At 46.8% G+C, this 270536-nt stretch overlaps 32 protein-coding genes, 1 long non-coding RNA gene and 10 other non-coding genes across 54 annotated transcripts in view; 27 read left to right on the forward strand and 16 right to left on the reverse strand.

Annotated features, from left to right (window-relative positions):
• Positions 1–3852, reverse strand: part of LOC119223066 (galactose-specific lectin nattectin-like) — a 4216-nt gene extending 364 nt beyond the window's left edge. Inside the window, exons 1-7 of the mRNA XM_062560509.1 lie at positions 3427–3852; positions 1677–1833; positions 1549–1584; positions 1197–1303; positions 932–1066; positions 450–561; positions 1–320 (exon numbers count right to left, since the gene is read on the reverse strand). The exon at positions 1–320 is cut by the window's left edge and continues 364 nt beyond it. Of these exons, the coding sequence (XP_062416493.1) occupies positions 253–320; positions 450–561; positions 932–1066; positions 1197–1303; positions 1549–1584; positions 1677–1731 (513 nt within the window). The 5' untranslated portion in view covers positions 1732–1833; positions 3427–3852 and the 3' untranslated portion in view covers positions 1–252. The remainder of the gene's footprint in view (positions 321–449; positions 562–931; positions 1067–1196; positions 1304–1548; positions 1585–1676; positions 1834–3426) is intronic.
• A 5592-nt stretch (positions 3853–9444) lies between these two features.
• On the forward strand, positions 9445–10882 carry LOC119221814 (high affinity immunoglobulin gamma Fc receptor I-like). Its single transcript, XM_062562460.1, has 5 exons — positions 9445–9476; positions 9556–9609; positions 9774–10031; positions 10451–10705; positions 10860–10882. Exons 1-5 carry the CDS (start codon positions 9446–9448, stop codon positions 10880–10882), a joined length of 621 nt encoding a protein of 206 aa, XP_062418444.1. The 5' UTR covers position 9445.
• A 5071-nt stretch (positions 10883–15953) lies between these two features.
• LOC119223013 (high affinity immunoglobulin gamma Fc receptor I-like) lies at positions 15954–17514 on the reverse strand. The gene is made up of 5 exons (XM_062562653.1): positions 17353–17514; positions 17220–17273; positions 16798–17055; positions 16116–16370; positions 15954–15976 (listed from the first exon to the last, which is right to left on the reverse strand). The coding sequence occupies exons 1-5, from the start codon at positions 17381–17383 to the stop codon at positions 15954–15956; spliced, it is 621 nt and encodes a 206-aa protein (XP_062418637.1). The 5' UTR covers positions 17384–17514.
• Positions 17515–19127: 1613 nt separating this feature from the next.
• LOC134105201 (golgin subfamily A member 6-like protein 22) lies at positions 19128–23758 on the forward strand. Of its 3 annotated transcripts, XM_062557758.1 has the most exons (8): positions 19128–19192; positions 19362–19388; positions 20324–20422; positions 20591–20731; positions 20934–21047; positions 21285–21377; positions 21611–21724; positions 22247–23758. In XM_062557758.1, the coding sequence occupies exons 3-8, from the start codon at positions 20353–20355 to the stop codon at positions 23665–23667; spliced, it is 1953 nt and encodes a 650-aa protein (XP_062413742.1). In that variant the 5' UTR covers positions 19128–19192; positions 19362–19388; positions 20324–20352; the 3' UTR covers positions 23668–23758. The 3 variants fall into 3 exon arrangements, with proteins under 3 accessions (XP_062413742.1, XP_062413753.1, XP_062413772.1); XM_062557769.1 differs by lacking the exon at positions 19128–19192 and having other exon boundaries at positions 19214–19388; XM_062557788.1 differs by lacking the exons at positions 19128–19192; positions 19362–19388 and having other exon boundaries at positions 20329–20422; positions 20649–20731; positions 22247–23757.
• Positions 23759–26154: 2396 nt separating this feature from the next.
• On the forward strand, positions 26155–29596 carry LOC119221806 (butyrophilin subfamily 3 member A2-like). The gene is made up of 6 exons (XM_062557952.1): positions 26155–26280; positions 26942–27011; positions 27258–27599; positions 27900–28187; positions 28274–28393; positions 29049–29596. Exons 2-6 carry the CDS (start codon positions 26948–26950, stop codon positions 29579–29581), a joined length of 1347 nt encoding a protein of 448 aa, XP_062413936.1. The 5' UTR covers positions 26155–26280; positions 26942–26947; the 3' UTR covers positions 29582–29596.
• A 9367-nt stretch (positions 29597–38963) lies between these two features.
• LOC119222953 (golgin subfamily A member 6-like protein 25) lies at positions 38964–40527 on the reverse strand. Its single transcript, XM_037479984.2, has 3 exons — positions 40308–40527; positions 40115–40234; positions 38964–39938 (listed from the first exon to the last, which is right to left on the reverse strand). The coding sequence occupies exon 3, from the start codon at positions 39874–39876 to the stop codon at positions 39412–39414; it is 465 nt and encodes a 154-aa protein (XP_037335881.2). The 5' UTR covers positions 39877–39938; positions 40115–40234; positions 40308–40527; the 3' UTR covers positions 38964–39411.
• Positions 40528–42560: 2033 nt separating this feature from the next.
• LOC119223004 (low affinity immunoglobulin gamma Fc region receptor II-c-like) lies at positions 42561–43981 on the forward strand (the record flags this gene model as incomplete). The annotated part of the gene is made up of 6 exons (XM_037480060.2): positions 42561–42595; positions 42710–42769; positions 42903–43166; positions 43293–43535; positions 43625–43738; positions 43866–43981. Coding segments are annotated over exons 1-6 (816 nt in total), but the record flags the coding sequence as incomplete, so codon positions are not given.
• An 8-nt stretch (positions 43982–43989) lies between these two features.
• On the forward strand, positions 43990–44683 carry LOC119223100 (uncharacterized). Its single transcript, XR_005120884.2, has 3 exons — positions 43990–44167; positions 44314–44405; positions 44569–44683. It is a non-coding gene; the product is annotated as an uncharacterized LOC119223100 (long non-coding RNA).
• Positions 44684–45964: 1281 nt separating this feature from the next.
• Positions 45965–48026, reverse strand: LOC119221807 (high affinity immunoglobulin gamma Fc receptor I-like). 3 transcript variants are annotated; one of them, XM_062557994.1, is made up of 6 exons: positions 47863–48026; positions 47730–47783; positions 47306–47563; positions 46783–47037; positions 46537–46704; positions 45965–46392 (listed from the first exon to the last, which is right to left on the reverse strand). In XM_062557994.1, the coding sequence occupies exons 1-6, from the start codon at positions 47891–47893 to the stop codon at positions 46325–46327; spliced, it is 834 nt and encodes a 277-aa protein (XP_062413978.1). In that variant the 5' UTR covers positions 47894–48026; the 3' UTR covers positions 45965–46324. The 3 variants fall into 3 exon arrangements, with proteins under 3 accessions (XP_062413978.1, XP_062413967.1, XP_062413966.1); XM_062557983.1 differs by having other exon boundaries at positions 45965–46395; XM_062557982.1 differs by lacking the exon at positions 45965–46392 and having other exon boundaries at positions 46423–46704.
• Positions 48027–49666: 1640 nt separating this feature from the next.
• On the forward strand, positions 49667–53049 carry LOC119222959 (butyrophilin subfamily 3 member A2-like). The gene is made up of 6 exons (XM_037479989.2): positions 49667–49742; positions 50403–50472; positions 50741–51082; positions 51383–51670; positions 51751–51864; positions 52077–53049. Exons 2-6 carry the CDS (start codon positions 50409–50411, stop codon positions 52607–52609), a joined length of 1341 nt encoding a protein of 446 aa, XP_037335886.2. The 5' UTR covers positions 49667–49742; positions 50403–50408; the 3' UTR covers positions 52610–53049.
• Positions 53050–54433: 1384 nt separating this feature from the next.
• LOC119222932 (L-amino-acid oxidase-like) lies at positions 54434–57718 on the forward strand. The gene is made up of 8 exons (XM_037479953.2): positions 54434–54581; positions 54945–55011; positions 55171–55391; positions 55589–55701; positions 55889–56090; positions 56183–56251; positions 56366–56502; positions 56642–57718. Exons 2-8 carry the CDS (start codon positions 54984–54986, stop codon positions 57426–57428), a joined length of 1557 nt encoding a protein of 518 aa, XP_037335850.2. The 5' UTR covers positions 54434–54581; positions 54945–54983; the 3' UTR covers positions 57429–57718.
• Positions 57719–58228: 510 nt separating this feature from the next.
• On the reverse strand, positions 58229–66400 carry LOC119222906 (tripartite motif-containing protein 2-like). The gene is made up of 14 exons (XM_037479893.2): positions 66271–66400; positions 63670–64135; positions 63413–63561; positions 62823–63003; positions 62480–62739; positions 62244–62382; positions 61973–62158; positions 61538–61733; positions 61345–61448; positions 61054–61221; positions 60732–60900; positions 60493–60563; positions 60266–60406; positions 58229–60182 (listed from the first exon to the last, which is right to left on the reverse strand). Exons 2-14 carry the CDS (start codon positions 63766–63768, stop codon positions 60030–60032), a joined length of 2016 nt encoding a protein of 671 aa, XP_037335790.1. The 5' UTR covers positions 63769–64135; positions 66271–66400; the 3' UTR covers positions 58229–60029.
• A 1716-nt stretch (positions 66401–68116) lies between these two features.
• On the forward strand, positions 68117–68210 carry LOC119223833 (small nucleolar RNA SNORD14). Its single transcript, XR_005120991.2, has one exon. It is a non-coding gene; the product is annotated as a small nucleolar RNA SNORD14 (small nucleolar RNA).
• Positions 68211–68353: 143 nt separating this feature from the next.
• On the forward strand, positions 68354–68447 carry LOC119223878 (small nucleolar RNA SNORD14). Its single transcript, XR_005121032.2, has one exon. It is a non-coding gene; the product is annotated as a small nucleolar RNA SNORD14 (small nucleolar RNA).
• A 182-nt stretch (positions 68448–68629) lies between these two features.
• LOC119223836 (small nucleolar RNA SNORD14) lies at positions 68630–68723 on the forward strand. Its single transcript, XR_005120994.2, has one exon. It is a non-coding gene; the product is annotated as a small nucleolar RNA SNORD14 (small nucleolar RNA).
• Positions 68724–68889: 166 nt separating this feature from the next.
• Positions 68890–68983, forward strand: LOC119223835 (small nucleolar RNA SNORD14). The gene has a single exon (XR_005120993.2). It is a non-coding gene; the product is annotated as a small nucleolar RNA SNORD14 (small nucleolar RNA).
• A 150-nt stretch (positions 68984–69133) lies between these two features.
• Positions 69134–69226, forward strand: LOC119223832 (small nucleolar RNA SNORD14). Its single transcript, XR_005120990.2, has one exon. It is a non-coding gene; the product is annotated as a small nucleolar RNA SNORD14 (small nucleolar RNA).
• A 175-nt stretch (positions 69227–69401) lies between these two features.
• LOC119223854 (small nucleolar RNA SNORD14) lies at positions 69402–69495 on the forward strand. Its single transcript, XR_005121011.2, has one exon. It is a non-coding gene; the product is annotated as a small nucleolar RNA SNORD14 (small nucleolar RNA).
• Positions 69496–69661: 166 nt separating this feature from the next.
• On the forward strand, positions 69662–69755 carry LOC134133931 (small nucleolar RNA SNORD14). Its single transcript, XR_009957203.1, has one exon. It is a non-coding gene; the product is annotated as a small nucleolar RNA SNORD14 (small nucleolar RNA).
• Positions 69756–69904: 149 nt separating this feature from the next.
• Positions 69905–69997, forward strand: LOC134133901 (small nucleolar RNA SNORD14). The gene has a single exon (XR_009957202.1). It is a non-coding gene; the product is annotated as a small nucleolar RNA SNORD14 (small nucleolar RNA).
• Positions 69998–70170: 173 nt separating this feature from the next.
• LOC134133972 (small nucleolar RNA SNORD14) lies at positions 70171–70264 on the forward strand. Its single transcript, XR_009957204.1, has one exon. It is a non-coding gene; the product is annotated as a small nucleolar RNA SNORD14 (small nucleolar RNA).
• A 186-nt stretch (positions 70265–70450) lies between these two features.
• On the forward strand, positions 70451–70544 carry LOC119223834 (small nucleolar RNA SNORD14). Its single transcript, XR_005120992.2, has one exon. It is a non-coding gene; the product is annotated as a small nucleolar RNA SNORD14 (small nucleolar RNA).
• A 561-nt stretch (positions 70545–71105) lies between these two features.
• Positions 71106–75219, forward strand: rnf175 (ring finger protein 175). The gene is made up of 9 exons (XM_037480064.2): positions 71106–71199; positions 71536–71576; positions 71830–71959; positions 72041–72195; positions 72414–72521; positions 72852–72972; positions 73064–73197; positions 73517–73618; positions 74042–75219. Exons 1-9 carry the CDS (start codon positions 71179–71181, stop codon positions 74160–74162), a joined length of 933 nt encoding a protein of 310 aa, XP_037335961.1. The 5' UTR covers positions 71106–71178; the 3' UTR covers positions 74163–75219.
• A 764-nt stretch (positions 75220–75983) lies between these two features.
• On the forward strand, positions 75984–80607 carry LOC119223079 (serine protease FAM111A-like). 2 transcript variants are annotated; one of them, XM_062557503.1, is made up of 5 exons: positions 75984–76049; positions 76969–77037; positions 77475–77525; positions 77601–79323; positions 79375–80607. In XM_062557503.1, exons 1-5 carry the CDS (start codon positions 76005–76007, stop codon positions 79488–79490), a joined length of 2004 nt encoding a protein of 667 aa, XP_062413487.1. In that variant the 5' UTR covers positions 75984–76004; the 3' UTR covers positions 79491–80607. The 2 variants fall into 2 exon arrangements, with proteins under 2 accessions (XP_062413487.1, XP_062413486.1); XM_062557502.1 differs by having other exon boundaries at positions 77601–80607.
• Positions 80608–80643: 36 nt separating this feature from the next.
• tlr2 (toll-like receptor 2) lies at positions 80644–86472 on the reverse strand. The gene is made up of 12 exons (XM_037479873.2): positions 85909–86472; positions 85208–85476; positions 84507–84663; positions 84286–84432; positions 83906–84112; positions 83487–83609; positions 83139–83289; positions 82872–83036; positions 82428–82607; positions 82210–82350; positions 81616–82121; positions 80644–81332 (listed from the first exon to the last, which is right to left on the reverse strand). The coding sequence occupies exons 2-12, from the start codon at positions 85473–85475 to the stop codon at positions 80921–80923; spliced, it is 2457 nt and encodes an 818-aa protein (XP_037335770.2). The 5' UTR covers position 85476; positions 85909–86472; the 3' UTR covers positions 80644–80920.
• A 171-nt stretch (positions 86473–86643) lies between these two features.
• On the forward strand, positions 86644–88968 carry LOC119223046 (ladderlectin-like). The gene is made up of 7 exons (XM_037480139.2): positions 86644–86822; positions 86961–87265; positions 87652–87974; positions 88093–88181; positions 88269–88403; positions 88492–88597; positions 88684–88968. Exons 3-7 carry the CDS (start codon positions 87692–87694, stop codon positions 88749–88751), a joined length of 681 nt encoding a protein of 226 aa, XP_037336036.2. The 5' UTR covers positions 86644–86822; positions 86961–87265; positions 87652–87691; the 3' UTR covers positions 88752–88968.
• A 660-nt stretch (positions 88969–89628) lies between these two features.
• fgb (fibrinogen beta chain) lies at positions 89629–216329 on the forward strand. Of its 2 annotated transcripts, none has more exons than XM_062557923.1 (13): positions 89629–89770; positions 90003–90035; positions 90167–90273; positions 90419–90521; positions 90837–90905; positions 91029–91143; positions 91356–91462; positions 91582–91696; positions 92046–92165; positions 92260–92382; positions 92556–92650; positions 92922–93112; positions 216316–216329. In XM_062557923.1, coding segments are annotated over exons 1-13 (1266 nt in total). In that variant the 5' UTR covers positions 89629–89683; the 3' UTR covers positions 216317–216329. The 2 variants fall into 2 exon arrangements, with proteins under 2 accessions (XP_062413907.1, XP_037335878.2); XM_037479981.2 differs by lacking the exon at positions 216316–216329 and adding an exon at positions 93407–93829 and having other exon boundaries at positions 89630–89770.
• On the reverse strand, positions 94672–99293 carry LOC119222908 (fibrinogen alpha chain-like). Its single transcript, XM_037479896.2, has 8 exons — positions 99149–99293; positions 98565–98669; positions 98276–98459; positions 97749–97894; positions 97536–97634; positions 97165–97320; positions 96114–96705; positions 94672–95579 (listed from the first exon to the last, which is right to left on the reverse strand). The coding sequence occupies exons 1-8, from the start codon at positions 99203–99205 to the stop codon at positions 94924–94926; spliced, it is 1995 nt and encodes a 664-aa protein (XP_037335793.2). The 5' UTR covers positions 99206–99293; the 3' UTR covers positions 94672–94923.
• On the reverse strand, positions 110629–125658 carry npy2rl (neuropeptide Y receptor Y2, like). The gene is made up of 6 exons (XM_037480005.2): positions 125555–125658; positions 117485–117667; positions 117086–117218; positions 113392–113557; positions 111827–111980; positions 110629–111280 (listed from the first exon to the last, which is right to left on the reverse strand). The coding sequence occupies exons 2-6, from the start codon at positions 117611–117613 to the stop codon at positions 110669–110671; spliced, it is 1194 nt and encodes a 397-aa protein (XP_037335902.2). The 5' UTR covers positions 117614–117667; positions 125555–125658; the 3' UTR covers positions 110629–110668.
• Positions 150916–155772, reverse strand: rbm46 (RNA binding motif protein 46). The gene is made up of 11 exons (XM_062561655.1): positions 155654–155772; positions 154981–155163; positions 154667–154847; positions 154367–154523; positions 154045–154174; positions 153346–153443; positions 152341–152761; positions 151530–151729; positions 151345–151447; positions 151012–151136; positions 150916–150951 (listed from the first exon to the last, which is right to left on the reverse strand). The coding sequence occupies exons 1-11, from the start codon at positions 155670–155672 to the stop codon at positions 150916–150918; spliced, it is 1653 nt and encodes a 550-aa protein (XP_062417639.1). The 5' UTR covers positions 155673–155772.
• On the reverse strand, positions 156866–159752 carry LOC119223071 (C-type isolectin Sp-CL4-like). The gene is made up of 6 exons (XM_037480176.2): positions 157997–159752; positions 157806–157913; positions 157616–157737; positions 157407–157538; positions 157193–157301; positions 156866–157012 (listed from the first exon to the last, which is right to left on the reverse strand). Exons 2-6 carry the CDS (start codon positions 157876–157878, stop codon positions 156945–156947), a joined length of 504 nt encoding a protein of 167 aa, XP_037336073.1. The 5' UTR covers positions 157879–157913; positions 157997–159752; the 3' UTR covers positions 156866–156944.
• LOC119223041 (lecithin retinol acyltransferase-like) lies at positions 162089–165543 on the reverse strand. Its single transcript, XM_037480132.2, has 2 exons — positions 164777–165543; positions 162089–163004 (listed from the first exon to the last, which is right to left on the reverse strand). The coding sequence occupies exons 1-2, from the start codon at positions 165335–165337 to the stop codon at positions 162852–162854; spliced, it is 714 nt and encodes a 237-aa protein (XP_037336029.1). The 5' UTR covers positions 165338–165543; the 3' UTR covers positions 162089–162851.
• Positions 167235–177195, reverse strand: lratb.1 (lecithin retinol acyltransferase b, tandem duplicate 1). 2 transcript variants are annotated; one of them, XM_037479911.2, is made up of 20 exons: positions 176876–177195; positions 176596–176696; positions 176413–176482; positions 176201–176331; positions 176019–176107; positions 175830–175929; positions 175705–175748; positions 175412–175489; positions 175082–175278; positions 174392–174456; positions 174192–174298; positions 173997–174099; positions 173818–173920; positions 173398–173437; positions 173271–173322; positions 173092–173200; positions 172091–172174; positions 171883–172000; positions 169343–169433; positions 167235–168770 (listed from the first exon to the last, which is right to left on the reverse strand). In XM_037479911.2, exons 1-20 carry the CDS (start codon positions 177090–177092, stop codon positions 168696–168698), a joined length of 1974 nt encoding a protein of 657 aa, XP_037335808.2. In that variant the 5' UTR covers positions 177093–177195; the 3' UTR covers positions 167235–168695. The 2 variants fall into 2 exon arrangements, with proteins under 2 accessions (XP_037335808.2, XP_037335810.2); XM_037479913.2 differs by having other exon boundaries at positions 173818–173917; positions 176876–177194.
• Positions 183788–186803, reverse strand: LOC119222923 (zinc finger protein 345-like). 2 transcript variants are annotated; one of them, XM_037479939.2, is made up of 6 exons: positions 186519–186803; positions 186202–186313; positions 186006–186100; positions 185684–185925; positions 185264–185340; positions 183788–184994 (listed from the first exon to the last, which is right to left on the reverse strand). In XM_037479939.2, exons 1-6 carry the CDS (start codon positions 186691–186693, stop codon positions 183908–183910), a joined length of 1788 nt encoding a protein of 595 aa, XP_037335836.2. In that variant the 5' UTR covers positions 186694–186803; the 3' UTR covers positions 183788–183907. The 2 variants fall into 2 exon arrangements, with proteins under 2 accessions (XP_037335836.2, XP_037335835.2); XM_037479938.2 differs by having other exon boundaries at positions 183788–184997; positions 186519–186802.
• On the reverse strand, positions 195666–203053 carry LOC119222870 (coiled-coil domain-containing protein 171-like). Of its 2 annotated transcripts, XM_037479828.2 has the most exons (23): positions 202888–203053; positions 202226–202454; positions 201847–202093; positions 201614–201743; positions 201336–201505; positions 201090–201236; positions 200921–201013; positions 200557–200717; positions 200337–200475; positions 200170–200245; positions 199904–200088; positions 199579–199821; positions 199085–199252; positions 198826–198981; positions 198189–198660; positions 197992–198108; positions 197745–197905; positions 197529–197672; positions 197279–197446; positions 196833–196957; positions 196704–196758; positions 196342–196626; positions 195666–196161 (listed from the first exon to the last, which is right to left on the reverse strand). In XM_037479828.2, the coding sequence occupies exons 2-23, from the start codon at positions 202402–202404 to the stop codon at positions 195940–195942; spliced, it is 3843 nt and encodes a 1280-aa protein (XP_037335725.2). In that variant the 5' UTR covers positions 202405–202454; positions 202888–203053; the 3' UTR covers positions 195666–195939. The 2 variants fall into 2 exon arrangements, with proteins under 2 accessions (XP_037335725.2, XP_062413605.1); XM_062557621.1 differs by having other exon boundaries at positions 201090–201505.
• Positions 203177–205018, forward strand: wdr55 (WD repeat domain 55). The gene is made up of 3 exons (XM_037480002.2): positions 203177–204015; positions 204203–204472; positions 204688–205018. Exons 1-3 carry the CDS (start codon positions 203393–203395, stop codon positions 205016–205018), a joined length of 1224 nt encoding a protein of 407 aa, XP_037335899.2. The 5' UTR covers positions 203177–203392.
• Positions 205915–212332, forward strand: psip1b (PC4 and SFRS1 interacting protein 1b). 2 transcript variants are annotated; one of them, XM_037477882.2, is made up of 12 exons: positions 205915–206251; positions 206385–206502; positions 206585–206649; positions 206728–206863; positions 207127–207456; positions 207859–207907; positions 207994–209348; positions 209427–209515; positions 209617–210502; positions 210773–210874; positions 211418–211673; positions 211811–212332. In XM_037477882.2, the coding sequence occupies exons 2-12, from the start codon at positions 206419–206421 to the stop codon at positions 211828–211830; spliced, it is 3372 nt and encodes a 1123-aa protein (XP_037333779.2). In that variant the 5' UTR covers positions 205915–206251; positions 206385–206418; the 3' UTR covers positions 211831–212332. The 2 variants fall into 2 exon arrangements, with proteins under 2 accessions (XP_037333779.2, XP_062413696.1); XM_062557712.1 differs by having other exon boundaries at positions 209427–209509.
• On the forward strand, positions 213158–224204 carry LOC119222927 (tetratricopeptide repeat protein 39B). Its single transcript, XM_037479945.2, has 19 exons — positions 213158–213448; positions 217323–217357; positions 217484–217588; positions 217798–217929; positions 218155–218225; positions 218295–218362; positions 218643–218707; positions 219196–219301; positions 219659–219724; positions 219828–219936; positions 220133–220200; positions 220306–220365; positions 220445–220606; positions 220751–220842; positions 220981–221101; positions 221200–221311; positions 221429–221546; positions 221627–221743; positions 221884–224204. The coding sequence occupies exons 1-19, from the start codon at positions 213413–213415 to the stop codon at positions 221978–221980; spliced, it is 1740 nt and encodes a 579-aa protein (XP_037335842.1). The 5' UTR covers positions 213158–213412; the 3' UTR covers positions 221981–224204.
• Positions 224205–225020: 816 nt separating this feature from the next.
• cfi (complement factor I) lies at positions 225021–230691 on the forward strand. Of its 2 annotated transcripts, XM_037479917.2 has the most exons (16): positions 225021–225336; positions 225708–225874; positions 226173–226326; positions 226430–226490; positions 226587–226752; positions 226830–227026; positions 227695–227796; positions 227881–228000; positions 228164–228202; positions 228285–228305; positions 228583–228725; positions 228976–229079; positions 229377–229481; positions 229560–229732; positions 229967–230217; positions 230379–230691. In XM_037479917.2, the coding sequence occupies exons 1-16, from the start codon at positions 225277–225279 to the stop codon at positions 230445–230447; spliced, it is 1932 nt and encodes a 643-aa protein (XP_037335814.2). In that variant the 5' UTR covers positions 225021–225276; the 3' UTR covers positions 230448–230691. The 2 variants fall into 2 exon arrangements, with proteins under 2 accessions (XP_037335814.2, XP_037335815.2); XM_037479918.2 differs by lacking the exon at positions 230379–230691 and having other exon boundaries at positions 225022–225336; positions 229929–230060.
• Positions 230692–230760: 69 nt separating this feature from the next.
• LOC119223005 (calcium uniporter protein, mitochondrial-like) lies at positions 230761–235343 on the reverse strand. Its single transcript, XM_037480061.2, has 9 exons — positions 235116–235343; positions 234610–234670; positions 232473–232640; positions 232215–232319; positions 231947–232104; positions 231655–231761; positions 231477–231573; positions 231114–231230; positions 230761–230926 (listed from the first exon to the last, which is right to left on the reverse strand). Exons 1-9 carry the CDS (start codon positions 235179–235181, stop codon positions 230849–230851), a joined length of 957 nt encoding a protein of 318 aa, XP_037335958.2. The 5' UTR covers positions 235182–235343; the 3' UTR covers positions 230761–230848.
• On the reverse strand, positions 232647–234581 carry LOC134105619 (uncharacterized). The gene is made up of 2 exons (XM_062557981.1): positions 233622–234581; positions 232647–233379 (listed from the first exon to the last, which is right to left on the reverse strand). The coding sequence occupies exons 1-2, from the start codon at positions 234417–234419 to the stop codon at positions 233224–233226; spliced, it is 954 nt and encodes a 317-aa protein (XP_062413965.1). The 5' UTR covers positions 234420–234581; the 3' UTR covers positions 232647–233223.
• An 885-nt stretch (positions 235344–236228) lies between the features above and the next one.
• On the forward strand, positions 236229–237713 carry LOC119223096 (uncharacterized). The gene is made up of 3 exons (XM_062560598.1): positions 236229–236467; positions 236739–236928; positions 237074–237713. Exons 1-3 carry the CDS (start codon positions 236281–236283, stop codon positions 237444–237446), a joined length of 750 nt encoding a protein of 249 aa, XP_062416582.1. The 5' UTR covers positions 236229–236280; the 3' UTR covers positions 237447–237713.
• Positions 237714–244264: 6551 nt separating this feature from the next.
• Positions 244265–255482, forward strand: LOC119222876 (uncharacterized). The gene is made up of 25 exons (XM_062558069.1): positions 244265–244378; positions 244515–244644; positions 245070–245231; positions 245737–245874; positions 246121–246272; positions 246419–246522; positions 246613–246817; positions 247413–247544; positions 247659–247802; positions 248482–248617; positions 248981–249131; positions 249788–249924; positions 250074–250185; positions 250492–250555; positions 250651–250851; positions 250964–251106; positions 251416–251534; positions 251764–251885; positions 252009–252106; positions 252583–252719; positions 253330–253454; positions 253663–253808; positions 253999–254101; positions 254383–254519; positions 254660–255482. Exons 2-25 carry the CDS (start codon positions 244515–244517, stop codon positions 254772–254774), a joined length of 3213 nt encoding a protein of 1070 aa, XP_062414053.1. The 5' UTR covers positions 244265–244378; the 3' UTR covers positions 254775–255482.
• Positions 255483–270536: the final 15054 nt, after the last annotated feature.

A 270536-nucleotide genomic window follows, 5' to 3' on the forward strand; every position in this document is an offset into this window, starting at 1 on the left:
TGAGCTTTTTATTAATGCAAAAAGAAATGTAGAATATACGTGAGGTTGTGCTATAAGCATTCTTTCCAAAAACCACTCTTGTTGAGGCTCAAACACCATCCAGCTTGTGTCACGTGTCGTATCGTTCCTTAAGTAGCGTTACAGCGATAGAGAAGAAAAGAATAGATATAAATACAATCACATGTATTAGAACGCTTGCACCCCCTTTTTCCTAATCAAGGGTTACTCAAGGCCTCGCTGTCAGTCCAGGGATCAGGTTTTCTTGGCACAGATAGACGGTGCCTTAACCCTACACTCCACGTCATCCCAGGCCCGATCACCTGCGAGAGACGAAGAGGAGGGTCATGACGGAAAACCAACCAAAGCCTGGAACCGTCATTAACTCTAGTCAGTTATACTCAATAAAGCCAAAAAACAAGGATTGACTTCAACTAGCCTCGAGTTCTTACCTCCGTGGTTCATACGTAAACAATGCTGCCTGCCTCTGCCGTTGTTGGGCTCTCCAGCGGACCAGAGGATGTAGTCGAACTCAGAGCCATCGGTCCACAGCCATTTCTTCTCCTGAGAGAAAAAGGTCATCCAGAAAGTTATTTATTCAATTCCTAAAATAAGATTAGGTTAGATAAGCTAAGCCTAAACTTGTCTCCCGAGGACAATGCAAAATAGCAATAATAGTAATGAAAGGAGGATGTGAAAATAATAGAAATAGAAAGAGCAATTTTAGGGAGGAAAACGGCCGGTTATGAAGATCATATGATATCAGATAGGAAATGACAGAAAATACTAAGTGAAATGAAGACAAACTATGATTATACGATGTAGTGTAATATTTTATACACAATATAATAAATATAAATATGGTGTGAATTATAACAATCTATTTTGTATACCTCTAAGTGGGGGGGGGGGGGGGTGGTGATGAATAACGTACCTCCTGTGCATCAGAGCCTCCGATCCAGGTGGGTTTGTTCTGGTGACTGCCCTTCATGATCAGGTACTGAATGACACGGTACTCACGGATGTTGTGAACGGATGCGAGGTTCCCCCCTTTGGCCTGGCAGCTTTTCTACAGGACACACACACACACACACACGTTGTTAAGAAAGTAAGAAGGACAGTCGAAAATGTCCACAACCAAATTGGTCTTTAACGTGAACAGAAACTGCTGAGTCATGAGCATTGGTCAGCGGCTTTACCTCGGCTGCCGTCCAGGACATCGGCTTTGGATTGTAACGGAAACAGCGGCCGTTGATCGGGGTCCAACCGTAGCAACAATACGTGGACCTCTTGACCAGGTGACGCTCTGCAGAGACATGTGGAGGCCGGTCATCATGGGGGACAGTGTTACTCTATTACATGTCTTCATTGGGATGTTCCAAAGACACTGTATTATTTCATAACGAAATACAACACAACATCATACAACAGAATGATACAACTATTGTTATTTCTATTTGCATATGAAAGAGATTATCTGCAGATTGCCACAAAGTAAATCAACATCTTGTTAAAACGCATTGACCGAAATTAAGTTAAAAAACGTCTCACCTGTTGGTTCTTGTCCAGGCTGTTCCTCTGCGAGAGCTGGGAGGTTTGTCATTGCAGTTATTGATCTGGATTATTGCTAATCAATGACAATGAATAGATTTGTACCAGTTACTACATCAACTACTCACCAGCAGCTATAGTCAGAGCCATCACGGCACAAAGAAGGGCAGTCACAGTCTTCATGGTGAAGGCAATGAGATGATGTAGATGATGAAGATGAAGACCAACTTTAATGCAAAGGAGGTGAGGATACTGACGTCTGTCAATCAGCCGTCCTGTTATGAGCTGAAGAACGGGAAGAAGACATTAATACGCTCCGTTATCTCCTCATCGCTCACAGAAGAGGGAAGTGAGGACAGATGTGGACACACACTTCTCAGTGCTTCAGATGCAGACATGTGCACGCACACACACCGCAATGAAGGACAACTTGTCTCCCAAATCGAGTCAAAGTGTCCCTTCAATCTGGAGGACTTCCTGCAGCCCGACGGGTCCAACAAAGACACTAAAGACTTGTTTGTTTGTCCTTTTAATAACTACGACGCCATCTTGTTGCGCTGCATGGCCTCAGACAACACACACACAGACACACACACACACCCACACACACACACACAAACACAGACACACACACACACACACACACCCACACACAGAGACACAGACACACACACACACAGACACACACACACCCACACACACACAAACACAGACACACACACACACACAGACACACACACACACCCACACACACACACAGACACACACACACACACACACACACACACACAAACACACACACAGACACACGCACAGACCGACACGCATAGACGCACACAAAAACAGCCACACACACACACACACAGACACACACACAAACACACACAGACACACGCACAGACCGACACGCATAGACGCACACAAACACAGCCACACACCCACACACACACACACACACAGACACACACACCCACACACACACAGACACACACACACACCCACACACACACACACACAGACACACACACAAACACACACAGACACACGCACAGACCGACACGCATAGACGCACACAAACACAGCCACACACCCACACACACAAACACACACAGACACACGCACAGACCGACACGCATAGACGCACACAAACACAGCCACACACTGACACACACACACAAACACAGACACACACACACACACAGACACACAAACACACACACACACAGACAGACAGACACAAACACACACATTGACACACACAGACACACTCACACACATACACATAGACACACACACACATACACGCGCACACACACACACACATAGACACACACACAAACACAGACACACACACAAACACACAAACACACACGCTGACACACACACACACACACATACACGTGCACACACACACATAGACATACACGCGCACACACACAAACACACACAGACACACACACACACATACACGTGCACACACACACACACACATAGACACACACACACACACAGACAGAAATATATAGACACACACAGACACGCACACACACACACACACACACACACAGACACACACACAGACAGACAGACACGCATAGACACACACACACAAACAGACACACACACACATTGACACACACACACACAGACACACGCACACACACACATAGACACACACACACATACACGCGCACACACACACACACACACATAGACACACACCAAACACAGACACATATTTGTGTATACAGTAATCCCTCGTTTATCGCGGGGGTTACGTTCCGAAAATGACCCGCGATAAGTGAAATCCGCGAAATAGAAAACTTTTTTTTTCTTTCAATTAGCAACTATTACATGTATACAAATACAGTGACTCACGTGTAGGCCGTTTCACTGCTCTTCAGACTGGGCCGCTGCATCCTGACTGCGCTCTGCAGTGTTCTCTTCTTCTGAAGCCCGCGGTGCAGGTGTGTTTGTTCGGGAGAAGAACATAGTGATAGGCAGCTGTTGTCGCTCTTTTTTCTTCTTTGCAAAAAGATCCTTGTACACCGACATGCCACCATCGATTACGTTGGAGAACTGTAATGAACGGCTCATCAAAGGGTCCCATTCCTCAGCTACTCGCTTAAGTTCAGTGGCCATTCGCACCATGGTTGCTAAGCGACCAAGCGTTAGTCCTTCCTCCTCATCTCTCGTGTCCTCTTCTCCCTCTTCTCTTTCATCGTCGCTTTGTGGCTTTGTCATTTCTGCCAGCTCTGCATCGGTCAGCGGATGTGCGTCTCCATCAATCAGGGCGTTTATGTCATCCGGACTCATGTCATTAAAGCCGTCTCCTCCAATCTGTTTAGCCAGATTCACAGCTGTTTCTACGGCAGAGTGGTGGACCTCGTCAAGCGAGCCTCCGGTTGCGTTTTGCACTGCCTCTGGCCATAGTTTTTTTCCAGCAGGCCTTCAGAGTTTCCGTTTTTATTTCCTGAATGGCCCTCTGAATATTTTGGAGAAGCGGGAGTGAGTTTTTAGCGAATCAGAATGCAGAGCACAATGCACCAAAAAAAAAAAAAAAATGCATTATGAAAATCCGCGAAATAGCGAATCCGCAATAAGTGAAGTCAATAATTTGATTTTCACACTAACCTAACGCACACACACACTGCTCCCATGTGCACAACACTACACAACGATGTATGTATACAGTCAAATGTAAAATCAACCTACGTTTCTCAAACAATGGGGCGCACCCCTCGAGTGGGTCGCAGAGGTATTAAAGGTGGGGCACATTAGAAAGTACACAGTTATTTTATTTCAATAACTGTATTGAGAAGTACACACCCTGCTGTTGCCCCTCACAACCAAAATCAGAAGAAGCCGAGAGGCTGCAGCAGGTCGAATAGAAGTGGAAGCCGTCTGCTAAGAAAACGTGTTTCATGAGCATGAGGCGGCTCATTCATATCTGCACTCTTTTTGGTTTCCCAGGAAGCGTTTGTTTGACCTGTGGAATCAGTGGATGTCCTTGATGAAGGGATGTCCTGCTCGTCTCAGAGCGGAATGCACCAGTAGAAGCTTCATCAGCACCACGGGCCCTTTGACATCGGACCAAGCCTTTCCCTTCAGATCATCTGCGCTTCCTAACGACCAACAACTGTCGCCTTGTTCTCGTTACATGTGAACAGTCCTCACAATGTTTCCAGGTAAAAGATTAGATGAGTAGAAAGTCTGCAGCTGAATGTGGAATCAAAAACAGGATGTTCATCATGGCGCGAAGCTGCTGCAGTCTGATGGTGGTGGAGGTTAACCGATGGAGTCTGATGAAGGCGTAGCTTCACTTCTCTTTCGAGGGCTTTGAAAGCACCTCGTGGCTCTCGAGGCGCTCTGGGCGGCGAGATACCGCGACAGGGATGTGACAGTCATGGCGAAAACGTACACTTTTTAGCCATTTGTTTGATGAACCCAGGATAAGAAGGTTATCTAAATGACACCTTCTTCACAACAAAAACCTCATTATGCAACATTCAAACTCATTATGAGTTTTTTTAGTCGGCTCAACTTCTGCATTTGGAAATGTTCTTTAATAATAAATAAATTACTTTTAATATAGTGATTCTCCCTAATATGCTCCAGGAAAAATACAAATAAGACACTGCTGTAAGGTGTTGTGCTAGATTAACAATCTGCACATTATTATTATAATTTTTTGTCCTTTTATTTTATTTTCAGTATTCACAGTCAAATTTCGCCAAATTGACCCAATTGGACAAGAAAGTAGAAACTATTAACTATCATGTTATTTCTACTGGAGGGAGCACTAACCCACCAAGTTGGATAACGTCTCTCGGTTTGCGTTTGTAACCTTCGTTCACTGAAGGCAACGAGACGCTGCGTAAAACGCTGTGGGAACTGCCCTGTGTGACCGTGTCATGACGCACGTGTGAAAATAACCAATGGCGAGCTGGTACGTCATAGCGGGGACACCGGACCAGGGCACTATAAAGCGACCCGAAGGTCAGGACCATTCATCTCTAAAATGCCGAATCGAGTGCCACGGGCAGGCCGGGAGTATGGCAGAACGTTTACGCAGCGTCTTGTTCCCTTCAGGGAACGAAGGTTACATACGTAACCGAGAGACGTTCCCTCTCAGGGAACTCGAGCTGCGTAAAACGCTGTGTGAACACTTATACCAACTCAGCATACGAGCAGGTGCCGGGTGTGAAGTTTTCAAAAACGCACATTCGACGAGAGCACCCGTGCTCTAGGCGAGGGTCAGTCCCGAAAGGAGGGCTTCTGCAGCCGCCACACCCCGATAGTATGGGCCCGGACAGCCGAGATGCGGGCTGACCGGCCGATTCATAAGCAAGTGTCATGGCAATAACCATTCACTTGCTGCGGCTCGGGTATACGCCTCGTCCGACGTCAGGAACGAAGGACAGGGTGCCACAAAGGAAGAGAGATGCGCCAAAGGCAGACGGGAAGACCTGTGGAACCATAGCAGGACCTCCAGTACTGAACCGGCAGTTAACTGGGTCCGCAGTTGTTCCTACAGCAGGTGGCACCATCTACTGGCATACGCCCCGCAAACCATACGCGGGCCAGCCAGAACGGGGCTACTAACAGTAGGCTGACTCCGTCCTGACGGACCCTATCCAGAACTCCTGGGAGCAGAGCAACCGGGGGGGAAGCGTACAGGCGCATGCTTTTTGGCCATGCCTGTCCCAAAGCATCCAAGCCGAGAGGGGCGGGGTGCGTGCGGGAGAACCACCGAGGACAATGAGTTGTCTCTGCAGAGGCAAATAGGTCCACATCGGCGTAGCCGAAGTGACCCCAAAGGAACTCCACCGCCTCTGGGTGGAGTCTCCGGTCCCCGGGCCTCGGCCCCTGCCTCGACAGGGTATCTGCATAATCGCACCCCAGCCCGTGAGGGAAGCGTCTGTCGTGAGGATGACCCGGCGACAGATCGCCCCTAAAACGAGCCCTTGGGCTAGAAACCCAGGGTGCCTCCATTTGACCAAGGCCCTCAGAAAGCGCAGAGTGACTTTGATCAGGCTCCTCGGAGCCGGAAAAACGTGAGAGCGGCGTCTCGTCCGGGGTGGAGGAAGCCGCGGAGCGTGCCTCCGCCTCCGGAAACGAGCGACTGGATCCCATGGTGAAGGGCCGGGAAAAGGCGTCAGCCGTCCCGGAATCCTCCGTGAGATCCATTTGTGATCCCCAGGAAGGCCACCGGGACTCCGCCTCGGCATGAGCCGAACATAAAACTGAAAAACTTCACACGCACTAGATGAAGGCACAGAGAAAAATGGTCCTGCCCTTCGGGTCCCTTTATAGCGCCCTGGTCCAGCGTCCCCGCTATGACGTACCAGCTCGCCATTGGTTAATTTTCACACGCGCTTCATGACGCGGTCACGCAGGGGCGTTCCCACAGCGTTTTACGCAGCTCGAGTGCCCTGATAAGGAGCACAACACTTTTGTATTGTTGTAACTATTTCACACAGTTTGCTGATCAGAGGAGTCAGCTTCATGTCTTCAGGGAGTTCAAACCCTTTCTAATCGAGACCAGTTCACACAAAAAATGTGCAAATATGGCCAAGACATTAAGAAATAATATGTGGTGTGTAAAATATAAACTAAATAAAACTGTGTTTCCCTTGTTTTGCTTTGAATGTCGCTTCATGTGACTTGTGACCTGCTCTGTTCGTTTGGGGGGGTGGTACCGGTGTCTGGATGAAGATGACATTTGCTTCAATTTATAATTGATGCATTGTTCATTTGGTGAGTTTTGTTAAGGGGTTTTAGTTCTGAGGAGTTAAATCACCAGGCTCCACCTGCCAGCTCCACCTTTGATCTCCACCTGCAGGCTCCCACCTTGGTGTCCTGGAGCAAAGGACGAGCTGATGAACCCTTACATGAACTCTTCAACCACTTCTGGGCTAAAATGCCTGTGGTATGTTTCGCAATCACACATTTAACAAGATAAACACACAGCTTATGGAATATAAAATATATCAAAACACTGCCCCCCAGTGTTCAAAATACAAGTAGAGCGCAGATTGTTCAAGACAAGGCCCTTTCTCAATATGCGTTGTTGTGTGGACTTTTGTTCTCGTGGACTCGTGAAACGTCATCAGTCGCAGCCCGAGTTCTGATCCAAGTCCGCTTCTGGCCGAGAACGGTCATAATACCCGGATGTGACTCGCCCCGCCCATTTTACCGGGCATGCATCGGAGCTCGTCTGTTCTTGTGAGAGCCAAATATCCCAGAATGCATTTCACCTCAGCAACAGGCAACAACGACACAGGAAAATAAACACAACTTTATGTCGAAGTTTTTAAATACTACTTTATTTAAGTAACGTAATTTCATTTTATGACAGTAGTTAGTTGTTAAAGCAACTTTTGTTGTTTAAGCAAATGTTTGTCAACATTCAGCCTTCGTAACAATGTGCTCCGTGGATGGAGATGTGAGGTGTAGTTCACGCACCGTCAGACCCTCCAGCACCGGGCGGTCAGCTCATCTCAGCCCGCACAGAGGAGCCTGTTTTTGGGGAGTCTTCTGTGAAATGCTCCGCTGGTTTTCACGTCTCCGTAGCGGTTATACGCGAGATTTAACTGTACTATAACGAGTCTTCATACGTTTTAATGTGGTGTCAGAGACTGATGTTGTTCACCGGTTACGTCTGTTTGAGGACAGAGTTTAGATTCATAACTTCATGTTTAAATGTAACTTTAACGTATTGTCTGTATCCACAGAGTGCAGCTTGTTTATTGTCCATCATTGTGCATTAAAACTAACGATGTTTTAATTAAAGGACACGAGGAGACCGTCCCTAAAACCGGCAGCAGAACATTAGCTTCAAAGAAACTCGGAAGCTCTGAATTATAATTATAATGAATAAAAAAATTCCACATATGAATTATTGTATAGTTCTCTGTAAGATCTTTGATGTGTGGTCAGCAGCTTGCTGTAGGAGGACCACTACACTGATTATCAGCCTCTGGATGTTTGAGTAACAAGACAAACAGTATGTGTGTGTGCATTCAAATATTTTAGTATAATAGTTAATTTTTTGTTACTGTATCCAACCTCCTCCTGAAATGATAAAGCTAATTATTTTATGACTGATTATATATATGGTGCTCAATATAATATATACCAGTTCTAATTTTAAATGAAAATGAGACAAAAGCTTGTTGATAATAAAATATTAGTCAAAAACTAAATTAAAACGTATTAGCAAGACCAGCTGACGTGGTGACGTCATCAAGTCAGCTGCTGTTCCAAATCTTCCGTTCTCCGTTCTCCCGAACCTGCGAGTCAGGACTCCCGAGTCTATTCTCGGGGGAACGCAAGTCCGTTCTCGCCATCTCAGGTTTTGAGAAATGACCCATGATGCTGCGCTCAACTCAAGCTATTTGTCCGCTTCACAGGTCATGAGGCCAAAGTGTCCTTTGAGATGCACAAATGGTCCACATCCGCTCCCTTTTGTCTTTAATGTCCAGAACAGCATTCATATTGTAAATAACCAGGAAAAACCTTTTCCCCTCCCAAAGACATGGTCCTGTCTTATAGTGATTGAAACATGTTCCTGTCTATCATATTCAGTATTTTTGATATACACATATTCTTTTGTTCATGTGTTTGTTTAGTGGTCTAATGGTTCATTGATTATGTCAATCAGCACTGATTCAAATGGGGGGAAGGAGCCTTTCCATTTGATCAAGTGCACGTTGTCATCAATGCTCTTCAGACTCTCGTCCTTCTCGTCATCTCTCTGACGGAGGGGAACCCAGCGTCTCTTTTTAGGACATGTTGTCTATTTTCATCCCTCCCGACCAACCTCTGCAGGAAGAGGAAGGGGAGGCTGTGAGCCACGTCTCATGAGGTCTGATCTCAGTCTGCAGCAGGCATCATGGAGGTCACAGCTCTCTGCTTCACCCTGAGTGAGTACTGAGTCTTTGTCTTATTCTCTCCTTGTGGACACTGAGGCTGCACCTCATGTCTCTTTGTGTGTCTCTCCAGTGGTGGAGCTGCTGGTCCTGCTGGTGGACCCCCGTTGCTTTGCTCAGAGACCTGGTAAGAAGGACTTCCTTTGGTCCGTGTGACCTTCTGAACGATGACTTTAATGCCTACGGATTATAACACAGTTCTATGAACACGCATCGCTCCACCAGCTGCTGATACTCGTGTCCCCGTGTCCATAAGACACTCACTGCTCTGTGTCTCCGTCTCACATGCAGCTCTTCCTCGGGTTCTTCCAGACAGACTGCAGTTCTTTGAATATGAGTCTGTGAGTGTAGACTGTGCAGAGTCCTCTGGATCGACTGATTGGAGAGTGATGAGGAAACAGAACCAGACACAACCAAAGAGGTCCAAGAGCTGGAACTCCTCGTCCCCGTCCGTCTCCATCCATCCAGCCTTTAGCTATGACAGTGGAGAGTACTGGTGTGAAGACGCAGAGGGAAGCACCAGTGATGCCCTCAACATCACCGTCACTGGTAGGTGGAGGAAATGATGGATTTAATAAAACAGCTAAAAGGAGGTTTCATTGACGCAGTGGCTGCTTGGTGTAATAGAGTCAATATAGGTGCAGCACTCTCTAGCTCCAACTCTATTTATAGACATAAATATATACGTCTAAAGGTAATAAATCAGGAATAAATTCCCTTCTGAGTGACAGATGATTCGTTCATAGAGGGTGACTTAAATTACTGTAGAATTAAAACACATAAATTTATAAAATGATCTGTATAAAATGAATACAGGAACACATCGACGCAATCTTATCAATTAATAACCATCCTTGTTGTTTTACTCTTTTCTCAATGAAGCATCTCCTGTTGGACCTTGTTGATCTGGTTCATTATAAAGTTTATCTCTGGTGTTAATCCTTTAAACATTACCCCCTCTTGTACAGATGGCTCCGTCATCCTGGACGTTCCTGCTCGCCCTGTGGAGGAAGGAGGTCACCTGATCCTCCGCTGTGAGAAGAAAGATGACCTCAAACCAATCGCAGACTTCTACAGAGACGGCTCCCACCTGGGGACACGGTATGACGCCACGCTGACGGTCACAAACGTCTCCAAGGAGGACGCAGGACTCTACTGGTGCAGCGTCTCTGGAGCCGGGGACTCCCCACGGAGCCGACTGGGGGTCCGGAACCAGACTGCAGGTGTTTGGGGTTCTTTGGACGTTTTTTCTGTCTCCAGCTTAAAGACAGATGTTGACACCAAACTCTTTTTTCCATCAGCAGATGTGGAGACTCGTCCTACCCCGACTACCCCCACCCCCACCTTTCTCTCCCCCACCCTTCTCTCCCCCACCAGCCTCTTCCCTCTGCTCGGGGTAGTTGTTGGCGTGTTGGTGGGGGCTCTGCTTCTGCTGGGGGGGCTTCTCCTCTATAGGAACCGTAGAGGTACTCTCTCCTGTAGTGTCCTCTTCTTCTCTGGGATCCTACTGAAGTTTCTTTTTTGCAGTCTGAGACTCAATGAAGCTACTAATAATTAGCTTATTTGCAGCTAATAGAAAATATTCATTGTAAAACCATTAATTATCATTTAAAAAGCAGAATTTTTAGTCTTTTTAGTAAATTTCTCCTCTTAAGAATCAAACATTTTAACAACATCCTTCCCACTACTTATCTCTTTTTTTGAGCATTGTTTGTTTTTTAACTATTTGGCATCCTGAGAGTGAGAGTCGTGTCACATCGTCTTCACATGTGCTGCTCTTAGCACGTTAGCGTCATGTATTTTAGTCTGTTGTTTGTTGCTTATGATCCAGCCTCAGGACAGGAAGCTGTCGATCAGCACCATGTGACGTATGCTGTGGTCAAAGAGAAGCCGAGGGAGAACAAAGGTACGTTGAGTTTGTGCGATGTCTTTTTTGTTATATTTGAAGTTATAGACTTTGTGTTTAATTCTTGACATTTTCCCGTAAATGAGGATTAAACAGCTGCCCGTGTGAACTGTTTTGTGTCAAGAGTCTTGTGTAGGAGGTCCAGACCTTGAGACGTACGCTGTGGTCCAGAAGAAGAAGAACGGTACGTTGATCGAGTGCGACGTCTTACAGCTCCAGATTTGTCTTTGAGTCATATGTTTATATTTAAAGCCTGTAGACGACATTTACCTCGTTAATGAGCATTATACAGCTGCCCGTGTTAACTGTTTTGGTTCCAGTGTCCTTGAGACCAGACCACGAGACGTACGCTGTGGTCCAGAAGAAGAAGAAGAAAGGTACCTCATATCTTCCAGCCTGTGGGGCTCACTCTTCCTGTGGTTTTCTGTGTCACATTGGTGCTGAGAGGTGATATATTTGGACCCATATTGTCAAACCACATTAACGGCATAGTTTCAGTCACGTCTGCGAGAGAGGAGCTCATGTGTAGAGACGAAGCTTCTTGAACTTAACCAGGAATACTGATTGAGATCATCTGTCCCCCAAACAGAACCACGACGGCCACAAGAAGACGCTGTTTACTCTTTTGTGTCTTAGACAACTTTGGATGGAACTCCATGAAATGTCGTTCAGAAGCCAAATGGTTCTTTGACGTCCTGATGATCAATCGTTTGGTTCAAAACCAGATGCCTTCAAAACGAGGGACGTTCCCATCAGCCCCAGCTGTTCTTGCTCTGTGCTCTTCATCAAACGTTAGCATGCTAAGCTAACACGCTTAATCACAGCCAAAGTCAAATGGTGCCCTATCAGGTCTTATTGCCCCAGCGGCTCAGTAGGCTGGTTCCTCTCAGAGATGTGCTAATGTTTTGTGTTTTGCTTCTAACCGCTCTTTGAAGACACAAATGTTAATAAAGACGTTTAGCATTCCGTCTCAGGTTCTTCTCTTTGTCCAGACGGCCTTTGACCCACTGCAGCACCTTCAGAATTCATCTTTCAACCTCCTCAAGCAGACGACTTAGTTCACACGGCTCGACTAAAGAAGCCCAGCAGGTTTCAGCAGGTGGAAGGAGTCGCATGGGTCTATTTGTATCTATGTTTGTGTCTCTTTGTGCGTCTCTATGTGTGTCTCTATTTGCGTCTCTATGTGGGTCTCTCTATTTGTCACTCTGCGTGTCTCTCTGCGTCTGTCCGTGTCCTCAGTGAAAGTGAAAGTTGAACCGGGTCACCGGGTGGAGCTGCTGTTGCTTGTGGTTACTCTGCGTAGAACATGTTGCATCACATTTAAAGTAGGGCTGTCAAATGATTAAAAATTTTAATCAAATTAATCAGAATTTTCAGTGGATTATCATGATTAATTACACCTGAATCCTAACCATTTTTTCTTTCTGAAATGCATACTAAAGATACATAATTATCATTATTATCATCATTATTATTTTTTACATAAACACATGTTGTTGATATTTGAATTTTTTTTAAATAATCAAAAAAATAATGCACAGATTATTATCAAATAATCAAAGCAATGTTATTTGATAAGTTACAGACTGATCTGGCGCAAACGACTTGCTGAACCTGACGGCCTGACATATGCCTGCAGGTGGCAGTAATGTGTTGTAAAGGATGAAGTGCATTCCATAGAAGAAGAGGTACTTTCCTGACCTGAATCATTTGTCACACTGCGCATGCGTGAAATGCGTCAAAAAAATTGACGTAATTAACAACAAACAGCTAATTAACGCCGTTAACGCGCTATTTTTGACAGCCCTAGTTTAAAGCCAAAGCATCCTCACGTGTCCCCTGCTGATGCTACATGTCTCTCACAAGAGCAGCCAGGTGCTTCACATCTCAACCCGCCATAGAGACATGAAGCTGTCATTTCATGTCCCCCAAACGTCACCTCGTCCAGACTTGCCCACCAAGAGCAGCGCCCCTAGAGGTCAGAGGTGAGACCTTCACAGAGCTCAACCCGCTACAGGTTTTAAAGGTTGTTGTTTGCTTGGTTTGTTGGTCATGTGACCAGCGAGTTGTGTTACTGTTGCATGCTGCGACAGTAACACAACTCGCTGGAGTGTTTCTATTCATTTTCTTCTTTCTTCTTCCAAATTTTTGAGGATGCAATATTTCACAGACTATTTAACTATTTACAGGGTTGGAACAAAAATATTAAAGTTCTCTCTCTAACAACCAGCCTCTCTAAGAGGGAGGGGCTCAGGGTCACCAGGAGCAAGGGGGGGGGTGGGGATCAAAGGATTAAGAGACTATGTGATGAAGGTAAAGTCTCAGAGCTTTGCCTCAAAGGTTGAGAGATCTTATTTCACTTCATTTAACGTGTGTCTGGATTGTTGAGTGGTTCCATGATGAGAATGCGACGTATTCTAAAGCGTCACCGTGACGACTGCAGCGACGGCTCAGAAGCAGCAGACCTGAGAACATGTGACGATGTGGTTTACTGCGGTCACTCTAATAAATACACAGCGAGGGGGGGGGGGGGGGCATGACCTCTCAAACTGCTGCTGCTTTTAACGGAGCATGAGAAGCACCAAACGACAGGATGTTCTGAGACACAAAGGGTCTGAAGTAAAAAAAAGGGAATGATGACACGTTTATTAAAAGCTTCAACACTTTATTAGTGCCTTCAGGGAAGATCAGCTGATCAGAGAATAGTTACTCTTAAAAATACCAATTTTATAATCGAAAGAAAAATTTTGCAGGTAATTTAAAATCCAGAAACCATCATTTTTTTATAGAAACACAATTGTCTTTTAACAAATTCTAAAAGCTGGAGACGTCTTGCTGCGTACCAAGCGAGCGTTGCAGGGAGACTGTGAGACGTCCTCAGGGTCACACAGAAGGAGAACTTTGAGCAGGTCGTCTCCTCCGGCCTTCAGCTTCACCTCCAAGCCTGTGAACACACGAGAGGAGACGCCTCAGGAAGGACGATGCAGGGAGGTCAGGACGCACACTGTGATAGGCTAAGTGTTCTAACTGCTGGTTCCCCCTCCTCTCCCCTGTGGGGAGCCCCCCCTGTGTGACCTTTGACCCCTGAGGTCGTGTAAAGTGCTAGAGGAAAGGAGCTTCTCACCGATAGCAGGCTGTGGTATAGAGGAGCATCTCCTCCTCAGGACAAGCGGAAGACGCCTCTGCGTCTGCTCAGGGACAAATACACATATTATCTGATTTACGGCTTAAAACTAATCACAATTTATCTCACTCATTTTTATTTATTCTGTCCCTTCTTTTATGTTTTCCCCTCATCAACATGGAAAAGTGGATTGGCTTGGTTTATGCGAATGTTTTATTTTACTGAAAAACATTGTCATTTTATTTTATTCTGCACTATTTGGCAAAGTGCACATTTCAGGTAAACAAGGACTCAGCCGGTAGTGCAGTTAAACCAGGGTACAGGTTATGTCTCGAGGTCTGGACCTCCTACCTGAGACACAAAACAGTTCACACGGGCTGCTCTTTAATCCTCATTAACGGGATAAATGTCAAGAATTAAAGACAAAGTCTATGATTTCAAATATGACAAAAAAGTCATTAGCATTGAGGGAACATTGTTGCTTTAATGTTGCTGTCCATTCACTCCACACTAGCAGCAGCTGCAGTGTTCACCCCTACAGTACATTCTCAAACACATGCTGCTTCAATGGTCTTTTTTAAATAAGGAATAAAAACACGACAGTTATCATTAAGGTGCAAATGTTAGCAAAGAAAGGTCAGATTCCTCCCATCCTCACCGACCTTGTCAGTAACTTCATAAAACTCATTTAAATTACTATACGCCGTCTCTTTGCTACACGCAGCTGTCGCCTCTATGCATTTCTTTTTGTTGATGACTCATGCGCGGTGCGACACTGGAGGCTGGTGTTGCCAGATTGGGTGTTTTTTCCGCTACTTATTAAGGCGCGTTTACGGTGTGTTTTCTATAGAAATCTGGCAACCTATTTGAACGATGTTAACCTGAAAGAACGCGCCGTTCATAGACACCGGAATGAACGAGTTCACAGTGACGTTCATCTGGCGTTAATACAGTACGTTCAGTTCACGTTCACCCAAAATATGAACGCGTTCATGAACGATAGTTCATGAACGCGTTCAGGCACAACACTGTTCTTCGGCTTCTCTTTGACCCCAGCAATCGTCACATGGTGCTAAGAGCAGCACATGTGAAGACGATGTGACACGACTCTCACTCTCGGGAGGCCAAATAGTTAAAAAACAAACAATGCTCAAAAATAGAGATAAGTAGTGGGCCGGAAAAATGTTAAAATGTTTGATTGTTAATTGTAAAAATTCTGCTTTTTAAATGATAATTCATGGTTTTACAATGAATATTTTCTATTAGCTGAGAATAAGCTAATTGTTAGTAGCTCCATTGAGTCTCAGACTGCAGAAGCTTAAAACAAACGTCAGTAGGATCCCAGAGAAGAAGAGGATACTACAGGAGAAAGTACCTCTACGGTTCCTATAGAGGAGAAGCCCCCCCAGCAGAAGCAGAGCCCCCACCAACACGCCAACAACTACCCCGAGCAGAGGGAAGAGGCTGGTGGGGGAGAGAAGGGTGGGGGTGGGGGTAGTCAGGGTAGGACGAGTCTCCACATCCGCTGATGGAAAGAAGAGTTTGGTGTCAACATCTGTCTTTAAGCTGGAGACAGAAACAACGTCCAAAGAACCCCAAACACCTGCAGTCTGGTTCCGGACCCCCAGTCGGCTCCGTGGGGAGTCCCCGGCTCCAGAGACGCTGCACCAGTAGAGTCCTGCGTCCTCCTCAGAGACGTCTGTGACCGTCAGCGTGGCGTCATACCGTGTCCCCAGGTGGGAGCCGTCTCTGTAGAAGTCAGCGATTGTTTTAAGGTGACCTTTCTTCCTACAGCGGAGGATCAGGTGACCTCCTTCCTCCACAGGGCGAGCAGGAACGTCCAGGATGACGGAGCCATCTGAACAAAGGGGGTAATGTTTAAAGGATTAACACCAGAGATAAACTTTATGTTCAACCAGATCAACAAGGTCCAACAGGAGATGCTTCATTGAGAAAAGAGTAAAACAACAAGGATATTTATTAATTGATAATTGATAAGATTGCGTCGATGTGTTCCTGTATTCTTCATTTTATACAGATCATTTTATAATTCATGTGTTTTAATTCTACTGTAATTTAAGTCACCCTCTATGAACGAATCATCTGTCACTCAGAAGGGAATTTATTCCTGATTTATTACCTTTAGACGTATATATTTATGTCTATAAATAGAGTTGGAGCTAGAGAGTGCTGCACCTATATTGACTCTATTACACCAAGCAGCCGCTGCGTAGATGAAACCTCCTTTTAGCTATTTTATAAAATCCATCATTTCCTCCACCTACCAGTGACGGTGATGCTGAGGGCATCACTGGTGCTTCCTTCTGCGTCTTCACACCAGTACTCTCCACTGTTAGATTTAAAGGCTGGATGGATGGAGACGGACGGGGACGAGGAGTTCCATCTCTTGGACCTCTTTGGTTGTGTCTGGTTCTGTTTCCTCATCACTCTCCAATCAGTCGATCCAGAGGACTCTGCACAGTCTACACTCACAGACTCATATTCAAAGAACTGCAGTCTGTCTGGAAGAACCCGAGGAAGAGCTGCATGTGAGACGGAGACACAGAGCAGTGAGTGTCTTATGGACACGGGGACACAAGTATCAGCAGCTGGTGGAGCGATGCGTGTTCATAGAACTGTGTTATAATCCGTGGGCATTAAAGTCATCGTTCAGAAGGTCACACGGACCAAAGGAAGTCCTTCTTACCAGGTCTCTGAGCAAAGCAACGGGGGTCCACCAGCAGGACCAGCAGCTCCACCACTGGAGAGACACACAAAGAGAGATGAGGTCCAGCCTCAGTGTCCACAAGGAGAGAATAAGACAAAGACTCAGTACTCACTCAGGGTGAAGCAGAGAGCTGTGACCTCCATGATGCCTGCTGCAGACTGAGATCAGACCTCATGAGACGTGGCTCACAGCCTCCCCTTCCTCTTCCTGTCCTTTCTGCTGTTGAAGTGTGTGTAGAAATATCTCTGTGGGTCTGAGCTGCAGGTGAAACCATCTGACAACCACCTCATGAACACCAGCAGTCGTCCCCACGTCCTCCCGTCATCACATCAAGAAACAACATGAGGACAATGTGGACAGACCTGATCCTGCAGCTGTGTGGGGGGACAGAGGACAAGTGGAAGATGTCCCAATCTGCCCCCTGCAGTCACCTCCAGGTATCCTTCAGATGAGAGTTAACCCTCTGCTCTCTGCTCAGCTTCATGCTCCAATGGACTGTAACTCTGTGACTCCCCCTGAGGGCAAAGGTCACGCTTAGACCCACACACACACACCATGTGCACCATCCTGCACTTTCCTTATGGGAGGACTTTGTCCCTGGATACCTGAGGCGATCCAATTGCTTCACGACTAGGTAAGCTGTCAAAAAATGAATTAATGGCATCATTTTTAACTGAGACGTTAATCCTTGTTTATTGTAGAATAGAATCATCTCTAGTGAATATTTACTTAAATGTATTTTAGTAGCTCTGTTGAATCATAAGTGTCCTCTGATGAGCGGTGAGTCCTTTTCATTTTGAGCAGCTCATGAGACCAACACAAACACCAGAGGTCTGCAGTGATGAAGCCTCACACCTCCTGTGGAGGACGTGTTGGTCTCGGCTCAGTCGTCTCTGTCGTACTCATTTCTGCGATTTCTCACAATTTGTTGTAGCAGAGCATTGAGGTTGGAGCTGTATGATGGACACAAAACTCTGTTGAACCACACAGACCATTACAGAATGTCGGTGTAACAAAGCAACGCAATAAAAAGACCACAACTTGTTACAGTATGTATTTAAATATTTCCATTAATGGGACATAACAGACCAAACTTTCACCTCAAACAGTTCAATCTGTATTCAAAACTGAACTAAGTTGTCAAATCGTGCCCCGAGTCAATCAAAATTCAAAACACAGCTGAACAGTCACTTAACACTACGTAGAAAAAGAGAAAACACAAAGCTCAGGACATGAAGCTGGAGAAATAAATGTTTATTGTTCACTGTAGGCTGAATGCATGTTGCAAAACAAAACATAAACTAGTTACTAGTATCGTTGGACATGTAGCCTTCATACATATCTATGTTTTTTTTCCTATTTGTCGTTGATTTGCACTTCAGGGCAACTGTAACTTGTTGCAGCAGATGTTAAAGCTTCAGGCCTTCATCAGAATACATTACAATTTATCATCTTGTTTTTTCAGAAACTAAGTTTTACACAATAATTATGGTGAATGTTAAAATGAATACATTCTCTAAAAAGAAAATATGTTATGAAATACATATTATAAAAAGACCAAAAGAAATGTGCATTTCTCCCGATCATCGATCCTGCAGACCTGTGGGGGACAGAGGACATGTGGAAGAAGAAGAAGAAGTCCCACTCTGCCCCCTGCAGTCACCTGCAGGTATCCATCAGATGCTCCCTGCTCAGCTTCATGCTCCAATAGACTCTAACACTTTGACTCCCCCTAAAGGGCAAAGGTCACACTTAGTTCCAGACTTTGAACACACTCACCAATCGTATCCCTCGACCGTGATTACGTTGTGTTTGAAACATTTGCACATGACTCATCAGTCAGCAGCCAATAGGAACCAGAGGCTGATATCAGGTGATGGATATGGTTTCTTTATGGGAGGACTTTGTCCCTGGAGACCTGAGGCGATCCAACTTCTTCACTCAAATGACAGGTAAGCTCTCAAAGAAAACATTCACAACTGTAGTTTGAACTGAGACGTTTTTGTAAATTAGAATCATCTCAAGTGGATACTGAACACAGTAAAAGTGTCATATTCTGCACCAGAGGAAACACTTCTGTTTGTCTTTGACTTGTGGTGTCTGATCATCACTTCTCCTCAGAAGTACCGTCCTGTCCTCATATAAGCGGTGAGTCCTTTTCCTTTTGAGCTGCTCATGAGACCAGCACACACACACACACACACACACACACACACACTAGAGGTCTGCAGTGATGAAGCCTCACACATCGTGTGGAGGACTAGTTGGTCTACCTTCGGCAGTCGGGCTCATCAACAGAGACCGGGGCCCCCCCGACTGACTCTCACTCTCATGTACATTCACTTTGTCACTTTCTGTTTAGCTGGTGCACTTTATCTTTATTTTTTTTCTAATTTTATCTTTTTTTCTAACCCATAGCTTTAGCGTACTAACCCTTATACATATAAGAAACTGAGGCAACCAAAGGTGCACTCTACACTCAAAAGCAGGTGCATATCGGTCTGTGGGGTGAAGTTGTGGAACAACTTACCAAATAAGATTGTAAACATATTGCACAGTTCAAAAAACATCTTAAATTATACACTTTAGCAAAATATGAGATCTGTGAAAATATTCAGTGATGGAAATTTAAATTGTATTTATTTGTGCGTGTGAGTATGCGTGCGTGTGTGTGGGTGAGAGAGTGTGTATATGTATGTATGATATTAATCTTCAAAGTAATATATACTAATTGAGAATATGGATAAGATAGGGGTGGGTATCTATAAGTTTTTGCTTCCCTCTACTCCTTTTCTTGAACAAAAGGTGACTTTTCTAATATCATTTTGTGGTCTATGTCAATGTTAATTTTTTAATTTTTTAATGTCTACATGTTCAAGAAATAAAATGCTTCAAATCAAATCAAAATATTTTATTATACTTTTATTTTTATTTTTATCTTATTGCTGCACTACGTTATCGTTACTGTACTGTCTTCCGTCACGCACCAACCGCCAAGTCAAATTCCATGTATGTGTAACTTATAATGGCAATAAAACGTTTCCTGATTCAGCTCAGTCGTCTCCGTCCCGTCTCGCCCTCAGGTACCGGCCTTTAGTTAGAAGTCAGCTCCATGGAGTGGGTCCTTGCTGCTTGTGGGTTCGGTGTTCTGCTGCTCTGTAGTTTCTGGTATAAATTTAAAGGTAGGTCACAGCTCATCCATGATTCTTGTGATGTCATATTTAACTAACTAGATCATCAAGATGACTATTAAAGTAGTAAGTCACACTCCTTCATTGGTAATGTTAGAAAAATTCTAAATCGACACCGGTGTACAATCATCAAACTGTATATTTAATGTTTGCTAACAGGAGATAGGGTTGACACAGACAGAAGTCATGTGCCAAGGCTCAGTCGTCTTCGTTCCAGCTCCGTGGGTCCTTTGGACCTGGCTTGTGGGTTGGATATCCTGGTGGTCTTTGGTTTACCGGCTGCATGGTGTAAATATAAAGGTAGGTCACAGCTCACTCATGATTGCAGTGATGTCATATCTCACTGCACTGATCATCAAAATGACTACGGACGTAGTAAGTCACACTCCTTCATTGGTAATGTTAGAAAATGTCTCACTCAACACCGGTGAAAAATCATCAGTTGACACAAACAGAAGTCATGTGCCAAGGCTCAGTCGTCTCCGTCCCGTCTCGCCCTCAGGTACCGGCCTTTGGGAAGAAGTCAGCTCAATGGAGTGTGTCCCTGTAGCCGTGGCTTGTGGGTCGGTTGTCCTGCTGCTCGTTGGTTTCCGGGCTGCGTGGTGTAAACTTAAAGGTAGGTCACAGCTTTCTCATGATTCCAGTGATGTCATATTTCACCGCGCAGATGATGATTATGAAAACGAACTTAGTAAGTCACACTCCTTCATTGGTAATGTTGGAAAATTTCTCACTCGACACCAGTGTAAAATCATCAAACAATATATTTAATGCTTGCAAACAGGAGATAGAGTTGACACTGACACAAGTCATGTGCCAAGCCTCAGTCGTCACCTTCCCATCTCACCCTCAGGTACCAGTCTTTGGGAAGAAGTCCGCTCCATGGAGTATAGGTTGGATATCCTGGTGCTGTTTGGTTTCCACGCTGCGTGGTTTAAATTTAAAGGTAGGTCACAGTTCATCCATGATTCTTGTGATGTCATATTTAACTAAATAGATCATCAAAATGACAATGAACGTACTAAGTCACACTCCTTCATCGGTAATGTTAGAAAAATTCTCACTCGACACCGGTGTAAAATCATCAAACAGTATATTTAATGTTTGCAAACAGTATATTTGACAGAGACAGAAGTCATGTGCCAAGGCTAAGTCGACTCCGTTCCATCTGACCCTCAGGTACTGGTCTTTGGGAGGAAGTCAGCTCCATGGAGTGGGTCTCTTTGGACCTGGTTTGTTGGTTAGATATCCTGGTGTTTCTTGGTTTCCGGTCTGCGTGGTTTAAATTTAAAGGTAGGTCACAGTTCAAATATGATTCCAGTGATGTCATATTTAACCAAATAGATAATCAAGATGATTACTAATGTAATAAGTCACACTTCTTCATTGGTGATGTTAGAAAATTTCTCACTCGACACCAGTGTAAAATCACCAAACACTAAATGTAATGCTTGGAATGAGGAGATAGAGTTGACACAAATGTAGACCATGTGCTAAGGCTACTCAAAGGTTTTCATTCTCGGAGCAGGAACTTATAGTTGGAAGATCGACATTTTAAAAGGGGGTGCTGGTACTCAACCTCGGATGTTTATTATCTTTGGCATATTGCATTTTTTCCAACATGTAATTACATGAATTAATGCAATAGACAAAACCAGTGAAGCCTATCAATGTGTTATATAGTATTCCATTACTTTAATGTTTGAGTTTACTTAACCGAACATTAGGAGATTTGAGGGGGGTTACATGCTGAAACATGAGTTATGTTGAATGACATTTGATTCACTTAAATATTGTTTGCTATTTGATAACTAGCCAAAATGGCTCAGCAGAAGAAGGAAGATGAGGCCAAAATGATTCCGCAGATGAAGGAAGTTGAGGCCAAAATGACTCAGATGTTCTCCGAACTACAGCAGCAGAAGCAGGAAGATCTCACCAAAATATCTCAGATGTTCTCCACACTATCGGAGCAAAGGAATGAAGATCGGACCCAAATTGCTCAGATGGTCTCCATCGTACAGCAGCAGCAGAAGAAGGAAGATCTCACCAAAATAACTCAGTTGTTCTCCACACTACAGAAGCAGAAGAAGGAAGATGAGGCCAAAATGGCTCAGATGGTCTCCACACTACAGCAAGAGAAGAAGGAAGTTGAGGCCAAAATCACTCAGATGTTCTCCGAATTACAGCAACAAAAGCAGAAAGATCTCACCAAAATATCTCAGATGTTCTCCACACTATCGGAGCAAAGGAATGAAGATCGGACCCAAATTGCTGAGATCGTCTCCACCGTACAGCAGCAGCAGAAGAAGGAAGATCTCACCAAAATAACTCAGTTGTTCTCCACACTACAGAAGCAGAAGAAGGAAGATGAGGCCAAAATGGCTCAGATGGTCTCCACACTACTGCAAGAGAAGAAGGAAGTTGAGGCCAAAATCACTCAGATGTTCTCCGAACTACAGCAGCAGAAGCAGGAAGATCCCACCAAAATATCTCAGATGTTCTCCACACTATCGGAGCAAAGGAAGGAAGATCTGACCCAAATTGCTCAGATCGTCTCCACCGTACAGCAGCAGAAGAAGGAAGTTGAGGCCAAAATGACTCAGATGGTCTCCAAACTACAGCAAGAGAAGAAGGAAGTTGAGGCCAAAATCACTCAGATGTTCTCCGAACTACAGCAGCAGAAGCAGGAAGATCCCACCAAAATATCTCAGATGTTCTCTACACTATCGGAGCAAAGGAAGGAAGATCTGACCCAAATTGCTCAGATCGTCTCCACCGTACAGCAGCAGAAGAAGGAAGTTGAGGCCAAAATGACTCAGATGGTCTCCAAACTACAGCAAGAGAAGAAGGAAGATCTCACCAAAATAACTCAGTTTTTCTCCACACCACAGCAGCAGAAGAAGGAAGATGAGGCCAAAATGGCTCAGATGGTCTCCACACCACAGCAGCAGATGAAGGAAGATGAGGCCAAAAGGGATTATATGGTCTCTGGACTGAAGGAATCCATAGATGAACTCACAACTCTACTTGAGAAGGTGAAGACAGAGAAGCTGGAGAACAAGAAGGAGCTTCAGTCCCTGGAGGAAGAAATAAGAGAGAGAGAAAAGCAGTCGGACATACCGAAGGAGTTAATAACAGCCAAAGAAAACCTGCTGAAGGCTCAGTGGAAACTAGACGAGACAAAGAGGAACTATGAAAAACTCACAATGATGATGGAGAACCTGATGGAGCTCTAGAGTTCATGTTTACTACCTTGATTTTCCTGATAAATTGATGCAAGTGTTGCATGTTTTTCTCTGGATTAAAAGCAGAAGTGAATCTCTTTCTTGCAAAGTCTTTTTTACATACATGAAAAGATTTGTTGTTGTTTCCTTTGTTTCATCTCTCTTCCCTTTGTTGTCTTTAGTTTGATGAATAATGTAATAAGACAAGATGAAACCAGGTGGTGGGACCTCCAGGTCGACCTGCTGCCCCCACGTGATGTCAGATGATTTTACCTGCAAGAACATGTGTCTTGGTTGATGCTTTGGACGTTTCTACAGCACCTACACATGTGTATTCACTTCAATGGGAGATGCTTCCTGCAGCGACGGGGTGCTGCAGTTTGTTGGTTGTTGCTGAGGCTCTTCTGGCGCCGTGGTCGCTACCTCAGAGAAACAGGAAGTGGAGCCGAACACAGAGGAGGAAAACCGAGAGGGGAAGAACAAGCTCGGCTCACCTGACACAGATTAACTGACCAGGAAATAATTAACCAATGACTCTCAGGTGAGGAGTCAAACACAAAGACAGGAAGTAACACAAACCAGGACACACAGAGAGAGCGACTTTCAAAATGTTCGGTGTAATCAATATATAAAAAATAGAAAATAGCCCTTAACTAAAAATATTGAAATAAAATACAAAAGATGTTACAAAATAGAATGCATTTGTTGTTCATTTAAAAAATAGGAAATACTTATTTCTGGGATTTCTTACAATTTGTTGTAGCAGAGCATTGAGGTTGGAGCTGTATGATGGACAGAAAACTCTGAGGAACCACACAGACCATTACAGAATGTCTGTGTAACAAAGCAACGCAATAAAAAGACAACAACTTTTGATCTATTTATTGGGCCGACACTTTGCTGAGAATTAATATTACAGAGTCAGAGATGTTCAGTGTAATAAATACATCAACATGTTTATTAAAAAATAGAAAATAGCCCTTAGATAAATGTATTAAAATATAAAATACTGGTGCCAGAACTGTAACAAAATACAATGAATGTATTTTGTATTTAAAGATAGGAAATACGTGTTTTCTCACGATTTGGTGTAGCAGAGCATTCATTGAGTGATATAATAATTAAAAGATCTGGTGATCCGCATAGAAAGGTAGAACAGTCGGTTTGAGCAAAGCTATTAAAACACACAACAACTTGTATGATTATTTATTTATTTATTTTTAATTGGACTTAACAGCCTATAAACTTTGGCTTTGTATCAACAAGAAACTATTGAATATGATGCGACATTAGGCCTATATATAGTATGACTACAAAATATAGAAATAAAACAATCTGTACACAAGCAAAGAGCCTAAATCCCATCAAAGACACGGTTCCATCTGTGCTTGTTGGTCCTTCTTGAACATCTTGCTGAGACATGTATGACATAATAGAACAGAAGACTTCCATACTATGCCTTTTAAATAGAATGAAGTGGATATTTAATGTTTAACAACTAGTGTCATATCCTAACCGTGAACTATATTATCCGCCAGTAATCCATCTGACGTCATGATGTTCACATCTAGAACTTACAGCATAACGTGTAACACAGTGAGACATGAGATGGTCAGATGTCTCTTGATAAAGTTCTCATGAACATAGAAGCTCCTGATCTCCCTCTTATAGTTAGCTAGCTCCACTGATGAGTTAACTTACTAAACACTAGCACTAGCCTAGCCAGCATGCTCGCATCATTAGCATGTTAGCATCAATCGCTAGCTTGATATTAGAAATCATCACCATGTTTATTCAATATGCAGATGGGGCTGGAGTCAATCCCAGCTAACATCATACGATAGAGGGGGGGGGGGCACCGTGGATCGCAGAGAAAGTATTTAAAGTATACTCAAAAGTAAAAGAAACACATATGTAGCCCTATGGCAAATTGGGTTGTATCTTGAAATGATTGTATTTTATTTTAGTGTTTGTTAGTGTTGTTAATAAAGTGTAGTTAACGTTGGCATGTTTAAACATTGAATTAATTGAAGGGATAGTACTCCAATCAGACTGGAGGGCGGGAGGTGAGATGGAGCGGGGCCGGAAGAGGGAGAAGGACGAAGAAAGAGGAGAGAGAAGAAGAAGGGGAAATGAAGAAGGATGACGGACAATAACAGAACAGCGTGAAGTGAGACAGTGGAGGGATTAACGAGAGGAACGGCGAGTGACTCTCAAGTATCAGAGACAGCGACATCTGCACGAGTTTTGTTTTGTGTTGTTTATGACGGAACTCGGATAGAGATCCGCGCCGTGTATAGGACCGCCGCGGCCATAGCTAGTTGAGCCGGGCGTTAGCTTGAGAGACCCGAAAATAACATAATCTGGAGTAATCAGTAGACAGTAATCAGACTCGCTTTTCAAAGTAACTGTGGCAACAGAAACAGAAAAGTCTGTTGAAGTCAATTTGAAACCAGTTTGTAACAGAACAAAAGGGGGGAGGTCTGGGGGGGGGGGGGGGGGGGTGAATGCTTCAGCCATTCACTGCAGAGTGACCACACCTCTTCCACTGTTAATGTTCACAGTAACAACCATTTTATGAGCGCACTTTGACCTCGTCTTCATTTGAGCCGACACACGCATCAGGTACGAGTGACTTTTCTACTTTAACTTCTACTTGTGAAGTGTTTCCATTAAAGTGTATTAATTATTGGTCACATTGTCCTTACATTGATGAATGATCCAAGACGTTCAGCCTGGTCTCGTGTCTGGTGGAGGTCGTAGTAACTCCTCCACCTTCGCTCCAATAACTCAGTTACACCCCCCCCTCCCCCCCCAGTGACAGTTAGAGCAGAGGACAAAGACGGTTTTTCAGTGAACATTCAGAATTTATCTCTGAGATTAAAGAGCTGTTTTCTCTGCTACTTTATCTTAATCCCCTCAGTGTGAACGTGTGGGAGGTAAAAAGCGTTGATGCTAAGCTAACTGATTATGAGGAAGAAGGTGAAGCCTCGCTGAAGGAGCTGTTGGAACGTCACCTTCTGTCTTTTTGTGCTTTTGTCTATTCACATTTTGATGAAGTGGCTTCATTAAAAGTAACAGAAGTCCGTTTTTAGCTGCTGCTGATCAAATTTCTTTATTCATCCTGGAATGAGACAGTAAACATTTTAAATTGAGTTGTTACAGACACATGTGGAATTATGTCAGTTTAACATGATGTTGCTGCAATAATACTAAATATTGAAAAGACTCTTTATGAAGCTCTATATGAATGTTGTGTGATATTAGAATGTGTTTGAATCTTTAGGACTCCATGATGGATCATTCTAAGGACGGACTTCCTGTCGTCTTCCTTCTCCTTACACTCTTTTGTGGAGGTAAAGCGCACACACACACACACACACACACACACACACACACACACACATTACTATTAACCAGAAGGCCAGTTATGGACCTGATGTGTTTGCATTGAGGTTAGGGTTGTGTTCTTGGAGTTGTGCTCATGTGTTGATGATTTACACTTTACATATAAACACGTCATCCTTCAGTGTTTTGGACCCGTTGCTGTTAAAGAGATTTAAATGGAAATATGGATTCAAATGATCTGAACCGTCTCCCAGGTGGTTCTCTGCCAATCGATCCGCCTCAGCTCGTCACGGCGATGGTCGGTGATGACGTCGTTCTGCCCTGTCAGCTGGACCCCCCCGTGGATGCTGTTGCCATGACGATGGAGTGGGGCCGAGCGGACTTGGAGCCCAGATTCGTCCTTGTGTGGCACGATAAAAAGGAGCTGCTGGCTGACCAGAACCAGGCCTTCAAGGGCAGAGCTTCATTGTCCATCAGCGGGCTGCAGCATGGAGACGTGTCTCTGATGCTGTCCTCCGTGAAGGTGTCTGACAGCGGGACGTACAGGTGCTACCTCCAGGAACTCAACCAGGAGCATCAGGTCCAGCTGCTTGTAGGTAGGTGAACGGACAACGTGTCTCACAGACACGACTTTCATCCCTTTTGTCTTCAGGGGCTGAACATTTAAGTCTTAATTCAAGTCTTAATTCACTGGATGCTCCGATACAACCTGACTGAGTTCTTCATGTTTCAAGTAAACAGATGTTCTCACATATTAAACATCACAATGTGGTTAAAATACATAGAAAAACATTGTGGTTTCAGCCTCTATGAAGCAGCTCCTCCCGTGGAGACAGGATGATGATCATAGCTTCACCTTCCAGGTGACACCAATAACCCGTGTTTGATGTGATCAGGTGCGTCCTCGTCCCCTGCGATCAGCCTAGCAGGCCTCCACCTGGCCAGCAGCGCTGTGGTTCTTCACTGTGAGTCCAGAGGCTGGTACCCGGAGCCAGAGATGCTGTGGATGGACTCTGAGGGGAAGCCCCTCTCTGCTGGACCTCCAGAGACCCTCAGAGGGCCTGGTGACCTCTACAGCGTCAGCAGCAGCGTGACGGTGGAGAAGAGACACAGCAACAGCTTCACCTGTAGAGTCCAGCAGAGGAACATCAACCAGACCAGAGAGACTCTCATCACGGTTCCAGGTAGAAGATTTTCTAGAAGAACAAGCTTCAGATTCCTACTGATGAAACGTCCATGTTGAGTAAATGTTCTTCTCTTGATGTTCCAGACGACTTCTTCGTGTCTCCGGCTAGTTGCACTCCTTGTGTCGCCTTCAGTGTTGTGTTTGCCTTCCTGTTTGTCATCGCTGGTGTTCTTCTGCTCTGGAGATGGAGACAGAACATAACAGGTAAGCCAAATATGAATGAAACTTTATAAATCTTATTTTGATCTCTCCAGGTAACGTAAATTATGAGTGAGCCACGGTGGGTACATTATGGAACGATGAGGTACAGTTGCTGTTCACATTGACCCCATTGTTCCATATCACTGCGAAATGAGGCACTGAAGCAATTTGAGGTTTCGCAACCGGACATTAAGGTGACGTCATGATGTGAATGAATGAGAGGGTGAGGGACACAATGCTGTTTACATGCACGTAGGGGACTATTTGTCTCTGGACTGATGACACGTGACACACAGCATTTGGTGGCTACAACTATTTTGTGCTGAAAGGCAGATATTTACTTACTATTTATAATGTCTCTGGTAACGCTTTATAAAAGCAACCAGGTACTTGAGGCTGTACTTTATCTTTAATAATGTAAATGTTCAAGGATCGCCAAACTACACCCTCGAACTGTTACATTATTGGACAATAAAGTACAGCCTTTCGTATCTTATTGCTTTAATAAATCATTCAACATTCCTCTTATTTTTAATATATATATATTTTGTGAAGATTATTGTTAATCATTTCAGAAGCTTCATCAGAACTCTGTGAGGTGGTTTCACCTTTCTGTGTGATAAGAAGTCCTTCATGGTGCTGCTTGTGTTCCTCACAGACACAACGACACAGCAGCCTTTGATGGAGGAGGAGAGAAGAAAAGAGGAGGTAAAGAACATGGAGGAAGATCTCAAGAAGAAGGAGGAAGAACAGAAGGATTTAATGCAGGTCATTGATACTCTGACAGAAGGGTTTAATGCACTGAATGAACAGAAAGTAAAGGTTGAAGAGCAAATAATGAAGCTACAGAAACAAGATGAGGAAAATGATGAGAAGGTTGTTTCAGTGGAGAGAGATGAAACAGAGAAGACAGAGGGCAAAGGTCAGGGACACCTCAAAATGAAAAGAATCATAACAGAGAACAACTGGAAGCTGCAGGAGAGGAAAGAAGAACTTCAACAACTGACTGTGAACTTAGATAAAATATCAAAGAAATCAGAAGAAGACTTGAAGAGGTTCAAAGAGAGGAAGAAGAGTTTAGATATCGATGTGGAGAAAATAAAGAAACATCTGGAGGAGATACAGAGGAAGCTCAGTGAGAAGGAGGGAGGAGATAAAAGAGGGAGGAGGAGACAGGAAAGAGGGGAGTAGGGGGAAGGAGGATCAAGGGGGAGAAAGGAGGGAGGAAGGATGAGGGAGGGATTTTTGATTTTTTTAAACCTATATTTTCTTACACAAAAACAAACACAAACAAAGGCCCCACCCTTCATTCACTCTGTCACTCTGGTAGTAGCAGTAGTAGTAGTAGTACTAGTACTGGTATTAGTATAAGTAGGAGTAGTCGTAGTAGTAGTAGTGTGCAGAAGAGGAGAACGTGAGAAGATGATCCTTTTTGCTTTAAACCAAAGTGTCTCTTGTTATGAGTGGGTTGTGAATGTATAATGACTTCATGAAGGTGATAAACAAGGGAGGAGGAGATTGGAAGGAGGGAGTAGAAGGCGAGAGGGAGGATGAGGGACAAGAAAGGCCGAAGGAGGGATGATGGAGGATGGAGGCAGAATGAGGAAGGATAAAGCAAAGAGGGGAAATGAGGGACAAGAAGGATAGAGGAAGGATGAGGAAGGGGAAAGGAGGGAGAAGAAAGAAGGGAGGAATCCTAAATATGACACACAGTGAGTTTCCTTCATCCAAAGATCTCACCTGATCATCTTTAACTGTTGATAACTTCTGTTTTTTCCCTCTCAGAGGATGTACACACAGAGCAGTACTACATGTACAAGGTAGTAGTACTAGTATTATTAGTAGTAGTAGTAGTAGGATTTGTAGTAGTAGGATTTGTAGTAGTACTAGTAGTAGTACTCGTAGTAGTACTAGTATTTAGTAAAAGTAGTATTTCTAGTAGTAGTGTGTGTTCATGTGTTCCTGGAGCACAAAGTGGATGTAAAATACAGATAATGAAACTAAAGAAGAAGATGATCCTTTTAGTTTTAAACCAAAGTGTCTCTTGTTATGAGTGGGTTGTGAATGTATAATGACTTTATGATGGTCCATGAGGGACTTCCTGTCCAGGCCTCACAGACCTGTGCTCTTATTTTGTAGAAGATGTGTGTAAAATGTAATTCTATTTAGTCGTTATTCAGATCCAAATAAACCCTGAACCTGATCTCCACTGATCCGTCCATCCATCCTCCGCGTTGTTGTCTTTTAACATGTTGATTGTTGTCGTCATAAACACACAAAGGTAAACACGTTATATTTGATGACTCTACGGCTTTTAAGGTCACGTGACCTCAGGAGGTCCTTCAGCATCTGCTGCAGATGTTAGAGCCTCTGAGGACGGACTCACACGTTGTCATGGAGATGAAGATCATTACTGGATCATGATTGACTGATTCATGCATTTTGAGATGTGATGTGAACATTCTAACAGCGCTCAGGTAATGTTATTCAGGATTGTAGGAGCCACGAAGGTGATTATTATATATGTTCTGTCTAATATAAAATGATAGTGGATATGAGTTTAATGGTGTATATTTGGGACACTTGGGTTGTTATATTTGTTGGGTTTGTTAATTGCATATGACCGTAATTGGGGGCGGTAACTTTTGGACTGATTATAATAGCAGGCACAGACGGAAGTAGCGAGGGAGGAAAGAGAGGGTGAGTGACGGGGACGCCGTATTTTTGTTGACCGCTATCGCTATCGCTATCGCTAACGCTTGTTGAACGCTATTGACATTGTTGCTTGCTGCTGCTGCGCCGCTGTTTGCTACGCTGCTACAGTTGTGATTTTTCTTTTACGTTGAGCACGTTATGCATATGTTGGACTAATACTTCAATAAACCTGTCAAAACGCATCATTGGATCGGAGCGGAATTTTTCTTTGGTACAGCGCGTCACAATCCGCTACACCCATAACTTAGCCTCTCAGCGACTGTTTATTTGAAGACAGGTCGCTACATTTTGTCAACAAAACCACTACACGGCATTAGGAAGCAATTGCGGACGTTGAAAGGACCATCGGAGATAAAGGACGGCACTAACTTTCAATCCGGAGGAAGCACTCATGTGTGTTCATGTGCGTTAAGCTGTATATATTGGAAGGTATGCGGCGCATATGCTGTTGTTCGTCTATTGGGGACGTTATTGGATTGAACACCGTTTGAGTTGGTCGTACCGATTGCTGGCATTGATTGTGCGGATTCGGTGCTGTATATCTCCATACTGTCAGATGATGAATCTCCGCTTCATCTCTTTGGAAATTGCCGCTGCTATGCTAATGTGCGTGACGTTTCCGGATCTGTGGAAGTGTTTGGATGCACTGTAGCCGACCTCAATGCTACACTGAAACCCCGCTTTGGCTCTTTGAGATTGCTGTTGCTCTGCTATTGTACATGACGTGTTTGTACATGTTTGAATGTTGAAGTGGATGCACATTTATTGAGAAGTAACTGAAAAATAAAATGAGTCAAAAGGTTGGTTCTAGTTCTGAAATGGAGAAGGAGAAAAGGCAATCTAAGCCCACAGCAAAGGCTTTGGCAAACAAAATCGAAACGCTTCAAAATGAAAGGAGAAAGAGTGTGGATAAAATTAAAGGGTTCATACAACAAATTAAAACATTCCTGAAAAATAAGGAAAATGTTTCACAAGTACAATCTCTGTTGGAGAGTGTAATTGATCAGTGTGGAAAGGCCACCAAGTCACATGACCTGCTGATTCCTTTACTCCCTGAAGAGCAACAGAAGATCCAAAGTGAATGGTTTTCGGACATCGTGACCTATAACAACACATTTCAAAAACGTGTTAACCAATGGTTGATTGAGCCAGATGAATTGCTTGAGTTACATGAGCAAACTGATTATGGTGAAATGAAGGAACAGGAGTTGCCTCCAAAACCTGATGAAACTCAGCAACTGGCTGCCTTGATTGTTGATGCAGACGAGCTGCAAGATTATGTAAAACCAAATGACAGTGTGTCAAATGTGGGAAGCAGAGTGTCCAAATCACAAAGTTCTGCCACAGGAAGAGAGTCTGTTGATTCCAGGATTTCTTCTGCACGTCTCAAAACAGAGGCTGATTTGGCAGCTTTAAGGACAAGACAAAGATTATTAAAAAATAAACATGAATTGGAAGAGGAGGAGGAGCGGCTACGTAAAAGGAAGGAACAACTTAAGTTGGATGAAGAAATTGCAGCAAACATGGCATGACTGGATGTGCTAAAGTCTGGGAGCATCTTGAGTGAGAGAACCTCAATATCGAAGCGCTCTGATGGAATGAACTCCTATCTGGTAAGAGAACAAAAACTGATCCTCAATGCTAAAGCAACGCCATTTGTACCACAAAGGTCAGATGAAATCAACTATGCTTACCTGGATGCAAGAACAAGACCTAATGAGAGAAATCCATCTCAGGTAATTAATTCACATGGACCCAATCTACATGCAGTGAATCACAGTACTCTAGAAGGGATGCAAGATGGAAATGCTTTAAACACTGGTCCAAATGAAGATCAAAACAATATGTTGGACATTATGAGGAAACAAAATGAAATAACATCACTGTTGGTGCAACAGCAGTGCCTTTCATCTTTGCCTAAGAGGGAGATACCAATCTTTGATGGTGATCCATTAAAATATCATGCATTTGTGAAGGCTTTCGAGAACGGTGTTGAGAGGAACACTACAAATCACAGTGACAGACTGTATTTCTTGGAACAGCACACAAGGGGTCACCCTAGAGAACTGATCAGGAGTTGCCAGCATATGGAGCCGGAGAGAGGATATGCTAAAGCAAAAGCATTGTTAAAGAAGCAGTTTGGAAATGAGCAGAGAATTTCATACGCATACATGGAAAAGGCTCTTTCATGGCCGCCAATCAAGAATGAAGATGCAAAGGCTCTTTGCGATTATAGCCTTTTTCTCAGAGGTTGCTGTAACGTTATGGAAGAGGTGCAATATATGCATGAACTGGACATACCTGCTAACATGCTAACCATCATAAAAAAGTTGCCTTACAAATTTCGAGACAAATGGCGTTCTACAGCCTGTGAACTACAGGATAGACGCAGCCAGAGAGCCACATTCATTGACCTCACCATTTTCATAGAGAAACAAGTGCGGATTCTAACTGACCCAGTGTTTGGAAGCATACAGGACGCTCCATCACTGACAACTAATAGAGGAGTGAACAAGCTAAATTCACAAACTCGTTCTGGAATAAAGGGAACCAGCTTTGCCACCACTGTAGCTCCTGTGATAGCCAAGACTCAGCCAGAAACTAGCCGAAAGGAGTGTGTGGAGTTTGCGAGGAGCACATGCATCTGCTGTGGAAAAGGACATGCTTTGGATTTGTGTCCGCAGTTGGGGAAGAAGGCACACAAAGAGAAGATAGGCTTCTTAAGAGAGAAGGGTGTCTGTTTTGGCTGTTTGTGCGTTGGACACATGAGCAGAGTTTGCAGAAAGCGGATTTCCTGTGGAAGATGTGGTCTTAAACACCCAACTGTTCTTCACATTCCACAAAAAGACAAGGATCCGGACGAAGCTGAGAGGAAAGCAGAGGTGTCCGTCGACAGCGCCCTGATGTCAAGTGGGCTTACAGGGGCTGGTGATCACGATTGCAAACTTCCAATAGTTCCAGTGCAAGTTAAGTCCAAGAAGGGCAATACGATTGTCACCACCTATGCTTTCTTGGACCCAGGAAGTACGGCCGTGTTCTGCACAGAAGCACTAAGGGAAAAACTTAATGTTCCAGGAAAGAGGGTCCGTATTCTCCTACGGACGATGGGCCAAGAGAAAGTGGTGAGCAGTTACATTGTGCCAGGACTTGAAGTTGCCGGCTTGACTGGGGAGCATTTCTGTGAGCTGCCCAAGGCTTACACTCAAACACACCTGCCTGTTCACAAAAGAAACATACCAAAACAAAGTGACATCCAGAAATGGTCTTATTTGAAACCTGTTCACTTGCCTGAAATTAATGCTGGGATTGAGCTGTTGATTGGGACAAATGTCTCCAAAGCCTTGGAACCCTTGGAAGTGATTCGCAGTGTAGGAGATGGACCCTATGCAATCAGGACAATGCTGGGCTGGACAGTGAATGGGCCTCTGGAGGAAGACTGTGGCAGTGAGCAGCCAGAGTTTACCGTGAACAGAGTGTCAGTTGTCACTTTGGATGAACTTTGGCAGCAGCAGTTTAAGACAGACTTCCCTGAGTGCAACATGGAGGAACAGCCTGCCATGTCAAGAGAGGAACAAAAGTTCATGGAGCTGGTTTCAAGTTCAGCAAAAAAGGTCAAGGGCCATTATCAGATCAACCTGCCATTGAGGAATAAGGACGTTAGTATGCCAAAGAATAGAAGGATCATTGAGCAGCGTGCTTTACATCTGAAGAAGAGGCTTCAGAAGGATCCCTCATTTCATGCTGACTATAAAACCTTCATGGAAGATCTGCTCGTCAAAGGTTATGCAGAAAGGGTGCCTGAAGAGGATTTGGAACGTAGTGATGGTAGGGTTTGGTACATCCCGCATCAAGGTGTTTACCATCCTACGAAAAGGAAGATAAGGATTGTCTTTGATTTGTGGAGCTAGTTTCCAAGGAACATCACTTAATGCTCAACTCTTACAGGGCCCAGACCTCACAAGTTCACTGATTGGAGTGATGAGCAGGTTCAGGAAGGAACCAGTTGTCATCCTGGCGGACGTGGAGGCAATGTTTCACCAGGTCAGGGTACCACCTGAGGATGCTGACTTCTTAAGGTTCCTCTGGTGGCCTGCTGGAGACTTAAGTCAAGATTATGTGGACTTCAGGATGCTGGTGCATCTCTTTGGGGCAACGTCCTCTCCCAGTTGTGCCAATTTCGCCCTCAGGAAATGCGCAGAGGACAACAAAGGACAATTCAGCAAGGAAGCACTGGATAAAGTCCTACATAACTTTTACGTGGATGACTGCCTAGTATCCGTGGCTTCAGAGGAAAGAGCTGTATCTCTTTATCATGAGCTCATCGCAGTCTGTGCCAAAGGTGGGTTCCGACTCATGAAGTGGATAAGCAACAGGCGTGATGTCCTAAATGCAATACCTGAAGAGCACAGAGCCAAAGACGTGAAATTGTTGGACATGGACCAAGAGTCGCCACCCATTGAGAGAGTTCTTGGTGTGGAGTGGTGCATTCAGTCTGATACTTTTAAGTTCAAGATTGTTGTTAAGGACAGACCACTCACTAGGAGAGGAATCCTCTCAACGGTTAGCTCTATATATGATCCTCTTGGGAGCGTGAGTCCTGTTGTCTTGTCTGCCAAGAAGATCTTAAGGGATCTGTGTAGAAGAGCACTTGGCTGGGACGACGTCATACCCCAGACTGTGGCGCAGGAGTGGACAAGTTGGCTAGATGAACTCCGTCAGTTGGAGAAATGTAACGTCATGAGGTGTCTGAAACCATTAGATTTTGGTGAAGTGACTACAGCACAATTACATCATTTCTGTGATGCAAGCGAGGATGGCTATGGAGCGGTGACTTACCTGCTGTCACGAAATACACAATCACAGGTGCACAGTGCTTTTGTCATGGGAAAGGCGAGGGTGGCACCATTGAAACCGGCCACCATCCCCCGAATGGAGCTCATCGCTGCCACCATGGCCAGTCGCATGGACATACTGTGGAGGAGAGAGCTGCACATGCAACTTCAAAACTCTGTGTTTTGGACCGACAGCACCTCGGTGCTCAAATACATCAGAAATGAGACATCCAGGTTCAAAGTCTTTGTTGCCAACAGAGTCACAGAAATTCGCAAGGCTTCCCAACCATCTCAGTGGAGGTATGTTGGATCAGCTAGTAATCCAGCTGATGTTGCCTCCAGGGGTGTGAAAGGTGCTTTATTTGTCAAGGATGCAACATGGGTGTCAGGGCCTCGTTTTCTCCTTCAATCAGAGAGTGAGTGGCCTGTCAACCCCGAGGGTATTCAGCGACTAGCCACAGATGACCCTGAAGTCAAGGAGGAAACCACAGTGAATGCTGTACAGGCCAGTGAGGAGGCTGATGCAGTGTCTTGCATGATCCACCACTTCAGCTCTTGGATCCGTCTGAGAAAGTCTGTAGCCTGGATCTTGAGATTCAAAACTTTGCTCTTATCTTTCTGTCAGAAGAGGAAACAGTTGAATGTGGTTCTTGAAAAATCAGGATTGGATGAAGAACAGCAACGACTCTCATCGCAGAGGGATATGGAAACTTTCAAGAGGAAGACACTCTCAAGTTGTCTATCAGTGGAGGAGTTGGAGCAATCAGAGATGGAGATCATTAAATTCAGCCAAAGGAGAAGGTTTCCAGAGGAATTCGCCATGCTGGAAAAAGGCAAAAGTGTCAAAGCTCACAGTCACATCCACACGCTCTGCCCACTATTGGAAGATGGGGTTCTGAGAGTTGGTGGACGGCTCAGCAGGTCATCTATGCCAGCGGAAGCTAAGCATCCCGTAATACTGGCAAAAGATTTGCATATCTCAACCCTTCTGCTGAGACACGTCCATCAAGAAGTGGGACATTGCGGGCGAAACCACATGTTGTCCAAGCTGCGTGAGAAGTACTGGATCTCAGGAGCTAGTACAGCCATAAGGAGTGTTCTGTCCAAATGTGTGAGCTGTCGACGTCTGAATGCTCAGCCAGTGTCTCAGCTGATGGGAGATTTACCATCTGAAAGGGTGACTCCAGATGAACCCCCATTTACTCGGGTAGGAGTAGACTACTTTGGACCTTTCGAGGTGAGGAGCAGAAGAAGTGTAGTGAAGAGGTATGGAGTAATTTTTACTTGCATGGCCATAAGAGCAATCCACATTGAAGTGGCACCTTCACTCGACACCGATGCCTTCATAAATGCTCTCAGGCGCTTTATAGCAAGACGTGGTCAAGTACGGGAATTGCGCTCAGATAATGGGACGAATTTCAGAGGAGCAGAACAAGAACTGAAAGTATCCATTGACCAGTGGAATCAGAGGCAGATTAATGACGTACTACTTCAGAAAGGGATAAAATGGACCTTTAATCCTCCAACTGGCAGCCATCATGGTGGTTCTTGGGAGCGGTTGATTCGATCAGTCCGTAAAGTCCTCAACTCCACCTTGAATGTGCAAAATTTGGATGAAGAAGGACTTCACACAGTTCTCTGTGAGGCGGAAGCTATTATCAATGGTCGACCGATAACGAAAGCTTCCATGGATCCTCATGACCTGGAAGCGTTGACACCTAATCACCTGCTGCTTTTGAAGGCATTACCATCTTTGCCACCAGGAATCTTCCAGGAAGCAGACATGTATGCACGCAGGAGGTGGAAGCAGGTCCAGTACATGTCAGACTTGTTCTGGAAGAGATGGGTTAAGGAGTACTTACCTCAGTTGCAGGAGCGGCAGAGATGGTCAGGAGCGAAGCGAAACCTTGTTCCTGGGGATCTGGTGCTTGTAGTGGACAGTGCAGTACCTCGTAACTCCTGGGTTGTAGGACGAGTCCTACAAACCTTTCCGGACCGAAGGGGCTTTGTGCGTCAGGTGCGTGTCAAGACTAAGAGTAGCAGCCTGATCCGGCCTATAACCAAGGTATGCCTGCTGCAGGAGGCCGATCCTCGAGGTGAGGCAGATGACAAGGCCTAGACTTCTGAATAGACCTATGACTTTACTTTGACGTTTGACTAATAGTGACTGTGGTGAACACAGATCACAGGGCTATGTGCTGGCAACCTCTGGCCCTAATGACTGACCTCTCACAAAATAAGGAAGACCGGAAGAAGAAAAAGAAGAAGAATGTAATGGAGCTATGTATTCTGTTTATTTTAATTATTTCATGACTCCTATTGTGTGTAATTATTAAATAGTAGTTTAATAATTAGGGGCTGGTGTGTAGGAGCCACGAAGGTGATTATTATATATGTTCTGTCTAATATAAAATGATAGTGGATATGAGTTTAATGGTGTATATTTGGGACACTTGGGTTGTTATATTTGTTGGGTTTGTTAATTGCATATGACCGTAATTGGGGGCGGTAACTTTTGGACTGATTATAATAGCAGGCACAGACGGAAGTAGCGAGGGAGGAAAGAGAGGGTGAGTGACGGGGACGCCGTATTTTTGTTGACCGCTATCGCTATCGCTATCGCTAACGCTTGTTGAACGCTATTGACATTGTTGCTTGCTGCTGCTGCGCCGCTGTTTGCTACGCTGCTACAGTTGTGATTTTTCTTTTACGTTGAGCACGTTATGCATATGTTGGACTAATACTTCAATAAACCTGTCAAAACGCATCATTGGATCGGAGCGGAATTTTTCTTTGGTACAGCGCGTCACAATCCGCTACACCCATAACTTAGCCTCTCAGCGACTGTTTATTTGAATACATGTCGCTACAAGGATTATAATCTGGGAGTAAAGGTTAAAGGTCAAGTCCACAAAATCACTCTCGTGATTATTTCTCCCCCCTGCAGGGGCGTAACATCTGCAGTGTGGAGTCAGAACTCAGATCTACTTTTAGAAGCTCAGTTGTTAAAGCTTCTGAACAGAAAAGTCTGAGTTCCAACTTCGTCCTGTTTTTTTATCAGGAACAAAATCAGTTTAATTAAGAAAACAAACAAGATTACATCACAACTCATCATCTCGTCTTTAGTATAATACGTGTATTGCACAATATTGTGATTTTTAATTGAATAAATTCTCAAACTGAACTGAGATATGAAAAACACCAAAAGAAATGTGCACGACTTTAAAGAAGTCCTTATTTCTTTATAAACACAATGATCAACAGTATTCTCACACTCATTTCCAACGAATACAGAAAAATATATTTAAAACATAATTTATGCAAAAAGGTAGTTATGCAACACAATGTCTATAAAATAAGGCTGTAGTTCAATAAAGAGACTTTATGACCAGTAGATAAGCAGAGAAAACCAGTTCAATGTGGTCACATGGTTTCATGGTGTGGTCACATGGTTTCATGTAAGCAGTCAGAGGATCACTCTGATGTCTTTAAGGTCCCTTCCTGTTCTCTCTCTGACTCAAATGAACTCTGAGTCTCTTCTCTCTTTCTTTCAGCCTCCTTCAGGAGTTTCTTTCTTATTTTCTCCTCATCTCTCAGTATTCTGCCCCTCCTTTCTGTCATCTTATTAATCATCTCCTCTGTTGAGTCCATCAGCTTCCCTGTGTTCTCTAACAGTTCCTGGTGTTCTTTCTCCCTCTTTTGAAGATTCTCTAGTTTGCCTTCATCCTTGTTCTTCCTCGGGTTCATCATCTGGTTGATCTTGTGGTTTATCCTCTTCTCGATCTTTTGAATCGTTGTCTGGTTCTCGTGCTGTTGTGAGATGAGCACCTCGCTCTGCGTCTTCAGATCTTCCTTCTGGTGCATCAGAGTTTTTATCACCTGTTGTATAAGTTCTAATTCTCCATCGTTTTCCTTTAAGTCCTCATTAAGTGTTTCCATGGTCTTCTCTTTGTCTCCTCCCTCTGTCAGAAGCTGAAGTTCTGATCTTCTGCTCGTGGTCTCTGTGTGAATATGAGACGTGTGTTTGTTGCTTAGAGAAGCTTTTAGGGGATGAGACAGTGAAGCAAAGCACGAAGCGCATTCAGTGAGAAGTAAAGCCAAAGGATACATATACTCAGCATAAAGTAAAAATAATATAAGGATTTAAAAGTACAAACAAAATGAAGTTCCAACTCACTGGTTTCTTCTTTTCCACATCTCCACAAAACAAGGACAACAGCCACGACCCCCACGATGCAAACAGCAGAGAAGATGGTTATGCGGATGGCAGAACTGGTTTGGACCTTGAAGAGATCAGCTGGAAACCAAGATGACACGAAGGCTTATTAACAGTGAGAAGAAGAGCAGACTGAAAGTGAAAAATCTTCTACCTGGAACCGTGATGAGAGTCCCTCTGGTCTGGTTGATGTTCCTCTGCTGGACTCTACAGGTGAAGCTGTTGCTGTGTCTCTTCTCCACCGTCACGCTGCTGCTGACGCTGTAGAGGTCACCAGGACCTCTGAGGGTCTCTGGAGGTCCAGCAGAGAGGAGCTTCCCCTCAGTCCATCCACAGCATCTCTGGCTCCGGGTACCAGCCTTTAGATCGACACTCTAACAGCACTCCATCGCTGACTTTGGAGATAACTACCTCAGGTGAGGAGACAGAACCTAACAGAGAGCAGAAGGACCACCAGCTTGAAGTCAAAGGTTTCATATGTGTCTGTTTTTTCATACATGAAGTCCTCGAGGAGCTTACCTGCCGTTAGCCTGACCACTGATCCTGGACCAGAGGCGGGGAACAAAGCATTTGTAGGTTCCTGCATCAGTGAGTTTCACTTTGGAGAGTTTCATGGAAACGTCCCCACACTCGAGATTGTTGGAGGACAGCGAGGTTCTCCCCACATACGAAGGGTTCTCCTCATGCCCAAGCTGCACGCCGTCCCTCCTCAGAAGGACGTATCTGGGCTCCAGGTCCTGTCTGGCCCACTCCAGCGTCAGGCCGCTGGCGTCCACAGCAGGTTCCAGGTGACACGGAAAGACGACGTCATCACCGACCATCGCCACTATTGAACGAGATGAAGCGCTCTGCTGAGGCTGACCTAAGGGACAAAGACTTTGGTAAAGGATCAGCACAACGAGGCGTCTCTTCTGCTACAGCAGCACCATGTTAAAGTTACACTTAGTATGTAACTGTCACTGAACAGAGACCACTGGGGACACAGTCACAGCTACACCACTACATGTCTTCCTTTGGCTTGTAGAAAGGCTTCAACACTGTCTTTGTAGTTCTCCAGCCTTACATGACCATCATGTGGCAGAATAACGGCGTTTCATGTGTAGAAGATGAGGTGTTACTGTTAAATTTACCTCCACAAAGTTGTATTAGAAGAACAAGAAGTACGGGATGCGAGATGACTGCACTGAAGTCACTGAGCTGTTTCCAGAGGCGTCTGACCTCCACGTGGATCATCCTGAAGTTGTGACAAAGATAACAGTTCAACAGTCAAACCTGTGGAACCAAGTCATTCTAAACTACCAATGAATGAAATACTACATCCTTTATCCATCATCTGTGGATGTGGGAGGAAAGTAATGAGCTCATACACCGTTATGAATGAACCTGAATTCATAGGGTATTTGCATACAACGTTACAGGTGTTGGACCGTGAAACCAACAAGAGGAAAGACACCTGGACTTTTTAGAGGTGAAATTAACCCTTTAACTTCTCACCAAACTACAGATTTTACAGGTTCATTTTAGTCCGTCTGTTTAAATAAACGAGGTATCAGAGGAACATGAGCCCAGAGGAACACGAGACAGAGGAAGCACAACAAGTTAAAAAAATCCTTTTTTCTTTTCAACGTGCAGCTTCATGATCTTCACAGCAGGGGTCACCTTGGTTTCAGCGCTTCATTTGGGCTTCAAACCAGCAGCTTGTAAAAAGACAACAGGAGGAGCAGTACAGTGTCCTAAATAATACGAACACTGTGTTTAGATATAAGTCTTGATTTAAAGAAGATAAATACCTGTTGAGTTTCTGCTTGCTAAGGAGCCGCCTCTCATGAGTAGAAGTAGAAGTGAGGTTGAAGTCCAGTTCAGCACAGTGTGAATAAAGCCCCACCCCTTCTGTTAATAAATAAGAGAAAGAACAAATGCTATTTCATACAAAACATGATTCTGCCTGGACAGACTGAAGAGACTGTATCCCGACATTAGCCACCTTAAAAAACACACCAAACTGTGGTTAATTCAGGAACAACATTGTTCTCATATTTAGTCTATACACTATCCTCTCTGTGTATAATAGACCTGATCTATCATCTCCCATTGTATCTCTTTTTTATGTTAATGTTAAAACTGTATTTTTAATTTTTTTTATCAAAAATTCCCTACTAGGGACAAGTGTCGTGAATTAGCTTTAGGTAAAAACACTTTGATACTCACATCAGATGACTGTTATTGTATTTGTCTCTATCTAAATAAATATGATGTAATTATTTGTATGAACTTCTTTCCTTTCTCAGAGTCCAATAAAAATGTTGAGTGTGAGGAAGAGGAGGGGGGGCGGAGGTAGAGGAGGAGGAGAAAGAGGAGGCGGTTCCCCCTCACAGGACATTTAGTAAGCGTTCTGATGTTCAGACGGTCAGCAGGAGGACAGCATGGAGGTCACATCTCTGAGTGAGTTCATATCTAATGATACAAAGAGCAGCAGTGATGCTGCAGTGATGCATGACCTTATTAACATGTTTCACACGTGTAATGTCAGGTCTAACGGTCCTCTCCTCTCCTCAGTGAGGACTGCGATGATGCTGCTGCTCGCACAAGATCACTTCAGTTATTGTCAGAAAGCTGGTGAGGAACTTTGATGTGTACTTAGTCTCCTGTTGGTCAACACCTGAGTACTAGTACATGAGAAAGTACCACTACTCAAGGTACATTGGGGGCGTCTCTCAGTAGAACAGCATGTGCTTGTGTGTCTGTGCAGTGGACGCAGCGTTTCCTCGCGTCGACCCAAACAGACAGCAGCACTTTGAATACGAGCCGCTGGGCGTCAGCTGTGAGGGACTGGAGGGCCTGACGGGGTGGAGGGTGATGAGGAGGAGCAGAGGAGCAGTTACAACATGTTCTGCACGCTGGTCCACATCCACAGGAGCCTGTAGAATCAGGAATGTCCTGCAGGGAGACACTGGAGAATACTGGTGTGAGATGGGACCGAAGCGCAGCGACTCTGTCAACATCACAGTCACTGGTAGGCACAGGGACGCTGAGGAGTCCTCACTTGGCTGCTGTCCTAGGTGTGTGTCCCCCATTGTCTTATCACGCACACGTGAATGTGGTTCTGATTTGTTCCCTCACGTTGAAACATGCTGTCCAGACGGTCCGGTGATCCTGGAGAGTCCCGTCCGTCCTGTGGCGGCGGGAGAAGCTACGACGCTGAGCCGCAGCGGTAAGCAGGGGCCCCCCTCCCTCACAGCGGCGTTCTATAAGGACGGCCGCTTGATGGAGACAAGCTCCTCCTTGAACTTCACCATCCTCAGTGTCTCCAAGTCGAACGAAGGCCTCTACACGTGCAGCCTGTCCGGAGCGGCGTCCCGCGGGAGCTGGCTGCTGGTGAGAGGTGAGACGCTGGGGGGGGGAATCCAGTCTGTACCAAACCCACCTGCAGGTCCAGGTCTCATAGGTGAAATGACCCCATCCTGTCTGCAGCTGAGGAGCCTCGGCCCCTCCAGCTGCTCTCCATTGGTGTCGGGGTTTCCTTCGTGGCTTTGCTGCTGCTTTTGGGGATTCTGCAGCGTTGGAAGCACCGAGCAGCCCCCAGAGGTACGATGGACAGCAGAGAGGGGGGGTCTTCATTGGGAACGTAGTCCTGCATGTGTTGGACTTTTTAGTGTGGAAGCGGTTTCAGAGGGTACCTGTTGACCGATCTTCTTTTATTTGATTGGAACAGAACCCCCCCCCTTCCAGGCTTCGTCTTCTCCTCACGCAGATGAGGGACACCGACCTTCCTCCATCGCAGCACAACTACACACTCGAGCCGTGTATTCTGTCCCTACACAAATGATCCCAGGTACCAAGTTCTAGAAATGAGCCTCTGCGTGCTGATGTTTGACGTTTCATCAGAACAGATGTTTGGATTGTAAAAGGCTCATCTGTTGTCTTTCATCGTGTTTCAGTGCACACAGAGGACACCTACTATTCTGAGGTCCAGGAAACATACAGTGTCGTCTCAAAGTTCAACGTCGGTGAGAGGTGAGTCACTTGAGCATGTTATACATTAGGAGCTTATTTGAGCCTTCAGGTTGACCTTTACTTGACCTGTGAACGACTGATGAGAAACTCTTAGACTATTTCTGAGGGCCTGTTTCTCTGAATGTGTCCGGCTGCGTCTCTTTTAGACATGAACCACACAAGGCCGACTGTAACAGGAAGCAGGCGTCTCGCTCTGTGTGGGGGCTGACCCCATGTCCTCCCTGTCCCACACATGCATGTCAGATACCAACACAAAGGACACTGTGATCGGGTGTAGTGTGATTACTTCACAACATGATTATTAATCACAATGGCCTCTAATGAAAGGTCTGAGTAAAGTGTCAATAACGGCGTGAAGATGTGTGTGTTTAGGACATGCTCGTCCTTTGTGTGTCCCACAGGGACTCCTGACTGAAGAAGGACACTGAGAAGGTTCCTTCGACACACGCAGCTGTTCCATTGAAGCATTTTGTAAAACGTCCACTAAACTGTTTTTAAACCGTTGCATCTCCAATCAGAAATAAAGTTGTATCTTTTCTTGGGATGTGTGGCGATGGTTCTTTGTCCACGTGGACATTCTCACCACCGTGGGACATCAGGCCAGTTTTAAAAGAGTCCAGTGAGCGTGCTGCCCTCAGGAGGTCAGGGACACTGAGCTGAAGGCCCCGACCCTCGTGGTGGGGATCTTGGTTTTGGGCACCTGGAGGAGCGAGCTGCTTGCAGATCTGAGGGTGCGGGTGGAGGTTTGGGGAGGGAGTAGTTGTTGAAGATATGGAGGTGCATGTCCATTTGTGAGTGAGTAGTAGAATTCTCTAGTCAATCTAGAATGGGACAGGGAGCCGTGTAGTGAGTGTAATGGGCTCATTTTTTCAGATTCTCATCAGGATCCTGGCAGCTTATTGGATGTCTTGTAGCTTCACGATATTTTATCCAGTGATTCCAGTTAAAAGTTAATTGCAGTAGTCCAGGCTTGAGGAGATAAAGGCATCGACAAGCATCTCTGCATCTGACAGGGTCAAAGGAACCCACACCAGCACATTCAGAATTCATCTTTCAACCATCTTCTATGTGGGTCTACCTGCGTTTCTATGTGTGTCTATGTGCGTTTCTATATGTGTCTCTATGTGTTTCTCTTTTTGTGTCTATACGCGTCTCTATGTGGGTCAACGTGCGTCTCTATGTGCATCTATGTGCGTTTCTATATGCGTCTCTAGGTGTCTCTCTTTTTGTGTCTATGTGGGTCTACGCGCGTCTCTATGGGGTCTCTATGTGTGTCTCTGCGTGTCCCTTAACTCTACATCATCATCCCGGAGTTGAGTTGTGCCCCATTTTCTTTTCTTCGATTTTATAAATAATTATTTTGGAGCCAAAGGCAATATTTCACAGAATATTTAACTGTATTCAGAACGTTAGAAGCAGGACAACAAAAGGCTGCAGAACAATAGAAAAACCAATGGAGATGAAGATGAAATCCATCCTGTGATGAAGTCATGTTTAACGCTGTAGCTTTGTGTTCTTCTGGATTGTTGAGTGGTTCCATGATGAGAATGCGACGTATTCTAAAGCGTCACCGTGACGACTGCAGCGACGGCTCAGAAGCAGCAGACCTGAGAACATGTGATGATGTGGTTTACCACGGTCACTCTAATAAATACACAGGGGGGGGGGGCCTCAAAGTGCTGCTGCTTTTAACTGAGCATGAGAAGCACCAAACGACAGGATGTTCTGAGACACAAAGGGTCTGAAGTAAAAGAAAGGAAATGATGACACGTTTATTAAAAGCTTCAACACTTTATTAGTGCCTTCAGGGAAGATCAGCTGATCAGAGAATAGAGTTACTCTCAAAAATACCAGTTTTATAATCGAAAGAAAACTTGTAGGTAATTTAAAATCCAGATATAATCATTTTTTTATACAAACACAATTGTCTTTTCACAAATTCAAAAAGCTGGGGACGTCTTGCTGCGTACCAAGCGAGCGTTGCAGGGAGACCGTGAGACGTCCTCAGGGTCACACAGAAGGAGAAGTTTGAGCAGGTCGCCTCCTCCGGCCTTCAGCTTCACCTCCAAGCCTGTGAACAGAAGGGCGTCATCTAACTGCTGGTTCCCCCTCTCCCCTGTGTGTGACCTCTGACCCCTGAGGGGAGGAAGTAGCTTCTCACCGATAGTAGGCTGTGGAATAGAGGAGGGTCTCCTCCAGGGGACCAGCTGAAGACGCCTCTGCTTCTGCTCAGGGACAAATAAACATCTGATGTACTAATCATTGTATATTTTGTATGAGGAGTACAATATGTGACTCTGATACTCGACCCAACAACAGGAGGGAGAAGACAAGCGAGCGCTGTGGAAACGTAACGTCCTTTAAGGTACCTTCATGGTTCCTACAGAGAAGAAGCCCCCCCAGCAGCAGCAGTGGAGCCCCCACCAACACGCCAACAACCACCCCGAGCTGAGGACAAGGGCTGGAGTGGGGGGGAGGCGGGTGGGTGCAGATCAGGTGGGTGGGGGTAGTTGGGGTAGGACGAGTCTCCACATCTGCTGCAGGAAAGAAGAGTTTGGTGTCAACATCTGTCTTTAAGCTGGAGACAGAAACAACGTCCAAAGAACCCCAAACACCTGCAGTCTGGTTCCGGACCCCCAGTCGGCTCCGTGGGGAGTCCCCGGCTCCAGAGACGCTGCACCAGTAGAGTCCTGCGTCCTCCTCAGAGACGTCTGTGACCGTCAGCGTAGCGTCATACCGTGTCCCCAGGTGGGAGCCGTCTCTGTAGAAGTCAGCGATTGGTTTGAGGTCATCTTTCTTCTCACAGCGGAGGATCAGGTGACCTCCTTCCTCCACAGGGCGAGCAGGAACGTCCAGGATGACGGAGCCATCTGAACAAAGGGGGGGTGGGTATGTGATGTTTTCATATAGCGCTTTTCTAGTCTTCTGACCACTCAAAGCTCTTTAACACTACATGACATCATTCTCTGAATCTATTTAACAAAACATGGACACTGGAAACCACTCGATGTGTCTGACTGCATGTTGAATTTGTTTAATACCACTTGGCTAAATGAGTCTTGACTGCTGGCTGAGACCTGTCCCACATGTCACCGGGTCACCGTGTGAAGCACAGAATCCATCATTTCCTCCACCTACCAGTGACGGTGATGTTGAGGGCATCACTGGTGCTTCCCTCTGCGTCTTCACACCAGTACTCTCCACTGTCATAGCTAAAGGCTGGATGGATGGAGACGGACGGGGACGAGGAGTTCCAGCTCTTGGACCTCTTTGGTTGTGTCTGGTTCTGTTTCCTCATCACTCTCCAATCAGTCGATCCAGAGGACTCTGCACAGTCTACACTCACAGACTCATATTCAAAGAACTGCAGTCTGTCTGGAAGAACCCGAGGAAGAGCTGCATGTGAGACGGAGACACAGAGCAGTGAGTGGTCTTATGGACACGGGGACACAAGTATCAGCAGCTGGTGGAGCGATGCGTGTTCATAGAACTGTGGTTATAATCCGTAGGCATTAAAGTCATCGTTCAGAAGGTCGCACGGACCAAAGGAAGTCCTTCTTACCAGGTCTCTGAGCAAAGCAACAGGGGTCCACCAGCAGGACCAGCAGCTCCACCACTGGAGAGACACACAAAGAGACATGAGGTCCAGCCTCAGTGTCCACAAGGAGAGAATAAGACAAAGACTCAGTACTCACTCAGGGTGAAGCAGAGAGCTGTGACCTCCATGATGTCTCTGCTGCAGACTGAGATCAGACCTCATGAGACGTGGCTCACAGCCTCCCCTTCCTCTTCCTGTCCTTTCTGCTGTTGAAGTGTGTGTAGAAATATCTCTGTGGGTCTGAGCTGCAGGTGAAACCATCTGACAACCACCTCATGAACACCAGCAGTCGTTCCCACGTCCTCCCGTCATCACATCAAGAAACAACATGAGGACAATGTGGACAGACCTGATCCTGCAGCTGTGTGGGGGGACAGAGGACAAGTGGAAGATGTCCCAATCTGCCCCCTGCAGTCACCTCCAGGTATCCTTCAGATGAGAGTTAACCCTCTGCTCTCTGCTCAGCTTCATGCTCCAATGGACTGTAACTCTGTGACTCCCTGAAAGCGTCTCCGTCTCGTCTCGCCCTCAGGTACCGGCCTTTGGGAAGAAGTCAGCTCCATGGGGTGGGTCCCTGTGGGCGTGGCTTGTGGGTTGGTTGTTTCCAGTGATTCAGTCGTATTTCACCTCATAGATCATCAAAATGACTTCATGTCAGGTCTCAGCTCCTTTGTGGGTAATAACATGAATGAATGCAAAACACCAAACCAGTGGTGACAGTGTTACAAAGTATTCCATTACTTTATTGTTGGAGTTTAATTGAAAAGACATCAGGGGATTTTCTTTCATAAATCAATGTAAAACATGCAGTAACCTAAATGACTTGTGTTGGAGCTTCAGTCCGTGGAGGAAGAAATAAGAGAAACAAAAGCAGTCAGACAAACCAACTTTTTTTTTTTTTACAGAAAAGATTCGTTGTTGTTTCCTTTGTTTCATCTCTCTTCCCTTTGTTGTCTTTAGTTTGATGAATAATGTGATAAGACAAGATGAAACCAGGTGGTGGGACCTCCAGGTGGACCTGCTGCCCCCACGTGATGTCAGATATTTTGACCTGCAAGAACATGTGTCTTGGTTGATGCTTTGGACGTTTCTACAGCACCTACACATGTGTATTCACTTCAATGGGAGATGCTTCCTGCACCGACGGGGTGCTGCAGTTTGTTGGTTGTTGCTGAGGCTCTTCTGGCGCCGTGGTCGCTACCTCAGAGAAACAGGAAGTTGAGCCGAACACAGAGGAGGAAAACTGAGATGTGAAGAACAAGCTCGACTCACCTGACACAGATTAACTGACCAGGAAATAATTAACCAATGACTCTCAGGTGAGGAGTCAAACACAAAGACAGGAAGTAACACAAACCAGGACACACAGAGAGAGACTTTCAAAATAATACAGTAACTTAGGATCCTTCCCCTTGGTTTGCACCTCTGGATGTCAGCAGATCATTTACTCTATTTTATTTGGCCAACGCTGAGAATTAATGTTACATAGTCAGAGACATTTAGGGTATTAAATACATCAACATGTTTTTTAATAAATAATAGAATATAGCCCTTAGATAAATCTATTAAAATATAAAATACTGGTGCCAGAACTGTTACAAAATACAATGAATGCATTTAGTATTTAAAAGATAGGAAATACGTGTTTTCTCACGATTTGGTGTAGCAGAGCATTCATTGAGTGATTCAATAAGTAAAAGATCTGGTGATCCGCATAGAAAGGTAGAACAGTCGGTTTGAGCAAAGCTATTAAAACACACAACAACTTGTATGATTATTTATTTATATGTTTTTTTAATTGGACTTAACAGCCTATAAACTTTGGCTTTGTATCAACAAGAAAGTCTTCATCGTGTTGGATGCTTCAGCCGTTCACTGCAGAGCGACCACACCTCTTCCACTGTTAATGTTCACAGTAACAACCATTTTATGAGCGCACTTTGACCTCGTCTTCATTTGAGCCGACACACACATCAGGTACGAGTGACTTTTCTACTTTAACTTCTACTTGTTAAGTGTTTCCATTAAAGTGTATTAATTATTGGTCACATTGTCATTACATTGATGAATGATCCAAGACGTTCAGCCTGGTCTCGTGTCTGGTGGAGGTCGTAGTAACTCCTCCACCTTCGCTCCAATAACTCAGTAACACCCCCCCCTCCCCCCCCAGTGACAGTTAGAGCAGAGGACAAAGACGGTTTTTCAGTGAACATTCAGAATTTATCTCTGAGATTAAAGAGCTGTTTTCTCTGCTACTTTATCTTAATCCCCTCAGTGTGAACGTGTGGGAGGTAAAAAGCGTTGATGCTAAGCTAACTGATTATGAGGAAGAAGGTGAAGCCTCGCTGAAGGAGCTGTTGGAACGTCACCTTCTGTCTTTTTGTGCTTTTGTCTATTCACATTTTGATGAAGTGGCTTCATTAAAAGTAACAGAAGTCAGTTTTTAGCTGCTGCTGATCAAATTTCTTTATTCATCCTGGAATGAGACAGTAAACATTTTAAATTTAGTTGTTACAGACACATGTGGAATTATGTCAGTTTAACATGATGTTGCTGCAATAATACTAAATATTAAAAGACTCTTTATGAAGCTCTATATGAATGTTGTGTGATATTAGAATGTGTTTGAATCTTTAGGACTCCATGATGGATCACTCTAAGGACGGACTTCCTGTCGTCTTCCTTCTCCTTACACTCTTTTGTGGAGGTAAAGCACACACACACACACACACACACACACACACACACACACACACACACACACACACACACACACACATTACTATTAACCAGAAGGCCAGTTATGGACCTGATGTGTTTGCATTGAGGTTAGGGTTGTGTTCTTGGAGTTGTGCTCATGTGTTGATGATTTACACTTTACATATAAACACGTCATCCTTCAGTGTTTTGGACCCGTTGCTGTTAAAGAGATTTAAATGGAAATATGGATTCAAATGATCTGAACCGTCTCCCAGGTGGTTCTCTGCCAATCGATCCGCCTCAGCTCGTCACGGCGATGGTCGGTGATGACGTTGTTCTGCCCTGTCAGCTGGACCCCCCCGTGGATGCTGTTGCCATGACGATGGAGTGGGGGCGAGCGGACATGAAGCCCAGATTCGTCCTTGTGTGGCACAATGGAAAGGAGCTGCTGGCTGGTCAGAACCAGGCCTTCAAGGGCAGAGCTTCACTGTCCATCAGCGGGCTGCAGCATGGAGACGTGTCTCTGATGCTGTCCTCCGTGAAGGTGTCTGACAGCGGGACGTACAGGTGCTACCTCCAGGAACTCAACCAGAAACATCAGGTCCAGCTGCTTGTAGGTGGGTGAACTGATGATGTGTCTCTCAGACACAACTTTCATCCCTTTTGTCTTCAGGGGCTGAACATTTAAGTCTTAATTCAAGTCTTAATTCACTGGATGCTCCGATACAACCTGACTGAGTTCTTCATGTTTCAAGTAAACAGATGTTCTCACATATTAAACATCACAATGTGGTTAAAATACATAGAAAAACATTGTGGTTTCAGCCTCTATGAAGCAGCCCCTCCAGTGGAGACAGGATGATGATCATAGCTTCACCTTCCAGGTGACACCAATAACCCGTGTTTGATGTGATCAGGTGCGTCCTCGTCCCCTGCGATCAGCCTAGCAGGCCTCCACCTGGCCAGCAGCGCTGTGGTTCTTCACTGTGAGTCCAGAGGCTGGTACCCGGAGCCAGAGATGCTGTGGATGGACTCTGAGGGTAAGCTCCTCTCTGCTGGACCTCCAGAGACCCTCAGAGGTCCTGGTGACCTCTACAGCGTCAGCAGCAGCGTGACGGTGGAGAAGAGACACGGCAACATCTTCACCTGTAGAGTCCAGCAGAGGAACATCAACCAGACCAGAGAGACTCTCATCACGGTTCCAGGTAGAAGATTTTCTAGAAGAACAAGCTTCAGATTCCTTCTGATCAAATGTTGAGTAAATGTTCTTCTCTTGATGTTTCAGACGACTTCTTCATGACTGGTTGCACTCTTTCAGTCGCCTTCAGTGTTGTGTTTGCCTTCCTGTTTGTCATCGCTGTTGTTCTTCTGCTCTGGAGATGGAGACAGAACATAACAGGTCAGCCAAATATCAGGTCAACTCATTTGTCGTTTTTATTTTTATCTCTTCAGGTAACGTAAAATAAATAATTGAACATTCCTCTTATTTTGAAATATTGTGTGTGAAGATTATTGTTAATCATTTCAGAAGCTTCATCAGAACTCTGTGAGGTGGTTTCACCTTTCTGTGTGATAAGAAGTCCTTCATGGTGCTGCTTGTGTTCCTCACAGACACAACGACACAGCAGCCTTTGATGGAGGAGGAGAGAAGAAAAGAGGAAGTAAAGAACATGGAGGAAGATCTCAAGAAGAAGGAGGAAGAACAGAAGGATTTAATGCAGGTCATTGATACTCTGACAGAAGGGTTTAAGGCACTGATAGAACAGAAACAAAAGGTTCAAGAGCAAATAACGTGGCTACAGAAACAAGATGAGGAAAATGAAGAGAAGGTTGTTTCAGTGGAGAGAGATGAAACAGAGAAGACAGAGGGCAAAGGTCAGGGACACCTCAAAATGAGAAGAATCATAACAGAGAACAACTGGAAGCTGCAGAAGAGGAAAGAAGAACTTCAACTACTGAGTGTGAACTTAGATATAATATCAAAGAAATCAGAAGAGGACTTAAAGAGGTTCAAAGAGAGGAAGAAGAGTTTAGATATCGATGTGGAGAAAATAAAGAAACATCTGGAGGAGATACAGAGGAAGCTCAGTGAGAAGGAGGGTGGAGATAAAAGAGGGAGGAGGAGACAGGAAAGAGGGGAGTAGGGGGGAGGAAGGATGAGGGAGGGATTTTTGAGTTTTGATTTTTTTAAACCTATATTTTCTTACACAAAAACAAACACAAACAAAGGCCCCACCCTTCATTCACTCTGTCACTCTGGTAGTAGCAGTAGTAGTAGTACTAGTACTGGTATTCGTAATAGTAGTAGTGTGCAGAAGAGGAGAACGTGAGAAGATGATTCTTTTTGCTTTAAACCAAAGTGTCTCTTGTTATGAGTGGGTTGTGAATGTATAATGACTTCATGAAGGTCCATGAGGGACTTCCTGTCCAGGCCTCACAGACCTGTGCTCTTATTTTGTAGAAGATGTGTGTAAAATGTAATTCTATTTAGTCGTTATTCAGATCCAAATAAACCCTGAACCTGATCTCCACTGATCCGTCCATCCATCCTCCGCATTGTTGTCTTTTAACATGTTGATTGTTGTCGTCATAAACACACAAAGGTAAACACGTTATATTTGATGACTCTACGGCTTTTAGGGTCACGTGACCTCAGGAGGTCCTCCAGCATCTACTGCAGATGTTAGAGCCTCTGAGGACGGACTCACACGTTGTCATGGAGATGAAGATGATTACTGGATCATGACGGACTGATTCACGCATTTTGATGAATCAGTCCATCATGATCCAGAGGTGATGTGAACGTTCTAACAGCGTTCAGGTAACAATATTCAGGCTTCTAATCTTGGAGCAAAGGTTAAAGGTCAAGTCCGATCCTCCTGTCTCTGTCCTGTCTGAATAAATATGTCTGCAGTGTGGAGTCAGAACTAAGATCTACTTTTAGAAGCTCAGTTGTTAAAGCTTCTGAACAGAAAAGTCTGAGTTCCAACTTCGTCCTGGTTTTTTATCGGGAACAAAATCAGTTTAATTAAGAAAACAAACAAGATTACATCACAACTCATCATCTCGTCTTGAGAATAACATGAGTTTAGAGGACACAACGCGACCCCCTGCTGGCAGAAGGCTGTAAGTGTCACTTCACAATCTAACGATTCACTTTGGTTCCCTTTTTCGGTCCAGAGTGCTTCGATGTCCGTCTCGTAGGTCTTTGCCCTTTGGCTCCGCCAACTTGCATCATCTTAACCACGGCCTGAAGTGAGAAAAGGGAAGTGAGCCAACGAGGAGCAATGTGACCCTGAGGAAGAGGAGCAGGAGGGATGCAAACCGAGAGTAGCTGTCCAAGGAGATCTGAATCACAGACAAGACAAAGATTCAAAGGACAAGATGTCTGCGTCCCTTTTGTAGAGCGTCTCATGAAGCGCGTTACTACGACCCATCTGTTTGATTATCAATGATCTAAAAACAGTAAAAAAAACACTTTAGTTTTACTCAAGAAGAAAATGACCCTGGTTAGCATAAGAAAACTTTACCTTGGCTCAAAATATTCGATCCAACAGATTCAATTGTTTGCTGCTAGGTGACAGGTTATTGATCACCATCTTACTGATAAATCAATGAGTCACCTGCCTTTTCCTTCAGGCCTACTCTGGATTCCTAATACTTCCTTTTGCAGACAATCTGAGATGTTCATCTATTGCACTTTTACAAATCTTCCAGCTTTCTGATAATAATACTAATTGATAACAGTCATTTGTTTGTACAAGGTTTTTCGGGTTCTATATGTGTAAATAATAAATAAACTCTCTGGATCACACTCATAAAGTAGCCACAGTTCCTCCTTAAAAACGCAGTGTAAAACACCTCGAGACGATGACGTTAACAAACAAGAACAAGAGCTGGTTTCTGAGGAAAAGGCTTTTCTGCACTTCCTTGATTTCTCTTTCTGGAAAGAATGCCACAATGTGCGACTGATGATGTTGTAAGAGGTGATTAGACATGAAACTGAAAACCGAACCCTGATGAAAGAAAGAAAAGTCCCTCCTTGTGGTTCCACCCGGGCATAAAAGAGATGATGAGGGCCCGTCTCTGGGGCACTGCGTCTCAGCTGCACTGAAGGTAGGAACAACGCTCCACATACACACATACACACATGTGTTTATTATATCTATACATGAAAAAGAGAATATGCTTAAAATACAATAATATAGAAGATGTTAAACACACATGGTAAAAATGTAGAAAACTGTTTGTCCACGGCATGGACATACTCAGAGACTCACACTCAGAGACTCACACTCAGAGACTCACACTCAGAGACACACACAGAACCACACGCAGACACCCACACAGACACGTACACACAGGTAAAGCGGACCCGGGTGTCTCACATCTCTTCATCAGTCGTCTTTTCGACAGAAACAGGAGTCAAAAAGGAGAGTGAAAGTGAAATGTGTCTCCGTCTGTCCTCTTGTCCCGCAGACTTTCTGTTTCTGTTCAGAGGAAACGAGCTTCCAGACGATGATGGATCCACATGTGCTGAAATTATGTGAGCATTTCAAATTTACAAAAACAAAGGTACTAAATGATTCCCTACTGGTGGGATTAGACACCCAACCTGAAACACCAGATTGTTCTTGTTGTGGCGAGTCATCACATCAGGAATGTGACGTGTCACGTGGCGTCTCTTCCCTCTTTGTGCTTCCAGCTGCTGTCAGTGTGCTGCTGCTCACGCTGCAGCTCAGCATCAGCGCCGTGGGCCTGAGGGAACATCTGGATGAGTGTCTGAAGGACAAAGACTACGACGAGCTGCTGCACAAGGCGAGGAGCGGCCTCCCCCACAGTAACACATCTCACCGCGTCGTCATCGTCGGCGCCGGCGTGGCCGGACTGACCGCCGCCAAGCTGCTGCAGGACGCGGGACATCAGGTACCTGCTGCAGGGTGATGTCATGGAGGACCCATGTCTCAGCCGCAGTGGATCAAGACCAAACATTCATCAAAGACAGAAATCTGTTGAAAGTCACTGCATAACTCATCCTGAAAACACCTTCATACAATCACGCAAGCTAAGCGAGGGACGCAGCGGTGGTTTCTTGATCCCGCTGTATTGACTGTCTCACCAAGGTGACCATATTGGAGTCCAGTGGTCGTGTTGGAGGACGGGTGGAGACCCACAGGAATGAAGAAGAGGGCTGGTATGCCGACCTGGGAGCCATGAGGATCCCAAGTTCTCATCTGTGAGTGAAACTGTGTCTTAAATGTTTGACACAACATGTTTTAGAGATGTTCCTGGATGGCGAGTTGGCAGCAGTACGTAAACATGGATCCTCTCATCCAGAGACAATGCAAGGGTGCAAAGTGCGAAGTAACTCACGTCTCTACACTTGCAATGGAAATGCTACAGCCGGCGTCATCTCTTCACAGCATCGTCCGCTGCTTTGCTGAAAAGCTGGGAGTGAAGCTGAATAAGTTCAACATGGAGGACCTCAACACCTTCTACCTGTTCCACGGGCTGCGGAGGAGGACGTATGCAGTGAAAGCCAACCCTGACATCCTGAAGTACAAAGTTCCCCCAGAAGAGCGGGGGAAGTCCGCCGAGGAGCTGCTGCAGCAAGCTCTGCAGAAGGTTAGTGCATGGCTGGTTGCATCATATCCTGCGTTGCTCCGAGGCGTCTGTATGTGAAGCTACCGCAGTAAACTACTAGATGTTTTGTCCAGGTGAAAGATGAGGTGGAGGCACACGGCTGCAGTGCTGCTCTACGGAAGTACGACCACTATTCTGTAAAGGTAAATCCCAAAGAGGACCCCAACGCAAATTGGACAATGGTTTGGAACTGTAGAGCATATTTGAACTGGTCAGGAGACAGAAGGACTTGAGATCCGGTGTGTCTTGTTCCACAGGAGTATCTGATGACGGAAGGTGGCGTGAGTCGCGAAGCGGTGAGGATGATCGGAGACCTGCTCAACGAACAGAGCCTCATGCACCTGGCGCTAACTGAGATGATCTACATCCAGAGCGACGTCAGCGACAGCACCACGTACGAACGGGGGATCCAACACATTTGTGCATTTAAGTTTGTCCCGTGAGAGTAGAGCTTCTTGGTCTGACGCGTCGCCTCGCTGACCACATTATCTGACTGAATGTGTCGTAGACTGAACATATTTCATCTTTTTCAGGTACGACGAAGTCACCGGTGGGTCGGATCTCCTGACCAACGCCTTCCTTTCTGTCCTTGACGTCCCCATCCTGCTCAACTCCAAGGTCAAGCGTATCAGCCAGTCGGATAAGGGTGTAATTGTTTCCTATGAGACAGGCCACCGCAACCCCCTGACTGACCTTTCTGCCGACGTCGTTCTGGTTACGACCACAGCCAAAGCAGCCCTCTTCATAGATTTTGATCCACCTCTCTCCATCAGAAAGATGGAAGTCCTGAGGGGGGTCCACTATGAAAGCTCCACTAAAATCCTGCTAACCTTCAGCGAGAGGTTCTGGGAGAAGGATGGCATCCGGGGCGGAAAGAGCATCACAGACGGACCCTCGCGTTACATCTACTACCCCAGCCACGGCTTCCCGACCAATAAGACCATCGGCGTCCTGCTGGCGTCCTACACCTGGTCCGACGACTCCCTCCTCTTCTTGGGTGCGAGCGATGAAGACCTGAAGGAGCTGGCTCTGAGAGATTTGGCAAAGATCCACGGGAAGAAGGTCCGGTCTCTCTGCACAGGGGTGCTGGTGAAGAAGTGGAGCATGGACCCCCATAGTTTGGGCGCCTTCGCTCTCTTCACGCCCTTCCAGCATTTGGAGTATTCCAAGGAGCTGTTCAAGAATGAAGGCCGGGTCCACTTTGCCGGGGAGCACACGGCCTTCCCTCACGCCTGGATTGAGACATCCATGAAATCCGCCATCAGGGCCGCCACCAATATCAACAAGGACTCACCCAGAACCAACCACGACGAGCTCTAGGGTTTCACCCTTTTGCTATGAGAGTGAGCCTCACTAGGATCCTTCTTCTACCCCTTTGATTTTCAAAAAAGATTTTTTTTTGTCAATAAATTAATTACATTACAATATGGCACAAGCACAACACAAGAGACAGTCAGATGTTCTTCAATATGTAAATGAACCACACAGGGTGTTTGAAACTTTCAGTAGTTTGAAATGGAATAACTGGTTATTTTTGTGTGTCTTTAATCAGTTGCAATGTAAATTGTGTTGTCATGTAAGGCTTCATAAGTATAAAGTATTTGAATCTGGACAGTTCTCGTGATTTTTATCACTCACCTGTAGGTGGTGACATGGGAGAAACACCCGAGCCCCCTTCCCAAAGCTTCACTATATATATATATATTGTATTCTTAAGATTGAGTAGTTGGAGACAAAAACTGGCAAAACACAGATGTGTTAAAATGAACAACCCGTTAAGGATCTTTAGATTTGATCAGTCAGGCGCGATCAGAGTTCTAAACTCGCCTGACCTTTAATTTCTCCTTTTCAACACTCTTTTCCGCACACGGCCCTCTTGTTGAGCTTTTGCTGATAGTCGGGTGCTAATATACAGTTAACGTGGGTAAGCTAATTAGGCTCAAACCGCCTGCCTGATGCTTGGTCACACAGTCACTGACATCTGAAGAGACATCTGAAGAGACGACCACAACCGCAGAACCGCCATCACGGCCGTGACGGTGTGCAAAGCTCTCTGCTTCAACTGGTCGACTCGCTCTTTTCATGCTTAAATAAAATCGGCGCAAGAATGGAAAATCTGACAGCTTTCATTGTAGTTTATTATTTTTTCATTGAACATGCACTTATTATACTGAGCGTTGTTAGCATCCAGCATCGAAACCGACGACTACGAGCAGCTAACAAGAGTTTGCCCGTAACTGCAGTATTTGAACAAAGTGTGGCCCGGATGGCTCCATGTCTGCAGGCCCGGTCCTCCTCCTCCTTTGGTTGTGTTTAAATGCTAATGCTAACGAGCTGTACCTGCTAACTGGCTAACAGGCTAACTGGCTAGCTGGATTATTTTGCCCCCACAGCATAGCAACTTTCATTTGACAAGAAAATGATGAAACAAAACTTGAAATGTTTGATTTGTCCACTCAAAACAGTCAGTATAAAACGTATCAAGCACTAACAATCATATTTCAATCCAACGCAACGGACAGAATGTACAAAAAGAAGAACTGTAATGGGCACTTAAGAAATTCAATGCACGCGATGGGACACAATCAAAGTTATGAGGATCAAAATGACTAAAAAGATCAATAAATGAATAGAAGTAATAACCTAATGCTTTGTGATGCCACGTCTGTCCCGAGTCCATCGCTGCAGTACTCTGCCTTCCTGTAAAACCCCTTCGATGTGTGTGTGCACCGCTTTGTGAAACGTTCCCTCACAGGCCAATGTGGAAAACTCAATGAAAAACATTCTACATTGTTGTCCCTTTGTCCCTGAATCCAACATTCTACAATAGTATTAGTAAAGGTACTCTCACACATGTAGATTTAAAGAATTTTTTTCCCCTCGCTGCATTCAATTACTCAAGAAGAAATATTGAACCGAGCATAGATAACATCATGCTGCTAGTCAGTGTCAACCAGCCAATCAAAATGTTGTACGTTGAGTTTGAGTATACGAGCATACGGCAAGAAACTAAAGAAACATTCCTTAATCAGACAATGTACAAACAATGGACAATAGGCTGAAAGTGGCCCGTGTCTTAGTCTTATAACGAATAATGTGATTTCCTCTTGGGGCGATTCTCCGCTGAACCAGTTTCATTTACAGATGAACTCGCTCATAGACTCCCTGCTGGGAACTGCCATGATGGGTGCCATCACCAATCCTCACCTTGTGCACAAACTTAGTGTTATGGTCAAAAAGCCATGCAGCAAATGTGTGGTAGTGAAGACAAGGACCTCTTTTAGCTCACTGACCAGGATTTACATACATGTTACATCCAACATAAGAAAGCAGAACATTATAAAACTTTAGTCGCCCATGTAAAGTCCCCAAAATCTTAATTCATACACTCCCGTCTTATACCTTCTTGATGTCTTCATCCACCATTCACTCGGCTGTGCGTTTGGGAAGCTGTGGTTGCTCTTCACTTATTCTTGAAAGCTTTTCTTTCCCTTCAACTCCTCTGATTTCAAATAACGCCAAGGGGGGAGAAAGAGACCTTCTGACAGACATCTAGAATCAGAGGTTGCGTCACTCATTGGTCACTCTGTGATATGTCTCAGTTTTGAGGTCAAAATAAATCCATTGTTCTGTCCTCATCCGAGGATCTGCTCGTCCTCCTTTAGTTCAAAGCACCATCTTGGTTCCACCGTTCTCCGTCATCATGTTTCATTTTTAGACAAATACACTTATGATGTTTTTTCCAAAAGATTCATTGTGGTCTAATGATGTAATTATGGCTAAATCTTCTCCTTTCCACCCCAACCCCCGCTTCCTTCTCCACCCGTGCTTCCAAGTCGAGGTGTAATTCCATCATATCTCTCTTCTCCAAACCCTGCCTCCTCCCTTCTTCCCTTCCTCCCCTCTCCGTCCAGGCCTCCATCACTGCAGGTAGCGGTAGACTTTGAAGCAGTGGTTGCCGGAGTCGGCCACCACCACGTGTCCATCGGAGGTCAGAGCCAGGCCCTGGGGTCCGTACAGGGGGTCCGCCGACGTGTTGATGTAGGAGAGGAAGGAGCCACTGCCGTCAAACACCTGCAGGAGTTTCAACAAAGAGAGAAGCATCGTTCTTAGTTTGGCGTCCTGAGGAAAGAAGGGGGGTGGGGGGGTGGATGTACCTGTATTCTACTGTTGCCCCAGTCAGCTACGATGATGTTTCCATTGACGTCCACAGCTACTCCGGTGGGAGCGTTGAACTGTCCGTTTCCTTCCCCGTTAGAGCCAAATTTCAACACCAGTTCTCCCTCAAGGGTGAAAACCTGTCGGGACAAAATAATACATCGGGACTGCACGGGGACAAGTCCTGCTGGAGGACACTAACGGGATCACCTCTTCATTAACTCACCTTGACAGAGTGGTTATGGAAGTCAGTCACGATGATCTCATTGTTGTTGTTCACTGCTGCAAAGTGTGGACCTTCAGGACAGAAGCAAAGAAACAACCAAACAGGATGTGCTTTACCAACACTTTTACTCCTTTAACTGACTTACATTTCAGTAACAACAGTTGCAAATCTATTCAGCTTTTATTCTGTAACAGCCATGTGGAGATACATAGGTCTTTGTCTCTTTGAACAAACACTACCTGCAAACTGTTTGTCCCCGTTGCCTCGACTACCAAACTTGGTGACCAGCTTGCCAGTCAGCTGGAAGATGAAGACGGTGCACGCTTTGTTGTCAACCACGATCACATGACCGTTCTGGTCCACGGACACGCCCTTTGGCCCCATGAGCCTACCGGAGCCGAGCTTCGCCTGATGGGCGACAAAACACGAGACAAGGAAGCTGAACAGTTTTTTATGCCTTGAAAGGTAAAACATGGTTAAAGTTTCATACTGATGCTCAGAATGAGCCATCGATCGATCTCACGTTAACATTTCGGCCCTTTGAAGCTGAAATCCACCCACCTTGTACTTCCCCTCGCTGTTGAAGATGCTGACCCACTTGTTGTCGTAGTCGGCGATGATGATGTCCCCGCTCGGGTGCACGGCCACACCTGTGGGACGCTGCAGTTGCCCTGGCGACCGCCCCCGCACGCCAAAGCGGCTCTTGAACTCCCCCTCGTTTAAGAAAATCTAAAGTGGGGAGACAATGGTGAGATCGTAACGCACACCTTGGCTTATTAACCTACATTTACCAAAGTCTGGAGCCTCCCACGGCCTTTTGGAGAAGAGATGACCAGGTGAAACGGACTCTACCTGAACACACTGATTGTTGCTGTCAGCTATCAGGATCCTGCCCGTGGAGGAGGCCGCCACTCCCTGAAGGTTGGTGAACTCTCCTTTGTTCCTTCCCTTCGTTCCTGCAGAGAGTTGAACCATTGTTTCAAGCTTAAAAATCTATTCTGAAGATTTGGTAATAGCCTGAGCTTCCAAAGGTGAAATGTCTCACCAATTCGGAAGATGAGGTCGTCCTCGATGGGGTTCTGGGTCTTGCGTCGCGGGGTCCCCAAGGCGCTGCTGGCCCTCTTGGAGCCCTTTTTCTTCTGGCCGGGGGACTTCCCTCTTCTCTTCGCCCCCTCAGAGGAGCCGGTGGACGGGGTGGCGTAGGCCGCCGAGTTGGTTGCCGTGGTGGTGGAGGGGGACACCTGGAGATGGAAGTGCTTAGTTCATGTGCATGTAAACTTGATTAAACTTTCCCCAAGCAGGATATTGGAATTGTGACGTGTGGTGAGCGGGGAGAATTGCAAAAAGATTTAAAGTGACCTTGCATGGACCTTTACAAACACTTAAGTAGAGTTGCTTTATGTCTGGTTTGAGTTTGAGTTTGAGTATGGTGTAAAAATTAAGACAATGCTTCCCACATTTCTACCAACAGTGAACCCACCTCGACTTCTGCTTCCAAGACCCTGTTGATAGTCAGTTTGAAGGGGCTTCCCTTGATGTGTTGATCGTACAGACGGAGAGCCAGCGAGAAGTCGCCCTCCTTCGGCACCGTGTACACAAACTCATAAGTTCCATTCTTGTGGTCCACTATTTCACCGTCCACTATGCTTCCATCCGGGGTGAAGACCTGGTCCAACAAATGAAGAACGTTATTTCACGTTCCCACAGAAGTTTGCCACATTTTGTTGGAGATGGTGTGTAAAAAAAACAACCTCAGCTGAGAGGATCGCGTTGCCAGTCTTGCAGGCTCCCCCTGACTTGTCTCTTGTCACTATGGTAACCGAGGCAGGGTGTCCCACAATGCACTGCTCCAGGCCAGCACCCATGGCTTCGCTCTGGCACGCCACCGCACTGAGGAAGAGGAGGAGGGAAATCCAGGACAGTCACATGGTGTCAAATTGAAACGAAGAGAGTTTCATAGCAGGGGCCGGACTATTTAGTGTCTTGCCTGGTGGTGACGATGGTGCCCAGGTTGTGTATCGACTTCCTCAACCCGTCCGTCTCCAGCAGCAGATCCAGCTGGTCATTCTCCTCCGGCTGACACGGCAGGCCGAGTCCGGCCAGCTCGCCCAGCTTCTCCTGCAGCTCCTTCTCCGCCTGCAGGCTCGTCACGCACGCCTCCCCGGCCAGAGCCTCCTCCGCCTGGGAACAGGAGGCCTCGAGGTCCCCCTCTCCGCGGACCAGGCTCTCCACTTGAGCCTGGAGGACCTGGAGCCAGGGGACGTTTTCTGTTATTTAGGCTTTTTCGTTAACAAACACTGAATATGAGGAGCGCTCACGAGCAGGATCACCTTCTGTTTGAGGCCGTGCGTGACCTCCAGCTCCATCAGCAGAACGCTCTTCCGGACATCCAGCTGCTTGTGCAGGTCCTCGAAGCTCGACTGGATGTCCTCTTCGATGGAAGCTCTCTGATTGCTCAGCTGTTGGTGGATCTCTTTAACGAAGGACAGGGCGTCGGAAATCTGAGGGAGTCTGCAGGGACAAATATAGGACGTTGTGTTCCTCTCCCTCTCCACCAGATATTTAGCTCCTCCTCTTCACGCCACTATCACATCTCATTCGTCATTCATGCCTCAAGAGTTTCATGCAACTTAATGCTTCTCAGAGAGAAATACTGTACTTTGTTTATTACACAGATTTAATTACTCTGGTTCTATAAAAACTAATAAAACAAAACATGATATTAGTTCAAACATTTGAGTACCTCCCACTGGCTCCTGTCTTGATGAGGCAAAGATTTCTATTAATTTATACGTTAAAATATGAAAGTCACATGGGCCATTCTGTCCCCCATTTATTACACTGAGGATAGGCACAGTACAGTTGTTTTATATCACATAAACCATGTCTGCGTCTAAAGCAGGTCCACTGAGCCGTCCACCTGTTCTGGACCCCCTGCAGCCTCTCCTGCAGGCTGCTGCGGTGCTGCTCCAGGGCCCGGCTAAGCGGCACCTTAGGGTGCTCCTCGTGCTCCGGCACGCAGTCCTCGCACAGCGCAACCTGGCAGGCCTGACAGAACAGCTCGGACCCCTGCGGAGGAATCAGGGGCAGTTAGAGGGAGAGTAGGAGAAAGCTAATCATGCGACCCCCCCCTTGCACATTAAGGGGGGGGCTAGACGCCCCCGGTCGCCTCCTCACCTTCCCTGCGTGCCGGGGGCAGGCGTTCTTGCCGGGTGGCGCCTCCAGGACGGTGCACTCCTCACTGCTGCTCTCTGGGGAGTGTTGGTGGGCCTCCATCGGCGGGCGGCTGCCTGGTGAGGGGTTGGGGGGGGGTCTCAGAACACGGCCCTTATCCCGACCTGCAGCCGGGGGCCGGACGCTGAGAGGCGAGGTTCTCCTTTCACAGCGGGTGGTTTCTTTTAGAGGGTTTTAGTTGATCATCCGACTTGCTGCAAGGAGGTCCGGCTTCAACTCCCCCCCCAGTCTGACATATCAGTAGAGTCCCCCCTCCCCCCCAGAAAGCTGCAAACAAGTCTCTTCAAAGGGCACAGAGCAGGAAGAAATAAAGTGTGGCAGCAGCCGTCTGATCCTCTTCAGGTCTCATTGAGGGGGGGCATCAGACCCGGCTGGTTTGATTCATGGGGGGCTTCAAGCGGAACACAGCCTGGGAGCAGAGAGAGGGACGAGGATTAAAGACATGGATGAGCACATGAGGACTTTCCCGTACCGAGTGGAGGGATCACCTCGGGATGAGACACCATCAGGTTGAGCCTTGAGAACCCCACCTGCACCATCAACAAAGGTGGAGCCGAGGTCTTCTTCTATCCCTCTCTTCTCCGAGGTAAAACACCGCCTTTCTATTGGTCCCTGAGCGAACACAACTCTGCCAGGAAGTTGTTTGCATCTCAGATGTTGCATCAGATAGAAAAGTGTAGTTGATATTAGATTAGTTTCGTGTTAAAGCTGTCATAGCCCACCCTTTAAATTAGATGGTCCGCTCCACAGAGAGGAATGTGTGCAGCAGGTTGGGGAGCAGATGGCACGACTGACAGGGGGGTGGTGTGGTGGAGGAGGGTGGGGTGGGAGGGGCAGAAGCCAGAACAGCTGGATAGTGAACGAGGAGGGAGAGGCTGATGGAGAGCTGCTGGGTGGAGCACAGTATGTAGGTCACAGAAAATGTCTTCAAAGTGACGGAGAGAGGGAGGCTGTGGTTTCCATGGTAACCGATTGCACAGGGACGATATATATATATATATATATATATATATATATATACAAAATAAAAAATATAAATAAATATAAATACATTGTGTTCATGGATGAAGTTTAGTGAGAGGAAAAAACACCTACTGACACACACATATCCTTTAAATGCATATATATTAATCTAAAATGTATTATTTTTTAAATGTATAAATTTAAGCCTCTACACAGTTCACAAAGGCGAGGTGCTATGCAGATGAGTTTCCTCTGATCTGCGTAATCCTGTTTGAACCCCTTCCCCCCAATTATTCTGCTCAAAATACACAACTTCATGGTGTGAAAGCAACCTCACGCACACACTTCACATCACACACACAGACACACACATAAACGAAGACATTCCACACACAGTCTACATTACCAACCTCGTTCCATTCTACGATGCTGTATAATGCACATTGTTATGGGGTGACAGTGAGGCAGTGTGTGTGTGTCTGTGTGTGTGTGTGTCTGTCTTGTGACATTGTGGTGTCTGTTTGTGTCACTTTCAGAACTGGAGACAAGTGAACCCTTTCTGTCATTCTTTCTCTTTCACAATAAATAAATCAATCTCTATTGGGAGTGTGTGTGTGTGTGTGTGTGTGTGTGTGTGTGTGTGTGTGTGTGTGTGTGTGTGTGTGTGTGTGTGTGTGGGAGGAGGGGGGGGGGGGGTATCATCGCCACAGTAACACCAGCAGCCTGCAGCAGCACCAGGCAGAAGGCGGTTGGGGGGATTTGGGCTTTGATTGGGCCTTGGCTGCAGCATCCACCAATGAGGAGCAGGAGGGGGGGAAGAGGAGGAAGCTGATTGGTTCATCCACCAGTCAGTGATGTGACTCTCATTTTTCTTGTTAACAGTTATTACCAAACTTACCACACAGTCATCAGTCGTAATGACCCAAACAGCTGGTTAATGTCACAGAGATACCTCGTCCTTTTAATGGTTTTCATGTCTTCACCTACAACATTTTGCATCTCTCCGCATTTTGCATCGCCTCCTTCTGCATCACTTTGTTTAGATTCTTTGCATCTCTTTTAAATCTCCTTTAAAATCCTCTCTCACCTCTTCAAGGAAGGGGTCTGGACTGTGCCCCCCCCCCCCCCCCTCCTACCTACCTGGCCCCCAGTGATAACCCTGCTCAGTAGTCCACCGGGTCTGAGAGGATCTGATGCCAGACGTGACGTACCTCCTGTTACTGCTAGCTCCCAGGATGCTAACATGCAGTGTAGATGCGGGCCTGCTAGCGCGCACGGACGCACACACACACACACACACACACACACACACACACACACACACACACACAGGCACACACTTGAATGTGCTCTAATGCTGAGTTGTCTGCTTTCTCTTGTTCTCCCTCTTACTCTCATCCATCCTGTATTCTGTCCATCCTCCCTCCCTCCCTCCCTCCCTCCCTCCTTCTTCCTCTCTTCCTCAGGGAAAAGCACGCCATGCTACAGATGCTACTGTCACCCTCAAACATTCCACCGTCTGTCCATCCATCTCCCCTCCCCCATGACCCCCCCACCCCAAAAAGCATAGGCAGTGCTCACCATGTGGTCCTGAGGCGACGGTCTGTTTTCCAGCCTGAAGCATCGCGTCATGACAGCGTCCTGTTTGCTGCCTCTCCTCTGAGCTCAGTGTGCGTGTGGGAGGAGGGGGGGGGGGGGGGTATCATCGTCACGGCAACACCAGCAGCTTGCAGCAGCACCAGGGAAGTGGGGGAGAGGCGGCAGGGGGGGGGGGGGGGGCATCAGGGCCTTTCCTGCAGCATCCACCAATGAGGAGCAAGAGGAGGAGAAGAGGAGGAAGCAGATTGGTTGATTCGCCAGTCAGTGATGTGATGTGGGCGTTTAAATCTCTCTCCCTCTCTCTCTCTCTCTCTCTCTCTCTCTCTCTCTCTCTCATATCATGTCAGAATGATTTTGAAGAAGACGTATTTTATAGACGTATTATGAATTTGCTTTTGCTTTCATTTTTTTATTCATTTCCCAACAGATTTATAGGCTTTTTTGTACCTCCTTAATGTCCGATTTCTCCCATCTTTAGCATTGTTGCAACTTGTTTTGAAATATAATTGTATTAATATGGTTAATGTCGCCTGCCGCCATTCCACCTCTGCAGCTCATCCAGAATGCAGCAGCTTGACTAGTCTTCAACTTTCCTAAGTTCTCCCACACTCCTCCAGTCCTCCTCTCTTCACTGGTTACCAGTGGCTGCCTCATCCAGTTCAAATCACTGGTTCTCACGTAGCATGCTGTGAATGGATGGGGTCCAGTCTCCATCCAGGACCTGGTGGAACCCTCCATCCCAACATCAAGCTGCTTGTTCCTCACTGAGAGCAAGACACTCGACTCTTTGCTGTCCTGCTCCTGAATGGTGGAAGGAGCTCTGTGATGACATCAGGACCACAGAGAGCCTTCACATCTTCAGACTAAAGACACACCTCTTCAGACTAAACAAATTTGACTTGAACTGCACTTAATGCATTATTCTCTCTGGATATATATATACATAGATATAATCAATAATTATCAGAAAATACATTTAATATTGCGTCTTTCCATCTGCAGTACTCCAAAGCACCGCTAGGAGTGCTGCTGAGCCGTAAGCCGTTCCCTGTGACGTAGTAACGCATGGCTCCTCCTGGCCGCCAGGCGGCGGTGACGCGCCGCCGGGCCGTTCACGAGCCGCCGGGACGGAATAAAAAGGAGCGGATACTCCAGAAGGTCCATTTCCATCCGAGACGCCGGGTACATGCGCACGGAGCGTCTCCTCCAGGTAAATATGTCTTGGATTTCGAGCTTTTCCTTCATTAATAGGACGTTTAAAGTGTTCCTCACAACACGGAGGACTTCTCGCTGATGACGTGCATCACCGATGAGGCGGCGTTGTGGAGGATGGTGGTAGATTAAAGCTCATCAGCTAACAGCCGACAACGCGTCGTGCTCAGTCATCTGAATTGTTATTTAAAGCTCTTTATTCCAGGTAAATCACAGGTAGAGCAATAAATAGGTGGTTGGACGTATTACTCTAAAGGCCTCGTGATGAGCTCATTAGAACGTGGTTTGAATCCTGCTCTTCTATCATTCTGTATTCATTAAGTGTTCATTCCCTCCCGAACTGAGCTCACATTCAAATATTGATTTCATCAACTTCAAAGGGCAATAAAAGATCTAATTATCCATCCTTAGTTTTTCACTTCTGGTATTTTCCAGAAGGTGACCACGTGGTTGAGTTAACGTAATACTAACGGTCTAAAGTTGGTGCGAAATAAACCAGACGTTATTTCTGCCTTCACTGAAAAGGTCATTTATAAAATCAATAAATTAAACTTAAAGTAAAATCCTGCGTTTGCATCAATTTAGAAACATATTTGTACTGCATCAGAATATTCTTTCGCTGTGATGACGTCATTTCCTGCCATTCGTAGTTTCCACCAGAGGTCAAACAGACCCGTGACGGTCCAAACCTTCCTTGGATGTCTGAGCGAGGCTGCAGCAGTGCTATGATGCTAGTCTGTCGTTAGCATTGATGCTAACATGTCCTGTAATCTCTCCTCAGGCCAAAGTTCAGCGCTGACCCCCCCCCCCCCCAATGCTGCTGGTACGTGAGCCTTGTATAAGCGAGTTAAACTCGCTGTGATGACGTCATTTCCTGCCATTCGTAGTTTCCACCAGAGGTCAAACCGACCAGTGATGGTCCAAACCTTCCTTGGATGTCTGAGCGAGGCTGTAGCAAGAAACCTTTGTTTCATGGTCATTCTGAATCTTGTTGTCTAACTCTGTAAATGTCTTTGCAGCCGGCGGCCACGTTGACCCTCAGGGCACCATGGAGAGACCAGGAAGGATCGTCTGGACCTAAAGACCTGTGAGTTCTACATAGTCTATGATGTCCTTTGAGTTAAACGCTTCGCTGTGATGACGTCATTTCCTGCCATTCGTAGTTTCCACCAGAGGTCCAACGGACCAGTGACGGTCCAAACCTTCCTTGGATGTCTGAGCGAAGACCAAAGCTCCTTTTTGACGAGTTCCTAAACATGTGCACGTTCTAACCTGATTTCCTCTTTCAGGCTCGACGTCTCTCTGATGGACGAACAGGCATCAAAGCAGCGGGGTCGGCGCCGTGGAGCCGGTTAGTTCTACAGCGCGTACCTCATGTTTAGCTCCTATTCGCTGTGATGACGTCATTTCCTGCCATTCGTAGTTTCCACCAGAGGTCAAACAGACCCATGACGGTCCAAACCTTCCTTGGATGTCTGAGCGAACCTGCAGCAGTGCTTTGATGCTAGTCTGTCGTTAGCATTGATGCTAACATGTCCTGTAATCTCTCCTCAGGGTGAAGTTAAGCGTTGACCCCCCCCCCCGATGCTGCTGGTACGTGAACCTTGTATTTATTCATACTAAGGTAAACTCTTCGCTGTGATGAAGTATTTCCTGCCATTCGTAGTTTCCACCAGAGGTCCAACAGACCCGTGACGGTCCAAACCTTCCTTGGATGTCTGAGCGAAGACCAAAGATTCTTTTTGACGAGTTCCCAGGGGCCTCATTTTCTAACCTGATGTCCTTCTCTTCCAGGGTGGACGTCTCTCTGATGGTCGAACAGGCATCAAAGCAGTGGGGTCGAACAGTGATGGTGCAGCTGGTGTGTGTTCTACAGCATGTACCTCATGTTTAGCTCCTATTCGCTGTGATGACGTCATTTCCTGCCATTCGTAGTTTCCACCAGAGGTCCAACAGACCCGTGACGGTCCAAACCTTCCTTGGATGTCTGAGCGAAGACCAAAGCTCCTTTTTGACGAGTTCCTAAACATGTACACGTTCTAACCTGATTTCCTCTTTCAGGCTCGACGTCTCTCTGATGGACGAACAGGCATCAAAGCAGCGGGGTCGGCGCCGTGGAGCCGGTTAGTTCTACAGCGCGTACCTCATGTTTAGCTCCTATTCGCTGTGATGACGTCATTTCCTGCCATTCGTAGTTTCCACCAGAGGTCAAACAGACCCATGACGGTCCAAACCTTCCTTGGATGTCTGAGCGAACCTGCAGCAGTGCTTTGATGCTAGTCTGTCGTTAGCATTGATGCTAACATGTCCTGTAATCTCTCCTCAGGGTGAAGTTAAGCGTTGACCCCCCCCCCGATGCTGCTGGTACGTGAACCTTGTATTTATTCATACTAAGGTAAACTCTTCGCTGTGATGAAGTATTTCCTGCCATTCGTAGTTTCCACCAGAGGTCCAACAGACCAGTGACGGTCCAAACCTTCCTTGGATGTCTGAGCGAAGACCAAAGATTCTTTTTGACGAGTTCCCAGGGGCCTCATTTTCTAACCTGATGTCCTTCTCTTCCAGGGTGGACGTCTCTGATGGACGAACAGGCATCAAAGCAGTGGGGTCGAACAGTGATGGTGCAGCTGGTGTGTGTTCTACAGCATGTACCTCATGTTTAGCTCCTATTCGCTGTGATGACGTCATTTCCTGCCATTCGTAGTTTCCACCAGAGGTCCAACAGACCCGTGACGGTCCAAACCTTCCTTGGATGTCTGAGCGAGGCTGTAGCAAGAAACCTTTTATAGTTTTATAGTCATTCTGAATCTTGTTGTCTAACTCTGTAAATGTCTTTGCAGCCGGCGGCCACGTTGACCCTCAGGGCACCATGAAGAGACCAGGAAGGATCGTCTGGACCTAAAGACCTGTGAGTTCTACGTAGTCTATGATGTCCTTTGAGTTAAACGCTTCGCTGTGATGACGTCATTTCCTGCCATTCGTAGTTTCCACCAGAGGTCCAACGGACCAGTGACGGCCCAAACCTTCCTTGGATGTCTGAGCGAAATCTGTTTGTTGCTGTGGTCACGGCTCAGAGCTTCGGTCAGCTGACATGTGTTGTTTTTTTTTCTCTGCAGGTAAAATCAGAAGCTTCAACTTCAATTCATAAATAAATGCTAATCTCAATGTCTTCATTGTGTAAAGTTTCTTTTAGAATGAGCCAATGTACATGTGAGCGAAAGCTGTGCACATAGAAAATGTAAATGCTTTTATTTGACTGCAATAAAGGGTCCCTTTAATCCAAAAGTATCTTTGCTTTTAATCTGATTATGTTGATCAATGAAAGCTTATGACAGCCTTCAGTATTAACCAGCTGACTGAAGGCTGTGGTGCACGGACTGATTTATGCAGAAAGCAATGTCTTTAAGGCAAGGGACATCCTGTCTCAATTGCTCGCATCTTTTAAATGTACCCATTTCCCCTCGTGACATTACATTTAACCAAAGGTTTACACTAAACTATCGAGATGAATAAATCTTATTGATCAGAACTTTTTAGCATCAGTTATTCGTAAATGGTGGCTTCGCTCTTTGCTGCCGGGTTTGACCCTCCTGGCTCTCCGTCCTCGTGACGCTCCGGAGCCGCTGCAGTCACAGCGGTGTTAGCCGTGCTAGCTGTTTGCCGGGGCTAGCCTAAACGATGGCGGGCGTGCACCCCCAGGTGAGTACGCCGAATTCCATGCCCGCACCTGTGTGCGATCCGTACACATGAAAAAAGTGCTACTTTAAACACCCGAATGGACGAAAGGAGCCGTTGACGGGCGCTAACGCCGGCTAGCCACGTTAGCGCGCCGGCTAGCTGCCCAGCTGTGCGCGAGCTGCCAATGCGGCTGTTGGACGTGGCAGCTGACGGGAAACGCCTCATTCCACCAGGCGTTGCGTTTCATTGCATTGTGTTATCGGGGTGTGATGTCTAAGTCACGCGTAATAATTTGTGTTAACCTATTACATGAGCGTTGTCCAGTGAGACCCACAGAAGCTATTTGTGTCCCTGCAGCAGGACGACCTGCTGAAGATGACACACAAAGAAAACTGGAAGTGAGTGGAACCAGTTTACCCAGCATGCACCGTGCTCACTTAGCTCACCGGTTTACCCAGCATGCACCGTGCTCACTTAGCTCACCGGTTTACCCAGCATGCACCGTGCTCACATAGCTCACCGGTTTACCCGGCGTGCACCGTGCTCACATAGCTCACCGGTTTACCCGGCGTGCACCGTGCTCACATAGCTCACCGGTTTACCCAGCATGCACCTTTAATGACTGCCGTGTGCTCGGCTCCTTCCGGTCAGGGTGCTGCACGTGAAGCACCGGGGTCACGAGGCCATGCACGCGGAGATGGTGATGATCCTCGTCGCCACGCTGGTGGTGGCTCAGATCGTCCTGGTGCAGTGGAAGCAGCGGCACCACCGCTCCTACAACGTGAGTAGAGGTGGAGGCAAGGGCGCACGCCGCCAGGGCTGAAAGAACCGCGTGAAGAGTAACGCAGCTTCTCCCCCACAGCTGGTGACGCTCGTCCAGATGTGGGCCGTCCCGCTTTACTTCACCATCAAACTCTACTGGTGGAGGTTCCTGTCCATGTGGGGCATGTTCTCCGTCATCACCAGCTACGTCATCTTCAGAGCCACCCGCAGGCCGCTGTCCTGCCGGACGCCGAGGTGGGGGGGGGGCTGCAGCCCGCTACCCGCGTAGACCAGCTGATCCGCGTGTTAAGCTCTAGATGGACCCTCAGTAGGAGGTTCCTCTCTCTCACAGCAGCAGCAGTAGATCCCCTGAAGTCCCCCCGGGTGGATGTCTCCAGCTGCTGAACGTTGTTACTGACGTGTGCTCGTTTGAATGTGTGAACGTGCTGACCAGTGCGCCCCCCGTTCCTCAGGATGGTGTACAAGTGGTTCCTGCTCATCTACAAGCTGAGCTACGCGGTGGGCGTCCTGGGCTACCTGGCCATCATGTTCACCATGTTCGGCTTCAACGTCTTCTTCAGGTGAGCGCGTTCAGCTCCCCGGCGTAAGTCGTTTCCCTAAATCAGATTCTGGGAGAAAAAAGGTAAAAGAGAAGCTATGACGTCATGATCTGACAGTCATGTGACAACGATGAATAAATATGAACCACTAAGGATGGATGGGTTTTGACTGGAAGCCAAAGACGTTCTATTTAAAGTGGTGCAACAAGAAGCTTTTATAAGTCTGCTTTCGTTCAGCGAATGGATGGATTAAACAGACACGGTGCAGATGAACCAGCTCAGTGTCTCCACGTCCTCTCCTGTCTCTGCACACGTCCCTCGCTGACAGGCTCTGTCTCCGTCTCCGGGCAGGATCAAGGCGGAGGACTCCATGGACGTGGGCGTCATCATGCTGTTCTACGGGCTCTACTACGGCGTCATGGGGAGGGACTTCGCCGAGATCTGCTCCGACTTCATGGCGTCCACCATCGGGGTGAGGCCCCCCCCCCCCCGCCTCCCCCCTTTCACCGCGATTAATTCTAAACAATCGAGACGGAGACAGCTGATGACTTTTGTCTTCTCAGTACTACAACAGGGACGGCATGCCCAGCAGGAGTCTGAGCGAGGACATCTGCGCCGTGTGCGGTCAGAAGATCCTGGTGGACGTGGAGGAGGAAGGACTCATAGAAGACACCTACCAGCTGTCCTGTGGACACATGTATCCCCCTACCTGAGCCCAAAATGGGGATGCTTGGTCACCGTGACAACCCATCTTTAAACTCCAGACCCCGGTTTCTCCCCGCTGTCCCCCTTAGTTACTGTTGCTACGGCTGGCCAGCCCTCGTGTTGTAGCCCGGGACATCGACTCCTTCTGAAACCAGCTGTGACACGTCCCTGTTGTTGTTGTTGTTGTTGTTGTTGTTGTTGTTTTGTTCACTAATCAAGCATCATCACGTCCGGTCAGATGGACGAATCGTCTCGTAGGAAATCAGTGTTTCCAGTTTTTTTTTTCCTTAACTCCCCCCCCCCCTCGCCAGCTTCCACGAGTTCTGCATCCGCGGCTGGTGCATTGTGGGTAAGAAGCAGACGTGCCCATACTGCAACGAGAAGGTGGACATGAAGAAGATGATGAACAACCCGTATCCTTGTTCTCATGGGACGAGAGGCTCCATGTTGTTGTTGTTGTGTCTATTCTAAGCATTACGGAGAAGAGGAACTGACTTCAAAGTAAAAGCAGCCTTCCTGTGAACGTGATTCCATCCGTAAAGCAGTCGGTCTGCCAATAAATAAAACTAATAGTTTATTATTCACACAAACAAACTACATCCCCCAAAGGCCGAGCAACTTCCTGTCTCTAAAGACCACTTCAAAATAAGAGCTCAGATTTGTTCAGACAAATTCTGGCTGTTGTTTTGTGGACGTTTCAAAATAAAAGCCTATGAGCGGTGTTGCTTCAGACACACGGGTAGGACGATGATTGTAAATAGTATGTCTATGATTGTAAATATGTATATTCATTTGTGACATCATTAATTGGCCTCAACTCGCTCTCGTCCCTCCAGCTGGGAGAAGACGCACGTCCTCTACGGCCAGCTGCTCGACTGGCTCAGATACCTGGTTGCCTGGCAACCCATCATCATCGGCGTCGTCCACGGGATCAACTTCACCCTGGGCCTCGAGTAGGATGGGGGGTGGGAGGGGGGGGGTGTAGTCTGACTTGTCACAGGCGGACTGATCCAGAAGGACGACGTGATGCCGAAAAAAAGAAAAAAAAACTGCTGCCAACGTGAACAAAAGGAGCCTCACTGGAGGCTCCGGATCCTCGGAACCTTTTCACGCCGCGTCGCTTCCTGTTTACATTTCTACCAACTTTGTTCATCCAGTTTCCACTTTTGTATCGTCCGTTTCTGTTTAAATGAACGCTCGGATTCCTCTGCGCACTGTAAGGTATATTTTATGTATATTTCTTTGTTTTTTAAATATATTTCGCAGTGGTGTAGTCTATATTTTTGTAGTATTTGACGGGGGGGGGGGTGGCTTTCTGGATGGAAGTTGGAACGTTGTGTCACTACGATGTCGTTACGTAGCTCGTAGACTGCACCACTGTTTAAACGGCTCAGTGCTGAGGGAGAAGCTTTCTTTTGCCAAATCAACTGTCGCCTTTGTCTAAGACCGCTGCTGATCTAAACTTTGTATTTATTAAATATGTGTATATATATAAAAGCCTCATCGGTGTGTGCAGTGGCGATATGGCTCATGGGGGGCGGCACGAGCACTTGGAAAAAAAATAAAATCCTTTGCTCCGCGAAGCAGTTTTCTATCATCTATCGTTTCACTGTGTGGGGGGTTGTCAGATTGGCGCCCTGCTTGCTGGAGGTGCTGTGCACAGAAGCTGTGGAAAAGGGAGGGGCGCGCGGGGGACAGGTCACCTCTGGGTCACCCAAATGGAACGGTCGGATAAGGGGGGGGAGCAGGGGTCGGGGGATTCACTGTTAAATACGCTAATGTAATTAGTGGCTAAAGTCAGTCACATCCCGACTTTCTTCCAAATAACGCACATTTCAATAATGATAAATGCAGGCCTATAGTTCCTGCATATTTTTGTTTTTTATGAATTGTGTGAAATGGCCAATAAAAATTGGTAATACAAAACAACCATGTGTCACCTGTCACCAAGGTTAATTGGTTTAGTGTTGACTTCTGGTTGTGACTGACAGTGTTCGGGGGGGGATGGGAAATCTGTTGCTTGTCGAGTCAGTGGCAAATAAAAACAGAGATGGACGGAAAAAGGTTAAAGCCATCAGGTTCCCACTATAGAAAGAAAATTAAAGAAGAGGAGGAGAAACGAGCAAAAGATGAAGGTATGAAACTATGTTCTCTCTGTATATTTATACATGTGTCATCAATGCAGGGCTAAAATGAATTAGTGGGGTAACTCTTTCGTCTGTTAGCCTTTTTGCTATGTTGCTTAATGCTTATACAACATTAATTCAGTTTTAACTCAACAAACACAAGGTTTGTAATTTCACCATAATATGTGCTTTGCAAAAAATCTACAAGTTCAGTTATTTATTTCCATCATTTGGTTTAACGTTAGGTCCTGTCATTAACCAACGGTATTTTCAAATGTGTAGTTTGCAAAGACGGACATTTGCTATTTGCTACAACTATATTTTGTGACAAAGTATAGTTTAACAGTCAGAACCAGAAGTGCCATGTATATTCATTTAAGTTCTGATAACTTATACTGACATATTTTGTGCAAATGTGTTTCCTGTTGTAATTGCAACAGTAACTGGATTCTGTTAAGTGTGTTTTTCTAATGTAATTTTCTTTCACTTATGTTAAAAAAAAAAATTCTACTTTTTTGGGGGGGGGGGGGGGGGGGCGCTCAAAGGGGGTCTCGCCCTGGGTGCCATTTAATGCAGAACCGCCCCTGGGTGTGTGTGGGGGAGGGTGGACTACACCGGGATGCCTCGTGTATTTTATTGCCCTGTGTGTGCTCGTGCCTGTGCCTTCCATTTTATGCTCACATCTGGATTCTTTGGGAGCCGTCGGAGTGAAGTCGAGGTAAGACTCCCGATTCTTTCATTTCAATTAGTTTTTAGTCATTAGAGACGAGTTAATAGTTAACTCCATATTCAGGCTGGATACAGAAAGACTTTAGAAGTCTTTGTTTAAGTTGTTTGTGTTCAGATAAAGTTCATGAGCACCGATAATGTGTCTCCGTTTCTCTTCATCGGGCTGGATCAGTTCTTTCCTAAAGCCATGTGTTCGGTTCCCTTCTCCAACCGACGGAGATGAATACAGTCTGTTATACAAATCTATTTAAAAAAAAGAAGAAAAAAGTATTTTGAGTTGAATAGAATTTCGATTAAGTTGCTTTGAATAAAATATTTAGTTTCCCTATACACTTGCGGCACCCAGTACTGTACTATATTGATATTTGAGGCAATGTATTTTTCTGTTTTTATATTTGAAAATATATTTTTTCCCGGGCGGCTGACGGAGGGAAAGGACGGCGTCATGGGGGAGGGGGGGTTCCTACACTCCGTTATGCTTAGAATAGACACAACAACAACATGGACCCTCTGGTCCCATGAGAACAAGGATACGGGTTGTTCATTTATATCTATGCTTTAAGATCCAAATCTTATTTTTCAAGTTTCAACAATAAAACAGCTTAAGAAAGACGGCTGACGCGTTGCCTTCAGGAAACGTAGGCACTGTGGGACTTATGAACCACCGCAGTTTGGACATATTTTAGGGGGCAGAAGACAAAGTGAACGAGCGAATTTGAAATAAATGAACTAACTATTGACATCTGTGTATTCTTTGCATTGATATCTCTCGCTAGTGTTTAGAAGACGATAATATCATTTTCTATAGAATGTTGTTGTTTATGATCAGTAAAAACATATCATAAACACGTCATATAGTGTCCCTCATATAAGCTATGTAGCGCTTTATCATCCAATGCTTTGACCAGATGGATATAAGACGATTCTTAAGAGGGAAGCAGCCGACTGACGGAGCAGACGGAGCCGCTGGGATGGAGGTCAGTGGTCTACAACAAAGCCAATGTGGTTTTTGTATTTCTTCTTCTGTGGTAGAAACGTACAGGCATTTGTTGTCAGGCTACAGAGCGTAGCCTAAAATAGAGTAAGTCCATATATGGTTTGTCATATTTCCCTCCTGAGTCATCAAACACTGAATGAAAACAGAACTTTAAACTCTCTGAAACGATGAATACCTGCGGCCCCAAACAGATCCCCCCCCCCCCCCCCCCCCCCCCAAAAAATTGCTGCGTACTTTCCCACGGGAGTTCAGATTCTTTGAATCCTAGAAACGCCCCTGGTGGGGGCTCTTTGAAAGTAGAGGTAGCAGACCCCTGTTGTAACCCATCGTCCTGCTGAAGAGACGTTTTGGACCACTGGAGATTTTTGAAATGTTTGCACCACAAACCTGCTCAAAATCTTCCTCTCTGCCCCGCAGACTGTTTTATGCAAAGTGAACATCAAGGAGGAAATGGAAGTTGAGACCATGGTGAGCAAACTGATCCACAGTGTACTTCATCTACCAGTTTGTGTATCTTTCATTCTCTCACTTGGTTTCCTGCAGGAAGGACATTCACATACTTTCAGAGTGAAGTTCAGTCCCACCCATCAGCGGATCTATGACATCCACTGCGATCGACCTCGCACAGTGCTGCAGGCCATGAAGTCAAGTGAAAAGTATCAAGAGATGAGCTTTACAGATGGAAATATTGTGATTCAGTTGGGTGAGGTGGATAAGAAATATGCTGTTGCAACACATTTCCCATGTTCTTGTGTCAGAGACGACGAGATTCTCATCTTATCACACAAAAAGGAGGAGGTTGAAGCCTCCCAAAACCAAGGTGACCGAACGGTGCATTCAAGAGACGAGTACTCTGTCTTCTACATTGATACGGTGGGAGGGCACAACGCAAAATCAAAGCACCTTTTCAAAGACCTTGTATTTAAAAGGTTCAAGTATCTGTGCGTCTATGGGGAGAAGGGGATCACTGTGGAAGAGGCTCTGAAGAGAGACGGTCGCTTCCTCGATCTCGGCTACTTCATTCTGTCTAACAACAAGAGTCCAAATCGTTTCACTGAACGCGGAACAAAAGTAGACCACCTAGATGGGAAAGAGTTCAAGATACGTCTTCCATTGAACGCTAACCCTGGGACACCTAAGACCAGGAATGAAGCCGCAGCAGGCTCACTGTCCAAGACTAAGGAGAAAGCCACAGCGGGCTTTCAGTCTAAGACTAAGGAGAAAGCCACAGCGGGCTTTCAGTCTAAGACTAAGGAGAAAGCCACAGCAGGTTTACAGTCTAAGACTAATGACAAGGTTATAGCTGTACTGCAGCAGAGAGGAACCAGGGTCATTGACGGAAAAGGCAACCATGAGGAGATTATTCAAATGCTCCGTAACCAGTTCCCAGTTCTGAAAAAGCTGATGAAGAGTAGGTTCTCTGGTCAGGGATCTTATAAGAAAGCCTTAAACCTGAGGAGGGAAGACTTTGGAAAGATCCAGCACGCATTCAGTGAAGTCCACAGAGTCATGAAGCTGATGGAACTGGGAAAATCTGTTTGCAAAGTGATTGTTAAGGATGGAATGCAGGGAACAGGCTTTGTGCTGTTTGACAATTTCATCCTGACTAACGCGCACTTGTTGAAAGGTTGGATAGAAGAAGGAAAGCTGAAGGAGGGTATTGAAGTCTATTTCACCTTTAACTGTGTAGAACCTGAGCCGCACACAGATAACCACTACTTTGAGCTGGCTCAAAGTGGCATCTGCTACAGCGAGGATGGGCTTGATTATGCCATACTTGAGATCAATCCTCAGGCTAAGAATCCCGACTCCACAACAACCGCAGAGCAGATCAAGGTGCCACCAGGGCTCCTGAAGAGATTCGGTCCAAAACCGCCAGATGGTCAAGGCTGTATCCTCGGCCACCCGGCAGGAGGCCTGAAGAAGATGGATCCGATATGTATCATTGAGAAGGAGAACAGGGAGCAAGCCGTCATCAGTAACTTAGGGAACCACAAGGATGATGAGTTTGTTCTCCACGTAATCAGCAATGGGATCGAAAAGGACCCACTGGCAGATGTGATGATAAGCTACAACACTTTCATGTATCACGGCGCCTCCGGCTCTCCAGTGTTCGATACCCGTGGCAAAGTGTTTGGTTTGCACACTGCTGGCTTCCACCACGGCTTTGACAAATCAAAGGACAGCCTGATTGAGTTCGGTCAGCCTCTCCTTAATATATTTCAGGACTTTGTGAGGAAGCTAAACAAGGAGCTGTTGAAGAGAGGTGAGGAGGAGGCTCAGAGTAAACTCTACCTAGAAGAACTGTTGAACAGAGTTGAGGAGGAGGCTCAGGGAAACCCCGACCTAGAAAAACTGTTGAATAGCGTTAAGGTCCCTGAGACTGAGCCAGCAGGCCCGGATGAACACTCAGCAATGGAGACAGATAATTAATAAGAACAGATGCTCCCATTCAAATCCCATGTGTGGTTGTATCGTTGCTATGGCCACAGAAACTGCTTATTTGATGAAAAATGTACTTTCTTGTTACTTGTTCTTCTGAGTTTGTATCTCTATGTGGAAATGCACTTATGTAAGTCGCTTTGGATAAAAGCGTCAGCTAAATGACATGTAATTTAATGTAATGTATCACAGCCTTAATGTGTTGTCAATTTAAAGTACCGTATTTTCGCAACTATACGGCGCACTGAATTATAAGGCGCACCTTCAATGAATCGCCGATTTTAGAACTATTTTCATATATAGGGATTATATATATGGATTATAAGGCGCATAGAATAGAAGATACTGCAGTAAAACGTTTGACTGGGGTTTGGTTATGCATCCACTAGATCGGGCTGTGCTAAATCCAACGTTATTAAGCGTTCTGAAAACTCTTCACTCCCATGGTAACGTTGTTCAAACGATAATGTGGATATTAACAATATCTCTGAACCTCCAACTTTCGTTCTTGATTAATGAAAACATTCTTGGCAAATGCTTTGGTGCATCTTGCACCGAGAGGCAGCGCTGGAAAAGACGGCGGACCGTCAGCGCGATCCCGACATCCAACTACGAGCTTTAATATAGTGTAGCGACTCTCGCTAATGAATCTCTGGACAATGTGCTTATCTTCTGGTTTTATTGTCCAGAAACAGGCTACTGTCGGCCGTAGCCTACGCCGTACAAAAACACACCATCGCTCTCCAAAACAACAACTCCCGCGTCCCCATAGGTGGCACTAAGATGAGTGACGTAACATTGTGCGCCCTTCACTGAACATCCCAAAACTCTGTAAAGTGCAACGCCGCTCCAGAACATGAAAACACAGTCCGTTACAATAGGCTGTTGGAGCTGGAATTACCGCGGCTGCTGGCACCAGATTTTTAGTGCGCCTTATAGTCGCGAAAATACGGTAATGTTGACCTGTCTGAAAGTATCATATTCACAATGTTTAATGTTTTTTATATATCTTAATTTACCTTTACATTCCGTAAATCTCTGTAACTGTTATTCTGCTTGCAACAGAATAAAACAAAGACAACTTTAAGTATATCTTCTTATTACATTTTCCACAAAACCATCTCACCAGGTTAATAATACATAATTAACTTTCAATGCAAATAGAAAATATTATAAATTATAAACTTATTGTAAGTAACCGTTTACTGATTTAGATCATCACAAAAAAGGTTAATTGTTGTGCAATATACACAACAGCGGGTTTATCTCAATCTTTAAGGTTACACATTAAATGCATTATAAGTTTGAAAGGATTTTATTAATTATAAGAATGTATCCCGTATCTTGTTATTTGAACAAAGTTGAGTTGATTAAAACACGAGGAGACCAGAATGATCCAATTGAAGCAGATGGTCTTCCCCTCAGTCTTCTCCTCCCAAAGCACAACGGAGTCTCCTCCAGAACTCGCCCCTCCCCTCCTCCTCCTGAGGCCACTCCAGGTAGGTGTTGGAGCTCATGAGTTTGCGCAGTTTGCAGAAGCGTTTGGGGACGTCCTCCTTGGACAGCGGCTCCAGCAGGACCAAGATGGCCGCCTCTCCGCCGGCGCTGCCGTCGAACAGCTTGAAGTGCGAGAAGTCCAGCTCGTAGCGGCACCAGTCCGACAGGACGAAATTCTCCGAGAGGATGAAGACGGTGCGACGGCTGCGCTCCATGGCGCTCATGATGTTGTCCACGATCCAGTGTCCAGGAAGGAAGTCCCGCTTGTGGAGGCAAAGGGTCAGAGGTCGGGGGGCCCTGTGGGTCGTAGCGTCTTCATCGTTCTCCCTGGAGAAGCTAAAACCAGAGAGACGGTAATGCATCCCTGTATGTGGTAAATATCACATGTACGGGAGGAAGGGTAATAACTATAAATTCATGAATCGTTTTGAACCAAACTTCAACTTGGATTCTGAAAACCGTTGGTTGAAGTCCCGTCATTCAAAAGACATGCGAGTTATGACACAGTACCTTTGAAGTCTCTTGAAGGTCACTTTTAGCCTTTGACACACCCTGCTAACTAACAAAGGTCAAACCGAAATTTGATTTACAGTAAAATACAAATCTAGTTCGACGATACCTTGGCTCCTCCAGCTCAGGTACCAAGAAGTTCTCCACCCAGCCGGCGTCTCTCTCGCTGTAGGACACGAAGGCGTCGTAGGACAGCAACGGCTCCGACTCTTCTCCATCTCTGCGCCGCCGCCGCTGGGAGCTTCGCTTGGCCCTCAGCCACGACCACATCATCTTGAGGTACCAGAACGCATGCAGGCGCCACAGCAGGACACACGCCAGCATGCCCACAAACAGTGCCGCCCCGCAGCTCAGGGACACGAACAAAACCCGGTGGCACACGACCACAGAGAGTCGGACTCCACCCACCGGTTCCCCCTGAAGGTGGAGGGGAGAGTCGCAGACGTAGCTCTCCTCTCCATCGGTCAGACGCACGTCTCCAACCCCTTGGAGGGCCGACCGGAGGAAGTTGACAAAATCACAGGAACAGACGAATTTGTTCCGACCCGCTCGGAGGTCCTGGAGCCGCCCGAACGCCCGGATGTCCGAGGGGCTGAAAGTGTTCAGGGTGTTCGACTGTGGGAGAAGACGCCGGGGATCACACCGGGGTAAAAGAGACAAACGCAGCAAACCAAGCAAGGGGAAATGAGAGACTACCCCTTACCTGTATGCTCAGTGTTTGCAGATTGGGGAACAGGCTTCCAGAGGGAAGCCTCAGTAACTTGTTCCCAGAGAGGTGGAGCTCTCTCAGGGCGGGAAGGAACAGGTTGAAGCCATTGATATCATTGTTGCTCAGATCCAAGACCTGTATGTAAGAAACCAACGGATTAACGCGGTGTTTGCTGCGATGTGTGTCCGGTCCACAGCGTCCACTCTCAGTACCTCCAGTGTTATGGGTAGACACGGGGTGATGGTGGTGAGTTTGGCCCTGGAGATGTTGAGGTATCGCAGGGTGGAGGGCCAGGGGCAGCCCATGGGCATGGAGCTGTATCCGTTCCTGCTGATGTCCAGATGGGTCAGTTTGGAAAGCTTGGCTACCTGCTGGCTCATCGTGGACAAAGACTGGACAGCAGAGAAGACAGAGGCAGATAAGTCTTCAGGAAGCAGGTGTTCTAGGGCCCTCTTTTAATAAATTCAGCCTTGGATTTATGTTAAATGGGCACTTTAAAGACTTTTCTCATTATGATCAGCCCAGTCAGCACGTGTACTACTAAGGTTGAAAAACAAAAACATCTTCTCTAACAAGAGTTTGGACTTTTTTGTAGCCAGGAGGTAAAAAACACAATAAATATAATTCATTGACCAAAAACGTTTTTTTAAAGGCACCTTGAGAGCGTTTCCGCTGAAGTTTAAAACTCGGAGGCCCTTCAGGCTGCCATCTCCGTTGCACAGCGTCTCAGTCATCGTCAGGTCAGTCAGCAGGTTGTCGGACAGGTCGAGGTACTGGAGGTTCACCAGCAGGCGGGACGTGATACAGGGCATCACGAACACCTGAGGGGACAGGATCCGACTTCAAATCGGGACACCATGCCCCCCGCTGTGTAGCAGATCAATGTAGGCGCCATCACACGCCGCAGGCAACGCCGTCCTCACCTGACTGTTTATGACGGACACTTTACTGGGGTATTGCAGCAGAAAAGACAGCTCCAGAAAGGAGGCAAAATGAAAGACCTTCAGCACCACGGCGTTACGTATGTAGAACTCGTCGATGCTTTTATGGTCGGTCCATTTGGCTCGCTCCCACCTGGCGCCAAACAGAGGCACAACACAGCACTAAACCTCTTAGTAAGTAGGCGGGGTGATTTGTCAATTAAACATGTTGCAAAGGGGAAGAGTTAATGCCAAACCCAGAAGGTGCCTTTCGACCAAACGTCTTAAAATCTGGCATGACGGGCAGGACCATAGAATTTGCTAGATGGTGCTGCCTTGCTGGTTTCCTACCTGCCCTCGCCCATCAGTGTGATGGCGTCCATGAACAACGAGGTGAGCGGCGCTCCATTCATCACCATGAGAAGATCAACGATGGCCTCGTCAGACACAGAAAAGTTGCGGAAGGTGATTTTCCTGAAAAGTGACATGATAGAGGCCGGTTGGTTGCTCTGCCAAACCATTTTACATTCATACAAATTTAAGGGGAATCACCCCAAAAATGTATTGATAACGGCATAAAAAGTTCCCAGTTGGTTCGATTCATCAAGATAATTATTTTTTTTAATTGTGAATTTACTGAATAGTTTCAATGTGCAATTTTGAACATGGATGAAGCCAGAATCAAAATGCATGTTAAATAAAGAAAGAGAATTTCCTCAAGTTTCTCGACGAGTTCCTCAGAGCTTCACAGGGAGGGATTGGGGACCGACCTGACTCTCCTGCTGGCTGTCTCTCTGAAGGGCTGAACAGACTGATTCCTCATCACATGGAGGTCCTCCAGAACGAGCTGCGTCTCAGGGTAAGACACGTCCCCGAGCACAGCCGAGGCCAAGGCTGTGTTCTGTAAAAATGGGCCGCGGAGGCTCAAAGTGACGCGATCCAGGGGCCAAACGTACCCCAGAGCACCGGTTTCATACCTGCAGGGAGAGAAAGAGACAGGAGGGGGTCCGTTTGACGATGGGGAATAGTACGAGCTTTATAGGGAAGCGCAAGGAAGTGTAAGGAAGCGTCCTTACATTTACAACTGCTAATCTAATCGTTAATCTTTTGAGGGCTTGTGACTCCATCAAAAACGGCGTTGGCCCCTCACCTGGTCAGGTTGTTGGCGTGCACCGTGAGCTCCTCCAACCCAGCGACTCCAGACAAGTCTCCTCTCTTCAGCTCCTCCAGAGCAGGACCTCCAAACCTCAGCCTCCTCAGCTGGACCAGCGTCTGAAACGCGTGAGAACCCAGGCAGCTGGAGGACACAAGAGGCGTGAACATCGCGTGCGAGCCGCAGGCCTTTGAGGTGTTGACCTGTTGGCACTTCACCTGTATGGGTTGTGCAGCAGGTTGAGCTCCCGCAGAGCCCCCAGCTTGATGAACCACCTGCGGTTGAGGGCGGTCAGCTGGTTGTCGGACAGATCGAGCTCCTCCAGGCTCCACAGGGCGTCAAATGCTGACGGGTGGATGGCGGCCAGCTTGTTACCTGGAGGACGGTCACATCAACGTGTGATGAAATTCTTCATTCTAGGGGGTTCCACAGGGTTCCGTCCGTGTGCCACTGATTATCATTAACCCTCATAAATGTTATCGTTGTGTTGTCCATGTAACTACTCTTGGCCTCCTCCCAGGGATGGTCTTGTCTTCTCCACCTTTTCCTCTGTCTTAACACCCATATTTACTTTTTAAAACCTTTACGGCCTCTACCGAGCAGAGTCAGTGGGAGGAAGAGCAGATATGAATCATATTTCATCATTTAAAAGATACCAAAACTAAAGCCAATTTGCAAAATATACATCTATGTGTATATGTACCCTCTGTAAATATATATGTACACACACACACACACACACACACATATATATGTAATCTTTACACACATAGTCTGATTACTACATTGGTAGAAATCCACATGGACACAACTGTGGAAAGAAAATAAACTATTATGAAAAGAAATACATTCTTCACCATATTTTATGTTTTATTCGAGCTTTTCACCTATCAGACCATTACAATCTCATCAACGTTACCATGGAGACTGAGGGACCCCAGCACCCCATGTCCTGTCAGATCGTCGCCCGTTACCGCGGCGATGTAGTTGAAGGAGAGGTCGAGTGTCAGCGCCCGGTCCGTTACCATGGGAACGCAAGTCCATCCGCCGTAGGAGCAGTTGCAGACGAGCCGCCGGTCACAGCGATCGCAGGACGGCCTCCTGACATCTGGGTTTGACCTCTGACCCCAGCACAGTGCAAGGAAGAGGAGCAGGAGGGCGAGGTGAAGGTCGGTCGGCTGGCCCATCCTGCGTTGAAGGAAGGCGGCCGAGAGGACGAATGAATCGTTGAGTCAATCGAGCCACAAAGCAAACGAGCGTCAAGAGGAGAAGGACCAAAGCAAAGTGAAAGAAACTCAGAGAGAAACTCGGATCTGACAAAAGAGGAAGTGTTCAGTTCAGTTCTGCTCATCCATAAGATGAAGTTACTATTATTATCTTATTTTTACTGTATATATACAGTATATTCATTCATTCTGTTTTATAGCCCTTGTGTGCTTCCCATGTTCTCTAATTTGTTACTGTAACTAACCAGACAACTTCTGTTCTCACAACCGCTGTTGTACAACGGAAAAATCATAACAATCATTACATAAAACTCATGTGACTTCTCTTACATGACTGCGTGTCAACAAAATAAGTTACATGTTTCTTTATTCCAGGAATTCTGTGCTGACTTACCCGATGATTCCTGATTAGAAAACTGAGAAAAGACGAGAGAAGGAATACTTTTAAGGGCGTGAAGAGAAGGGCGTGAAGAGAGAATTTAAAGAGCATGAAGAGAGGAAGTAGAAGCCGGAGGAAAAGAGGTAGTGAAAATGAAGAGGTGCTCTCGACTGGAAACGTGCGTGAAAAAATGCATCCATGAGGACGTTTAGAGAAAAGTGCAGTGACTACTAGAAGTTATGAAAAAGATTTATTTCAGAAACATCAGTTAAACAATCCCAAATTCATGAACTAACATTTGTGTAACTCCCTTTTTATTATATGCAGGCCTCATGTTGTCCAATGTGTGTTTTCTATCACATCATACTGTATGTGTAACTGTGGTAAAGGGCCGTGACCACAGAGACATCTGCTCCAACCAACACTTCCCCATTTTGTCCGCATGAAGAGAGACGTCCAGTCCGATCAACGAGGTTCACAAGCGTGAAGAGCAGAGGAGGAGCCAGCACAGAACTTTAGTTACTGTTTAATGCACTAAACACGTAAACCCGAATTTGACTCAACGTCACGTCTTCTCGGGGCTCCACAGGGGCCAATCCACAAATTATCCTCATCGTTGATGTGACATCTTCATTGTCCCCCTCTGGGACCAGTTGTCCTGATGGAATGTCCTGATGCATCGCTCTTACTGTGGCCTAGTTTTGCTTTGTTGAATTTCGATCAGAAGGGTTTCCCTAAATGAATAAAAAAATATATTTTTGAATGTGTGTGTGTTGTCAGGTCCGACTGAGTTGTGCTTCAGACGAGGAGGGAGGTGTTTGACATGGAGGGGCTTGAATGCGATCCGATGGCGTCGGTGGCTGCCGTTTGCCTCTCTGTGGACAGGGGGCGCCAAACTCCTTCTGAAATGTGCTACTCATGAGAACCAGGTGTGCTTCAGACATGGGGTCAGCAGGTGATGCTCTTCTAATAAAGAGCCGCCGTGCATTGTGGGAATCAAGCTACTTGTCAGTTCTGAAGTGAGACTCGTAAACAACAGGATCATATACGGCTTGTTTCTTTTCCAGCCGGGGGGCGCGATGCGACGGGGTCAGACGAGGAACCCTGTCTGCAACCCAGATGGGGAACAATGCTCCAGGGCCGCGGCAGAACAACAGGAGGCGGAGCCAGAAGCAGGAGATAGAAAAAGACGAAACCCAAAGCTGTGAGAAAGCATCGGTCACAGAGAGACCCAACGAGAGGTCAGCTGCTCACACACAATGAGGCCGACACCAGAGAGCGGCGTGGGAACCCGAGGCCACGCCCCCTCGGAGGGGATAAAAGGGGCCGAGCAGCGCAGCCGCTGATCCTGGAACGGGTGTCCTTCCAAAAGGTAACTCAGGTATCTTTTGGCATATTTATATGTACTATACTATAAATCTCAGTTTGTAGTAGTTCTCATCCCAGTGCTTTGTGTAGTGCTGTATTTGATATTTGTAACATGTATTAGTTGTGTGCCTAATTTATTATTAATATTTCATTCAAAACTTTTTTGTGACCCTTTCTGTCAGATATATCTTAAGAATACTGTTTAAATTTAAATCTCAGTCACTAAAGGAAAAGGAAATGAGTGTGGTGGATTTACAGTATAAATGAAGTGTGAGCTCATCGGCTGTAATCAGACTTGATTATATCGCATAAATAACTGAAGCACGTGACTGATCGCTTATTAAAGAAGTCTAAACGGCTTTTTTGTTCTTGACTTCCTTTGCATCGCAGCCTCTTCCTCCTCTTCTTCCTCCTCCTCCTCTTCCTCACCATGAAGGTCCTCGGCGTGTCCCTGGTGCTCAGCTCCCTGCTGGCTTTGACCCGCCCGGCCCCGCTCAACTTCACGGGGGGGCTGGCGTGGGGCCATGGCCTCTGCAAGAAAGAGAGGATGCCCCCTCTCTTGGGGGCGTTTGTGCCTCAGTGCGACGCCAACGGGAACTTCCTGCCGCAGCAGTGCTGCGCCTCCACCGGCTACTGCTGGTGCGTCAACGTGGTCACCGGGGAGAAGATCCCCAACACGACCACGCCGCCCGGCGTCCCGCCCGTCAACTGTGGTGAGAGGGGGGAGGCGCTTCATCACAAGTTTCATGATGTATGATGATGTCGTACATGGATTGTATGTTTGTTACCGTCTTTGTGTATAACTGTGTGTCTTTGTGTGTCTTTGTGTAGGTGGGTCCATCTGCCCCTTGGGATGGTCCCGTTATGGAGACCAGTGCTTCGCCTTCATCTTCAGCATGAAGACCTGGGCCGAGGCTGAGGTAAGACCCGCTCCCCCCACCCCTCCTCCCCCCTCCCACCGCTTTTTGAGATATGAACTGTGTGGAAACCTGCCCCCCCCCCCCCAGGGTTACTGCCTGTTTGAGGGGGCCAACCTGGCGTCGGCCCACAGCCCCAAGGAGAACCACTTCCTGCGGGCTCTGACCAAAGCAGACGGATACGACTTCCCCCCCACCTGGATCGGAGGCAACGACGCCATCTACGTAGGGGGGGGGCTCATTGCATCAATATGTACTTTATGCTTCATGCTTGTAACTCATGTACTTCATGCTAAACACACGCATCCCACAGGTGGATTACTGGATGTGGAGCGACGGCTCCAGGTTCGACTACGAGAACTGGGCCCAGGGATACGAGCCCAGGAGCTCGGGCCGCTGCCTGCAGATGAACTATGGATGTAATAAATACTAATATAATGAATAAAATAAAGATGTTTAGCTCCGGTTCTTCTGATCTGTGAGCATCTTAACTTGTGTGTTCCAGCCCTCAAGAAGTGGATCAACGCTTCCTGCAACGAGACCCTCCCCTTCATCTGTGCCAAGACCGTCTGAGGGGGAGGAGCCTGCCGGTCCGGCTCCGCCCACAATACTCTGAGCGGTAACTGTGGCGACGTGAGACCTCCTCCTGGGTGGATCGAAATGATTAAAGCGATGGATGCACACACCTAGCCGTGTAGTAGTGACATCATCATCATCATGATGGTGTTCATTGGTTCTTCTTAAATGTGTAACGTGTGCCATGAAATTACAATTAAATAAAGGAAACGATGCAACATGAACTTGTATGACTATGTATTTCTCGACTGCTGTTGGTAGATCCATTCGGGATAAAACATGTTTGACAGTTTTGTGTGTTTTTCACAACTCGTCCTTTTGGACTCAAACAACCTTCTGTTGCTCTCACAAAAAACAGCTTTAACAGAGGAGAAGTTTCAAAAGAGAGAATAATACTCTAATAACAATAATACAGATAAGATATAAAGGTAAAATCTCTAAAAGAAGCTTGTCAACATGGTGACACGTGTTGTTGTTCTTATTATATTCTGTGTGCGTCATTAAGTCAACAGTCATTTCCCGACATCAAGTCCTCTTCACGGCCAGGAAAGGACCTTTTGTTTTATTATTTGGCTGCGACATGTAGTAATGTTTTTGGATTTAGAGAAACGTTTAAATCTTTTAAAGTCACAGGATAACTAATAAAATAATCTGAATGAACACAGAGTTGAATAAAAGCTTTTGTTCCCTCAGATGGTTTCAGAGGGTCAGAGGTCAAGAGAGAAATATAGATTTACGTTCGGAGGTACTTTTAATCTACTTAAGTAAATCCTCTTTTTGCTGTTCTGACCTTTGACCTCCACAGGGTGACTCAGCTCGGGTAAACTGTCCCCGCTCATATCGACCGCTTCCACCAATGATTAATAAACCGAGCCGGGATAAAAGCCGGCGGGCTCGGACTCAGGGGACAGAGTGAGGACGAGGACACAATGAGGACGCTGCTGAGTGTGTGTGTGTGCGTGTGTGTGTGCCTGGCCGCGGCGCAGGATAATCTGGACTACGACGACTACGATGTGGTGAGTGATTCCCTTTGAGGATGATTATCGCTCACATCTCCTCCAAGTTTTAAACCATTCTATAACTGCATGAAACTATTCACATTCATCTGCTGGAGATGTTTTAATATCAGCTCACATTTCTAAAGGTTAAAATGCAAAAAACAACCCTCACTCAGTTTAAGAGGTGGCTCGACTACTGCAGCTTTAAATGTTCTGATACGTTTCATAAGTCTTCTTTTGTCTTTGACAGGACAACAAAGGCTTATCTGCAAAGAATGCAACGGTGCGTAGAATCTTCTATAGAATATATAAATGTAGAATATTATAATTTCATCGTTGGTTTAATCTCTTTCATCTTCAATAATGTATTTGCGTCCCTCCTGTGACGCCCCGTCTCCTCTCCTGTCCCCTCAGGCCAAAGCGGGGGCCGTGGACGCCCGTGGGCACCGCCCACTGACGAGGGGCGGGGACACATACACCCGCAATCGCAATGCCCCGCCCCCTATTAGTGGCGGAGGCAGGTACGTTAAAACAGGGGCCCCCCTGGAAGAGAAAGACAATGAAAACACGTCCATCGAGATTTAAAGATGTCTTCATACAGACATACACCTGTCTCACTACGTCGTGGTGACAGCACCCCCCCCTGGGGCTCTTCTTCCACCCCAGGTACCGCGGCCGTCCCACCCCCCCTCCGGTCGGGGGACAGCAGCTGAGAGAGAAGGAGAGGCAGCCGGACGAGGGAGGATGCACACACGCCGCTGAGGAGATGGTAGGAGGCCTTTCCATTCCCCCCCACTGATCCACGCTAACGATAGACTCCGCCCCCACTGATCCACGCTAACGATAGACTCCGCCCCCACTGATCCACACTAACGATAGACTCCGCCCTCCCTGATCCACACTAACCATAAACTCCGCCCTCACTGATCCACAATAACCATAAACTCCGCCCTCACTGATCCACAATAACCATAAACTCCGCCCTCACTGATCCACACTAACAATAGACTCCACCCTCCCTGATCCACACTAACGATAGACTCCGCCCTCATTGATCCTCACTAACCAGAGACTCCCCCTGCAGGGTGTTTTGTGTCCTAGCGGCTGTGAGCTGAAGACGATGCTGCTGAAGCAAGAGAGGAACGTCAAGACGGTAAAAGCATCTTTTACTTAGAATCCGAGGGATTCCTTTGTGGTTCTTGACCAGGAGAACGCTGGCGGTGACTTCCTGTTGCATGCACTGACTTCCTGTCACATGCGTTGCTTTTATCCACAGGGCATCAACGAGCTCAAGCCTCGGGTGGAGGATTTGTCCCGAGCCTCCAACAGCGTCTACACCTACGTCACCAGCATGTCCAGCTCGCTGAGGGAGAGACAGAGGGTGGTCAACGGTACGTCTGAGCCCAGATTCTAACCTCTGCTTCATGGAGAGTCAGGGCTCAGCTGAGACCAGAACATCTACCGAACAACAGCTCACGTTGAAACAACTTTCATCTTGTGACGATGAATCCAGAATCTTTTTCTAAGCAGTAGTCATGAAAGGTTGGAGCGAGGCCTTTCATCCCCTTTACAATCCTTACAATCAATCTCTACGTCCACTCAGACAACAACAGGGTGGTGATTCAGTACACCGACCGGGTGGAGGAACAACATGCCTACATCAAGGATACTGTGGACACCACCTTCCCCTCCACCATCAGAGTGCTGCAGGTAAAGATATATATTTAAACATATAGATATGTTCAGATATTTTATTGTTGCCTCTCAGAAATGTTTCCTTCATCTTGGAGAGAAGGTAGATGATGAGCTTGAATCTCTGTGTGATGCAGGGGGTCCTGGACAAGATCAGGATGAAGATCCAGAGGCTGGAGACGGCCATCGAGTCCCAGAAGGAGGAGTGCAAGGAGCCATGCAAGACCAAATGTCCCATACCGGTGGTGTCTGGTAAGTGTGGCGACCCCTACAAGCAGCAGGGTTCGATACACTAGTGACAGCAGGGGGCGACTCCTTTTCTCCCATAGAAGTCTATGAGAAAATGACTCATTTAGTTAATTATGGTCCATTTAGTGTCAAACAGACCATAAAGTAGGAGATGCTTTAGGGCGGGGCTACAAGCTGATTTCTTGTTGAAAATGTGTTGGCCATAATTTGATAAATGAGCGCAGGATTTGTTTTAATAGAGCTATCTTTAGCTACCAATGCTAATGCTACAGATTAATGTAAAATGACATCCTATCGTTCTTTGGTTGAGCAGAAGAGTGAACTTTTTCTCCTCTGGGCGGTGGGGTTTCAGGGAAGGAATGTGAGGAGATCTACCGCCGTGGAGGAAGAGACTCCCAGATGTACTTCATCCAGCCGGATCCCTTCTACCCTCCTTACAAGGTCTTCTGTGACCAGACCACCCAGAAGGGAGGTGAGGGTCCACCTCAGGCCGCATGACCGTTCACTGTGGGTTCCTTTGTTGGTACCTTGAATATTTGATACGTATGTACCTTCTTCTCTCCCAGGGTGGCTGCTCATCCAGAACCGGCTCGATGGAAGCGTTGACTTCGGCCGCCGCTGGGACGAATATCGCCGCGGTTTTGGCAACATTGCCTTCGATGTCGGAAAGGGTCACTGCGAGACTCCCGGTGAGACCTTTGACCCCTGGCCCTAGGGACCAATATAGAACAATTCAACCTCAACTTGTTTCAGAGTTTACGCCCCCCCTTCCCTTTTATGTACAGTGATTTCAGTCATTTTGTAAATGATCCACTGGTTTTTATGGTTGACCAGCAAACCTTTCTCCTCCGTCACCTGACAGGTGAACAGTGGCTCGGCAACGACCGTATTAGTCAACTGACCAAGATGGGCCCCACTGAGGTCCTCATTGAGATGGAGGACTGGACAGGAGCCAGAGTGAGTCCTCGTCCAACTACTGCAGGGATTATTAGCTGAAGATTTTAAAAAGTCAATGTATTCTATGTCAAAAATATATATTTTTAAAGTTTTTAAAAAGTCATAGTATAGCATGTAAGTATTAACTAAATTCGTCCTAAAGTCCTATTAGAGATGACAACAATTCACTCTCACATCTCTAGTGTCCCAGTATAATGTGAAAAATACACTGAAATGAAAAAGAGATGGTTTGTCTGCTCATTAAATCCCAACTTCTCCACTATTCACGAAGGTCCACGCCCACTACCGCCAATTCACCGTCAAGGGTGAGACGGCCAGCTACGTGCTGGCGGTCGACGGTTACTCCGGCAACGCCGGCAACTCTCTGCTGGAGGGTACCTACGAACTGTTCGGTGAAAACCGCACGATGACCATCCACAACGGCATGATGTTCAGCACCTACGACCGAGACTACGACAACTGGTGAGGGGGTCCATCAATAATATATATATGCATAAATATACACAAATCCACACTGCTATGACATGTACATCACATATAATATTGTGTTTTTATTTAGCTATATTAATACACACAGCACAAGTACCATTACTTAATCAGATTATACATATGTACACTATGTACATATATACTGGTTGAATATACCTCTTATGTATTGGATTTGTTTTGTCCTTCTGTAATGCTCTTCTGGATCAATACAGATCAAATATAGAAAAATAAATATATTTACACTCTTTGTCTGTCCCCCTGAACCAGGAACCCCGGGGACCCCTCCAAACAGTGCGCCAGGGAGGACGGGGGCGGCTGGTGGTACAACCGCTGCCACTCGGCCAATCCCAACGGCCGGTACTACGTGGGCGGAGCCTACACACGTCACATGGCAAAACACGGCACAGATGACGGCGTGGTGTGGATGAACTGGAAGGGTAGCTGGTACTCGCTCAAGGCCATGAGCATGAAGATCAGGCCCTTCTTCGACATGCCCAGCTAATCGTGTAGAGAGAGCAGAGGCATCACCGCCAAAATAAAAGACACCAAGTGAAGCTATGTTTGTGTCCTATATTTCAGCTGTGACCTTTAAGATGATGGACACGCACACAACCTCCACGAAGTGAAGAAGTATTGTGTGAGGGAATGTGCTGTGACCTCCACTACTCAATAAACACATTGAGGAACCTACTTCCTGTCTTTCCATTGTGTCATTTCACAAAAAAAACATACTTAATGAACATATTAAAGTATATAAATAATAAACTGAAAGATGCTAAAACGTTCCGTGGAGCTGTGACCCAGCAACCTCTTGTCTGGTCTCTCCTCCTCCTCCAGATACACATCCTCATACATACATACATATCTAATAGTACTATGATTCTTCAGTAGTATTACTGGTAGTCCTTCAAAACAATTACTGTAGTATGGTCACTTTGGATAAAAGCGTCAGCTAAATGACATGTAATCCTTCGGTAGTATTACCCTAGTTCTTCTGTATCAGAAAGTGTGAGTTGGAGGGGGCACTCGTCTTGAATGCAGGTTGAGCAGACATGATCAGTTGTTTAGAACATGGAGAAGTTTAATTTTAGCTTCTCGCCTCTCCTGTGACTGGAACCTTGTCGGCCATCTTTGTTCAGCTGCCACGGCCGAAAAAAGGGGAGGTGGTCAGTGCAGTTCAGTATAAATCAAACAGAGTGGGTCAGAGGGAGCGGGCGGAGGTCAAGGTTAATGATTAATAGTTAAAACATATTCTGCAAGATATAAAAAACTTTGATTTGATGAGTGGAATACGTTAATGGACTTGTTTTACATTCTGGAATAAAGCAAATGAGGCTCAAAATGAAGATCTAGATTAAGACTAAAGGAATAACACTAAATACTGTAATAGGACAATAATTCCTCTATGTAACATATATATATATATATATATTTATATGAATAGGCATTTAACTCAAATACAGTTTTTATGTTTATTCATGTTTATTTTCTTTGTACATGTTAAATTGAAAAAAAGCACAAAATACAGCAGCTGAAGTGAACATTGAAACTTTATTGAGCAAAGTTCAGTCGTCTTGTTTTGAGAACTCTGGAGAGATAAACAGGTCAGTGACATTTGCACTAAACATACAATTTAGTTTAGAATGATTCACCAACAGGTCGAAAGTCTGAAGGTCTTCTCCCAGCATATTCTTTGGGGTTTATACACATACACATATATATATGTATCATATTCATATTTTAGATATACATATATACACATGTTACATATTGAACGTCACTCTCTAGAAAGACGCCGGTCGGATGAACATCCTGACGGCCTTCAGGCTGTAATCGGCCGGTTTGTATGTCGCCCACACCACGCCGCCCTCCCCCCTGTGTGGGGGGTGGTGGTACGCGCCGTTGAGGTTAGCCGACTGGCAGCTGTTGTACCACCACCCGCCGCCATTCACCTCAGCGCAGCTTCCCCCCCACGCGTCGTTGTCCCGGTCGAAGGTGCTGAACTTCGTGCCGGCGTGGGTCGGCGTCAGGCCGTCTCCGGCGTCCCCGAGGTACCCGGACACGCTCAGTGGGAACCCCTCCCCCTCCGGGCCCACCGCTGCCGTGTAATCGGCGGTGGCTGCGCCCCCCTCCCAGTCCTCCAGTTCCACCTTCAGCAGGGTCTCGCCCCCACTGGTCAGCAGGTGGAGGTTGCGGTTGCCTATCCAGAACTCTCCCCGACCCGCTGCGTCCACCGAGCCGAACCCAACGCGGTACTCGGCCCAGGAGCGGTTGAAGTCAAGCGCTCCGGACTCCCTTTGCTGGACTAGCAGCCACCCCCCCATTAGCCCCTCCTGCCGGCAGTAAACCTCCACCACCCCCCCGTCCGCGCCACTCGGTTTGATCTTAAACAGGCCGTTCGCTTCGCCCTTCAGGTGGTGCTGCTGAGCATTGACGCAATCTGCGGACAGAGGGGGAGGGGGGCCGCAAGTTAGCTTGGAGCGGCTAGCTGAAATGCTGCGCTAACGGTAATTTACCGGGAAACCCATGATTGTTTGATTCTGTTTGGCAACTTTGGTCTTGCATGTTATTTCTCAACAAGGTCTCAAAACGGGAACGGCTACTTTCCATCTGTGGTCCTTGGGTCACCTTGTGACCTCTGAAACTATGGCGGAATAACACTAAATACGGGCAAAAGAGATAAAAAATGTGATCAATACAACGATTTAAATTGACGTAAGTGGACAAGAAAACTTGGAGGGCGGAGCCACAGTGGCTGATAAAGCAACCAAATAATGAGTTGAGATTTTTTTTATTTGCAAAAGCTAATCAGGATTGAAATAAAACACCTCAACGTGTAATTACTTCATACAGATTTAAACAATAAAATCACTGTGTTCACTTCATGGTCTTTGCTATACAGGGCTAGGCTAGCTGATGCTAACAGCCGAGCGCGCGTGCTCTTCCGGTCACTCCAGGTCGGACGTCTCCGTACCTTTTCCCACGTGGTCGGCGTGGCGCTCGGTGCGGGTGCTCTTCACGCTGCGGGCCTGGAAGTCGGGGAGGTCGTCCTCCACGTCGGACGTCTTGAAGAGGCCGAGGTCGTCGCCGAATGGATTCCCCAGATCGGACTCAATGTCCAGGATGCTTCCCTTGGTGCCGCCACTGTGGGACGTCGTCTTCGTCGAAAAAGAAGACGACGAAGAGGAGGAGGAGGAGGATGATGTGAAGCCGGGGAAGAAGGAGTTCATCCCTCCCTTGGTGCTGTCCGTCATGGCCTCGCACCCGGGGCCCCCCTCCATCACTTCCACCATCTTCTCCACCGGCCCGTCTTTGGTGTGGACCACAGTCCTCCTGACGCTCCTGGTGCAGCTGACGGTTGTGGTGGACATGTGGCCCTTGCTGGGCTGGCCGTGGCCCCCGGCCCCGCCGGCGCCCATGTTGGAGAAGTCGCCGCCGAGATCGATGATGGAGGAGGAGGAGGAGCCCTTTGAAGTTGAAGAGTACGAAGTATCCACAACCTTTGAGATGGTTGCTGGGGATGAGACGGAGCCCTCATGCTCGAGCTTCAGCTCCACCATCGGCACCTGAGAGAAAAGAAGAAGAACTTTGTACTGGAAGAGACTGTAAGAACCTGCATTCTCTGTAGTGACCCCCCGGGGGCGACTCCTCTGGTCCTATAGAGGTCCATGAGGAATTGACTTTCATATCTGATGTTCATTTAGTAAATTACGGTCCATTTAGATTTAAACAGACCATAAAGCAGGCGGTGCTTTAGGGCGGGACTACAGGCTGATTGACAGGCCTCTACCAGAGACTTACGTATACTTACTATACTTACTACGTATAAATAAGTAATTTTCTATATAGTTAACTGGTTCCTAAAAAAAGATGAGGCATCAGACAATGTCTACGTTTAGCGTTAGCTTAGACCCTCTCACACCGTCTCAGGGAAAGCCATCACCCATAATTCCACATGAGGTAAAGGGAAAGACGAGATTCTCCTGACATTGCGTGAGGCGGAACCACTACGCAGGGAGCCTCACATCGGGGAACATGTTCTGTCTCTGCGTTCCGCCCTCCACGTCCTTGGACTTAAAGGGGCTGTCGACAACCGAGTCCTTCAGCGGCCTGCTCTTCATCACGTACAGCGTCCCCACGGACTCGATGTTCTGAGCCGACTGGGAGTCCAGCTGGTTGACCTGGAGACGGGAAGGGGGGGCTTCTTACCAAAACGGAATATGCAAAACATGATGAACCGCTTTCGAGGCTTTCAAAACACACTTACTAAGAATGTAGGCAGATAAAAGTATAGAATCTGACTTTTTAGCAGCCTATAAATTACTTTCTATATACAAATTCTAGCCCTTTAAATAATCTGATTATGTTTTATTTGTGTGTGTGTGTGTGCTCTTACCTGTTTCTCCAGCCCCACGTAGCTCTCGTGGTCCACCTCGAAGGTAGTGTAGCTTTGGCAGGAACCTTTGCAGGATCGGAGCTTAATGTCGATGTCCACCTGGCAGAGTTAATGCTTCCTGTTTAGTTATCGGGTTTAAAACTTCAGCTGAAGCTAAGAACAACATTTTAGCGCACAAAGACATTTATTTTTGTCCCTTCTGTGGCCCCGTACCTCCAGCCTCTGCATCTCCACCACCTGGTCTCCGACGCGCTGCTTCAGGGCGCGCAGGATGCTCAGCTGCCGGTCGATCTTGATCTTCATGTCGGAGATCCTCTGACGGAGGCTTTGGGCCAGGTCGTAGTAGCTGTTGTCGTTGCCTGTTGGACGAAGGCACTTCACATGTAAATAGTATCACATGTTTCTCTCTAAATATTATCATCATGAGTAGAACTAGAAGGATGTCAGTTAGAGGGCAATAAATCACCAAAGAAAAGAATGCTTAGAGCAAATTTTCTTTGATAATTCTTTTTTACAAAAAGTGGTAAAAAAGGAATCTAAATATATGAATACATTCATATATATATTTTAATATTCATGTGTACACACACACACTCATTTCAGAATAGAATGTTATCATTGTTAACGTGTCACACGCGATGTGTTCAGTGACTGTTGGAAAGATGGGTTTCAAACCCAGCGCAGAAAAAGAGGGAAAAAGATGCAGGAGTGAGCGAGAGGAGACGAGTCAGCGGACTGACCGGCGTCGGAGGTGAGTTTCTCCTTCAGGTAGTCGTACGTCTGCTTGGTCACCAGGTCCGTGGAGCGGTGCTTGGCCCTGTGGCGGTCCAGGAGGCTGCGGATCTTCTCGACCCTCTTCAGGGCGCTGTGTTCGTATCGGTCCATCAGACCCTGGATCCTGCAGCCCGACGGGCACTTGGGGCCCTGGTGGGCAGGGGGAGGGGGGGGGGGATTTCCAGTTAAAGTTAGGTTTGAATCTGCCTTGACTGATATATATATATATATATATATTTAAACAACGAGGGTCACCCATTGGTCGTCGGTGCAGAAAGGCCACTCCTTCTCTGTGGCACACTTATCGGATCTGGTGCCTTGCTCCACCGGTCGGGCTCCCCGGGGGTCCAACACGGCGGCCTGGGGACAATGGGGACATTTAAAGTTTTAAAAAACAGCACATGAAAACCTTCTGGTTCTGTACTAGTTAAACACATTAACACATTATATATATATATATATATATTATTTATACGTCTATGGACAGTTTGATTATCTGGATTTTAGCACTTGGACATTTTATATGAGTGTATTAATATAATAAACATGTTTAAATAAAAGTGTTAAATATAAGATGTATTTGAATAAATTCACTCAAGTTTTTGAGTTCCTGAATTTTTTAAAGTCTGAGTTGATGAAGGAAAAGTTATCTAATAATATAGTTACAACAAAGATAATTGAATTCCAATAATATAGTAAGAACCAGTTGTGACACTAATAAATTAAACTACAGAAGCAAACAAAGTTATTTTAAACATCCAAGCTGTGATTTTAAAACTGCACACTACACAAAGCGGGTGATAAAATTAAAGTTAAAAAATCTATTGAAATAGATTCACCAGAGTGGAAGCCGCACAAATCGCACCGAGCCAGACGAGGAAGTTGAGTCTCTCCATCTTCGCTGCTGTCGCTGAATGCTTCTCCGGCGCCGCCGTCCGCTCATATCAAGTCTCCCAGACTGTGACTCAGAGGTCAAAGGTGAGCCTCCACGGATTGATGGGAAGGCTGCGGTTTGTACTCCGTGTTCACAAACACAGCCCCCCCGCCCCCACCCCACCCCGCTGCAGCGTTTACTGGCAAAAGGCATGTTAGCTCAAAGCAAACAGGGACTTACGACATCACGGGAACTAAAGTCCAACTTTTAGTCATTTATCGTTTATTCTTTGAAACCCTCATGGAGGACCAATAAGCACACATCTCAATATGCAAATGACAACTTCATCCAGATGGTTTCATTCCACACGTTTGAGTTACAAAGCTTGATTGATTAGCATTTCCATTTTTATTTCAAGTCCATTCACATACACCCTCCCGCTCACGCACACACTGACACACTCACAATCACGCGCATGCGCAAAAGCGGTTTGATGTCTGGCCCGAGGGTACGCGGACAGGAGGATCCAACAGCAACAATAAAAAGAGGACCAACCCCCAGCTCCGGGGGACTAATGCTTCTTGTGTTTCAGGTGCTGCAGCAGCCCGAAGCTCTTCAGAACGTGTCGGCACTCGAAGGGTTTCTCTCCCTCCTGGAGGCGCGTGTGCTTGGTGAGGTTGCCGGTTGTCGTTGAACTGCTTACCGCGTTCTTTTCAGCCATGCGGTTTCTCACCTGCGCTTCTTCAGGTTCATGGCTGTAGTGGAGGATTTACATTCCCTCCTTCGTGCCCTTTAAAAATATTATTTCTCACAGAATATTTCTTTCCAAATAATATATTTTTTCTCAACATATTATTTTCTTTCGATGGAATAATAATTATTCAATATATTAATTATTAATATATATTCCCCCCAAAATATATAATTTCTTCTCACTAGATGGAGCCACATGATCAGTGTGTCTCTCTCGATCATAACAACTGTGTCCCAATGCAGTTCTCAAAGTCCTGCTCCTCTGTGGAAACAGAAGCATCATAACTAGAAGTAGAGTTCACTCAGACTGTCTGTGCTGCAGAATAACAGTTACCATGAATAATGGAATCCATACATCTATCAATGTTAGAAAAATCAATGGCGTCACATATTTAATACATTTGTATAAATGTATCAAATATGTGACGCACCTCTCTGTTCATGAGCCTGATGTCATAGGAGCTCAGAATGTAAGAATCTAGTTGGAGCAAATGTGTGGAACAACATCTGGTGTCGAATTCTGGTGGAAGCGCTCGTCCTGATTTGTGGAGATGAAAAGATGCTGAGCCCTGCACAAAAGAGAAACCCTGCGGGTCGTCAGGCTGATGGAGACAATCGATGCCCGCCTTTAGAATCAGACACCCAAAGCTGGGATTGTTCACTCCTTTGAAGACACACACTTTTCAGTCCCTTTGAAGCTCAAGTCACTGAAGTTTGTAGTTGTGCGATCCTCACATTAATAACAAAATAACCTCAAACCCGTATCTTTGGTCATTGGTAACATGAAATCTGTGCTTGTGTCCTATTTTCTGTGCATTTAAAAATACACAAGTGTCTATTTAAAATGAGTCTGTGACAACATTAAACCGGTCACAAGTGGAACCAGGAGGATTCCGGTCCACGAGTCCTTTGTTTTGAGTCCCAGCAGGACGCCTCGGTAGAGGTTAGGTCATGTGACGATCACACTCAAAGCCCCCCCCCCCCCTCCTCCTCCTCCTCTTCGTCTCACTGTGGAGGGACATCATCACAATAACGCAACAAACACAGCTCGGTACGTTCTTCTTTTTAGTGGCGCTGCGACGATTTCTGCCCTTGGTATGAAAATGATTTCGTCACATGTGTGTCCACAATGTCAAATAGAGCTCATCCTGGGTTTATAAATATACAAAAAAAGGTGCACCTGGAGGCCTTTGTTCAAGGCAGTGAACTTTCTGACCATGGATCTAATGTTTGGTGGGGGGCACGGACCTCTGGTCTGAGCTGAAACTAAGAACAGATGTTCTCTGAGCTGACTGTAACGTCTAAATGTCAAACATTATAACCCCCCTCCCCCCCCCCCCATCCTGTCCTCGCCGAGTCAGACGGGTGCTAATTGCATTTGGATGCATTTTTAATGTTCAGTCACCCGAACTGTGTGTGTGTGTGTGTGTGTGTGTGTGTGTGTGTGTGTGTGTGTGTGATAGAAGATGCCATCATGTTCATGCGGTCGTGTTGTCGTACTTGTTCTGCTGTTTGAAGTAAATGTGGTCTGTGAATGTGCATCCGATGCTAATCAAATGACAGGAAGTCAATTTGTACTCCTCTCGCTTCGATTCACACTCCCAACGGACACCTTAATGGGTGAGAGAGAGGGAGAGAGAGAGAGAGAGAGAGAGAGTACCAAATGTCGTCCATTTGGTAAAACGGATGTTTCACAATATAAATATTTGAAACACCTTAGATCTCCCTTGTTGACGGTCTGTTGAGTAACGCTGGCACAATCAACATGATCCTTATTCACATTTACTCAAATGAATCCGTCCCACAGTTGTCAGATGCTTCCATTGACGACATGATTGGGAAATCCAGAGAACATTGATATTTTGTACCGAATCTGCCCAGGAGACGGGACTACCAACATGCGTGTTCCCATTCGGGGGGGGGGGGGGGGTCTGATGTGCGTTTGTCTCAGCAGGAATCAACGCATCCTGTCACAATGCGTTATCCCAGAGGGTGAACCACGGCCTCACGCCGCTTGGCTTCCCTCTGTGGCCAGGCACCGCCGTGGGACTCCAAGGACAAGTTGGGTTCAAACATCTAGACCAACCTTCTTGTACGCAGTGAGTTTTGAAACCCCCCCCCCCCCGCTATGGTTCATTCAGAGCCAAAGATAAACCTCTGTGTTCCTTCATAAGCTTCCACACACGAGTCACACCTCAGCAGGCCGTTTGCACTCTGCTCGTCTCCGACTACGCTTCGTCCTGATCTAAACTCTTGAGCCATCGTCATACGACCAGTTGACAGATCATATTTGAACAGGAAGTCAATCGCCCACCTGAAGGAGCTCTAGGTACCCGTTAATCTGAGATCAAAGCAACGCACGCATCGCAAGGTAATTTACAGGAACAAACAGCAGTGGCTGCTGGGAAATAAAGGCGGGAGGAAAGGTGAATTTTAACGAGTCACAGCATCCCTGAAGGGAACCCCAGGTGGATTAAACAATAAATGAAACTCTTCTCTAAGATTTAACAAGATATAGGAGTGGAAACATCTCAGTCCTCGTCTCCAGCTGGTCGAGCATTCGTCCAATCAGAGCTCGGTTTGACCCGCCGAATCTAAATCGACTCTTAAATGTCTGGACTCAGAGCAGAGAGTATGGAAGTAGAAAAGTAAAAAAACATCTTTCCCGTGGGTTAAGTCTTCGTCACTGAGTTACTGTGGATTAACGTCACCGTTGACTTGCAGTCACTTATCGTGTGGTGTCCTTCGAGTACTCTGCTTCAGAGAGTGGAGGAAGTTCCCAGAAGAAGATGAAGAAAGTACCACGAGCTGCTGTGATGACATTGGTATTCAGAGCAGTGAAACAGCATAAATTCATTAAGAAGAAAAGCTGGTGAAATGAAGGCCGTTGAAGAGCTGATGACCCTCTGCTTGGAGCAGCCTTTGTGGGTTTCGACTTCAGAGAAGATGGCGAGCAGCAGGGGGCCGAGCAGCCGGGGGCCGAGCAGCAGGGGGCCGAGCAGCCGGGCCGAGTCCTGTCGTACGGCATTAATGACATCATGGAGGAGATGACGCTGCGCTTTCGCCCGGGCTCACAGCTCCCCAACACGTAGACACAGGAACCTCCGTTTGTTCCAGCTGATGAGAATGTTTGGAGTCCCGGACCACATCTCCTCTGAGGGGCCCCGGGGCCGCCATGGAAAGAGGTGGAGAAGGGGGCTAAGTGATTGTTCTTTTGGGCCCTCTGCACACAGATGTTGGAGTCCGGTGCCGCGCCACATCTGGCCCGCCTCCCTGGACGCAGTAAGAAGAGTCGAAGGAACTCATGAAGAGTGAATCTCGCCTCCCTCCCGCTCACGGGGGGACTTTGGCTTCCTGTGGAAGCCCCAAACAGGAAGTGGCATGTTGTCCTCGTGGCTGTCGCTTCACGTTGTCGTGGCATTTCCTGCATTACAGTAATCTACAAAGACAACAAAAGCATTATGAATAAAATATCCCCATTCCCTTCAAATCAAAAAGAAGGAGAACGAAATGGATGCCTTTAGAATGTGTGTGAGTTCGGTGATGTGCCAAACTGTGCCTGGGCTCTGTGCAGTTGCCAGGCAACCAGCAGGGACCGCAGGAAGTTTCTGCCAATAACACAGTTGATAATATGTTTTAAAGAAGAGCCCATGTAGGTCAAAAGACGAGCCGAGGCCTTCTCTGGCCAGAAGTTTGTGAGTGCACCAACGAATCCAACAAAAGAAGAGGAGGAGGACACTGTGAGCTACGAGCCGACATCGAGGACTGCACACACGGCCCGATCCTCCAGACTTCCCTCATTTGCACAACTTGGGGGATTTAAAAATGATCCTCATTCTAGAAAAAGTCTTTAATTCTCACAAATATTCTCACCGTCCAAAAAAGGATTCCACACGAGATGCTGAATGGTCATGTGACATTGAATGAAAAGAAAACCACCCATTGGGAGAACAGGGTCATGTGGTGGAAAAGAACACATCACAGGGGTGTGAATAATCTGGATTATTTGAATTATTAAACGGTGAATAAAGAGGATTCATGAGGATTATGGAAAGGTGCTGAAACATGAATGAACACTTCAGCTCGTACAGAGACAAAGTCCTTCTGTACATCCCATCTTTCTGTTTTAATAATCCACTCATTAGCAGCTTGGTAGTAGTAGAAGTGCGATGGTAATATGACATCCATTGCAGTCTGTCCGTCCCGGGAGACGTGTCCCTCCTCCGTGTCTCACTGAGGTTTCTCCCCTTTTTTCCCCATTGAAGGGTTTTCATGTTTCGGGGAGTTGATCCTGTGCCGATGTGAGAGCTTCAGAGGATGTCACATGTGTTCAGACTGTAAAGCCCTCTGAGGCATTGGAGCTGCTTTATGTCATATAACAGTGATATTAGTCATACTAGTGAATTAGTTAATTATATTACTAATAGTAATGTGACTAAAATTAACCATCCATCCATCCGTCACTAAACAATGGCTCCACATCCATCTGTCTTTGGCCCGATGGTCTCATCATGACGTGAGTGATGATGTCATGAAATGGACCATCTTTGATGCGAATGATTCAAATGATCTTCCAGGGAAAGGCAAACTACGCATGCTGTGCTTCTGCCCTCCCTGGTGGCCAAAGGTCTCCATCCACGTGGAGGACAAGATCTTCTGTCATCACAACTGCTTCCAGCTTTCAGCTCGATGACCACATGCAGTCACACGAGAACACAAATAGAAATCAGCGCCCCCTGAGTTCAGGTCAACTGATCCACGAAGGGGAAAATCCATCCGTCCGCTCCTGCTTTTAGAAGAGCCGGCGGCCCGCTGACGCGACCTTCACAGCACGGAGGTCGTGGCAGCTTTTTTTGCGAGGTGTCGTCGGCTGCTTCGTGTAGACGGTCCCACCCGGCTGCCTCCGGGACCTGGGACAACCCGGGGGGGTCAACCTGCTTCAACAAAAAGCATCTCGGAAACAAGTAAATAAGGGTCTTCAGCTGAAAGCTAAATGTTAGCATTCTTTTAGCATGTTAGCTCAGGTCGACGTTCTTCTGTCTTTGGATGAAAGACGAGTAAAGCCGTAGAATAAGGAATAAAGTTAATTAGGCTGCAGGAAGAATGAGAACACAACCTTTGTGTACGGCAAAGATTCAAAGAAAAGTGTCTGTGTGTGTGAGTGTGTGTGTGTGTGTGATTCTTCTCCCATGAGCCAGAAGGAGACACAAACACTGGGATAATTCTGTCTTCCCTTGACATGCTGAACAGGGGAAGCAGCGTTTTTGGGTCTGAATACGAATGAGGAGAAGCTCTTTTGTCTGATGTCATGACACCTGCCAGCCAATCAGAGGCTGTGTCTGTCTCCCTGGATCTATTGTTTCAGGAAAGAAAGGGGTGACATCCGTTGTCGTGTTTCATGATAAAGAGTTTGTTGAGGACACAAGTACAGTTATTACGACGATTAAAGGATGAGCAGCCTGTTATCTCCCAAAGAAGGACCCCAGTGGGCATGTTTCCCTCCTGAGAGGCCTGCTGAGGACTCTCACCTCCTCCCCTCACACACACACACACACACACACACTATTATTAAGGCTGCTGATCCTAAAGAAAGGCTTTTGAGCTCAATCAGTTTGTCGGGGCAGATACGATCTGTAGAAAGCGGAGATGGAGGCTGCAAGGAGGATCTCATCCAGCAATCAGCCGAGGACCAAGGACAAAACACCTCCAAAGCGCTTCAAAGCGACGGAGCAGTCGGACTAGTTGTCGCCTCCCACCTCCCAGGAAAGAAGCCCTCTGATGTGAAACCATCCGTCCCTTTTCACTTTGACTTTAAGACCAGTGACACAAACCACCGGACCGACCAGGGGGGACGTGACGGGAATCTTTGAAGAAAAGGATGGACAGGGAGGTGAAGGGATGAAAATATAGCAGTTTAAGATACTGCTCAAGTACCACCTACAATGATATTCCCACTACATCTAGCCCTTAAAGAACAGGAGCACTGCTGAGGCCTCACACACTCACACATGAGAAGAATGAACGAAGGTTTGCATTCGATTGGTTTCCCTCTCACGAAGAAAGTGACACGATTCATTCCACCAACCGCCTCCTCAGCGCCATCTACTTCACCCGGACACAACATCTCAGGAGAAGGACACAACAGGGCCGTTCTTACGCTTCAGGTGGTATCAACAGAAACCTGTAGTGACCCTACAGCCAGGAGACTGGGGACATCTTATGAGAGACACTTCATCTCATTTCTCTCCCATGGCCTCCTCTTCCCAGCAACTAATAAGCTGCTCGTACAATGAAACATTCTCTACACTTCATTGGTTTTGAAATGTTGAGAGCAGCAATCATGTTGTCTTCAACCCCCACCGGCGTTCAGAGAGACACACACACACACACACACACACAGACACACAGACACACAGACACACACACTCTGATAGTCGAGTACTAAACGGATCAAGGACACAGATCAGTGGGTATTGATCGGCGCTTGCAGACAGCAGGAGTGAGTTAAAATAATTTGGATGCAGTGAGTGTGTGTGAGTGTGTGTGTGTGTGTGTGTGTGTGTGTGGCTGTGTGCGTCTGACTGACGGGTCCCACACACAGTCCAGCCCGAGGGGACAGCTGCTCGGCCTCACATCTCACCCCGGCAGAGTGAGAGCCGTTAATCCCAGATATCGACTCGGAGTCCCTTCATAGGTCGCCCACGTAGTCACAACAGAAACCCCCCCCGAGGGGGGGTGGGGGGCACCTGTGACCTGGGAGAGCACGCTGGCGCCTGCCGGTGAGTAATAACCAGACAAAGTGGATTTACCGATCACATGACTTCCACAAGTGCACGTTTAAACAACAACATAAACCTTTATATTTTACATCACTGAGGACACCACTCCACCTCAACTGGAGAGGTTTTCCTGGTCGACATAATTTCCCCCCCCCCACTGCTACGTTACCATGGATACAGGAGGGTGAGTGAAAACAAGATGAAAAGTAAGTAAAAGTAAGTTGAAAGTATAACGTTTGCAAGTTGGAGAGCAGACAGGAGACGATGAGAGAATACTGACCAGATTGCATGTGGAGCGCCTTCAGCAGCTAGCTAGCTTAGCATGGACCTGCTAGTTGACGCTGTGCTAGCATGCTAACGCACCATGCTAGTGAAACGACTACTGAGGTAATGGCAGCCCTGCTTTGTGAGATCCTCCTTTTGTTCACACTGAAAGTCATTTGTTCTTTTGACATGAAGACTGGGGGGTGGGGGGGGGAGGGGGACGGGGGGTTGACCTGAATCCCGATGCTCCATTAAACAAATCTATTCGCTCACAGCCTCAATGGATCAGTTTGGAATACGTCCGTTTAGTCAGACATTCCCTTGAATAACAGTTTCTTCCAATGAAATATGACCCAAAATATGACGAAATATGATCCTAATATTATGAAATATGATCATAAATATAACAAAATAAATGAATACCTTCAGAAAAACAGGTAGAGTAACAAGAAGCTTTTTGTGGTTTCTGATCTCCCGACTTCAGTCTGATAGACAGATGTTTGTCCAATCACCTGCACATATAAGGGTGGAGGCCCCTCCCCTCACTAATCTCTTCTATAACACTTAAATATTTAGCTGTTTTAAGTCAGGAGGGGGTGGGGCTATCTGACGTTCAGGCTGCGACATCATCACCGCCACACACCTCCAGGAGGAAATGAATGTTATGAATGTTGTGGAATTGTATTTAGAGTTTTAGTGTTTTTGTGTTGGCGAACATAATGAATGAGTGTCAACTTCAGTATTTCACTTACCAGCTGCAGAGATCCTCACTACATCTGATCCAGATGTTCGAGTCATCATCGGCTCCTCAGCTCCTCTGTCTCCTTCATTAGAAATGAAGGCATTTTTGAAAAGGAATGTTTAGAACTCTAAATTATAAATATTAAAGGAATGTGAACTTTTAGGGAATACAGGACACCAGTGGATCCTGGGGGAGGAGGGCGTGTCGCTGACCGAGCCGGCGGGCGTCAGGCTCCGCCCCCATCGCGTGACCCCACTCAGCCCCGGTGACCCAGCAGACATTCATGCCAACGAAAGCCTCTTTAGTTTTAAGCCTCTGTGGGTAAAACAGTCCAAACACGTAGCATTTGTCCTCCAGAACAAATAAGAAGGGTATGGATCTGATAATCACCTCTGGGATTGCTCAAAAGCCTCCGGGCAGCGTGAATCCACTGAGCCGTCCTTCCTCCCACGATGAAAGACTCAATGACACGAGCGCTCTGAAGCGATGGAACGCTTCGTTCTTCACATTTTCCACACGGAGCGGCCCTCGTTTCCTCTTTAAAGGGTCGAAGCCATCAGCTCAGGACCAGGGGGATTAAAGGGAGAGAAAGAACCCATTACACCCCCCCCCCCCTCCGTCTCTCTCACTCGGCTCCCTGTGGTCTTCCATCAGTCCATCACTTGTCCGTCACTTTCTGTTTCTGGCTGGTTCTCAGTAGGACGAAGCAGTGTCAGGGTCTCCTCTTAGAGTGAATGGGTCAGAGGATGGAGGTCGCTGGACAGTGTGTTTACAGGATGCTCCTCTTCCTCATCTCCCTCCTCTTCCTCCTGGTCCTCCTGGTCCCACACGGGTGGACGTCCCACTGATCGCCGCTTCCTTCATGCAGTCAGTCTACTCCCCCGGGGTTAAAAGGAATGACCAGCAATCGGTGGTTACCGTGGCAACCTTCCATCCTCTCTGTTGTTTTTATCATGATATGAATTTCAAATGAATTTCTATCTCTCTTTCAATGATTTTATTATATTTCTACTGGTTACAGGGACACAACAACACCGCTCACTAAAGCAATTCAACTCTCACAACAAAACTGTATAAAAATAAAAAAATATGAGTTCCATAATGAGATCTGATGAAGCTCCTGTTTGGAGACTTCACGATTGTTCCGTCATGACTTGAGTAACAATTAGTGGATCATTTAGTGCTTAGTTTTAATTAAATGTCCTCAAGTGAAGAGCAATTCAATCTCCTCCACATCTATATATATATATATAGCTATATATATTTACATATATATATAAATGCACCCAGCCGGAGGAACTCAAGTCCTTTTTCCATCACCACGTCCAGACGGGAAGTTCTCCGGGCCCCCGGTTACCGTGGAGACCATCGCACGCTCACTCTCAGCTGATTCTTGTCCGTTGGCAACTAACTAATTTGATTTAAAATGGAACAGCAGCTACATGTCAAGTGAACCCTGAAACCCCCACACACACACACACACACACACGTGCACACACTCACACGGGCACACACACGTGCACACACACTCACGCACGCAGTGAGAAAGAGCCCAGAGTGTTTGTGCTTTAGAAAGTCTGTTGTTGCTCGGTTACAGTCTGTCACACAGAATGACACAAAAATACAACAGCCGAGTTACAGAGAAGTTTACATTCATGTTTGACCCCCCCCCCCTTTCCCCCCTCCCCTCACAAGTCAACTACGGGTCCCATGGTGCATTTGGGCTACACGCGTTTCCACAGGATCCACGTCAGGTACCCTCCTCTCACTCAGTGGATAAGCAGCAATGCATCCTGGGAGTTGTCATCCAGCGTAGCAAGCTGAACGGAGAATAAATAACTTTTATGTCTTTTTTATAAACTACATTTTTCACAAGAAGAAAGTAAAGTGAGTTGAAGGAAGCCATACCTGACTTATTTACTGTGAATGCACCATGGGAGTTGTAGTTCTTCATCCAGGACAAGTTCATGTCCATCAGCCTTTAAAAACCCCAAATAGGAGAAAACTATTCTGTTTCAGCCTCCAGAGGAGAAAGGTCAAAGGTCAATTGTACAAACATCCAGTTTAACTCCATGGGTTACGGCCCAGGACGCTGCTTTGTCCTCTAAAGCACATTATGGTTCATGGCGAATGTTTAAGGTGAACAAAATGGACCTGGAGGCTTTTGTCTTCCACACGTCCACACACTGGAGCCCAAGTGGAGATAAACAGCTGAATGGGGGGGGGGGTGCTCCTTCACTCCCTTATAATTATTCATGTAGATGAATGTGTTCCTTCTTACAGTTCAAACACTTCTGATAACATCGTTATGAAGGACGCGCTCAGCCCCGGAGCATGATGGGAAAGCTGCGGGGGGGTGAGAGACGGGCAGATAGCGTGGAGGAGGGAGGGTGGAGGTGGATGCAGAGAGATGGAGCCTGTAGGAGTAAATAAAGTTATCTGACCTCGACCCCGTTTACATGCATCAAATGTTCCCACAGAGAATAATCTCCTGATATGGTGAGAGAGACCAAGCCATGCCTCCTCCTCCTCCTCCTCCTCCTCCTCCTCCTCTATAGACGGGAGCATATACATACTCTATATAGTTTACATAGAGTATTTACAGAGTATGTGTGAGAACTTTGTTGTATGGCGGCCTTCCTGATGGGATCACTAAAGAGAACAGTGGGAATAACGCGACAGCACGGCTTGCTCTGAACTGCATTGTGGGTAATGGAGGCTCTGTCTGAGACGAGGGACAAGGAGGGCTACATCTCTCCTTATTACTCCACCCAGACGAGCATCCACCTTCAATCCTCTCAGTCACATCGGAACACGTCCTCCTCCTCACCTCCAAGAACCTGCACTCACTCATCCCCCCCCCAAAGAAAAGCAAAGGTCCTTGTCCTCCTCCCGCATCCATGTCTCTGTTGTCTCTCTGGGGGACATGGAGGTTCACCATCCACCCTCACACGTCGGTGGTGTTCAGCTGAGTGGACACCACGTCCTGGCTTTCCAGCACGATCTTCTTCGCCCTCCCACCGTCACCTCCTCCTCCTCCACCCCCTCCTCCTTCCCCCCCTCCCCCGCCGACGGGGAGGATGCTGTGCAGCCGGCCGCCCCTCCCCCTCTCCCCCCCGCCCCTGCGGCACTTGAAGACGGCGAGGAAGGCGGCGCGGTAGTTGCGGTTCATCCAGCCGTACAGCAGCGGGTTGGCGAAGGTGGAGCACATGGCGCCCACGTGGAAGACGGTGTAGAGGAGGCGGAAGTCGCGCATGTCGGGCACCGAGCTGTCGATGTCGGTGGCCAGCTGGAAAGCGTGGAAGGGCAGCCAGCTGACGGCGAACACCACCACCATGGTCACCAGCATCTTGGTGGTCTTGCGGCGGCGGCGGTGGCGCTCGGAGTTGGCGCCGGCGCCGCCCGTCTCCGCCGGGCCGACGTGGCCGCGCAGCTTGGACCAGATGCGGCAGTAGGCGAAGGAGATGATGGACAGCGGCAGGAAGTACTGGAGGATCAGCATGGAGATGCTGTAGACGGTGCCGTCAGTGCTCTTACCGGGCCACTTCTCCGTGCACACCTGAGGGACGAGAACAAGACGGACACATCAAGTTCTGATCCACATCAGGTTCTGATCCACATTAGATCTGATCCACATCAGGATCAGGACATTACTGTAGGAATAGTTCACGTGCATCATCATCTTCAGTGGAACTTCATCACGTACAGACGAGGAGGAGCCCGATGAAGAGCCGTCACATGATGCTCTACTTTCTGGACTCAGGCAACATAACTACACAAGCCATGTGCTGACGGGGCAGGGAGGGGTCGTGGGGGAGGGGGGGGGGAATGTGACGACGTATTTAAATTGAAAGAGTTCAAAGCACGAGGAGAAAGATTGTGTCGATGGGGGGGGGGGGTAGGAAGAGATGAAAGACATGGAGAGGCAGGGAGGAGATCAAAGAGACGGAGGAGGGCTGCGCTGCATGTGTGTGTGTGTGTGCATGTGTGTGTGTGTGTGTGTGTGTGTGTGTGTGTGTGTGTGTGTGTGTGTGTGTGTGTGTGTGTGTGTGTGTGTGTGTGTGTGTGTGTGTGTGAGCATGTGTGTGTGTGCCTTTGTGTGTACCTGGATGGCGTGTCCGGGCTCCAGGCTGAAGGAGCCGTACTCCCTGAAGATGGCCAGAGGACTGGCCAGCACGGCGCTCAGCACCCAGGTCAGCGCAATAACCCCGAAGCACACGTCCTTACGCATCCTGGTCTCCAGGTGGTACACGATGCACCTGGAAAACACATGCACACACACACAGACACACACATCTTTTGTCAGCGGTCTGGAACAGATGGGATTGATAGTGAAAAGGGGAACACAGCGGTATTTGTACGTCTGGTTCTGCTCTCGCCTCCCTGGAAAGACTTCACGAGACTGAGAGCTGCTCTGTCTCTGGTAGAGCCTGTCAATCAATGCGTAGCCCCGCCCTAAATGGACCATGATTCACTAAATGACTTGAAACTAGAGACTGATACCATAAAGTCATGATTACAATGTTTAATTCAATTCAATTCCTTTTATTTTGTATAGCCCAAAATCGCAAATTACAAATTTGCCTCAGAGGGCTTTACAGTCTGTACACATGCAACATCCTCTGTCCCGAAACCCTCACATCGGCACAGGAAATACTCCCCAAAATATGAAAAAAACCCTTCAATGGGGAAAAAAGGGAAGAAACCTTAGGGAATAAATCCAGAGAGAAGTAGAGTAATTTCCTCATAGACGTCTATGGGAGCAGAGGAGTCGCCCCCTGCTGGTCACTACACAGAAGTAGAGTCATTTCTTCATAGACGTCTATGGGAGCAGAGGAGTCGCCCCCTGCTGGTCACTACACAGAAGTAGAGTCATTTCCTCATAGACGTCTATGGGAGCAGAGGAGTCGCCCCCTGCTGGTCACTACACAGAAGTAGAGTCATTTCCTCATAGACGTTTATGGGAGCAGAGGAGTCGGCCTGACAGACCGGAGAGGTGACGATTATGTTTAATATCCGCTAGTTGGATTTCTTCTGCTATTAGACTCCGACAAGGAACAGAAACACAAATCACAACATTAAATTGTGTCAGAACGATAACGAGTGCAAATGCTCCGTGTCTGAGGTCCCTGGACAGGTGTACCAGGAGCAGGGATTAAAGCCCACCGACTTCAGGAAATAATCCTTCTCCTTAATCTTTGAGATAACTTTTAGTGCACCTGTCGGTTTAGTTTATGCAGAAAGTTTTGTTCTGCCTCACAGGGTCAAACAGAGTGAACTAATGGAAATGCTTCCATCATCTCAGAGAGCCTTCACTTATCGCTTTGCGTAATTACTTTTCACATCTCTGTTGTCCTGAGGGAGCCTCACCGTGAGATGAGAGGAACACTCAAACGAGGCAGCTGCATTTGGAGAAAACCATGAGAATAAAAAGCAAGTATTGATGCTTTTCTCTTGAGTAGCTACGAGGCCTGAATGCTCAAAGAACAAGCGTGTGTCTGTGTGTGTTGGTGTCTGTCGGTGTGTGTCAGTATGTGTCGGTCGGGACCTTCATCTCCAGCTACAGACATGGGGACCATGTGGAGGCTACTTTAGGATCGGATGAAGCAGGCTCTTAATTTTTGACGGATTTGTGAGAATGGTACAAATCGTGCTCTATGCTCCACCCACCTGTGGCGGTCCAGGGCGATGACGTTGAGCGTCACCGTGGAGACGTGCACGGCGAGGCCCTGGGCGTAGGGCAGCAGGAAGCAGAGCGTGCTGCCGAACTTCCACTCGCCCTGCAGCGTGTAGACCAGCGTGAAGGGGAGGCACAGCGTGTTGACCAGCAGGTCGGCTGCAGGCGGGACACGAGGCGTCAATAACAATAGAACATTACATTATGACTTCCTGTTCCTGGAGCGTTATAAAGCATCTGGAAACAACGAGTCTTTACAGCTGGACATACAATCATTTCAGAGCATTTGCACTTTGAGTTTAGATCCAAAAGAGGTTCCACAGTGAGGAGGGTTCTATTCATCTCAGAAAGAAGACGGATGCTTTGAATGAAACATGGGCTGCTATCTGTGTTCCTCATTTGTTCAGGGTGTTGGAGGTGTGACTTGATGAATACGTCCTAAACCCTCCTTTGATCTTCTGCCCCTACACCATCGGCATTCCAGCTTTCTGTTTTTGAAAGACAAAGGAACGCTTAGAAGCATGACATCTCTGTGAGGAGGATGAGAGCATTAGAGATGTGCCGCCACCTCCACATCGGAGCCACAAGAACGACGTCCTTACATAAGTCCTCCGATGCTCCTTTGCACTCGCTGGGGAAGCAGCTGTGAGTCATGTGACCTCAGCTGCTGAGCCGGGGATCTTCTTTCATCTGCTGGTCACATGACCGGTCCGGTGGCGTTAGCATCTGCTGCTGTCGCCAGCGCGACAACATCTGGAGCTAAAGGTCGCGCCACGCTATCATAAGCTACAAAGCTTTTTACAGAACAACTTTCTGTTGAAAGGTCCTCACTTAGATTACGATTAAGAGGTCGCCGGCATTTTATCAGCCGAAAAGTACTGGCTCCAATCTGATGTCACAACATCACCACCAGTCCTCGGTGGTTCACCACTGACGTGATGCATCATGCGTGTGCACTGCGTGTGCATCGCGTGTGTCCCTGATGATGCTACATTGTTAGCTCAGGTTACGCAGCACACATCTTCCCAAACGCTCTCTGTAGACCATGCAGCTGATCGTGAATCTCCTCAACTCAAGTGGGTCTCAGTCTGACCTCTGACCTGCAGACGTGGCCCTGACAGGAAGTGACCCGGTACCGGGGGGGGGCAGCGGGGGGGGCGAGGCCTGGCACCCGAGCCTCCATCGGTTGGGGCGTTTCGGCGGCGATAAGGGCACGGTGCCAAGTCGAGTTAGAGCCGGAGGGAGAGCTGCTGTGTCCCTTTCCACGTTCAGCCCTTTCAAAATAAAACCTGCCTCCAGGCTGGAAGACATTTGCTACACAACAAACTTTCTTTTGTTTCTTCTCTCGTTCCTCATGTGTCAGCGGAATGTCTTCTGCTCTGCTTTCTGAGCGTCCACAACAAGACAAAGACACAAAGAGACCTACGGAGACAGAGGACCCAGCTCCTGTTTCTGTTGGAGGGGAATTTAACCGAAAACCTTCTGGCTGCACATTTCACATCACGTCCGTCACACTGCTTCTGCTCCACTGCCTCTTCCTCCCCTCCCTCCTCCTCCTCTGTCTCTTTTCTGCTCCGTCTTCGTATCCACCGAGCGTTAAACATCAAAGACACCTGCTTATTAAAGGTAGCTACGTTCGTACACATTTCTGCTTCCAGTTGGAGCCTTGAGAACCAGATGAGGAGCACACGTTATGTTCTCATGATAAATCAGTGTGGATGTACACACGTGAACGCGTCTCAGCAAACGCACCAAACTGACACCAGAACCACAACCGACCTTTCAAAATAAATGTCCTGTTGCAAAGGACAGGAGCTTCTCACATCCACAAGGCTTCACAATAAAAGGGCAGATGCAACCAGCGCTTTCAACATGTTATTTTTGAACATAAACGTTTGAACAGAACATTATTTTTGAATGTCCTCCAGCTTTTTTCGGATCTACAAGCTCTTCTTGAACTATTGAACTGTTAGATCAGAAGGTTTCAGAGGAATTCCATCTGATCTCTCCTCACTCTGGAGGTCCTCTTCATCTCTTTCATGTTACATCTTTGTTGCTCCCAAGGAGCTCTTTTGTTTTGATGCTGAAACGGGAGAAAACGGCCAGCTGCCATTTCCTGTTTGTGGCTTCATGTTCAGTCGGTTTTCATTAAACCACGAAGAGACAAAAGCGTGAAGTGAATTTGAAAAAGCATTTTACCGATCTAGTTAAGAATGAAGAACTGGTGACACTCAAAGCTGCAATGTCTTTAAAGTAAAAAGACTCATCAGCAGAGGAACCAAAGCCGGAAAAAAAGGGATTCAGGGCAATGTGGGTGTGTGTGTGTCTGTGTGTGTGCGTGTGTGCTAATAGTTGCCTGCCGTTAAGTTTTAGTTAGCATCCAATTTTCTTTACACTTTTTAGCAGAACTGACGCTGGAGGCTAAATATTGACATGTTAAGGAAAAAGCAACTATACTAGACACACATACACGCGCACACACACACACACACACACACACAACGTCCCACCTCGGGGACTCCACAGACTTGTGTGTGTGTTGCTTGGAGAGGCGACGGGAGAACTAATCCAGGAGGGGGATTTGAAGCAGAACTCCTCCTGGAGGGTTCGGGTGCGCCCTGGATTAAAAAGATCCTTCAAACCACCACGCAATCAGAAGACTCACAACAACAAAGACAACAACAACAACATTCTACCCAACAAAAGCCACAACAAGTCGCAAACCGCTCTAAACAAGGTTGTTTATCAGTGAGGTTTCAATGGGATCAGAAGTGTAATTATATAATGAAGCTGGTGTGTTGACACAAATCCTGCAGAAAGTCCACAGTCCAGATCACGTTAGCCCGGCTCTTTGGGACTTCCTGTCAGTGCTCCATGAGTTTGTTTCACTGTGGTTTAATTAAGCAAACCTCCACCGCTGTCCATGGTCCTGATGCCCCTCCATGAGGCTGTCCCCGTCCTAAAGGTCTCTTTTGGAAGCTGTCCCTGGTCCTGAAGTCTCTTTCTGAGTCTGTCTCTGGTTTCATGTTTGAAAAAGAGTGAAAGTTTTCAGCCTTGAGCCCCAAAGGTCAGAGGGGACGGAAAGATTATAGGTCATCAAGGTCATGTATCAGCTCCTCCCCCACATGGCACAGTGTAAATATATATATATCCACATAAACACACACACACACACACACACGTAGTGTTCAACTGGATGTTTTATTTATTTTTATGAATTGAAGATCATTTGCATTTCAAAGTCAGAGCTCTTTATCTTTGTCTCCGATTTAAATCCCTTTAGACTCTTACAAAATAAGACGTCCGATGCTCGTTATCTAGCTGATGAAAGACGAGGGATTGTGTACTCACAGACTACACACAGCGTGTACACACTTACTTTACATGTGGGGAGATCACTGAATTTCAGACGCATGAACAATGAGCAGACATCACAGGGAGGATTAGAACTGCAGAGACACACAACCTCCAGAGGTCAACACACACACAAACCGATACACACATACACAAACTGATACACACACTTATGCACACAAACACAGACAAATACACAAGCCATCATGACTGGAGGATTTCTCGACAACTTCAAATCGGAGCATGTGTGTGTGTCTGTGTGTAAGTGTGTGCATGTCTGTCTGTGTGTGTGTGTGTCTGTGTGTGTGTGTGTGTGTGTGTGTCTCTACATACCAACAGCCAGGTTGGCGATGAAAAAGTTGGTGACGGTGCGGAGTGTCTTGAAGCGGTAGATGACGTAGATGACCAGAGAATTACCCAGAACCCCCAGCACGATGATGGTGCTGTAGGCCAAGATCAACACCACCTGCCAACAACAACAACAACAGCTGTAACTACGGGACGCTCATCTTCATTTCATCCAGAGTATGTTTGTACTGATCAGTGCTTGATCTATGCAATAGTAATACTATGAATGATGATACTATGATCTTATGATACTATGGTACTGTGTGTATTATGGTTCTAACACTGAAGCTTCTATGATGTACATACTGTGCTTTTTACTGCAGTATATTGGGTCACGTGGTCTCCACTATCAAACATACTACCACGTAGTTGTCCACCTCCCACCTGCACACTCAGCAGCTTGATGGGGTCCTCCTGGAAGTCCACTCCCTCAAACTGCGGCGTGGGCAGCACGGGGGGGGCAGGGCCGAGGAAGACGTCCGGCGTGGCGTTGGCTGAGCTGAAGGCCTCCATGTCCGATCACAAGGGTTCAGCCGGCAAAGCCATGTCCCAGAGTCCCTCACAAGCCTGTGGGGACGAAGAAACAGGTTGACAGATGAGAGGACAGAGAGAGGACATCTAACAAGAGTCTGTGTCTCTTTAAGAGGCACTAAGGGGACATTAATATGAGTCTGTATCCCTTTGAGAAGCACAAAGGGGACATTAAGATGAGTCTGTGTCCCTTTAAGAAGCACTAAGGGGACATTAAGATGAGTCTGTGTCCCTTTAAGACGCCTTTGTCCTTCAGAGGCACCGGGGTGAACAGTCTCCCGTTGGGTGAGCACGTGTCTGGTCTCTGCAGGGAATCATGTTGGCAGAAAGTAAACGCCTCTCTGATTCGTCCTCATGGACACAGCAGGAAGTGATGTCACATGATTTGACCCTGTAGACGTCCTAATCAGGTCACAGCCCAGAACCGGCTTATTGTTATTCCTAAACGGATTGTATCAAGAATTGAGAGTGGATTACGTCCAAAGTAGATCAGAAAAGTCAATCACAAACGTATCTGGTATCTACAAGAATATAATACACATAGTTGGAATCAGTGTATCTTAGATATGAAGAAAATCACATGTACCCTTCAAAATAAAAGACTTGGGTGAAAGACCAAATGATTGATGCATAAGATGGCAACCACTATCAACTAAGTCCAAAATGGCCAAAAGTGAATATAGCGATGTAGTGACTCATTGCCATGGAAACCAAGACAAAGAGCAGGAAAAAACAGGAAAGATGGCACTGAACAAACTGTAGCTGAAATAAAAATTCCATGATGGGAGACATTGGGTTTTTAGGATAATTAAACATCCTGAATATAAAATATAAAATTCAGCTTATGAACTTGATTCTGAATATATTTGAGAAGTGGAGAATGTTCCTCGATTTGGGTCGCGGCTTGTCATTAAGGGGGGATGCTGGGTCCCGGAGCCAGACCAGTTGAGAACCACTGATTTAGAGTTTAAACATCCTGCTGTCCTTCAGAGACTAACACCAAAGCTCTGGGAGAATGTCACAGCAGCTGTGTGAGCTTGTTCACACTTTTATGAAGAAATAGATCCAATGGAAGAGGGGCGGGGAAGTAGATCCAATAGAAGAGGGGATGAGAAAGTAGATCCAATGGAAGAGGGGAGAAGGAAGTAGATCCAATAGAAGAGGGGATGAGAAAGTAGATCCAATGGAAGAGGGGAGAAGGAAGTAGATCCAATGGAAGAGGAAATAGATCTGATGGAAGAGGGGAAGAGGAAGAGGGAAAGAAGTAGATCCAATTATCAAACAGGGGCATCCGTCATGTTACTGCGGCAACAGAGGAAAGCAAAGAGAAGAGAGAAGAGTCCGGAAAGTCACTGTGTCACGGTGTTACTAATAACTCAGGCTGTTGTTACAGGAGGGGAAACGTTGTCATGGAGACAGACATTCAGTCGGAAGGGACGAGTTGTCTTCAGATGTCTCGATTGGAGCACTGAATGAGAGAAGAAGCTTTCCTCTGTGAACCACTGGAATCACACCTCCATCTTCTCTCCATCACCTATTTAAATGGACGTTTTTCACACATTCATTTGTTCCAGATTCGGGTGAAAGTTGTGTTTAGTTAATGCCACTTTGTTTGTGTTTGATGGGTGATAAGACTCTGTTGAATAAGACCCACCAGAGTAAAGTGCAGAGTGCTAAAGAGCTGCTAAACACAACATCACTTTAGATTTGAGATTTCTGGCCCTTGGTTTTGCTGCTTTCAGACTTTTGGATCTACAGCCAATAGTTCCTCAGAAATAGAAGATTGTTTGATTACTCTTCCCCAGAGAATGTCTGGGTGGGTTTCTTTAAAGGATAATGGACGTCCACCTGTGCTGTTCAGAGCCACCATGCGTGATGGAGCAGGAAGTGGAGCATGGAGAAAGGAGTTGGATGGAGGAGAAGACCTCCTGCTGAGGGGGTAAGGGGGGGCATTACTTCTACTGTGGACCAGGAGATGAAATGCTGCGAATCGAATCAGAAATCCAGGCCAGCGCACAATTTAAGGTCAGCTTTACAAATGGCACGTATACATGGAAACCTGTAGAACCTTGAGGTCTGGACAATCAGAGCAAAGCAGCCGGTCCATTTCCACATCTGTCCTCAGTCTCCTCTGTCCCCCGGTGTCCTACGAGTCCGCATTAAAAGAAAGAATAATGCTGTGTCTATATATTCCTTACATTGACCTGGCAGCATTCCCTGAGGCACCCACCCCCCCCTCCTCTCGCCCCCCCTCTCTCCCCTCTCTTCCCCCTTTCTCCCCTCTCTCCCCTCTCCCTGTGCACCCGAGCCAAACCACGCCCTCCACCTCATACATATATGCATACAGTATGTATTAATGGAAATCCATCGGAGCATGAATTGTGACGTAGCAAACCTTTAAGTCACATGACCCATCAGCTGTTTCTGTGGTCAACGTTGAACACTAGCCAACCTCAAAGAAGGCCTCATGGATGGAAGGAGAGGGAGAGAGGAGAGCGACTTCTCTGTTTAAAACGAATGGTTCAAATGGTGACCACGTGAACTCTGATGTGTGAAGGGGAGGGGCCTCGCCTCAAGGAGGACACGTTGACCTCTGACCTGTTAGCGTCCCGCTCAGGGAATCCGTGTTAGAGCAACACGACCCATGGCTACTTCCAGGGCTAACCGTTAATTTCCCTCGATGCTGATGTTTGATGACCATCTGAGGAGGGAAGTACATCAGGGAGACGGCCGAGGGAGGGGCTCAGTGCAGAGGTGCTGTAAATTTAATCAGTGAGGAGAGCAGGGGACCATGAAGGCAGCCCGCCATCGCTTCCTGAAATCCATTTCTGCTGGAATAACAAATGAAGACAAATCAGACTTCAGACCCTGTGACGGACGTCTCCATGGTCTGGTGGAGCCAAACACGAGCCGACAGGTGGAGCGTTTACCTTCTTCACCTCCCCCCACCCTCACTTGATTCATTGTTAACACAAATCTGACAGTAGAGGGAGAGATGGAGATAAAATATGTACTGCCCCGTGGGAGTTCATCCTCTGGGAGCAGATAACAACGCGGCCCGCGTGGTGTTCTTATTAAAACCGAGGATAGGATGGTTTCCCATGGTGACTACACGGGTTGCTAGTTAAAGGTGGTGCAGATCAGAGTGGTTTAGTCCAGTACGCAGCAGACATACACACACAGAGACAAGCTGACGAACGTGATCACCCTCAGAAGGTGGTGGAGACTAAAGGAGAGCCACAACTCAAACATCTGGTTCATTGATTCACTGTAGAACCTCAAACAGAGAGGAAGTGGGCTGGAAGAAAGGAGGAACCGAGGCGGAGAGAGCAGCCCTCGGCTCTCCAACTGATCCAGTTCATCAAACTTTAAAAGGTGACACTACTGTGCTGATTAAGAATTGATCGTAATGTCACACCGCCCGTTGATCTGTCAGCAGCGATGCACGCGCCTCACTAGAAGCTATGTGTCATGAACAAAAGGCAAATGCGAGACGCACTGAAGACTAATTACTGGATCTGGCTCCCTGGTAGGCTGAGAACCTTCTTCTCCCTATCGGTCATTTCAAATGCCAACTTTGTGAATGTCAGAACACGGTTCCGTGTGGACGAAAGGAAACAATAACAGATTCAGGAGAAAGGAAATTCATTATATTTGACATTTCTGTAATAATGAAAAAAGCTTAATTTTCTAATTTGTAAACATTTACCGTCTGTCGTTAGAGAAACGTGTTTAAAAAAACCCAACAAAGTGCAAAACGGTAAATATTCATTGAAAGAAACCAGAAACCAAGGATTATATTCAACAAACTAAAGACCCAAGTATCAAAAGTAAAGTAAACAAGTGGGGGAATAGTTATTAAGATTAAATGTGGCGTCCCACAGGGGTTAGTGTTGGGCCCTTAATATTTCACTTTATAAGTTAGGAAAGGTATTTGACATTATTAAAATAACATCAAATGACGTATGTGTGTAACACCATGCAGGAGGAGCGCTTACACCGACTGAACACTGACTTCCATTCAGCAGCGTTCATTCTTTCATGGAGGCATTAATCCTCCAGGAGCAACATACAGTGTTTTATCAAAAAGGTAGCATGGACAATCATGCTATGTAGCAAAGTAGCACACATTGTGTGTGAGTCGCATACAAAGAAAGGGATTATAGAGCACAACGTTGTCTTTTCGTTTTGCATGGGACAGGGACAGCTGTCTTCTGGGTGAAGGTGTTTGTCTCACTCAACCACCCAGACCTCTGGCTTAGCTCCTCATGCCAAAGGACTTCCAGCGAAGCTTCTGATGATGGCGATAATGGTGTTGAAGTGCATCTCAGCCCGACAACATTTAGTATTCAAAAGAACCTGTGTGAGGCCGGCAGCTTAAGCACGTATTAATACCAGGGGGACGCCAGTGATTTGAGGAGGACGGGGGCTTCTTGTTGAGACCTTGAAGAGTTTCAGAGAACAGCTGAACCGTGACGCTCGCTGCCTCCGGACCTGAGGGCGCTCATTGAATCACGCTTCAGCTCGGCCTCTTCTCTGCCGGCGCTTCCCGGGACGAGGACAGAAATAGAGGTGCTGCCAGAGACAGGGAAGTGAGAAAATGGAGTGATGAATAAATGAGTGCATGGTGATGTGTAGCTAAATGGGAGACAGAGAGAAGATGCAGTAGAGAGGAGAGTGAGCTTCAGAGAGAGTGACTGTGTACAAGTGAGTGCCAGTAAATAGAACAGCATGTCTGACATTCAGGGATTTACACAATGACTCATCCGCTCTACCAAAATCTGTGTTTGTCTACATTTTATCAACTATGACGGGGCCACCATGGCCCAAAGGAGGCGGGTCTATGAAGCAATTTGGCCAACTGCTGATTGAAGATATAAATGTGTGACATACTGTTTAGCCAATGATGCACCATTTTAGGGCCCATTGTCAGGGGCAGGGTTCTACTTTGGAGGCATCATTTTTACAACAAAACTCAGTAAAATGTCTCCTCCGATAGCCATTGGAGAGGAAAAGAGGAAATCTGGTCATACGTTTATGAAATCAACCAACTCAGCGGCAGAGAAGGATTAACAGCAGAGTCACACCAGTAGAAGAGCCAGACCAAAGATAGGACGCGTAGGGGAGTCGACCAAAGGTCGAACTGGTAAATGTCAAACCCAAGGTCAGACTAATAGGGGAGTCGACCAAAGGTCGGACTGGAAGAAGTCAAACCCAAGGTCGGACTAGTAGGGGAGTCGACCAAAGGTCGGACTGGAAGAAGTCAAGCCCGGATGAGAAAGGAAGGAGGGGAAAAGATGGACGAGAGAGTAAGCAACAAACGTCCTGCCCGTCACGTCCATCAGCTCATCTGTGAGGACAAGTCCATCACCTTTGTCCCACGCCTATAACAGCTCCACTGTTTGTGCACAGTGTGTGTGTGTGTGTGTGTGTGCTCAGCTCTCTCCCAGTGAGCACCATGGTGAGCCGGTATGGTGGAACCAGGCTAATAGTGTGTGTCTGTGTGAGTGTGTGTCATGACTGAATGGTCCATTTGTGTGGCCTCTCATCATAATAACTATGAAGTGTGTCCAGTGGAGGTGCTTCTTCCTTCTCCATTAACCTCTGAGTATCGAGGAAGGCCTTCGCTCTCTGCTCTCATTCCAATCGTCTCGCTGACATATTATTATCATGGCAGGCTTTGAATAACCTTTTTTACACCGACAAAGGAGCCGAGGGAGCAAGTGGAAACAGTCCTGGACCAGAGGGAACAAAATAAGAGTCATTAACTCATCTTCTTGTGTACCCGAAGCACCACTCAGCTATCACACAAGAAGAGTGAGTGCGTGTGTGTGTGTGTGTGTGTGAAACCATGCTCATCTCATTAGAAGTAAGACAAAAACACACACACAGAGAAAAAACGTTATTAACGGGCCTCCGTCAAAACCAATGTCTGTGTCTGTGTGTGTGTGTGTGTGTGTGAGCCGATATTTATTCAATAAACCCACGCACACTCACACTCACAGTGGGGGGCCACTAAACACCCAGGCCTCGGCACAGTGGGGGGCTAAAAGCCTTTTGTGAAACACCTGTTGCTTCTGATTGGTCCTCCCTCTCTCACTGAGCTGGATTCTGATTGGTCCTCCCTCTCTCACTGAGCTGGATTCTGATTGGTCCTCTCTCTCTCACTGAGCTGGATTCTGATTGGTCCTCCCTCTCTCACTGAGCTGGATCGTGATTGGTCCTCCCTCTCTCACTGAGGTGGATTCTGATTGGTCCTCCCTCTCTCACTGAGGTGGATTCTGATTGGTCCTCCCTCTCTCACTGAGCTGGATTCTGATTGGTCCTCCCTCTCTCACTGAGCTGGATCGTGATTGGTCCTCCCTCTCTCACTGAGGTGGATTCTGATTGGTCCTCCCTCTCTCACTGAGGTGGATTCTGATTGGTCCTCCCTCTCTCACTGAGCTGGAACGTGATTGGTCCTCCCTCTCTCACGATTGAGTGATTGTATATCAGATAAGAGATATTTGAGATATCTATCTTTCTACATATAGATAGATATAAGTCTATGTATACGACCATTGTTATGTCACCACGGTTAGCCTGATTACTATGGTAACCACCCTAAAGCACATCCAAAGTGACTCCATGTTTGTGCTGATGATAAGAGGAGACGTTTCAGATGAGTTTCAGAGCCAAACCAAAAAAAAGACAATTCTAAAAGTCCAATAAAGCAATAATCCCTCATCATGGGGTTGTGTTAAAGCCTTTGTCGGGCAGAGATGTTGCAAATGTTAGTCAAATTGATAAATCATTAGAATTGGGCCACCAGCTGCCAGCTCTTTTGGAAGAGGGGGGGGGGGGGGTGTTAGAAAGAAACAACATAAAAAAATTGAAATTATTTCATCTGCCTGATCTTTACTCTTCATTATTGACAGTGCTCTACTTCTAGAAAAAGTTGTTGTTTCTGTGGGCAATATTACAATGCGTGAGGCTACACACACACATACACACACGTGCACGCACACACACGCACACACACAGATGACAATTACTTATGGAGAAAATCATCTTCTGAGTAGTCATCGCCACCGGAAATTCATATTTGACCGGTTATCCTCTGTTCTGCGTCCGTGTGCGTGCGTGTGCGTGTGTGTGTGCGTGTTCGTGTGTGTGTCTGTGTGTGTGTGTGCGTGTTTGTGTGTGTGTGTGTCTGTGTGTGTGTGTGTGTGTGCGTGTTCGTGTGTGTGTGTGTGCCCTGTTAGCTCTCACTCATTAGAACACCACTCATCTCCAAATGTTTCAGTGAGGAGGAATGAGAAACAGAATGTTTATCCAATACTAGCATGCAGTATTATTGGAAGTATTCATGCAGTATTATTGGATGTATTATTACAGTATTATTGGATGTATTAATACCATATTATTGCAATTATTCATGCAGTATTATTGGATGTATTCATGCAGTTTTATTGCATGTATGTATGCAGTTTTATTGCATGTATGTATGCAGTTTTATTGCATGTATGTATGCAGTATTATTGCATGTATTTATGCAGTATTATTGCATGTATTTACGCAGTATTACATGAGTTTATTGTTTTCATTTAGTTTCTCTTTGAGGTCTCGTTTTCTTCAATGTCCCAATGTTTGTTCCAATGTTCATTTTTTTGCAGAATCATTATTTCCATTTTAAAGGGTAACTGAAAAAGAATATTTACCGACAGGAAATAATTATGAGACGAGGTCTCATTGGACGCAGCTCTCTCTGTGCGCGTGCGTCCACGCACGCAGATGCATGGGTGTGCGCGAGGGAGGACAATGATGCGCGCGCTCTTCCCGACGCGCATTTGCGGGTGCGCGTTAACCGTCTCACACCTCGCAAAAAACGGCCATTCCGTAGTGAGCGCGTGCGCGGGACGTGCGGGTGACTGACACACTGACCTTTCAGTCTCTGCGGAGCTCGGGTCCCGGATCCTCTCGGTCCCGGAGGCGGTCACGCGGTTCCCGTTAAAGGAAAAAGAAAGAGAAATAAACAGTTCACGCACGAGCCTCGCGCGTCCGCCACACCACAGCCTCCTCCACGCGCCCTTCTCTCTGGTTTATGTCTGAAGCCCCACCAGCACCGGAAAGTTTCCCCTACCGAAGGAAACGAATCACCGGGCGAGCAGGAGAAAGGAGGAGGAGAACGGAGGAGGATCTGAAGCCTGATGGAGCTCCTCTCGGGTCTCTGGACACGGACACGCGACAGAAGCCGTTACGCACGGCGCGTTAAGAGCCCGGTGGATGATCAGGGGAGGAGGGGGTGGGTTTCATTCATGTGGGAGGCGGGGGGGGGGGGTGCAGTGGGGGGAGAGGAGAAAAAAGGTGGGGTTTGGGTGTGGGTGGGCGTTTGTTATTCTACGGAAGCAGAAGAGAAGGTGAAAAGGAGGAAAGTGGAGGGATGAAGGAAGAAAGAAGTGTGTGTGTGTGTGTGTGTGTGTGTGTGTGTGTGTGTGTGTGTGTGTGTGTGTGTGTGTGTGTGTGTGTGTGTGTGTGTGTGTGTGCGTGCGTGTGTGCGTGCGTGTGTGTGAGAGAGAGAGAAAGAGAGAGCACAACAAATACAAAGTGCTCGGGTTCATTGGTCCGAGGGTTGAAATGAGACTTTAAATATTTCAGGTAAGTCAACATTGATTTAGTTTCACCTGCATTGTTCGAGTCCTTTGAACATTAACCTGAATCATGACTTTACATTAAAAGTATATGAATAATACAAATGGGGAAGGAACTGCAGGAGATCAAATAAATCAGATAAAACACCACATTGGATAAAATAGACGAGGTTCAGTATGAAAACTGTGTTAATGCATAATTTGTACAATTTGTATAAATACTTTGTACAAATATTGTACAAAGTGTGTGTCCATGTGTGATGTCATCAGTAAGCGTGCGTGCGTGTGTGTGTGTGTGAGATCAGATGTTTGCTGGAGCATGAAGCGTGGTGTGAAAGTGTGAGTACATACGAGAGGTCAATATTGTAGTTAAATACTAAACAACTTAAGTTACTTGTATGAGATTGAATCCACTAATGAAGGATGAGACATTATAAAACATTACTACGACTGTATTTAAAGTCATTGAAATGAGCTCCAGCTTTAGCAGCAATAAAGTGATGACTCAGTTATGTCAGCCATACGTACTTTGAGCCCTAAAGTATTTCTTTAGTACACGGCCCAGATAAAGCCAAAAGGTTAGAAAAATGATCATAAAATAACAAGAACCAAACAAAAACAAGATGTCCTCAAACAGAGTCGGTTGCTAAGTGGAACGAGGTCGCTGGTCTTGCCGTTTAGGAAACCGACAGACAGCGTGGTTCATTTGTCACGTAATCATCTTCTCTCAAATAAAGCAGATTAGATCTTTAATCATTTCAACAAGTTGGGGGAGTGACACGGGTTGTACTTTAGTGATGTGGGAGGAGCTTAAGGGGGTCCGTCTGACGACCATCTGAAACCATGTGATCCCACAGAAAGATCCGGGTACGGACCAATGAAATGAAAGCATGAGGACAGAAGCACTCCAGGAGGAGCCCTGAAGAAACGTGGAGCAAGAAGATCTCATCTTGTTCTGCGATGGATTATCCAACAGCTCGTTAGGAGGCCCATCTCTCTGTGCTTACCCCCCCCCCCACCCCCTCCCCCCAAAGGACCAAAGCCCCCATTCGATCGTCAATGTGCGCAATGCACACACTAGCACAACTTTAGCAAGCTAGGCTGCTTTTGAAAAGGTCTCAGTTAGGTCTCTCTTACATAACGTAGGCTGTACACAGTCTGACTCTCCAACTGACTTTCTTCATGTTGCTTCAGTACACATCAGTCCGTCTGGGGGCGGATTTCATTTCCCACGGTTGTCATAACTCTCCTCACACAAACACACACACACACACACACACACACTGTGAGACGCTGTAATGGTCCGTTTCGTTCTCCCGGTGAAGCCTCTCCGTAATGAGGCTGCCACTCACAGTCTGGGATTAAGGACACAGGATGATGACGACGGAAACTCTTTCTTTTTAACAGCCACGATATGCGACTTCCAGACTGCAGGCCGCGCGCTGCTTGGCCGACTCGTTCCTCCCACTCAGCAGAGAATGAGAAGTAGGATGTGAAATAACTTCCCGTCTCACAGTTTAAGTGTGACATTTGTCTCCTGAGAGCCTCGTCGGGCTGGAAGACTTGAGTGAGCTTTTATCACAGCGGGACTACGTGCTAACATGCTAATATATCGCTTCTGACTTAACCATTAATCATAAAAAAGAACCTGAACTAGTCCTAATATTGAGATATTTCATCAACAACATTTTATTCTACTCTAATCTCAATTAAAATCTTGCCCCAAACACACCATTTATTTTCATTGTTATCAGAATTCAATTCTGAACTTTTTGGACCATGAATTAGAGAAACTTTGACTGAACTTCAAGATGTGAACAGGAAGCACAGGAGACGCTGCTACTGTCCCTTCTGACTCCTTTTAATGGCATCAAAACAAGAAGTGGAGCGGTAAAGTCGTAAAGCCCGCCCCAGGCTTGATTTGATTGGCTGCTGTGGTGAAGTCTGACACCTTTGATTTTATGTCTGGTGCGACTTTAAAACGCATCCTAATTAAAAAAAAAAAAAAAAGAACGACGCGATTCTATGGGCCCCTTAATAGCAACAAACAAATGCACACGAAATGAAAATGTGTAAATGTTAACTGAAAAATGGATTTGGTGTTTTATCAGCCACATGAGAGATAATTAAATGTGTTTGGACTGCCGAGAAAAACAACCCAGTTTCACAGCGGTCTCAACAGTAAAATAAACCAAATTACAAATGCGAACGTGCTGAATTCCCCTGGAGACGTCACCCACTTGCTTCTGTTGTTTCCTGCGCCGTAGATATCGATTCTGGCAGCTGTCTTCATGCTGCGTCTGATTATTGTGAACAAAACGTATGAATTTCTGGGAAGGAAATGGCCACGTTTTCAATGAGCTGAGGTGCCATTCATCCAGGAGGTTTCCCTCTCAGGGAGGAGCAGCAGGATGGATTCACACATTTTCCATTTAAATGATGCATGTGAAACAGATGGCCTGCAGGCTGGTTTCATTTCAATAAAGCCCAACACAGAAGGAGAGCAGTTTGTTTACTGCAAACACAAACAAAAAAAACACGCGGCTGGAAACTGCTGACAAAGCAGCCGGAGGGTCTCCTAATTCTCAAGTTGTATCATCATGTATCCAACCCTCATCAACGCCATCCGAGCAAAGATCTCATTCATCATCAACAACGTGAAGTCAAATGACAAGTTTCCATCTTTTGACTTAAATGGCCTCGACTCAGCATCCAGTCTCCTTCATGAAGCTGCAGGTCGTAATGTGACATTTAACACTTACAGTTAAAGTTAATTTCCAAGAATGCGCCTTGTGCATCGGAATCGTTCACAGTCTTTAAAAATAGATTTGAAAGTAAGAATTGAAATAATCAAATAACTGCACGCAGTTAAATGACCGCAAAACATTTGATTTCGTCTGAAATCAGCAGCTGCCTGCTTTTGATCGGATGAAGGAGTTTGTTTCCGGGTGAATCACACAATCACAAACACACACACACACACAATAGAAGAGATGAAACGGATATTGTCTGTTGTCTGAACGCCAGCTAAATTTAGGATACAGAAGCTGCGTCTCTTGTTTCTTTTCACTTGACAAACGCTGCGGATTAGTTTGATGTCGGGAAGCTTTCTGCGTGTTTCACAATGTGTGTGCGTCATGTTCGGTGACAAAGACTCACACTCCTTAGAGAAGAGCCTCATTGGGAGCAGCAAACCAGCAGAGCCAACGTTGAGTCGCATGGAATTCACACACACTGCCTTTGTGGGGACCCGACTCCCATTCCGGGACCCAAGGGTCCCCACCAGGTGGGGTACCCCAACAAACACACACACACACATTCACCTCACAGGATATCCAAAATACACATTACGCATCTGTATTGTTATTTTTTAAGCTAGATTCCTGTGGGAACATGAAAGCGCTCTAAACGAGTGCTGTGCATCTTCTTCAGGAACTGGGTCATCATCTTTGGAAAGAAACCTTGGAGAAAATAAGATGGAAGTTGCATAAGTTTCAAACTAAATGTGTAAGCTCATCATGTTTAAGGAAAGCAGATTCTAACGGAAGACCAATGGCCTTTCCTCCAGTGATACTCAACATCACCAGGGTTTTATTTTCAGTTTGTAGATATTACAACTCTTAAAGATGACACACACAACAAATAAAATATCATTTAATAAAAAGGCATATTTTAGATTGACTTCATATTAACACTTCAAATAACAATTTTTTAGACCACTAACAAGCTGAATCACATCCATCACATATTTAAAATATATATATATATATATATATTCCACATCATGGCCGACAGGATGAGTGAACCATTTGGACAACATTCAAGGTACAACGAGCCGCAGAGAAGCAATAAAAATGTAGACTCTGTCGGTACAAAGGTACAATGATGTGTTTTATGGTTTCCATCAGAGCGGGGAGGGCGAGGCTGCGTCAGGGGGGGGGGGCGTCGCATCTGACACTTGGAGGGGAGGGAATGCTTGAGGATGATTGGACTGGACGTGGAGCCCAGAGGACATGGGGGGGGGGGACGTTTTACTCAGGTGACCAATGAACTCAGCCCACAATCACCTTTAGACTCGTGATGTAAGGAGATCAAATAACAGTATTTCACTTGGTTTGTCAGATCCCAGCAGCTCTGTGACTAATATTTAACTAAAACAGACTTATTAAGGCCATCCGTAGCATCGCTGCCTATTAATAATAATAATAACATAATAACGCTGACCTTTTAGAAATGATTGTATTCTCTCATGTTGCAGTAAAACAAAATATACATTTTTGTTGATATCACATCTAATCATACAAGAAAAGCCGAGTCAGTTTTATTCATATACTCTGCCAAATTGGGCTCAGAGGCTTTGCTCTAATGTTCATCATCCTGTATCCTGAGAGAGAAAATAAAAGCTGCTGGAAGACGATGCGCTGCCTCCAGATGAGAGGCTGTGAGATAAAGTGCATCTCGAAAACAAACAAATACCAACTTGTGCAACCTTCCCTCAAGGTCAAATATGATACAGCGCACTTTAGCAACGTGCTAACGATTCCAACGCCACAGCTGGATGCTAAAACTCTGATGAAATAAACACATGTGGCACAGGATGTACTTTCCTCACACTCTGCCTTTACTACCCTGCAAATAACCGGTGTTCTAAGGACACAGGAGGACATGAGGACACATCGCTGATACTAGAACGCCCATCACGCCTTTCACAGGCTCATCACACATCCGCTTAGAGAGCAACGCGGGGATCAATGTGTCGGACACTGATCACTGAGCCGCTGCCACTCAACGGGTTTCATGGTTTGACGGCATACAGTATGTCTCTAGATTCCATCTAGAGCTTCGCAGGTTTTCTTTTTGCATCCGAGGGGGGAGATTTGAGTGCTAATGACTTTGCAAACGTCCAAATATTTGCACCCCGCACACCAATAAACGTCCTCCTTGTGTCCAACTCGATGAACAATTGAGTAAATACATCAAAGAGAACCACAGGTGAGGAAATGGGAGCATCAAATCAATTGTCATTAAGAGGCATTCTGGGAAATGCAGTGTATCAGTGTCTAACAGAAGTTAACACGGGGGGTTTGCTGCCGATATCTGTTTCAAACTGTCAGTGTGTCGCCTGAGGAATAAAGGCTGCTCCCACCCACACAGTACAACACCCCCCCCCCCCTCCCTCCCTCGGACGCCTCTCTCTCCTCCCTTCAATCTTCACAGCATTTCTGATTCCTATCGTTTTTTGTCTTTTTGCCCGTCTCCTCCCTTATTCCTGTCATTTCGGAGATAATTCTGTCAATCCCATCGTCCATCATCACAACTCCTATTTCTATTCATCTCCCTCCATAATAATGCTGAAACTAACTGTCACTCTGTCCATTTATCCATCTGTCGTCCTATCAGGGCTGTTCCCTGTGAAATGACAAGCACATAAGCCCCAAGCTATCACAACAGGTGCCTTAATATACAAATATTGTATGTAAATATATGTATTTCTCTGTGCGTCTCAAATAGAATACCTCATGGTGGAGAAATGACTCCAGCTGGTGTGTCACATAAAAGCAGAAATATTTACACGTCTCAGGCGTGAGCGGCTCGGCACAAACCTGTGACCCAGTTTTACAAACATTCTTTTGATTTTCCCCGTGGATGCATTTCATTTCATTAGTGATCACTTCCTTCGCAGGAAACTGAAATCTATCCGCACTTCGCATGTGAAGACCTCCATCAGTGATTCACACGTCACCTTCTAATGGAGACGATCAGCTGTGTGCCATAAACAAACAGCATTCTCAGGGATTATCAGGAACACACACGCTAACACACACGTAAACACACATGTAAACACACGTGTAAACCCACACGCTAACACACACGTAAACACACACGTAAACCCACATGTAAACACAAGTGTAAACACGCATGTAAACGCACATGTAAACACAGGTGTAACCACACACGTTAACACAGGTGTAAACACACACGTTAACACAGGTGTAAACACACGCATAAACATGGACGTTAACACACATGTAAACACATGCGTAAACACACACTTAAACACACGCGTAAACACACGTGTAAACACACATGTAAACACACACGTAAACACACATGTGAACACACATGTAAACACATGCGTAAACACACACTTAAACACACGCGTAAACACACGTGTAAACACACATGTAAACACACACGTAAACACACATGTGAACACACGCATAAACACACCTCACACTTCCTCACCTGGCTTTACCTCGGAGGAAGTGTCCACAGTTGCTTGGAGGCAGAACCCTTGTTGGTTTTCATGCTGGATTCGAATCAGAATAACTTTCTGTTCTCTCGTCCACGTCGTCACGGTTAATCTCCTGCTTTTCAAATGAAGCAAACTGAAAGTCTGTTGTGTTTGTAATCCAGAGCCACGGCTTGGTGTGAAAAGTAGAAAATCCCTCAAAACGCATCAGACCACGCTGGTTTAATTCCCCTCACAATGTCTGTGTTTCTTTTGCCTTTCTGTCTCCATGCTGATCAGACCAGAGGCATCAAAGTATTTTCTGCTGATTTTCTTGCTAAAGGACACCTGCCGAGCAGACTGTGCTTTACTGGATTAAAATGAAGAGTGAGACGACGGATCAATGAACACCTACGACATGAACATGAACACATGAAAACACCTGAAAAGGAAGGATGGCAAAATTGGGACATGATCTCCGTTTTCATGGCACTAAGCTGCGATGCTTAAATGTAAACTATCATATGCTTTTGCATTTATTGATCACAGCTATCAGGGAGATGTGGTCTTTTTTATTGGTTTCTTGCTGTTTACCACTACGTTTGCATCCCTCACCACTATCTGTCTTTCCCCTGAGCGCCACAAGGACAATGAGCAGAGAGGAAGTCCCCAGAGGGGCCGTGAGGAGGCAGAAATGATGCATTTTGGGCTCAAACTGAAGATCTAGATGGCTGTACAGAGACGTTCAACATTTAGCTCAACAAAGGGAGGAGGAAGAGGAGGAGGAGGAAGAGGAGGAGGAAGAGGATGAGGAAGAGGAGGAGGAGGAGGAGGAAGAAGAGGAGGAGAAGGAGGAGGAGAGGAGGCTTTCGCACTACACAACAGCACCTGTTCACGCAACAGTTTCCTCCCTCTCACATTTCCACTGTGAAGCTGCTTGTGCGTCCTACTTGTTCACGCTGGCACAGCGGCTGCTCTTACGTAAGGAGGAGCCCACAGAGATAAGAAGTCAGTGTGTGGAGCTGATAATCAATATTATCACCACGTGTTCCCCAGTTGCTCTCTTTTGTTGAGGTAGACATTCATTTGAGTTTCTGCCACTTGCCTTTGAGGACTGATCTCTGATTGGTGGACGTTGCATCCATGAGAGATCATAGGCCGTCCTCTGCATACTGACTTGAGAAAAGAGTAAAGCATATGTCTTCTGCTTAATGAATGCTGGAACTGATCAGAGAAGGAGAGAAGAGAAAAGCAGTGAGTGTAAAGACCACATCCATATGTGCTGTACTGATACGGTTAGATGATTCATTCATCATTCACGCTGCTGGCTCGTGCACAGCACTAATGTTCATATTGAGAAGAAATGAAGCAACTTCATGTGTACAATGTTTACTGAGGGAATAGATCCACAGAGAAGTTCTCATAGACTTCTGTACAATCTACAGTGTAACAGTGAAGGAGATGAGAAGAATCCTGTAGGTCCGTGCAGCAGTCAGGAGCACACCAGGTACAGCATCCATTTGATCTGAGTGCGTTGGAGAAGGAGGAGTGATGTCCTTAAGAGGAGGAGGAGGAAGAGGAAGAAGAGGAAGAAGAGGAAGAAGGGAGCAGAAATCCAACGCGCCTCCAGAACGTTTCCTGACCCACATTTACTGATCTGCACCACGCGGATTATTCCTGAAAACACTGTGTGTGTGTCTGCATGCGTGTGTGCGTGCGTGTGTGCGTGTGTGCATGCGTGCGTGTGTGCGTGTGTGCATGCGTCTGTGCGTGCGTGCGTGTGTGTGTGTGTGTGTGTGTGTGTGTGTGTGTGCGTGTGTGTGTGTGTGTGTGTGTGTGTGTGTGTGTGTGTGTGTGTGTGTGTGTGTGCATGCGTGCGTGTGTGCGTGTGTGTGTGTGTGTGTGTGTAAATGCTCATTCTGGGTTTGATTAACCTCAAAACAACCAGCGAAAACCAAAGCGAGAGGAAACTATGTCTAAGGCAGTAAAAACGGTTTTGCTTTCTAGATGTGGAGATGTTATCATCCCCATCCAAGTTCATCACTGCGAAGAAGATCTGAACGAATTAAAGCCGCCAAACATGAACAAACTACTACTACTACATTTCATTTAGCTGACGCTTTTATCCAAAACGACTTACATTGCATTATAACCCACGCGTTACATGTTTGCTTGGGGAGAAATTAGGGGTTAGGTGTCTTGCTCAAGGACACTGCGACATGGCACATGGCATGGCCGGGATTTGAACACTACATCACACAACTCCATGCGCCACCATCGGCCCATTCCTGGGGAGTAACTTCCACCCAGTGGGACTACGCTCAAGGCAGATCTCGGTTTTTATTTTCAAATCTACTGTGGGATTTTTCTTCACTAAATGTACCATAACCTGATTATTGCTGTCTCTTGCCTGGCTGTAATGTGTCTCTGTGTTTATTCCCTGGGGTCGGAGTTGGAAGCCTCCACCCCCCCCCCCCCCATGCGCTCTCTTATCCTCACTGTGTGTGGATAAGCACGCTTGTGTTAGCCAGGTAGCTGAAAGGACTTCCTGTGCACATCAAAGGGGGCCTACTTTAGTCTCTGGACCTTCGGATAGTCACATGGGACCCTTTGGTGTCATTATAGGAGCCAAACTCCCGGCTTATCTGCTAATTATATTGGAAAACTGGCTGGCTAATTAATTAGCTGCTAGCAGACTCTTCCCTGTGTTTGAAGAATATTTAATTAGGTAAATGCCAAAGACTTCATTTAAAATTGAGCCCAGTCTTGCAGGGAGGGAACATTTAAAAAAAACATTTACCTTGTTTTTTAATGTCAAACTGTGACCCCGCCCCCCTTTGGCTTGGATTAGCAGCAGAGCGCTAACGGCTAGCATTCAGATGGTGGTGGATGTTCCATCTTTAATCCTTAAGGATTGTATAACTGTAATAAGACAGTCTGAACACGCGTGTGCATCTTCTTTGTTTACCTTTCACGTCTCCACTCACTGGTTATCCCATTTTAATGTCACTTTGCAATGACTTGTGGGTAATCGCCTTGGGCAATTCACTATGTACTGCTGACTTATAGAAAAGGTTCTTAAAGGGCTCAGACTGTAGGAATCAGGATCTGTGACAGAACGCTAAATTTAGAGTCAAACACACCATTAAGCAGGAGATGCTTTGGGGCGGGGCAACATGCTGATTGACAGGTCTCTTGTAGACCATTAAGCAGGAGATGCTTTGGGGCAGGGCTACACGTTGATGTCGTGTACTGCTCCTAAAGAGCCCCCCTCCCGGCCCCCACACATTGATGTGTGATGTTGTGTTGTGGTATTCTACATCCCCCATCGCTCTGGAGTACATTCTGTAAGTCTGGAGGACTGATATTTCTTCAGATCCATCGAAGGCTTTCGATTCAGTTCATACTCAGGTCACTGATGGACGTGTTTCAATCTGATGGAATAAACGGTATAGTACACTGTATTGTACACTTTATAGTAACTTATATAGTATACTGCATAGTACAGTGTATAGTAACGTATATAGTACAATGTATAGTAACGTATATAGTACAGTGTATAGTAACGTATATAGTACACTCACTGTATAGTAACGTATATAGTACAGTGTATAGTAACGTATATAGTACAGTGTATAGTAACGTATATAGTACACTCACTGTATAGTAACGTATATAGTACACTGTATAGTAACGTATATAGTACACTGTATAGTAACGTGTATAGTACAGTGTATAGTAACGTATATAGTACACTCACTGTATAGTAACGTATATAGTACAGTGTATAGTAACGTATATAGTACACTGTATAGTAACGTGTATAGTACAGTGTATAGTAACGTATATAGTACACTGTATTGTACACTTTATAGTAACTTATATAGTATACTGCATAGTACAGTGTATAGTAACGTATATAGTACAGTGTATAGTAACGTATATAGTACAGTGTATAGTAACGTATAGTACAGTGTACATCACAGTGCACAACAAAGTCTTCCCTCTAGTTTGTCTTTTATTCAACTTTACATTTCAATTTAAATCTGCCTCAAATGTAACAGGCGTGAAAAATGTTGCCCCTTTCCATTGTTTTCCTGTTTGCTACGTTGTGGAAAGAAAAGCCCCCCCTCACTGTTATCTGTACCTGTATCCAGACATGTCACCCTTCACTATCTCTTCTCGATCAGCCTGTTATCGGAGCTTCATGTATGCAGAGATAAGGGAAGCAAACACACACACACACACACACACACAGCCTCTAATGGTGTTTGGTAGGACTGGATGGACTCAAAGAGGAGAAAAAAACATGGCTCATACTGATTGGAAATAATGTCCAACACATTTACTGTCAAAATGTAGAAAGTCTCCCTAGTTTCTTAAATGTCTTAAAATGTCTTCCCTTCGCTCGATGTCCTAACCTCACAAAAAGGATGGAAATGTCCCCCTCTCACTAAAATGTTTTTACTGTCCTCGCCTCTTAGAAATGTCCTCACTTTGTAAAACTCTCCTAGCTTCAACAAGCCAGATATTCATTTTACAGAATGTCCTTATTTTACAGAAACAGCAGAAAATGTCCTCACTCTGCAAAAGTGTCTTTGGTTTCTGAAACTGAACAAAACATTTTCCATGTTGTCCTACACTTATCAAAAGGGGTGTGGATAAGCCTCCCTTTGTAGAACCAACATGACGCAAAGGGTGCAAATCGGCCTCATTCTGCACATGGTACTGCCTTCTAACCAATGGACACACATTTAGACATGTCCTCTCTCTGTCAAGGTCCAAACCTCGACTGGTCCTCACAAAGACAGAGAAAGGAGAGCACACACACACACATAATGCCAATCCATCACTAATGCACACACAAGCTCTCGATCTCCGTCCAAACACCAGAGAGGCGTCCTGGATGGAGGACACGCGGATCAGAGAGTGGACATTTCACACACGTGGACACACACACGGGGGGGGGCGGGGGGGTCGTCTGTACGCAGACCAATGAGAAATACCAGAAGAACCTGATCGATGTGGCCATGAAACCACTGCTGACATTGTGCATGAAGGAACAGCTCGACATTTACAGGCTCTGAGTGACAGGTTGACTCACTGCACTTTATCCCAGACAAGAATCCACGAAGAACTGATACAAACCAAATAAATATCTTCTACCTCTGGACAAAGCTACGTTAGCTGTCTCCAGTCGATATGCTAAGCTAAGCTAACTAGCTTCTTTATAACAGCATTTCCCAAAATGTCTTTAAGGCCCTGGACTCTGCTTGGAAGCAACTCACACTGTTTTAAGAGAAAGAGATTTCCTTCACCCATGAGAGTAATCAGATTATAAGACGTGGAATCTGAGCCTTTTACGCGTCGTCAGCTGAGCGTCCACTAACGGCGGCGATGGTTTCACGACGGTCAGAAAGCGATGATTTGAACCAGGATGGTAAAGGAGAGATGTCCCCTTGGTTCGGTTCAAACTACAAGAAGCTCATCAGCACAGCGGCCTCCAGGTGAGCGCAGGAAGGGGCGGGGCTTCATGGCGGGCGAGCCGCGTGGAGCGAGAGGAGGAGGGACAGTGAACCCTCTGGAGGGGGGTCCGCTGCCGCCCATCAACCACTGGACACATCTGGTTGCTGAGCAGATTGTCTTGTGTTCAGAGCCTTATCTTAACCGGGCCGAGTCGATCTGCTGCTGCTATTTACAGCCGGGGGGGGGGGGGGGGGTCAGTCGGAGCTGAGGGGCAAGGACTCCAACAGCTTTATGTTGTTGAACTATTTTGGTATTTTGTTGGTCTGTTTAAGTCAAATTAAAGGATGAAAAATAACATCCTGCTTTGAGTTTAGCAAGTAGGAGGTTTAAGTTTTATTTTATTTTATTTTGAAAATTAACTGAAAAGTGTTTATTCAGTTCATGTAAGTTTTTGTAAGACAGAAACCAAAAAGGTGTTTTATTTGTACGAAGACGTTTATTCTGAAAAGACCATGAATGTAACAGTGTGGTCATTTGGAGAAAATGTGTCAAACTGTTCAAGATGTCATTTCATGTTCTGGAGTGTGCGTTTCCTCGCCTCTTCTCTGCGCTCAGCGTCCAGAGTTGTGATGATGAGCCCCCCCCCCCCCCCCCTCCCATCATGCTCTGCCTCACTCATCTCTCTGTGTAATGTGTGTGTCCTCCGAGTGTGTACATAGAGGAGCTGTTTCGGGGATGAGGGCACTTTGTGTTTGCGTGAGCGTGTGAATGAACATCATCGATTTCCTCACTAGTCGAGGCACGTCAACCACGGTGGAGTCTCCATTTGCTTCATGGCAACACGGGAGTTTATTCTGAAAGGACACTGCACATGTAAAAAAAAAGCAATGCCATGTTTTCCCTCTTCTCGCAACGGTGTTCATTTGGAGTTTTGATTGACAGATGGTTCATCCACCTGTCGCCACCTGATAACAACGGCACTGTTTCCAACAACATCACGAGTTCTTACACCAAAACGCCACACAGAAGGCTTCAGAGGAACATTCGGCGCGCTGCACGTTGCCGTGGCGTCAGTCAAAATCCACACCAGCAGCTGAGAGCCATATTGAAACAACCTGCTCCACGTTGGCTCCACATGGCGACAGGAAATAGAAAATAAAGGTTTGACAACAGAGAGAATCTCACTTCATCCTACGGAGCGAAGCCTGGTGACACACCACCACAGTGCGTGTGTGCCTGTGTGTGTGTGTGTGTGTGTGTGTGTGTGTGTGTGTGTGTGTGTGTGTGTGTGTGTGTGTGTGTGTGTGCCTGTGTGTGTGTGTGTGTCTGTGTGTGTGTGTGTGTGTGCATTGGCATTTGGTAGCTGTCTCCCTTCAGAAGAACAACAGAATACAGCTGTCATGTTTGCTTCTGTTTCATCCTCGTTGCCTCCATGAATCGTCTCTGAGCTGCGGATTAAAGGCCCCTATGGGCTCCATATTCTACCACGACATGTCAGCCCCCCCCCACCCACGCCCCCCCAATCTCGTTCACGCTCCTCTTCCTCCACGTTCCAGCACCTCCTCGGGCCAGCAGGACTCAGGCTGAGAGACGTGATCGGGGCTGCTGGTCCGGTCCCGGTCCCCCCCTCTCACCCCCCCCCCCCCCCCCCTTTATGGCTGCTTGGGCTGTTGCCCCTAAATTGAAAGAGACAGCATTTGTCAACAACCTTATTTTTTAAATTATTGTTTAGTAGTTACTGTTCTGAAAGGATGGATGAGGTTGAGGGTAAAAATATAGTCCAGGCTCTAACATCATTAACTGGAAATACATATGTGTTGGACTTGGATGCACAAATTACCATAAAATATATATATAAATACACACTATATTTAGACGTGTTGAAGCATCGACCTGTCAAACACAGAAGAGAACAGCGTCTACGTGGGAGTCGCCGCTGATGAGGACGTCATTTTACATGTAAACAGCAACATTTATTGTCCTTTCTAATAAGAAGGCCAAGCTGCGTGTTTGATGCATCTAAGCGTTGTTATTTATCCTGTTTACCTGTTTACAGCCATTTCTGTGACCAGACCAAACCAAAGGGGGCTTACAGCAAACATGGCAGGAACACAGAACAAAACGCAGCAAACGTACCTTAGATGTAGAAGACTGTCCAACCAAAAAGCTCATTACAACTCAACGTTGAATCTCAATTACATATCATTTAGCTGCTTACATTTATAACCCATGGATTTTACATTTTTGCCAAGGGAGCAGTTAGAGGTTGGGTGTCTGGCTCAGGGACACATCCACATGTCACATGGGGAAGCCACGGTTCAAACCACCAACCTTTTAGTTCCCAGCAGACCCTCTCTGCTCCATGCACCACCGTCACCTCTGACCTAATCACACCAATTGAGATTAAAATCCACACAGCATCCTCACAGAGTGTTGCTTTGAATCTGTGAACTCGCCAATTAGATGCAAATGCTGATGTTAACTGAGGTCACTTTGTTTGGTTCACTGAGCCGCTGGGAACAGGGTCACTGAAGAGGAACCAAGGCCCCTTTGGACTCTGTGATGCCACTCGATCATGGAATCATTTTTCTATTGATTTGAGAAATTCAGTGTGACGGATGAGACTGACGGACAGATACCTAGAGGGATGGATAGGTCCGTAGGTAGGTAGAGCGAAGGTAAAGCGGTACCTGGGTCTGTAGATGTCAGTGAGGAGGAATAAATTGGTGGGTGAAGGTAAAGCGACGGGATAAACGGAGGTTAATTAAAGAGACAAATCAGGAGAGAGAGTTTGGCAGAACATCAATGGGAGACATAACGATACCCAGAGAGGGGAGGGATCGTAACACTTTCAAATGTAAAAGATGAGAATGAGTGACATCGTCAAAGGTAAAGAGAACAAATAGAAAATAAGGGAATGGAGGTGAATGCGGAAAGAAAGAAAAATCAAGCAGCCGCAGTGCGTCATCTCTTTAAGCCCCGACATGACGAAGCGAAGCATCCACAGCCCCATAATCCGGTCCCCCATTAGCAGCTAAGTGCCATGACCACACACTCAGGCACTCGAGTGCTGCAATGTCCAACCTGACAGAATGTTTGTTTGCCACATTTGTGTGTGTGTAATTAATTCATCGAGAAACCCTACGAAAGCACTCAGAAGACCACCTCTGCCGTCCGAAGCCTCTCACTAACAGAGGCATCTGCACTGGAGTGACAACGCCGGGGTCACCCGTGACTCCCGTGGGTGGAGCTTAACACCAATGCAGGCTTTCTGTGAGCGACGGGGGGGGCCCCGTGTCATTGTGTGAGATCAACATGGTCTAGTGAGCTCTTCTAAATCAATGCGTCTCCTACAAGCCTCCAGAGCAGATCCCCTGTTTCTACACGGCTTCAGTGGAAGCTCAGGCATCGCCAACAGGTGTCACGTAGGCGTGGAGGTGCAGGCGGAAGCAGGACTCAAACGCAGGGTCTTCCACGAGAGGTGCTCTTTATTCCAAAAACAAGCCAAAACCGACGTGCTCCAACCACGGGAGACATTAGACAATGACGCGACAAAGGACAACAGGCACACGGGGCTTAAATACACAAGGGAGGTGCAGGTGATTGGACACAGGTGGAAGCAATCAGGCAATCACAGGACAGGAAGTGAAGTTACCCAGAGACACGAGACACAAGAAAGCTACAAAATAAGACAAGCAGACCCAAACCGTGACAACAGGAACCTTTTACTGCATTTGTTGCCTCTCATTCATTACACCAGACTGAACCCTTACTTGTTTTAAAAGGGGGTTCAATCATTGCACACAGAGTTCCCTCAAACAAACCAACTCAGCTCCATTAGTGTGTTCAGCCATGGATTTAATGTGAGTATTCCTCACGAGAACAAAACGAGGGGAGTATGTAGAAATCAGGACACGGCGGAATGCAGCTTGAGTGAGGAGGGAATCAGAGTGAATGGAGTAGGGCAAGGACGAGCGGGGACAGGTAGGGAGGGACAGCGGTCCAACGGGAGGAGAAGAGATGCACAGATAGGTAATTACCAAGTAGGGGAAGGAGGATAAGAAGAGGTTCAAGAGGGTCAAGAGCCAGAAGGGCACAAAGGGAGGAAAAGGGAGCGGATTTCAATTATGGAGAGAAAATGAGGTTTGTTCATTTCCCCAAGATGACACGAGGGCAGAGAGAGGACAGACAGGCCGACACATGAATTATTCATTTCCTTTCACTGATCCAGCTGATATACAGATTGGTTCTGTCGATGATTTGCATGTGACAGAAAGTCCACTTCTACACATGCTTTGGATGCCAAAAGGATAAAAAGTTGAGTTTAATCTGGTGGGTTCCTCCAGTGGGACGTTTAAGACACAGTGTCCCCACGGTTGGTTGTGAGTGTCCCGACATCAGCAGCCTGCGTGGGTTGCCGTGGTAACAACAACTTTCCAAAGTGGATGCCAGAGAGCTGACGGTCTGTCACTTCGCCCTCAAACCATCACAGGTGTTTGGGTCCTACCTTTGAGTCCTTTGAGAGGAATGAAGAACATCTCCTCGGTGGAGGACAGAAGGTGGTCCGGGGGGAGAGAAGAAGAAGAGCAAGGTGCAGTCTGGGTAACGGGATGCCTGACGGAGATGAGAACCTCTTCCAGCCAATCAGTCAATAATCATCAGCTAAAAGCTTTTTAAAGTCACACACACAAACAATGTGGAGTTATTAAAAGTTGAAGAAGAAGAGAGATGACTTTGAAACATCGAGCTCACGCACAGCGATGATTTATGAGAGCTTCACTGAAACAGAAACACAAGTGTATTTAAATACAATCAGCGTTCATTTACAAATGTAATTAACAAAACATATTTTTATTTGAGATAAACAGAAGCATATTATGTCACAAAGACGAGGACATGCTCCTTATCTCCAACATTTGGAAAAGGTTACCTCTAAGGTTCCCTCCAATGAATCATCTGCCTAACAGAAGAGGGAAGAGTTAAAGGAGAGCGTACCATCCGTCTGGTTTCCCCTCAGTCATCACACCTAATTACAAATGTCACTTTGCTATTTCAACTCAGCAAGATTGTTATTTCACAGTCTGGATGCTTCAATGGTAGAGACAAGAAATGAATCAAATGTGGCAACAGAGAGAGTCCCCAGCATACTGAGTGTGTGTGTGTGTGTGTGTGTGTGTGTGTGTGTGTGTGTGTGTGTGTGTGTGTGTGTGCGTTACCCAGCGCTGATCACTTATTGAAAATTGAAGGAGCAGCTGGTCGGACGTCTACGCGGTAAACAGAAGCACTCTTAGCGTCACTAATGATGACACGGGGTGTGTGTGTGTGTGTGTGTGTGTGTGTGTGTGTGTGTGTGTGTGTGTGTGAGTGTGTGTTTGCATCCAGCAGATCAATGTGATAGAAGTCGTAAGAGAAGGTTATAAAATGTAATAAACATGTTGTGAGCTTAAATACAAAAAGCATGAATAACACTGCAGAGTGTGTATGTGTGTTTCCAGCAGCTTCCCATTTATGACCTGAATGTGTTGTTTTTTTTCATGTTAAATTCAAAATCAGGTTTCATCTACCAACAGCAGCAAAGCTGCAGATATTCAACGACTCAATAATATTGATAAATTAAGCACTAAAACGTCCATGAACCGCTGAATAAAAGGACAAAGAGACGCCGTCAAAGTTCATTTCCCCGTGAAGGTTTCAGCAGATTTCACTGCTGAATGTATTCATCTACAAACGGAGCGTCTGAGACACGGAAAAGCAGCAATGAAAGAGAATAAAGATTCAAAGAAGATGAGAAACACCTGAAAGCAAAAATCAACCGGCTTGTTGTCCCGACAGAGACTGAAGAACTTTAATGAATGTTGACTCTCTGATATCGAGGTCTTCTCCGCCCTCTTGTTCCTGAGCTTTCATCTGCAGCAAGTCCTCACTACTAAAAGTTTTATTGTCTCAATACATCGTCACATTTTAATGATGGAGACGCTGAAACCTTAAAATAAACCTTTTTTATACTTTTCTTTGGAAACATCTGTCAAACTCAACTATCTGCCGTTTCCTCTCGACTAAAATCGCATTTGTTGATGTTGAACAGCTGGAGGGGACAAAACAACCAGCACATGTCAGACTGAGCGTAACCCCCGGCAACGAGACGGAGCGCCGCTGTGTGAGGGCGGCCATCAGAGACAGAAAGTGAAAAAGTACAAGAGGAGAAGTTCACGTTCAGGCTTGTTTGCTTCTTTATCGCCAGGACGTCTCATTTGTCTCACGTACACAATACACAATAATTATTTAGTTTAGTTTAAAGTAGAATTTTGTATTCCAATTGTGTTGTTTTTTATGTTATGATTTACAATCTCTTTATCTCTGTAGAAAGAAAGAAGAAGGAAGGCGGGACAAGAATCCCCTCATGTGTCAATCATTCTGCTTCACAGTCATAAATCGCTTCAAATACAAAATCAGTCAAACAAACCAATAAATCACATCAAAGAACAAACATGAAAAAGATGAAAATAGTCATTATCAGATGGATTAAAAAAAAGGCTGGGAGTTTTTTCTCTTCATGGTTCTTAAATTAGAATCAAATCATCCAGACGAGAAGTGACGCTGGGGAAAAATAAGAAATGTGTCCAACATGCTCCTCGAATCACAACTCAAATCACTGACATGATAATGACATGCTTATACCATCTCTAAGCCCCTCCCCTCCAAGCTCCTCCCCTCTTAGCCCCTCCTCTCTCTGCACCTCTTCTCTAAGCTCCTCCTCTCTAAGCTCCTCTTTCTAAGCCCCTCCCCTCTAAGCATTTACTGTATAAGCTCCTCCCCTCTTAGCCCCTCCCCTCCAAGCCCCTTCCCGAAGATCATCGTCTCTAAGCCCTCCCCTTCAAGCTCCTCCCCTCTAAGCTCCTCCTCTCTAAGCTCCTCCTCTCCCAGCTACGTGCTGTTTCTTAGGTTTATTAACTCAACAGCTAGAACACTTGAAAGGCTCTTAATAACATATTTACGTCCTCAAGGTTTTCTCCTCGGCTCGGAGGCGGGGTTAAATATAATATATTATTCTGAAATACTGCATAATGAGCCATTTCTGGTGTACTTTTAGTAGATTTTAATGCAATTAATGATGTATTTTTACTTCAGTACTTCTTCCAGCACTGAAAGTTTTACAAGTTTATAAGTATTTGGGGGCAATACATTGCGTTCCTGAGTACATAAAGTACATAACTTGTGACAGTCATTCAGGGAAGTGTCTGAAGCCCCCCCCCCCCCCTCCCCCCCCTCGAGCCCCTCGGAACCCGGCTAACGTTAACGAGGGGAAAGAAGAGGACGTTTGTCAAAGCGTCAGATGAAGAAGAAACAAAGCGAGCAGAATGCGAGACGCAACGTTAATCAGAAGAGAAACCCCCCCCCCCTTCTCCCCCTCGCCCCCCGAGGGAATTGTTAATAATTAATGTTGCATGTTTGAAACAGCTTTAAGAGTCAAACACTGTGACACTAATCGAGTGAGGAGCTGCAGTGCATTCTGGGAGATTTCTTCCCTGCAACTAAGAGTTGGAATTCATTTCTATACGTTTAACCCCTCCGATTATTTTGGACGGTCCTTAAAAATCATGAGAAAAAAGCAGCAAAACCAACCTTCAAATTGTGACATTTTATTCAAAGCATTCTCCATCAAAGTTTCCTTCAAACAAACTGTAAGAAACATAAAACTCTTAGAGAGACGATGGCGTCACCATTGGTTCATCTGAGGCCGCGCGTGTGTGTGTGTGTGTGTGTGTGTGTGTGTGTGTGTGTGTGTGCGTGTACGTGTGCATTGGACTGGTTTGTTTGTGTCCATGAAAATGATGCAGATAAGAAGCTTAAATCCCTCCATGGAGAACCGGAAGCTGATTTGTCGCATGCGGGGGAGTCTGAGACGTTGTGTGTCTGCTGTGTGTGTGTGTGTGTGTGTGTGTGTGTGCGCGAGCACTAATTGAGAGATATCCGTCACTGATGAGCTGTCTCGTGGAGACGTTCTGCTGAGGCCTCATTGCAGATTGGGTGGAGCAGGAGCCTTCTCACAGAGGGTGGAGGTTTATCGGCTGCAGTGCAGATAAACTCCATCACAGTTGAGGTTTGTTTGTGGAGGAAAACCCGTCGGACCGGTCTGCTCCTGGGACCCGAAGGTCACCTTCCCCCACAGCTGTGTGAGGGAGGAGAACCGAAACACGGCAGATAAACCTTTAGGATGAAAAAACAGGCTTTTATCCTGGGATAACAGCACGTTCTGTTTGGTTCCTCCTCTGGAGCAGCGCTGTAGTCTACGTGATACGCCGCTATACGCCGTGCGCCCACTAACAAAAGCACGATGACACAACGCCGCCGTGACACTTTGGGGCTCCTGCTCTGACGCGTCGTCGTTACCAAGCAACAACAAGTTGTTTGGCGGTCTTTCCTCGTAACGAGGTAGAGTCCAGTTGTCCATCACTGGGAGGAGTACCGGTTCAAAAGGAGATACGAAACGTAAACACAATGCTAATAGATACAACATTTGTATGATGCTGCTAATGATTAGAATTATTAAAATGGTGTTGACATGGCCACTCGCCTCCACCCACGATACAGTTCCACTGAAAGGAAGAACTGGGTCTCATTTGTCAGTGTCATGTGAGGCAAGGTAAGGTACCCCTACCAGCGTTTGGAATTGGCTGTATCGGATGCTGTGGATGAGGTTCAGGCAGTGAGAAGATCCACACTCTGTACAGTCAGAAGAATTCATGGGAGCTTCTGGAAGAAGTGGGCTCACACGTTTTATCTATGCGATAGGAGCTTCAGGCTCATGGACAGCGTGATGCTGATCCGCATGAAAAGCCATCTCTGATGCCGAGGGGTGTCGATTAAATGGCTCGTTTGTGAGATGTTCAGGTTCACTTGTTGAATCTGTCAAAGTGTTGTTGTTTCAGGGCTTTAAGTAAACCTCGGTGGTCCGTGTACAGTTTGTCATGGTCACAGTGTAGGAGGCGTCGCTGTGGGAGGGCATGTAGAGACCACCAGGATCAGTCAAGGATTTCAGAAAACCGACTAACAACATCTCGAGCCATCGATAAAAACCCCTCCGACCTGATGGCGAAGGTCCGACCCCCCTTTGTCCTAAACAGCTGTCCCTGTGGGATGTAAAGACTCACGTGGACCGATGAGACCAGACGCGCCTTCAATGGTCTGTGAGCTTGTTTCAGACGTGGAACACACGAGGGAGGCTGATCTCAAGTGTGTCCAATCCATGAAGTATTTACAAACTTGTCAGATTTGAACGAGCGATTTAACGGTTCCTTGGGGTCCAGGTATTTACTAATCTGTGAACTTCTGAATGTCCTGTAAATGTATTGAAGTGTCACTCGTATCTGCATCCGATTACAGAGCACACAGCCGGCTCTGTTGTAGCAGCTCAGATACCAGCGGAACGCCATGAAAACACAGTTTGATGTGGAAGCTAAACGTCTGATAGGGATTCTCTAAACACCGTGTGAGGTACCAGGTCAAAGAAAGGATTCCCCCCCCCCCGCCATAAAGAAGCTCTCTTCCGCTCAGCTGAGCTGGAGCCGGTGTTTATTGATGTTGGGGGGGTCAGAAGGAGACTTTCAAACAGCTTAAGGTACCAGAGGTTTGAAGAGTTCTCATGTAGGTGGAAACAGAAGCAGGAGGAGCAGAGAGGAGAGAAGGTTCATCAGCTCAAAGGACTCTTCACTGGTTTCATACCCTGATCATGACATAATAAAAGGATTTATTTGTTTGACTGAAATGTCTTTGATTCTTCAGATTCTTAGTCCATAGCAGCGGAGACCATCCGGTTTGTTCCTCAGACGCACCTCGGAGCCGGAGACTCCTTTAGATCTTCAAACCTTCTTCGTGGCTTTCCGTGTTTCCACAAGAAGCAGTTGGAGACTTGAGAGGCTTGAAGGACTCCAATAAAGACGTGTCTTCATATCGTCTGGAGGCTTCTGCAGGTTAAACAGTTTTCTTAAATGTGTCTGCATCAGTAATCCCTTCATAAACAGCCACGTTAATACTTTAAGTAGATCTGCTGTTTGACTCCAGCAGCACTTTCACTCGCTCACAGGCCGTCACGGCAGGAATCAGCAGACGTTGTGGAAGGTTCAGAGCCACGTTTCCCAGCATGCACCTTGGAACCTTGGAGGCGTGTGGGCGTGTGTGTGTGTGTAGTTCCTCTTTGTGTAAAGTGCACAATAACAATCAGGGAGATTCCTAACCGTCTGTGTGCTTTGACATCGTGTGGAGACGCTTGGTGGAATCTAATGAGACAGAAAGAGAAACCCAATCAGTGTTCAGGTGATTAGGACGGTTTGTATCGAGTTTAGAGCACAAAGAGAATTACGTGGGTCTGAATACTCATTAGTATTCTATTCAACAAAGCCAATTACATTTTGGTGACATTCTTTTAAAAAAAGATTTAATCAAGTCACACAATTGAAGCTACTGCTGTTTTTAGGGGGTTTTTTTTAAAGCTTGAGGCGTCGTTTTTACGGGTGCAAAGCAAAGATAAAACTAAGAATTGCGTCAGTGGGTCTCTGAAGGGGTCCTGTCAGGGTGTCGGAGCGGGCTTGGGGTTTCCGTGGCAACCGGCCATAGGGTTCATACAGTATGTCCTTAGGCCCCCCCCCCCTCCACACTCTTCTTCTGTGGTCTTCGGGTGATATTTTACCTCGTCTATGAAGGCGTTTAAACGTCTGCTCTGGATGGCGTTTGGTTAATTAAAGAACTTCCTCCCTGCAGTCTAATTAAATACTCTCCCAGTGTGTGTGTGTGTGTGTGTGTGTGTGTGTGCGTGCGTGTTCTCCCTCTGCTGCTTCAGGCTGAAGAAAATCACGTTTGAAGTTTAAAAGAAAGGACTTCGGGAGTAGAACTAACAGAGTAAACATTTGAATAAAAAGGCAATAACATGTCAGCATTCAGGGTGGAAAAGTCCTCTTTTGAATCCTAATTTGAGATTCCTCCATCGTCGTTCCCAAAGGCCACAGGAAAGAACTCAATCTGCTTTCCTGTAATTATAAATATTTTGTGCATTCATGCGCTGATTCCCATTTTCATTTATTGGTTTTTGAGTCTCCACCTTCGTTGGGCAGAAGGACGCTAATGTTCATGTTTAGTGCACTGGTGCTTGAGTCCATCAACCAACCCGCGGCTATGCTAACAGTTAGCGTGAGTTAGATGCTCTTCTTCAAGAAACACAGCGTTCTGAAAACTGCAAGAAAGAAGAAAAAATATAGAAATATGACAGAAATACTAAAGAGAATAAACGCTTTCCTGCTTGTGTGGAAGCCGTTTTGCCTCCAGGTTTGTTTTTCTAACATCACACAACGAAGAGATGAATTATGAGGTGTTTTATTATTCTAAAGAAGAAGAGTGAAGGAGTCATGAAGACATTTGTTAAATAAGAGGAAAACTAAAGCTTAAATTCACTTTGGGGGGTTGCTGAAACGGATTTTAATGAGACACACGTGATCGTTTGTGTCTTAAGGGGACTTCCTCAGGCTTCTACTGAGGAGGAGGAGGAGGAGGGAGGAGGGGGAGGGGGGGGCACGGCGTCGGGGGAGTCGTCTGACTGCAAGATGAACTCCCAGCGCAGAGAAGCTATAAACACCACAGAAGAAGACAGAGGGAGAACCAGGACGATTGATTTGGTTTTTATGTGGAAACAAAGATATTAAGACTCCTCCTCTTCCTCCTCCTCCTCCCCCAGCTCTCTCCTCCTTCATATTGCTTTGCTTTTCTTGAGCCCTTCCTCTCCATCTGTCCTCCTCTTCCTCTAATGGCCAACTTCCACCAAAACAACAAAGCGAGAAGGGAAGAATAAGGAGGTGAAAGATGGAGGAGAAACACGAGAGGAAAACATGGAGATGGAGAGACCTCCTGCACCCTGAATGTCCTCCTCCTCTTCCTCACAGAGGAACATTGTTGTTGTGAAGAAGCAGAACAAAGTAAACAGAACTTTTGGAACACAAACTTTAACGTGTATTTTTTTAAACTTAACACACAAGTAGAAAATCTATTACAACAAACAGATTTAAACGATAAAAAAGGTGATTTTATAGCAGACATTTCATTAATCAACAACAACAACAACAACAGCAGTTAATCAGAGTCCTCACTTTGGAATCAAGCTTCATTTCTCTTCACTTCTTTCTCAATTTGATGCATTTAAGGATTTGATCATTCAAATAAATACTTGGCTCACATTTACAGATTGTTCTTTTAGGGATGCTTCCTGATTCTTATTTCTGGTCTCGTTTATTAATGAACTAAAAAGATATCCATCTTTTTAAGGGTTAATTTGTTAAATGATTATAATCCGCATTTAAAGACAAAAAAGATCTGTTTTTTGGGACAGATGTTGGAACCTCGACGACTTTAAACTTCAAAACCTTGTAATCAAACAATCGGCATAAAAACTCTCAGAAACTCTGAAAGATGGAAAGTGAAAAGAAGCCGAACGTCGTAGCTGAACAAAAAGGACGTGAACACAATAAATCCATAAAAAGGCTGTAAAATAACAGAGGAAGATGACGACTGACTCTGTTCCTCCTCTTCAGGAAAAGATTTGATCTCCTGCATTCAACAAATAGAAGTAATATATGTTTCACTCATTCATTCGTTGTTTCATCAGAGGTCTTCCTCCTCTTCCTCCATGTGGTTGTTTTTTATCTTTAAAGCAACGTTTCAGTTTGTTTAACCTAAAACCTGAGAGGTGAGCTGCTGCTGTGGCATCATGGGTAATTTGAGGAGGCAGAGGCGATAGGAGAGAAGGAGCCGAGCGCTCGCCGCCTCGTTGTCAAGGCGACAAAGTTCCTCCTGCAACAACACAACCAAACAGCGGTTATCATTCATTCTATTGATCGGTTTGAGATGCTGTGATGCCATGAAAGGGGCGTGTCACAGCGTCCCTTTAAGGCATAAAACACAGCGTCTCACCGTCAGTAGAAAGGAGACTGGGAGCTGATGTAGAGCCTCTGTGTTTGGGAGGGGGGGGGTGGCAGCGTGGACAGGGGGGGGAGGGAGAAGGGGGGGGCCTGGGGGGGGAGGCAGGAGGCGAAGCAGGACAGCAGCCCGGGACTGGTGGAGGAGGGGGGGGTGACGAGGGGAGAGGAGGGGCTGCTGGGTGAGTCGCAGGAGGGAGCGCTCAGGAAGGAGGAGTCTGAGGGGGGAGAAAAGATTTAAAAACAGATGCAGGTTTAAACTCCGCTATGAGATGAATTTAAAATGGTTTTTGTAAACAAATGCGTTGGAGGCTTCGTAGTTTAATGGATCACTGAACCCAAAGGCACCCAAACTGACAGAAAAAGTTTGCATCCCTGGTGTGTGTGTGTGTGTGTGTGTGTGTGTGTGTGTGTGTGTGTCAGTACCCAGGTTCCACAGCGTGGTCTGAGCTGCCAGCTCTTTGGCGTCGTCCAGCATCACACACAGCTTGTCAGGGATGAAGGTGCTCTGAGTGGAGGGGATCACCACCTGCACACACACACACACACACACACACACACACTTACACACAGGTAGGCTTTGAGCTCTGTTGCGTGTGGCTCACAGGTACCTTGTAGAGCAGCAGCAGCGCCCCCTCCTGGCCGGGCGTGGAGTACAGCTGGTACTCGGGGAGCGACCAGTAGTTCCTGTGGCAGTAGAAGTCGAGCAGGCTGACGGCCGAGTAGATCTGACCCTGCTTCAGGGCCAGCAGGCTGGTGGGGGTCAGGGGGGTGCCGGGAAACAGGGGGAACACGCACTGGTCGGGCTCCTCTGAGGACACACACACACACACAGTCGTGGGCTTAGCTGCGTAACAATGAACACTTCCTGTGTGTTCGTATTCATTCAGACGAAGAGGATGAACAAGTTCATTCATCGAAAAGATTACAAATTGTAAATTGGAAACCTACAATAAGACATTGTGATGTATTGTCATGTACCAGCTCATAATTCATCACATGCAATTAAATGGGACCTCCTGGTTGCTATGGTTACCAGCTCTCCTTGTTGACACTGGAAAGCGCCAACTCATGTTTTAACATGTTTTTTTGTCAGAAAAACCGACGCCATCTGGAACCACAAGTAGAATCTACGTTTACAGAGGAAAGGACCAGCAGCTCGACTCCATGAAGCGTTGAGTATTCATGAGGCTTCAGGCGCCACAGATCTAACATTATCTTCCTCATCCTGAAGATGAGGAAGATAATCCTACTTTCACGCTTTTAAATGGGAGAAGTGACGATACTTTATTGCCATGGAAACCCTCCGAAAAACCGTTTCAGTCTGAAGTGAATTCGGTGCTTCGTGCGTTTGGTTCGTGTTCTGAAGAACATCTACACTGAGATGATTGATCACTAACGAGCATCGTTACACCTCCTCACCTGCCTCGCTGTAAAAGGGGCTTCCCTGCCGAGACGCCAGGGGCAGCGTTCTGCCTCCCATCATGCCGGCGTCGCTCCTGTGCAGAACCAATGTTCCTCCTCCTCCTCCTGCTCCTCCTCCTCCTGCTGCTGCTCCTCCTGCGCTGCCCCCCAGGTACCCTCGGTTGGTGTTGTACCTCCTCCCCCCGGCCGCGCCCCCCTCCTTGACCCCCGCCGGCTTGGCCAGCGTCACCTCCACGGTGGCCCCGTCGATCTGGGCGCCGTTCATGAGGCTGAGCGCCGTGACGGCGTCGTCGCGGCAACGGTAGTGGACGAAAGCGTAGTCCGTCAGCTTCTTCACGCGCTCCACGGAGCCCGGCTTGAAGCGGGAGAACTCCTGGCGGAGCTTCTCCTCGCTGGTGCTCAGCATCAAGTTACGCACCTGAAAGACAGAGTGGGGGGCGGAGCCATTGAATAACCTGGAGCGTCCCCTGGTCCATCAGTGACAACGCAGCAACAATTGACAGCTGGATGCCTTCAAAAGGGTTGTTTTCTGTTTAAGTGTTTTGAACTTGTAGTTATATTTGACTCCTCCCCTTTTCTTTGCTGATTCCAACCGTGACTCAGAACTGAGATGTTCGTTAAAACCGTACCTCAAACTGACTTTAAACTCCACACAAGAAACTTCTCCTTCCAATATCTGTCTCCCACACACACACTATCCTCTGACCCCCCCCTCCCAGGAGAGGAATACCATCCCTCCTCTGTAAAGTGCTTCTGGGCTTTCTATCAGTGTCTCGGCCTTTCAGAGTAAAAGCCCTCTGCACTAATTGATCCCCCAGAGGCCGAGCAGATCCGTTTGAGAACCCCCCCCCCCACTGAGTCCTCCCTCAACTTTGATCTCAACAACCCCCTGAATATTTCAGAGGCCTCTTCCAAAAGGAGGCATCCTTTTCTTTTTCTTTTATTTCTTTTTTTATAGTTAAAAGGAGTTAAAAGAAGAAACGATTGTTGCTTCTTACTCACGTAAAGGACTCTGACGCGCTGCATCACCTCCTCATCCACGTCCTTCTCCGGCTCCGCCCAGTCCACCTGGATGGAGTGACCCCACAGTTGGAAGGTTCCTATTTAGAGAAAATGGTTATAAAATTGTGTTGTGATTATTGGTCGGCCCCAAAAGATACAGGGTGTCATTTTCAAATGATACAAATATATGGACTACATATATGAAACAAAAGAAAATATTAAAAGACATTTAATTCAATTAATCAAGTCATTCAGATTCAGAGAAAAATTTATTAAAAAGGTAAAATAATAAATAAAGGAAATTAGTAACGTGTAATAAGTAACCGATAAACTTTTGGTTAGGAAAGGACGTGTGTGTTTACTCCAAAAAGGACACGGAGCACATGAACCACACAGCAGCCCGTTCACCCAGAAACAGGAAGAACATGAATAATGGAGGAGAAAACTTGATTTACACTCAGATGGTTAACGTTAAAGAGGAGGAGAGGATCTCAGTCCTCTGCAGCGATGCAGGAGGGTTCACTTTCTGTAGATGGATTTCTGTAGTTTCCTCAATGAGTGTAAATAATAACAGAAGACATTGAGAACCCCCCCCCCCCCCCCTCAGACTCTATGCTGCAGTGATCTGTGTTCCGCCGCCCTCTGCTGAACGAACACAGGAAGTGACCCAGTGGGCTGAGAGGGCGGGGCTTGCGTTACCTGGTATGAGCTTCCTGCGGGCCATGGCCGCCCCTTTGTGGGACTCGTACTCCACGAAGGCAAAGCCTCGATTGCGGCTCTTGTCGGTGGAGCTCGGGTAAACGATCACGTCCACCACCCCGTCCGTCACCTGGAGACGCAGAGAGAGATATGTGTGTATACATACAAACCGTATCAAATGTACCAACTAAAATATAGGAAATACATCAATGAGATGGACTCATAAGAGAGAAAGTAAACAATATACTAAATAAAGGAAATGAGAACTTAATTCATAAAGTTAGAATTAAACGAATGAATCTTCTTCTGTGTTGCAGCGTACCTTGGTCATCTCCTCCATGATCTCCTCCTTCCTCTTGTCCTTGGGGATGGAGCCGATGAAGAGGCGGCAGTTGTCCAGACTCACGCACACGCCGATGAACTTCCCCGGGTGGATCTCGTAGTTGTCCAACATCTGGATGGCTCTCTGCGCCGCCTCTCTGCAGAGCGTCATTCACTTTGCTTTTGTATGGGTGCGCGTGGGGGTCATTTTACGCCGTACGCACACGCTCTCTGTCCGCTTCCTCACGTGTGCGTTTGTGCCCCCCCCCGTGCACACATACATGTTAGGATTTCCTGTTACCTGTTGGTGTACATGACGAAGGCGTAGCCGCGGTTCTCTCCGCTGAACTCCATCATCAGTCTGAACTCGTAGATCCGGCCGGCTCTCTCAAAGAGCGGCACCAGCTCGTCTTCGTACAGGTCTCTAGGGATCTTCCCCACAAAGACCTCGCAGCCCCGTGGGGGGGCCGGGCCTTTCCAGCCTGCAAACACACAGCGTCACAACAAGGTAAACAGTAGGTAGTGGCAGGACCGGCTCATTTACAGGTGCGTGCTTCTGGATTTCTAATCATGTCATGGTCCTGCCCCCCCCCCCCCTCCCCCCTACACACACACCTGGGGGCGGTCCTCCGTACTTCCTCTGTCCGTTCTCCTGCACCATGTTGTATCCCGTCTTCTCCATCAGAGCGAGCAGAGCCATCCCTTTGGCGCAGGAGGCCTTGAACTCCTCCTCGCCCGCCAGCGGGCTGACCTTCCCCGAGTCTCTGTCCATGTCGGAGTCAGAGTCCTGGCCCCAGTCTGTCCAACGGGAAACACACGCTGCTTTAACACCTTCTATCGCTTTATTGAATGAATTTAAAAAGGAGTTAGATGTAATACTTTTTTATGTTTATATTTTGTAATGTTTTATTCTATTTTATGTCCCGCCCCCTGCCTCGCAGACACGCGCTCAGGGCCTCCGCGTTCATTCCACTGACCGCCTCCTTAGCTAGCTTAGCTAGCTTAGCTCGCTAACGTAGCTTAAAGTCTCTTGTTCATTTATGGTTGTAACCGGCGCTAACAGCTACAGTAGACATAAGATTAAGAATAACAGCCATGTTGTTTACTCGGTGCCGACTTAAATAAGACTTTTCCAAGTGAAACTACTCTTTGATGAGCTAATTCATTAGCTAGCATTGTTAGCGTCTCAGAACTGTTCAACCGATTTTTATAGCTATCAGTTAGCTTGTATATTTGAATGATAACTAAGCTAATTAACTTTGCTTAAGCGATTAAATAAAACTCCTACCGTTTTTTTCTGCCGCCATTTCTGTCCACGGTTCTTTAGAGGATTAAAATATAAACGGGCAGCAGTTGAAAGTCAACGTGACGTCACTGACGTGACTTCGATCATTTAAACAGAAACCAACGTTACTTGCAAAGAACGTCTGTTGGCGGAGGTTTTGATTGACACGGAGGCCGAGCCAATCAGCGCGTGTATGTGATGGAGGGAAGGCGGGATCGAATGTAGATACTTATCTAGGTCGGTAAAATATTTAATCAAATGAAAACTGAAAAAGGATATATATATGTATTAGATCTAAATTAAATTTAAGAGAAAAGAATGTAGAAAAACATATAATTTTATATATATATATATAATACATATATAATAAATATATCTCAAGTTGCAGAATGATGGTGCCACTTGCCCCAATATCTGGCCTGCCATCCATATATGCCACAATGCCATGGTGTCATGGTGAATGGTACGGTGTTGCCTCAAGGAAACATTTGAATTTCAACAAGTTTACATTAAAGTACATTAAACTATTAGAAATTGAGCCGATCCTTTTGGGGCACTCAGTAAAAAAGGTTTTCAAAAAGGCCTCCAGAGAGTCATATGACACATTCAAACGCTGCTATTGGTTCCTTATGGTCCTGGCTCTTATTTAAAGTATTGCATCATAATTGGGGATGTATTGTGAGAATGTAGAAGGCCAAAAATGGGTGTGTTGCCTAGAGGCAACATCCTACCATAGAGGGATATATTAGTATATAGTAGTTCAGTTATTAACCCTTAAAAGAGGTGTTCTGGGTTCTTCCTCCTGCTCCTAAACCCTCGCCCTCCAAACGGACCGTTTTCAGAGCAAAGAGTTTCCTCCCCAAAGACAAACTCACTTACTCGGGTTGAGTGAGAGAAAATACACAAGACGAGGTTCAGCTCGGGTCTTTCCCCTGAGAAGTGGATCCCATAATGTATAAAGTGTCCCTTTAAAATGGAGCTGCTAGCAGAGACAACGAGGTCCCAGGACCTGCTGATCAGGAAAACCCTCCAAGACGGAAAGGGGAGCTTAAAGCTCTCTCCAGTAATCTTAAAGAGGGCCACCAGGAGGAGCAGATGATGCACATAAAAGGTACTTTCATCAGGTCTCTAAGTTTCTAAGTTTCTATTTCTAAATGTCTCCACTGGTTGGGTAAACGTGAAGAAATGAAGCCAGAGGCTGGACGTGGATGCTGAAGCGTTTATTGCAGCAAAGTTAAGAACTTGTGTTCTCAGTGGTCTTCATGAGCCTCACTGAACATCAGCTGCGGAAGGATCACATGTTCTTGGCACACATGAAATTAATCTCATCCGAGCAGTCGTCATCATTCCAGAGTCCCCACTCTGGAGAAACCAAAGAGAAGAAAACACGTTAAAAACGTTCAGTGAACAATGCGGCTACGTCACATTTCGTTGAATGACCTGTGTGAGTGTGGCCCGACATTCTGATTCAGGTCTCCCCGCCCCTTCGCTGCCCCGCCCACTCCCATCCCTTCAAAATAAAAGTCCCATTCTTCTCATTACTTTTGTGGTTGACCTCGACGCAGTCCTCTTGACCGGAAAAGTTGTCCGGCTGACCGGGGAACCATTGAGAATAGTCGACCTTAGATCCATCGGTGTACACGAACCCCTCCTGAAAGGACACAAGAGTGAGGATCGGGCCAGGACGTGAGACAGCGTGGTCCTCCATGTATCATGCGCCTCTCCTCCCTCCGATCACGCCGAGACCTTCGCTCACCCCGGATCGCTTGGCTCCGATCCAGAAGGGCTTCCTCTCCGAGTCGGCGAGAATGGTGATGCAGACCACTCTCCTCAACTGGTCATCGTTGTGGGCCGACACCAGTTCACTTCCTGAGGCTTTGCAATGTGCCTGAAATCAACGGAAAAAGGGAGGGTTGGTCCCCGCCCGGGGAGAGAGGTCCGCGGGGATTGTCAGACGGTCCTTACGTCTGCGTCTTTGAAGGCCTTTGGAGTCGTAAAGTATTTGGCGCAGCGCTTTTCATCGATGCGGCTCCATCCGTCACCGCAGGGCTTCACCACGTCACGACATATGAGCTGAGCAACACTGTCTGTGGGAGGAACAAGGGCTTTAATCACACAGAGTACTTGTGTCGCTTTGCATGATGTGTGTACTGACCTTTAGGCCGGCCTGTGACAGAGCTCAGGATGTCCACCAGCAGCAGGGAAGTAGTTAACACGGATAGACGCATGACTCACGCCTCTCTCAGACCTTCTGGATCTGGACCTTTTTGGGGGGAGAGATCCAGTCTTTCAACAGATTAAACAAACGGAACATAATGTCTTAATTGTTTGGCAATAGCAGCTCACCACAGATAGTTCTGGTTCCTCTTTGCTCTTCAGTCTGACTCTCAAGTGGCTCTTCCTTTTATACTTTTTGGGGACATTGGCAGAGCGTCGACGTGTCTGCGGGGCTCAAGTGTCGACATTATTTCCATATGTTTGATAATCAGAGCAAACACAGAAAGGACGGGTTTCCACCCAAAAGACAAACACACTTTGGCTTGAGGTGTGTGAGAAAAGAACAAAGACAAATATCCGCTGTCAAGAAGTTGAACCCTTATTATATTTAGATTGTCCCTTATAAAAGTTTGATTTGCCACCAAGTAGCCTCAACCTTTGGGACACAGTGCTGCATCTCATGCTACAACTGAGTCTAGTGCTTTATATTTTGCTAAATGTACTTAATGCTACAACCGATTTGACATCTAATGCTACGTTGCATGCTACGTCTCATGCTAACATGACAAGGCAGCTGAGCAGGCGATGGTGGTGCCAACAGGAAGTTGATTTGTTAGTTCTGGAGAACAGGACACCGAGTAAAGACAACGAGGTGAAGACTTGTGCTGTTAACGTGTCGATCGTGATGAATTGACCTGGTGGTGGGAGCCGTTGATGGTTTTGATCTAATGTGGAGTTAGATATCGGTGTGAGTGGATGGTTTCTATCTGTAGACCGTTAATATTCTCCTTCCTCCTCCATGAGTCAATAATCCACTCTTTGATCTGTCACACGTTTCATCTCAAATGATTTAAATGTTTCGACGCCTCCGGCAGAATTTTTTTAGGATGTTTGATCTTGATAATGACTTCACTGAATCAGCAACAAGGACATTTAGAGCTGCGAGGCAGTCGATGAGAAGCAAAGACAGTTGACTTTAAAACGCTGAATATTTAAAGCTGAAGGGGAGGGCAAATTTGAGAAAACGGACTAAAGTGCTTTATATTTACTTTACTCAGATATGGAAACATGTCCAAACATTTGGCTGAATAAATTGCTCCATATTTGGTCACAAGAATATTGGTCTCAGAGAGAAGTGACAGCAGCGTTTCACATTAGAAATGTTCAGAGTGCTGATTAATGAACTATTAGAGTGTTCGTGTGTGCAGTTCATGTCCCGAGCTTTACACTATTGATTTTACTCAAATCTAAAATAGTTTAAAATTCAAATCAAGCCAAATTAGATGAATCTAAAATACAATATTCTAAAACAAATCGAGAAGATCAAATGAAATACTGCAAATGTAAAAATGACAAGTTCAAACATATAATAAAACAGAAATGGTTATGTTGCCGTATTTGATTTTACAAGTTTCTTGAATGGGAGAAAATGTAATTGAATATACGTAGAAGGTCCTGGGCTCGACTCCCCCCAGCGGCCTTTGTCTCTGTGTCAGCGGTCGAGGCGCCTTTCCGCAATGATCACAGCCGTATGGTTTCTCACCTGTGTGAGTGCGTCGGTGGATCTTCAGGCTACCTGGCGTAGTGAACGTTTTCGCGCACTGATCGCAGCCGTAGGGTTTCTCGCCAGTGTGAATGCGTTGGTGGATTATGAGGTCCTTCGCCGTGGTGCACGCCTTTCCACACTGATCACAGCTGATCTCTCCAGAGTGGACACGCTTGTGGACTTTCAAAACACCATGAGAGGAAAAAACTTTCTCACACTGGTCACAGCTGAAAGGTTTCTCTCTGGTGTGGCTGCGTCTGTGGATTTTCAGTTGCCTTAATTGAGTGAACGCAATATTCACACATGTACGGTTTCTCTTCAGTATGAGCGAGCTGGTGGGCTTTGCCATCAAGATTGTCTCACATTGGTCACAGCAGTGTAGTTTCTCTAGAGTGTGAATACGCTGCTGTCTTTTCACTTCAAAAGGAGTGATGTCTTTCCCACACTGGTCCCAGCTATGTGGTTTCTCCTCGAGGTGACCCCTCTGATGAATCTTTAAATATCTCACGGTGGTGAAGGACTTGTCGTTTTAGTCGTTCTGCCCCTGCTTTCCATTTCTATGGCAACAGAGAGAAACACAAAGACAGTCAGTGAGATTGATTGATAACCAAAGATGTCCTAATGTCAACAATAATTTAAAAAAAAAATGTTTGGGCAATAAAATTCAAATAATTGTTCAAGAGTACAAACTAAGACGTCAACCTCTTTTCCTTTCTTCACGCAATCATCCAAAAGCAAACGTCCCTTCGACTCATCAACTCCAGTACGAGTCTCACATTCATCTCACCGGTCTCGCTGCTCGTCCTCTTCTTCTCTGGTATCTGATGGTCCTCCTGATCCAGACCGGTGTGCTGCGTTGGCTCCTGCTCTTCGTCCTCCTCAGCGTGGCCGATGAAGAGGCTTCCAGAATTCCACATCTAAATCAAACGTATAAACAAACAACTAAACATCTTTAACTGTGTTTTAGAGGCTTTACTGAAGTAGAAGTACTAATACTACACTGGAAAATAAAACACAGCTAAGTTTTACTTCGATGAGAGTATGCAAGTCATTTAAATGAGTGCGACTGCAAATTCACATTCTGTCATAGAAACAGAAAAGGTTTAAAATTTATTGTTTTACAAAGAGTTTGTTAATAATAGAAATTATAATCCTAATAATTCAAAAATAAAGGTTCAGACCTCGTTGTGGCTATTTCAAATAGTTGTGTCAGAAAGACGTACTCATCTCTTTGACTTTTCATCCTCCTCTTCCTCCTCCTCCTCCTCCTCCCAGCTGGCAGACAGGAAACTGAATTTCTGGATCAGTGAAGACAACACATAATGGAAATATAATAGATGAACCACTATAGTTATTGCTTGTTAAAATGAGATCACTCAGAGTACTTACAGTTTAAACAGTACGTGTACAGGATTATTGATTATAGGAAGACATTATTGTTACAGTAAAGACAACAACGATGATGCCCTTGGAGATGGAATTCACTAATCTGTACTTAAGATTAATTTATAACAGGAGCCAGTTTTAATGGAGGAAGAACCCGGATGTTGTTACTGTAAATAGAGTAGTACAGGTCAGTCTGTCCGCCACGACGCCCCTCAGGAGGCCGCAGGGCGCCTCGGCCGCCATCTTGGGTGTGTTGGTCTCGCGTCTTCTTCTTCTTTGACTGTTTGGCGGCGCACAGACCAACGGCTCCCTGCGGCCCCCTGCCGGCGGGAGGGTGTGACGTCAGGGCTTGATGACGTTTCATTCATTGAAGGACATACAATTCAGAGGGTGGGGGGCTAAATAAATTTAATAAAATAAATTTGATAAAAATTCCATACAAAAATATAACAAATATAAATTCCCTTTAACGTTATGTATGGACAAAAAGCTGCATATTAACAAAAAAGCGGAAGATTTAGAGATTTACGATAAATGTATTTATTTTTATTTTTATTTATTTTTTTATTTTTAATTCTGTCTGATTTCTAGCTTGGTTTTCTCCTTTTCTTCTTCTGCCTCTAATCGGACTCTCACGCTTTTAAGCTGTCGTCCAATCAGAATCTGCTCTGACACCAAAACAAGGAGGAGGGGGGGTAGTAAAAAAAGGTGTGTCCGCCAGAAGGACGATCTCGGCCCGGTTGATTTAAAGTGAAGGAAAGAAGTGATAAAGGAAGGAGGAAGGGAAATAATTAAAAAGAACAAGAAAGAGACATAAATGTGAAAAAGTAATGAAAGAACGTGACAATAGGAAAGAGGAAAGTGACAGAGGAATCTAATGGAGACGGGGAATCCTCTCACCTGTCTCCCCCCCAAATAAATCCCAAAGCGTGTGAACAGGGCCTCCCCTCCTCATAGAGCACCTCCTTAAGTCGATCGTAATTACTGATTCACAAAGCAAGACAGGGCTGGCAGTGTGGTGTTGGAAGGAGGGGGATGGAGGTGGAGGTGTAAGCAGATCTTCCACCACATGTTGGTGTAGTTCTTCCGGTTGGCCAGCAGGGGGAGGTAAAGGTCAAAGATCACCAGCGGTTTCCATCACATTTAAATTAAAATATAAATTCACTTTTAAACACAAACTATAGCTCATAACTTTCTGAAAACTTTTGAAGAATTAATATTTGGATTTACAGAGAATACTTGAAAGTCTGCAAACAAATGTAGAAATTCCTAAACAGAATTTATATTCAAAACTTTATTTACATATTACAAAGTACATACATAAAGTGTTACAGCATCTTGAAAAATAAATTCTGTTCACACGTTTCGACGGCTGGAGAACAGTCGGGATGTGAAGGATATCTACAGATATTTACATTAAGAGCTTCAGCAGAGGAAACTACAGACAAGATGGCCGCCTCAGCAGAGCAAACTACAGACAAGATGGCCGCCTCAGCAGAGCAAACTACAGACAAGATGGCAGCCTCATCGGAGCAAACTACAAACAAGATGGCAGCCTCATTGGAGCAAACTACAGACAAGATGGCCGCTTCAGCAGAAGAAAGAAACGTTATATAATAAGATACTTAATAAAAATAAAAAATGTTATGGCAGATGTTTACGACTTCAGTGGGAACCAATCAGCACGCAGCTGAGAGGTTTGAATTTGAACTGGCGCCTCATTGGCTGACGGCATCAGCTCGTCTGATTTAAACAATTTAACCAACTTAATTAGTTGTTTTAAGTGATTCGGGCTGTTAAATATTAGAAAATGAGAAAATTAAATGACGTTATTTCCACAATGATTCAAAGTGAAACGTAACTCTAAAATTATCTTTGGTCCCCTTGACGCCACAACTTGAAGCGTGCTTCATGTTCTTTTAGTTGTCGTTGTTGCTAAGCACCCAAAAACACACCTGTCAATCAAACAGCCTTTTTTTGTCTTTAAATGGCCCCGAGTCCTGGGTCACGAGTGTTGACTTCCTGTCCCTCCGCCCCCCAACACAGCGGCTCCTAGCTGACCATCCACAGGGTGAAGGGCACGAGGAGGCTGGGCAAGGAGGTGCCGGGGGAGACCCCCCAACACGCCATGGACAGGAGGCCCAGCAGCGCCGTCAGCGCCGCGCTGCGCTGGTCCCGGATCAGTGACTTCAGCCACTCACAGAACTGCAAGAAGAGGCAAAACGTGAAGTTAGAGAGCGACGTTCAGCCTTTCATCACATCACAAGAGAAACCACGTCTGAGCACCAACGTGACATCCGCATGAACTGTAATGATCATAAAACAACTTCTTTTTAGGTCAGACGTGTGCCTTTCAAAATAAGATTCACAAATGTCTGCTTGTGTTAAATATTCACTTTTGGAAGAACCCAGAATATCTATGACCTGTTGTTTATTTTTACTGTGGGGGCCCCGAGCCCCCGTTAAGAGCTCCTGTTGGCCCCCATTAAGCAAGCAGACTGCCAGACTGCAGGCAGGGCAGATGTTTAGGTGACCAATTACAGGAAGTGAAACTCGACCAGGAGGAATTCTCTCTGGAGTCTGAACGGCCCAACAGGCCACGCCCCCTACCCCCCCCCGAAAAGCACAATAAACATGACTTCAATCAAACATCCGTCATGTTGAACTTTTAATAACTTAAATAACTCTATTATTGATCTGATGGACGTCGAAGAGAGCTTTTATTGTGAAGGACCACACTGATTTAATCGAATAAAATAAAATATAATATGTATAATAAATACATTTAATACAAATGATCCTCGTCCTCCTTCACCTTCACCTCTCACTCCTCCTCCTCCTCCTCCTCTCCTCCACCTCCGCCTTCTCCTTTTCTTCCTCCTCTTTCCCCTCCTCCTACTCTTCCTCCCCCTCCTATTCTTCTTCTCCTCTTCTTCTTCCTCCTCCTCTCCTCCACCTCCCCTTCATCTTCTCCTCTTCTTCCTTCTCTTTCTCCCGCTCCCATTCTTCTTCTCCTCTTCTTCCTCCTCTTTCTCCTCCTCCTCCTCCCCTTCATCTTCTCCTCTTCCTCCTCCTTCTTCTCCTCCACCTCCCCTCCTTCTTCTCCTCTTCCTCCTCCTTCTTCTCCTCCACCTCCCCTTCTTCTTCCTCCTCTTTCTCCTCCTCCTCCTCCCCTTCATCTTCTCCTCTTCCTCCTCCTTCTTCTCCTCCACCTCCCCTCCTTCTTCTCCTCTTCCTCCTCCTTCTTCTCCTCCACCTCCCCTTCTTCTTCCTCCTCTTTCTCCTCCTCCTCCTCCCCTTCATCTTCTCCTCTTCCTCCTCCTTCTTCTCCTCCACCTCCCCTCCTTCTTCTCCTCTTCCTCCTCCTCCTTCTCCTCCACCTCCCCTTCTTCTTCCTCCTCTTTCTCCTCCTCCTCCTCCCCTTCATCTTCTCCTCTTCCTCCTCCTTCTTCTCCTCCACCTCCCCTCCTTCTTCTCCTCTTCCTCCTCCTCCTTCTCCTCCACCTCCCCTTCTTCTTCTCGTCCACCTCCTTCTTAGCCTCCCCCTCCCCCTCCTCCTCTCAAAGCAGCCTTGTTCTCAGGACCTTTCCAAAGATCGACCCACTTTTTCCTCCTTAGGAAAGCGGCGTCCCACAGAACGCTTTTGTTTCTCTGCTTTTACACTTTTAGTAAGTGAGTCACATCCCGCTTGGTGAAGGACGGATTGGTTTCATTTTACAACCTTCGTGCCGCATCCTTCGAATGAAGATGAATAAAATGTCGTTTTTTCACGTTTTCACTCTGAACGTCACGGAACGCTCCTTCAAAGTAAAACGTTGTTCAAAACAACCCCCCCCCCCACTCCCCTCCAAACACGCACACACGCAGCAGATGGACTCGCGTGTCCACCGCGCGCGCCTCATGCCTCCGGTGTGAAGTGCAGCGGAAATAAAAACATCAAAGCCGCCACCTCCAAGCACGCGCGCGAGACCTCTCACCTTGTCGGTCTGCAGGCTCTGCGCGCTCCCGTAGCGGCAGTGCGTGACGAAGTGCTCGCAGTTGTTCCACAGCAGGCTGTAGGACACGGAGCCCACGAGCCGCTCCGCGCGGCGCGCCACCTCCTCCCCGGGGAGCGCGCACCGGCACGCGGCGCGGTCCGTGGCGTTCAGCAGGATCCCGGCGCCGTACGCGAAGTCCTCCACCAGGTCCACGCGCACGCTGGCGCGCTTGGAGAGCACGCCGAGCACCAGGCGCGTGTTGGTCACCGTCTCCTGGACGCGCCGCCCGTCGCCGGCGAGCACGTCCGGGATCAGGTGCGCGACCCGCCCGTCGCCCAGGTAGATGCCGAAGTGCGTGAAGAGTGTGCGCGGGACCTCCAGCAGGTCTCCCCGGGAGAACCGGTGCTCCGGTCCCACGGGCTGCGGCGGAGATTCCTCCCGGTCGCGGCAGGCGGGCGGCGGCTCTCTGCCGCGCGGCGGGGGGGGAGGCAGCAGGCTGGTCAGCTTGACGTGCGCGAGGAGGAAGAGCTTCTCCAGGAGGAAGGTGAGCGTGTCCAGCATGGTGACGGAGGTCCTCTCGGTGCTCCCGCTCTGCCCTCTCTGCAGAGCGCTGCTCCTTCGGGGAGATTTGGGGAGACGGAGGCAGGAGGAGGACCGCGTGACGTCACGACGGAGGAAGGACTCGAGAAGCGCTTCCTCATCTTCATCCAAACACCCGTGTTTGGATGAAGATGCTCTGACTCCATCTCCTCACTCTGATCAGATGGAAGATTCAGGTTTGCACACATTCGGATTATTGATCTAATGGAACATTATAGTATTATAAGTATTGTTTTACACTTTAATGCTGCAACAAGTATAAAGAGGAATATAGTAAAAAAAAGGGTTAAAAGTACTCAGGTCCTTCACTGCAGTACAAGTACGGTGAGAATACTTCAAAGTGAAAGTAGATACGTTTCTGCAGCATAATGAGTGTGTTGCATGTTTTTTGGATACTTTAATCTGCTTCATGAGAACCTTGTATCTCCAAAGAGAACCAGCAGCTTCTTTATTCATCTAGAAGACCTTCTTCCTCCTTCAGGTGCTCACAAACATTCAACATCTGAAGAGACGAGCTTCACCTGGATAGGAGAGTCCTCACGAGGCCACGAGTACCAGTACACACACACACACACACACACACACACACACACCAACCAAAGGCACTCAGAATTTCCACCGCAGCAAAATGCTGCTGACACACACACACACACACACACACACACACACACACACACACACACACACAGTGTGGAGGATCATGGGAACACTGCAGCGAGGAATTGACACTCAAACGGAGCAATGCTGAGGTCACAGCGGTTTATCTTCCCAATACCACCAAATGGCTTCAAGCACACACACACACACGCACACTCACACAGACACACACACGCACACACACACGCACACGCACACAGACACACACTGGGTTAAACCTAAAGTTCTTCTTGTTCTTGCGTGGATCGAGTAACGATATCATGAGATCAGAAGATAAATAAAAACCTAATTTCTTAATGCTGGTGTAAAAAGTCCTTCAGCCCAAAAACAACTGTGGGAAAGCTGGCACGCCAGCCCCCGAGCATTGTGGGTAACTCAATGATTTCACTCACTCATTCATTCACTCACTCTCCTGCTGCTCTTTTTATTTTCCCTTTAAGGAGAAAAAGAGGATTTGGGGGGATTAGGGTCCCCCCCAAGGGGTTTAGATTATGGAAACACACACACACTGAGCCCCCCCCCCCCCCCCCCACTCACCACTCACACACACACTTAGCCCCCCCCCCCACTCACACACACACTTAGCCCCCCCCGCCCAAACACACACACTGAGCCCCCCCCCCCCCACTCACCACACACACACACACACTGAGCCCCCCCCCCCGCTGAGGGAGCCTGACTGGTGTCGATTGACTGGAGGATGAGATGTGTGTTGATGTGACTCCGACCGAAGCCACGGGAAGAAAAAGGAGGCTGAGTGACACAGTGTGTGTGTCTGTGTGTGTCTGTGTGTGTGTGCGTGTGTCTGTGTGTGTGTGTGTCTGTGCGTGTGTGTGTGTCTGTGCGTGTGTGTGTGTAGGTGTGTCTGTGCGTGTGTGTGTGTGTGTGTCTCTGGTCAGTTTGTAATCAGCAGTAAATCCCATCGATGACGAAGTGTTTAGAAAAAGGAAGAAAAAGTCACAAGGAATCCAAAGATAATGAATGGTTTGTCTTAACAACAGATGCCAACAACTTCTCTGGTTGAACTTTGTGTGTGTGTGTGTGTGTGTGTGCGTGTGTGTGTGTGTGCGTGTGTGACCACTAAAAAGAATAAAGAATAATGAGTGATGAGAAGTCGTTTGTCTCCCTTTATGCGGCGCGACAGACAAAGACAAAAGGACTGAATGTGATGACAAACTGCAGCTGATTAATGACACACAACTTTCTCATGAAACTACGTTTAATTCATCTCTTCAGTTTAGAAGCTACAGAATCACACTGTTCAATTGTCTCCTTAAAGGCAAGAAAAAAAGCACAAAAATCAAACCATTAAGTACTTCATTTACGTTCTGAGTAGAAACAAGTGTTTAAACTGAGTAAGGCTCAGACTGTAGAACACACACACACACACACACACACACACACACACAAGTGAAACCTTGATTCATTCGGACGTGATTCCACATTCTGAGGAAACCGGACCGTTATCGGCGGAAAGAAGAGGCTTTTCTCCCCGAAGGCGTCGATTTTACTCAGGGGGGGGGGGGGTCAGTAGACCAGAAGGCTCCTGAATGGGATATTTTGGAGCCTCTTTTAGACATAATGATATGAGTATATTTAACAAGTTCATCATATTAATTCACTAGTGTTCCTTTCATTCGGCTTCATACGGACAGAATAGTTTACTTTAAACCAATACACAAATTGTCAAAATACCAGAAATCCGTCCTCCTTTTCCAGGCATCTTACAGTCCTGAATCAGCTGGTAAAAGTTACTCCACAATGAATAATTAACTTTGCAGAGTCAGAAAGCTTCGCCCTCAAACTTCGTCATCGTCGAGTTTCCACATGAAATCTGAGCTCTCTTTTTTTTTGTTTTTTTTTTATGAAAACGGGAAACTGAGCTGGAATTTACAGCCTGGATTTTAACACCTGGCTAAAAAGGATGGGACCACCGCGGCGTCCCACACACACTCTGTCTGCAGTGTGTGTGTGGAAGGCCTGGCGTTGTTGTATTTGATGTAAATCTCTGGAGGAGGATCCTGCTTCGCCTTTTTCTTTGTGGTTTCGTGTTTGAGTGAAAAGAGCTCTGAAAAATACGATTAAATACTGAAAAAACGGATCATTCCCCCAATTATCAAAGAAGTGAAAGTCCAAAGGGGGGGGGGATCTCTCTCCACCGATGAGGAGGCGGCTTGGGGGGGGCGGGGGGGGGGGTCCTGAGGTGACGGAAGCTGCGGAGAACAAACTCTCGCCTGCAGCTCCGGTCTGGTTGCAATTACAGGGAAGCAGGAGGGACGTCTCTCTGGAAGCAGACGCACATTCCTGCGGGTCGCGTCGAGGTGAAGGAGGTGGGGGGGGGAGGGGGCGGGGGGTCTGCACACCAACCTGAAGCCTAATGTCTCCAAACCGCCGGGGTCACAGAGGTCAGGTCCCTTGAAGCCAGGTTGTGTTCCTCTATCTGAAGTCAGTGGTGAACTAGTGAGCTTTGAGGATGAAATGGATTATTTCACCTGTAGAGTCGAATCATTTCTACTTCTTCTGGGGCAGATTAAGGTGAATGTGTGTTGGTCATAGCAACGTTAGCTGATCCTGTGGTGTTTCATCTGGTTTCTCCTGGTTGTGAAAATGTCCATTAATGATTTTATTCACTCAGTCTTCTTCTGTGGTTGTCCAGAGTCTCTCAGTCCACCAGGGACTTGAGGTCTGGGAGTCCGTGCAGCTTCACGTCCAGCAGCATCTGACCGTAGGCTTTTCCCTGAGAGAAGAACAAACATCACAGCTCAGTCTGTTCCCAACAACAACAACAACAACCACCACCGTGGTTCCAGCGTAATGAGTGTGTGTGTGTGGGCACAGAGCGAGTGGGTTTCTTTTGTGTAAAGTGGATTCCAGCGAGGAAGTAAACAAGGGAGGAAGAGGAGGAAGAGGAACAGGAAGAAAAAGGAGGAGGAAGAGGAGAAAGAAGGAGGTTGAAAAGGAAGAAGAAGATAAGGTGAAGAGGACGAAGGAGAGAGAGGTCAAAGGGCAGCTTGAAACCCCGTTTTCAAACCGTCAATCAGAAGAACTGATATTTGACAAACAAAGTATTGAATCTTGTTCACTGATGACCGTCAGCATCCGAACCAAAAACATCACGTAATATTACATCTTCAGATCTAATCAATAATATGTGATGAAATGTTAATCAAAACAACATGTACATGATAAATGTATCAGGGAAAAGTACAACATGTACATTGTAGAATATTCAAAGCTAATACTTCGTATGTTAAACCTCTTTGAGGGACAACGTGATGAGAGACAGGAAGCGCTGTGTGTGTGTGTTACCTGGGGGTCGCTGCGTAGAGACGCCACCCCTCCCCCTCCCAGCGAGCTCTGCAGGACAAAGTTGAGGCCGTGGATGCCTGGCAGAGTGTATCTGCAGAAACACACACACACACACAAACATCACACCCGTAACCTCGGCAACGCACACCTTCACCCCACACTCACACTCACACGCAGACCGACTGGCACCACGTGTTGGTGTGGTGGTTTATTGCCCATGTTGAGGTGTGTGTGTGTGTGTGTGTTCAGCTTTTGGTCAGACGGGCTGTGCTATGAATGCGTGTGTGTTTGTGCACGTTGTGTTGAGGGGGTTGCGGTGTCGCATGTGATCAATGCAAAACTTGTGCTTGTGTGTCTGCAAGTAGTTAAGTGTGTGAGAGTATGTGTGTGTGTGTGAGCTTTAACGAGCGGTGAGGTTTCACTAATGAAGAGCCTGTTTGAGGGTGCGAGTGGCTCCGCCCACCTCGCCATCGCGCCTAATCGCTAACATGCTGCGGCGCAGAGTCAGAACAGAAGGAAAGAAAATGGACCTAAAGATACACAAGTGTGTATTCAAGAAGTCACACATGATGTCACGTTGAAGCCTCGAGTTCAGTCAACCTTTTTTTTGATTTGCAACAGGAAGTGACCATATTTGGAGGGAGGAAGACTTAAAGACGCCGTATACGTCTCTGGTGGAAACCTGTCTATCACCTCCTGCATAAAGCACCTCCTGCTTCATGGTCTGTTTGACTCTAAATGGACCATCATCCACTAAATGAACATCATGCTGCATTGAAGAAGACTTGAAACTAGAGACTGAGACCATAAACTCCTGTTTACAATGTTTACTGAGGGAATAAATCAGGAGAGAAGTAGAGTCATTTCCTCATAGACGTCTATGGGAGCAGAGGAGTCGCCCCCTGCTGGTCACTACACAGAAGTAGAGTCATTTCCTCATAGACGTCTATGGGAGCAGAGGAGTCGCCCCCTGCTGGTCACTACACAGAAGTAGTCATTTCCTCATAGACGTCTATGGGAGCAGAGGAGTCGCCCCCTGCTGGTCACTACACAGAAGTAGAATCATTTCCTCATAGACGTCTATGGGAGCAGAGGAGTCGCCCCCTGCTGGTCACTACACAGAAGTAGAGTCATTTCCTCATAGACGTCTATGGGAGCAGAGGAGTCGCCCCCTGCTGGTCACTACACAGAAGTAGAGTCATTTCCTCATAGACGTCTATGGGAGCAGAGGAGTCGCCCCCTGCTGGTCACTACACAGAAGTAGAGTCATTTCCTCATAGACGTCTATGGGAGCAGAGGAGTCGCCCCCTGCTGGTCACTACACAGAAGTAGAGTCATTTCCTCATAGACGTCTATGGGAGCAGAGGAGTCTCCCCCTGCTGGTCACTACACAGAAGTAGAGTCATTTCCTCATAGACGTCTATGGGAGCAGAGGAGTCGCCCCCTGCTGGTCACCCCACAGAAGTAGAGTCATTTCCTCATAGACGTCTATGGGAGCAGAGGAGTCGCCCCCTGCTGGTCACCACACAGAAGTAGAGTCATTTCCTCATAGACGTCTATGGGAGCAGAGGAGTCGCCCCCTGCTGGTCACTACACAGAAGTAGAGTCATTTCCTCACAGACGTCTATGGGAGCAGAGGAGTCTCCCCCTGCTGGTCACTACACAGAAGTAGAGTCATTTCCTCATAGACGTCTATGGGAGCAGAGGAGTCGCCCCCTGCTGGTCACCCCACAGAAGTAGAGTCATTTCCTCATAGACGTCTATGGGAGCAGAGGAGTCGCCCCCTGCTGGTCACCACACAGAAGTAGAGTCATTTCCTCATAGACGTCTATGGGAGCAGAGGAGTCGCCCCCTGCTGGTCACTACACAGAATGACGCTTTAACTCATGAAGCTTCCTCCGGCTCCAATGAGCCTTTGATGTCTGTTATGACTCGTCGGAGGTCATTGACAGTTTGAAGCCGCGGTGACATCATCGCTCGGTTGAATGTTGGTCAGCAGGGTATTTGTCGGCGGTTCGGAGCCACTAACAGGAATAAGATGTCTGAACATGGAACTCGAGACGAGATGTTACAAACATCGCTCAACCGTTAGGCCATGAGGAGGAAAGAGATGGTTCAGGTTCTCATGACTGACTCTTCTATGTCTGCCAATCACTTAGCTGTGTAATGTGAACATTATTCAGACTAAGATTTTAAAAACTGAGAAAAGGCATTGATTTTCATCCAGAAAAAACTACTTCAAAAACAAGCCGCATATTCATTTTCCAACCTTTATGCTAAGCTAGGCTAATTGTATCCAAACAAGAAGAAGAAGAAGAAGACCATGGAGTTGTACCTTTTCCACAGTTTGAATACATTTCCTGTTTGTGTAACAAATGTTTAGCTGTGTCTTTCACTCTTGTGTTCTTGCTCTGCAGTGTGTTGACTCTGAAGGTCTGACAGTAATTACACAAACCAAAGCTCCCTGTGTGTGTGTGTGTGTGTTCTGGTTAAAGTGCACACAAAACCACAGTGGAACCCCGGCGTCCCCCTCTGCTCACCGCGTGACGGCGTTCTCGGTGCCCGGCTCGATGAGGTGGGAGAAGTAGTCCTCCACCACAGAAGAAGTCAGGTGCTTCTTCAGGTAGGGGAAGAAGAGGGGATGACGCGCTATGACTCCTGGAGAAAGGAAGGGGGGGGGCTTGCTGATCATCCGTCTCGTTAGTCCACACATGCGTAATGCTAAGCTAAGTCTGCTACACGTCTCACCGACGTTGGCGGAGTCTCCCTTGTCTCCGCTGCGCGTGAAGGCCAGATCCTCCAGCCGGTAGCTGTGAGGTCCGCTGGGAAGCTCTGGGGAGACAAACGTTTTTCAGCTCTCGTGGAATTTGAAGAATGTCGCAAAATGATTAAAACGATATTTGAGAAAAGTCCGAATACTTCTTTTTTTTTTTTTTTTTTTTTAAGTACAACCATGTGAATAAATATTGATCGCAGGCGCTTCTTCGATTCTAAAATTTTGTGTGCGTGTGTACTTTATTATCAGAGGATGTACTTAAATGTAGTAAAAACGTATTTATCATCAAAATATACCAAAATTTAAATTAGTACTAATTATACCAATATATTCCATTAATGCAGTAACATGATTCATGTTGGATTTGTTCTTCTCGTTGTTTTAATCCCTCTGTTTTCGTCTCGCTAGTTTGATTCAAAACTAAAGAGTCAATTATTCTAAAGTCATTCATGTTCGGATGTTATTTATGTTGAATACTGACAACAATCAGTACTTCAGCACAAGAAACTGTGTTTTACTACAATTCCGTTTCGGTTCCCTTTAGAAATCAAAGAATTTCAGTGCGTCAGAACGACGTCGTTAATGTGGACAGAATGTTTGTGTTCTTCAAAGACTCCTTCATGAGGGACAAAAGGTGCATGTGTGTGTGTGTGTGTGTGTGTGTGTGCATGCAGACTGGTAAAGCTGGTCACTGCCTCCTTCTTACGAACAAATGAAGCCTCTTCAAGGACCCCGGGAATAACGGCCCCCGTGAGCTCTTCCAGCACCCAGGAGCCTTCAAGGACCCTTTGGGGCCCCTTGAGGATGCTCTTTGACCCCTCACAGACAACACGGCGAAAGGGATTCTCTTCATGGACCCTTTGGAACCTTCTGTTGGACCACCGGGATCTTCTCCGGGACCCTTAAGGACAGCTGGACTACTGACCTTGTGGGTCTCGCCAAGGCCCCTGGAACCTTCGGTGGGCCGGTTTACCTGCGTCGGGTTCTTCCTGTGCATAGGTGGGAGGGGCTTCCTGCTCGAGTGGGTCAGGCCCCGCCTCCTCGAGAGTCTCCACCAGATCCCCCCCGACGTGGACGTCCACCTGCAGGGTTTCATTCCATGACGAAGATACAAGAAGATTGTGTCCATGAGCTGAGGAGACGGAGACTCACCTTCACCTCAGCTTTGGGGTGTAAGAAGAAGAAGGGCTTCAGCACCGGAGACCTGCAGAGGACCGGGTCACACATGGAAGCTGCTGTGTGTGTGTGTGTGTGTGCGTGTGTGTGTGTGTGAGCTCACACTCGGGGTCGTCCGCCCACGATGCCGGTCAGCCCGGGAGCTGTGAGGAGGAGACACAGTGTTTGTATCCAGCAGCTGGTCTGGGTTCAGCTTCCTGTCAGCCAAAGTCCGGAGTCACACGGAGGTCATGCAGCGTGTCACCGTAAACACAACACCAAAAGATGTGCGACCGTGTGTGTGTGTGTGTGTGTGTGATGGGGAGGACGAGGTCTGGGCTGAAGCAGGACTCTGAGCGTCCTTCTGGTTCTACAAGAAGTTCATTCCAGCCGGTCCTTGGATGCTTTTATTGTGAAACTCTCAATACGGACTCAGAGAGTTGCCCTAAACATGATGAAAGGTGTGTAATGAGCTGCTGCTTTAACACAGCCGTCATCTGTGACAGAACTGTTGCACTGTGGGTAATGAAGTAAAGTAAAATACCCATTCCTGTCCCTGCAGGAGCGACTTCTCTGGCGAAGATCTCCAGAGCTTTCTTCTGCTTGTGGTGGGCGGCCATCCAGATCACCGCCTCTCTGGAGCTCTGCTGCCACAGACAACAGGTCAGAGGTCAGAGGTCAGTCACCCTTTAGCCGTGTTTCGCTTGGTAAACCCGAGGTCACCTGGCAGCGAGCGTTGGCTCCGTACGTGTCCTCGGCTCCGAGGATCTGGATGTTGACGGAGGAGAAGTCTTCCAGCTTCAGCTGCTCCAGCATCCGCTTGGTGCTGCACGCACACACACACACACACACACACACACACGTTATCCTCAGCGGCACACACCGGGCCGGTGGAGGCGTTTCCGTTGCTCTGCCCACCGCCTGATGATGCTCTCGGCGGTTCTTCTGGCCTTCTCCGCCGCCCTCGGGCCGCCGACGGGACAAACGGCCGTCGCCCTGTAGCCGTCCAGGTAGGTGGCGCACACCTGGAGGGAGGAGGGCGCCGCGTTTCAAACACGTGTGTGTGTGTGTGTGTGAGTGAGACGCAGAGCGGTTGATGAAAATGAAATGCCGTTCACCTTGTAGTCACGTGATGGAGGCGAGCCTTTAGCGCCCGTTACCATGACAGCACCTCCGTCAACGCCTGAACACACACACACACACACACATAAATATATTACTATATATTTTATAAACTAGACTCATTGGCCCAATGGGATGCTAACGAGTCTCTCACCCATTAGTAAATCTCCCATGATGCTTTGGGTGACTGTCAGAGTACGCGTGCAGTAAGGAAAGCGTTACGCCGTGTTACCGGTGGGCGGGGCAGAGGGGGAGGAGCTTAGCTCCATGGCGATGACGTCGTTGTGACAGCGGCATAAAAACTACAAAAACCATGAAGATTTGGAGAAAAGGCCCAACTCAATGTTTGTTAATTCTCCTCTGAATCGCTGGATTTCTGAATGGAGTTTGGTTCCGTGATGTTTAGCGGAACAGAAGAAGCTGATTGGACGCCTCGCCGGGCCCGCCGCCCATCGCCCGGGCCGCCAGCGTCTTATCGAGAGGAGCTGCAGACGGGTTCAAGCTGAGGAGCTGTTTACTTCTCCAGGGAAACAACGGCCCGATAAAGAGTTGATTCTGAGTGTGTTTATCGCCTCCAGATGGTTTCTGGGGTCTGAAAACATTCCTGAGTTCAGCCAGCGGTCGCGTCCTCAGAGAGACGCCCCCCCCCCCACCCATCACACCCCCCCCAGCCCGTCTCTGGGTACCTGCTACTTCCTGGATGAGCACCTGGCTGAAGTCACAGGTGACGTCGGGCAGCAGGTAGCGCCGCGGGTCTCCGATCTCGTACACCAGCTGCTCGGCCGCCGTGCCGAAGGAGACCAGGCCGCCGGTGCCGGGCGGCTTGGACAGAAGGAAGGAGCCGTCGGAGGAGACCTCCACCACCGGGAAGCCCATGAGGTCCCTGAGAAGGTGAGGGAGCTGCTCAGGGACGTCCCTGTCGTGTCGTTGTGTGCCATGCGTCGTTATAACAGACAGAAGGACCCCGTCGTGGAGGTTCGGCCTTCACAATAAAAGCACGGAGGAAGTATTCAAACCAGTCGGGAACTTTGTGCCAATCGGTGAAAACTCCACCGGTGCTCTGAGCGCCGCACTCGATCAGGTGACCTGCCAGGCTGACGCACACACACACACACACACACACACACACACACACACACACACACACACACACACACACACACACACACACACACACACACACACACACACACACACACACACACACACACACACACACACACACACACACACACACAGAACATCATCTCTTCGGACACGTTTGGCGTTTTGGTTTGAGGTCCGGGTGTCTGCGCGAGGACGCGTTTACCTGCCGGAGGCCAGCAGGTCGTAGTCCGTGCTGCCCCACCCAAACTGAAAACACACATCAAACAAAGCGTGACCTCATTCAGTGCTTTTCCATCCCCGACCCCTCCATGTTGATGTGGCACGCACGCTGTGCATCAGGGGGCCCGTCACCACGGCGCTGTCCACGCAGCGACCCGTCACCACGATGTCGGCGCCCAGGTCCAGACAGCGGCGGACAGGCAGAGCCCTGTGGGGCAAAGGGGGGGGGGGCATTTATTTATATATATATATATATATATGAACACGTATGAAAGAGTGAGGGGAAAACAACCGTACCCAAGGTAAGCGTTCATACTGTGGAGGCTTCTGGGTAAAGGCCGCGTGCTGCCGTCAGCCGCCATCTTTACTTCTGAGAGGCTGCTTCTCTGAGGGGGGGGGGGGGGGGGGGGAAGTCAGGATTGCACGTCTGCTAAAAGGTGAGGATGATGACGACGCCGCCGCCGCCACAGCAACCTTACGTGGGGCATGAGGTCGTCCCCGGTTACCACGGCGACCTTGAGGTCCAGGCCGGCCTTCCTGATGACCTCCCGTATGGCCTCGGCGCACGCCAGCGGGTTGACTCCCCCTGCGTTGCTGACCACGCGGATACCTGAGAGGAGGCGACGATGTCATACGTGTGCATGGAGTACACACACGTTCATTCACTCACTCACTCTCTATTCACGCTCACCTTTCCTGTGGATGTCGTTAATAAACGGAGCGAGAGCCACGTGGACGAAGTCGGGAGCGTAACCCAGATTCTACGAGACACATGTGATCATCACACACATACATGTACACACACACACACCCCTGGGGGGGCGTGGTTAGGAAAGGAGGGGAGGAGGGGAGGACACAGAGGCTGAGGACTCACGGGGGTCTTGCTCCTGGCGGCGGTCAGCAGGGACATGGTGATCTCACTCAGGTAGTCGAACACCAGGAAGTCCAGCGCCCCGCCGTGGATCAGCTGCGGCACTGCAGGGAGGTGAGGTATTAATCCTCAGGGTTATTTATTCCCCCATGACAGACACTTTAGAATAAATCTCTCTTTTTATTTCTTTATCGCACACTGGGAGAGTTCACCCAGGGTCAGTGCGCGTTAGCCCCGTGAGGCTAATGCTGCTAGCTCGCGTGACAGGTGTTTGTGGGCCTACCTGAGGCCGCTGTGTCCCCCCAGAACCCGGACGCGCAGCCGATCCGGACCGGCTCGGTGCGGGCGGAGCTCGCGTAGCTCCGGGAACCGTTCGCGCGCCGGTCCGTTACACGCGAGGAGACGTTGACACACGAGCTCGCGCGCAAGAACCGGGGTTTCAAAAAACGCCACCTGTTGCACCTGTCCGCGAGGCGGAGGACACGCTGGAAGCTGGACATGTTTAAATCACGAGTTTATTCATCGGGAGGAAAAGAAAAGTCACGAGCGAGTCCAAGGTGCACCGGTCCGTCCGGAAAAACAGTCCGACCGGAAACACGGTGCGCAGCACTTCCGCTCAGCAGATCCCCCGCGGCAGTAAAAGCCTCCGGGTACCGCGCTACTATGCTATAATACTGTGTCACAGTAAAAGTACACACAGTACATATCTTTCAAATACATTTAAAGTAAGTGTTAAAGTCTGTTTGGTCAATGATAATGATGTGTGTGTGTGTGTGTGTTTGTGACAAATCTGAAATATTAAAATCTAAAAAAGTCATTCAAACATTAATTATACATACATTATTTTCCACTGAGACGTCCCAGCTCAAATAAATAAAAAGGAAAATGAAGCTTTTTCTGACTTCCTTTAATTGTGGACTGTTTTCAGATACTTTAGTTATTGTGTTTGCTACCTTTAGCGTGTTTTATTGTGTTTCCTTACAGCTTAGTTCTCTTTGATGTGTACTGACCTGAATGCAAAGCTCTGGATCCTCGCTGTAACCTTGTGACAAACCAATGTTGGCTGTGACGTCGATCGGCTGCATCGCGCCGTGTGTTTGAGGTCAGAGGTCATTTCAGAGTCTACACACAAAGATCTCCTTTGCATGGCCATCTGCAGCTGGGGCGCCTTCACTAGTGGAAACACCTCGCCGCTGCTTTGCATCCGCTCTGCGCTCAGGAGACAATGGACGGACAATAAATGAACGTCTCTCACTCTGTGACCAGGAGACCCATCAGATGGGAAGTCATTAAACAGAAAGAGGACGAAAACTCAAGTGTATTGTTTGTTTTTGTCAATGAGCTGCTCATCAATAAACAGTTCAGTCCACTTTACACGATGTGACATAAGCGGTCATGTGACCTGGAATGAATGAAGATGAATGAAACAAAGTAATTCCCATTCATACATTGTTTTCTCCCTAATTAATTAAGTTGCACAATCTGAGACAACAGAACAAAGCACGAAGAGTTATTTTTGTCAGCTTTATTACCAACATTCATTGAATAAGACAGTTTACAATAGTACATTTCTAAATGCTACATTAATATGTTCATACATATTTAACAGAATTCTGATGACGATTGATTTAAATGTGTATTCAAATGAGAAACCTTTCAGAGGCGTCGTAATGCATCCAATTAAATGAGAGTGCTGTTACTGTTACTGATGATGTCACCAGTAAGTTATCACCACCCTGCCTCAATCCTCATCTCCAACCTTAGCCACTTTCATAGGAGCAACACGGTAGTTTCTCCGCCCGGTGAAGGAACATCAGAGGTAGCACCAAGCTGCTGGGCAGACTGAACCACATGATTACATTTTTTATTGCGCAGAGGGCCAAGGAGCTCCGCGCCGACGCACTCAGAGAAATCCTGACGCCTAAGCCGGCGAACCAGAAGAGGAGCACAGCCGCTACGGCTGAGACGGTGTGGAAAGCCCTGCGCTTTGACTGGTCGACTCGGCCCTCGCGCCCGCCCACTTCCCCCGGGCCCGAGCGGATCAGGACATGGAGGACAGAAAGGCTGCAGAAGCACACGATGAGTGTGGACACGGGCAAGAAGAAGAAAAGTGAGACTTCAACCAAAGAAGGAATCAGCAGGTTTGCAATACAGCTCCAGGCAAAAGCCAGCAGCCAAACACATGAGACGCTGATGTTTCTGATCGTGACCCCCCGGCCGCTCCTCAGCCCGAGGTAGGTGATGGGGTGGACCACAGCCAGGTATCGCTCCACACAGGTGAGGACGTGGAGGAGGCCCTCCACTTGCAACGCTATGTACTGGAGGTGTCCCCCCAACGCCAACATCTCTGGGAGGTCGGTGAAGAAGGCGCCGTAGGCGAAGGCCGCCCCCGAGCACCAGATCAGCTGGGCGGCCGCCATGTGGAACGCGAAGATGTCGGAGTCGCTGGTCGTAGCGGACGACCTCCGGCAGCCGAGATACAGGACCAGGACGCAGACGGGGACGAGGAGGGCCACCCTGGTGGCGGTGAAGGCAGCGCTGATTAGAAAAGCCTCTGTGTATTGGAAGCATTGAGCTAGACCCGAAGGGAGGGAGGAGTTTGAGGCGGACGAGTTGACCGACATGTCGGCTGTACGAGGAGGTCTGAGGAGGAGAAGGAAAAGACCGTCAATCAAACCAAACTGTTGACCCGACGTCCTTCTGACTGTTGGAAGTTATTAGGAGCCTCGTGAGGAAGACAAGAAGGTCTCAACCACACGATAATCCATACAACGGGTCTCCAGACATTTCATTAAAGAACCAAGAACAGAAGGATTCCTCCTCTGAGGAGCATGAATGTCTTTACACAGTTTCACTACAGTGTATCTCACTGAGTTGAGATATTTCAGTCATTTTCCTCCCAGCAGCAATTTCAGCGAAGCTAAAAATAAAATCTGAAATCCAGTAAAAGCTCAAAAACACGAATGTTGAGCATCATAAAGATTCCTCAACATCTGATAAACTTCTGAGTTGGTGGTTAGTAGTAAATACAGTAAACAGATATTATATGTAATATACTGTATATTACTCTCCAAAGAACACACACCTGCTCCACGGCTTTGGTTGAGATGGTCCTCCAGCCTCCAAACTCACCGGCTGCTTTGTGGTCAAAGAACATGGAGCAGCACTCGTTAGCGGTGCCCATGTGTCATGGCGACGGATGGAGGCAGCACAGGTTTTGCATGTCCAACCACTCACTCATTCCGTCCCATAAATCAAAGTATGTTCCTCTCATAGTGAGCTGGTTACCTTCTCAAACCTGCTTCCTACTCAAAGTCTGTTAAAGGAGTTCTTGGTAATTGATCTTCTTTGGAAATCCATAATTTGGGTGTTTGGTTATTAGCAAGTAGCAACACTGAATTATGGACATCAATATAATTATTAATATTTCCTAAAAATAATAAGGTCTAGTAGAAGGTGTAGCAGAAGGTGTAGTAGAAGGTGTAGTAGAAGGTGTGGTAGAAGGTGTGGCAGAGTGTGTAGTAGAAGGTGTGGTAGAAGGTGTAGTAGAAGGTGTAGTAGAAGGTGTGGTAGAGTGTGTGGTAGAAGGTGTAGTAGAAGGTGTGGTAGAGTGTGTGGTAGAAGGTGTGGTAGAAGGTGTAGTAGAAGGTGTAGTAGAAGGTGTGGTAGAGTGTGTGGTAGAAGGTGTAGTAGAAGGTGTGGTAGAGTGTGTAGTAGAAGGTGTGGTAGAAGGTGTAGTAGAAGGTGTAGTAGAAGGTGTGGTAGAGTGTGGGGTAGAAGGTGTAGTAGAAGGTGTGGTAGAGTGTGTGGTAGAAGGTGTGGTAGAAGGTGCAGTAGAAGGTGTTGTAGAAGGTGTGGTAGATGGTGTAGTAGAGTGTGTAGTAGAGTGTGTAGCAGGAGGTGTAGCAGAGTGTGTAGCAGAAGGTGTAGCAGAAGGTGTAGCAGGAGGTCTATTACTGTAACGTAGCTTGATGGGGTCCTCTGTAAAAGGCCTAAATAAAGGAATAAATCACAGATGACAAACTGCTCGTATTCAAATGTTGACGATTTCACCTCCAGTGACACAATAATGTGAAATATAAATTTGCCTGTTTTAATGTACCATGGAAGTTGTCATCATTATGTGTCATTTGCATTAAAAAACAACACCAACGCACCTGAATCAGTATCAAGAAACATTTGGATCAGATTCCAGAGAGAAGATCACACAGGAACTCTCAGGTGGGTCCTTTTCTAAAATGTAGTTATAAACATGTATTCAAACTGCTTATAATATATGTAGATTATATATATATTAGGGCTGTCAAATGATTACAAATTTTAATCAAATTAATCAGAATTTTCAGTGGATTAATCATGATTAATCACTATTTGCAATCACACCTTAATTCTAACCATTTTTTCTTTCTGAAATGCATACCAAAGATAGATAACAGGACACAGATACATAATTATCAGTATTATTATCATCATTATTATTTTTAACATAAATACATGTTATTGACATTTGACTTGGTTTAATTCATTCCAGAAAATAATCAAATCAATGTTATTTGATAAGTCACAGACTGATTTCCCTGCATGGCTCTAGAAGGGTCTCCAGCCTCTGCAGTTTATCCCACTCTGCTGTGAGTTTGTGCTCCTGATGGTTCAGGGCTGCGATGACCAGACATGTCAACCCTCCCGAATTTCAAAGACCCACCCGAATTTCTCCCGATTTCCACCCGAACAACAATATTGCTGCACCACCCGTCACTGGGCGCGCCGTTTCAGACCGAACAATAATAAAGGTTACACCTTGAAGTCGAGCGCGGCGATTAGAACGACTGGCGCTGCAAAGGAAACCACTTTCCTGACCTGAATAATTTGTCACACTGCGCATGCGTGAAATGTGTTAAAAAATTGACGTAATTAACAACAAACAACTAATTAACGTCGTTAACGTATATATATATATATACATATCAATTAAGTATTGTTTATGATTTATACAAGTTTCTTAATGTCTTTTTTATAATTCCCTTAACATGTGGATGTCTCCATGTTTTATGGGATGTTCGTGATTTTATTTCAGACCATTCTTAAAATTGGAAGGTTTTGTGTGTTATTGATTCATTTCTTCACCAGTAACATATAACCTGACTGAGCTTTAAAGACTAAGTCCGGATGGACTCAAGGGACACGGCTCCCCGTCCTGTGGAGGAGAAACCTTCCATTGTTTGGTCTGAACCTCCTCCCTTTCTCTCCCTGCTCCTCTTCAGGCCTCCATTGATGCAAACATGTCGGTGAACTCCTCTTCCTTTGATGGTCTGCCCCTCCTTCCTCCTGCCCTCCCCTCCAACTCCACCCTCGACCTTCTCGGCAGCCAATGTTTCAGGTCCAGGACGAGCGTCTATGTCTTCTGCGCTGTCTCCTCGGTCTACGCCCTGCTCCTCCCTCTGCTGGTCCGTGTGGTCCACACAGGGTACCAGCAGTACAGGAAGCAGGGCTCCGTTTCCATGGCGGCCACGAGTCACTCCGCCATGTTCACGTATCACTCCATCGTCATGCAGCTGAACGAGATGCTGGGCTTCTGCATCTCTTTCTGGGGCAGCTACATGGACCTCCGGGACGTGCGTCTGGCGGGGACCTTCGTCTGGACCGCCAACTCCTTCGGGCAGGGCGTGTTCCAGGTCCTCTTATGCGTGGAGCGCTACGTGGCCGTGGTTCACCCCGTCACCTACCTGGGGCTCAGGCAGGCGTCCGGCGTGCGGAGGAGGAACGCCAGCATCGCCTGCGTCTGGCTGCTCTGCTTCGGCTGCCCGGCCTCGCTGGCTGCGGCCAGCGACCGGGTCAAACTCGTCTTCTACTTCTGCGCCGCCGCCGTCCTCCTGCTCGTCCTCTGCGTCTGCAGCATCTGGGTCCTCGCCGCTCTGGCGCGTCCCGCGCCGGGGACAGTGGGGGGCGGGAAGAGGAAGCTGGTGGACCGATCCAAGCGCAGGGCTTTCCTCACCATCCTGGCTGTGATGGGAGGGTTGTTGCTGAGGTTTGGGGGGAATCTGCTGAGCGTTGTGATCTACAACCCCTCCATGGTCCCTGGGGGGTGCGTGACCCTGTGGCTGACCTCGTGCTTCAGTCATCCCGGGACCCTGATGACGTGTCTGCTGTTCCTGCAGCAGGAGGGAAAGATACGGTGCTGCAGCGGCGGAACGGGATGAGGACCGGAAACTCTCCGTGGATATATGTTAGATTTATAATATACCAGCTGAGTTTAAATATTCAATTAGAATCTTGTTACTATGTTTCTTCAACAATCAGATGTGTATCATTTACATTTTTCAAACTGAAAGAGCAGAGAGAATTAGTTTGGAGTGGAACCACAGACGTAGAAAATGGTGTCATCAGCATAAAAACAAACTGAATATCTTGTATGTGTATTAAATATATAATAAATATATCCTCATGGCGCTCCATTCCTGATGGTAAGTGCCCTCCATTTAACACCATCAATACCAGCACCATTTAGCGTGTTAGCATGCTAACACTTTCTGACCTGATCAATAAGATTTATCATCAACATCGGAAGGTTGTATGCACTATAGTAGAATGTGTTTGTCCAACTATAAAGTAGCAAAATATATTTAAATAAAGGAATAGAAGTCATAATGCCTTTGATTGTGTTTGCGTTGTTCATCTCTCGGATGATAAACTGCTGGTTTTCAAATAGTCGTGATCCCAGGGACACAATAATGTGAAGTATAAATAAAAAAACATTCATTAAATGAGTTTTGCATGAAAAAATACTTGTTAAAGCAGCTTCCTCTCAGATATATTCATTTTTATTTGAATCACTATGGAGGAAACAAAAGATGTGTTGTATTATAATACTGTATATACAGTATGTGATGAATTTTATTTAGCTTTTATGTCCCAAAAGGTTTTATTCATGGTTCTCACATAAAAGTTTTCAAGTTAATAAACATGATCAATGACATCGATTAGGAGTTTAGAGTTATTGCTGCTCAAGATTTACATCCCACAATAATAAGGAAATGTGGGACATTCTCATAAGAGAATAAAAAACAAACTGATTGAAACTGAGTTTTTTAGTGGGTCTTCAGAGCTTTATTGCTGGACTTCTCTCATGTCACCATCTGATCAAAATCACACTTTTGTTAACAACTAAAAACCTTTTAAAAAGACGCATTGCACTGTAAACAATAACAAGTCCTTTATTTTTTTAGCTCGCTACACACTACGGTTCAAATCACCACAACACATTTGAAAGGAAGTTCACATTGCAGCAGGAGGAGGAGGACGTTCCACGAGGGCGGCGTCAGGTCGCCCCCTCGTGGCTCTTCATGTGCGTCTTCAGGCAGTGGCTCTGCGTGAAGGCCTTGTCGCACAGCAAACACTTGTACGGTCTCTCCCCGTTGTGCGTCCTCATGTGCACCGTCAGGTAGGACTTGCGGGCGCACGCCTTCCCGCAGATGCCGCAGACGAAGGGCTTGAGGCCCGAGTGGATGGTCACGTGGTTGTCCAGGTTGATCTTGCGCTTGAAGGCCCAGCCGCAGTCGGGGCAGCGGTACGGCGCCTCGCCGGTGTGGACGCGCATGTGGATGGTCAGCGGCCCCTTGGTGGTGAAGCCGCGGCCGCACTCGCCGCAGCGGTAGGGCTTCTCCTCGCTGTGCGTGCGCAGGTGGATCTGCAGCTGCTTGGCCGTCAGGAACATCTTGCAGCAGACGTCGCAGAGGTGCGAGCGCTCGCGCGCCGCGTGGATCTTCTCGTGCTGCCTCAGCGTCCCGGGCAGCTTGAACCGCCTGCCGCAGGTCTGACAGCCGTGGGGTCTCTCCCCGGAGTGCGTCATCTTGTGGCGGGCCAGCGACCTGTAGTCGCTGAGGGATTTGCCGCACACGCCGCACAGGTGCGCCTTCTCGTCGGCGCTGGCCTCCAGCTGTCTCTTTAGCGCCTTGCGGCGGGTTTGTGGACATTTGTCCGGTTTTCCCGCCTTTTTGAGTCTCCGGCGGTCCTCCGGGGACGCCTCCTGCGCAAAGGCGGCGCGGCAGACGCTGCAATCGTGCTGTTTCTCCTCCAATCGGTCCGCAGCGCCGCAGACTGTGCAGGACGCAGCGCTCTTCGTCTTCTCTGCACCAGAACGTCTGGCTTTTCGTCTCGTGGTCGTCTCCGGCTGGAGCGCAAGGCCGCTGCCGTCTGGTTTCGAGTCCTCGCCGCTGTGATTGGCTTCTTCTTCTTCTTCTTCAACTCCTCCTCCTTCCTCTCCATCGTCATTGCGTCCTTTACTCCCTGCTGGCTCTGCCGTCGGACCGCCCTCAACATCAGCTTCCTCGGTCTCTACGTCTGGATGATGTGACACGGAGCTGAGGGAGGCGTCCTCTTCGCTACCCTGGACCTCCTGAACCAGGCTGCTGGGGGACACATTAAGAAGGGAGGAGCTTAAAGTCTCTCTTCTTTTTTGTGTCTGGAAACATCCGCAATAACGAGGGTCCAAGTTAAGAGCTCACACATCGTTTCCATCAGTTTGACAATTTCCACTCAGTTTACAGTAAAGATTTGCAGAAGCAGTTTGGGTTAAAATCTCTCCGTGTCGTGACTTACTAAAAAAGCCAACGACACAAACATGAAGCAACCCTCGACATTCGGACTTCAGACGGAGAGGCTGAACTCGACTCACCTGGTCTGAAGTCCGGCTGCGTCTTGGGCCTGCGGAGGATCCGCCTCCTTCTCGCCGGTCTGAGGCTCCGTCTTTGTCTAAAAGGGATGAAAAGTGATTTAAAACTAAAACGTTGTTACCGACAGTTCTTTATAATGTGAGATTTCATTGACTTCAATGTGTTTTCTTCAACCAGATTCAATTCTGAGCTCCTCTGTGACGTCATGATCTACAGTCATGTGACCATAAGTCAGAGAAACTGAACTTCAGGAAGTGAAGAGTTGAGGTGAATCATTAAATATACCCACACGATCTCCATTTGTCTAAACTATTAATAAATAAACATGTTTTTGTGAAATATGAATAAACATCATGATTTAGAGTCCTTCTCCTGATGGTTCTCTTTAAAGCCACAGAGGGGAAGCGGGCCCGGTGCGCCACCTTGAGGCGGATGTAGAGCGTGGACTTCCCCCCCGAGCCCCCGGCGCTCCTGTTGATCTCCTCGGCCGTCAGCGCCGTCACCCTCAGAGGCCTCAGCCGCCGGCGCCGGTCCGACGTCAGCACCTCGAAGCGCCCGGCGCCTCCGCATTGCTGAGGGAAGGAGGACCGGAGCAGGTCCAGGAAGTCCGGCTCCCGCAGGCCCCGGGGACACCGCAGCCTCAGCGCGGGACACCTCTTCAGCGCTGAGGGGGGGGGGGGGGGGGGGGCGTGAGAACACCTTCAAACGTCCACATGTCAGAAAGGAGGAAAGCATTTCCCTCACCGCCGGTCGAGAGCACGTCGGCCCGAGAGTCCTCCAGGATCCGGATCCTGAGGTCCAGGTGGTCCTGAGGTCTGCCGGGCTTCTGCCCTCTGGAACTATGGGAAAGTAATGAATGCGTTGGTAGTGATCATGGATGATTTCTCTTAGCTGATTATAACGAATACGAAAGATAAGACGTAAATAAATATGAAGGAACCTTGATGGAGCTTCGTCTGTAGAGTCTTCAAGGTTCTCTGGCTGCTCCTCCTCTTCATCCTTCTCCTCTTCCTCCTCTTCTTCCTCAGGAGGCCCCCCACTGCTCCTCACATCTGGATTTTGCATGTTTTAAGAGAATGTGTGATTTGTTGTGCTTTGATTATGATTCGATTGCTTATATAAAACTTGTGTAAAACGCAATTCTACATCGTCTCACCGAAAAGTCTAATTATGCAAATGAGGGAATCGTTATTTATTACTATTATAGACGTATTTACGAACAGTTCAACATGAATGTCTAAACACAGAAGGACCAACCCGCTCCTCCCCGCAGGAGCTCCAGCTGCTTCTCCTGCCGGTCGATCTCCCGCCTGAAGCCCGACGCCTCCTCCTCGTATGCGGCCACGATTCGGTCCACGAGCGCGAGGATCTCCCGCGAGGCGGCGGCGAGTCTGCGCGCGACGACGCCCCTCAGGACCCCCCCGGTGGACATGTCCGTGGAGCCGAGACGCGTTTCGCTTCAGACCTTCAGCGAGGCGTCGGACGCTGTTCACTCGCTTATTGGCTCCGTTTCCGGTCTGCGAGCAGAAACACCGTCCGACGGGGAACTGAGACCAGTTGTCAAAGGTTCCCGCTTCTGCCTCTTCTTCGATGGTGGTTACATATTTACACGTGGACACGGTTACAGAATAATAACTGGACCGAAAAAAATTACCAAAGAAATGTATCATTTTTGTTTATAGTGAAATTTGACCCTTCAGGATGAATTATATGTTTGCAGGAAATGTTGCGATAACCAGCAAATAACTACAGTAGGGAAACAGAGCGGAATGATTTATTAAATACAGACATTTTTATCATCCTTATCACATATGCAGGTGCTGAAGTCACTATGATGCAGAACATGCTCATATGTTCATATCAACTGAATTTTAAATGTCAGGTAAATTATTGGTAGAATAAAACTTGTTATCGCAGTCGGCTTTCAGTAAGCTGAAGAAAATACTTTATTAGAATTGTCAAAGAATCTTGGTGTGGATTTATTGATTTTAAATGTGTCTATAAAGTTCTAGACCAATCAAACGCCTCCTCCCCGTCCCTCCCGTCCCTCGCTATTTTCACCGGCATGCTCGACTTCCTGGGTTTCTTCTTTGGCAAAGAGTCACCGGACTCGTGAGCCTCTTCTTGTCTTTCACGTTCACGTGACGCTGGTCGTACGCCTGGAGCCCCCCCGGTGACGGGGGCGGGGCCTGTGAGGGGGCAGGGCTCTGTGCGGTTGGAGCGAGGGTCCAGCTGGCGGCGGCGGCGTTCGCTTTCGTCCACCGACGCGACGAGAGGCGACCCCGGCGAGGTCAGGCTCTCCTCGGAGGCTCGGCTCGGGGGGCGTGGGAGGGGAGGAGGAGCACCAGCATCGGCGCTCGACCCGTTGGTCCGTGGGCGCCCGTCCTCGTCCTGTCGCCACAGGACGCCGACGTCTCCTCCCCTGCGAGTGGCGTGCGGGTCCCGGCCGGCGCCCGTGTGCAGCCGGGGGTTGGGGTTGGCGCTGTGCCGGTTGCGGCTGCGCAGCGAACTGAAGACCATGGAGCAGCCCGGCACCGTGCAGCGGTGCTTGATCTTCAGGTGGACCGCGTTGTAGTGGATCTTCAGAGTTCCTGCAGAGACAGAAGGCAGACGGGGAACTCAAGTTCAGAGCCGATCAGTCTCATGAGCTCGGTTCACTGCGGTAAGGAGGAAACGTTCGGTTGTTCTCATCTGAAGACCATATTGAACCCTGTGGAACACCAAGAAGTAAATAAGTAGGGGATCTAAACCTGAGCCCTGAGGAGCTCCCCTCCCCTCTAAATACTGGATGTGAAACAGAAACATTCTTACCTTTGTCATAGAAGCTTTTCCCACAAACGCCGCAGCAGACTCGCCCCTTGCGAACCCCTGCTGGGGAGACAGAAGGGAGGGAGCAAAGGGAAGAGGGGAGAGGACAGAGGGAGGAAGACGAGGATGCGAGAGGACGCAGGGAGGAGGGAAAGGAGGAGTAGGGAAGAGGACAGAGGAAGGAGGAAGAGAAGGATGGGAGGGACTTGAAAGGGAAGGAGGAGGATCCCTGAAGCTTCTGGGGGATCCTCGGGGGAGAAGAGGAAGAGGAGGAAAGGGACCGACGGAGTGAGGAAGAAGAAGGAACCAGTGGGGAGCTAAGGCAAGGAGAGAGCGAGGAGGTGTCCTCCTGTTTGGCCATTTGGAGGTCGGCCTCCTGCTCGGAGCGGGTCGTATTTTGCATCTCTGCGTCTTCTTTGACTTTTGAACCCGGTTCAACTTTAGAAATTGGACCCTCGCCCTCCTCTGGTCCTCCTCCCTGTCTCTGGGGCGGTTTGGCCCCACTGAGCCTCCGTAGGCATTGGGTCAGCTTACTGGGAGGAAGTAGCTCCTGGTGTAAAAGTGAACAAAACAAAACCCTCTTAATCAGACTTAAAGAAGCTTCGTTCTGTCAATCAGTAAAGCTTCTGGTTACCTTGGTGGGAGGAGCCAAGCAGGCAGAGTTTGGAAAGGGGAGTGGCAGAAAGTTTCCAAAATGGCTGACGGTCTCTTTGTGGTCTGCCGGACTGATTTTCTCGTAGCGACAGACCGGACGCAAGTCTCCCCTCGCGCACCCGAACGCCCCAGCCTCTCGTTCAACGCCGCCGCCCCGCCGAAGGCCCTTGGGGGCGGAGCTCGGCTGGAGGTCGGAGACGTGACCGACGGCCGCCAGGCACTGGAGCGTCATCAGCTCCACGATGGGCCGAGTCTCGCCAAAGCGCAGGAACTGTTGGAGGATGAGCAGCTCCTCCTCGGGGGGCGCCGCCAGCCATCGGTCCAGCGGCTTCCCGCCGGGATGCTGGGCGGGAAACATCAAGGCACCGCGTCAAACCCGAGGGATTGTGGAGGAAAGAGCTCAAGCACACAGAGCGCGATTCTACCAGCGCTCATTGGTCGAGACGTGTTAAACTCCTCCCCTTTTACTGGCTTTAACCTTCCGTCCTCCATCTTTATTCCGTGTTCTTTCTCTATTCCGCTCAGTGACTACATCCCTGCTTCGAAGTCTGCTTTTAGAAATATTGATTTTACAAAATAGGCCGATTGGTTTAAAGGTGCTTTAGAAACATCTACACACAGGTAAATATTTAGCAGTAGTTTACAGGATATTGGCCCGCTGGTTCTTCACAATGCATTTGATACTAGGATCCTTCCTTTAGAGGGATTGTAGGTCATAAAGTCTGTGAACATGAGTCCACGGTTCCTTTTCGTCGTGTTTGTGGGGCCTTTATCGATGAAGACGACCTTCTACGACCTCCGTGTAGCGCCGTGGATCACATGCCTCATTATGTTATCCATCTCCCGTACAGCGCTTACCTGCAGCATGTAGCCTCTGACGTAGTCGCCCAGACTCCAGCCCAGCGTGTGCAGTATGTGGCCCACCTGAGGAGGACGTAGAACATGTAACACGTGACACGCCCCCTGTGGATCAGCTGGTCTGGGACCACAGGCCGTACCTGCTGCGGGCTCAGGACGCTGTAGAGCCGGTCCAAGAGGATCTTCAGGCGAACGGGGACGGCCTGAGCTCCGTAGAGGACCAGGGAGCTCAGGTCCAGCACCGGGCCGGGAAGGGCGACCTCCACCGGGCCGCCGCTGGAGGGCGGGCAGCTCCGGAGGCGGAGCTTCGCCAGAGCTTAAGAGAAAGAACAAACACACAAACTAAAGGTGTGAAAGAGGAGGCCAGCAGATGTGTGTCCTCCACCTGAAAAACATTGTGGGTGTGCAGATGTTTGCTCCAGATGCTCTCGGTGATGCGATGACAGCGACACCTGACTTCATGTCAGCGTGGCGACGTAACACATCTGCAAAGTGTGTGTGTGCGCGTGTCGTACCGTGTGCGACCCAGCCGTGTCCACAGCGGTCACATGACCTGAGCTGGTCACTTCCTGGTCTGAAACACGCACAGCTGCAGCCGGGCGCCGTGCACCTGACGGACTGAAGATCAACACCTGTTATTATTGTGTGCTTGTGAGAGGACGTACACACAACCGTCACACACACTGTTGTTCTTATTGTTGTACCTCCTCAGAGTCCAGAGTCGTCCTCATGGCTCAGTCCTGCACTCAGTTATTGTCAAAAGACAAAGACAATAATTCAGCAATGTTATTCTCTTACTTGTGCTTCTACAATTATTCAGGATATTTTTTATTTTACATGAGGGTGTGTGTGTGTGTGTGTGTGTGTGTGTGTGTGTGTGTGTGTGTGTGTATCAAGGTATTTATATACAATGAATTCATTGATCACTGAGAGCTGGTCAATTCATATTTATTTTTAATTAATAGCATTATTTGTATATCAATGAAAATAATGTTAAGCTGGAAAACAAATGCAAATTATTGGAAATAATTATCATTCACCGTAGTTTTTTAATTCATATAAATTATTTAATTATTTAATATTATTATTTAAATACATATGGGATACATTTTAGGTCTCCTTTTTTAACAATGACAATAATAACAGTAATATGCAAAGTATCTATAGCCTGTAAACATAATAAGAGATCAGCGGATTTAGCAAAAAAATAACATCATATCAATATAATATAATCAATATTGATTATTCATACACTTTGAATTTTAAATATATTCATTTTGGATGTTGCTTTAGAGACAATTTTGTAAACATGCAGAAACAGAATTTAAATGACAAACACTTTCCCACTTATATATCTACTTATTAAATCTAATAACAGATGCAATGTGATCGATTCTATTAATATGAAAGCGTACTGACCTGTCGGCTCGTTGGTACAATCAGCAGCAAAAGCTGCACTAATGTCTCACGTCTCTCTCTGTCTCTCATATTTTCAGGGATTTTCTTCTTCTTCCAAGGTTCCACATTCTTTGACTCCTCCCTCTGAAGGAGCTGAAGAGTTCTGATTGGACGATGATTCAACGCTCAGCATCTTTACTTATTCTTTATTTATTACTGCGTGGGTGTGTGTGTGTGTGTGTGTGTGTGTGTGCGCGTGTGTGCGCGTGTGTGTGTTTAAATGCTAACAAGCTTCAGATGAGCCGATCGACCTGCTAGGAGAAAGGTCAGAGGTCACAGGTAAGGAGTTAAACTGGAGAAAATACTCAGAACTTTAACTTGAGAAAAAGTCACCACAGTCAGGTTTTTTTTAAACTAATGAGTACATCAAATACATTGAGTACATTAAGTGCATTATGTACATTGAGTACATTGAGTACATTGAGTATGTTGAGTACTCCTTTTCTGTTTCTACCTCCTGTTTTTGTCTTTTTGCTTTACGATGTCCATCAGGGATGTTGACCCGGAGACGTCTTCTGTCCTTGTTGTGTCTGTCTCCTGCGTGTCCCCCAGGAAACAGCCCCCCTGTGGGAGGCAGCCCCCCCCCCCCCCCCCTGTGAGATTCAATCAGGGGACAGTAGGGCAGCTGGCCGGCCGCCAGGCGCACTGCAAGGACGAAGGAGCAGACACACAAGGAGGACACCCGCAGGGACACACAAGGACGCGGGTTCGAATCCCGCAGCGCTCCAACTGAGACACAGAAGAAGAAGAAGAAGAAGAAAACAACAACTGCAGTCAGAAAGAACAAAGAGACAGAAATCTGCAATAAATGACGTTTTTTCTCCCCGAAGCAGAAATGACCTGAAAAGTATCTGATGCTGTCGATGTGAAGACACACACACACACAGACACACACACACACACACACACAAACATACAGACACACACACACGTGGTGAAGGTAGGGCTGTTGGGCAGACTGAGTGTCTGCTGGGAGCTGGTGGACCTCTTTCCTGTTTTGATGTCGTACTAATTAGAATATCAGATGATAACTGTGTGTGTGTGTGTCTGTGTGTGTGATAATAGTTTGTTGACACACTTCCCAACAAGAACCTCTCAGAGGGGTCGTGTTTGAAACGGCAGCAACAGCACCACCTCCTCGCTGTCCTGAGTGTGAGTGTGTGAGTGTGTGTGTGTGTGTGTGTGTGTGTGTGTGTGTGTGTGTGTGAGAGAGAGTCCTGTATTGTAAAAGACTTTTGGAAGCAGGTCACACAACAATCAAAGCAGCAGAAGGAAACTCCAACAGCTCCTGAGTTATGGAGGAGGTAACCTGCTCTGTAGTCACGGTAACCACGGTAACCCCGCCACAAACAACCCGCGCGTCAATCAGAACCAGGGAGATCATGGAGTCAGACCCGACAGGTGAAACACATTCTGTACACAGGTATCCCAAAGTATTTCATCCCAAAGTACTGCATCACAAGTACTTCATCCCAAAGTACATCATGTCTTGTAATACAGCTCAAGTACTTGAATAGATCTCAAATTAACATTACATAAAACATTACTACACATGCTCAGTCAAAACTATGTTTGTTTTTAAATATATATACTTATATACATGTATTCATGTTGATTATTACTGTCAACATACACATGTGAATTGGTTTGTTTATATATATTTAACATGTATTTGTACACATAAATATTGCGTCTCCATGAGGAGATGAAACATGAAACGAAGCGACTTCTTTTCCCTCTTTGTCACTTTGACATCTTTTGTCGCCTCAAACGACGAATTCACAGAAAGTGAATTTTACATGAATCTAAAGTCTGTGTGTGTGTGTGTGTGTGAGTGTGTTTTTAGGGGGGGTTTGTGTGTCACTCATTTAACAGGATATTTAGTGTGTGTCCCTTCACATAAACCCAATCTGCAGTGTGTGTGTGTGTGCGCGCCCCCCCCCCCCCTCCAGCCTCTTATCCCACCCCTCGGAGTTAGTGTGTGTGGTCCCGCCCCCTTTTTATATCTGTGTCATTACTCCTGCGTATGGGGGGGTCTCCTTTGTAGTGGGTCCAACTTGGCTCTGAAGCCGTCACTGCTGGAAAAAAAATGTGTGTGTGTGTGTCTGTGTGTGTGTGTGTGTGTGTCGCAGGTACAACTAGGACAGGACTCGCTCCTGTGAAAGGTCTGAATATTCATCGGGGTGGGGGGGGGGCAGAAACAGAAAAACTAAACACGATGCTGACATTTTTTTACAGATTCTTTTTGTACTTTAAAAAAATAATATTTTCTATTCATTTCAGTCTCAACTTGGAAAAGTACATGTTCATCATGTACGTGGATGTCACGTAGGCGTGGAGGTGCAGGCGGAAGCAGGCCTCAAACGCAGGGTCTTCCACGAGAGGTGCTCTTTATTTCAAAAACAAACCAAAAACCAAAAACCAAAACCGACGTGCTCCAACCACGGGAGACATTTGACAATGACGTGACAAGGGACAACAGGCACACGGGGCTTAAATACACGAGGGAGGTGCAGGTGATAGGACACAGGTGGAAACACTCAGGCAATCACAGGACAAGGCAGGAAGTGAAGTTAACCCAGGACCACAAGGAACATGAAACTTCAAACTAAAACAGGGAAAGAGACCAAACCGTGACAGTGGAAGTACTAATGCCATACTGGGAAATACTCTACCTCTGCATCGTAGTACACTATAAAGTACTACATGTACCTCAAAGATGTAGTACAGTGTTTCAATGAGAAGTAGGAATGCAGCACATATGTATAAGTAATACATAGACAGGACTATTTAAGGGTTCTATTGTGTTTACTTAAGAGTTCTATCATGCTCATTTAAGGGTTCTATCATGCTCTTTAAGGATTCTATTGTGTTAATTTAAGGGTTCTATTGTGTTCATTTAAGGGTTATATCATGCTCATTTAAGGGTTCTATCATGCTCATTTAAGGGTTCTATCATGCTCTTTAGGATTCTATTGTGTTCATTTAAGGGTTCTATTGTGTTCATTTAAGGGTTCTGTCATGCTCATTTAAGGGTTCTATCATGCTCTTTAAGGATTCTATCGTGTTCATTTAAGGGGTCTATCATGTTCATTTAAGGGGTCTATCATGTTCATTTAGGGGTTATATCATGTTCATTTAAGGGGTCTATCATGTTCATTTAAGGGTTATATCATGCTCATTTAAGGGTTCTATCATGCTCATTTAAGGGTTCTATTGTGTTCATTTAAGGGTTCTGTCATGCTCATTAAAGGGTTCTATTGTGTTCATTTAATGGTTCTATCGTGTTCATTTAAGGGTTCTGTCATGCTCATTTAAGGGTTCTATTGTGTTCATTTAAGGGTTCTATTGTGTTCATTTAAGGGTTCTGTCATGCTCATTTAAGGGTTCTTTTGTGTTCATTTAAGGGTTCTGTCATGCTCATTTAAGGGGTCTATCATGTTCATTTAAGGGTTATATCATGTTCATTTAAGGGGTCTATCATGCTCATTTAAGGGTTATATCATGCTCATTTAAGGGTTATATCATGCTCATTTAAGGGTTATATCATGTTCATTTAAGGGGTCTATCATGCTCATTTAAGGGTTATATCATGCTCATTTAAGGGTTATATCATGCTCATTTAAGGGGTCTATCATGTTCATTTAAGGGGTCTATCATGCTCATTTAAGGATTATAAGTTTCCTCCTCGTCACTTGATATTTGTCGCTGGCAGCGTTTTACAAGAAGCATCGTGCGGATTTAAAGAGTTTAATCTGCGTTTTGAGGACGTCTAACAGGCTCAATGCGGTCGTCACGGAGACGCCGAGGGGCCTGCGTGTGTTGCTAAGCTAAGCTAGCCGCTCCTTTGAAACGCGGTGAGTGAGCAGCTTTAAGGGCCCTGATGTCAGTCACAACACACACACTTTACTTATTAACAACATTAAGTACCCACATACACAGTTGTGTATATTTATCAAAATATTCACGTATAAATATATACAGCATGTATATCAAAATATACACATATATGTACATACACACATGGTTGGTATCAACACGATGATGAGAATTAGTTTTTGTTCGCTACATATTACATTGTGTATATTGTGTACATGTATGAATGTAGATATATATCCATACACAGACACAATGCAGTTAAACCAGTTGTTCAATGAAAAGTTAAACTTGTGTTTCACATTGAAGTAAAAAAAAATCCAAAACTTAGTTTTGAGGAGTTTCTTTCATTTTGACGACAAACATCTCCAGAGAAAAGACGAGAATCCTCCTCAGCTGAATCAGCACTGTGTGTGTCTGTGTGTGTGTGTCTGTGACAGCAGATTAAGTCACTTTGTAAGAGACCTCTCAACACACACACACACACACACAAACAGACCCTGAGAGTGTGTGAGCGTAGGACGCTTTTATTTTTCCGTTGACACATTAAAAGAAATCCCCATGGAGGCAAAAAGACGCGCACACACACACAGCCTGAGGACACACACACAGCCTGAGGACACACACACAGCGTCGTTGTGCCGATTCAGCAGTAAAGTAAAATCATTTTTCTTCTTCTTATGGTTGAAAGTTTCTTCCTGCTCACATGACCAGGTTATTAGAACCTCAGATCAATAATGTTCACTCATCACTTCACCTGAACACCGGTAACCATGGCAACACCCGGGAACCAAGAGTGAGTGATATCACACAGTTATGTGAGTGTTATGTGTGAAGTAAAACACAATGTACACACGTTATTAAACGTTGTTGTTATCAATATTATTGTATTAAGACAGCAAGTATGTGGAACAAGACGCTTTATTTGAAACAACACAACAACAGCACAAAGATTTCAGTGGAGGTGAAACCAGCCGCTGGTGAGTCACACACACACACACACACACACACAGACACACACTGATCAGCAGACATGTGGAACTCCTACATCTCCTTCCTGCCTCCTCTGACTCTTCTTCGTGGCTTTCCTTTCCCTCATTTTGGGTTCTGAGAGGGGCGGAGCCGGGCTTTGCCCTGGTGGGGCGGGGCTTAAGCCAACAGGCAGACCCTTCGACAAATCAGAGACGGGGATGCGTTGAGGGACTCCGACGTCAGCGAATGGAAAGCTTTCAGGAAATTCAGCCACCTGAAAGTAAAAAATAATCATTTTATTTTATGTTATAATATTACAAGACTTTGTATGAGATACATAATTGTACGATTTGATACAATTTATAATTTATTTGATTATTTCATTTATACGTTGTGGTCGTCTGTTCTTTATCAAAAAAGACACACAAAGTGAAACAGTGAGTGGGCGCCTCACGGGGACGTAGGCGAGGTTGTCACGGAGACACACGTCCTGCAGCTCGCCGCGCAGCGCGGTCACGTGACCCCGGTAGGTGGAGACTTCCTGCTGCAGCCAGTCGATCCTGGAGCTGCAGGTGTGATAGAGCTGAGCGGCGGAGGAGAGCAGACTGCGGCACGCCGCCACCTCGGGAGCTCCCATGATGCTCTCCGCTCCGCTGGAGTCCAGGTGTTCCATGGGTAACGGCGGGGGGCGGGGCGGGGCCGACGGCGAGCGACGTGATTGGAGGAGACTGTCTCTGACCTGAAGACCACGCGGAAAACGTTACGTGGTGCTTCTCTACGCCTGCATGCAGATATGGACACGTAAATGCACCGCACCTCGCTGTAGGTCGTCTCTGCGGCCGCCATGCTGCCGATCAGGTACTCTCTGCGTCTGTGAGGGGCGGAGCAACAGACAGGTAACGCGGAACACGCCCTGGGTGGACAGGTGCGACAGGCGAGCCTTACCTGGCGACGTTGCTCAGCTCGTCCTCCAGCTGCCTCCTCTCCCTCTGAACCCCCAACAGGTGCTTACCCAGAATCCTCAGCGAGCGCTCCTTCCGACTCACCTCCTTCCGAGCCTCCGTCAGAGACTAGAGAGAGGCGTATTAAAATGAGCTCACCTGTCGTCACATCACCTGCAATTATACTACAGCCAAAAGGATGCAGGATCAGCTGTTGGTGCTTCCTGTTTGCACTAAGACGATTACTGTGAGGTCACTGTGAGGTCACTGCGAGGTCACTGTGAGGTCACTGTGAGCTGGACCCCTTTTCAGTCATGGCTCACAGTCATAACTTGATTTGACTGGATTAAACGTGGCTCGTAGCACCTGAGTGTGGCGTGCATACCTGAGAGGCGTGGCCTATCATACCTGAGAGGCGTGGCCTAGCATGCCTTAGAGGCGTGGTAGTACCTGACAGGTGAGGCTCAGTGTGCGCTGTGTGTCGCTGTGCGCGTCCACTCGGAGCTGCAGCTCGTGGAGCTTCTCCGTCTGCTCCTGGATGAGAGCCTGGGCCTCCTGCTCCCTGCTCAGCGCCTGACGGAGCTCCACACACACACTGTGGAACCGCTTCACCGGGACCTGCACACGCATGTGGATGTGTTCATCAGACAGTACAGGTGTGTGTGCGTGTGTGTGTGTGTGTGTGTGTGTGGACCCTCACCGTCCTGCAGGTGAGCTCTTTCTCCTGCCGCCGTCCTCTCTTCAGATTGGCCACCTCCAACCTCAGGCTCCGCCTCTCCACCTCGGCTGAGTGCAGCCGTTGGCTGAAGAGCAGGAAGTGCTGCTGGAGGGTGGACACTAGGGCCTGATGGGAGGTCAAAGGTCAGCTGATGACGGTGAACTGACGTGTGTGTGTGTCTGTGTGTGTGTGTGTAACCTTTGTATTTGGCCGAGGAGGCGTCCGTCCGATGAGTCCGACCCTCAGCCGACCAATCAGCGAGTCCTCGGACGCCGCTGCATCCGGTTGGTCGGGAAGGCCCTCCAGGAGGCGGGACAACGCGGAGCGAGCGGCTGTCATCAAGTCCGGAGGGGCGGAGCCTAAAGAGGCAGAATGAGACGTCTTGTCTCTACACGCACACGCATGAATGGCACATAGTGTGTGTGTGTGTGTGTGTGTGTGGTACCAGTGTGTGTCAGCGCCCCCTGCAGGTCGCACATGGAGGACAGAATGAGGGAGGAGAGGCTTTTAGAGCGCAGCCAGCGAGCACACGCCCCCTCACGACCTCCGACCTCGTCTTTACCTGAAACACACGGTTAAATCAGGCGTGATGTTACCACAATTCTACAGCAGCAGAAGAACAAGGAGGAAGAGGTGTCCCACCTGAGCGTTCTGCCTCTCGACCCTTCCCTGTTGCCATGGTGACGCACTCGCCCGCCTCGAGCCTGAAGAGCACCGCGGTGCGTCGACCCAGTGCGCTGCACCTCCCCGCCGCCAGCACCGCGCACACGGCCCTCCTCCACCGCCCCGCCGCCGCCCTCCTCCTCCTCCTCCTCCTCCCCTCCTCCTCCTCCTCATCCTGCTCCTCCTCGCCTCCAAGAGCTTGGGCCAGCCTCCTCACCTCCTCCTCCAGCACCTCCCTCTCCGCCAGTCGCCTGCACAGCAGCGCCTTCTGCTGTCCGAGCGCCCGGAGGCGGCGGCGTGCGTGAGCCAGCGCGCCGCCCAGCAGGGCGCACGCCGCTAGGAAGGAGGCCGACTCCCCGCGGCCACGCGACACGTCGGAGGTCAGCGAGGAGACGCGGCGCTCCAGGGAGGAGGCGCGGCCGCGGAGGGAGTCGCACTGGGAGCGACACAGCTGGGAGAGAGGAGGAGAGCAGTGGTGAAGTGGGAGGAGCCACTGGTTCAGGGCGTGGCCATCGTTTGTTAGCCTGAGTGACTTGAAAACTACATTACCCATGAGGCTTAGCTGAGGTTAGATCACACTGACCCCCAGGTGTGTCACGATGTGTGTGTGTGTTACCTGCAGCTCCTCCTGCAGGTGTGTGTGTCGGCGGCTCCACGCCTCCTCCTGGCTCCTCGTGCTCTCCTCCAGACGGGACAACACACCCTCCTGACTGCGCTGCAGCTCACGCACACACACACTCTTCTGGTCGCACACGCTCTGCAGCTGGGCGATCTACACAGAGAGAGAGAGAGAGAGAGAGAGAGAGAGGGGTCACTCACCTTGGACCTTGACTCCTTCTCCATCACCATCCTCAGAACCGGACCGCACGGCTCACCTTGGTGTCGGCCCTGCGGAGGTCAGAGGTCAGCTGGTCCACCTGCTCCGTGACGACCTCACACAGCTCCTCCCAGGTGAAATCTCCCAGCATGCTATGGGGCTGATCCAGGAGGACACAGCCGGCCAGGAGGTGCTGGTAGAGGAGGTGGAGGAAGGAGAGATGGGCCTGGGACGCGCGCGCGCGCGCACACACACACACACACACACACACACACACACACACACACACACACACACACACACACACACACACACACACACACACACACACACACACACACACACACACACACACACACACACACACACACACACACACACACACACACACACACACACACACACACACACACACACACACACACACACGGTGTGAGGTGGTTTAATGTCTTTGCCTCACACTGTTTAATCAAATGTTCCAAGGACTTAATGACGTTACACTGAGGACGACATAGAGAGGACATGAGAGACAGAGACAAAGAGTATCTTCACCTTTGACTCTTTCTGGTAGTAATCAGTTATCTTCTGGATCTCTGACGTTGTCTCCTCCCTCTCTCTCTCCTTCTCCCTCTGGTTCTCCTCCCTCTCCCTCTCCTTCTCCCCCCTCTCCCTCTCCTTCTCCCTCTCTCTCTCCAGCTGGGCCTGCAGACCTCTGCTCAGCATGGACCAATCAGAGCTCTCGGTGCGAAGGCGTGTCACCTCCTCCTCCAGAGTGAGGGAGGCCTGCTGAGACTCCTGCAGAGGACAGAGACAGGAGACAAAGGGTCAGATGAAGACCTCCTCCTCGTCCTCTTCCGGTCGGGGACCAGACGTCTACCTCCAGCCGTCGGCTCTGATCCGAGGTCAGCCGTTGGAGGGTCTGGTTCTCCAGCCGCAGATCCTGGACCTGTTGCTCCGCCCCCTCCAGTCTGAGCCGCTGTCCCTGCAGCGTGGCCTCCAGCAGCTGGGCCAGGTCTGCAGGGGGGCCACGGCTCCCATCATGCATTGCAGGAGGGCCGGTGCCTGCACACACACACACACACACACATGAGTGACCTGCTGAGGTGGGTGCAGGTGTGTGTGCGTGGGGGTGCATGTGTGTACCTGTGGAGTTGTGTTGTTGCAGCGCGTCTCTCAAGCTTTTCAAACGTTCCTCTGCGTCTCTGCGTCTCTCAGCTTCCTGAACACAGAAGAAGAAATGTAACACGGCAATTAAACGCACCTGTGTGTGTGTGTGTGTGTTTGTGTGTGTGTGTGTGTGTGTGTGTCACCTGCTGCAGCAGTGTGTGTGTGTGGTTGTGCTGTCTCTTCTCCTCCTCTAGCCGCTCTGTGAGGTCAGAGGTCGACCTCCTCTCCGTCTCCAAGGCAACGCTCAGGTCAGACTTGCACCGCTCGTACTCCTTCTGCAGCCTGGAGACACACACACACACACACATGAAGTGTGAGTTCCCTGATGTCCCACGGTGTGACCGGTCAGTGAAGGCGTCTCACCGCTGCAGGCCGCGCTCCGCCCCGCCGCTCCGCTCCCTCTCGCGGCCCAACGCCGCCTCCTTCTCCCCGAGCTGAGCCCTCAGGGACTCCAGCCCGCGCTGCGCCTCCTGCTGGCCGGACCGCTCCGCCGCCAGCGCCGCCTCCAAGTCCCGCCCCCTTAGCTGCCGGGTCACATGGTCGCAGAGAGGGGTCACAACTCAATTTTAACCTCTTCAACTGAAAATAACAAGATTTTGTCCATCACTAGCTTCCTGTCAGCGGTTCATCTTTAACACACTTGTACTTAATTACAGGTTTGTGTGTGTCTGCGTGTGTGTGTGTCTGCGTGTGTGTGTGTTTGTGTGTGTGTGTGTTTGTGTGTTACCTGGACGATCTCCGAGTTGAACTTGGACTCCAGGTGAGCTGCTCGCTCCGCCTCCACACTCGCCTCCAGAGACTTCACCCGCTGATCCATCACCTACGGAAACAAACAAATGACCTCTGTGACCTCCTCTCCTTCCCTCAGCTCCCTCTCCGCCCACTCCTTCCCTTACCTCCTTCTCCCTCCTGCTCCTCTCCTCTCTCTCTGCCAGGTATTTCAGCTCGCCGGAGAGTCGTCTGTTCACCTCGGCCTCCTCGTCCTTCTCCTTCTGCAGCTCCACCATCCTCCTCTCCGACTCCTTAAGAACCTCCTCTTGATCCTGGAGGGGAGAGATTTTTATCGAAGATACAAAATAAATCGTGACTGTGTGTGACTGTGTGTGTGTGTGTGTGTGTGTGTGTGTGTGTGTGTGTGTGACCTGCAGTAGTCGATGCAGTCGTTGGTTCTCCGAGCTGAAGCTTTGGATCAGTGTGTCATGCTCCTCCACCTCCTGCTGCAAAGCATGCTGGTCCTCGTCTCTGCTCCGCCGCGTGATCTCCAGAGTTTTCCTCACCTCTTGGACCTCCCGCTGGAGCTCTGCTGCTCGCTCTGAGACCCGCACCATGACACACACACACACACACACACACACACACACACACTCATTGCTGAGCCTGCTCTGCCACAGGTCTCAGAGGGTGCGTTCGATTTACTCACCGGTGAGCTCGGAGGCTCGGGCGGAGTCTCGCTGGCTCAGCGTCAGCTGATACTCAAGCTCCACCCGCTGAGCTTCTCCTCGCTCCACCAGGGACCTGAGACAGGTCAGCTGGGCCTGCAGCTGGCACACCTGGGGGAGTACACAGAGTACTATAGTACACCTGGGGGGTACAGGTACTACTGTGGTACACATGGGGGGTTCAGATAGTACTCTGCACTGTACTACGTCTCACCTCCTGGTTGTGGCAGGACGTCAGCTCCAGTCTTTCTCTCTCCAGCTGATGGACTCTCCACCTCCTCCCCCCAGACCGGTTGTCTTCTTCACCTCCTGACTCCGCCCTCTTGCTCCTCTCTCTCCTCGGGCCCCTCTGTCCTCCTCCCTCTCTTCCTTCCCTCCTCCCTTGTTCCTTCTCTCTCTCCTCATCTTCCTCCCCACTTCCCGTCTGCTGTTCTTTCTGTTTCCCGATGATGTCTTTTAACCTGAGGATAAAGTATATATATATATATAAACATGATATATACTGTATTGATAGATACACATGACTGTATTGATAGATACACATGATTGTATGGATAGATACACACGGAGTGAGTGTTGCAGTCACTGTATACCTGTCGGTCTCCTCCTCGGGCCTCCTGGAGGAGGCTCTGCGCCTGCTCCCCCCAGGCGGCCGTCGTCTCCTGCGCTCCGCCGCCTCCGTCTGCATCGCCGCGTTGCTGTGGTTACGGCGCACGCCCAGTTCGCTTACCTGGCGTTGCCTCGACAACCCGCCAAGCCAACCTCCGTTCATAAATCTATCGAGTTAACGTTAAACATCGCATCGCCCGAGTAAAACTCCACCTGGGAAAAAAGCGTAGGACGGTTTATGGATCACCCGGAACTTCTCTTCTATTCGGCATCTGAGAGATGATTACATGTCGTTGTCAACAACCTACAGCTGATATTTTACACATGCACATGTCTAATTTGTGGTTTTAATGTGTGCCGAATTCAACAGTATTCCCCAAAGATTCTCTGAACTTCAAAACGATTAATTTACCTCGTCAATAACTTGGTCATTCAACAAGTTAATATCAAATCTTAACATTTCGTGAATGGAGGTTTGTTTCAATCCGAACAAAGATCCGTTTCGCGGATAATATTCTAAACGTTCATCTTTTTAATCCCCCAAACGTCCTTTAACTAGCAAGAAGAAGTCTAATCTATACACGTTGTTTATAGCATCAATAATAAATCTGGAAACCGCTCGTAGTGGACTTTTCAAAACACTTACAGCGACATTAGTCCAGCAGCCGTTTGAATCTGACGCCATCTTTAGTGTCGATACGTCATATCCGCTTCCATTCTGGGTTGGCTTGACAACCGGCCGAAGGTGACCACCCATTTCGTTACGTCATTTATTTATTTATTTGAGATAGTTATGAGTCTAATAAAAATTACAATGGATTAAATGAACATAATTTTTTTTGGTGAAATTCCATATTTAAAAATAATGAAATATGAGAAAATTAATATTTAAAACATTATTTAAAAATGTTAATTACTAAAATGAAAGAAAATCATTCAGCATATTGTAGTTACACGAATTCTCATTTATTGTACATGGACGCAATTATTTATTTCCCATGAGTAGAAATCTGACATAATGGTCTAAATAGTAGTTATGACATTAATAAGAAAGAAGAAAACACAGCGCTGCTGTAGAGGGCAGTGTAACCTCTCTCCAATGGCAACGCTACCATTTAATTCAACGTAGAAGAAGAAAGACAGCAAACAACATGGCGGCGCCCGCAGAACACGTTGAAACCAAATCCACAGAGACGGACAAAACTGAAGCTCCAGAGACCTCAGACTCGGAGCCCGCGGGTCAGGACCCGGACGGGGACCCGGAGGAGGACGAGGACGAGCCGGCCGAGCCAAAGGTCAGAGACACCCCGGATGACATCCGGCTTGAGGCGATCGCCAACACGGTGGCCCTCCACCCGAGCCGGGACGTCCTGGTGTGCGGGGACGTGGACGGGGACATCTACGCCTACTCGTACTCGTGCACGGAGGGCGAGAACCGGGAGCTGTGGTCCTCCGGGCACCACATGAAGTCCTGCCGCCAGGTGCGCTTCTCCGCGGACGGCCTGAAGCTCTACAGCGTCTCGCGGGACAAGGCCGTGCACCTGCTGGACGCCGAGCGCGGGCAGCTGGTGACGCGGATCCGCGGCGCGCACGCGGCCCCCATCAACAGCCTGCTGATCGTGGACGAGAACATCCTGGCGACCGGAGACGACGGCGGGACCCTGAAGGTGTGGGACATGAGGAAGGGGACGGACATCATGGATCTGAAACAGCACGAGGACTACATCAGTGACATCGCCGTGGACCAGGCCAAGCGGATCCTCCTAACGACCAGGTGAGGGTCCCCCCCCCTCATCATCACTCGGGAACCCCTTCATCCAGAGGACAAAGGCTGCACTGGCTTCGTATTTAAAGTCTGCACGTCTCTCGCTTCCTGAAGCTCAGTCTCCCTTCAAACAGGACTTGGTGGTCTCACTGAGGAGCTCCGTTTCATCTTTGCTTTGTTCCCCTCTGTTCCGCAGCGGCGACGGCACCATGGGCGTCTTCAACATCAAGCGGCGGCGGTTCGAGCTGCTGTCGGAGCACCAGAGCGGCGACCTGACCTCGGTGGCGCTGATGAAGCGCGGCAGGAAGGTGGTGTGCGGCTCCAGCGAGGGGACCGTCTACATCTTCAACTGGAACGGCTTCGGCGCCACCAGCGACCGCTTCGCCATCAAGGCCGAGTCGGTGGAGTGCATCGCCCCCATCACCGACAGTATCATGTGCACCGCCTCCATGGACGGGTACATACGGTGAGCGCGGGGCCCGTGGTGGTCTTCTTTAAGTCCTGGTCTACAAAAACAATGTCCATTAGGGCCTATTGGTCCAAGTTGATGGTCTTCGATGCGTTAAAATGGCCTTTAGTGGTCTTTAGATGGTTGACGGTAATTTAAAATGGTTTAAGATGCTTTTAGGAGGATGATGCCTGGTGGTCTTTAGATCTGGTCTGAATCGTGTCCTCCATCAGGGCCGTGAACCTCCTCCCCAACCGGGTCCTGGGCTGCATCGGCCAGCACGTCGGCGAACCCGTCGAGGAGCTGGCCAAGTCCTGGGACACCCGCTTCCTGGCGAGCAGCGCCCACGACCAGCTCATCAAGTTCTGGGACATCTCGGCTCTGCCCAGCACCAAGGTCAACGAGTACCGCAAGAGGAAGAAGAAGGACGGACGCATGAAGTCTTTGTCCAAGAAGGCCCACGGGGACAACAACTTCTTCTCTGGCCTCGTGGAGGAGACGGAGGAGAAGAAGGAGGAGGAGGAGGAGGAGGAGGAGGACGACGACGACAGTGGCAGCGATTGAGGAGAAGTCCTGAGCAGTTGAACCTAAAATAAGATGTTGGATTAAGGTCCTCAAAAGGTTCCTGCTGTGGACCAGAATGGAACCGTTGGTGCGGCTGTGTTTGGGGATGTTGAGATGCTGGTAAGTCCTCCCAGACGTGAACATCAGAAGAGATGAAGGTCCAAAGGATTGCAAGCTCTTCTGTTGAGGCACCAGAGATCAGAAGTGACACTAAAATAATGGGAGGTCTTGACATGAAGACTCATCTCACACAAGTGATCAGATTGATCCTAATTTAAATAAACGTTATTTATGGACAGCTGCTTATATTTGGAAAACATTTACTTGCATATTTTGTCAAAATCAAAAATATTTTGAGGCATTTAGTGTCAGCTGAGTAAATGTTTGGCAGAAATGTACATGTATTCACATTAAAAGCATTTTTATATGTATGTCCAACTGTTTTTGTGTTTTCCAGTTATAGCCTTTACTACAATATGATCATTTATTATTTGATTTATATTGAGCGTTAAATATTTGAAACTGAACTAGTTTGAAAGTAGTAAGTAGTTATACTTAGTAATAAGAAGTATAAATTAGCATAAAGGGGAAATAAACAAATAAACTCACTTCTATCAACAACAGAATAAATAAAATAATGATGTCCTAATATTTTTATTAGTTATTAATATATTTAAATAATTACATTGTTATTTATGGTATTTCACTACTTAATGCTTATATTCAAATATATAATCCAATTGCTCAATGCAATTTCATTACCTTGCGTTCTAAATTATTCGATTTTGAGGTTTTCTCATTTCCGGTCTCCCTAATATCCCCCTCCAGATGGTACAGTCTGCTGCCTTGGTGGTACGGTCCAACCAATAGGCGGGAAAAGGTGCCGTGCGTCACGTGACGCGCACTGATCGGCTCAACATGGCGACGAGAGGTTACTCTGTAGCTTAGTAACAAGAAGCCTCCCGTCCGAACCCAAGCAAGAGCCGTTTATCTCGCGTTTCTGGACCCGCACGGGTTCGGTTCTTTGTCCGTTAGTCCCGCGGTGTCCCGTTAAAACCCACCTTAAATAAAGTAGAAACGAATAAACGCAGAGCTTTGCGGGAAGCTAGCTCAAAGTTAGCATCAGCGCTAGCATGCTGTATTTGTAAACAGTGATTGACACACGCTGCTCCGAGTGAATCCCGACAGTTTGAAGGACAAACTTTACCTCACAAGGATTATCAACACTTCAAAGTGAGTCTTAACTGCTGAATATGCTGGTAGTGACTCGTATGAATATCATTTGGAGGCATTCATTCTTTACGTGTGTCTTTATCTTTAGTTGTCAGTACATTGAATTGGGTCCATGATGTCTGTGCTTCTCCAGCTTCTGCTTCGTGATCGAGCTCTGAAGCAGCAGGATGCCGGCGAGAAGAAGAGACCAGTACAAACAGGGAGACCTGGTGTTCGCCAAGATGAAGGGCTTCCCCCACTGGCCTGCGAGGGTGCGACTGCACACACACACACACACACACACACACGTTCATTCTGGGAGAGTTAAAGTGACCCGTCTCTGTGTGTGTTCAGATCTTTAAGCCGGACAACGGAAACAAGAAGCGGGTCCTGGTCTTCTTCTTCGGGACCCACCAGATGTACGTATGCTCATTTTTCTCCCCATTGGTGATGTCATCACTGTTGATGCCTTACTCCCATCTTCTCCCGCCCCCCAGAGGTCAGGTCCTCCTGGAGAACATCGTCCCCTTCGTCGGGAACAAGACGAAGTACGGCTGCGGCGTCCGCAGCAAAGGCTTCTCCGAGGGCATGTGGGAGATCCAGAACACGCCAGGAGTCGGGAGTAAACTCAAAGTGAGCGTGCTCCTCCTCTCTGACGTGTGACAGCCAACAGACGCATATCACCGTCCTTATTGGTTGTTATGGTTTGTGACTAGTTCATCCCCACTTTGCACCCAAACACCCTCAAGGTTAACGCCGTTGACGATATGAAACCAATGTGGCAAAGCCTCACACATCTCCTCATTGATGAGTGTTACCTCTCAAAGGCTATTTAATCATGTTTCCTTTCTTCTGTGTTTGATTAATAAACCTTTTCTGTTCTGTTGTGTCTTCAGGTGCCGACCAACACGCCGCCCGCTGCTAAAGCTCCGCCCGCTGCCAAAGCTCCACCCCCTAAAGCTCCACCCGCTACCTCTTCTGATAAACCCTCGCAGGACCAACTTAAATCCACCGACAGCAAGCCGGGCGCCGGCAGCAAGCGAGTCAAACGTAAACAGGAAGCTGGCGCCGCGGCTACGCCTCCGAAGAGGCTCTCGCTGAGATCCACTCCGCAGAAAGCGCCGGAGTCCAAAACGCCGCCGGGCAAGACCTCCGCAGGCACCAGGAGCAGAAGGTCGGCAGCAGGAAGGAGAAGTGAGGAGGAGGAGGAGGAGAAGAAGGAGGAGGTGAGAGAGGAGTTTGTGTGATTATGAAGATTCGACTTTGCTCGAATTATACAAAACTTGAATCAGTGTTTGACGAGAAGTGATTTTCCATCCGTCTCTTTTCGGCACCTTTTCCAATTAACAAAAATGGAAAAATGTAGAACAGCAGAATAATCAATCATTTTGCTATCTTTAAACAGAGTTTTTTAAACCCTAATTTTGAGAAAATAGTAATAAAAAAAATATTTTTTTCAAAGTAAGTTTTTCTATTTGTCTGGTGAATTTGGTTTAACTTTGGTCAAACTTTGCCTTTAAATACAATTTCACGTCATTGAAAAATACTTGACTGGTAAAACCAAGTGTTTATGAGAGGAAGTGACCAAACGCGCTTCACACGGTTTCTCTTTGGTTTGCTTTTGTCAGGTCGAAGCCGAGCAGCACGAGGAGACGACACCCGTTGTGACCCCTAAAGGTGAATCACACACACACACACACACGCCCCATCAATCATCTTTAGGATATAAGGAGTAGTTAAAGCTCTCCGCTTTCACCTTTCAGTGAGCGAGAAGCCGAAGGCTGGTCCAACTCAAATGTCAAAGAACAAGGGAGGACCGAGGGACGAGGAAGAGGAGTCATCACAGAGCCAAGGAATCAAAAAGAGCAAAGACGACAAGAAGGAAGAGAAGGAGGCATCACAAAGCCAAGGAGTTAAGAAGAAGAGACACGAGAAGGAGGAAGAGAAGGAGTCATCACAGAGCCAAGGAGTCAAGAAGAAGAGAGATGAGGGAGAGGAGTCATCACAGGGCCAAGGAAGCAAGAAGAGGAGAGGCAAGGAAGATGAGTCATCACAGGGCCAAGGAGTCAAGAAGAAGAAAGACGACAAGAAGGAAGAGAAGGAGGCATCACAAAGCCAAGGAGTCAAGAAGAGAGACGAGAAGGAGGAAGAGGAGTCATCACAGGGCCAAGGAGTCAAGAAAAGGAGAGACGTGAAGGAGGAAGAGAAGGAGGCTTCACAAAGCCAAGGAGTCAAGAAGAGAGACGAGAAGGAGGAAGAGGAGTCATCACAGGGCCAAGGAGTCAAGAAGAAGAGAGATGAGAAGGAGGAAGGGAAGGAGGCATCACAAAACCAAGGAGTCAAGAAGAAGAGAGATGAGAAGGAGGAAGGGAAGGAGGCATCACAAAGCCAAGGAGTCAAGAAGAAGAGAGACGAGAAGGAGGAAGGGAAGGAGGCATCACAAAGCCAAGGAGTCAAGAAGAAGAGAGACGAGAAGGAAGAAGGGAAGGAGGCATCACAAAGCCAAGGAGTCAAGAAGAAGAGAGACGAGAAGGAAGAAGGGAAGGAGTCATCACAAAGCCAAGGAGTGAAGGAGGAGGAAGAGAAGGAAAAAAGTCAGGCCGGTGGTGAAGGAAGGAGAAAGGAGACGACAACAAGGAAAGGAGTGAAACAAAAGAAGGAGGAGGAACAGAAGCAAGATGTGGAGGGAGAGAGAGGAGCAAAGATCAAAGAGACCCAGGAAGAGAAGGAGTCCTCAGAGAGCCAAGGAGTCAAGAGGAAGAGGGACCAGGGCGAAGGAGCAAAAAGGCAGGAAGAGGAGGAGAAACAGAAGAAGACGAAGCCAGATGAAGGAGGTGTGGAAGGAAAGAAAGAAGAGGTGAAGGTTCCAGGGGGCCGAGTGGTGAAGACAAGGAGAGCAAGGAAAACACAACGAGGAGGAGGAGAGGAAGAGGAGGGGACAAGGAGGCAGACTAGTAAACGAATGAGAGGAAAGAAGGAAACTGAGACGGACGGACAGGAGGAGGAGGAGGAGAAGAAGGAGGTGACGGAGGAAAAGATGAAGAAATGTGGAGGGAGCAAAGGGACGAAGGCGAGGAGAGCAGAGGAGGAGCCGGGAGGCGTCGCTGTGGACGAGGAGGTGAAGATGCTTCTCGCTCTTTGTTCCTTAGGTCTGAAAGAGTCTCAATGTCTTACGTCCCCTTTGTGTCCCCTGCAGAGACAGTGGCGCCTGGCGGCCAAAAGGGAAAGTCTGCTGAGGTCTCTGAGAGGCCTCCTGAAGGCCGGAAGAGGAGGGAGGAGGTGCCAGTAAGGAGCACACACACACACACACACACACACACACACACACACACACACACATATCAGATAGGGTTGAAGGAGGTGTCACATGGTCTTTTTCTTGTCAGGAAGAAGAGCGGAGGTGGAGCCAAGAAGAGTGGAGGCGGAGCCAAGAGCGGAGGCGGAGCCAAGAAGAAGGTGGTGGAGGAGAAGAAGAGAAGAAGTCAGGCGGCTGCGTTTGAGAAGAAGAAGAGTTTGACCGGCAGGAAAGAGAAAGAAACGTCGACGGGGGTGAAACCCAAAGGAGGTGCTGAAAAAGACAAGAAGGTGAAGGTGAAGTCGGAGAAGGACGAGCAGAAGACAGAGACGGACAAGAAGACAGACGGGAGGAAAACCTCGGACGACGTGAAGACAAAAGACAAGGAGGAGGGGACGAAGACGGAGGAGAGGAAGATCATCGGGAAGATCGTGAAGGCAACGTGTGGAGGAGGAACGAAGGTCCAGGTGAAGACCATCATGGGAGGAGCGGCGGCAGAAGAGAAGAAGAACAAAGAGGAGAAGGAGAAGAGGTCAGGGAAACCGAAGGAGGCGGCGAGAGAGACGGACGACAGGAAAGAGGAGAAGAAGAAGAAGAAGAAGAACAGCGACGAGGAGCCCAGAGCTACGGCAAAACCCCAAGAGAAGAAGAAGAGCAAGGAGTGCGAGGCGGGAAAAACGGCATCGACTGACGAGGAGATGGAGAAGAAGAGCAGCCAAAGTGCAGAAGAAGAAGCAGCAGCAGCGGTGACGAAGAGGCCCGACGCCGAAGATGAGACGAAACCACAGAAGAGCAGCGACAAGCCGGTTGCGGAGGAGGCGGCGGGGAGGAGCGCGGAGGAGGGAGACGGGGCGGCGGAGGGCGGCTCGTCGGGTGGCGCCGAGGCGGAGAGGCGGAGTCCCGCCATGACGCTGACGGACTCCACGCTGCACCGGCTCCACGGAGACATCCGGATCTCCCTGAAGACCGACAACCCCGTAAGACACGCCCACTTCTCTGAGTCCCCTTCGCTGCTCTCAGAAAACACAAATAAATGTTAAAATAAATAGAACGGAGCAAAAAAAAGATGGAACTAAAATCACAAAGTGAACAAAAATTCAGCCTGCAGCAGAATGAAATAAAGATGAAAGGATCAAAGACAAGTTCTCATCACGTCGATCTAATCTGTCGTGTGTCTGTTGTACTTCCTGTTTACGCATTTGCCTCTCCTAACCGTGACTCTTCTAATGTCTCCGTCTGTCCTCCAGGACGTCAGGAAGTGTCTGACGGCGCTGGACCAGCTCAGCATGGTCTACGTGACGTGTAAACATGTCCAGAGGCACAGCGAGCTGGTCTCCACCCTCCGGAAGGTGAAGACTTCCTCATACGTTGCATACTTGTCCTCATACGTTGCATACTTGTCCTCATTTGTAGCATACTTGTCCTCGTACGTTGGAGACTTGTCTTCGTACGTCGGAGACTTGTCTTCGTACGTCGGAGACTTGTCCTCGTACGTCGGAGACTTGTCTTCGTACGTCGGAGACTTGTCTTCGTACGTCGGAGACTTGTCTTCGTACGTCGGAGACTTGTCCTCGTACGTCGGAGACTTGTCTTCGTACGTCGGAGACTTGTCTTCGTACGTCGGAGACTTGTCTTCGTACGTCGGAGACTTGTCCTCGTACGTCGGAGACTTGTCTTCGTACGTCGGAGACTTGTCTTCGTACGTCGGAGACTTGTCCTCGTACGTCGGAGACTTGTCTTCGTACGTCGGAGACTTGTCTTCGTACGTCGGAGACTTGTCTTCGTACGTCGGAGACTTGTCCTCGTACGTCGGAGACTTGTCTTCGTACGTCGGAGACTTGTCTTCGTACGTCGGAGACTTGTCCTCACGTGTCTCTGTGTCCTCCGCCCAGCTGCGCTCCTACCGAGCCAACCGGGCCGTCATGGACAAGGCGGCCATGTTGTACAGCCGCTTCAAGAACGCCTTCCTGGTGGGGGAGGGGGAGGAGGTGGTGAGCGCCGCCTTCCTGCGCTCGCTGCTGGAGGAGAAGGAGCGGGAGGAGGCTCAGCGGGCGGAGAGGGAGCAAGGCAAGGGGGAGGAGCCAGTGGTGGAGGGGAGGAGCAGCGAAGGAGGAGAAGGAGGAGGAGGAGGAGCAGAGACGGAGACGAGTGAGTAAATAATGTGAATATTAGTAAAACTTTATTTCTTTGACTAAAACTTATTGACCATCATCGATGTGATTGATAATATATTTAGTGGGTAATTGCTGTTTTGTCTTGTGTCCCCCTCCCTCCCCCCCCCACAGTGTCCCTGAAGGCTGTGTGAGGTTGACCTGGAAGATGAGGACATGGACCCTGGATGTTTATACGTCTCAGCAGGACAGTTGGTCAGCATTAACATGATTAACATTCACCTGAGCATTAACCCCCACGTGACCTTTGACCTCTTGAAGCTAACTGTACCTTTGAAGAAGCCGACGTAGCCTTAAACCCACCGTTGCTACATTGTCCTGCAGAACTCACGGGGACATCCTGTCCTCACGGTGTCCTCCAGGTGTTCAGGTGACAGGACTCATGGGACTCTTTATTTTAAAGTTAAATCACACATGATTATTTATAATGACGGGGCTGATGGGAAATGTAGTTTTAATGTGAAAGGGGCTTTAATTGAAGCATTAACTGCTTTTCTAGAAGTTTGTACAGAGAGATGTTTTTTTGTGTATTTTTACCGTGAGATGTGTTGTTGTTGTTTACTCTGTGACAACAAACAGATGTGGTGAAACGTGCTGTTTGTTCCAGATGTTTAAGATTCACGACGGAGCAGAATAAAATTCTTTCTTTTATTTGTGTCTCTTGTGTGGATTAAAACAAACGTCACACTTTTATCTGATACGAGTATTTAATGTAAAACGTTAGCAAAATATTGACTTGCATAAAAAGTACAAGTACTCCTTGAGATATAGTACAGTGTAAAGTACAACTAGTACTCCTGAGATGTAGTACAGTGAAAAGTACAAGTACTCCTTGAGAAATAGTACAGTGTAAAGTACAACTAGTACTCCTGAGATGTAGTACAGTGTAAAGTACAACTAGTACTCCTGAGATGTAGTACAGTGTAAAGTACAAGTACTCGGGAGACGTAGTACAGTGAAAAGTACAAGTACTCGTGAGACGTAGTACAGTGAAAAGTACAAGTACATGTGAGATGTACTGCAGTAGAAAGTACATCTTCCCCAAATATCAATGTACCATTTAATACTTTTAACTAGACTGATTAATTATGAATATGGAGACAATATCACAGATTGATCCTTTATGTCTTCCTCCCTATGTCTGTCTCTATGTCTGTCTTCCTCCCTATGTCTGTCTCTATGTCTGTCTTCCTCCCTATGTCTGTCTCTATGTCTGTCTTCCTCCCTATGTCTGTCTGTCTCTCTGTCTTCCTCTGTATGTATGTCTATGTCTTCCTCCCTATGTCTGTCTAAGGGAGAAAGACAGACCGACATAGGGAGGAAGACATAGACAGACATAGGGAAGACAGAGACATAGAGACAGACATAGGAAGGAAGACAATGTCTCTTCCTTCCTATGTTTGTCTATGTCCTCTTCCCTATGTCTCTTTCTCTCTCTCTCTCTCTCTCTCTCTGTCTCTCTCTCTTTCTCTTTAGGGGCGTGGCCATGATACGTTGGAGGTGTGTCTTCAGTTCCGCTGAGGGAGAGAGACATAAAGAGAGACACACAGACAGAGAGGGACAGACGGACACGCATTGACACCGTAACGGATCGATCCGTGCGGAGGACCCGGGAGGACACGCGCGTGCGCGTGAGACATGGCACCGCGCTGCTCGCGATAGAGACGGAGAGCGGAAGAGCCCTGCGGACGTGAAGGAGGACGGCACCGGGCGGACATGGCCCACGTAGGCAGCGGAGCCGCAGAGGAGGAGGTGCAACGCACGCGCACACACACGCGCGCATACACGCACACACACACACACACACGCACGCACACTCTACTGCGTTGTGTGTCTTCTGTCCTCCGTAGTTCCGCTGTCTCACTTAGTGACCCTATAAAGACACGTGACCTGTTCTCCCACAATGCCTTTCTGTATGCATTCTAAATATGTCATTATCTGCACAGCGTCTTAATGGATCAAACTAAGTACACAAGTAGAAACGTGTCTAGTTTCTTGTAGTAAAGCTGGTTTATGCTGCAGTGCAGCTCTACGTATATTTATACACAATGTGATATCAAGTATTACAGTACCAATAATCCACATAATAGTATACAAAACACAGGGTTATACAACCGTGACTCACTTCTTCATAATGAGCCCTGTAATACTTTGAGTACATTTCAGCTGATAGTACTCTTGTACTTCTACTTGACATCTTTTAAACTGTGGTATTAGTACTTTTACTGAAGTAAAGGACCAGCCCTTCATACTCATATCAGTATTGTGTGTTTTATCCCAGTGTGTCTCCTGTGTTATCACCCTTGTGTTAATCGTGCGATCGCCATGGCGACGTTCCCTGTCTCGTTTCCGTAGCAACCGGTGGTCCTCCTTCTGTCCACATTGCTCTGAGTGACCTTTGACTGATTCAGGGGCAGGTGTTGTGTCTACATGTCCCTCTGCTTTGAGGTTTTTATCTAAAGGATCAGATTTCAGGTGACTCAGCAAATTTGGATCAGAAAACTCAGATTTCTCTCTGGAGCTCAAACAAAAAAATATTTACTGAAATCTGGACGGAAGAAAGATGTTTTGGGGTCAAAGGTTTCACTTCCTGCCTTGGTTACCTGCCGCTGAGCAGCGGGAGCAAGGCGAGGTTTTGAGCTTTGTGTTTCCAGTTAAGCCAGATGTTCCACTCTGGGTTCTCATAGTTCAGACTGGGAGCGGCCTTGTGGGTTTTCTCAGGTTGTGCGCTTCGGAGGGTTCTGAGGTCTGTGCGGCCCCTAAAGGACTCTCAGAGGGGGTTCTAGAGAGGAGGGTTCTAGAGAGGAGGGTTCTATCAGAGGTTCTCGCGGTTCATTTGGAAGTTCTGTAGATCCGTCCACAGCCTTTGGATGGGAATGCATGCTTTTAAAGGTTCTCCAGGTCCCTTCATGCGTAATTAAGGAGGTTTTGGGACGTCATTATTGGGTCATAGGAGCTTAAGGAGGTTCTAGTGAGCCTACTAATGTGTGAGAAGAGTCTGAAGAGGTTCAAGGGGGGGTTAAAATGCCCCGTCACGCAGCGGACACTGGACGATGCGTTCAGGGTCCTGGTATTCTCCCTGTCAGCCTCTAACTCATCGCATCACGGAGGCACCTCAGCTGACTCGGGTCGAGCTGCGAGGAATGTGCTACGAGCTGCGTTTACGAAAGACCTGAACACAGAGGGGCGGTTGTGGTCCGAGCTCGTCGCCAGGCAACGATGGACAGGACACGCAGGACGTCTCTGCTGTCCGCTGCCTCGACCTCTCCTTCCCCTCCGGTTTATTCTGATGTCCTGCACCGAGCGGAATGTGGACGGAACCCTGAGAATGTGTTGATCCGGCTCGTGGCATCGGAGAGCCGCTTAAAACCCGACAGCGCTCCTCCAGGCTGAAGGGTGGAGGGAATCCATTAAAATGAGAATGCAAAGCTCTCACTGGACATACCTCCACTAACAAGCAGCTTACCATGTCATACCTAGAAGGGGATTCTTAAGAAGACACAAGGAGACCACTGTCTCTCCGCAGCGAGACTCCCATCGCCTCCCATTTCCTCTGCAGGGTCAGAGGTCAGCCGGCATCGAAGAACCTGTGGCCAGAATGTGGAGTTCTGGAAGTGGGAAGTGTTACGACGTCTTCTTGTTATCTTTGAGAAGGTACGAGGATGTGAGACAAGTGTTGAGATGGTCCTTTGAGGAGGTTCAACAGGTCGTCTACGGAGGTTCTGCTTAAATGTTACAACGCAGCGTCTTTGGGTTCTTTTTAAAATCACAGAAGTTCTTCCAGATGGGTTCTGGGTTTGTGCTGAGGTTCCATGGGATACAAGTGGGTTCCACGGGTCTCCAAAGGGGTCCTTCAAGGCGATTCCAGGTTGCTGAACATTTCAGAATGTAACGTGTGTCCCTGGAGGTTCTTCTAGAGTTTAAAATGTGTTGAATCCACAACACGTCAGTTCGCTGACTGAACTTTGCATAGTCAGGACTCAACCTCAACTTTATGGAAATCTGGTCCGTGAACCGCAAAGCAGCCGCCTGGCTGAACTCTGAACCAAGATTCTGTCCCTGAAGCTCTCAGAAACCTGTGAGATGAGAACGTTTCTTTAATAACCTTCAAGTCCATCGGTTCTGGTTTTGGGACTTTGTTCATCTCCACCACCACGATGTGTTCCAAGGGTTTAAGTGATCTAGTCCTTCAACGGGAAGTGTGTTAGGTCTTCTCTGTCTCTGAGAGACAGAACCTCCGTGAAGGTTTGATGGGTTTTGGAGTTGGTTCTGAGGATGTTGAAGCTCACCCAAAAATGGAAGGTTGTTTGCTGTTATCTGTAGGAGGGGTCCACGGGCCATGCTGTGGTTCTGATGGGGACTGGTGGGGTTCTATAGGAGGTTTGGACACTTTCAGCACTCCATCAAGATGTAATCAGCCAAGTTTTAGGGGTCTGGGGCTTCGCTTGCGTCAACAAATCAGTTCTAGATCAGTTCTGCTCCCTCCGAAGGGGCCCCACAGATCTGCGTGGAGGTTCAAGAGGTCCTTGGGGTGCGCTGGCTGATCCTGAGCCTCCCTGAGAGCTTGTGTGTCACTCTGGTAATGGGACACAGTGTGAAGGTCTTCACTAATTGATTAGAAACCCCGGTGACCTCTGCTGGTGTGTAACACCATACGGCCGCCTGGCTTTTTCCACATCTCCTGTTTTCATCCCACCTGAAGACGAACTAACACGCTGTGGAGCTGGTTCTTTCTCACACGCACACACACACACACACACACACAGCAGGGAGCGGGTGTGCGTTACAAACTGACAACAACAGTCGGAGAGAGCGTCTGTCAGGGGGGGGACGAGCGTCTGGATTCACACCTCCCATGATCCTTTGCTCCTCACGCCATGAGCACTCATCATGAGGCCCTTCGGCAGCTCTCAGCCGCTACCTCTGCTCTGGCGGGCTTCTTCTGTGAGAGCGTGTTGAGACTGGTCCAGGATCAGTTAAAGGCTCCTCGCAGTAACCCCCCCCCCCCCCCCCCCCCCCAGGGAGGCATGTTGTTCACACCGGGAGCAGAACGGCTCCACAGTGGAAGCCTGGTCGCCTCTGGACCTGAACACGCCGAGTCAATAGCTGTAGCCTGCCAGCACAGAGTGTGCGTCTGTGTGTGTGTGTGTGTGTGTGTGTGTGTGTGTGTGCGTGACTGCAGCTGCACTCTATTATGTAAGAAGCCACTGGGCTGCTATTATTAGCTGCTACTGAGGCTCCAGAGACTGTGTGTGTGTTGTTACCTCTGGCAGAGCTTTGACTTCATATATGAAGGGTACGTGTATATATACTGTATATATATACATATATATACACACACACACACAGGGAGTGCTGAATCAATGTGGCGTTTATCATCACATTTTACCTGAAAAAGAAAACGATATCCTGAGAAATACATTTAAACAAATAATATATTATAATAAAAAAAAACCTAACCCTTTTGAGAAAAAAATAAAAAAATGTATAAAATAGATAAAATAGATAATTTAGAAATAACACTGACAAATGAAATAAATAGAAATTATGAAATGTAAAAAGGAGAATAACTTATCTTCCTTGGTGCTTCTGGTTGAATCTAACTGACTGTTTCTGTGTGTTCTAGGACTGCTTTGAGGACGCATACGACAGAATACCTGCGTGAGCACACACACACACACACACATAGTCATCTCCTGTCCACTTACATTCTTTCACTTTTACTCACTTCCTGTGTTGATTGGTGTGTGTGTGTGTGTGTGTGTGTGTGTGTGTGTGTGTCTGCAGTGCGTCTCAGATGGACCTGCACACAGCCATCCAGGAGACTCAGTGTGCTCTCAATCTGGTCCTCAACGACAAGTTCTCTGAAGCCCTAGACCTCCTCAGACCATGGTAACCACGGCGACACGTGTGTGTGTGTGTGTGTTATGGAATACACACTGCAGCGCAGTAGTGTATTCATCACAATTTATACTGTAGAGCCGTACTTGTACTGCTAGTTGTACTGATACTGCTGTGATTACTTACTGCTAGTGATACTATTAGTGTACGTTATAATGCTCCTGGTCACTATGTGTGTGTGTGTGTGCGTGTGTGCGCAGGTGGAAGGACAGCATGTACCATGCGTTGGGCTACAGCAGCATCCTGGTGATGCAGGCCACCATGACCTTTGAGCACAGAGACATTCAGGCCGCCATGTCCACCATCAAGGAGGCGCTGCAGACCTGTCAGAGGTGAGGCAGAGCGTCCTGTGGTTGACCTGTGGCGCCACCATCAGGCAACGCTAGCATGCTAACGCGATAAACTCTGCTAAACCCATTTGTCCTTGATAAACCATTGGTAACTAAGCAGATCATGCAGGTAATCGACCATTAATAACAGACAATAAGCTTTAATGAGGAGATATTAAACGGTTATTGACAGAAAGAATACAGATGAGAAACATGTGGTGTCTGCAGGTTCAGGAAGAAGAACTCGGTGGTGGGATCTCTGTCCAGTCTGATCAGTAAGCAGTCCAAACTGCAAGAAGGTACAGAAACACGCCCAGTTTGATTGACAGCTGGATGTCTCCAGGAGGTCTAAACGTGTGTGTTTGCAGAGGAGATGCACGCTGAGATCTGCTACGCCGAGTGTCTGCTGCAGAAAGCAACGCTGACCTTTGTGCAGGTCAGGACTCTTCCTGTTCACATCATTACATTTGAAACAAAGCTTTCAGCCCTTTAGGCGGATCAATAGTAAACTATTACACAACGTGTCATCGGTTTCAATCAGTGAGAAAACGTGAGCCCAGAATGAAGCCTGAGGGTCGTGAAACTATGCTTTATGTCACATGTGAACTTTTCATATCAAGTGATGAATGAACTCAGCATGTAAAGTGAGGCCATAATCCAGGTGTGAAAGAGTAATCAGCTCATTACGTTAAATGTCATGAATCCTCTGATTCCAGGATGAAAACATGATCAGTTTCATCAAAGGAGGCATAAAGATCAGAACCAGTTACCAAATCTACAAGTGAGTGACTACTTCTTACCTTTGAAATATCATCATGTTTGATTTATTAGGCTTCATTTCATTGGAGTCTTTGATACGAGACATGTTCACATTTCCGTAAATGCTCCAGTGAGCCAGAAGGCTGTTTTCCATGTGTCCCAAACGGGCAGATGTTATGATACCCCCCATCAGCCCCCTATGAGCCCCTTATCTCAGCCCCCCATCAGCCTCCTATCTCAGCCCCCTATCAGCCTCCTATGGGCCCCTATCAGCCCCCCTTGAGCCCCCTATAACCCCTCTTATCTGAGCCCCCTATCTCAGCCCCCGTATGAGCCCCCTATCTCAGCCCCCCCCCATTAGCCCCCCATCAGCCCCCCCATCAGCCCCCCATCAGCCCCCCATGAGCCCCCTATGAGTCCCCTATCTCAGCCCCATCCAAACCAATGGTTCAGTCTTAAGAGTATGAACACGATTCTATTTGTTCCTGATTGCTTGATGTCGTCCAATAGGGATTGTCAGAATTTGCTGAATGTCAATCAGGACCTAGCCAGCCAATCAGATGCGTTCAGACAGTTTGAGGGCGGAGTCAAGCTGGGCATCGGATCCTTCAACCTGGTGGGTTTTCAAGGAGACATTCACTGGTTTGTTTTATTCACCTTGGAGTCCCAGACGGGGGAATTTAAACACCTCAATTAAAGGCTGCTTTTTATTTGACTCAAAGCTTCTAAGCTGTTTGTTGCTTTATGTTGTGTAACATTTAGTAACAATGACATTATGGATCAGATTTGCTGGTATTTGAGTCAGTCAGTGAGGAGATGCTCCCATTAACATTAACCTCTCTGTTGATTGGTTTCTGCCACCATGTGGTGTGTGTCATCAGCGTATTGGCGGATAACAGAAATAAATGCAATAAAAAGGGCAGATATTGGCCGACTGAAAGAGTTCAGTTTGTGTGTTCTGACCCTCTTTCAGATGTTGTCGCTCCTCCCCCAGAGGATTCTGAGGTTGTTGGAGTTCATCGGATTCTCGGGGAACAGGGTGAGCACGCCGCCTCCAGCCGGTCCGTAGACTGCATGGAGACTATGGAGACTATGGAGACTATGGAGAGTGCGTCCATGATAAGGGCCGGGTGTGTTTGCAGGGCTTCGGTCTGTCTCAGCTGAGGGAAGGAGCCTCCAGCCACAGTCTGCGCTCCATCCTGTGTGCTCTGACGCTGCTCTTCTACAACACATACGTCTCACTCATTCTTGGTAGGAACAAGTCTTGTGTCCTTCCGCAGGTACGACGTTCTCGCCTCTCAAGGAAGCAGGAATCGTTGCCATAATATGTATGTGGGGCCTTCGGGGCGCAGGTTATTGGTTGTAAAAGTCTGTTTTAATTGCTGAGAAGCCTGCCGTCGATGACATGATGGTGGAAGATAACGGTGTTTCACGCGTGTTTGTGCAGGAACCGGAGAGGGGAACCTGGTGGAGGCTGAAGCTCTGCTGGAGCCGTACCAGCAGAAGTACCCCAAGGTAACACAACACACACACACACACACACACACACACACTCACACACGGTGTGGTTGGGTCACAAGACGTGTTTAAGTGAGCATCAGTGCGTTGTGTTACCTTCAGGGCTCCATCATTCTCTTCTACTCTGCTCGCATCTCCACGCTGAGAGGAAACTTTGAGAAGGTCAGAAACACATTTTGCGATGACGCGTTGGCCTCAAAGCGTCCGTCAGAGCGCGCGTTAAAGCGGCGGCGTGTTTCAGGCGCGGGCGCGCTACGAGGAGTGCATCGGCAGCCAGCAGGAGTGGAGGCAGATCCACCACCTGTGCTACTGGGAGCTGATGTGGAACCACTCCTACCAGCAGGAGTGGCAACAGGCGTACCACTACGCCCACCTGCTGTGCCAGGAGAGCCGCTGGTCCAAGGTCAGCACCACCTCAACACCTCCAGCTTCCGTCGGTGGAGACCGGAAACGAAGGAGATTCTGGTTTATTCTGACCGGGTACACTCCATATTTATTGAAATGAAAGAGTCATGATTAGTCTAACCCCCTCTTTTATCTTCTGCAGGCCATTTACGTGTACCAGAAGGCCGCCATCCTCAGTATGATGTCGGAGGACGAGGTGAAGAGGACGGGGGAGAACCTGGTGGAGCTCTTTAGGTCAGTCTGACTCTAGAACATGAACAAAGTAGAAAAAGGAGGGAATGTTCTTTGGAGAACCTTTTGAGGGTCAACAGTCTACTTTTTGGTTGAAGACGGGGGGGTTCAGGTCCTACAAAGGGTTTCTTTGTGGTGCAGGCAGGTGGAGGGGCTGAAGCAGCGCCTGGCAGGGAAGTCCATCCCGACGGAGAAGTTTGCAGTGAGGAAATCGAGACGCTACAAAGCTGCCGTCCCCGTCCTCCTGGTCGTCCCCGCCCTGGTGAGACACATTCACACACATTTAGGATTCCTCACGTCCATCCGAGAGCTCCGATTGGCTGCTGCCTGAAGGAGCCCTAAAGACGTTTCCCCCCTTAGGAGATGATGTACGTTTGGAACGGTTTCTCCATCGTGGGGAAGAGAGCCGACAGCACCGAGGCCCTGCTGGTTACCATAGAGACGGCCGAGGAACAGCTTCGCAGCGACCCCAGTGAGTCCTTGTTGGTGGCTGATACCTTTCAACTATTCTCTGCCTTTCAAAATAAAAGCCCTACACATTCCTGGCCTTTTTCAAATGTTGCTGACGTGAGGCCCGTGTCTCGCTCAGACCCGTCAGAGTTTCATCCAGACGACAGCTGCCTGGTCCAGATGTTGAAGGGACTCTGCCTGAAACACCTGGGCAGGTTGTTGCAGGCCGAGCTGTGCTTCACGCAGGTCCTGTCCAGGTAACCCCCACACAGACACACAGGGGGGGGCATCTTCTGAGGGTGTGAGGTAGGTGAGGAAACCTGTGTGTGTGTTTCAGTGAGAGTCGTATCCGCTACGATCACTACCTGATTCCCTTCACCCTCTACGAGTTGGGTCTGCTCTACAAACTGCAGGGGGACTTCGCCAAGGCCACCACGTACATCGAGAACGCCAAGTAGGTCACCGGCAGGCGACGTAGCAGGTGGACGTACTGTCTGTGCAGCCTACACACCTCGGCTTACCATCACACCTTTACCTTTCACCAATGTGTACCTCTTACCTGCATTGACCTCTGAGAGATCTGTGTTCCCTCAGGACGAACTACAAGGACTACTCCATGGAGAGCAGGCTGCACTTCCGCATCCACGCCGCCCTCAGCAGCCTCAGGGGATCACCTGTCGGCACCCCGTAGTATGAGGACCCCGGGATCCCCCCCACAAAGGGGGCTCGGTGTCCACCAGTTAACCTTCATTTCACGTGTCCTTATTTATTTATTTGTGTAATGTGTGTGGACGGTTTAAAGATCATTCAGGCACATCTTCTCAAACCTGCTGCAGTTTACTGAGATTCCTTTGATCAGTAGTGAGTGAGGAGACGAGAACATGTGATGGGGGGGATCACTTTTAGGCTGAACTCACTAGCAAACTAATCATGGCCTTATCTATATATATATATATATATATATATATACATATAAATATATATATGCTACTCATTGTTCCTTAAACCTGAGATCTACACACACAGGGCTCTCAACTTTTCAAAAAACCTTGGAGTGACATTTTACTGTGTGTTTTTTTGCATGAGAAATTGGATGTGTGACTAAAAAGACCAAAATTAGTGACTGTCACGCTCAATGCGTGACACTTGAGAACCCTGCTATATATATATATATATATATATATATATAAAATATGATTTGAATAGTCTTACTATGCCTGCTTTGATTTCCACGTGTCTTCTCACCAACCGTGGCTTACACACACACACACACACACACACAGCATTATACACTCATTGCGCCGTACGCACACTAACCAGAGAAGCATGCGCACACAACTAGCAGCAATATAAGTAATAAGTAACAACAGGCCTTTAGTCTCCTTCCTGGAGGGGTTTCAGGTGGTTGCAATCTGCTGTTTGGCCACTAGACGCCTCCAGATTCCACAGAGACTCTCACAGCAGTTTACTTTGTTAAACTACTGCTACTACAACTGTTAAAATGCTGTTGTGTTAAAGCTTTTAACACTTTGGTGTGCTCATGTTTCATTTTTTTTGGCTCTCAGGGCGACAAAAAGTCAAATCAAAGAAGGCAGCTTTGAAATGAGACACAGATGAGATTCAGATGACGTCGTGGTGTCCCCTTCCTTTTGAAGGCATTTGGGCTGTTTCTGCTTTTCTTTAATCAGCTGCATGCCATCATACCACGTAAATCATAAATATTAGAACCATCCGTCAAGAGCAGTTCATTGAGTATCGGTTTATGTACTAAAACATTTAAAAAGCACAAATCCATAATCTTCAATTACCAAAAACAAATATGAGGTACCTTTTATTTCCTGACCTGTTCTCCTTTGGCTTCAAGTTGTTTAACGCTATTTAAATGATGTGTATAATATATTTACACCATGATTATTTAATACTATATAACTTGAAAAGTACCCAAAGATGTTTTCATTTCTCATAACAGGAACATCTTTCCTCTCATAGGAAGCTTTATTCCATTCCAGTTTTATTCAGCAAGTAAATGGTTGTAATAAAAGAAGAATCATTGTATCAACCTGAAGACCAAACTTTGTGTGCGTCTCGCTGTCTCTGGTTTTTAATCATTGTGTATTTTCGTGCCTTTTATGGAGTGATTTTTGTTCTTGTGCTTCTGTGGTCTGAAACTCAATAAGAGCTTTATCTAAAAGACCAGTGTGGTTCAGGGCCTTCTGCCGTGTCGTATACTACAATGTGACCATCGTCACGAACACCCATCTGCTTCTGAAGAACCCTTTACTTGAAGAAATACTCTTTGTAAGAATAAGACTTCTTCAATGGGTAGAGTGGATTTAAGGTGAGACCCTGGACTGGTTCTTAGGAGAACGTCCTAGTGGGTTCTCATCAGCAACGTTAGAAGGTACAAAAAACAAAACTTCAAGACAGCGATTTTGGGGGGAACCATTTGACATTTGAAGGATCCTCTGTACAGCCTCTGATTTCTGGGTGAACCCTCTCACAGGTGGTTCTAGGTATGACCCCCTTAGGTTGGGGTTCTAGATAGAACCTTCTGAAAGGGCTCCTAGTGGAACATTTATGAAAGTCCAAGCTTTGTGGTTCTAGTTAACAATATTCATTCTACAGCCATTCGAGTGAATGTATTCAGATGTATTTTCATTGAACTACATGGTTATAAATAATGTGACACTGAAGCTCTCGGCCACATTTCACTGTCACAACCTTTTTCTCTGTTAAACTGTGATTGTTCATCTGCTTTTCTACATTGATGCATGTTATTCAGTGATGTTGATCTTTGTTCATTTTCAGTATAAGGACATTACTGTATGTGCTTTACGGCAGGAAGCATGATGACCAAATATATACGGTTAAAGATGAGGATCCAGGTGGTACAATAAAATGAAAATGGAAGACTATTGTTTTTTTGAATGAAATGATCTTTTATTCATTCTTTTTCTGTTCTTCTATGATTCAAGACACGGCTGAATAGGGTTTTAACCATTTTACTACTTCCATCAAGATCATTTTCCAAAATGTTATTAGGTTGAGAAAATTATTTGAAAAAAAAGTCAAAAAAGGTGTAAAATATAAAAAAGGATTAGCTCAAAAGATGTTTTAAACAAATATTTTAAAAAGTCAAAATATATTAAGTCAAAAATTGTATCATTTTTTAAAATAAAATATTAGGTGCAGAAAAAAAAAATCTAAATAAATTCGGTCACAACATGATTCAGGCTGTACATCGTATTGATCCTGTGTGTGTGTGTGTGTGTGTGGCGGAAGGTTGCCTCATGCTTGGTCGTATGTACACACAAAAATCCAGAAGTCTGACTGTTTCACCTATCTTTTACTGATACAGTGTTGAACATTAACTTATTTGCACTTGCATCCACTTTCTTCATCCCGGCATGCACAGAGCGCTTCCCACGGGACATTCTGAATCAGAACGGGCCAAAGCCTGTCAAAATGTCCCCGGTAAATTAATTTCTTTCAGGCAAATCGAGTCTCCAGTTCATCTGACCTGCTTTTAGTTTCCAGCCTGCGAACCGGGCCAGTCGGGTCAGGTTGAGACCTCGACCTTCTGAACGGAGTCACTGCCCACATATTTGTTCTAATGATCCTACCGGTAAACGGGTTCTCCTTCATGCACACCAACAACGCCCCCCCATCTTCAGAGGCTCTGATATACTTAGCGGCGTAATATACACAATCAGTCAGCCAAATCAATCCAGAGACCGAGTGTTTGTGTCCACATTGACCAACCGAGCTAATGATTTATTGATTGATGACATAATCAGTGGAAGGGTGAAACATCACATCGTTCTCTCTTTTCATTTGCTGTTGTTCACTGGCAAATAGGTTTTAGCGTCTAATCAGAGTCATTTATTCTTTATTTATCCATCAGCAGCTACATTTTCATCAGGAACAGGAGATTTTTTTGTATGAAGCTGAAGTGTGAAGGAAACCAGGTCGCTGACGTTGGTCAAGATGAGATCAGTTGGATTTGCTGTTTTCGTGGCGTTTCTCATGATCAACTGCTCTGAAATGGTGAGTCGACGGATGCTGATTTTGTGGGACTTCGATTTGTATTATGTAGAATTCCAACAATGTTTTTCTGTGTATAATGCACTTGATGATCTATTGAACAGCTTTAACTACAATGGAGTATAGTTTGTTTAACAAAGAGTTCTCTGCCACATCTCGGTGCATTAAGGTAGATTATGTTAACTAAGTGCACAATAAAGGTCATTTAATCCTCACAGTAAGTGGCACTCCCAACACAAGTTACCAAAAATAAAGATAATAAACTGCTGCATTCAACAGAAAGTCTTCATCTCACAGAGATGTAAATATGCGTATCATCTGCGTAACACTTTAACTACATGATGACCCGTTGATCTTTCTGTATCTCCTGCAAGCGGGATCCCAAGGATCCCAAGGATCCAACACACGTGGAGCCAGTGAGGAAACTGGAGGAATCTCAGAGTACAACCCAAACCCCTCCGTCCAAAAGCCCTGCCCCCACCAGCCCTGAAGCACACGAGGAAGACAACTTTCTGGGTCCACCCAAGTGTCTGCAAAAGAAGTCAGTGTTTTTTTGATTGGATGCGCTTCTGCCTTATTTGCATTTGGGCATTATTTATGATTGAGTCACCACGTCTGGTGCCAAACTGGTTTACCCTTCTTATGCTACTGAGCCTCAACCTTAAGAAAGACTGAGTCAAGCACTCGACTACTTTGTGAGTTCCGAGTGCTACTTGAAGGTCCTTCACAAAGGAACCAAAGCAAAACCAATCTGACATTAAAGAGAAAAGACAACGAGAAATTGAATATTCAAGTGCATTAGCTCACTGTGCGATGAATTTCTTCTATAAATGTACCAGGCCTACTCGCGGATCATGTGACCTGGTGTTTTGTCCTCCATGGGAGCGGTGCATTCAAGGACATTGCTCTTGTAAACCACCATACCTTTGTCCGTCGGAGGGGGCTCAACCGGTCTGCGCGCTGGACAACCGAATGTACCGCTCCTACTGCCAGGTAACCAGCTCAAACCAGAGCATATTGACTCACTCATTAACCTAATGACCGGGCTGATTTGGCTGACCTGTTACAGTTCACACAGTGCTGGTCTGTCTTCCAGGTGATGGCTGTGTCGTGTCAAACAAAGAGATCCAAAATGTCCCACTTTGGGAATTGCGGAGGTTCGCTCCCACTGATACATCCAGAGCTTCACTATATATTGGGCACAACACCCCCCGCTCATCATTGATGTGTGTCTCGATCCATCTGTCCTATAGAGGATCAGCCCAAGTTCAACAGCACGATATACCCCGACACGGGAGTGGTGAAGATCTTCCTCCCCGACGCCAGGAGCCCTAACGGCGGAGAGGAGCTGCTGGTGTGCCAAAAGATTTGGAATATCGCAGCTGCCAACGTGGCCTGCAAGGCCAAAGAGAATCCACTGTGAGAGGGCAACGTAGACCAGTAACACGTGCTCCACGACCTCCGACCTCCCTCTGACCTTCTGTGTCTGCTTGCAGAGGTGCGGTGATGGCAGACTCCACACTTTACCACTCCCTTGCGACCGGCAGCGGCAACACAGAGTTACCAAAGCGATGTGTCAGCTTGCGCTGCCACGGTTACGAGACGTCCCTCGCCGAGTGCATCATCTACGACAGGGTCCGGATCGGCAATGGAAAGGTCGCTACGGCAACCTGTTATAAGGCCCCACAAGCCGGTCAGCTTCTTTACTCATTCTTTTCTACACTTTATTGTTGGCAAAACAAAGATCTACATTAACAAACAAAATTAGATGTGAGTTATCAATAAGACAACAAGATAATGTAAAGCTGTAAATTCATATTTTATATTCATGTACTACTTTATTACTTGTACCAACCCTGTAAAAAAAGAAGTCAAGTGTTAAATGTACTGTTAATATCCTTTAAACCAGCTATTCTCAACTGGTTTTTGCATGGCAAAATAAAAATTAGAATAAAAAAAAAAAAAAAAAACATCACAAAAAAAATCCTCCTGTGATTTTATTTTGAAGGGACTTTTTTAATGCAGCGGAGTGTTGTCTTTCCCTGTCCGTCCGTGTTTTCAGCAGTGTGTGAAAGGTTGGGTCAAAATTCAGCTTATGAACTTCATTCTGAATAAGTTTGAGAAGATGAGAACGTTCCTCGATTTGGGTCGCGGCTTGTCATTAAGGGGTGATCCTGGGTCCCGGAGCCAGACCAGTTGAGAACCACTGCTGTTCCTAAAGCCTTTAATAGCCAACTGGTCTTCTTTATGAATTTCAAGCTATGCAGCTGTGATGATGAACTACGCCTAAAAGTAGACTAATCACCCGAAAATCCCTGACTTGTTTTAACTTTTCCAGCATTAAGATATCTTATGTTTCAGAGTGCGGCTTCTCGTGCGCCAACACAAAGTGTGTCTCCATGAACCGGACCTGCGACGGAGTCGACGACTGTGGCGACGGCAGCGACGAGATGTGCTGCAAAAGTAAAGAGAGCAAACTAGAGGGCGGTTTGGTGCGACCTTGAGTGTCGTCTTCCGTGACCTCACTTCTGTGTGTGGCGTTGGCAGAATGCAGGAGCGGCGGATTCCGCTGCAAGACGGGCGTGTGCGTGCATCGAGAGGCGGTCGGCGACGGGCAGATCGACTGTCTGGACGGCGAGGACGAAGCAACGAAACACGCCGTCTACGGTGAGCGCCACATTCTGAGATCCGTTTTACCCCGAAAGTAGAGACCTTTCATGGCGTAGTTGATGGATTATTGCCACACTTTGAACGGACCTTCAGACTTTACCACATGGGTCTGATCATCCGATTGCTTTTAGTAATCGAACGATGTTTATATTCTCCACAGGACAAAGTAAACTAACCGAAGAACTACCCAGGAACTCAGGTAAAGTTCACCTGTGACAGAGGCACATTGCAAACTCTTGTTTTTGTTGTGTTTGTAGTGACTTTTTTTCTTTTCTTTTCAGAGTACACTTCCCCCAAAAATGGTATGAAGCCCAAATGTTGAGCCTTGTTTTGCTTTCTCACGCTTTCATTTTCGTTGAATTTGACTTCTCTGCAACTTTTCATGTAATCTCGAGGTGGAAGAAATTCTTTGTGTGTTTTGTTGGTGGAGGCTGTTGTGACAGCAGATGAATGGCTCCGGGTCCGGTGGGGGCCAACAAGTTACTTAGGTCGCCTTACTGCAAGTAGAAGAGACAAAGTCCCCCTGATCTCATGGAGGCCCCACATGAATCTTCACCCCCTTGATGCACGTGTGTCCAGAAACAAGAGCTGGCCGGGCGCATTTGGAGTCCAGGTTGTACTGCGGGATCCCCAACGCAACCACGGTGGACAACGTGGAGGGCGACGGTCGCACTAACAGGGGCCGCGTCAAGAGAGTGGTGGGCGGCGTCCCTGCGAACCCGGTCAGTCAGAGACCCCCTCGTCCGTTACACCGTCACACTTCATACAGCCAGCAATCCGTTGAGATGTTCACAGGCTCATAATATTCATCTCATGTGATGTTACTTCCTTTGTACATGTATGAAAGTCTTGATGCTTGGTGGCATCATTACCCAGCAGCCTCTTTGATTCAAACTATGACTCCCATCACAACCAAACTGCTGATTTCCTAGTTATTGTTCCAGTAGCTCTGATTCAGGGTGTTTCATGCAGACTCAGATCCAGTGGCAGGTCGCTCTGGTGGAGAACAAGAAGGTGGACTGTGGTGGCGCCTACATCGGGGGATGCTGGGTAATCACGGCGGCTCACTGCGTCAGGTGGGACCGGCGTTTGGGTAGAAGTATATAATGAGGCAGTAAAATCAGTATGATGTATTAGCACAGATCTGCGTGTACATTTACAACCCTATCCACTACTTCTCAGAGGTAACTATTGTACTTTCATACTTCAAAGATAAATATTTAATACTTTTATTGTACTAAATTGAAGGGTAAAGGTATTGTCCCAAATCTGGTGTTGCTACATTTCACAAAAGCAAATCATTGTATCTCAGAAAAACACAAGGAGAACTGAAAGTACTAGTAGCTTTGTATTAGTACTCTCTTCTCTCTCAGGCCCAACCCCTCTGCGTTCATGGTGAAGTTTTCCCTCTGGAAAAAGTTTCAAGCTCAGAACACGACTGACATCGTTCCTGTCAAAGAGATTCTCATCCACCCAAAGTATTTATCCAAAGAATCACATGCTTGTGACTATCAGCGTTGATCGAATGGTAACCAAATGTATTCATACAACCGCAGATACGGTGGAAACTACGAGAACGACATCGCTCTGCTGAAGCTGGAGAAGCTTCCCTTCTCGGAGAAATGTTTTGAGGACAACCCGGCCGTCAGCGCCGTCTGTGTCCCCTGGTCCACGAACCTCTTCCAGCCCAACCACACCTGCAGCATCTCCGGATGGGGTCGGACCGCAGGTGCGTTCCTCCACCAACCGGAAGACTAAAGTTAGCGTAAATGAGGGTTTGCAGCAGAATCTGCTGCTCATCGCACCGAAGAATTAAAGCATAGGTTAGAAAGTGCTAATGTAAACGTTTCATATTGGGGTAATGGTTGCGCATGGAGTAGTGTGATGCGCTGGGATCTGAAACTTCTTATCCGTTGGGTTGGAAGGTTTAGCAGTGTTTAGATATCGATGACCTCGTCCACAGAGGGCAAAGGGGCCAAGGTGCTGCTGTGGGCCAACGTTTCCCTCATCGCTGACTGTCAGAGATTCTATGAAGATCGCTTCCGGCCCGGCATGATGTGCGCGGGCGCCATGGAGGGCGGCGTGGACTCCTGTCAGGGCGACAGCGGCGGTCCGCTGGTCTGCGAGGACGAGCTCGGAGTCTCCTACCTGTGGGGCATCGTCAGCTGGGGGAGGAAGTGTGCAGAGCCAGGATTCCCCGGAGTTTATACACAGGTAATGATAAAGCAGGGGATGCTTCAGGGCGGCGCTACACCCTGATTGACAGGTCTCTAATAGACCATAAAGCAGGGGGTGCTTTAGGGCGGGGCTACATGGTTTTTACATTGTGCTCTTAAATATAACTGGATGTTTCTTCCTGTCTTTCCCTTTGGCAGGTGGCCCATTACTTTGAGTGGATACGTCATCACACAGGGTGGCCCGCCGTCACCAAGTTCAACTCTTGATGCGGCAAACACACTGAAAGAGCACTTTGATACCGTCTCATGCCTTTAGTGCAATTATAACCAGTTCACTGTTGAGTAGTGTGTTGAGTTGTGCTGCAGAATGTGGTATTGTTGTGTTTGCTGTAACATTGTACTTAAAATAAAGACGCTTTGTCCAATAGAATGACTTCTGCTGATCTCTATGGTTCACACATTGTGACATTTGTTTCAATGACAACCAAACGTTATGACCCCTAAATGTTTTACAGGAAGAGAAATGCAGAGGGAGTTTGATATATGGAATAAAAATGAACAAATACCAAGTACCAAGAAAGAGTGAGAGGACGCCGTAAGTCCTTATTTAATAAAAACAAAAAGTGCACAAGTGGCATGGAATGTTGCAAACTGGACAAAGTGAAGGTTCAGGTGTCTCTCGGGGGTCGAGGTTGATCCACCTGGAGCCGGATGGCGCTCCTCAAAGTGCTGAGCTCTCCGTCCAGCTGCAACCACACGATTTCACATATTTAAATCACTTCGTTCATTGTATAATTTTATAGTGAATTATGAGCTTTTCTTAAGTCAGGGGCAAATGCAAATGAGTCGGCACAACATTATTGATTAACAATTTCTAGAAGACAATGTTACTGTGTCAGCATGTGTGTATGTGTCTGTCTGTCTGTCAATCACCTTTGCTAGCTCTTCTTTGAGCTCGTTGTATTTTTGAATGTTGAATTTCTGTCGAGACGCTTTCTCATGGAAGAAGTGGAGGAATTGACAATCCCGCGCATTTGGATATATTAAATCCTGCAACCACACACACACCAATGTATAATTAAAAAATAAAGAAAATACAGCATTGACTCATGTGTAGTCATGACGACCCTAAGTCACATCAAACACTTCTTAAGCAAAAGTGTAGAAAAGAGGGGACCTTTGACTGTGTGGGGAAAGATGACAAAGAGGGGACCTTTGACTTTGTGGGGACCTTTTTCTCACTGATATATTCGCTGGTCTTCACAAAGATAGCAGACACACTCTCGGGTCTCCCACCTGTTTGGTGAGGATGTAATAGGCGAAGAAGATCATGCTGGTGCTGCAGGTGATGAAGAAGGTGACCGGTTCCATGACGTCCCACGCAAACACATACCTGTCGACGCACACATTTACATGAGATTTTGGTTACAGGATACCTGAGTTTGATGATGTTTCTGGTTAGTGTTTTCATTACCAGGTGAGGTAACCAAGGAATCCTCCCTGCAGGGACAGGTATGAAAGCCCCGCCCACCCCAGTAGTGATGCTCTTTGCTCTGCCTCCTGCGCCATCTTGTCTTTCACCTACAAATAGAGAGGTGTTATTTATATATACTGTATATAAGAAAAGACATAGAGACAACCTTGATCCAAGATGGAGAAAATTGCTGAACTAGTATCCATAAACCGCCGGGAGGCGTCTCTCGTCCCACGTTCCCTTCTTACTTGCCGGTTTACAGATTAATCGGTCGGGGAGTTTGGGGTCGTACCTTCTCCAGCGGCTGCAGCTGCTCTCTGAGCGTCTCTTGTCTCATCAGTAGCTCGGCGTGTTTGACGTGCTGCTGATGAGGAAGACTCAGGGCCGAGTGAAGCAGGCGGACCACGTACTTCATGTCCTCCAGACCCAGCACGTGCTCGTGAGACGAACCTGGCGGGCGCAGGGATAATTCATATATTCACCTAAAAGATTCCTGAGAGAAACCCGTGGCTTGCCGCGTTCATGCTAAGCTAGGCTAACGCCGTGCATCCACACACTACCTTGTCCCAGTGACTGAACGCTGTGCGTGAAGCCATTGATGAGCAGTTGAAAATCTTCACTTAGAACTGTTTCCATGAAGGTGCACGAAGATATTCTCTGTCCATCTGAAGAAAATGACATGTTTTGTACAAAAGGGATAGCAGATATTTTGAGGACATTAGATAATACGCCTCACTGCCTCTACTCGGGCAGACGCTCAGGTGTAGTCTGGGTCGAGCTCTGGGCAGTGAGGTCATACCTGTGTGTGCTGCCATTACCTCCGTTGAGGAGGGCGGCGCTCTGCACCGTAGGGTCCTTGGCGCGGATCTCCGCCAGCAGGTCGCCGACTGTGGTCAACATAGGCGTCAGAGTGAAGCGACTCTGCTCACCGGCAGGAAGCCGCAGAGACAGGACGGGGCGACCCAAGCTGTAACCAACAAAAGCATCTGAAAGAGAAGAAGGGAGGAGGGAGGAAGGTGAAGAGACTGTCTGTGATGTCAGCGACAGATCAAAACGGTTCTTTATTCATTTCTCAGATCTTTTGATCTTTTCTTTGTTTGTGTTTAAGTTAAACCATTAGTTTACGAATTAATAAAGTAAAATACTCCAACAGAACTTCAGGATCAGGAATCAGGAATCAGGAAGCGTTTATTGCCATAATATGTTAGACATACATGGAAATTGACTTGGCGGATGGTGCATGACGGAAGACAGTACAATAATCAGCCTCCTGCCGGATGGAAGGTGCACAAACAGTTCATGTCCGAGCTGATGTTCAGCTCCCACTTGAGGTCCTGAGTGATGATGGAGCGCAGGAATCGGAAGGCGTCCACAGTGGTGACGGAGGAGTCACACAAGGTGAGGGGGGAAGGTGGGGCTGCGTTCTTCCTGAAGTCCACGACTATCTCCACTGTCTTCAGGGCGTTGAGCTCCAGGTTGTTCTCACTGCACCACGTCACCAGGTGGTCAGACTCCCACCTGTAGGCGGACTCGTCCCCACCAGAGATCAGTCCAATGAGGGTGGTGTCATCAGCAAACTTCAGGAGCTTGAAGGACTGGTGACTGGAGGTGCAGTTGTTCGTGTACAGGGAGAAGAGCAGAGGGGAAAGAACGCAGCCTTGGGGGAAACCGGTGCTGATGCACCGAGAGGCAGAGACGTGTTTCCCCACCTTCGCGTGCTGCTTCCTGTCGGACAGGAAGTCAGTGAGTTAGTTGGTGTTTAAAGCCTCTCCAAACTGAAGCAGAATCATTAGCTGAGAACTGACGTTGGAGTCTCTCAGAGTACAGTCGTTTAGCATCTCTCACCGCCTTGCTAAACCGGAATTTAGACTCTGTACAAGTATTTGTACCCACTCCTAAATGCCTGATCCTTCTGCAAACATAGTTTTGAGTTCCGCTGTGAACCAGGGTTTGTCATTATAACTCACCCTGGTGCATGATGGTACACAGATGTCCTCACAGAAGCTGATGTAGAAAGTTATAGCCTCTGTGAACTCATCCGGATTGTCAGAAGCAGTCCTGAAAACATCCCAGTCTGTGCAGTCAAAACACGCCCGAAGATCCTCTAGAGCCTCGCTGGTCCACTTCCTGGATTCCCTCACCACAGGTTTGCAGAGCTTTAGTTTCTGCCTGTATGCAGGAATCAGGTGGACCATGACGTGGTCGGAGTGGCCCAGCGCAGCAGGAGGGACGGTGTAATAAGCCCTGCTTGCTGTAGTGTAGCAGTGGTCCAGCGTGTTCTCCTCTCTGGTCGGGCATTTAATAAACTGTTTGAAGGCGGAATGTAAACACCGACCAGGATGAATGAAGCGAACTCCAGGGGAGAGTAGAAGTTGATTTAGAAGGATTCCAGAGCAGGAGAACATTGTTGCAGGATCACTGTTACGTCGTTGCACCAGCCGTTGTTGAGGTAGGAGCACATTCCTCCACCCTTCCTCCAGCTCCGTGTCGCGGTCCGCTCTGAGCAGCTGGAAGCCGGCCAGCTGGAGCGCGGAGTCGGGGATCGATCCACAAAGCCACGTCTCCGTGAAGCACAAAACGAGGATGAAGAAAAGTCTCTGTCTCTTCTTACCAGCAGCTGAAAGAACCAGCATAGAAGTTCGTTTACGAGGAAAACAACAAAAATCAAAGAGCACCGAAACGCTTAGGCAGCCATCTGCGGCGCCATCTTGGATTGTCGAAGAACTTCCCGTCCGCTCCAGCTGTGCTTTGAGTTTACGAATCATTAGCAAATGTTAGCATGCTAAGATGGTTTGTATTAGCATCTCTGTGTTTATTTTGTAAGGCTGTAACAAAGCAGGTGAGGTTCTCCTTTAGATGAGGTGGATTTAACACGTTGTTGTTAAATCCAAGTATCTTGGTACCTTGATATTTGGAGTACCTTGATACTTGGAATACCTTGATTACCTTAATTACCTTTGGATTTGGGCTGCGTGCTCAGCCTGGAAACCACACGATCCGACCACAGCTGGGCGCACTGGGAGAGAAAGAGACATTTATTCCACCAGAACCGGAGCCAACGCCCTTCTGGTCCAGAGACTTTCCATTGACTTGCCTTGTTTACCAGGAGAGACTTAATCCAACACCCTGAGCAGCCTGGTCGTAAACCTCTGCTTAAACTAATGCTTTGTCCCCAACGGCAGACGTAGCACTATTAGCAGTAAAACTAGTAGTAGTTTTAGTGGTAGTACAGAGTATAAAGTACTATACTGTACGACACAGTTGCATTCTATTAGTAGTAAAAGTATACAGTCAGCCGTACTTGTGTTCGTGACACAGTTGTATGAATGTTTTTATTCTTTCACTGTTGATTTATTGACAGAGAACTTACTTTCCTCCCTAAATAAAGGAAGCGAGGGGTTAAAAATGTCTCCTCCCTCTCTCAGTAAAACGCAGCCGATGTTGAAATGAGTTTAACTCACGGTGAGGATCCGGAGTCCTGCAGGTTTGGAGCGACTGACCCTGCAGAGGAGGCTGGAGACCAGCATGGTGGGAACCCACCCAGATGCAGAAGATCCAAACGATCCAAAAGATCCAAAAGCTTGTTTTCAGGCGGAGCAAAAGCCTCGGGCGCCTCGAGGCAGACTGACAGGAAGGAGGGGAATTTAACCCTCTGCTGGCTCACACTTTAAGTTCAGCAGCAGGAACAGAACCATTAAAAGACACCAAAGATGTGAAACTCAATGTCCTTTTTTCTTCATGTGACAGCAGAAATAACATTGTAGTGTCCAAATATAGCTTAAAAAAATGAATAAAGGCTGAATTGATTGAAAAATTGGCTGAATTAAATCTTTTAGAGGTTCCAGGCAACCCGGATTCCTCTGTTGATGGAAGTTTACAAATGATAACCTTGTTTTTACCAAATACCTTTATGTATGTACCATATAGTATGGTCCTGTTATACAGTAAATACTGTGATAATATCCCACACATAAACTGCATTCATAATTAATAACAATTATAATACATTTTATTCCTAAAGAAAGAGAACCACATATTTTTCTTTGCCGTAGAGTATTTTGCACTGTAGTATTAGTACTACTACTTTTACTGAAGTACTTCTGCCAGGCATCTGTTACCATCCTCACGACGTCAGGTGTCCGGAGCAGGGATTAAGCACAAAGACTCACAGTCCCAGCATGCATTGCTCTACGTGACTCCGTCCCTTGGCTGCCGCTCAGCATGTGACCGCAGGGGGGCGCTGTCGTCCAAAGGTCCCGAGGCCTCCTCCTCGGGACATTATTGTACTTTAGGCCCAAATGATGAACTTGAGCCTCTCAGCACCTGAACACAACCTCATCAAGACGTGATCGCCAAGACAAATCCCCCAGTGTCGATCCCACCGTTTATCTGAGCTCCATCACTCATGTTAGTGAAGGCGAGTCGTTGTTGGACACTAACAGCTCTCCTTTCTCGATGCATCGTTACTGCGTTTGTGCATTAAGTCACGAGCAGAAGAGGCGCTGCTACTTGACGTCTTCTTCATTTGCTTTAGGCAGCAGCGACGCTCAGCAAGAGTTCACTTCCCCATTCAGAGGATTAGAGGGTGGTTTGTTTTGCAGTTGATTATCACTGATTAATCTTTATATGGTCAAAGAGGAGATTGCAGTGCTGCCATTGGCGGTTATTATTATGTTTGGTTGTGACCAACATCCACAATATGAGGAGGTTAAAAAAGGGGAAATGTTAGTTTTTATCAGACTTGAGCATCAGTCAGTGGATCCTCCTGCAGACTCAACAACGTCTACAGCTCAGAGGCTGCTGATCAGCACAGGTTAAGTATATTCAATAACAGAAATGCATGAGATACAAACTGTATCTAAAAGAAACTTGAGTTTTGACATTCAACCTTCCTTTTCATGTGTATGAGATAAATGTCATTTTCAGTCTACTTGGTAATAATCAATAGTAAATGTAGTATTTGTGTTAATATTGATTACGTTAGGGGATGAGTTAAAGGTGGATGCTGCGTGTACAGCACCATCAACACGTGTATCATGTTGTTAAACAGTGAAAAGCTCTAAAACTCCTTCTCTCCCCTGTAGACGAGATGAAGGTTCTTGTGGTCGTCGCCGTCATGTTCGCTCTCCTCCATCTGGGAGAAAATCAACCTTGTAACTCTCAACGTTACCACCAAGCGTACGACGACTTTGTGAGGAAACACATCCTTCACCCTGAGAACGTACCTGGACTTGATGAGAACTTTGACAGAGCTGACAAGGCTTCATGGCAGAAGTGAGTGAACGATTTAAGTCAACAAGTTAATTGTGAACTTGAGACGTGAGATACTAAAACATTATTAAACTACATTGTAAATTATTATTAAACCACATTGTGAATAGCAACTACTTTGCAGTGAAACAATGATCTCATTACACAGGTACATAGACAAGAAAAAGCTCTGCGACAAAAAAAGCACGAAAATAAGAACGGTGCAGTCCTTCTTGGAGAAGGAGGATCAGAAAGAAGTCGTGGCGATCTGTCGCGGTGGGGGCACCCGGGTGATATCGATCAAGCCGCCCCCAAAAGAAGACAGAAATAACTATTGCATCAGTAATGACAAGATAAATGTGCATATTTTGGAAATCAACAAAAATTGCAAGGTCACACAGGCTGCAAAAGAACGGAAAAGAGTGATCGTGGCTTGTGACCTAGTTGGCGCCCAGTGCCGCCCGGTACACTTTCAGTGGTATGAAACCCAATCATCAAGTGATAAGAAGTGCAGCGGAGGCTTGATTCCTGTAGTTGTTTAACTTTGGGTCCCAGCTGTCGGCCCGACGTTGAGCTGGCAGCTAAAACCTCTTTCAGGCTCATAGTCAAAGTCTTTCTGCTTCTATACTCTGTGTGAAATGTTTGATTGTAACACTTCCTGATGATGATCCAAATCAACAGGCTGTCCACATGATGCACTTTTCCACCATGAGTTTACCTTTTATTTGTCTCCATTCAGCTTCACAAGCTTTCTTCCTGCATTAAACTGTTCCAAACTGTCTGTAGTGGCTCAGAAATAAAAGCATTCAGTAAAACTTCTCTACGTTTGGTCCTTCTTTCTTTAAGCAAAGAATCTTCAGCAGAATGAAGGATTTCTTGTGAATGCTGCTTCATGCACATGTTTGTATGAGAACTGCCTTATTTAATCTACGTAATGTATTGAACATCAGGAACGTCCTGTCTCAAAGTGAAACTAGTTCACGCATTTGTTACTTCTAGACTGGATTACTGTAATTCTTTGTGATCAGTCTGCTCTTGTAAATCGCTTAAACCTCTCCAGTTGATTCAGAATACTGCAGCACGTGTATTAACAAGAACTAAGAAAATCACTCCTGTATTCTCTGCACTGGCTTCCTGTTAAATCAAGAATATTTGCCTTCCCTCCCCACAGAAGCCTCTGTGGATGGTGGTTCTATCTGATGGTGGTTGCCGTACACCTGTTCTGCTACTTGCAATTACTTGTATCATTTCTGTTAGAGGAATTGAATGAATTGTACATCTTTTACATTGTTGATTCTGTACACATGACATCCATTGCAGTCTGTCCATCCCGGGAGAGGGATCCCTCCTCTGACGTTCTCCCTAAGGTTTCTTCCCTTTTTTTCCCCATTGAAGTGTTTTTTATTTTTTGGGGAGTTTTTCCTGTGCCAAGGTGAGGGTTTCGGGACAGAGGATGTTGCATGTGTACAGACTGTAAAGCCCTCTGAGGCTAATTTGCGATTTAGGGCTATACAAAATAAAATGAATTGAATTGAATTAATTTTCAGCAAGAAAAGGAACATTTCTCACAAACACAAGACTTTCCCCCAAGAGGTCCTTATTTGGTGCCCTTTTCTTAATTTGCAAACGTAACTGACGACACCAATGTAGCCCCTCCTACGTGGCCCTTTGTCACGGTTCGGAGCTGGAGCAGGATACAGGGAGGACTCAAACGCAGGGTACAAGAAGGTGCTATTTATTTCACCAAAACAAATCAAACCGAAGCCAAAGAACGGACATGCACAAACCAGGACTGACATGGACAATGACGCGACAAAGAACAACTGGCACACAGGGCTTAAATACACAAGGGAGGTGCAGGTGATTGGACACAGGTGGAAACACTCAAGCAATCACAAGACAAGGCAGGAAGTGAAGTTAACCCAGGACCACAAGGAACATGAAACTTCAAACTAAAACAGGAAGGGAGACCAAACCGTGACAGAACCCCCCCCTCAAGGACCGAATTCCAGACGGTCCTCAAGGGGGACAGAACCGGAGAAAATCAGACAAGGGGAAGGGAGGGTGGGGACCCGACGATCAAGGCCGCGCAGGGAACTCTAGGGGATGGCGGCCATGTGTCGTGTCCTTCGGGGGGGCGGCCGGAACAGCGGCCGAGCCTCAGGGTCTCGGGGGGCCTGCCGGAGCGGCGGCCGGGCCTCAGGGTCTCGGGGGGTCTGCCGGGTCGGCGGCCGGGCCTCAGGGTCTCGGGGGGCCTGCCGCAGCGGCGGCCGGGCGTCGTGGCGGGGACCGCCGGGCTCTGCAGCGGCGTTGTGGCGGGAGCCGCCGGGCTCTGCAGCGGCGGCGGCCCAGCCCCTGCCTCCACCCCCCTCTCAAGGGCCGGATCCCAGACGGCCCCCAGGGGTGGGGGGGAGAGGACCAAGGGATGGGAGGGAGGGGGCACGATCAGGCGTCGGGGGGCTGGAGACTGGAGTCTTGGGGCCGGAACGGGCGGAGACGAGACTCTGGGGGCCGTGACGGGCGGAGGCGACGCTCTGGGGGCCGGGAGGGGCGGAGGCGAGGCTCTGGGGTTCGGGACGGGCCGAGGCGAGGCTCTGGGGGCCGGGACGGGCGGAGGCGAGGCTCTGGGGGCCGGGACGGGCCGAGGCGAGGCTCTGGGGGCCGGGACGGGCCGAGGCGAGGCTCTGGGGGCCGGGACGGGCCGAGGCGAGGCTCTGGGGGCCGGGACGGGCCGAGGCGAGGCTCTGGGGGCCGGGACGGGCCGAGGCGAGGCTCTGGGGGCCGGGACGGGCGGAGACGAGGCTCTGGGGGCCGGGACGGGCGGAGACGAGGCTCTGGGGGCCGGGACGGGCGCTGACGGGCGTCTGGGGGCCGGAACGGGCGCTGACGGGCGTCTGGGGGCCGGAACGGGCGCTGACGGGCGTCTGGGGGCCGGAACTGGCGCTGACGGCCGCCCGGAGCCTGCTGGCGAGGCGGGGTCGGCGTTACGCCTGCCAGCCTGCTGCACGCTGCGGGGACCGCCGAGGGCCAGACGTGTTCCCAAAAACGGGTTCACAAAAATGAATCCAGCTGAGTCCTTTTGTGGTCGCGTCATTCTGTCACGGTTCGGAGCTGGAGCAGGATACAGGGAGGACTCAAACGCAGGGTACAAGAAGGTGCTATTTTTTTCACCAAAACAAATCAAACCGAAGCCAAAGAACGGACATGCACAAACCAGGACTGACATGGACAATGACGCGACAAAGAACAACTGGCACACAGGGCTTAAATACACAAGGGAGGTGCAGGTGATTGGACACAGGTCGAAACACTCAAGCAATCACAAGACAAGGCAGGAAGTGAAGTTAACCCAGGACCACAAGGAACATGAAACTTCAAACTAAAACAGGAAGGGAGACCCAACCGTGACACCCTTACGTGGCCCCTCCTACGGGACTCCTCCCACGTGACTCCTCCTACGTGACTCCTCCTACGTGACAACTCCTACGTGGCTCCACCGTAGGCCCGGCCTCGGGTGGAGGAACCAGGATTTATAGAACCGGACTCTTACGTGACTTTTGTTTCACAGAGTTTGGTCCCCTAAAAATGTTTTGTTTTATTGGACGTTTCTAGGAAAAAAAGCCACAAAATATAACAACTTTTCACCTCTTTTATTTATTTGTGGTAGTTTGACCAGCAGTTACGTTTCTGCAGCTGAAGCACCTGACTTTTTATCACAAAAAACATATTACATATTGTAATGTCTGGGGTTTGTATGTATGGGATCCTTTTTTTAAATAAAGATATTTTAAAAATCACTCACTTTTTTGAATAAAGTACTTTCAAGTTTCATTTTGTTCACTCAAAACTAGTCTTCCAGCAATCAACGGTGAATAAATTATACATTAGTTTTTTTGGATTCAAGTTTTGAAAACTTTTCACATTTTGTTAAACTATATTAGAATGGTTCTGTTGTCTTTGCTTCAGTGTTGGTTTAAGAAATTCCCTTGGAGTCAAATGTGAGAATAGTTTTATATATTTTAGTTATGTCCAACCAATGAGTGCAAAGGAAGATGTCTCCATTAAAATGATGTCAGGAGTGAGGTGTGCGAGCTGTGGGCCACGCAGGAAGTGGAGAGATGTTGAGAGTCAGTCTGCGGTGGACAGGATGCTGCTAACACCTTTGTGCCTGCTGCTGTGTGAGTGCAACGCGCCTCTTTACTGGCTTTAAGTGCTACTGTTTGTGCATTTACTACTTTAGAGATTATGACCCCCTCTAAGCTTTTATTCTTCATCGTGGTGATTTCATTCCTTTACACTTTTTTTCCATTGCTTTCTCTACTTTTATATATATTTTGTTTACTTGCACACTTCATCTCACTTTCATCCATCATCCTTGTTTCACTTCTTTCTACTTTCCACCTTCATTTATTTATTTATTATCATTACTATTGTTTATTACTTGCTTTATGGTTTTAAATGAATTGTGATCATTCGTTTGTCCCCCTCAGCCTGCCTTCAGGTCGTCCCTGACAGGTCTCAGTTCTTCAGGTACAGCTCCATCTTTCTGAGATGCGTGGATCAGTGGAACTCCACCGGCTGGACGGTGAAGAGGAAGACCTTGGAGGGGGGGGTCCGACCCTGCACCTCTGGCTGGGGCGCCACCGCCTCGGGCTCCGGCTGCGTCATCAGGAACACGTACCCGTCCGACACCGGGGAGTACTGGTGCGAGAGCGGCGACGGGAACCGTAGCAACAGCGTCAATATCACCATCACTGGTACTGCTTTAGGAACATGGGGTGGGGGCAATTAGAAATGGGGGGGGGGATACTTTTAAATGAGTTTGTTTGTTTCTGAAGACAGCACCGTGCTCCTGGGGAGTCCGGCCCTCCCTGTGCCGGAGGGGGCTGCCGTGACTCTGCGCTGCGTGGCCGAGACGACCTCCACCGACCACACCTTCGACTTCCACAAGGACGGCCGCCTCATCGCCAGCAGCTCCGGAGGAAATCTGACCCTCCCCTGGGCCTCCCAGTCCGACCGGGGGCTCTACACGTGCAGTGTCCCCGGCGGGGGGCGGTCCCTGGGCAGCTGGCTGAATGTCAAAGGTCAGAGGAACTGTTGACAGTCCACTGAGAGGACATCTGGTGGCACAGATACATCACAACTTAACAAACAACACTGGTCCCCAACTTATCTCCACAGGTTCCCTGCTGCCTCCAACCTCGCCTCCACCTCAAGCCCCCTGTTCAATGTCGGTCTTCAGGCTGGTGGTGCACTTGTTGGTGGGAGCCCCTTACTTGGTGTCCACCGTCTTACTGGGACTCGTTTGCAGGGACAAGAACAGAGGTGAGATGTTTGGAAAGCTTGTACTTGCTAATGTTCAGATCAATAACAGTAAAATAGTGGTGGTTTACTACAAACGTAACTCGAGATCACGGAGTAACACTTGGAATCAGCTGAAGAAGCTCAAGTGGCCTCAGCTGGCTTTGTTAATATCGATATAAACAACCACTATATGTAAATACCACATCCCCATGAGCATGTCCGCTGTACTCCAGCTGTGACTGAAACATTCCACAGCAAAGACACTCATCCTGAACTTCCTGCTCCTCAAGTGACAGGAGCCTATTGATCCAACTTCCATTATTCAGTCCAATGACACGGGGAGACTTTGTCACACAAAGTGGTTGTTTAGATGTTTGGAGACAAAGGTAAAACCGGCGTTAACACCTGGTTTTAAGTGAACTTTATTTGCCTTGGTCTGCGGTGTGTTCGTGGTTGGTTGTTGATGTATATTTGTTTTGTTGTTGACGCCATCGAGCAGGTAAGACAGAAAAATTCCAATCAATGATTGATGGACTTTTAGAGTGTTGAATGGAAGAAAGCCAAGTAATGCTGCCCAAAGGTTGCAACACGATGCACAGGTGGATTTCGTCATCGACTGATCAGCCCCAGCTGCCCTCAAAGGAAAACCAAACATTTCAAGGAAACGTTTGCCACCATCTCCCTGCTGATGTCCAACCAGGTGTTGATGGTAGATGTCCTCACAGAGACACACTCTCATTAACTCTGTGAGGTAATATCGCACAGAGACGCAGACAGACGGATCTACGATGTCAAAGGGATTCATCAGTGAAAACAGGTTAAAAACTCATCAACTGGAGAGTTACAATCAGGAGCTAGCTAGCATAGCATGGAGGTGTCTAATGCTGTGCTAACGTACTCTGTACCTTAGCGTGGGCCAGGATACTTTTAGCATCAACACTGATTGAGCGTCCACATCCGAGGTGGAGGACTCTCCCGTTTTAACGAATCCTAACAGATGATTATGAAGACGTAATCATGACAATTGATCCATTGATCTCTTTGTTGTCTCAGCAGCTCGAACGGCAGCACAGAGAAGAGGCAGAAGCAACGTCCTCATGGAAATAGTTGTATAGACCCACAAACTGGACAAACTGTAACTAGATTCCACGTTTCATGTCATTTTATGTGTTTACGTTAGATCGGATTGTTGTGCGCCTTCCACTTGAAAGGAAACGGAGGTGTGATGTTTAGGTCTTGTCACTTTTTCCATTTGACATTTCATATCCGTCCAGAATATACTCAGAACTCGGATTGGTGCTCTCGCAAACGACTTGATGCGTAAATCACCTTTTCAGTGTTTTATTCTTTTCTCATATTTGTTACATTGCCTTTGATTTAGTGATAGGAAACGCTCAAAGCGCTTTGTGCTGGTTGACAGGTCATTTGTGGTGAGATTACTGAATCTAGTGCTTCTTCTAAGAACAGGAAACATTGGGCTACTTTAAAACCCACCACAGGCAGCCGGCAGCACATCAACGAATGGTCCACAGTAAACGGGAACACATACATTCGTGCGTTTCATGTGTAAATGTATTTTAATGAATTATCAAAGTGTTGTTTTGGATATATTTTTGGATATAATTATATTTTATATATAAAATTAAAAAATAACCTAACTAAACTGTTCATTTCTGTCCTAAAAACCATTTTTATTACTGGACCAGTATAAAAGTTAACACGTCATCTTTAATGTGAAATATTAACTTTTTTCAAAAACGAACTGTTCAAACCTTTTTGTGTTCCTTTGTTAATTTTTCTGCGGTTTGTTTTGAATAACAATAAAACACCAGACAAAGATGTGTCTTTTATTTATTTCCAATCCCACAAATTGTTCTAAGAACTATCGGCTGTGCATGAAAACAAAGATGCATCATAATTCTGAATGTGCTGCTCGTTTCTTTACTTCGACCATCTACATCCTTATTTCACACTCACACAGGAAGCATTCACCATCTTCTTTTATAAAAGTAATCCTCCTTCTTCCTTTTCCTCCCTCTTTGTCCTGAAGTCCACTCCCTGTTGTGGCAGCAATGAATTATCTGGTTTCGCTTACCAGGAAGCCGCCGCCTTCCCCGCTGCAATAAAAGCGAAAGTAAATGTCACAACTGCTGAGCTTCAACACTTTGAGGTAAGTTTGTCCTTCTACACTCCAACTGCAATAAATCCATCGGTTCATGTCAGACCTGTGATAAGTTCCATTTGAATCATGCTGTGTGTGTCTGTGTGTGTGTGTGTGTGTGTGTGTGTGTGTGTGTGTGTTTTAGATGGATAAAATATACAACTTACTGGCGCAGCACAGACTGGAGTCTTTCTACAATAAATTCCTTGAGATGGGTGTAGAAGATGAGAGGGACTTTGTGGACGGAGTGACTGACGAAGACCTGATGAACATCGGTGAGTTTGGGAAACTTGTGACTCTGTCCACGTCACGAGGAAGCCGCTGAAAGGGTTAAACTCAAACACACTGGTTGTTTAGAGGCAGGAGCCTGAACTGTGTGTCAGCGGAGACTCGGCAGGAGAAAAACAGGAAACTGATGACTAATCACCAACAGCTCTCAGTTTTATGTGTATTGTTTTCATTAGTGAATTGACTTTTTATGTCTCCTCCTAATCTAACTATAAGATATAACTCTAAAGACTGCCTGTACATTCATATATGTGCAATGTGTATTCATTTTGCACTCAGATCCATTTAAATAATAAGTTTGGCATTATGACAGATGTTTCAAGACAACAAGAGTAACATTTTTATTATCGCTCTCATGAGTACAGTTTCAGAGAAGAGCTGTTTGTGATGAGCGTTCATATTTCTGAATCAGGTTTGAGCCAAGTGGAGAGGAACCGTTTCTGTAAACTGAAAGCTACGATCGGCCGCCTGCGAGCTCCTGCTGCTGGGGCCGCGATGCCCGTGAGCAAATCCCTGGGCTCCTTCTGTCTGCAGTACACCTACCCCAAGTGCCCCGAACCCAGGCACATCCAAGGTAAAGAGAGGGGGGGTCGATCCGAGAAGACTAAGGGTGACGCAGCGAGGCCATCATTAGGGCAGGTGTGGGATTACAGATGCTGTCAAAAAATTCTCTGGACATCTGATTTGGATTGATTCCAACGTACTTGTATATTTTTGTGGGTGTGATTAGATATCAGGGATCTTCTGGTCGTAAAAGGCTTTGTGCCGAGAGACGTTTCATCAGATGCCGTTTTTAAAGGGTGACCGTTGCATCTTGTCGGTGGCCTTAGGGGGTGAAACATAACAACCATTGAAGTGTGTGTTTGTTGTGACGACTGCACAAGAGAAAATTAGACATATTTAGAACATGAGCACCTAGTTTGGAAAGGCCTTCAGCATCCCTCTGCAAGTTCTGTTATTCTGCTGCGGCCCCCCTCTGTGTCCCCTTGGATAAGCAGCAGGGCATCACAGTGTGATCAATGCACAACATTCATTACTCTGTGACTGTATTACTTCCACCTTTCGTTTCCTGCTTTCAGAGATCGATCCGGCTCAGAACACGGTGGAAGACCTGATGCTGAGGATCTGTCACCTGGAGGGTGTCGACCCGTCCACAGGAGTCTGTCTCTACACAGCGGACGGAATGCCTCTGACGGACGACCCGTTCTTCAACACATGTGAGCTCAGTCAGTGGGGTCCTCACCTTGATGTAGATTATGAACCAACGGTTGAGAAGTACATCAAGACTCAATTACAATTCACACTAACAATGTTGAAACAATAGGATATGAATGTGGCCTCTGAATGCCACCGATCAACCAAAGCAAATAAAAACCACAATAAGATTGAATTAAAACATGAACCTCGGTGGCCTTTACCTGACACATAATGTGTAAAAGGGTGATTTTGATTTTGTTCTACAGGGTCTTTAAGAGATAGACACATTGAAAATGGAGACAAAATCTACGCCATATTCACACCAAAGAAGAACCTGACAGCTGCTCATCAATTTTCCACGCAAGAGGTTCCCAGAAGCTCCAACGCGGACGTGGTCCGATGCCACGTGATGCTCAAGGTGAGTTTGTTTATGACTCCTTCAAGATACCAAAAACGTCAGAGAGACCGTCTTCATGAGGAGACAAGCGTGTGCAGTACAGAATTATCTACTATGTGTCACATTCCTAATAACTCCACCCCCCCCTTGTCTACCACCTGATGCAGGGAGATTTTGAGGTCACGGTGGATCTGGCAAGCGACACAATGGCCACTTTGAAGAAAAGGCTTTCCTGTGAAAGTGGAATCCCAGCCAATGTTCTTCATTACAAGTAATTCTCATTTGTCGTTAGCGGGCAGGGTTAGCGTAGCTTTTGATGATCGCTGACAGTTGCTAACGCTGACTCTGACCTGCTCATCAGGCCCGATCTGTTCGGAGTAGGGAACGCCAGCGGCGACACGTTGGAGAGTTTTGGAATCTCCGAGGGGTCGACGGTGTACTTCTCCCTGTCCACGTTTCCTGAGGACGTTCAGGACCAGGGAATGTTCTTCATGGACGACGTGGAGCCTTCAGTGCAACAAACACCCAAAGGATTAAGTGTCTTCTTGTCTTCGCTGTACATCATTGTAAGAGTTTACTTTATAGTCAGTGTGATGAATCCATTTGTGCACTAATGAAGCCCTTATATACGTGTAATCTCTCAGCATAGTTTATAATGTTTTCCTTGTATTATTTGGAAACCAGTTTTTCATTGACTAAGTTGTCTTTTCCCAGGAAGAATACTAAATATGTGTTAAATGAGATGAATTTAGCTTTTAACACAATGGTTTAGCATGACTGAACACAGAAATTGGAAGCAGCAGAAATTGAAAGTAACAAAAGTAATTAAAAAACATTGAATCGGAAAAAACAAAGTGTCCAGGTATTACTGTGTGTATGTACAGCTACAGCATGCAAGAATGCATACAAAAGAGCCAAAAAGCAGAATGGAAAGAAGGGTTATTCTCTTATGCTCAGTTAATTGCTTTTGTTAAAGGATATTTAAACGAATGTATAAATGTATACATTGCTAAATAATCCATACATACCAAATAGTGAAAAGAAAAGACATACGTACATATACTGTATTGTTTAGCTCTTCTGGAAGCTTTTTGCCTTCAGTATTGAAAACAACCGAATGTCCAATGTAGTTTGAAATGGTGTTGCCATTCTCTACTCCAGAAACACAAAGGTCCCGGAGTTCCCTACACGGATTTGATCGGATACATACGAAAACTGACTGGATGCCACCCACTGGCCCAAAGTTTGCACCAGTTAATCTGTAGGAATGAGATCATATCCAAGAATCAGAAGGTTAAGTATCACCCCAATTTAAAGAGCTCTGTTTTAAAGATAAACCGGTTTCACTGTCTGCCATTAAAACATTTTATCCTCAGGTAACGATCTGTCCTTTTCTTTTTTCCGCAGATTGCAGTGGTTGAAGGCTTGTACGTGCTCTTTAGAGAACTTTTACCCAAGATTGGAACGAATCATGGAGAGAAGATCATCGAGGATCTTGATGTCTTTGACTACTCAACGTACTGCTGGGCCTATCTCCTGTCACAAGCAAAGGTATGCCCACATAATTCACACGGGTGATGAGGCGTCCCACTATCGGGGGGGGAATATCTACAGTCAGCGCGAACTATCCCCCCCACCCCAACTTCACATGGGCAGGCACTTGGTGGGTTTTATATCCCATTCTCGTATCGCTCTACTACGCCTGGATTTGGCCAAAATCTCCATCTCCAACTGATTAGAATTTGGTGGTCGAACAGCTCAATAATTGCTATTATAAGGACATTTGATTGGCTGGCAAGACATAGAACCGCGAGGCCGAACCTGTATTTGACTAGTCCGAAAGTGGTGAATGGAGTTGAGGGTCCCCCGGGAACTGCAGGGTTGGCGATGCGAACCCTTGCTGCTCCATGTCCCATGTCGTAGTGTCCCTGAGCAAGACACCCAACGCCTAACTGCTTGACGTCAACACTGTAACCTCTTCATGTTCTTTTGGTAATGCTAATTCAGTTTTAATGTTTAAAGTAAAGCTCTTACACGTTTGCACCTATACCTACTGTCGCACCCTTTAAACTCATTATGCTAAAAAAGCCACCTCAACGCACAACTTTCTTGTAGCAATTTTTCTGTTAACTGTGCGTTGAAAACATATTGGTGAACGTACTGTATAACTGGGACAACTTTCATCCAAAATTGTTTCAGTTGAATGCTGCTGCTTGTTTCATTTTAACAGAGAGAGACGTCCGATCATGAGAACTACGCACCTTGTTCTCTGACGTCAGATGAAGGCAGCCGGTTCTGTGATCCGGTCACTGTGACTGGAATACCAGGTGTCCTAGAAAGAGCAGTTGTACTTCAAAAAATCAAAGGTAACACTAAAATGTATTGTTCTCATTAATGTGCAAACCTTCCAGCACATTGAGCAAAACATTGCTGAGTCGTGGCTCCTTCACAACACAAATGGTCGTCTTGCTAACGTGCCTCCAACATATGTTGTGGTCTCTTAAGAGTAGATGGTTCTAACTACAGCTGTTGTTGATAGAAATATATGAACATGTTTTGCCTCTAAATATGGTGCAAACATATAATTTCCAAAGGGATGGTACTGCTCCGATCACACCCAAAGCCTCCATCAGTCTCCAAATAGATTCATATTTACATTTCAGCTGCTGAGTGTGTTACTGGTCAGGAGGTGATTGTGTTTGATTGTATATTGACTTTCTCTTGTTAAGATGGCGAGAAGATTCCATACTACCCCGAAGAGGTTTTGAGGGAAACGTCACTTCAAAGAGCCACCAACATTGAGAAGATTCTGCTCAGTGTTCATCCATCATTGAAAAGATATTCTCTCTGGATTTCTCATGCAAGTGTGACTGGGCTGAAGTAGGTCCTGTTGAAAGTTACTACAAAATATGATGCATCAACACGCACACAATTTTGTGTACAAACTTATTTGGTTCCCAAATATGGTGTTCATGCAACATAACACTTTCTGGTTACATTGTTATAGTGTACAATTTTTGATTTTTGTAACTCGTTCTTAGTTTGGGAAGTGTAGTACACTTTTAGAAGTAAAGGGGCAAACTACAACAGCATGGGTTTCTTCATCTTGTAATCTTTTAGGTTCTTTGTTTAATGAAGATTCCACAAGGACCCTTTACGTGAGGTTCTACAGTTCTCTGGGAGTTCCGTCAGGAATCAGGAACGTTTCCCAAAGTATGTTAGTCCAGCGCCCAGAAGGCTCATTTGCAACCCACAAAACCCTCCTTGATTCACCATCTGGTGTAAGGAGGTTGTGGGAGAACCGATGCATTACGACATTGCTTTCAACAATCCCAAACAGAAGTCTTTCTTGATGGAAACCCTACTCAAATCATCTCCAAGAAAAGCTTTTTTTAAGGGCTCTAAACCCCAACAGTCCAGTCCTAAAAGGATATCTACGTATGGACTTTACATTATCCAACATAACTGTTATCCCTGTGTGTCTCGAAACAGTTCTCCTAGCATTCATCTCACTAGTTCATATAATTCAATTACAGCTTTTCCATAAATAACCAGAAGACTTTTGGAGACATGGCAGAAGAACTGAAAGCTTTCCCTCAACTCAACGTGTCTCCTCCGCTGCGTTTGAAGGACCTCTGTGTTGATGAACTACTTCTGGTTCTTCTGAGTAAAGGTACCTCACAAATCAAATCGCTGCTTGAGACACATTGGCCTTTCCTTGAGACACGCACTGTATCTCAGCTGGAAAATAGAAGAACCATACATACCCTTGAGATGTCCGTCAGCTACAGAATTCTCCAAATATTGTTTTTCTCTTTGCAGACAACCTTGGTGTCTATTTGACTAAGGACAAGGCATGTCCTGCAAAGATCGTGGTGTATGATTGTATGGCTGGAAAACCCCGAAATATCGACGTGGACGTGTTAGCAGCTCTGTGAGTACTTAGTTTTTTTTTCTCGTATTCTAGACCAGTGGTTCTCAACTGGGGAGCCGGTTTCAGTCGGGTCGGGGTCGTGGGCCACCTTTGGGAAGGAGGGGACAAGGGGGGTTCACAGCAGCACACACTGCTCGTTCAGAAAGTGAGAAATATAGTGCCCCCCCCCGTTATCGTTAATTATGGGCCTTTCGCAGTGGATGCAATTGATTTCATTTTGTATAGCCCAAAATTAAGTATGTACCTATCTATACGTATGTCACATGTATAATCGCTCAATGACCATTAGAAGTTCTTTTCATGCAGAACCGGTGACCATAGGGAAGACGATTCATTGACCACAACCAGGATTCCAAAAGAGGCTATAGTGGTAACGTGGACCCTCTGGCCTTCATACCCGTCAACAGACGCTTCTCAATGAGAAAGCAAACAAGCTAATCATTTCATGTCTTTATGTTTTATCAGGTGCTAATAGATACGAGCTCATCCATGGCGGAGAAGTGCTATGACAGTGTGGACATACAGAAAATCCACGATGTGAAAGAGCTCTTTGACAACTTTGCCACACGGACCATGGCTTATGATTTTCATCACGTCATCGGCCTTGTGGAGTTTAACACTGAATTGAAAACTCACGCGTTCACGGAAACACTCGAAAAATTCAAGGTCCGTGACGCATTACAAAGCCCCATGAAGCTTTAGTGTACAAGATGTTTGTTTTGTATGTAAAGTTTTCTATTCTACTGACCCATGGAGTAAGTTATTCTCTCCTTTCTAGGAACACGTGCGTAAACTTCGGGCCGGAGGACAGACAAAGCTTTACGATGCTCTACATCGTGGAATGCACGAGTTGGAAAATATCAAGAAGTTTCCAGACTGCAGACTTCGCATTCTCTGTCTCACTGACGGAAATGACGTTGGGTAATTTTCTTTCTCTATACTTCACCCGTATGATTCCATCACCAGCAGGAAGTCGTCAGGTGTCTGTAATGCAGGGATAGGACAAAGTCTTTGAAGGTCACAAGTTAAGTCCCAAGTCTTTGCACTAAAGATTCAAGTCAAGACCTTCAAGTACAGAGTAAAAAGTCCACAGTCAAGGTCCAAGTGATGACTGACAGTCCAGAGTCTCAGGATGCATGATGTCACATGAGGAAGCTGTGATCATATAGTTTGGTCTCTATTGTCATAATGCTATGTTATGTTTCTTAAGAACTCATTATTTGTGCATAGATCCTTAAACAAGCCAGAAGATGTTGCTGCCAACCTGATAAAAGCCAACATCATTGTGGATTCGATTCTTCTCGGAAAGGTGGAGAACAACATCCTGTGTGGGATCAGCCATGCAACAGGTAAAGTATGAAAAGCTCTATGAACTGATTGATTTGGGTATGATTAAACTCCCATTTTCTTTTTTGTTACTTTTTATTTAACCCTAACCCTAACCCTAACCCCACAAGACAATAAAAAATAAATAGTAAAAAATCCAAACAATAATACTAGTATCAACATTTTAGCTTTTAGCTCCCATTTAAAATACAACCGTGGGTTATTTCTTTAATGGATCCATATTGCTTTCAGGCGGTTGCTGTTTCAAACCGGAGACGAGCAAAGATGGCCTGAAGCTGTTTGAGATTGAGACCGTTCTCTCTTTGGAGATGAGGAAGCCCAAGGACAAAGCTAACCCGTCTTCCATCACTCTGGTTTGTGCACCAGTTATCATCTGGGATTTAGTTTGAGGTGCATGTAGAATGAAAGACGATGGCAACCATGGGTTTAAAACAATGTTTCCATGTGCTTGTTCCTTTCCTCTGGCTTCTTTTCAGAGTTTTATAAAAGCGATAGCTGCTCTTCATGGGTATGATGACTTTCCGGAGGCTGTCTTGCCGAGCCAAATGAGCGGCAAAGTGACTGAGACAGAGAGGTGAGCAACAGAAACGTCTCATTCTGCAGGGCTACTACTTTAATTTTACTTTCTTTTCTCAAGGTGGTGAGTGTGACGGTTTTATGAAATCACTACTGTAATCCCTCGTTATCTGGAGCATAGATTGAAGGTGGTATGGCCCTGCTCTTAATTGGCTCAGTTGGCCGTCAACATCTTTTTGTCAATTTAATCACCTCGAGGGGATTTAAGAAAAAATGCAGCAATTTCAAGACCTTAAATCAGCTCTTAGGTCTCGAGATTTTGTGGATTTTTGCTGGACAGGAGCAATGGATGAAGTCAGGTGACGTAGTATGAGGAGAGAAGAGGATGGACCAAGCCTTTGAAGCAGATTTTAAATAACGGCCAATGGACGTGAGACGTGTTTGTCTCCTCATGCCGCGGGAGCAGAAGCTGCTTATTCTGTATTTTTGACACAGATAAACCAATAAACTTGAGGTACTAATATTTCACATTAGTGCTCTGAAAAGTAAGATCCGGGACGCCAGAGTCTCTCAGTTGATGGAGAAGGACAGACGTATCCTGGCGGAGCTGAGGAGCCTGCATTGTGACCCACATCCATATTTCAGCATCTTCCCATCGGAATCAGACTTCAGTGAGTGGCACGGATTTGTTTCCTAATAATAAAGAAGGGTTATTTTTGGACAGTTCCAGCTCTAACTAAAGCTGAGGAAAGTTATAAATATATTGTTAATTTTTGAATTGTTACTACTTCCTTCATTCTGTGTAGTGTCCAGCAGGGGGCGACTCCTCTGCTCCCATAGACGTCTATGAGGAAATGACTCTACTTCTCTCCTGATTTATTCCCTCAGTAAACATTGTAAACATGAGTTTATGGTCTCAGTCTCTAGTTTCAAGTCTTCTAAAATGTTTGTTCATTTACAAAATGTGCGTTGCTGCCGCTTGCTTCACAGCTCTATTACTTTCACTTGTCACTTTCTGTTTAGCTGGTGCACTTTATCTTTATTTTTATTTTTAAATAAACATTCTTACTAACCCATAGCTTTAGCGTACTAACCCATAGCATATATTTTATTTTTATCTTATTGCTGCACTATGTGGTCATTATTGTACTGTCTTCCGTCATGCACCAACCGCCAAGTCAAATTCCATGTTTGTCTAACATATGATGGCAAAAAACGTTTCCTGATTACTATTGGATTAAGGCAAGTGTCAACTTTTCTCTCTTTTCTCCAACTCTTCAGCCTTCTGGAAGATCCTCATGGAAGGTCCTCCTGACACACCTTATGAGAAAGGAACATTCGAGCTGTTCTGCCAGTTTGGGTCCGACTACCCGGTGAAGCCTCCGCTTGTTCGCTTCGTCACACCAGTATCCCGCCAAAAAAATGCGCATCTTCACGAGAAGAAACAGAAATAGATGAATTTCTATTGAATCATCAGAGGCTAAATCATATTCATTATGTTGCCATACGTCTGTGATTCTGCAAAGATATAAGTGGCCCTGAAGTTAAATGGTTGGCATTATTTTAACCTTAATTGCAGTGTCATTATTTTACCGTACCTTAACATGAGCAAAGGTGTACCACTGCAACATCAACAGTGTGGGCCGCATCTGCCACAACATCTTTGACCGCAACTACAATGCCCAGATCACCGTGAGGAATATCCTCAATGCTGTCTACGGACTGCTCATCATCCCGGAGCCCGAGGATCCACTGGACAGGTTAGAACCCCCCAACCCACACACACACACACATGCCAGTTGTAGACACGGGCCGCTTTGATTGACTGAAAAGGGTTTGAATGGAACGATAGTCTCACTTTGTTCCTCCAAAGCACCGATGCTGGACCAAGTCAAAGAGCCTTTTGCAGGTGGGTCACAATTGATTGTTTTGGTGTGTTTTACCTGGAAGCATTCTGGCCGAGGAGTTCCTGACCAGCCGAGGGAAGTATGAAGAGGAAGCCAAGAAACACACCGAGGAAACCGCCGCAGAGTCCCGGGACGACATGGAGAAGGTAGAGGAGCTTTGGTGGATCTATTTCATCAGCATTGTAGTATTTAGCAAAGTAATACGAGTCGGTACATGGCAACGTGATACCACCCATCAATACAATATTATACAATACAATAATGTCTGCCAGGCGGGAAACGTCTTCTGGAAATGTAGTTGATTCTGTGATTATGTAGCTGGCGTCCTTTTAGATTCAGAAGTCTTTTCTAATAATAAATTAATTTGAAACGTAAAATTCTCAGACTGCAAAAGTGCTGTAATGTTTTACATGTTCTTCCCTGAAAGAAACTGGTGAGTCCCGAGAAACGCCTCGTTCCCCCACATCTCGTCTGCCCCCTCACCAACAAGATGTTCGTGGATCCAGTGAACACCAAATACGGAACGGTGTACGAGCGAAAGGCCATCGAGAAGCACCTCAAAACGTGAGTCTGCTTTTATCGATACGCAGAATCAGCGAGGGAGAAGGTTCCACTGGGACATGTGTCCTGTGTCAGTGCGTTCTGTTGGAGGATTTCATGTTGGTGGTTGAGGCGTTTGAGCTTCCTGGTGATCGTTTCCTCAGGACCAAGAGCGACCCGAGGGGCGACCCGGCGGCGCTGCTCACTGAAGCCGATCTGCGGCCGGCCAACGAGATGAAGAAGATGGTGATGGATCAACGCTCCAGGCAGATCCAGTAAGAGCTCCAGTAGGAGAGGCTTCTGTAGGAAGCTTCTCAGCTTCAACCTTTATCTCTTTCGGGTTTCTTTTATTTCTCTGAATACAAAAAAGAGCTTTGTTGATACTCAGCCACATTTGGAAGTATCTTATTCAAGTTTATTTTCAATAAGTAACAAACAATGATGTTAGTTTCAGCATCTTGGCCCCTTCAAATGTTTCCAAGATTGCAGGACTCACTTCCTCGATGATTTAATGATTTAATAAACGATGAACAACACGTTGCATACTGACCATACAAGTACTTTTTGTTCATTCCGGAAAACTGATTTAAAGTATCATCCTTGTAGATGACACGTGTTTCCTTTCTGATTCTCCACAGTTCAATTTGTTAAACAAAACTTCTTAAGACCAGTGATTAGCTTCACAAATGTCATGAAGTTCATTATTTCATGAGCTTAACATAATGAGATCATCATTTTAGTCCTTATGAGCATCTACTAGTGAGGTTACAGATGCAAAAACAAATAAAGATGCAAGATGTTGGACGCCATGAAGATGTCCCCCACTCCCTGAGTATTTACTGTATAAATGTTACTCACTGTTCCTTTTAAATTTCGTTTAGCACATGTTTGTTTTATACATGGTTCACGTTTGTATCTGTAGGACAGAATCACAGTTCTTTGTGGAATAATTCAATAAAACTAGTCTGAGAGAAGATATTTTTTTTTCAATGTTTATCTAATAAAAACTTGATGTAAAAGTCAAATTTTTTGCTTGGAAGCAGGAGGTCAAATACACAAACACGTATTACGGTGCTCTGTAGAGACGGCGTCTTCGAGCGGTCACACTAAGCTTTTATAACAGACACATGAAGGTCATCCCCAGTGGTCCGAATCTTAACCACTAAACCATCTGGGAGATATGAAAGGTTACAAACCACGTGAGGGATGAACCAGGGTGAGTCGGGGTTCCTTTGTTCCAGCGTTTGTGTGAGAGAACGTTGATTCGCCCTCTTTCCTTTGTACACAGCTGCAAAAGGAAACTTTGGAATCATCCTGCATTTTGAACATTACGTTATCACTTTGTCAGCATAAGACTATGTTATAACATATTTGAGAGCTTTTTCTATTTCCATGCAGTGTGTTGGGAGGCGGGTCACAGTGGCTGAAGATGCTCCTCCCTCACGTAGTATTCTCAGGCTGGAGGGTGGGGGTCCAGGTTCGCTCTCAGATTACACCATCTTAATCACAAGGTCCTGCAGAAGAAGTAAGGGGAGTTGATCCAGGATCAAAAATGAAAGATTAAGTAATATTAATAATATTTGACTTACTGTTTTTAAATGATCCAATCCATAATGATGCCTCCAATGCCGCTTCTATTGATGCCTCCAATGATGAATCCAATGATGCCTTTAATGATGCCTTTAATGCCGAGGATACAAATGGCTCCACATATGCCTACCTTGATGCCTACAATGATGCCTCCCCCGCTGCCTCCATTGTAGCCTCCTAAGATGCCTCCTATGATGGCTCCTATGAGGATAATGTAGAGGCTTCCAACAGTAATTTCAATGCTGTTCAATGCAATGATGTTTCCAATGATGCTTCCAATGAGGCTTCCAATGATGACGATGATGCTTTCAAAGATGAGGATGATATTGTCTTTAATGCTGCCTCCAACGACGCCTCTAATGCATAAAATGATGACGATGACAGTGACGATGACGATTTTAAAAATGTGGTCTTGGATGATTTCTGCCAGGTCATTTTTATTGATGATGACACCACCTGAGAAGATGTCAGCAAGATGTTCATGTCAGTGCTTTGCTGCAGACCCCCAAACATTAACCGATCTGCTGGACATTCTGAAGCAGATGAAGTCGGCCACAGCTCCACCATCACTGTGCTTGTTTTGGTAAAAGTTCTCCAGTGACAGAATAACCGTTGGTGTCTAGATTTCTACGGTAAAAGGAACTTTCAAAAGCTACACAGACCGACAAGCTTTGTAAACACGAAGCGAAGCATACGCCTACTAATACACCTACAGCCACATTGGCCTCATTTGGAATCATGTTTGTCCTCATCTGAATGGACCCAAGAGAGAAATGAAGACGACATTAAAAGACTACGAGATTCTGGATCCACAGACGATTGGCATCAGGGGTTTGTTGATGTTGTTCTTCTGGAAAGGTTGGTTCACACCCTGCATGACAAAGTCAAAAGATTCACCACGATATGGAATCCAGTCATAGACTGGGTGGCCCCCTGCGGGCTAGACCTGCCAACTCAACTCAACCTGACGAAACACTCACAATGTTTCCTGCCTGACTGCTGCTGTGGGAATGTGATGTCATATGCTGTGGTTGTTTTTCTTTTTTTTCTGTTTTTCAACTTGAGTGTTTTTTTAATTCATTTTTCTTCATGTCCCTCATCTTCTGTTGCATTGTCTTCCTAAAGTCCGACGATGCTGTCTTGTTAATTTGTAAAATCAATCTAAAAAGACACACAAACTTGTCGTATATCTTGTGGTTGCACATTTTTTTTACTCATATCATTAAAGTTGATGGTATACGTATTCTATAATATTCCCCCATTTGAACCTTATTTTATGTTCTATGTGTCTGATGTTAAGGATAAGAAAGGAACAGTCACGTATACATTGTCAGGTAAGACGGTTTTTTTCTGAAAGCTCCCAACAACTTGAGCTTTGCGATGTGAGGAATAAAACACCACAATACCACAAATTCCTCTGCCACACCCAGAAGGAAGTATAAGTTAAAGACCAGGAAACACCTCCACACATTCCTTATTAATACACTGATTACCACTGTAACCTTTCAAAAAAACATCTCATGAAGATCGATTTTGAATTTAACTTCATACAAAGTGAGGCGAATGCAAGAAGATGGAAGATTGGGCCCCTGCATGGCGCTGCATTACAGTAAAGTGCCAGGAACCCAAAGTGTCCGGATCAAAACCACCTTCAACATGTTGATATAATAATCAATAACATTACCTGTGGCTGGAGGGATCAAAAGACAAAGAGTGAGTGCGAAGAGTCCCGCTGTCCTCTTCATCGCTGCCTAATAACCAAACAAAAGGTTACGAAGGTAAAATCTGCCGTGGCTTAGAGAGATTAACGCTCAAAAGAAAGTAAGGAATCGCCAAAGCAGCGTCTTCTCAGACAGGTGCATCAGGTGGCAGGTAGCCCCGCCCCCCTCTCACAGCAGGTGGCTGGAGACCGTTTTACAGGTTTGTTCAGTCGCTTTGGTACGTTTTTCACATCATCCCTAAAATGTGCAAAATAATTACTGCATTTCTCAAAGCAATTTGCACAAACTGCAAAATCCAATAGATTTGTTTCTAAAGCGAGTCAGTCCCTAAAAGTCCTAAGTACATCTCTCAAAAGTGAATATTTAGGGGTAAGACAATTCAACAGAGAACCACCTACTATTTATTTTGATAAACATGACATGAGCAATTGGAAATGTGGAAAATAGACAAAAGCAATAGCAATATGTTCAAAGGAATAAAACATTGCTTTACAGTTTTTTTTTCAATTGCTAAGAAGCATTGTTCAATACTCAAACAACATTTTCAAAACTCTCAAAAAAACTCTCAACGACACACAAGTGTATACGGACGCAACTGTGAATAGTATTTAATTTCTTTCAGACAGAATGCATTCAATCACCAACACTTTTGTCATTCATACACACACAGCAAAACACGGTGTATTTGCAGGATATTTTTCATATGCTAACACACTGCTTTCAAAACTGATAAAACCACATTCATATCAGAATAATGACAAATTTTTCTGCAGTAATTACGTATTTTCAGATTTTGAACATCTTTGGAGAAGTTCAAAGAATAAACAGTCCAAGCTAAATGCAACTTCAGCTCAAACCGACCCAGGTGTCCTGCTTTAGTCTCATCACCATGTTTCAGTAAAAGGTGAAGCTTGGAACTGATTTTGTTTGGAAATACGGATCACATAAGACAGGTCGGTGGGGGAAGAGTGATTGGAGGACAAAGGAGAGGAAGAGCAAGAGCGGTGATATCTGATGAAATACACTAAATGCTGTGAAATCTGCACCGCTCAACAGTTGTGTCAATAGTACAGAAATTGGTTATTCTGTAATGACATAATGTTTATGTGAAAATTCATTCAAACTTTCAATAAAAGTTCATAATTGATGCAATGCTCCCTGTTGCTAGTGTTTTTTAGGTCCGTGTGCTATGAGTGACATGTGGACTGAATGAGAATCTGCTTCTAGTGATCGGTGGAACGAGCTTATTCTGACACACGTATGAAGGGTTTTGTTGGTCTGTGTGAGTTTTGGAGGTTTGATTCACTGTTTGGCCAAAATGAATCTAGGAAATGCAGACTGTGAAGAGTTTTGAAAGTGTGGTTACAGTATTGAACAATGCTTGATAGCAATTGAAAAAAACGGTAACGATGTGCACAAGTTACTGGAAGATTTGGAATTTGTACAAGTAGTATCAAGAATTGCACTTTTGAAGAAATGCACTAAAGCGACTCAGGATCAGGATTTCCGATCTGCTGGTATTTAGCGAAAGTGCATATGTTTTTAACCCGTTTCTTGTGCATTAATGCATCATATTCTACGTTATTGTCACATGTGCATAGCGTCTTATTCCAGTTGTTGGTGTTGTGGTCTCCCTTCTCTAGTGGGTCCAGCACCACGTCCTGGGTCTCCAGCAGAGAGGAGAAGGAGGAAGAGGAGGAGACCTGAGCCTCCCTTCCCTCCTCCTCCTCTTCCTCCCTCCCTCCGGAGGTCCGGCTGCAGGTCCAAGGCTGCGGTGAAACCAGACCTGTGTAACATAATGTTACAAATCGCTGCATGTACGGACCAAAGGACAGAGAGGATTGTGGGTAAAAGGGTTGAGGATTTAAAAAGAGGTAACGTTCTTTTCTATGTCCGTGAACAATGTTTAATTCACTTTAACTGAAGACACCTCACAGGTGTTACACCTGCACCGTGAAGAACCGCCTGTACAACTGACGCCATAAATATGAGGGAACTATTCAACTCAACTTAGATACACTGTAGGAGCTACTGTATATTCATGTTTCTTTCCTCCAAAGTAGTGTGGGTGTGTGTGGGTGTGTGCATGTGTGTGTGTGTGGGTGTGTGTGTAGGCAGGCCTTAAAGACAGGAAGACCGAGCAGTGGGTGTGGCTGAGAAAGGAAACAGTCTTTTGACCGTGTGGTGGAGTGACGTGAGGAGCCATGACGTGACAAGCCGTCTCCCACCAAATAAGAGACTACATTAGTTGAATTGTGTTTATTATTTTTACTTCATTTTTGGTTTGTAAAATCTTTCCACGGAAGAGCAATAAATGGTCATTGCACCAAACCGGATCAATTTCTACTCCTCATCTTTAAAACTACACGCGTCAGGATATCCAGCTCAGCCACCGGAAGTAGCTGATCAGGGGTTAAAGGGACCAACTGAAAAGGCTTCTACAATTAGTCAAAAGACTCCTCTGGATGGATATGCTTGGATCAAACGAATATTGGCTACTTGGAAGAAAGGTTAAGCGGTGTCAGCCATCTTGGATTGCTTGAATGCCAAGGTGAATCCAGTCGAATCTCAAAGACTCGGTATGTGAAACAAAGAACTTTAAAGGCAATATTGCCCTCTGTATTTAGGAAGACTCATTGACACGAATATTGAGTGTAATTTTTGGAAGAAAAGGGACTTTTGAGTTTGCCACATGGAAGAAAGCGGCTCAATCAATATGGAAGGAATTGCCACTGAGGTGGCATCTGTTAAGGAAGGAAAGAAGGACGAAATGTTTGAGTTAGAAAAGAAAAAGCAAGAAGCAAGACGTGCTAGAAAGACTAAGTGTGCTGTGTTGACTCGTAAAATGAACCAAACAATTGGACTTATGTCTGATCCAGTCAATCTAGAGAAAGTAAAGGAGAATGTTCAGCAATACACTGAACTGTTAGAAGAATTTAAAGACTTTCATAAACAATACCAACAGTTATTATCAAAGAATGAGTGTGCTACAGACACACAACAATGGTATGAGCCAAAGTTGTTAAACATCAATGAGTTTGAAAGTAAGGCTGATGAGTGGATTCAATCTTGTCCTGTTCATTACCTGCCAAAAATAAGAGATGAAATTGGTCCTAAAGACAGTATCTCTTCAGTAAGTCAGGGTTCACATAAAAGTTCACATGCAAGCTCAGAATCAGCTCGTCTAGTGGCACATGCTGAAAGGGCAGCGCTCTTGGCTAGGGCTGCTGCTTTGAAGGAAAGGCATGCTTTGGAAGAAAAGGAAGAGCGCTTAGCTATGGAAAGAGAGGAAATAAGAAGGCAAAAGGAGACTCTGAACTTCGCAGCTGAGTTGTCTGCTGCAAACGCAAAGCTTGCAGTGTTGGATGGCGCGGAAGAACAAGTTTATTCAACCCCAGTTGATGGCATGAACGACTACTTTGAGAAGGAGAACTGGGAACTCGGCAACATGGACACACTGCAAACGAGGGCTCCCAATGTGCAGGAAGAAAGAAGTGTGCGCCCGAAGGTCGGGGTACAGAATCTACAACATCTGCCGTTGTATCACCTACCATACCAACAACAAAGTTCCCAGGGCGACCAGAGAGGACACTGGTTATTCCAGGAAACCCAAGAAGGTACGGGGGTAGCACAAGGGCAGGCACAAGCTCTGCAGGTCGAGGGCGCAACTCGAGTTGATGCTAATGGTGAAGAGAAGCCCCATGACAGAGTGGAGCTCAGTACAGAATATAGACAGATGGGAAATAGTGTTCTTGTTCAAACACATGCAGACATGCCAGATCCTATGTTATCAGAACAAGAGCTTATGCAGCACAGACCATCAAAGGACGGTGTAGTTTCCAATAGTCTCCTTGCTGTCTTAAACAGACAAAATGAAATTACATCCCTGCTTCTCAAACAGCAGCAATTGTCATTATTGCCACCTAAAAATGTTATCATATTTGATGGGGACATTTTACAGTTTAGGGCATTTATGGCATCTTTTGAACACAACATTGAGATGAAGACAGACAGTGGACAAGATAGGTTGTTTTACCTTGAGCAGTTTACTAAAGGGCAGGCTAGAGAGCTAGTAAGAAGTTGCCAGCATATGGAAGGAGATCAGGGTTATCTCAGGGCAAAGCGCTTGTTGCTTGAACATTTTGGCAATGAATATAAAATTTCCACCGCGTATATTGAAAAGGTTCTCAATTGGCCAAATATAAAACCTGAAGACCCCAAAGCCCTGAATGAGTATGCTCTATACCTCAAAGGATGCTGTAATGCTATGGCGAAGATAAACTACATGGAGGAATTGAACGTTGTCTCTACCTTGAAAGCCATTGTTATGAAATTACCCTACAAGCTGCGGGATAGATGGCGGACTAAAGCTCAAAATAAGCTGGAAGACAACAACAGGATTACATTCACAGACCTTGTACAGTTCATTGAGAAAGAAGCCAAAATATGTTCCAACCCGATATTTGGAGACATACAGGAACCAGTTGCAAGCAGGAATAAAAGGCCCAATGTAAGTAAGACCCTTTTTAGGCCCAAGTCTACCTATGCCACTAATGTAACAACACTGAGCACACCAACTGCTCAAAGTAGGATTGGTGAGATGGAAACTCCTTGCCTTTGCTGTGATGGTGCTCATTTTCTGGAGAATTGCTCTCACTTTAAGAAGAAAACCCACAAGGAAAAGTTAAACCTTTTGAGGGGAAAAGGACTCTGCTTTGGTTGTTTGCGTAAAGGGCACATGAGCAAAGACTGCAAAGACCGTCTTGCATGTACCATCTGCAATAAAACACATCCCAATGTGCTTCACATGGACTTTGGGGCTAAAAGTCAAGCCGAGGCGTCACAAAAACACATCAGCAAGGTGTCGTCAAATGTTTGTGGACATACAGGGGCCGGGAACAGTAAATGTGCACTGTCAATCCTTCCTCTGCAGGTTAAGTCTGTCAAAGGCAACAAAATCTTTCAAACTTATGCTCTTCTTGATCCTGGCAGTTCAGCAACATTCTGCACAAAGAGGCTGGCGCAGAAGTTGTGTCTAGAGGGGAAACAAACGACTGTACTGCTGAGAACAATGGCACATGAGAAGCCCATAAAAAGCATGTTAGTAGCAGGTTTAGAAGTCTGTGAACTTAATGGCGACAAATTCATCTCTTTACCTGATGTTTACACGCAGAAAACTATGCCTGTAGCAAAAGAGAACATTCCAACACAAGAAGATTTAAAGCAATGGCCTTATCTTAGTGAAGTCCAGTTACCTCACATAGACGGTGACATTGAATTGCTCATAGGAATGAATGCAGCCAATGTTATTCAATTCAATTCATTTTATTTTGTATAGCCCAAAATCGCAAATTACAAATTTGCCTCAGAGGGCTTTACAGTCTGTACACATGCAACATCCTCTGTCCCGAAACCCTCACATCGGCACAGGAAAAACTCCCCAAAATATGAAAAAAACCCTTCAATGGGGAAAAAAGGGAAGAAACCTTAGGGAGAACGTCAGAGGAGGGATCCCTCTCCCGGGATGGACAGACTGCAATGGATGTCATGTGTACAGAATCAACAATGTAAAAGATGTACAATACATTCAATTTCTCTAACTGAAATGATACAAGTAATTGCAAGTAGCAGAAGAGGTGTACGGCAGGACCACTGCAGGGACAACCTCCATCAGATCGAACCACCATCCACAGAGGCTTCTGTGGGGAGGGAGAGCAGAAAGATGTTGGTTTTTGATGACAGTAATATGAATCATATTTAAAGTAATGATGATGGCAGCAGCAGGTGTCAGCAGAGCCATGAGCCAGGAGTTAGAACCGGGGTCCGCACGAAACTATGATCCACGGAGACCTGCTAGGCGAGAAAGCACAAAAAACTCCCGGAAAGAAGCTTAATTAGTGATGTACATTAATAAAGCATGGATGATTGTGGGAGGAGAGAGTGAGAGTGAGAGAGGGGCTCGGTGTGTCCTAAGAAGTCCCCCGGCAGTCTAAGCCTAGAGCAGCTTAACTAAGGGCTGGTCCAGGCTAACCTGAGCCAGCCCTAACTATAAGCAATATCAAAGAGGAACGTTTTAAGCTTTATCTTAAATGAACTGACCGAGTCTGCCCCCCGGACTGAAAGTGGAAGCTGGTTCCACAAAAGAGGAGCTTGATAACTGAAGGCTCTGGCCCCCATCCTACTTTTTAAAACTCTAGGAACCACAAGTAGCCCAGCATCTATGGAGCGTAGATGCCTTGTAGGACAATACGGTGTAACAAGCTCTTTAAGATAAGACGGTGCCTCACCAGCAAGTGCCTTGTAGGTGAGGAGAAGTACCTTAAATTCTATTCTTGATTTAACAGGAAGCCAGTGCAGAGAAGTTAATACAGGAGTTATATGATCCCATTTCTTAGTTCTTGTTAATACACGTGCTGCAGCATTCTGAATCAGTTATGGAACCTTGGCAGGTAATAAACTCACAAGAAGATGGACCTTATGCTGTAAGAACAGTGTTAGGTTGGGTAATCAACGGCCCATTGGGAGGTAGCAGCAAAGCTGTGGAAATGGCCACCGTGACTGCAAACAGGATCTCCTTGGTCGACCTGCAAGAACTTCTAGTGAATCAATACAACACAGACTTCAATGAGAAGGCCTATGAAGAAAAAAGGGAAATGTCAGTGAATGACAAGAAATTTCTGAACATTGTCAATCATTCTGTAAAAGTGAAAGAGGGTCACTACTGCATTAACTTACCTTTCAAAACGGATAATATTACAATGCCTAACAACCGCGTTGTTGCAGAACAGCGTCTGAGGAATCTGAAAAGGAAGTTCAAAAGAGATCCGAAATATCAAAGTGAGTATACAGAGTTCCTTAGTGATGTCATTCAGAAGGGCTATGCTGAAGTGGTTCCCTCCGCACAACTGGATAGGACTGATGGAAGAGTTTGGTATATCCCTCATCATGGGGTGTACCACCCAAAAAAGAAGACTATTAGAGTAGTGTTTGACTGTAGTGCAACTTTTCAGGGGACATCCCTTAACTCTGAACTACTCCAAGGCCCAAATCTGACAAACACGCTGATTGGAGTGCTGACACGTTTCCGAGAAGAACCAGTAACTCTGATGGCGGACATACAGGCCATGTTTCACCAAGTCAAGGTGACAGAAAGTGACACAGACTTCCTGCGCTTTCTATGGTGGCCACAAGGAAATGCGGATGGTGCTTCAGTGGAATATCGCATGACTGTTCATTTGTTTGGTGCGGTCTCTTCACCGAGCATAGCCAACTTTGCTCTCAGAAAGACAGCACAGGACAACGCAGGCAACTTTCCTCCTGAGGTAACAAACACGATCATAGAGCACTTTTATGTCGATGATTGTTTGAAATCAATGCCCACAGAACTGGAAGCAATGGAACTAATCGCTAACCTCACTGAAGTCTGTCATAGAGGAGGCTTCCATTTGTCAAAGTGGATAAGCAACAGTAGAGCTGTCCTTGGTGCTGTTTCACAACAGGACAGAGCTACAGAGATAAAGGACTTGGACTTGAGCAAAGATCAATTGCCTATGGAACGAGCCTTAGGACTTCCATGGTGTGTCCAAAGGGACTCCTTCAAGTTCAACATCATCATCTGTGAGCGTAAACTTACCAGGAGGGGCATCCTATCAATGGTAAGCTCTATTTATGATCCATTGGGCTTTCTGTCTCCACTTACCTTGTCAGCTAAACTGTTGTTGCAGGAATTGTGCCGACAGGACTTTGGATGGGATATGACTATTCCCAACTCACTTTCTGACCAGTGGACCAAATGGGCCGGCAGTCTCTCACAACTCACAGACTTTGAGGTACCACGCTGCTTTAAGCCAAACGATTTTGGTGAGTCAGTGCATAGCCAGATTCACCACTTCTCTGATGCCAGCGAGCTAGGCTATGGAACAGTCAGCTATCTCAGAATGACAAATGCAGAAGGAAAGGTCCATGTAGCATTTTTGATTGGCAAGGCAAGAGTAGCTCCATTGAAACTGCAGACCATCCCAAGGCTGGAGTTAGCAGCTGCAGCTTTGGCAGTTAAGATGGATAAAATGTTAAAAGAAGAATTGCTGCCACCTACAGAAAAATCGGTGTTTTGGTCAGACAGCACATCGGTCTTAAAGTACATCTCAAATGACCACACTCGTTTTCATACCTACGTAGCAAATAGGACATCTAGGATCAGGGAGGCCACACAGGTCTTTCAGTGGAGATATATTGACACAAAGAGAAACCCGGCTGACGACTGCTCTAGAGGTGTGAGCACAGAGAGGTTCATGAGGAACCCAAGATGGATCTCTGGACCAGAGAAACCGCAAACATGTGAGGAAAGGCCCACAGACAGGTTGCTCAATCACTTTTCAGACTGGCTGAAGTTGAAAGTAGCTGTTGCATGGATCCTAAAACTTAAAAATGCATTAAAATTCCTTGTGCATGTTATGACTCAGAGCGTCATAGTGGGGGGTGGCAGTTCCCCTCCCTGCCTGAGGTGGCTGCTGTATGTTTTGCCTTGCTCTGTCTCTTTTCCTTTTGCAGGTGATTGGATGTCGGTGCATAAGAAGGATCCTGTGGGAGCCAGCAGCTCGCCCCAGCCATGCTGCACCTCATGGACTTTTGGGTTGGTGGGGGGGTTTAGCAAGGAGGTCGGTAGGTGTGAGAAGCCTTTGTTTGTTTGTTCATGTTTTTTCCTGTTTTGGGTAGGGAGTTAGGTAAGACACCTGTATTTTTGTTTGTTTCTTTATGTGTCCTAGGGAAGGTAGGGGGACCTGCACGTATTGTTTTGTTTGTTGTTTTAGGCCATGCTCACCCTGAAATCTATGACCTTGAACTAAAATAAATACCCCAAAACGAGAAAGCGGCGGCCTTGGTCTTTGTCTTAATTACGGGATTTCTTAACTACTTGTATGCTACTTCCGGCTCCCCTAGGCCGGGCGTAACATAATTGGGGGCTCGTCCAGTCTTTTCTTTCGTCCTGCATTGCTGGTTGTGTGGGTGAAAAATGGAGTTTGATTTGGACAAGTTTGTAGCTGATCCTACACTTCAGCAGTTAAGCAAATGTAGGAAGGTGGATTTGGTGCTCATTGCAAACTCTTTTGACATAGAAATGCCTGTGAACATAAACCGAGAGGAACTGAGACAATTGGTGACCGATAAGCTAGGCGAGAGGGGGCTGTTTACTGTAGAGGGGCTAAAGAAAGTGGATATTCAAGCTACGCCAGTGATGTCAACGGAGGCACTCGAGCTGACACTCCGCGTTAGGGAGTTGGAGGTGGAAGCTATGCACCTTAAAGTTAGAGCCTTAGAGCTGGAACGCCAGCCCGGTGGCCCGCCCCGGTCCCCTATAATAAATCAGACACCTCAATCTCCTCACGATAGCTTTGATGTCGGCAGGCATATAGCGCGGGTACCACCGTTCAGAGAGTCTGAAGTGGATTCGTATTTTATTGCATTTGAACGCATCGCATCCACTTTAAAATGGCCGACTGATGTTTGGACTTTGCTGCTCCAGTGTAAATTGGTGGGAAAGGCTCAGGAGGTGTGTAATGCTCTGACACTGGAACAGAGTTTGGACTATGATCTGGTTAAAGCGACAGTGTTAAGAGCATATGAACTAGTACCTGAGGCCTATAGGCAAAAGTTTAGAGGTGGGGGAAAGGATGCGAGCCAGACCTACGTAGAGTTTGCGCGTGGAAAAAGCATGCTTTTTGATAAATGGTGTAAATCCAGTAAAGCTACGGAGTTTGCACAGCTGCGGGAGCTGATGCTGTTGGAAGAGTTTAAAAAGTGGCTGCCAGAGCGCATAGTCTTGTATTTAAATGAGCAGAGAGTGATGACCGTTACTGAGGCGGCTGTCCTGGCAGATGAGTTCGTCTTGACTCACAAAAGTGTCTTCTCATCTTCTGGGCAGCGCGGGCCACCGGTACCTGTTGTAAATAAAGAGAGGTCGCCTAAAAATTTTCGGCGCACTAACTCTTCAGCGCCAATGGAAAGGCGTGAGTGCTTTTATTGTCATGAACTGGGCCACTTTGTTGCAAGCTGCCCGATATTACAGCAAAAGGAGAAAGGTGACAGACAAAGCCCTTCTGCAGTCGGGCTAATTCAGAGCGATGCAAGCACTAGTCGGTCTGAGCTTTGGACAGAGGAATCGCGAGAATTTCATGATTCTTTTAAGCCTTTTATTTCACACGGTTACTTTTCCCTCAGTGGCCGTGAGGGGGACCAGATTCCAATTACAATTTTAAGGGATACTGGGGCACAGCATTCTGTGGCTCGAAGTGGTGTGGTGCCATTCTCTGACCAGTCCTATTGTGGGTCCAACTTGTTGGTGTGGGGAATTAAATTGAGTGTCTTGAGTGTGCCAGTCCATGCAGTTACCCTCTCCTCCGCCCTGGTATCTGGCCCAGTGCGTGTGGCTGTGACGGATCGGCTGCCCATCGCAGGGGTTGATCTCATTCTCGGGAATGATTTAGCTGGGGATAAGGTTTTCCCTACCAGTCCTGAGAATACTGGACACCCTACTGCTTGTGTACCCATTTGTGACGCCGCACCGCATTGCATGCCGCCCATTGATCCAGTCTGTGTGGGACCCAGCGATCAAACTCTCAAACTGGGTGATTTGGTGGATCTTCCCATACTTAAAGATGTGGGCACTGGAAAACGAGGGGAGCCTAGTGTCAAGATGACTGTGGACAATAAGTTATGTTTGGCAGTAGAGAGAAGTCCGCTAATTATCACTCAACAAACGGATAGGACTCTAGCTGCCTGCTTGTCGGCTGCCCGGGAGCAGAAAGGTGACTCAGAAGCAGCAGTAAGGGCGGACTTTGACAACTACGATGAGCGGCACCAGGCCTACTGCAGGTTTGGGGGCGGCAGAGGGCCCCGCAGAGCCGGTGGCGGCGCCAGCGGCAGTCACCCTGGAGACGGAAATGGCGGATCTGGAGGACCTGGAGGTAGAGGACCGGCTCGCTTGAGAGAGAGCCCCCCCCGCAGACCGGACTTCAGGGAACCTTCTGATGAGGAGCGAGCACAGAGACCTCGGCTGCAGCTGAAGCCTCGGACCGTGTCTGAGCCGCTGAACCAGGTCGCCAACCCAAACTCTGCTATCTTTGGGGGAGCCAAACCGCGGGAGGAGGCAACCCCGGGTGTATTCCGGCCATAATCTGCTTGTGTTTCTGTCTTGTATTTGAAACCACAATCAACGCCTTATGCTCTGATCATTACTCTTAAGACAGTGTCTTTAATGTGATAAACTTTGATGTCAATATCGTGGCGGGTGCATCATCACGGATAGGGTGTTGAACAAACATCTCTTCCAATAGAAGAAATGTTTGGTCTTAAGTGGGGGGATGTTATGACTCAGAGCGTCATAGTGGGGGGTGGCAGTTCCCCTCCCTGCCTGAGGTGGCTGCTGTATGTTTTGCCTTGCTCTGTCTCTTTTCCTTTTGCAGGTGATTGGATGTCGGTGCATAAGAAGGATCCTGTGGGAGCCAGCAGCTCGCCCCAGCCATGCTGCACCTCATGGACTTTTGGGTTGGTGGGGGGGTTTAGCAAGGAGGTCGGTAGGTGTGAGAAGCCTTTGTTTGTTTGTTCATGTTTTTTCCTGTTTTGGGTAGGGAGTTAGGTAAGACACCTGTATTTTTGTTTGTTTCTTTATGTGTCCTAGGGAAGGTAGGGGGACCTGCACGTATTGTTTTGTTTGTTGTTTTAGGCCATGCTCACCCTGAAATCTATGACCTTGAACTAAAATAAATACCCCAAAACGAGAAAGCGGCGGCCTTGGTCTTTGTCTTAATTACGGGATTTCTTAACTACTTGTATGCTACTTCCGGCTCCCCTAGGCCGGGCGTAACAGTGCAGAAGGAAAAGTATTCAAAGAGAGATTGTAAACAGGCACCAAGAGTAACCAGAATGACAAAGGGGTATGTAAAAGACAACATAAAGGAAGCAATAACAGTGGAAGATCTGATAATGGCAGAAAAGGCTATTCTCTCCTATGTACAGAGACAAAGTTTCCCTGAGGAGATTGACATGCTGCAAAATGGTGCTTCCAATGTGAAAAAGGGCAGTAGCATATACCGATTGGATCCAGTGCTGGACAATGGAATCCTTCGAGTGGGGGGTCGCCTCGGAAGAACAGCAATGCCCGAAGAAGGAAAACACCCTGCCATTTTGTCCAAAAAACACCACATAGCCACTCTGATCCTTCGCCACTTCCATGTTCGTACCGGACATGGGGGAAGGAACCACGTGCTATCTCAGGTACGAAAAACATACTGGATAACAAATGGTAACTCTGCTGCAAGAAGTGTTCTCTCTCACTGTGTGACGTGCAGAAAGCACAGAGGTAAATTCGGCGAACAAAAGATGGCGGACCTGCCAAGTGAAAGACTGGTCACAGACTTGCCACCATTCTCCAATGTTGGACTTGACTACTTTGGTCCTTTTGAGGTAAGAAGGGGAAGGAGCACACTGAAAAGATACGGCGTCATCTTTACCTGCATGACCAGCCGAGCTGTACACTTAGAGATAGCCTGTTCTTTAACTACAGACTCGTGCATCAATGCCATCAGAAGGTTTCTGTGTCGAAGAGGGCAGGCACAACACATAAGATCAGATAATGGCACTAACCTTGTAGGTGCAGAAAGAGAACTGAGAGAAGCACTCAGAACTTTAGACCAAAGGAAGATCCACCAAACCTTGATGAAGGAAGGAGTTC

Source organism: Pungitius pungitius, chromosome 1 (assembly GCF_949316345.1).
Source record: "Pungitius pungitius chromosome 1, fPunPun2.1, whole genome shotgun sequence".
In the NCBI taxonomy this organism is placed as follows: Eukaryota; Metazoa; Chordata; class Actinopteri; order Perciformes; family Gasterosteidae; genus Pungitius; species Pungitius pungitius.

What these genes read in the sequence shown, in the direction of transcription:
- LOC119223046 (XM_037480139.2), top strand. Translation starts at nt 87,692, where the DNA reads ATGAAGGTCCTCGGCGTGTCCCTGGTGCTCAGCTCCCTGCTGGCTTTG. An exon ending in CGTCCCGCCCGTCAACTGTG is followed by an intron (nt 87,975 to 88,092) that starts GTGAGAGGGGGG and finishes GTCTTTGTGTAG; the next exon opens with GTGGGTCCATCTGCCCCTTG. An exon ending in AGACCTGGGCCGAGGCTGAG is followed by an intron (nt 88,182 to 88,268) that starts GTAAGACCCGCT and finishes CCCCCCCCCCAG; the next exon opens with GGTTACTGCCTGTTTGAGGG.
- wdr55 (XM_037480002.2), top strand. Translation starts at nt 203,393, where the DNA reads ATGGCGGCGCCCGCAGAACACGTTGAAACCAAATCCACAGAGACGGAC. An exon ending in CGGATCCTCCTAACGACCAG is followed by an intron (nt 204,016 to 204,202) that starts GTGAGGGTCCCC and finishes TCTGTTCCGCAG; the next exon opens with CGGCGACGGCACCATGGGCG. An exon ending in TCCATGGACGGGTACATACG is followed by an intron (nt 204,473 to 204,687) that starts GTGAGCGCGGGG and finishes GTCCTCCATCAG; the next exon opens with GGCCGTGAACCTCCTCCCCA.
- LOC119222927 (XM_037479945.2), top strand. Translation starts at nt 213,413, where the DNA reads ATGGCCCACGTAGGCAGCGGAGCCGCAGAGGAGGAG. An exon ending in CAACGCTGACCTTTGTGCAG is followed by an intron (nt 218,363 to 218,642) that starts GTCAGGACTCTT and finishes CTCTGATTCCAG; the next exon opens with GATGAAAACATGATCAGTTT. An exon ending in AGGAGAGCCGCTGGTCCAAG is followed by an intron (nt 220,607 to 220,750) that starts GTCAGCACCACC and finishes TATCTTCTGCAG; the next exon opens with GCCATTTACGTGTACCAGAA.
- tlr2 (XM_037479873.2), bottom strand. Translation starts at nt 85,475, where the DNA reads ATGGGCCAGCCGACCGACCTTCACCTCGCCCTCCTGCTCCTCTTCCTT. An exon ending in ACAGCCAGCAGGAGAGTCAG is followed by an intron (nt 83,610 to 83,905) that starts GTCGGTCCCCAA and finishes GTCACTTTTCAG; the next exon opens with GAAAATCACCTTCCGCAACT. An exon ending in TGCAAACACTGAGCATACAG is followed by an intron (nt 82,122 to 82,209) that starts GTAAGGGGTAGT and finishes CTTCTCCCACAG; the next exon opens with TCGAACACCCTGAACACTTT.
- LOC119223079 (XM_062557502.1), top strand. Translation starts at nt 76,005, where the DNA reads ATGCTCACATCTGGATTCTTTGGGAGCCGTCGGAGTGAAGTCGAG. An exon ending in ACGGAGCCGCTGGGATGGAG is followed by an intron (nt 77,038 to 77,474) that starts GTCAGTGGTCTA and finishes TCTGCCCCGCAG; the next exon opens with ACTGTTTTATGCAAAGTGAA. An exon ending in AAATGGAAGTTGAGACCATG is followed by an intron (nt 77,526 to 77,600) that starts GTGAGCAAACTG and finishes GGTTTCCTGCAG; the next exon opens with GAAGGACATTCACATACTTT.
- LOC119222908 (XM_037479896.2), bottom strand. Translation starts at nt 99,205, where the DNA reads ATGGAGAGACTCAACTTCCTCGTCTGGCTCGGTGCGATTTGTGCGGCT. An exon ending in ACGTGGGGCTGGAGAAACAG is followed by an intron (nt 97,321 to 97,535) that starts GTAAGAGCACAC and finishes TCCCGTCTCCAG; the next exon opens with GTCAACCAGCTGGACTCCCA. An exon ending in GACAGAACATGTTCCCCGAT is followed by an intron (nt 96,706 to 97,164) that starts GTGAGGCTCCCT and finishes CTTTTCTCTCAG; the next exon opens with GTGCCGATGGTGGAGCTGAA.
- LOC119222870 (XM_062557621.1), bottom strand. Translation starts at nt 202,404, where the DNA reads ATGAACGGAGGTTGGCTTGGCGGGTTGTCGAGGCAACGCCAGGTAAGC. An exon ending in GCGGAGCGCGGCCTGCAGCG is followed by an intron (nt 200,476 to 200,556) that starts GTGAGACGCCTT and finishes GTGTGTCTCCAG; the next exon opens with GCTGCAGAAGGAGTACGAGC. An exon ending in CAGAGACGACCTACAGCGAG is followed by an intron (nt 196,627 to 196,703) that starts GTGCGGTGCATT and finishes CGTGGTCTTCAG; the next exon opens with GTCAGAGACAGTCTCCTCCA.
- LOC119223096 (XM_062560598.1), top strand. Translation starts at nt 236,281, where the DNA reads ATGGTCAAAGAGGAGATTGCAGTGCTGCCATTGGCGGTTATTATTATG. An exon ending in GAGGCTGCTGATCAGCACAG is followed by an intron (nt 236,468 to 236,738) that starts GTTAAGTATATT and finishes TCTCCCCTGTAG; the next exon opens with ACGAGATGAAGGTTCTTGTG. An exon ending in GACAAGGCTTCATGGCAGAA is followed by an intron (nt 236,929 to 237,073) that starts GTGAGTGAACGA and finishes CTCATTACACAG; the next exon opens with GTACATAGACAAGAAAAAGC.
- LOC119222906 (XM_037479893.2), bottom strand. Translation starts at nt 63,768, where the DNA reads ATGGAGGCCCACCAACACTCCCCAGAGAGCAGCAGTGAGGAGTGCACC. An exon ending in TCTTGGAAGCAGAAGTCGAG is followed by an intron (nt 61,734 to 61,972) that starts GTGGGTTCACTG and finishes TTCCATCTCCAG; the next exon opens with GTGTCCCCCTCCACCACCAC. An exon ending in CGACCTCATCTTCCGAATTG is followed by an intron (nt 61,449 to 61,537) that starts GTGAGACATTTC and finishes AACTCTCTGCAG; the next exon opens with GAACGAAGGGAAGGAACAAA.
- rbm46 (XM_062561655.1), bottom strand. An exon ending in TCATGGAGGAGATGACCAAG is followed by an intron (nt 154,175 to 154,366) that starts GTACGCTGCAAC and finishes CTGCGTCTCCAG; the next exon opens with GTGACGGACGGGGTGGTGGA. An exon ending in CGCTGCTGCTGCTCTACAAG is followed by an intron (nt 151,448 to 151,529) that starts GTACCTGTGAGC and finishes GTGTGTGTGCAG; the next exon opens with GTGGTGATCCCCTCCACTCA.
- LOC134105619 (XM_062557981.1), bottom strand. Translation starts at nt 234,419, where the DNA reads ATGATTCGTAAACTCAAAGCACAGCTGGAGCGGACGGGAAGTTCTTCG. An exon ending in GTGTACCATCATGCACCAGG is followed by an intron (nt 233,380 to 233,621) that starts GTGAGTTATAAT and finishes CCTGTCCGACAG; the next exon opens with GAAGCAGCACGCGAAGGTGG.
- cfi (XM_037479917.2), top strand. Translation starts at nt 225,277, where the DNA reads ATGAGATCAGTTGGATTTGCTGTTTTCGTGGCGTTTCTCATGATCAAC. An exon ending in TGTACCGCTCCTACTGCCAG is followed by an intron (nt 226,327 to 226,429) that starts GTAACCAGCTCA and finishes TCTGTCTTCCAG; the next exon opens with GTGATGGCTGTGTCGTGTCA. An exon ending in CGACGAGATGTGCTGCAAAA is followed by an intron (nt 227,797 to 227,880) that starts GTAAAGAGAGCA and finishes TGGCGTTGGCAG; the next exon opens with AATGCAGGAGCGGCGGATTC.
- fgb (XM_037479981.2), top strand. Translation starts at nt 89,684, where the DNA reads ATGAGGACGCTGCTGAGTGTGTGTGTGTGCGTGTGTGTGTGCCTGGCC. An exon ending in CCAGACCACCCAGAAGGGAG is followed by an intron (nt 92,166 to 92,259) that starts GTGAGGGTCCAC and finishes CTTCTCTCCCAG; the next exon opens with GGTGGCTGCTCATCCAGAAC. An exon ending in AGGACTGGACAGGAGCCAGA is followed by an intron (nt 92,651 to 92,921) that starts GTGAGTCCTCGT and finishes CTATTCACGAAG; the next exon opens with GTCCACGCCCACTACCGCCA.
- LOC119222932 (XM_037479953.2), top strand. Translation starts at nt 54,984, where the DNA reads ATGATGGATCCACATGTGCTGAAATTAT. An exon ending in TCCACATGTGCTGAAATTAT is followed by an intron (nt 55,012 to 55,170) that starts GTGAGCATTTCA and finishes TTGTGCTTCCAG; the next exon opens with CTGCTGTCAGTGTGCTGCTG. An exon ending in TGCAGCAAGCTCTGCAGAAG is followed by an intron (nt 56,091 to 56,182) that starts GTTAGTGCATGG and finishes TGTTTTGTCCAG; the next exon opens with GTGAAAGATGAGGTGGAGGC.
- LOC119223071 (XM_037480176.2), bottom strand. Translation starts at nt 157,878, where the DNA reads ATGCGTCTATCCGTGTTAACTACTTCCCTGCTGCTGGTGGACATCCTG. An exon ending in AGGCCTTCAAAGACGCAGAC is followed by an intron (nt 157,539 to 157,615) that starts GTAAGGACCGTC and finishes CGTTGATTTCAG; the next exon opens with GCACATTGCAAAGCCTCAGG. An exon ending in CGTCGAGGTCAACCACAAAA is followed by an intron (nt 157,013 to 157,192) that starts GTAATGAGAAGA and finishes TGGTTTCTCCAG; the next exon opens with AGTGGGGACTCTGGAATGAT.
- LOC134105201 (XM_062557758.1), top strand. Translation starts at nt 20,353, where the DNA reads ATGGAGTGGGTCCTTGCTGCTTGTGGGTTCGGTGTTCTGCTGCTCTGT. An exon ending in TGCATGGTGTAAATATAAAG is followed by an intron (nt 20,732 to 20,933) that starts GTAGGTCACAGC and finishes TCTCGCCCTCAG; the next exon opens with GTACCGGCCTTTGGGAAGAA. An exon ending in TGCGTGGTGTAAACTTAAAG is followed by an intron (nt 21,048 to 21,284) that starts GTAGGTCACAGC and finishes TCTCACCCTCAG; the next exon opens with GTACCAGTCTTTGGGAAGAA.
- LOC119221806 (XM_062557952.1), top strand. Translation starts at nt 26,948, where the DNA reads ATGATGGATCATTCTAAGGACGGACTTCCTGTCGTCTTCCTTCTCCTT. An exon ending in TCAGGTCCAGCTGCTTGTAG is followed by an intron (nt 27,600 to 27,899) that starts GTAGGTGAACGG and finishes TGATGTGATCAG; the next exon opens with GTGCGTCCTCGTCCCCTGCG. An exon ending in GACTCTCATCACGGTTCCAG is followed by an intron (nt 28,188 to 28,273) that starts GTAGAAGATTTT and finishes TTGATGTTCCAG; the next exon opens with ACGACTTCTTCGTGTCTCCG.
- rnf175 (XM_037480064.2), top strand. Translation starts at nt 71,179, where the DNA reads ATGGCGGGCGTGCACCCCCAG. An exon ending in ACACACAAAGAAAACTGGAA is followed by an intron (nt 71,577 to 71,829) that starts GTGAGTGGAACC and finishes CCTTCCGGTCAG; the next exon opens with GGTGCTGCACGTGAAGCACC. An exon ending in GGCACCACCGCTCCTACAAC is followed by an intron (nt 71,960 to 72,040) that starts GTGAGTAGAGGT and finishes TCTCCCCCACAG; the next exon opens with CTGGTGACGCTCGTCCAGAT.
- lratb.1 (XM_037479911.2), bottom strand. Translation starts at nt 177,092, where the DNA reads ATGTCCAGCTTCCAGCGTGTCCTCCGCCTCGCGGACAGGTGCAACAGG. An exon ending in GACCTGCTGGCCTCCGGCAG is followed by an intron (nt 175,490 to 175,704) that starts GTAAACGCGTCC and finishes TGTGTGCGTCAG; the next exon opens with CCTGGCAGGTCACCTGATCG. An exon ending in GTGGGCGGACGACCCCGAGT is followed by an intron (nt 173,323 to 173,397) that starts GTGAGCTCACAC and finishes GGTCCTCTGCAG; the next exon opens with GTCTCCGGTGCTGAAGCCCT.
- LOC119223013 (XM_062562653.1), bottom strand. Translation starts at nt 17,383, where the DNA reads ATGGAGGTCACAGCTCTCTGCTTCACCCTGA. An exon ending in AGCTCTCTGCTTCACCCTGA is followed by an intron (nt 17,274 to 17,352) that starts GTGAGTACTGAG and finishes GTGTCTCTCCAG; the next exon opens with TGGTGGAGCTGCTGGTCCTG. An exon ending in CCTCAGCATCACCGTCACTG is followed by an intron (nt 16,371 to 16,797) that starts GTAGGTGGAGGA and finishes CCCTTTGTTCAG; the next exon opens with ATGGCTCCGTCATCCTGGAC.
- LOC119221814 (XM_062562460.1), top strand. Translation starts at nt 9,446, where the DNA reads ATGGAGGTCACAGCTCTCTGCTTCACCCTGA. An exon ending in AGCTCTCTGCTTCACCCTGA is followed by an intron (nt 9,477 to 9,555) that starts GTGAGTACTGAG and finishes GTGTCTCTCCAG; the next exon opens with TGGTGGAGCTGCTGGTCCTG. An exon ending in GGTCCGGAACCAGACTGCAG is followed by an intron (nt 10,706 to 10,859) that starts GTGTTTGGGGTT and finishes CTCCCCCACCAG; the next exon opens with CCTCTTCCCTCTGCTCGGGG.
- psip1b (XM_037477882.2), top strand. Translation starts at nt 206,419, where the DNA reads ATGCCGGCGAGAAGAAGAGACCAGTACAAACAGGGAGACCTGGTGTTC. An exon ending in ACCCGTTGTGACCCCTAAAG is followed by an intron (nt 207,908 to 207,993) that starts GTGAATCACACA and finishes TTCACCTTTCAG; the next exon opens with TGAGCGAGAAGCCGAAGGCT. An exon ending in TGGTCTCCACCCTCCGGAAG is followed by an intron (nt 210,875 to 211,417) that starts GTGAAGACTTCC and finishes TCCTCCGCCCAG; the next exon opens with CTGCGCTCCTACCGAGCCAA.
- LOC119222959 (XM_037479989.2), top strand. Translation starts at nt 50,409, where the DNA reads ATGATGGATCACTCTAAGGACGGACTTCCTGTCGTCTTCCTTCTCCTT. An exon ending in CCTTACACTCTTTTGTGGAG is followed by an intron (nt 50,473 to 50,740) that starts GTAAAGCACACA and finishes ACCGTCTCCCAG; the next exon opens with GTGGTTCTCTGCCAATCGAT. An exon ending in GACTCTCATCACGGTTCCAG is followed by an intron (nt 51,671 to 51,750) that starts GTAGAAGATTTT and finishes TTGATGTTTCAG; the next exon opens with ACGACTTCTTCATGACTGGT.
- LOC119221807 (XM_062557982.1), bottom strand. Translation starts at nt 47,893, where the DNA reads ATGGAGGTCACAGCTCTCTGCTTCACCCTGA. An exon ending in AGCTCTCTGCTTCACCCTGA is followed by an intron (nt 47,784 to 47,862) that starts GTGAGTACTGAG and finishes GTGTCTCTCCAG; the next exon opens with TGGTGGAGCTGCTGGTCCTG. An exon ending in CCTCAACATCACCGTCACTG is followed by an intron (nt 47,038 to 47,305) that starts GTAGGTGGAGGA and finishes CCCTTTGTTCAG; the next exon opens with ATGGCTCCGTCATCCTGGAC.
- LOC119223005 (XM_037480061.2), bottom strand. Translation starts at nt 235,181, where the DNA reads ATGCTGGTCTCCAGCCTCCTCTGCAGGGTCAGTCGCTCCAAACCTGCA. An exon ending in CAGGACTCCGGATCCTCACC is followed by an intron (nt 234,671 to 235,115) that starts GTGAGTTAAACT and finishes TTTCTCTCCCAG; the next exon opens with TGCGCCCAGCTGTGGTCGGA. An exon ending in CACGCAGCCCAAATCCAAAG is followed by an intron (nt 232,641 to 234,609) that starts GTAATTAAGGTA and finishes CTTCTCTTTCAG; the next exon opens with ATGCTTTTGTTGGTTACAGC.
- LOC119223041 (XM_037480132.2), bottom strand. Translation starts at nt 165,337, where the DNA reads ATGCTGGACACGCTCACCTTCCTCCTGGAGAAGCTCTTCCTCCTCGCG. An exon ending in AGAGCCTGCAGACCGACAAG is followed by an intron (nt 163,005 to 164,776) that starts GTGAGAGGTCTC and finishes CTCTTCTTGCAG; the next exon opens with TTCTGTGAGTGGCTGAAGTC.
- LOC119222923 (XM_037479938.2), bottom strand. Translation starts at nt 186,693, where the DNA reads ATGTCCACCGGGGGGGTCCTGAGGGGCGTCGTCGCGCGCAGACTCGCC. An exon ending in ACAGACGAAGCTCCATCAAG is followed by an intron (nt 186,101 to 186,201) that starts GTTCCTTCATAT and finishes ACTTTCCCATAG; the next exon opens with TTCCAGAGGGCAGAAGCCCG. An exon ending in CGCTCTACATCCGCCTCAAG is followed by an intron (nt 185,341 to 185,683) that starts GTGGCGCACCGG and finishes CATCCCTTTTAG; the next exon opens with ACAAAGACGGAGCCTCAGAC.
- npy2rl (XM_037480005.2), bottom strand. Translation starts at nt 117,613, where the DNA reads ATGGAGGCCTTCAGCTCAGCCAACGCCACGCCGGACGTCTTCCTCGGC. An exon ending in CATCGCCAACCTGGCTGTTG is followed by an intron (nt 113,558 to 117,085) that starts GTATGTAGAGAC and finishes TCCCGCCTGCAG; the next exon opens with CCGACCTGCTGGTCAACACG. An exon ending in ATCGCCCTGGACCGCCACAG is followed by an intron (nt 111,981 to 113,391) that starts GTGGGTGGAGCA and finishes TGTGTTTTCCAG; the next exon opens with GTGCATCGTGTACCACCTGG.
- LOC119222876 (XM_062558069.1), top strand. Translation starts at nt 244,515, where the DNA reads ATGGATAAAATATACAACTTACTGGCGCAGCACAGACTGGAGTCTTTC. An exon ending in CGAACCCAGGCACATCCAAG is followed by an intron (nt 245,232 to 245,736) that starts GTAAAGAGAGGG and finishes TCCTGCTTTCAG; the next exon opens with AGATCGATCCGGCTCAGAAC. An exon ending in TTCCAAAAGAGGCTATAGTG is followed by an intron (nt 250,556 to 250,650) that starts GTAACGTGGACC and finishes ATGTTTTATCAG; the next exon opens with GTGCTAATAGATACGAGCTC.
- LOC119222953 (XM_037479984.2), bottom strand. Translation starts at nt 39,876, where the DNA reads ATGGAAACACTTAATGAGGACTTAAAGGAAAACGATGGAGAATTAGAA.